Source organism: Melanostigma gelatinosum (assembly GCF_949748355.1).
Source record: "Melanostigma gelatinosum genome assembly, chromosome: 5".
NCBI classification, from domain to species: domain Eukaryota; kingdom Metazoa; phylum Chordata; class Actinopteri; order Perciformes; family Zoarcidae; genus Melanostigma; species Melanostigma gelatinosum.
The window spans coordinates 24578807-24828970 of NC_136638.1; the positions used below are offsets into that span (position 1 = coordinate 24578807).

The 250164-nt window shown below is 41.3% G+C and overlaps 2 protein-coding genes across 2 annotated transcripts in view; one reads left to right on the forward strand and one right to left on the reverse strand.

The window, feature by feature from the left end:
- Positions 1 to 93942: 93942 nt before the first annotated feature.
- fstl5 (follistatin-like 5) lies at positions 93943 to 223277 on the reverse strand. Its single transcript, XM_079268051.1, has 16 exons — positions 223221 to 223277; positions 204993 to 205134; positions 199091 to 199121; positions 179515 to 179763; positions 156386 to 156582; positions 152162 to 152282; positions 139083 to 139249; positions 131406 to 131526; positions 122219 to 122380; positions 121451 to 121585; positions 110346 to 110372; positions 109993 to 110111; positions 106227 to 106376; positions 103394 to 103501; positions 101192 to 101316; positions 93943 to 95795 (listed from the first exon to the last, which is right to left on the reverse strand). Exons 1-16 carry the CDS (start codon positions 223241 to 223243, stop codon positions 95093 to 95095), a joined length of 2580 nt encoding a protein of 859 aa, XP_079124177.1. The 5' UTR covers positions 223244 to 223277; the 3' UTR covers positions 93943 to 95092.
- A 20836-nt stretch (positions 223278 to 244113) lies between these two features.
- Positions 244114 to 250164, forward strand: part of qdpra (quinoid dihydropteridine reductase a) — a 10877-nt gene continuing 4826 nt past the window's right edge. Inside the window, exons 1-5 of the mRNA XM_079268578.1 lie at positions 244114 to 244236; positions 244325 to 244417; positions 245398 to 245494; positions 246119 to 246259; positions 248896 to 249004. Of these exons, the coding sequence (XP_079124704.1) occupies positions 244153 to 244236; positions 244325 to 244417; positions 245398 to 245494; positions 246119 to 246259; positions 248896 to 249004 (524 nt within the window). The 5' untranslated portion in view covers positions 244114 to 244152. The remainder of the gene's footprint in view (positions 244237 to 244324; positions 244418 to 245397; positions 245495 to 246118; positions 246260 to 248895; positions 249005 to 250164) is intronic.

Sequence of the window (250164 nt, forward strand, 5' to 3'; positions counted from 1 at the left end):
TGTGCTTTCAGACCACAGGGGGCGCTGTTTCACTGCAAATAATAACCAAACGTTGAACTACTTCAATGACTTTTACAGTATATTTCATAGTTTTGAAAATACTTCAATTATAATTAAAATACATCGTGTTTATCTGTAATTGCTCTTCCCATACTCAAAAATTCATATCCTTTCAATAAAAAAAAAAAAGGTGAGTGAACTCGTAAAGCCACTCTCTCTAAAAGAGGAACGACATCTTAATCCAATCTGTTAATGTTGTCATTAGTTGTCGCCATAATGCCTTTGTTCCCCGTTCATCAGTGTGGGAGAAGATGGTAAATGTGTTCGCTCGTACAGTTTGACATTCTGGAGCTTTGTTATGGTGGCAGACACCGTGTCAGCGCTCTCACTCCTCATGAATAATGCAAGCGAGATGGTCCGGGTCGCCTCTATCACAGAGCCGAGGGCCCCAATTTGTCACACTTTCCCAAAAAAAAAAGAAGATACACACTGACCATTAGAAATTGGGAGCTGCCCCCCCCCCCCCCCCCCACCCCCCCCCACACACACACACACACAAACTTTCAGCCTGGTAAATATAAGGTAACAATCTCTGTTTCACTGTCTCTTGCTCTATTTCTGTGTCTGGTCTCAGTCTCTCACTACACACGGAGAGAGAGAAGCACGGGAGGATTTGGGAGATAAGAATATTTTCGGGATTTAAGGTGCTGGAAATGTGTGCCAAAATGCAGTATCTTTGGAAATGCGCCCATGCCAAAAATGACAACCAGCCAAAGGGCTGCTGCTGTTGCCCCCTAGCACGTTATTCATTTCAAGGGGAAGAGGAGAAACCTCTGCAGCAGCGTTTACCTCATGGGACTATAAAAGTGTGTCCATTTGGTTTGCTGTTTTTAACAAAGCTCTTATTTGTTTGTTTACAGACCCTGTAGAAGAAAACACATGTTACATGTGTGTCTTTTGTCTCTTCCGAGGGGGAAAGGAGACAAACAGTTATCTCTGGACATTTTTTGTAAAATATATTTTCATACAACAGCAAACTACCCATTTATTTTAGGTTTCTTACATGCAGTCAGAAACATGGCACTTCATTGTAATGGGTTGCGCAGCCTTGGTTTCTCATCATTCACAAGGTGTCAACGCTGCAAGAAAAAAAGCCACACTAAAACAGTTTTATATATTTAAATCGCCCCTTAAAACAAATGAAGGCACAGCCCTAACGCTGACAAATCATGTTTTCATTGAGATAAAGCGTCTGAAGAAAAAAAAGGGAAAATTCTCACTGCCGTCGCCTGCATGACAAAGATAACTGTGACTGACACGGGGAAGGATGTGGAACAGAAACAACATAAAAAAGCCAAAGCACAGCGGCTGCATGAAATTAGAGAGGAAACGCTGCTGTAATCTGTGTCCGACAGTAAAACCACCCCCTGATTACAGTTACAGGCCACGCGTTTACCACTCACTTGGCTCTGAAACTGTGCTGCGCCCTCGGAGGCACCAGGGGGCACTCTTCCCTCTGAAATGCCGCCAGATGGACTTGTCCAACCTTTCCCTGGGCAGTGGGTCTTATCAAGGGGTAGCAGGCAGCCAATGTCCTCTGTAGATAGCCGGCTGGTTATGTGTGTGTGAAGCCCGGGCCGGGAGTTGTCAACCGTGTTCAATCGGGGCAGCCGTGGGTCATATTATGGGACTGTCTGGATTCCTTTCATGGTAAATTGGATGAAAGCAGCAGCACTAGAGCTGAGAGGAGTGGAGATGTCACAGCGTTCTCCGGCCTGTGTGTGGACTCCACGGGGCTGCACAGGCCCGGGCAGACAAGAAAGATTCATAAAAGCTGCACGCTCCCCGGTCCAGGTGCTTTTCCTGCACAATGTGCTGTAAAATCCAGCGTGGGTTGGGCTTGGGGAGCAGATTTTGTTGTTTTGATTGTGAAAAATGCTCCACAGTCACCATGGTTCATTAAGGGATTGATGCCGTTTTATTACCGAGCACTCTTTTAGAGAGCCTGTAATGTAATGTCAGCATGGAGTTCTTTATTTACCGCAGGTGCTTACCCGGGATTATTACATTTTATGATTGTCTCAGGTATTTTATATTGGAAACGATCCCTATTACACAGCCATCTTTGAAATATGTCTGCTCTCGGTGTGAGGTAATACATGAAACATTTTCCCCAATTGGATAAAAGCTCATTTCTTCATGGAGATTCTGTCCTTTTTAGCTTTTCAAACTGCACTCCCACCTTCCAATAACACATGTTCCAGAAGCAATTGGCACTGTATACAAACCTCACATTTTGAGCTGCAACAATACATTTTGATATCTTATGACACTTTAAAAAAGAAATCTATACTACAAACCAGCAACACGGACAGATTCTTTATTTATTTTTAAAGATAAGCGTCTCCAAAGTATTTGGGATCTGTTATTATTCGTGAAAGAGGAACCGTTTTTCTTCAGTTCTGCTGTGAGTGCTGCCGTTTCCTCCACTCTGCTGCTGCTCCGGCTCCTCGACTCCTAGCCGTGGTAGATTAGCAGACAGCGAGGGTCTGCCTCTGACAGAGCACCTGCGCACGTGCAGAGATAAGAAGTGGGAGCCTGCCTATAAACAGGGAACACAAAACCAGCAGGACTCTGTCTTTCTGCAAACGTCTCCCTTTGGATGTGTTGTATGTCTGCACATCCTTCAGCAGAGGCCCTCCCACTGCTCCCAGTGTCTCTCACAATGCCGCACTAGCGCCATGTGCCTTCCTGCTCCCTGTTGCCTCCGAGAAGTGACTTGCACGAACCTGCCGTCTCATGCGGTGATGACTCTGGGTCAATCAAGAAATAGTCCTGTACACAGTTTAAAACCACAACGTGAGTTTTTACACTTCGTTTTTAGCACAGCTAGCAATCTGTTAGCTTAGCATAGCACTAAGATTGGAAACGGCAGAAAACAGCTAACTAGCTCTGTCCGAAGGTAACACAATCTCATCGTAGCTCCTCTAAAGCTCACGCACTAACACCTTGTATTGCATTTGTTTTATCCATATAAAAAACAAATTGTAAAAATGACAGTTGTGCTTCAACTGGGTTTTGTACCACACTATTTTTAGGACTAAGCCAGGCTAGCTGTTTCCCTGTTTCCAGTTTTTGTGCTAAGCTAACCTGCTGTTTCCTGGCGGTATAGCATTGAGTGGTATTAATCGTCATCTAACCTTTTGCAAAAAGCAAATAAGTGTGTTTGGCAACATATGAACTATTGCTCTAATGACTGATTGTGAAAAAAGAGATTATAATAATATTCATTATTATTATCATTAATAAACAGTTCTAAAAGTAGAAGCAGAAATCAGCCACGTCACATGTTCAATGTATCCGTACAGTCACGAACAACTCAAAACAAAAGCTTTACATTCAGTCCAAAAATCAAACACTGGAAACATACATTTCTTTTTTTGCAATTGAAAATGTGTAGGAAGCATGTAATAAGTGACTCATTCCCTTGTGTGTTTCACATGCTGTGTTCTGCTCCTTTTCATCAGCCCTGAAGGATCTTATTTGAGCGCTATCCAAGCTGTAAATATAGCTGAGAGCCATGCTTTGACATGCTCTGAATTCAAATGGTTCTTTTAAGGGAACAGCCATCCATGGATTCACTTACAAACCTGACTTACAATAAGCTCGTTGGCATGCGGAGGGGAAGAGGCTGGCACTCCCTTCTCAATGACCTGCAATGGCTGAGTGTGTTAGCTTGTGATTTAAAGGTCTCAACCTACCGAGGGGTGTTGTTTAAAAATACTAAACATAGTTTAATGAGTCTTATAAAGCATTGTTTAAAATATATGAATGTCACAATGGTACCCATGGATCATTGTAGAAACTGTTACTGTTGTAATATCCGATTTCTCCATGGGTGTCATTAAAGTTCCATCAATCTCCTCCGAGAAATGTGACTGCAGTGTAAGCAAAGATGTTTCATTTATTAATAACTTTAGAGATAATCCACAGTGACATTTACACCAGCCAGCCATTTTAAAGGAGGGATGTGGAAAGCATGATTTGTGTTGGATTTTGCTGTCTGATATGAAGTTTTCTGAGTGCATGAAACGACTGTTGTCCACTTTTTTTTTGGAATGAAATAGCCGTTCACTAAGAGTTCTACCTTGGTGTGAATGTCAGATTGCGAAGATATTATGGTATTCAGAGTTCAAGTGTTTTGAATCTGATTAATATTTGGCTCCTGTCATTGGCTGAACAGCCATTGTCAAGGAAGGTAATTAGTCATAAATCATCATAAATATTCATATCCTTTAACTTAATGAGCCCTGAACTGCCTGATTCAGTACAGGTGATGGAACAGTATTGAACTACTTGGTGGTATCAGTGATTGCTTGGTCCCTGTTTGTAGTTGCAGATTTTAATGAACATCCTTTTATTTTCCAATATGAGCTCATCAATATATTCCTGTATAGTGCTACGACTATTACTCATGTCGAAGGTAATGGTCCTACTGGGAGCAGTTCTTCTGCCTTTAGGTACAATAGATGCACAGCTATGCAGTGAACTTATTTATTTTCTCCATGTTTTCTACAAAGATTAAATCAGATTAGTGAGTTTTAGGTGCTAGGCCGATTTTGCTACTTTTGGACGAGCCAGGCTAGCTGTTTCCCCGTTTCTATTGTCTTCATGCTAAGCTAAGCTAAGCTAACCGGCTGCTGCGCTGTAGCCTCATATTTACCTTACAAACACAAGAGTGGCATTGATCTTCAATTCGACACTCGGCAAAAATCCTAAAATGCTGTATTTGAGGAACACAGTACAGAAGAGTCCACGAGAGTAAATTGAAAAGAACAACAAATATATCAACAGCTTACCCGCCACTGATTAACAGTTACTAAGAATTAGTGTCACATTAGCCTCGGACAGCTCTGAATAGCTTGGTGGCAGCAAACTGATACGATAATATACGACTGCTAAATCACAAAACAACCATCAGAAAACAGCTGTAATTAAAGGGGTACACAGATAATGGTCCAACTGGGACATTTGGGCAGTAGATAAAAGATGCTCGCCAATATTTGCTTTGTCACACGTCGAACAAAAATGGTGGATTGTTACGACGTCAATTTAACTGCCTTGGAACTGTGCCAGCAGCGTATGCTCGATGCAGAATGTGCGATTGAAACAAACAGCCGGTTCACTTAATCTTGTTATAGTCCATTACACCTTCCAAAAAAATTGGCTGTTAAAATGATAAGTTTCTCCCTCCCTTGCAATATGTTACAGTCACAGTTACCTTTTGGTCAACAGCACTGAAGTCAGCGCAGAGCTCGACACCTAATCCTAAAAAATCAAGTCATTCGAGTTAATATCAGTCTATTGCTCTCTGTGCCTGATTGGTGGCAGAAGCCCTGATTGATGCCACAACATATGGAATCCAGTGTTTCTCCCCCAGCCTGAGGTCCCGTATAATCCAGCTGCTGTGACAGTCATCAAAACAATGAGCTGACATTCACCTCCCTTCTGAACCGCTAATTGGCTGTTAGGCCGAACCGGGTTTGAAGGGCCACAGACAGGTCAGCTCACCTCAACACTGTGTCGGCCTTCTGGCAAGCGGCTCACAATAGAGCTAATAAGATATACGCAACAATCAATTAGGTATTTAAGTTGTTTGTCAAACTCAAATATGAGGATTTACTGCTTTTCTTTGTTTTATGCCATTCTAAATAGAATATCTTTGGGGTTTGGACTATTTGAGCATTATTGTTCAATTGTTATTACATTCTGAGTGAAGTGTTCAAATATATAATACTGCAGGCTTGCTGTCAAATCAAGGCAAGGCAAGTTTATTTGTAGAGCACATTTCAACAACAAGGTAATTCAAAGTGCTTCACATAAAACCATTAAAAGCATCAAAACATAAGGCAAAAGAAAAGGAGATTTAAAAACAATTAAGAACATTCATTAAAACATTAAAAAACAGTGCAAGAAATAAAATGCAGAAGTAAAATGCAGAAATGCAGGAAATTGATTAATATATTAATTGAATGTGGTTCAATTAAAGGCAGCAGCAAACAGAAAAGTCTTCAATCTTGATTTAAATGAGCTGAGGGTCTCAGCAGACCTGCAGCTTTCTGGGACTTTGTTCCAGATATGTGGAGCAGAAAAACTGAACGCTGCTTCTCCATGTTTAGTTCTGACTCTGGGAACAGAAAGTACCACCCTCCTGGTCTTAGTGAGGACTCGAGCTGCAGCGTTCTGAATCAGCTGCAGCTTTCTAACGGACTTTTTAGAGAGACCTGTAAACACACCGTTACAGTAGTCCAGTCTGCTGAAGATAAATGCGTGGACAAGTTTTTCCAAATCCTGTTGAGACATAAGTCCTCTAATCCTTGATATATTCTTCAGGTGATAGTAGGCTGATTTTGTAATGGTCTTGATATGGCTGTTCAGGTTGAGGTCTGAATCCATAACTACACCTAGATTTCTGGCTTGGTTTGTGGGTTTTAACATCAGTGATTGAAGCTGAGCGGTGATTTTCAATTGTTCGTCCTTGGTACCAAAAACAATTACTTCTGTTTTATCTTTGTTTAATTGAAGAAAATTCTGGCACATCCAGTTGTTGATTTGTTCAATGCAGTTACCCAGCCCTTGTATGGGATTATAGTCCCCTGGTGACAGTTATGCAGATTTGTGTGTCGTCTGCACAATTATGATAACACACTTTGTTGTTTTCCATAATCTGAGCTAGTGGAAGCATGTAGATGTTGAACAGAAGAGGCCCCAGTATTGAACCTTGAGGAACACCACATGTCATTTTAGTCAGCTCTGATGTGTAATCAGCTACAGACACAAAGTATTCTCGGCTCTTCAAGTAGGATTCAAACCAGGTAAGTGCTGTGCCAGAGAGTCCCACCCAGATTTTTAGTCTTTCTAGGAGTAACATTGTCTATGTTTAAGTGGATGTCGTTGAAAACCTTAACAAGAGCAGTTTCAGTACTGTGGTGCTGTCGAAAGCCTGACTGGAAAACATCAAAGCAGTTATTTACGGCCAAGAAGTTGGTCAGCTGTTGGAAAACCGCTTTTTCAATTATTTTACTTAAAAATGGGAGGTTTGATATTGGCCTATAATTTTTCATTGTTGCGGAGTCTAAACTAGCCTTCTTTAGGAGCGGTTTAATAACTGCAGTTTGTATGGCTTGTGGGAAGACACCTGAGAGAAGGGATGTGTTTACAATATGTAAGAGATCAGTGGTCATGCAGTTTGAAATATTTTTGAAAAAGTGTGTTGGTAGAATATCCAAGCAGCAGGAGGATGACTTCAGATGTAGTATAATGTCTTCTAGGCTTCTACGGTCGATTGAATGAAATTGTGTCATGATATTTGAATGGATGTTATTCAGAGATCGGGACAACACATATCCTGTGGTTGGTGTGGAGGCACTGACTGCTTGTCTAATTTTCTGAATTTCTTTTCCCACACAGTCCATTTACCGCCACGTTTACTTCTAGTCGGTGGATTTTTGTTTCCAGGACTGCAATCTTCTGTAGGAGTTTGTAGTAGTCGTCCGCGGAGAAGGGAGGCATCTTGCTGCTACTTAGCTTTAACTTAGCTGCTAGTTAGCATTAGCTAACAATCCAAATCGCTCGACGACTTTCTGGATTTGTCTTCACTCAAACGTTGAAGAGTGATATATGTGATATATCTGGCAATATATATGTGATATATCTGGCAAATTGAAGAAAGAAAATGCAAGCAGAGGTAAGCAGAGGCAAGAGCAAGCAGCAAAGCGACTGCACTCTCTCATCCAAATCAAATCAGATGAAAAACAGGTTTTTCGCTCGGCGCTTCATAGCAAAGGGTAACAAATATACTTTATAACTAAATATATTTGAGAAAATCAAACACATAGATAGATAGATGGAGGTACAGTACAATAGTTTTTTTTTTTTTCATGATCTGATTCACCCAGAGGCCAGATCTAAAATGCATTGGAAGGCACACAAGCACATAGATCCGGACGAACAAAAGGCAAACTCACAGGTGAGAACATCAGAGGGCTCTTTCATGTCAGCCAGTGCTTAGAAAGCGAGTTTGGTCCACATAGAGGGATATTACTGAGGCCTTGCTGTCACTGCTTCTTAATACAACCGGCAGTATTAATCCGAGGCTCGTTTCTGCGCGACATAAAGCTGCCATTCGTTCTGCGCCTATTTCTGTTTCTCTCCGTGGACACCAAAAAACCCCATTGCAGCCAGGTTTAATGACAGGCTTATTACCTGTCCTGTGAGGTGGAAAAGCAGTGGGCTGGGGACAAATGGATGTACCAGCTAATGAGTAAAATTATGAATGACATCACATAAAAAATATTTAGGTATGATAATTGAAACACGTATGACCCGCTTTTAAAGGATGTCCCCACCTGATACTTTGGTGATGCTGTTGTCGTTACCTGTGATACCACCGTTTCATTCATATGACTCCGTATGCTATACAAACATGCACTGCACAGTAAACACAGCAGATCATCTTTGAGTCAAGTCCAGGTTAAACTTGAGGAGTCCTGCCGAGCTGATTTGAGCTGTAATGTCATTTAAAAGGCTTTGCATAATCAATATTCAACATGCGAGAGTGATGTGGAGCCTAAACTGCCTCCATACCACATTCTCATTATGCACCAATTTTATACTTCATAAAGCTTCTGGTACAGAAGGTTAATAATTCATCATTAACAGCAGATTAATTTAAAAAACAAAAAGTGTTGACACGTCGCACAATAGATGCCGTAAAAGTTTGCTTAAAAGGTCAGAGGGGCTGCAGCTGCTTTGTTATGCGCAGCGAGTTGAAATATACATATTTATTTTGGAGGAATATGCTAGACTAGCAGGTATAGTTTACTGAATATCTTACACTGGCCCCTGGCAGTTTAAACAGTCAATACAACCTGTGCAGCACTATGTGCATAATTCTACCATAATCATATTTTGGTCATGTATTGCTGTTGCATTTCCGACAAAATCCTGTTTCATTCCGACAGACTTGGAAGCTTCTGGACATGTGGACGGATAATTAAGAGCATCACTCCACATCTCTTTCTATCGTTTGACTGGCATTCTTAAATCCTCTCCTTGCAGCAGGCCCCTATGTGTCAGCATGCCTCCGATGTGTACACCGTGTTGTGGGCTTGGGAGGCAGCACCGCAGCGGGGGAGGCGGGCAGGATAAACAAACTGGTGTAAAAAAGCTCTGGACAGCCTGGAGGCAGCAGCAGGGAGGCTGAGGACTAAAGTCAACTCCATCTTCAGCAACATCTCCCACCCCCTCTGTGGTGGGCTGAGAGCTACAGACCATCTCCATCCTCTGCTTCAGCATCACAAGGTGCAGGACCGAGCGCTCTTGTTGTGCAACAACAGCAAACTCTTTACCGTGTTGGTGTTCCAAAAGGCCCCGTGAAGCCTCGACATATAAACAAGGAGATAAATCAAAAAATGTGTTGGAACAATTTCTCATTTATTTTCTTGCAGAGAGTAAGGTGAGAGTGAATATTAGGCTGCAGGCAGCAGCTGGTTAGTCTGCACACAGGGGGAAACAGCGAGCTGGCACTACCAGGTATTCAAATCTGCCTGCCAGCACCTCTAAAGTTCTCTTAATAATAACATGTAGATCATGTTTGTTTAATACCAACAAAAACATGCAAAAAGTGCAAAAACAAGGGATTGTGTGAGATACTGGACCGACTCCAGTGGATTCGGACACTTATCGTTGTAATTATTACTACGGTAATGTTTATTAAAGATTATTATTATGTTTATTATTATTCTCCCTCTCTTCTCTCTCTTCTTTATCAGTTACAAATATGCACAAACTCATACAAATACACACGTGTGCCCTGCTTAACCACTCTTAGTAACAACTTGTTTGTATATTCATACTAACAATCTATTTAGTTTGGTCTGTATGGTTTCATCTATCTTCCCGTTCCTGTCTATTCGCATGTCACTGCCTCTGATTTGTGTACACCAATGAACAAAACACAAAAAAAAGATATTTTAAGTAAAAGTAGCAATGCCACTTTATAGAAATACTCTGCTTAAAGTAATTTCATTCAAAAGTTGAACTACGTTACCATCAAAATATATTCAAAGTACCAAAAGGAAAATTTCTCAATATGCATAATGGACCATTTCAGAATAATGTATGTATTTATGTAATGTATGTAATTACAAAAGCATCTCTTGTTGCAGCTGATTGATAGAATTGATCAAATGTTATTTTATCGAACAATAATAATCATCAGAATTTATTCATTGCTCATATCTTTTGTGAGTCATCGGAATCTGCAAAGTAGTGGAGTGTAAAGTACAATATTTGCCTCTGAATTGTTGTGGAGTAAAGGTCTCTGTTTCTGTGAATTAACTGTAGCATGATGGCCCACCACAGGGCTCATCGTTAGCCTAATTAGCTGCACCTGCAGCCTGTCAGCTTCTGACCACCGCCCTCTCCCCTCCACTACTAGCAGCCACTCCACTCCACTCAAGTTTCCCGTCAGAGCAGTCTTTGTATTTAGCCGCTTGCACATTTATCGTGCTGTATCTTAAGTTAGCTAACTTATCTTATTTCTGCAGATGAACCCAGCCAAAGGAAGTGTGCACGTTAAGTGGAACAAATATCTCCATTTACAGTAAAACTGTTTATTTATACTGCCATGCTGCTGTTTGACTTTACTGCTAAGTTACTCCACGTGCTAGCAGCAGCCATGTCACCTGAGGATGTCTTGTGGAGGAAATAACCTTGTTTAAGATGCACTTCCTCCCTCTCATTATGGATGTTTGACTGCTGGAGTTCCTCACATGTGCACTTTAAACCTGGAGTGTCCTGTCCTGCTGTCTGCACCATTTGGACCACTGCCTCCTCTCCTCCAATGAGACACCAGAGATCAATGCTACACGTCATCAAAGCTAAGTAATGATTGTTTTTGTTAATTATTGTCAGCTGACATCCTGGCTGATGTCTGTGTGCTGTTATAAAGCTGCTGGCTATTCTTTTTTTTTTGTCAATATATCTGCGTCTTCCAGCTGTTTTTCTGTTTGGATGCTGCACCTTTTGCTATTTGTGCATGTTTGCATTGATATTCATTTTGAATTTGCCTACTTTGTCGTGGCTAAGCTCCTCGGTGGTCGCTCTGCAGGTGCATCATGATGCTCTCATGCTGTTTGTTTACATAGTGGAAATTAATAACGCACTCACGTTTGATTGACTTTATACAGGACATTACCATTGTTTTGAGGTTGCGAGCTTGGGTCTCTTGTAGAGGCTATTGTGCTGTTTATTGACTTTTAGATACAAACATGACTATTGTCTTGCACATTCATACAAATATTTCTATATAATATTTGCTTCCTGGAAATCAGTGTCACATGCAGCATTGGTAGTCATGTTCACATTTTCATAACACAGTTCATATCAGTGTGATATTACAGAGCACTCAAAGCAATGTGACACTTTGCATAACTATTCTGCAGATCATAATTACATATCTAAAATTCCGAGCCGCTGTTGGTTTCCTGCTGATGCTCCCGTATTCTGATGGCCATCTGCTTATCGTGTTCCATCAAGTCATGAATATTTAATCATTTTTTAAAATGGATAAGTTATTAATTATCTGCTGCATAGCTGATGTGACTTATCCTGCTGAGCATGAGGTTGATTGCTGGGTTGAGATTGGTCCATCTTGATTCACGAGATTATACAGCGTAGAAGTACAGTAGCGGATTCCACACAATATAAGTCATTAGGTTCCGCATTTAATATGATTTACCTGGAAATATTCTGTATCCGTAGTATCTGTTATGCGACTGAACGGCACGAGTGTCGTTATCTAAAGTAGTAATCGAATCTAAAAAGAAAGGCTGCATGTTGAGACCTGTTAATGAGAATGAATGTAGTTTTCATTTGTTATATATGCTGTTATATGTATAATTGTCTTTGGTTATACACAGACTGTGTATTTTAATCATTAATTCATTAAGTTCGCTGCTTCTTTAGCGGGTCTTGTGAAGTCAGTTTCTGATTAATTTTACTGCCCGTGATGGTAATACAGAAATTGTCGGCTGAGTATAATTCAATGCATATACCCTCAGGGGTGTCAAACATACGGCCCGCGGGCCGGACCCGGCCCGCCACGTCATTTTATGTGGCCCACGAATCCGCCAGCAAAAAAAAAAAAATAATAATTTTTTTTTTTTTTTTTTTTACAAAAATTTAAAGTTAGATGTGAAAATAAAAATATCCCCATGGTCGAAATTATGAGATAGAAAGTCGAAGTGATGAGATGGCATGTTGTCTGTGTGCCGACATTAAAACTATCACAACAGGTGGACAGGAGATGCAACAGCCCATAAAGAGGATTTCCAACAAGTTTCTCAACATGCGTACTTCTCTGTACTGAAACGTCATCAGTCTCAGCCAAAGTACTGTTCCAATTCAAAGTTCACATCGAGCCAAGCACGGCCCTAATGCCCGGATGTGGCTCGCTCTGCCCATTTTACCCGGGATGCATCGGAGGTGACTTGTCTGTACTTGGGACAGCCAAATATCCCAGAATGCATTTTGCACCAGCAACAGGAAACAATGGCGGAGGAGAAATCACACAACTGGAAGTACGTGTTGTGGAAGTCACAGATATCCCGGGAAACTAAACTAACTATGTTAGGAGTACCGTAGTTACATTTACACCGTCTTACATTTACAACCGGCCCTTTGAGGGCGACCGTGATGCTGATGTGGCCCCAGAGTGAAAATGAGTTTGACACCCCTGCTCTATAGTCTATACTTTCTCATTGTATGCTTTCTTGCTGTTTCCTTTCATGTTTTATGTTTCTCTGGCCCAGGAGGAATCGTAACTAATGAACAGACCGTTAAAATGGGATTTTGGCAGATTAGTCTGTGAGCAGTGTAGCACATATACCCACCGCAGTATAGCGAGTCCTCTACATGGGAGGCATTATTGTTTTAGCAAACTGGAAACCAAGCAGTGATTGCATGTTGAGAGTGAAATATCATTGTCAAAGATTGAGGTGAGCTTCCATGTTTCCAAATGTCCCAAAAAGCGTTTTTACTCTCCTGACATGCCTCAAACCGAGTCCTGTTTATCTGCTCATGTGGCTCTTCCACACAGCTGTCATGTGACCTGTCATACAGCAGGGGGAAGTGGAAGGCTGATGGCAGCACCTAGGCCACATCATACCCATTTCCCCTCTGCTCTCTCTGGAGAGGAGCCAATCAGCTGCTTGGTATTCCTGCGTCCTGCCTCCTGTTATTTTCACCAGCTGCCCACCAAATATCTGAGTCGACGTGTGCATCTGAATGTTGTCCACTTGAGTTATCTTGAACCATTAGCATCTAGATGGCCGCTTTCACACAACATTAAGCCAAATTCAGATAATTACACATTTGCAGCATGATCATCAGCATTAGTTATGTCACATTCTCTGATGTGAGGTTGTGAGATGTTAAAGAGGAGTTTAACTTGGCCTACTCTACATCATTAGATGAAGTAGAATGACAGAAAGGAAGGAAAGATGAAAAACATGAATCCTGTATGTCCCCTAGCAACACTTAATTACCGGTAGGTACCTTTACCTACTGTTCCCATTTATCCTCACATCTGAAAGGCCTGAGGTTCCACTAAGTCTGAAAAATGGATCAGAACAAGAGTAGTTTCAATGAACGGCTTCGTCACTCAAATTTATAAAATGAATTAGCATGTAGCAACCGGACTATTCGGAGGGATAAAGTGAAGGGGAAGGTGGTTATTGCTCCTCCTCATTGCGCCCCATGGAAGAACCCAGGCTTTGAAGTGAGGTTGTGCTGCGATCATGACCAATAACAGGTGAAACTCCACCGGCTGTGTTCCTGCAGTCCTCCTCAGCATTCTCCAAATTTAGAGGAAAAGAAGATTAAACATTTGGAAGTTAAAATGGCATTATGTTTGCTGCTGAAGCAGCGAACACCCTGCAGCTCTTAGCATAATGAGGAAAACATGATTAAACATGACTGCAACTGTTGATGGAGCTGCAGTGTTTTTTTCCATATTAACACATGACACAGTCAGTAATAACACAGAAGGATTTAGATGACCTCCGGTAGAGCTGGTACTGAAGAATTCAACTTATTTTACAAGGTCTTGTTTCAAAACCCTCCCTGTTGTCTCTTCTTCGAGTTACGTTTATATTCTGCTGCACACAATTTACATTCAGGGTGTATTGTAGAGCTGCAACTATTGATTATTTACATTATCAGTTGATCTGCTGATTAGGTTCTTGCTTCATCGTTTTCTCATTACAATTCCAGAAACCGGAAAATAAAAACGAATGCCCGAAAGGTATTCAATGTACAATATTGTTACACAAAGAAAAGCTGCATATTCACACTTTTTGAGAATCTGGAACGAATGAATGTTTATGCTAAAGAAAATATTTTAATAATGTTCTGTCAATCCATTAATAGTTTCAGCTCTTAGGTATTGTGTTAATTATGCAGCAGGGTTTGATCTTGACCGCTGGGATCAGCGTTTGCGTTCCTTCTCAGATCAAAACCTAATTTTAAATTATTTTACATGAAAAATAGGGCAGCAATTAATGGTTGTATTGATTCATGAATCAGTTAATTATTTTGTCTGTAAAATGTCCTAAAACAAAACAAAAAAAGCTCACTATGTCCCTGCCATATGGGGTCTAATATTTAATAATCAGCTCTGACTTGGATCCAGCGTGAAGTGCCAATCACATTTCGCTCATTGGCAGAGATTGGGCGTACTGTTTCTGTCACAGAAAAGCTTTAAAAGTTTTGTTGTACTGACTTTCATGTTTCTCATCCAAATGAAGGATTGTATATTTGAGTTGAGAAAACAAAGTGTTTGCTGTATTTACATCCGCAGGAAAAGCAAATGACAATTCTCCTTAAATTGTTCTCATATGCCTCTTTACTGCGTCAATAAATCCATTGAAGCGAGGAGCATGATTCTACTTCAGCCTCACTCATTAATGTGATGCAGCTGTTTAAATAGGCTGTGTTGACAGAAGTGCTGTGACTCAAATTCCTTATCTAATAATGGAATGGATAGAAAACAACACGGCGATGTGACTGCAGTGCTGGATCACGTCTGAAGCACTTCAGTCGGCTTGTACGGATGACTGTTGTAGCTCTAACCTGAGAAAAAGACTGCAGCAAACACATCAAATTCAGAAGACTGGCTGGATTCCAAACTGATGAATTGTAAATTGAAAAGCATTTGGCATCTGTTGGTTTTTGCAACTCAAGGTCAGTCTGTGAACACCAAACGAAGGAATCTTGTAGCTCCTAATGGTGGTAGCGGGGCCTCTGAGAGAGCATAGGTCCTTGACTGTGTCCTGACATTTGGTTTCAAGGCTCAGCATGGTATTTAATGTGTGCCCCTGATCAGAGTCTAAATTACCAGTAGCACCGTCTGCCGCTTCTCCAACCCCCCACCTCAACGGCACTAACCAGAGATGCAACACATCGCAGTAATGTGGCTCTGGAATGTCTGAAACGCTCGATTTTAAACCTGAGCACCAGCTGCATTCACAGGGGGTTTATAGATTGTGTGTTTTGAAGGGTACAAAACTGTTGCCTGCTTTTATGGCCATGAAGAGAGGCGATGGTATAATTATTGTTTTAGCTTCTGCTGTTCTGACCTTTTTCAATTTTTCAGTGTTTGATTCATGAAGTCAAGTCCCCCTTACGGGGACTGACTTTTAAGTAGCTTGACTGAATGGCCTCCGGCTAACTGTCATGAGTTTATGTGCAAAGGAGTCGCTGTGAGCCGGCTGCCTGGCAGCCATGTTGGAGGGCAGCTCGTCACAGCCAGTGGCTTTGAAAAACTGACTCAACATCTAAATCTACAACGTTACATTGGCCTCTAAAGTAAATACACGATCTTGCCAAAGCACTGACTTCTTCATAGGGACTTCTGAGTTTCTCTGGGCAGATAATATGGCTGACATCTTCACATTAACAATTGAACATGAGGAAAACATTGTCCTTCAACTTTGACTGTGTTTGAGCTCCAAGCATCATGTCCAAACTCCTCTGGTCCCACCGGAGTCCTGCTCTCTGTCCTGCTGTCCGCCCGGCAAGTGCAGCTTGATCCTGGATGAACGATGGATCCAGGTCTCGGTGAAGACGTGGGCTCAACAGTCACCGACCTCCTGCTGCTTTCATCCATCTTGTTTTTATGTCACCGGGCGTCAGACGGCCTGCAGTAAGCTGGGTAGTGGAGTGGCCTCAGGTCCTAGCTGCAGCTTAGCTTCCACCTCAGCTCTCCTCACTGGGACAGATCGGTGGCGTTTGGTGCGGCAGGTCTGGCTGGTTGGTCGGCCGTGGGCCGTGATCGTCTCAAAGATCAGGCTCTTTAGCTGCCAAATGCTCCACTGTGTTCACTGTCGAGTTGCTAATGGTTTCTGTCTGCTCTTTGCTGCTGGGCTGGTATGTGCAATGGCTTCATCAGAGCTTTCTTTGACTGAAAACAGCTGTGCGTTGTAGAAAGAGGCTTATTTTCTTTTGTAAAGCTCATGGGAACCTGTCTTTTTCTCTCTCAAATTACAAATTGTCTGAGCCATTGTTCGTATAATAAATGGATTTGTGCACCTTTTTTAATATCAAAAATAGTTATTAGTTGAGCCTAAGTATTTCAGACTTCATACCTAAACACAACGTTATTTATCATTATCGCAGACATGATAGCAGAAAGGAATGCAGCTCTCGTCCCTAAGTGGAATGGCAACTCAACAGACTTGTTACACATCATTGTTGTGTGAAGAAATGAAGTGCAGCCAGCATCTGCGAAGCGTTATTCATTGCCTTGCTCCAAAAAGGGTAACGCATTCGAACCTTTTGGGCGTCGGCGGTAATAGCGGGGGATCGCGCTCCCTGCTTGTTTACGACGGTAGCATGTAGAAGAAGTCAGCATGTAATCCTGCCACCACCCTTGGACACACAGACGATCCAAAATATGATTTTGTACCTTTTCCAGCATGATTGTGATTATGGCATACCCCCACTGAGCCCAACACAGTAGAACACATAACAGAAAAGCGCACCGCACTCTGTGGGTGCAGGCATGTGGAAAACTGCATATCTGGTCTTTACTGCTGCTGTCAGCTGGGACCATTATAAGGGAGGTACATTTCACAGAAACAGACTGTGTATAAGAGCTCATTCGTTATTATGAAGTGTTTTCTTTGCATTTACCTCAGTCTGGCCAGCTGAACCTACTGATGCTACTGAGACTGCAGTAATCAAGAGTGAGCCTTCTACCAGCACGTGATGCTGGTAGATTTATTCTCATGTCAAATGTGCCCACATTAAACAAGTTGGCAAACTCAATCAAGTGTCTAAGTTAGACTTAGTCTTAGTTCGACTCTCTGTTTGACTATGAAGCCTAATTTACTGCAGCGGCTCCGCTTTGTGGCAGAATCAACGAAACCATTTCTAATCGCAGTTAAAAATAACTCTGACAACTGTTTGCTGTTTTAAACACTTACTACAGAATACAACTGAACAGCTACATCCATTCTAAAGCAAAGTTATTTGTTTCCGTTCACCATATCGATTAAAATGCAATTGATCCGGACTCTTAGAGATGTGGCTTTTGAGAGACATTTATGTGCATCAGTTGTCGATTTTAATGGAATTTCAAGCTGTGAATAAATCTGAACTGATGACGGGAAACTGAACCGTGGTATCCGATAATCGTCTGGCCGGTCTCATATGGCTGCTAAATTAGCAATGAGATCAATGACACGCGTTATTCCTTAAAATGAAACGTCCTTGGAATTACAGTCATATGGGCTTATTAAGTTGTATGTGCTTGTGTTGGTGTATTCTATTTAATTCTCATTTGAAAAGGAACACTGAGTATATTACATCTTCAGAGGGGCATTAAGTGATCTATTTTAATCAACTTCTTTTGCTAACCAGGAATCACAACATTGACAAAACGTCCCCGCATACCGTCTGTGTATGCGTTATTGTGGCCTGTAATTGACAGTTATTGTGAAGCATCCCTTTAATTTTCCGGTGAGCAGAGAGCTTTTGTTTTGAAAAATGCAGCCTGGGTCAGAAAGTGAAATCACAGTGGTGAAGTAAGAGTTATTGGTATTGATCAGCAACCCCCTTCAGCTATATTACAGTCAGTTTGTGCTCTGGTGCAGTAAATATCAAACGGATTGCCTCTTGAAAACATTTCATGGAATCTGTGAAATATAAGTAAAATAAAATATTTAACATTTCAGCAATGAAATCTCTAAAATAACTAGACTTATGTCATATATTGTGTTGAGTTGCACACTTGCATTATCCTTAATGTTTCCAACAAACAATCCTTGTTATTGACAGAAATTGTTTCAAAATACTTGAACTAAATCTATGAATTTTTAATACTGTGACATGTCTTACAAATATAGACATTGAAGTCATTGTAATGTTGCTGGTTTTGTGTCAATATACTGCCATTCTCACTTTTGATTTTGCTGTGAACCGTACATGGAAGAAATAGGTAAAATCTTGATAAACCTACCGGCCATGGCAGAGCCAGAGGGCCACGGCAACATGTTTGTAATAGTGTTGCTATTACATTACTTTATGCAATGTAAATTACTGTAGTTTTTCCACGATAGTACTGACAAGTTTGTTTTTAAACTGTAAAATGTTCCCCTCACTTCATGATGTTGGTTAAAAAACATGTTATGGATTGGTGAAATTGTGAAAAAAATAATACCAACCAATATATTGTTAATAATTTAAAGTTCTCAGTTATTGATATTATTAGTGGTCTCAGAAGTCAAGCATACATGTATTCCGGTCTGTAGTAATCCGTGTAATGCAGCACATGTTCATTTTACTTGGAAATAGCAATGGGCTTTTTGCCCATGTGGCCTTAATGGGGGCATCTACCGTGAACCATTGCTAATGATCACCATAACATTAATAATTTCCAGCATTAAAAGTGTCACATAAAAAGACAAAACAGGCCTTGGTTCCCATCTTGTAAAATGGCCGCCCATAGCTTGAGGGTTTGTTTTGCAAAGTGGCGATCGGGGGTCCACCCGATGAGGAGTGTGGGCAATTAGCCAGCAGCTGAAAGTAACGGTCTCCCTCAAAGCTGTCGCCTGTTGCATGCTGATAACATTGACATGTCCTCCTCTCGCACCAAATTCTGCTGCCTGCCAGACAATGGGAGGGATGCTGAAGGGAATAGGAACTCACAGGAAAGAAAGAATGGCGAGGAAGACAGTGATGGATGAAGAGAGGGCCTGACCTTCGCTCATCAGTGAAGCAACCTTTTTAGAATGGATGAGTGGTGCAAATGAAGGTTCAAACCCAGGTGACTACATTCTAACAGGTGATGGAGACAGTTTGAAGAGGGCCACTTGTAGGGTCATTATACAAATGATTGGTGTTTTGAGTGTCTCAGTTGTGCAACTTGCAGCTGTTGTTTGAATAAGACGGATGTAAGTGAGAACTTAAAAATATAATTGTCATGTTATAGGTCAGTCAGTCTGGCATCGAGGGGACGCTGGCGTGTTTTTCGCCGCTCTTCATGCTGACACTTAATGCTCGTTTCCTACCACTCTCTGCCGTTAATCTATTCAATCCTGAACACAGTCTGAAGATTGTCCTGCCCTGGTTTTTGTGTTTCTACCATTTCCACTGCTCAGCTGATTACCTTTGGCTGGTGTTCGGCTCCTAGCCTCTGCCGACCTACCACTAGCTTACAAGCTATCCGACGCCGCTCTTAGCTCTTAGCAAAACCAGCTATCCGACGTGCTCTGCCATCCGTGGAGTCCCCGCTTCGGAACACTCCGACTGGACTCTTCTCTGCCACACTGCCAGGAACTTCCACGAACCCTCCCTCAGTCCTGCCAACGCGACTTCGCCGCTTTCCATCGCCGCTGCTGAAGGTCGAGGTCCGGTGTCTACCAGGCTAATGGTGCCGGCTACTAGCTGGCTCTCTGTTCTCTTCATGGTGCTCCTACAATACTTTCCGCTGGAACTCCTAAACTTTTTCAGCCACACCATCCCTGACTGCCTCGCAGCTATCAAGTCTCTCGGACTACTGCGTCGTGCCCGCTACATACACCGGGCATCCCGACGCAAGTTTTTCTACTCCACAACTCCTATTCCCGCATTTGTATCCGACAGTCGGTCCGTCGCACTGCGATGTCGTCATCACAACAATCGACGTCATCCGACCAATCCTCACGTTCGCTCTATCTACCTGAGGTCCCTGGTCTGTGCTGACAGTGTGCTGGTTTCTCCCTCCTCGTCCTCCCCAGCATCTACGAACAACACTGCAACGTTTATGCTGCTGAATACTCGCTCCCTCAACAACAAAGCATTACTCATTCACGACATCATCACTGACAGGAGCATTGACATTCTATGCCTAACAGAGACATGGCAAAATCAGCAGGACTTCGTGACACTCAACCAAGCCACACCCCCAGGCTATGTATACATCCAGAAGCCCCGCTCCCTGGGTCGTGGCGGTGGTCTGGCTGTTATCCACCGAGCCGGCATCCTGGTCAAAGAGCTCCCAGTACCTACAACCTCCTCATTCAAGTGTGTTGTCTTCAAACTGGCTGGGTCTGCTCCGCTCCTGGTCGCCCTCATCTACCGCCCACCCAAAGCCTCCACTACCTTCCTGTCTGAGCTTTCTGAGTTGCTCACCTCTCTCTTCTCCATGTCTCCATCAATTTTCCTGCTTGGCGATTTCAACATTCATGTGGACTCCAGCAACTGCACGTTTGCTACCGAATTCCTGTCACTCCTGGACTGTTTCTGCATCAAGCAACATGTCAAGGGTCCCACCCACAACAAAGGCCACACACTGGACCTGGTGTGCTCTACCGGCCCACCACCCCCCGACCTACAGCGTCTGGACCTGGCTGTATCTGACCATCACGCCATCCTCTTCACTGTTCCTGTCTCTCTGCCCAGGCAGCATCCTAAACGCACCATCATGTTTAGGAACATCAAGACTGTGAGTGCACCAGCCCTATCCAACCTGATAGCTACCCACATGGCCTCGGCTCCCTCCGACTCCACCGTGGACGGCCTGGTAGCCCACTACAACGCTGCCTTATCCCTCAGTCTCAACTCTCTCGCCCCCATCAAAACCCGGACTGTTTCCTTCACCCGCCCTGCCCCCTGGTTCACTTCCGAACTCCGCAGCATGAAGGCCTCTGGTCGCCAGCTGGAGAGGCTTTCTAAAAAAACTGGCCTCATGGTCCACCTCCTGGCCTTTCGTGACCATGTGGAAACCTACAAGGAAGCTCTCTCTCAGGCCAAAACTGTATACTACTCTCGTTTGATCGGTGCCCAGCAAAGCAACCCTCGATCATTGTTCTCCACCATCAACCGCCTACTCCGCCCCATTGACGCCCCCCATCCCTCTGGTGCTCCCGATCTCTGCTCCAAATTCCTCGACTTCTTCCAGGCGAAAGTCGACTCCATCCACCAGCAGCTCCTGACACCAGCCCCTCCCCCTCCACCCGCACTTCAGCCACCTGGCAACGCCCCCTCAGCGCCGCACCTCTCCCTTTGTGACCTCTCCTCCTTCTCCCCTGTGGATGCTCCCCAACTGGCCAAGTTGGTCAGCTCGGCCAGGACGTCCACCTGCTCCCTGGACCCCATGCCTACAGCCCTGGTCAAGGACTGCTTACCCACCCTCTGCCCCTACATGGTGGACATCATCAACGCTTCTTTGGCATCTGGTATTGTCCCTACCAGCTTAAAAACTGCCTCAGTCACCCCCATCCTCAAAAAGCCTGGCCTGGACATTGATGACCTCAACAATCACCGGCCGATCTCCAACCTCCCCTTCCTCAGTAAGACTCTGGAAAGAGTAGTCGCCGGCACAAAACTCTGCCGCCAGGGTTCTCACGCACACAAAGCCCTGGCAGCACATCACCCCCACCCTCATCAACCTCCACTGGCTCCCGGTCAAGTCCCGCATCTCATACAAGATCCTCCTCCTCACCTACAAGTCCCTCCATGCCCATGCCCCCCAGTACCTATCGGACCTCCTCCGCCCACATGCCCCTCCCCGGAACCTGCGGTCTTCAGACTCTGGCCTGCTTGCCACCACCCGCACCAAACTGCGAACCTTCGGGGACAGAGCTTTCAGTGTGGCAGCCCCCACCCTCTGGAACTCTCTCCCTGCGGTGATCCGCAACATTTCCACTCTGGACGCCTTCAAAAGGGCCCTCAAGTCCCATCTGTTCGCCAAGGCTTTCGGCCCCTAGTTTACTTGTTCTGTTTTTCTGACTGTTTGTCTAAACTGTTTTTGTCTAACTGTTACTCTTGTAAAGCGGCCTTGGGTCCCCTGAAAGGCGCTATATAAATCAAAGTTATTATTATTATTATTATTATTATAAGTGGATGTGAAAATTGGACATGGAATGTGGCAGCAAAACAGTTTTCCTCATTTTCCTATATCAGTCATATTGTCTATGGTGGTATGAAGTGGAAATACTAAATTAATCCTTGCAACCGGGGGGAGGAGAGTGTCCGGTTCAGGGACCTCAGTATTGGGTTTCCACTCTTTGCAGATGATGTGGTTCTATTGGCTCCATCAGACCGTAGTTTTCAGCAGTTACCGGGGCGTTTTTCAGCCGATTTGTGAAGCGTTTGGGGTGAGAGTCAGAACCTCCGAGTCTGAAGTCATGGTTCTCTGCTGTAAAATGGTGGATTGAGTGGTTGGGAGTGAGTGTAAGAGAGCGCGTGAGAGTGAAAGGCAGTTCAGTGTAGCATCCGCAGTGATGCAGGTGTTGTACTGGACATCTGTAGTGAAGAGGGATCTGAGCCAGGGGGTAAAGCTCTCGATTTACCTGTGTATCTACCAACCCTAATCTATGGTAAACCTTGCTTTGGGTTATAACAGAAATAATGAAATTGCAGATACAAGCAGCCATATTTAGCTTCCTTCGTTGGTGGCTGGGCTCAGCCTTAGAGATAAGGAGCTCCGACTCTTAGGGGGGGCTTGGAGTTAAACTGCATGGATATATGGATGTAACTCCTGCTATATTTTATCTTCACCTCTCTTTACTTGTATCTTCTGAAGTCCTCTATGCTTGCTTCATGTGTAACATAACAAATGTCACTTTAAATGAATAAATGGCTCTCGTGTTTTGGAATTGTTTGTTTCCATTAAGCTGCTGCAACCAGAAGTCTGATGATGAGTCAGACATCTTTGTTAGTGGACTGCATCATATGTTTGTTAAATGATTCATGACGATCAATATTCATCTTGTATTATATGTCGTATCATATTCATTTATATTCTCTGCACTGCACCCTCTGTGAGGATGGACTAAACAGGAGGCAGTTGTGTCTGGCCTTGACAGTGTTGAGAATTATGCAGCAGGGCAAAGCAATAAAAAATAAGCTTGGTTTGATTGAGAGCTGTTGATCGGCGTGTTTGACACTGCCAGTCTTTTTAAACTCTTTAAAAACAGCCAGGGAACTGGAAGGAACATCCCAGCAATATCTTAGCAGAGACACGTGTAGTAAAAGAGACTGAAAGTGACTTTGAATTGAAGAAGCCGAGAAGGAAGCTGCTCTGAATCTGTAAGAAATAGAAATACTTTTTGTTTCCCAACATCAGGAAGCAGGACTTCATCCTCTTAATCCGCCCTCTCAAGGTTTATGCTGACAAGTCTGTGTTTTACTTTGGATGTTTTTCAAAGTGTAGCGTTAAATGCCAGAAATTCAATATTCCCAAGCAACACCTGTCTTTACCTTTGGACAACACCAACTCCTGTTATAGTAAACAAAACAACATGTTGGGTAAAATCAGCTTAAACTTCTTTTAAAGGGATAGTTTTCATCTTTTGACGTGGGGTTGTGTGAGGCGTTTATCTGACGTCGGCGTATTCTTTACTGAGTTAAGTTTCTGGCTTAGTTTGGAGAAACAGACAGGAGTAGGGTTATGAGAGCAAAGCAATACTGCTGTGGATGGGGGCAGCAGCATAACACACGGTAGCCACCTAAAACGCTATATTTAGAATATTTCTCAAGGATAACTGAAAGTGAAACTTATCTACGAGTATACTGTTTTTGTCGAGGCAACATTGTTTACATTCCTCCTAATATATATATATATATATATATATATATATATATAGTCAAAAACAGCTTTTGTTTTGTCATGTTTTTATTGTGTAGCAATTAAGCTACTTGCATAATGACAAACTGTCCTTCAATCCCTATTTGGACGAGTTTGGGTCGACTGCATTTTTAAATCCAGCGTAATTATCACCGGACCTATTCAGATTAGGTCGAACTGTTCTTGGGTCCCTTTTGGAAAAGGTCTCTTTTAGTTGAACATTAATTTATGCACCTTCAACTACAATGCAGTGCTGAATAAATAAATAAATAAATACTTGAATTTGAAGGACAGTTATGAAGTGTACCGGTAAGTGCTTTTGGCTGGTTGGTACAAAGTGACTGCTGCACAGCTCCTCAGTGCTGTGACACAACAAATGAGCAGATCACTGCATCAACTGTGGGCTCTGCTTGTGAGGCGAACAGGGGGAATATTTCCACAGTAGAGGAGGTTGATCAGACAGGTGAGGTAACATTATGCAGCTGGCAGGACCTGGAGTCAGATGTTGAGTGATCTTGTTGTGTGGCAGTAATAAGGTGGGAATTGGATGCACTTTTCAAATGCCTTGGAGGATGCCTTCAAGGAATGTCTTCACACGATGCCGCCTGCGGCGCAGAAAACGCCGGGACTGCCGCTGCCAAAAGCTGCCGCTCATCCAAAACATTACCAGCAGACGCAGCTCCCATCTGTGTAATGAGCCACTGATCAATCCATTCGGTCTCAGACGCATCATTTGTTCTGGCCTCGTTGGACTGATCTGTGGTGTGTGGAATGTCAACTAAGTGTTCCAACAAAAGTACTGAGTACAGTTACCTTTTCTCATTCTTTCTCCAGTCTTGTGTTTGGGAGTGTGAACAAAAATGAAATGAGGTCAAACAAAATAAAGAATCCGAGAGTTAAAAGGATGCACAGAAACAGGACAAAACCCAAATTAGTGAATTTTAGCAGAACAGTCAGAGGGAGACAGGCAAGCAGGTTATGCAAGCCTGGTGGCCAAGCATACTGACGGGGCAGCTGGGAGTTTTTGGATCGGGACAGTTCTGACCGGAGCAGAGCAGCATGGGAAGCCAGCTGTTGTTGACCACCTGCCACAAAGGACTCAAGGACTGCGATGCACTGTGTCCCTCTTTGCCTTCCTGTGCCCTAACAAGTGTGAGCTAACAATCCAATTACCACTAATTTGTGGATGCAGTTGCGATAAAAATTCATGATAAAAATGAAACTGTAGAGTTTGACATGTACTTACTGCAGGTCGGGAGATGAGGAAGACCACCAGCTAAGTACTTTTTTTGTTTTTTGTTTTTAGATAGAACTGTTTCATATGCATCCTGACCACAAAAACACCTTTTACTTTTAGACTAAATCCTTAGGGGTCCTTCTTTCCCAGCAGATTCCCACCTGTCTCAGAAGAAGTCTCTGCGTGGGCAGTCTGTACCAAGACACGAATATAATCATTAAACCATGTAGCCCCCATCTGGTCCCCACATCTCCATCTTCCAAACACCCAGCTTACTTTCGAATCCCCTCCTCTACGTAACAATTTAGGGAAGAAGGTTAGTATTGTTTTTTACCCACTGGACATTGTGGCATGTGGTAAGAATTTTTTTAGTTTTTTAAATTTGGCTGGTGTTTCTTTCCCAGTGGGGTTGGCTAAATGCATCGGTTGCACTGAGTATTATCCTCTCACAAATATTCATTCAGAAATGCGTGGATGTCAGGGTCAGGCTAACTCTGCTTACTGTGCTATACGGAACAAAAAGTTGGAAGACTTGCATAACAATACTTTATTTTTCAGTACAAGCTCAGACCTTTTAATGCTCTGAGGGCAGAAAACATTTGCATGCTTTATACAGTAAGATGCTTCATACAGTAAGATGTATTTACATATGGTAATTTCGGGCAAAACAATTTGCCTCCAATTGTGTTAAAAGATATTTTCATCTTGTAGGTTTCTCATTATTTAATAATTTCTCAAACTTTTCTCGATCTTAGAAATGGTTTCGGTGCCATGTTAACTTCTTCAATGCCCCCAAGGTCACATTTATGAATCTAATAAGAGTTATGATAATAAATCATGACGGCTTGCATAACCATCGTGCTACGCTCATGAAAGCATTCATTTGCACGCTTAGAAGACGAGCGACAAACGAAAGTACAAATTGAATGTTGTAAAATTCTGTTTTTGGTGAGAAACTTAAATACTCATATGTATACATATATATAAATAAACTGTATTATTTACATAATACAGTTGTTTAAAGGAGATGTCTTCACATCAATATAAAATAATTATCGAGGGAATAACCTGTTTAACTTCCAAACACTTGCTCTAAGAAGCTCATAATACATCAACTAAAACTACGAATGCAAAACTTCAGAGCAAATATTTAAATACAAATGCAGTCATTTATTTTGTAATGTGTGTTTTTACAAGTAACCACTCCACACTAGATGACAATAACAAAGTGAAAGGATAACATTTAGACTTTTTGACGGTTTACACAGATTGCGTGAGGTTTAAGATTATTTGAAAAAAGTCATTCTGCAGCCTTACCTGTATGCAGGCCTCGTCTTTTTCCTCAACAATTGATAAAGAATCAGATCGATCCTTAAATCGGTGTCGATAAAACCTCATCGGTTTCCATCCCTCGCCTTGCCTCACCAATTCAGCAACCCTCCATTCATGGTAATCAATCCAGGAATGGACTTTGCCGTGCAATCCTCAACTTGGTCAGTATTTGTGTGTTGTTCTTTCACTCGGGGTGGCCACTAGTGCCGATCTCAGCAGCATGGCAATCCCCTCTGCATAATTCTGCCTTGTTGGTAAATTGTTTAGCTGCAATCATTCTGTCACTAAGCCGGCGTCACAGCAGGAGCTCTTTTGTTTTCTGCTCCTCTCTGTTCATTTGCTTCAGTAAGGAGCAATGTTGACACATAAATCTGCTGCTGAGAAGAGCTGATCACCCTCTGAATGTGCCTCACAACTTGTGTTTTAATATGATGGCTATAAGACTGGCTGCAAGGTCAGCTGGTACTTGCAAAAGTGAACCCCATTAAGTTGATTTATAACCCGATCAAGAAGATGACGAAACAACACGACTGCCAAGCCTGACCTTACTCGTTACCACTTCTATCTTATGAGCTATACCGCTGTAGCAACCGCAGCTACATGAGTATGTGTGTACTTCTGATGTGTGAGCAAACATATGAAAACGATGGAGCCGTGCACAAGTGAAGTGGTTAAATGAAAGGGTGCATGTGGCCACTGTCTTTTGTGGTTGCTATTATCTTCACAATGTCACACTATTTCTCTGGATATCTTTCATTAATAGAAAATAACTGTACGCACAGTGGAATCGGCCTTTGCTTGCAGACAAGTGGTGCTTATTTTCCCTCTCAGCTGTCTTTTTAAGCTGCTGCTTCAGCTGCTGTGTGTGTGTGTGTGTGTGTGTGTGAGTGTGTGTGTCTGTGTGTGGTGCCTATGCCTCATATTTGATTCCAATCTTATTTTTAAAAGCGGGTCAAGAAAGTTGTTAAAGCTTGTTTTCTACAATTATCATACAATATATTATCATTACGGTTGTTGTTAACAATGATCAATTCATCTTTATTTATTGTTTTCTTAATGTTACAAAGTGCTTCATAATAGGAATACAGTAAAACAATAATGATGAAATACAATAAAGACAATAAATCAAATGATATAAAATACACACAGACTTTTTTCATTTTTTTACTGTTTTGAAAAGAGATTTAAAATGTATTTGGCATGCAAGGTAGCATATTTAGTTTATATCTTTCTGTTTCAAGCTGCACCAAAGTGCAATAGAATATTCTACAAGGACACAATATTACCTGACAACCATTGCCAACATTTGGTAACTATTAAAAATATGTTAAAGCACCAAAACTTTCACCAGAAAGCATTACTTCTACAATGACCACTGCCGCTGAAGTTTATTTTAAATACATTTCACATCTACCATCCACAATTTAAAATAGTCCCCAACAGATGCAGTTTTTACTCTTATTTGATGAACATTTTCTAAAACTACAGTGCCCAGCTTTGTTTCTAGAAATACTTGAATCTATACTTGTGTTTTAAAGATGGATGTCCTCAGTAAGTAATGGGCTGATGCATTGTGGGTTGTATTGGCAAATAGAGAATCCTTGAAACATAGTATTGAGGTTCAATACCCAGACGGGGATATCAACTCTGTAGTCCGACAGAGATTTCAGTGATAAATGAAGCTGCATTAGTGGTTTAATGGCAATTCCTATATGTCAGAAAATAATGTATTTTAATCCAACTTTTTGTTTCATGGATTTACTGTTTAAAAATAGATTAAACATACCTTCATTTAAACAAACTAATCTGCAGGACTTGCATGTGCAGAGTCTTATTTGAGACATTCCCATTGTTTAAATTATTTTAATTAATTCCTTATTTGGTCTCATTTAGCTTTCATACATGCACGTCAGACTTCCTGGGATCATTGCTGAGATTTTTATCCCGGAGACACCAAGTTGAAAAGAAGAATTCATTATCTCACACCTATCCAAGCACAAAGACAGAAGCACAAGGTGTCTGTCAAACTCTGCACATTTAAATGATTTCTTGCCACTCTCCATGCGCACAGGTAAGGCAGTCTGTTCTGATAATTCCTGAAAAATTCAACTCACTTGTGTGTGGAATGAAGCGTAGACGTGAATGTGTCTTCAGAATTGTAAGAGGAGAGAGGAAGCCCGTGTGCAAAACTGCTTTTAGTCGGGAATTTAATGGGCTGGATTGTTTTTTTTCTTTTACGTTTTGCTGATTTTAATGATTTGAGTGGTGCTTTATGTTTTATGAGTCAACAAATCAACATGCATTTGATGTTTTTAGTGCTTGTTATGACACACATTACTTATTCTTTTATATTTTTTATCTGGAAACTCTACAAATGCCCCTGTAACAGTTTTGGGCTCATGTGACACAATAAACTCCAGATAGTTAGACAGCAGCAGATCGCGGGCTCTATCAAATGTATTTTTTCATGCATTTGAAGCTTTTATGGTTTCGAATTAAGCTTTGAGTGTCTGTCATATTTTATGACGTTATCATCCAAAAATATAGTTGTGTGTGTGTGCGGGACCACAGTCAAAATATTGTTTCGGAAAAGGCTGAACCCCAACAAATATGACTTGAAGCAGAATATTTTGTTAGATAAAATCATGTGACGGTTGTAAATGATTAAATCACTTTTCACTAAATTTTGACTTTTGGACCGATGACTGCAAATAGAGGGCTGAGCGCCAATCGCTGTGTGTGTGTGTGTGTGTGTTTGAGAGAGTTGGAGAAAAATAAAGTGTAAGGTAATACAACTTGCTATATGCTAATAGTATAAGCAATGCCAAACCATGGCTCCAGACCACAGTCCTGCTGGCGCTTCATCAAATATTACACCACGGCTGAGCGGAGCGGACAGTGGGGACATATTGATGCATATGATGATTATGGCTGTTGGAAAAATGTGATCAGCTATTTGAAATGGCTCTTGTACACAATGTTTCATCTCATAAATGAAATTGTACTGAACTTTGACTGTTTTCTGAGTGTTTTCCTACTTTTAGACTCGTAGACCAAGTTTAAAATTCCATTAAACGTCGGGGAAGTTAGTCGTTAGGAACATCCATAATCAGCACTGAACATAAGGTAGAGTTGTGGCTGATCGGATTGTTATTAGTTCATGGAGCACGTCGCTTCAGAATAATTTCCCCTTCACTTCATCGAATTAAAGCCACGTAGTCTCATTTGAAAGCAACACGGTAAGCGAAGACTGAGATTCATCACACTAGCCATGTGTGGCTTAAAGCCTTTTTTCAGCTGCAAGCTCTGTTTTGTTTCTGGCCAAGCAGCAACTAGACTACAGCTAGGGTTGGAGACTGTTATTTAGTCTCAAGCACACTCAAAATGATTTAGAGGAAGAGTCGGTGTATTGGGGTTGAAGTATTGAAACCATAAATCAAGCTTTGTTTACATTGGCAGTTGTGATTACAACATGAAGGGTTTTATTCCTAAAAAGGCACACATTTGTTTTAGAAATGCTTTAAATCAATCAGAAACAGAATGGGATTTCTGTTCAATGTTTGGAACAAAATGTTTCATTCATAGAGGTCAGCTGGTGGGAGACAGTCTCTGGACCAATGAAGAGGTTTCTGGGCTTGTCAATGACATGCCTGATATGACCCTCCACCGTGAGTAGAAAATGTAATCTTTGGAAGAAGAAAACAGCAGTGCCAAAACTTTCTTGTCTTCAAAAATGAATCAGTCAGCTAAAACAGCTGATCATATCACCGCAGTCAGCTGGAAAGGAGAACGTTCCAGGAGTTCATTTATGGGGACATTCTGTCATTTGTCTGGTATATTCACTTTACCTCAAGCTAATGTCTGAACCTGCTACATGTACATTTAGCTATTTGTGTAGCTGGAGAAAGCAAGCCATGAGAACAAGACAAAAGTTCACGATGTTGGGCATGAAAGCGGTGCCACTGAAAGTACCTTTTGCTCTGTCATTCGTACGTTTTGCTGTTATTCTTAGAGAACATAATGTTTTCAAAGCAGTTAAATTCCCTTTGAGCTGTGCCGGAAAGGTCTTTGCATCTCATGTTATCAGTATTTTGCTAATTAACAGAAGTAAGAACACCAAAAATAAGAAAATGGTAAACTTTTGGTCGTAGCTGTTTTCCAAAATGAGCTCCTCATGGGACTGCCTGCTTCCAGCAATTAATCTCACAACTGAGTTTGTGTTTTTGATAGCTTTTAAAGATGTAATGTTGTGATCTCAATCACTTGACCATTTAAAAAAAGATAAAAACCGCTACGATAACATTTAAAGGGGAACATGCAGGCAGATGTCACGACTGGCTGTGGCTGCAGGTGCAGCAACGCTCCCAGCATCACTGATGGGTGCAGTCAGGATAGAAGCAGGCTCGACTCTTCCATCCAGAGATGGCAGTAAGAGACTGCCGTCAGCTTTAATCCATAGAAGTCAACTCGCTTTCACAGATTTTCACAAACACCATAATTCAGAATATGGCAATATGATTTGTGTCACCTACAATTATATTTCTAGGAAGCCAAACTGATTACTCTGGTTAGAATAAGCGACCCGAAATATATTGTTCTGACCACCAGTGCAGGTGTGGCTTTGTGTACAAATGGGCACCAAACCTAAACCTTATATTCTTCTCCATGTGTAAGCGGAGCGTGCAGGCAGGAGCACAAGAGATGGTAAAGTGTGATATAAGTAGGAAGGTGTTGATATTCCCACAGCCCATAGTCACAATAATTCAAGATGAAAGTGGCTCACTGACATGTGCAGACCAGTTTTTCCTTTTTCTGAGAAAATAACATTCATGTCTTTGGAGGTGCATGATGGTATGAAGAAGAGAAGAGTGTCTGACCAGCAGGTTTCAGGTGTTGGAAAGCGATCGTTCAAACTTCATTGTATGTGCAGAAAATAGCTGTAATTAGTAACAAATGGTAGAAATATGTTTCATTCACTCCAATTTAACTGCAGCGAAGCAGTAAATGTGGTTTCCTTCCCCCAGAATATTATGTATTCAGCAGCGGCTGGTATTAAAGCCATCTCTGCCCCGTGTGACACTCTGAAGAAACAACAGATATTGAGATTTTGTGAATTCCAGAGGCTGCCAGCTGCTCAGCGCTCCTCTTAAGTAATAACATTCTGGACCCACTGCCCCGCCGTCTAAACAGCCACAGGCTAGACGGTATGTGGGCAAAGTGTGTGTGTGTGATGAAGGGTTTGGGGTGATTGCCATCAAAAAGAGAGGACAGCTGCAGTTGTGTTGATTTTATGCTGTCGCCTCTGGTCAGTGGAAGCTGTAACTCATTCCACTGTCTCGCTGAAGCAATCATTGCCCGGGGACTTTCCAAGGCTCCTGGGGACCCACTTAACATGAACATAATCCTCACAGGACATGCCCGCTGTACACTCCTTCCTTCTAAGCTGGTAGTGTGCACTAGCCAAGAAGGTTAGGACGTGACCAAAGGGATTTGCATGCAAACAAGACTTCCACAGTTGTCATCTGCTCAGTTAAAGATTACAATTTAGTTTCCTTCTTTAAACTTTGTATTTATATTTGGTGCTTCTTCTCCAAGTGCACCATGATTCCTGTTCATAAACATAAATCCTCCTTCGTATTCCTTATCCAGTATTATTATTCATGTTGCTCTTTTATACCAGACACATCTGTACATGAGAACACATTCTGTGTTTGTGTTCACACAACCAGTACTTTATGAACACGACTCAAAGCATCTTACTCTTCTAGCAGGATGCTGTTCGTTATCACTCTATTACTACACTCTTAGCATGGTTTTCTTTGTTACTATGCTATTGCTCAGTAGAAATCTTCGCAGGTCGACTCGATTCTTACTGTAGTACGTGAGACCCAAATTAATTCAGTCTGATTGTGAAGGGCTTGGTCTGGTTATAATAAGCTGCAGGTCTCAGGTCCGTGTGTCAAAATGTCAAAAAACACGAGAGTCAATCCGAGTGGACAAGCTGTCAGTTCTGTTCATATTAATTGTGACGTGAAGTTAAAATGGCATGTGTTGCAATTAGTTTCAACCGCCAGTACTGGTTAATTGGTGGCACACCGTGGCATGTTAATGTCTGACTGCCCTCTGTCTCTTTCTGACGGAGTCTCTTTTTTTTTTTGGTAAAATAATTCATGCATGTTGTGTTTGGATCGGGGGTCTGTTCTGGATCAGGTCCAGACTTCGGACCTGTGAAGAACTTGACACCCGCGCCGTCTGGTTGACTCCACTGAAACTCGAAGCATCGTGAGCGGTCGCATTGGACGAGTAAACTCACTAAACAGGGCTGCAACAAACAATCTTTTTCCTCATTTCATTCAGATCATTTTGATGCTTACCAGAGCCCAAGGTGAAGGCTTAAATCCTTCAATTCTTCGAGGCTGAAATCTGGGAATATTTGCATTAGAAATTCCTAAAAGATGTATTGCGTAGCACTCACGCAGTTTTTTTTATGACAAAGGTAACCCTGATAAGATTTATGATCCCAATTGCTTGTTTGAAAGTTTGACAAATGACACGCACTGAGTGAGTGTAAACACACATATATGCACGGTGCATGTCTGTGTTTTTAGTACCCATTGATCCCCATCAATCCACTGCAAATACACCCATCTATGTGCTCTATGCTGTTGTGTGGCTGTTCTGGCTCAGAGATAAGAATAAGTAAAAAAATAAGTAATGTTTGATAGAGTGTGCATGGTGAATAGATGGACGTGCAGGTGGACCGGCGCTGATCCATAGTGCCTCTCCTGGGTCAACCATGAACATCTGTTGGTGGAAAATAGCAGGTTCTTGCCAATCTGGTTGTGTTTTTATAAATGATTGAGAAGCCAAGTGTAACCACAGTCCAAAATGTATTGGCTCCTGTGAAGGATTTTCCAGGATCAGAGGATTTCAACTTTAGACAACCGGCTCATCAAAATCAACTCATTGCATGCATGTTTGATTGTATTGATTTGGCCCTGTGGCCAGTTCGGGCTAAAAATCCCTCAAAGACGAGTGTCAAGGAAACCTGCTTTACTCGCTGCACAACATATTTAGTGACATGAATGCCAAATCATTTTTACAGAGTGAATCATAATCTCTGCCTTGTAAAAATGAAGGCCTCATTTGATTTTTGACAGAGGGTTTGCTCTTGAGGTACCAATTATTCCAGTACCAAGAGATTGCCCAAAAAAGAAGTCCTGAAGGTACCCATCACTGGCTTTACGAGGCATCTAAATGTGCACAAGCTACTCATTAAGGCAGTCAGGAAGCACTCTCAGCCCTACTAAAAATATAGTGATACTGTGCAGTGAGTCCCAGTGAGTCCTGGTGAGTCTGGCTAAAATAGAATAAAATAAGGCAGAAGCCTCTGAGACATTAGTTGCTTATCAGTAAGTAGTAAGTACCAATTAGTTATGGATAACTTGAAGGTACCAATTTGATGAGGGGTCATAAATCAGCAGTGAAGAAACTAGAAATAGAAATGCAATAGAAAAGAAAACCTCTATTTACTTTACTTTCAATCTAAAATGTAATGCCATCAAAACAAGAACTACTGAGCAAATAAGGGAAACACAAACTTACACGCTTGTCAAGTGGAGCTGACAACAAAGGAAAATAACTCAAACTGCCAATAAGCAAAACCCCAACCAATAATCGAATCGTGTAACATTAGTTGTTGAATTCATCTTTGAACGCAAATGCACAGGGAGGTAATCGCAAAGTAAGCCACTGGTCATCAGCTGGTCAACAAATACTCCTGAATCGTGGTATTAGCAGAATCGGCACATGTTGCTTTGCTCCTTTGAGCATAAAAACAGAAGATTAGAACTGGTCTGTACAGTTTGTTCAAAATCTATTCTGCTGGGTTATTAATTTGCCCAGGTTGTCATTGTGTTGTCAGGATTTAGCCTGTAATAAGCCACATGAGGCTACGCAGCTTTAACAGCTGGTATTATCTGACGTTGAGCCTGAATAAACTCATTATTGTTCAGCATTTAAGTGGTCTCTGTACCTTTTTTCTATTTTCTCACAGTTTAGACCAGAGGCTCCAAAGCACTCAAGCAGCAGCACTTCAAACGTGAGACTGGAAGTTAGCAGCCAATTTACTACATTGTTGACGGTTCTTTTGGTTGGCAGGTGGACTATAATGAATGATGTGCCAGTTAAAAGTGGAACTTCGCTTGTTCTTTTTGCGTTTAATTTGACCGTTTCTGTGTCACTAACCGTTATCTCCCAGTGATTAAGCGTGTTTAAACAGCTCTTCTTGCTTCCAGAAGAGCTCCTGGCATTTCCATTATTCTCATTTTGACTAAAATTGAAATGCAAGTCACTGTCACATCTACTCTTCTTCTTTGTCAAGCAGGTGGTTCCTTTCAGAGCTGTATACAAAGTCACACATGGCGGTACAACAATCAACTATTGGAGGGGTTGGTATGGGCATTTAAAGTATGCAGATAAATAAAAACAGCATTTAGGGAGGTAAAAAATAAAGCAAAACAATCTCTTCATATCACTTCCACCCTAACAATACTAAAGAGAGAGAGATTCATATTTAGATTCATGGTCATTGACTGTATAATAACCAACCAAATACAAACTGACCATATCAAAAATGTATTAAAAAATGTCTGTATTTTGATATTTGGTGCTTCATTTTACAGCTTTGAATGCTCAGCTTAAAGAGAGAGAAAAATGGAAAACACAACAAACCTCGTCTGTAAAGGCACAGCCGAGACATCATGCTGCTGATGCTCTGGTGATGTTGACAGCAGTAGAGGAGGTTGTGTTGACATCTGGTTCAAAAGCAGTTTATTCCACCTTGTTGACATTCAGCTCCTCAGGAGCTGAGAAGGCCGATCTTTCATCGCCGTCATGCCGTCATCCTGCATTGCCCCGTGTACAAAGTGCAGTGGTTCAACTGACGAAATGCAAGTTGACTCTGGGGGCTTCTCGACTGATGAGTCGAGTCGTCAATGTTTGGGGGACAGTCCCACCAGGAGGCCTTGATGTTAACGTTTGCCAACTTGCCAGCGGCAGGTAAACTGTGCAAGTGAAGGTCTTGTGCAGTTGTCCGATTCCTTAAATGAAAAATAAAGGTAATCATCACCCATTTTTCTGTGTTGAAAACGCGTTATTGTTGTTGTGAGCAATCCACTAGGCTTACACGATGCCTCGGGTTGAGTCTGTCGACCAATCAGAGGCTGTGTTCCTGACTGTGTGGCAGCTTTCATCTCAAATGAACTGCGCAATGGAATAACAGGCAAGCGTCTTGTTTTTGTCTTAAAGTGTTCCTCCAATCACCTAAAACTGGCCACGTTCCGGGCAAAACTGGCAATAAAATTAAATGGAAACAAACGGAGGATGAAACTCCAGCACTGCAGGGCTACGAAGCAGAACGGCAAAGGAAATTCCTTCAGTTAGTCCCAACAGAGTACGCAGGTTCGACGTGAGCATGCGCACCTGGCACGAGGGGCCACTCAAGTACCACCGCTGATGCTACGTGAGCGTCGCTGTGCTGGGCGAGTGCATCTACGCCACGGGAGGTTTTGACGGGCAGCGCTACAGGCCCGAGACCAGCCAGTGGAGTCTCATCGCGAGCACGAGCACAGGGGGCATGTTGGGGGCTGTAACGGCCTGTCGATTGTCAGTTTGGATGACGCGTCTGCGGACTCAGAAGACTCTTCAGAACACTCCTGAACAGTGCCGTGGTGCCATCATCCACCCGACAAGATGTAAAAGACGAAATAAGGAAATAAATGTGTATTGTGCATTGAACTGCTGTTCCTCCAGAGATTTTCTTTTCAACTTCTCAGTTTGTGCAACTTTTAAGTTTGATGTTCTGTGAGGGGGGTGCTGTGTTCCACCTGCAGACACACACGGGTTGATCCAGAGTGCATCAGTGCAACATTAACGCCTTAATACGACAAATACGAACTGCTGTGTTTCATGCGTTCAGGTTTTCACATCGGCCACCGTATTTCTCCGACTCGCTTGGCACAGCTTGAAAAAGTTCAGCTGGTTGTAATCTGCATCCTCCCCGCTAGATGCCGGCAAATCTACCAAATGCACAGAGCACCTTTCAATACGTTGTATTCATATTTGAAATCACCTTGTTCTGAGAAGTCAAAAAATTGCCTTTCTGCAGTGTAATCAAAAACAAAATTGGTGTTACAGTATATCTAATATCAGTTGTCACATCATTTCAATACTCTTTTGTAGTACTCATTGGGTAAAGTATAAAGCAGGGGTATTCAACGACATTACCAAAAGGTCCAGATTGAGAAAATCTCCTCGGACAAAAACATTTCAATCATATCTAGCTCGCGCTATTTACTGCCATATATATGTCAATATATTCAAGAAGCCTAATAGTAATAACAACGTCTCTGTGTAGTCAACAACTGTCAAATCAAATAAAGTACACATCAAATATATTTTAACAAATTATTACTCTCAGTTTTCTAATTCAACTGGATGGATTATAAATAATACATAGAAATACATAAATAACTGTTCTTCTCATTTAAAGTGAAATAAGGTCTGGATTAAAGGATATGAATGTGTTTGACTCCGTAAGTGTGTCGATGTGTGAATGAATGGCTTCATGCATAGATGCATGTACAGCACTGCAAACTTCAACGTCAATAATAAACACATAGTTGAATCAACACCTCTGTGAACGTTTTTTTTACAAAAACTAAACATTGATATCTGAGCTGTTGTAGTGGATTGTATTAGATTATATAGTACCTAACAAAGTGACCAAGGAGTTTAAACTCACAGTAAAATGACTGAGTTGCTTATTTTACTGGTGGACATCTGTAATACATGTAAAACATAATGTGCACCATTCAGTGAAATGGCTTCTGTCAAAAGCAGAATGACACTGTTTACAGTGTGGATTATATGCAAAACGGCAACATTTATAATGTTTTTGCCACTTTGGTGAAACACCACTGTCAGATTGATGTACATGTAAAACACAAAAAGAAAACTAAGTTGCAGCAATACATACTGCATAACTTTATGCTTGTATGACAATCGCATGGTCTCTAGAGGACCTGCAGCAAGGAGGCGATGTTTTTTTAAGGGGGCCTTGACCAATCGTACTGGCCCAGTACGGGCAGAGTGGTCTGGATGAGCCACTCTCTATAAGGAGCTGTTGGGAAAATAGCATTGCTGGCATTCAGGTTGATGTTCTATCAGAGTAAAACCAGTACGAGATGTTTGTCCGATGAGCAGTGGGATGAGGGAGCTGTTCATGAGTATCGTATGAGTATCGTAGCATGCTTGTTCGGGGTGATGTCCCAGATAAGAAATTAGTTGGTAATTGTACATTTTGTACATTAATAAAGTAAAATAATTGTCAAATCCCTGTTGGGTGTTATTTCTAAATAGGTCTACATTTTTTTATTTTGATGATGACGCATCTCTAGAATATTTGTCTTTTAAACAAATTGATATGCGCCTCTGAAAGTGAGGAAAATAATGTTTCCATTGTGCTGTGGGGATCAGATTAGTCTGAGTGAGTTTGACGCACAGGGAATTTTTAATGGCGTTGAACTTGCAGACTTGAATGATGAATTGTAATATTTGTATGTTGAATACACTTTAAGCATAGAGTCGGCATTCAGGTCTACTTTCTAATAATATTTTAACCATATATACAGTATATGAGTAATGTAATTTAAAAAACCAAGTTCAGCTGCAGACTTCGCTGTGCTATTTCATTCCTATTGCGCCTCCATATCTGTGATCAGATAAGCACTCACTAATTGGCTGTTTCTGCTCACCCGGATAAATGCCACAGATCAGCAGCCACTGCTGGCTTCACTGAAAATAATGAGCGAATAAAGATAAGGATCATGGGAAAATTGCAGATTGGGGACCACTCGTATTCCCTGTGACTGTGCATGCACGTTATATCCTCTATTGTGAAGTAATTACAGACGAGCAGTGCGAGGCGTCTTAAAATGAAGGCTATGGCCACATTTAAGAACCTTGAGATTAATAATGTGATGTGAGAAGACCTCGCCTCTAAGACCCTGAAATCTCATTGTTGGAATTCCTTTTTATTCTCTGGACTCATCGTCGGTTCTTTCAAGGCCTTACAGCAAAGAGTTTGAAAGCAGAATCTCCCTCACTGCTGTCTTCTCTTTGTTATAACTGTTTAATAAAGCGTCTATTTTACACAAACTTCAACACTTTATTAAACGTCATCTTTTGTTGTGTGTTATTCATATTTGCTACCTTACAGTCTTCCTTAGATAATACAGACCGACAGAATGTGTTGAACTTAATCCTATAAATCCAATAGCAGCCTCTCCAGCACCTGCACTGAATGAATGAATGAAATTTATTTATAGAGCGCTTTTCACAGACATGACATCACAAAGTGCTTAACAGCAGAAATTTAAAAGCATGAAAAACCACAATGTGACCCTAGGGTCAATAAATTACAGACACAGAATAAAACAAATAAAAAATAAAATAAAAACATAAAAAATAAAAACTGCTCTTGTCCTCTCTTGCAGGCTATTGCTTTTGATTGTGATACTAGTAGAAATAAGTCGGTGTATGAGATGTAATACAACTTTATACCTCTCAACTGACAGGCAGCCAAACGAACACCACCTTAAAACTTGTGACAGCTGGAAGAACAAAACTTGATTTGCTTTGAACTGATCTTGTGTATAAAATGTACTTTATTACAGAGCACAGATTCATATAAAAAGTTACAAAATGTCAAACAGGAAGATCACACAAAGCGTACATCACATAGAAAAAACAACACACACACACACACATCACTGTATGTCCATCATTCACAAAAAAACAGCACCAGTCGCTGTTCAGGTTTTTTTTTATTTTTATGACTCAGTCATGCAGATCCAGAATGTCACATGAATATTTTCAAGGAATGCCGTAGAAAGTCCACAAATAAATAGAGGACTGCTTTTTCTCACACATGTTTTCAGAGCTTCGTGTCAATAAGAAGCATTTCTGAATCGCTGACAAACATACTGTGAAATACTGGAGAAGTCTCTCAAACCTGGTTTTCCAGGCTTTCCAAACAAATAGAGCAGACATATACACATGAAAATTGAACTTCCAGTTAAATTATTAACAATATCATGGTTTATCTAAGATAGTTTGAACAATACAATGTACTATACAGTACATATGAAAACGAGGGCCAGAGCAGTACAATGTTATTGGTAGTGTATAATAGGAGTAAATCAAATCCACAGCATACTTGCATACTTGCTGAATTACATTTCCTTCTTGGCTTTTGGTGAAATCTCGACAGAGCAGATATTTGAAAACATCATGACAGAAGTGCTCAGTGGCGGCTGGTGGAAAATGTTCTCGGTCGGGCTGTGCCACATCCAATCAATTTCAGCAAACATCCCAGAATGATTTAATGCAAAAAAAGAAAGAAAGAAAGCAGTAAATAACACTTCACACTTAAACAAACACATCAGGACATCATATTTTTGTCCCCCTCACAAGCAATTCAGTATAATATAATAATATATACATCATATAATAATACTCACTATAATATAAAACAGACATATAAAATACATTTTGATGTATAAATTCAGGGACAATCACTGATGAGTTCTCATTTGCACCCAACAGCCTGAAAATATACAGTAAGTTGGCTCAACTGATTTGACATGTTGGTCCAAATATAGTGTCGACAGTCTGTTGGTCATCTAAAGAGAATAATTCAATTAAAAACACCTGAACATTACTTTCTGCAACATTTTGCTGGTTTAGTACGAGTCTAAAGTGGCTTGAGAACTTCAGGCAAGAAGGTTCATTTAATGTCACTGCACCTTTCAAACACAGCTGCAACTCAAGGTTTTATGGCAAAGAAATGCATTAGAAAGGTGAATATATCCAGCATCCAGCAGCAGAAGTGAGCAGAGGGCTGTAAAGACCCGCTGACGACATCATCAACTGTCTGCAGAGACCTGAAGCCCCGCCCACGCTGCTGCACAGAGCGCCAACGCTTGTATAGTATTAATTATCGTTAATATTATTTATTTATTCAGATGCATCGATACCGAAACATATTTCTGATATCAGTCCAAAACTGACTCAAATAGCTGAATCAGCTATCGGTGACGACATGCAGATCCGGTATTGGACACCAATATTTAAATAAATAACAATTCAGTACATTTTTATCGATGTATTTATTTGTCTCATTTTGTTTTTCAAAGTTAGGAAAGCAATGTTTAAGTCAAGCCTGATTTTGCCTGAGACTGGAGGAGAAAAGCGCAGAAGGAAGTGCAGAATAATAATTTGGTGTTCGGACATACGTGTATTTGAGTGTGTAAGTCTCCACAGATCCACTGATCTGCACCAGCCAGGTCTGGCTATCCCCATGATTTCCACGAATCATGGAATTTCATGATAACAATTTAAATTGGCTTTAAAACATGGAATATTGTGGAATTTGCCGATGGAGGCAATTTAAGAAAAGCATGGTTTTCTCGACCATTACGAACGTTTATTTTTTTCTGCACCGAAATGAAGTGAACAGAAGAACACACACACACACACACACACACACACACATTGAAGAGGATTTCATTGGGCCCTGGCTCTGACCTCAGTAAAGACGATACACTTGTTCAAAGTTGTCAGGACACTGTCTCTGATTTAGTAAGTCCCTTTCATCAAACCCTAAACATCACTGTTGATCCTTTGTGTTCTAGATCAGGGGTCTTCAACGTTTTTCAGGCCAAGGACCCCCAAACTGAAGAGAGATGGAGCAGGGACCCCCGACTATATATATTGTATAAAATTGTGTTTTATATTAAATGGGCCTAGTACCGTGCAAACATACCTCTTTATTGTGCATTCAACACTAAGCTATTCAAATAATACAATGTGTTCTGTGTGTGTCTTTCTGTAGCTCCTCACTCTACCTGTCAGCCACTCCCTCAGCCACCTGCCCCTGATTACGAATCAAGCACTCCGTCATCAGCACAACTCTCCTCACCTGTTCTAGCCACTATTTAAACCCCTGCCTCTCAGTCACCCACTGCCAGAGCATTGTGTTCTACCCGCCCGTTTGTCTTGTCCTGTTCCCGGGTTCCCCGTCTGCCTGCCTGATTCAATTGCGCTGCATCAGCGAACTGTCATGACCAATCAATAAATAGTTTTGTCTTTGGAAATTCAGAAAATAGTGTCCGTACTGGTGGTGATGTCTCGTATGCTTCAGAAACAGATGAAGACATTTAGCTTAATCCTCACATTTACAAAAAGGTGGAACGATATGCAGATTTGCTCGCTAAATGAACTCTCTAAACCATAAGCCGATTGTCCATACACAAATTGATTAAGTGGCTAATTTGGGGCACTGAAGCTTTTTTTTCAGTCTGGCTTTTTTTCCTCCACCTTATTTCTTTTGAGGTTAAACAATTACTCTGAGTTCTAAGTGCTGACTTATTCTGTGACAACAAGAACAACCTCAAACTCCCCTAAACTGTAAAGTCAGCAGTTTAACCTCATTGTTTCATTTAAAATCCAACGTACAGAGCCAAAAGCAACAATAAATGTGTCACCGCCCAAATCCTATAGAGTGCAGAAGTATAAAGAGTTACTTTATACTTTACTTTGTATTGATTGTGCCTGAATTAACAGTTTGTTTTCATCAACAATTTTATTTAGAGCTAAAAGGATTAGTTGAGTAATTGATAAGTTTCTCAAACCAAAAATCAGTAATCAATTAATCATTTGTCAATTATTTCACGCAAGGATGCCCGATTATAGTATTTTATATTCATTTATAATAGTAAACTGAATATATTTAGTATCATTTGGTTTTCGACTGTTCAGCTCAAACAAACGATCTAAATTCGTCACATTAGGCTGTAAGAAGTTACAACGGGAACTTTTTACTCCTTTCAGACAAAACGATTACTTGAGAAATCAGTCAGAAGATTAATCGCTGATGACAAAATGTCAGTTGCAGCCTTATTTTCTTCCAGCATCTCCATGAAGAAATCAAGGCATTGTTCCTGTTGTTACTTTAAGTGTTTATTTGCCCATGGGTTTGAGTTCCTGCCACATGTTGCTGAAGTTTTAGTCGATAACCTTCTTTAGCATTGATTTATAAGCCTTAAATGGAGCCTTAATCTCTGAGAAACATAAGACTCAGCTGCCTCCGCGCAAATCAAAACACATCAACCTGCATTAACAGCTCTCGGTAAACACTGGATAACATCTAAACACATGCTGACATTTTCTACAGCTTTAAATTGGCAGTGTTTCATTTCTAAATTGGTCCATTTATTTTATTTACGTGTGCAATAATGTCAACTGTGCTAGCCTGCATGACGGCTTTACTTTAATTACACTCATCACACGGTATGTAACTTTAGAAAAAGCTTTAATATTTGTTTTTATTAACAGTGTACAGAAGAGCTTTTACTTGTAAGTTTTAAACAGAGAAACTGAAAACATTATTTTAGTAATTCATATTTAATGCAAAATATTGACATTATTCACGTTTTCCCCCTTTCATTTTGTTATTATTTGCATCATTGTGTAGCCGCCAAACAAAAATGGGAATTTGGTGACATCAAAAAATAGTGAAAAATTCACAATTTCCCAGGACCCGAGGTGCTCTTCAGATTGCTTTTGTCTGACCAGCAAGTCCAAAAGCCCAAATATGTTAAGTTTGTTTCATATGTGACAAGGAGAAACAGCAACTCACAATATTTTTGAAACCACCAAATGCGAAATTCAAAAATGAATAATTTAATATCAAAATGGTTGCTCGATAAAGTATGTTGTCATGTAAACATCCATACAGTAGTGGAAGCTTGTGGAGCTTTTATCCATCAACAGAAAAAGCCAAACTTGTCTTTAATCACCTAAACTGGTTTGTGTGCTAAAAACGAGGCTTAACACTTTTGATGGACAGCATATCTTAATTTCTACCAGATTATATTTTTTTATTCTCTGCTGTGCCTCACAATACACCCCCGTCCATCATAGACACTCATCTCCAAGGAAAGTCCTTAAGCCACTGAGAATTAGTTTGCTCGATGCATTCTGTAAATCACATAAGCCCCTTTCACACAGCCTGTTCGGAATTAAAGGTGCGGAGGCACAATGGGGAGGCAGAGCCGGCAGTGGAGGAAGTCTCAGAGCCGACGTCTGTGTGGAAAGGGACAGACGTTTTGACGACGTGTGATTTGGCCGCCCCAACCAGCGGGAGATTTAAAAAACAACGACCAAAGCAGCAGTTAGCAGCTAACCTACAGCAAACGAGAATGGCAGCGCATCGGGGAGACAACCATGTCCAGGAGCTCAGAAGCGCCCCTTGCCGCCGTTTTTCGGTTCAGTATGAAAAAGTACAGCCGATGTAACGGTGGATCTTCACCGCGGCGATATTATGCCGTCTCTGTGTGAAAGGGGCTCTAAAGCGTGTGTGCTAAAGTCTGATACCGTCGGCCCATGTGACCTGCAGCCATTTTAGCAGGTCACATGTCGTCATTCAAAGATCCAGCTGTGTACAGTCGTAGTTGGCTGATGAGACAGTTGAATTTGGTGGGGAAATTGCAAACGTCCCAGCCACTGCGAACTGTTATTGAAAAAAGTGAAGCATGCGGCCCTGCAAAGACTCTAAACCTCATTAACAACCAAAGCCACAGTGTGTCTTCTGTTGCAGTTTTGTCCTTTTATCGCTTCCCTTGTCCTTTTTCAAACTTGCCACATTTCAAAGCAGATGGGTTACACCCAAGGATTGGCCCGCTGCTATTCATTCTCATTCCCTTTTTTAGCACTTCTTTCCACTCCGGTTGTTCCTACATTGAGGTAATTACCATTCAGCAGTCTCCTGAAGGCTCTGGCTGTAAAATTCAATCAGGAACCGAGCGAGATTTAACTCCCAAATGTTGAAGCAGTAAAGCCCTGTCCATTGATTTAGCGGTAGCATCCTCTTCCTCTTTTGGCTGTGTTCAAACTGCTTTGGCACTGATTTTATCTGTGATTCCAAATAATATCGGAAATAGATGGACTGTGGGGAGAGCTAAAGTGTACGGCTCTCTAAACAGAGCATATTGCAGACCGTGTTTCAGTTGTTGCTGTTAAACCAAACGGCATTAAGCAAGAGATGAAATAGAAATATACACTGACTTGTGTTGAAACAATGCAATAACAATAATTACGTGAGCTCCACTCAGTTGCTCTTAAACTTCCCCAACATCAGGTACAAGGTTTGAATTTGTCAAACAGTTGCTAACAGCAACATGAACCACACAATCTCCAACGGCTCTCCAAACGGAGAGTGTGATTTCCAGAGCGCCTGCAAAGGCTAATAGCTATTCTGTTGTCCCTTCACACCATGTTTTGTTGCATGGATTAAAACCCCAGCTCGGCATTTGCTAATGTCACATCTCTTTTCAGTCGCTCTCCAGTCTCCCTTCGCCCTGGACACAAAAGGCAATAAAACACTTGCAGAGTGTTGAGTGTGCTGCGCCCTCTAAAAGGTCTTTTATCAATCAGTGTTAACCACCTGCCACCAGCTTATTACTGTGGGCCATATGTGACACAGCAAACCTATTAGAAGTGAGCAGTTAGTATTCTGAAAAGCCAACGGACATTACGCAGTGAGCCTCTACTTGAGCCACGACTGGAACTTCAGCTGCCGTTACAATCTATGAGCGTGAACAATGGAAGTCGTTCATTCTCCTCTTATTTCTGTGTAGATATATATATAATATATGGACCTTTTTGAATCAACTGTTTTCTCTGGAAAGGTTTAGTATTATATCTATATATATTAATACTCTTTTTATGGTTCACATGATAGTAGGCAGACTACATTTGAGAAGATTTGACAAACTTTGTTTTCTATCACTTAAAATGATAGAAAACTGTTTTAGGCTCAAAAGCAACGTCAAAAAATATGCTAATTAAAGACTCATAAAATTCCATGAAAACACAAACAGTCTATAAATAGATAAGAGCAGGTGTGCAAAACTGCATTATAAAGCAGTGACAGTCTGTTCGGCCTTGTTTAAAACGGATATTGCGTTGGGACATGAAAGAGCTTTTGTAAGTTCTCTTTTTGGTCAGAAAGGCTCTGAAGTTTGTGCCTGATGGGAGCAGCTGGATGGAGTGTTGAAGGCAGTGAATTACATTCACATTCTGCATTTTGTTTTTCAGCTCGAAAAAGATCCATAAATTCAATTTTACATAGAACCAAAACTATGCGCTAAACGAGGCTAAAAACACCTGCAGAGTTGGGGATTGTATAATACAATGAGTGCACATTGCATATTACATGTTTCTTTTAAAGATTTGTTTTCAGATTCTGGTCTCAAAATTAGTTTAATTTTATTCCAACCATTTTTAACCCTTTTTTAAATTAGAATTTTTGCCCTTAGGCAGACGATGTGCACTGGCTGTTTGCTTAGGTTAACACAGTTTATTACCTTCAGGCGAATTCCTTTCTCACAGCGGACAATTTGTCTTGACAATCACAGGTGTAACTGACAACTTTAATAGTGGCGGCATCCCATTCACTGTAGATGTGCTTGTGTCACGGCCTTGGTGTTCCCTAAATGGAACAGATTTATGTTATTATTTAACATCTGTGCTCTTCCACGTTCCAAAAAAATTAGACAAATGCTTGTTTCTTAAAAATACATTTCTCACATAATAGCCGTTTGTTGTTACTTCTGTTTTCAGAATCATGGTTTGTACTCAAAATGACCGCATGGGATCAGACTGTACTGTACAGAAGCTGTACTTCTAAACTGTAATCATGTTAAGCACCGTAATTACAGTCCTCAAAAGCACTGACTCCTGCTTTGAACTGTGTCCCACTCTAACAAACATTCACTTGACCCAGTGGAGAATTTCCGTTCAGCAGACATTAACAGCTCTACAGAGCACGGAGCATACATTTTAATTGAGTCATTGTTCTTTGTCAGAATATGCATACACAAGGACAAGCGTTCCCAGGGTGCATAGCCTCGACGTCAACACCAGAATCACTTGAGTTGTAAATTGAACCAGATACAGTGTTTGGATTAATGTGGGGCGCTTGGGGGGGGGGGGGGGCAGAGCAGATTACTGGGTGGATCTATTTAACTGGAGACTCAACCGGTATTTATTTTGTGAAGATGATATCCTCTTCTGAGGATGCAAGGAGAAAACACAATCATGTCTTCCTTAAATCCCCCCCCCCCCTGCAAAAAAAACCCCTCTATTACTTTTTGAAAGAATGTCAGATGATGCAAGTGAAGACCAATGCAATGAAATTATCCCTGACATCACTCATTCCACCAGCATCCAAATAAACCTGAGAACAGATCATGATGACATCTCTTTGATCTTTAATGAGCAGAGCTGATCTGGGCAGTCCTATGAATCCTAATTCACAATATCTAGAAACACTCACCTCCCCCCAACAGATACGAGCCTTTTACGTATGAAAACACTCGATTTAATTATTTTCTAACACTTAGAAAACAGTGAGGAAAAAAACAACAGCTCATTATTATTTTGTCATAAACATACATATTGCCACATGACAAAATGTGTGAATATTTTGCATTCACTCAGTACATTTGCTGGCACGTACCGAGCAGCGTTCCACTCCCCGATTGGTTTTAATGAAGAGAAGTCCCTGAAGTCGTCTGTTACACGGTGAAATGCGTGCATCGCCTCTGCTAATAGCTGTCAAAATACGGGTCCTCATGCATTAAAATGTGTATATATAGAGTGACTGTATGCAAGAGACGGTGACCGTTTTAATTTAGATAAAGATTTTTCATCGCAGGTAAACATATGAATAATTCTTATTGATAATAGTCCTTTTTAATTGAGGTATGATTTGTTTTTATTGTCTTATATCACAAGCCAAAGCTCCGTTTATTGGCTTGCGTGGAAACACCAGGAGAGTTGACTGTGAAAACTTCCCACAGCTATACTTCAATCAATTATTCAAAGGATAACAAGTTTGATTTAGTTCATTGCACCATAGCAGAAACAACCATCCTAACAAAACTGCGAGGACTGATAAGGGCTGTTGATCAATAGCATTGACTCAAAAGTTACTTAGCCGGTCGTTGACATTTCAAAACCCATTTTCTGACCCATTCAAACGCTTATTCTGCTCTCTGCAATTTTCAAACGCACTAAAGTGCTTCAAGACAGACCAGCAAGAATACAACCTCATTAACCATGAATGTTTTTGATCCCATATTAATTAGTTCGACTTAGACTTAGAATTATTTGTGTGAACACACTCACATTGTATCTTGGCACAGAACATCACGTTTTAAACAGTGCAGTGTGCATCACACAAAGAGCTGTGCTGTTCTGAATACAAAACGACCATCCTGTTTTCAGAAAATGACTTTTTGATGATCCAAAACTCTTTCGATCCAGTTTCCCTGAGACAAAAATCCAAGGGGAAGATAGTCTTCATCTTGTCGATCAGTCACATTGCATTGGGTACTTGAAGCCACCAGGAGGATTTCCTCCTGTCATTGAGCAGTGTGCAGACCTTTTTTTTCCTGTCACCTTTCATTGCATTCTGGTCCGGTTCATGTTCATGCTGACTTTTTCTTTTTTTTTTACAAAAGAACCGAGAGGAGTTAAAGTGAAGTTCTACAGACTGACGGGTAACTCGTTGATTGGAACATGGCGCTTGTCATCCTGCATCAGGAGCCACATGGGGCTGTCGCTGACAACAGCTCATGCAGCACTTAAAAGTTTCTAATGTCTATTTATGTTCCCTGGTGTCACAAACAGCTCAATGAGCATTATTAGACTGCAAATCAACTGCATGTTTTGAACAATGACAGGTTGAGACGGAGCTAAATAGAGGAATCTTGTAAAGCAGTGGTCTGTGAGGTGTATTGGATTAATGTGGGATGTTTTGAGATCACAATGTCACGCCCTGTTTAATGGTTTAATGAACTGCCAACGTACACTGGGTAGGATACAAGCACAGCAGTCTGATTGATCGGGGAACATTCCCATGATTCACATGCTTACACATGCTTCACATAAATATGTGATACATACAGATTCCTCATAAAATTGCTTCTTGAACGGTTCACAATCCGTAGATGGATTTGATATTTGTGGTTTTTATGATTTTAGGTCCACTTGGCTGCGGACCGACGCTCTCCTTTTCAAGCGGTCTTGGTCCGGTTGTTCGGCCCACAGAGTTTTATTCTCAGCTTTCACACCAGCTTTACAGACATAAAGAAACTTGCTAGCCGAGCAACATTAAGGCTTAAAAACAACCCGAATGCACTCTGTAGGAACAGGTGAAATACAGGTTCTCTTAATTGTGCCTCTAACTCTCTTTCTTTCCCAAAAATAATTGCCTTTTACCGAGTCAAAAGCCCAGACAGTAAAAACTTAGACCACATAGTAACAAAGGTAGACTTCAAGGCTAATGTCAGTGGTGTCAGCCGAGACTCTCGTGAAGTGGTTTCAAACTGTACGTGTCGTAAGTTAAGAGTAATTACACCGCCTTATCTGTCTCGCATCTTAATCTGTTATGGTGCATTACAGGAATCTGTGTTGCTCTTGACGTACATACTTGCTTTATCCAGGACCACTGCGAGGGTGAAGAAAACACAAATGTGATGTCTTTTGAAGCTGTCAACAAGCATGCATCCTCTATAGTCTGTCAGCGCAGTTCTTTTCAGTTCCATACCCCCGGTAAGTTTCATGAAAATGCATTCCCACCCTTTTGTTACATTGCTGTGTGCTACAGTAAATGCAGTAACGACAGGAACACCTGATGAGCATTTAGTACTAAGTGTGTGCATATTAAATATGTATTCTGCTTTTAAAGATTTGTATCCCATCGTACTGTAAATATGAGAAACAAATATTCAGTAAATGCCTCATTTTGTAATATATTGTAAAATATTCACATATATGCACGCTGCATCTGTTCTGCAGCTATAATAAAGGGTTGTAACCCCAAATGATATTGTATATGCTGCCAGTGTCATGAAAAGCCATTCGCCATCCACACTGTACTATCATTTAGCACACATACTGTAGCGTGGTTTTAGATTCAAGCTGATTGCTGCATAATTCCCCTCTTCCCCAGATCCAAATTAGCCAATGTGCATTAGCAGGTAATTGTCGGTTCAGCGGGATGTTGCCTTCGCAGGCTGAAGACCTCGTAAAAATCTGGAAGCAGCAGTGCCAAGAACGAGATATTAGTCCCCTGCAAGCCGCAACAGGGTACAAATGGTCCTCAGCTAAAAAAGAAGCTCACTGTGGCCAAGTCTCCCTCAGAGACGAAGATTTCCCCGGGTAAATTTGGCGCTCGGGGAGATCCTCTAATGATCTCCAGTTCCGACCTTATTGTGTCCGTTCGATTTATGACTCGCTCAAGGAGGGGAGTGAAACCTCATATCTGTCGTGGCAACAAATAAACCGTAACTCTGCCCTCTCCACAAGGCCAGTAGTGTTTGTTGATACTGCTCCAAGAAAGTGGCATTCAACCAGGAGGAAGAAATGTCTTTTATGGAGCAACTGAATAAGTCTGGTCGGGGATCCTCTGCTGTAGGAATATTTATTTGCGTTCCCCATGTTTACAGTGAGAATGCAAATCCTGAACACTGTGCAGAAGGTCGTAAGATACGATTCCTTGGGCAGGCAGCAGTGTATAAAGTTAATGGAGCATGGAGAGGAGGAAAAAACGGGATGTGATTTGGTCTTTTTAATGGCTTGAAAGACAACTGATGCCCTCTGGTTTTTGCAATTGAATGTCCAGCTTAAATAAAGTTGAAGCCAATAGCAGCAGTCTTTTACTTTGCCAGTGGCCCCAGGGGGGTTCTACTCCGAGTGAGGAGTTTGTGTGACTGCTTTAAACTTACAGAGGACAACTACAGTAACTAACTTAATATAAAAGGTAATGGAAGATGACAAAAGTGCAACATCACATCTGAGCATGGAGGGAATGAACTGCATCTGCTCTACCTGCCGTTTTGGATGGCGGTCAGTAACAGTTTGGAGGTTACGCTCTGTATATAAGTCAGTTCTGCGCGTAATATATTGTAGGGTTGGACAGTGAGATTGAAATTTGTATTCCGATATTAACAAGAATAAGAGCTAAAGTGATCAGTTTGTCTATCAACAGAAAACCAATTTGGCAGCTATTTTAATAACTGGGATTTCTTTAGCTGAAGCCTTAATAAGATTTTCTTTCAGAATTTGAACTATACCCTGCTGTCTTTAGCTGTCTAAGGACTAAAGTGCACCTTTCTAGACTGTGACTAAGTAAATACCATAGCCATGGCTATTGTAAAGTGGCATGTTGTATAATTGCGTGATTATACAGTAATTACTTTTATTTTAATCCTGTTGCCAGTTTCATTGTAGATGTATTTTTAAAAAGCTGAAGTAATTGCTGCTGTACTTATGGCTAATTAACCCCTGATTTATGTGATTTGACGTTAAATATTTTTGGTGATAAGCACTGTGCATATAGTGGGTTAAATATGCTAATTCAGTAATCCGAATTTCAGAGCATATCTATTGCCTCCACAAGGCTCTCAACATGGAGACTGCTGGCTCGGCGGCTCGCAGGTAATCGTGCTAACAGCGCACACGGTAGGATCAACGGCAACGCCCTGACAGAGCTAGCAGTGTTTACCCTGGGGAGGGGGGTACTGGATGGTGGGCGCTACATATCTGTGACACCGTTTCGTGGGTCGGGTGCAGATCGGCAGCCATTAGTAAGCCAGAGGGGCACAACAGCAAGACTTGCATGCACTTAAAAGCACGCCCGGTCACCTGGGCTACTTAAACAAAGCACAGAGAAGCTCGCTTTACAACACACTGACAGAGAGTGATGTTAGTCTCTGCTCAGGCAGACATACTCCACTATATCTTCATATAGTTAATACACTGTAAATTCTTTTAGCTACTTACTTTAACTTATTTTAAAAAAGCATGCAAATCAACTGCCTTATAAAACAAGTAAAGGTACTTTTTTTATATCACCAATGGAGTCTTCAAGCACTTTGCCTCTTGTTTGGGTTGTCATTCGCTTTACATTTGGACCCTAAAGCCATGAAAAACACTTTCAACCTCATACAAAGAGTGATGCCAAGCCAGCTGTTACGATCTACAGTGTAGTTGTTTGCTGCTATATTGAATTTAGCACCTTTAAAGAGTAAGCGATAACTACAACCTGACTGATACTGGAGGTCCTTATCAATATTGATCCAAACACAGAATAATAACAATACATTTTATTTATATCGCGCTTTTCATGACACTCAAAGACACTTTACATTAAAATCATCATATCTAACAACAATACACTAAAAACAAAGTACACAATAATAGTCGCACATTGAAAGCAGTTTTGAACAGGTGAGTTTTGATTTGTGATTTGAATGTGGAAAGGTCAACGCAATCTCGGCTGTTTTTGGGGAGAGAGAAACATGTGTTTCCATTTTTGATATTAATCATTTTAAATTTGGTAAGTCATGAATTGTATCCCAAATATCTACTGAGCGGGGCATTTTACTGTTTAATAATAAACACATGAGTTTTTAACTATTTGCTTGTAACCAAATTAAATAGAATGCACAACATTCATTCCTTTGTTTCATATTACGGTCATATACCGTCATGATACAATTATGCAACACATTTTTTAAAAGTAAAAAATGGTTATTCAGAAGCAAGGTCCAGTCCTGCCTCACAATCGACCGTCTACTGTTTGTTGGTTATATTTTCTGTTCTGGAGAATCATAAAAAGAGGGGGGGGGGACTCGTGTGTTATATTTCCTCCATGTAGTCACCACCTTGCCTTAATGGTCAAGTTATTTGGACGGATCCCTTCACCCCATATACACAACCATCTATAACTGTAAGCTATTGTAATCTTCCTGCTACTCATTAATATATGAGGGCAGGAAACCGTGCACGGAAATGGGCATTTGACCGATTTAATGAGACTGGCTGCGAACAATGAGCCGTTGGGGTCTATGGCAGGGCAATTCACACTTACTCAATTTAATGGGGGATTAAATTCAACTGACAGATTGAGGTATTAGTGAGAGATTGTCACGTCCACCTCCCTTCTCATAAAGTTCCACGAATAAAGATAGGGGAGAGATTGAAATATGAACAAAGCAAAATGCTTCCTTCGTAAGTTGTGTGGACCTTATTTTTTAACATGTAGAACAATATGAACTCTATTGCATTATAGTGATTGACGACAGTTGGATTTTGTGGTGGTGGGGAGGCAAGAGGTGAGGCTGTCGTGATTGTATTTCATTATAAAGAAAGGCTCCACAGATTATCCTTTTCATTAAATGTTAATTAGTTGTCACACATCTGTTGTCGCTCATCACCAGGAACAATATTTAATTTAACAAAAGTGATTCATTGAAAACGGAGGGGGACGACATTTCTTTCGCTGACGTTCAGTTCCTACATATTTCTCAGGAACTGAACAAATTGTATTTTCATTTAAATGTCAGCTATGAGATCCAGTCATTCTCTCAACTCCGCACACCTTATATCTTGACAGTACAGGTGTATTTGGACTCCATTAGTTTTGGGAACATTCCTATTCAGAGAAGTTTACGCAAACTTTTGAGTGTTTATTCCTTCAGTTCAGTTTAACAAAGTTCTGCCTGGATGCCCGTAAGAGCAGGTCTCATAAGAGCTTTTATTCATTTTCAAGCACTTTGGTGCGGTAATAACGTGAAGTTATCAGAGCTTCTTCACTGCCTGCTGCAGCTTAAAATTACATTGATAAGAGAAGTGAGACTAAACCATAACTGATAACAGATGTTGTACCAAAGCAATGAGCTAAAAGACACTGAAACACTGAAAACCTTTGTTCAAATAATAAATATAGATTATTGCAACGCCAACTGACAGGCACTAATGTAACAAAGTTCATTTTACTCACTTTTACTTGAATCATCAAAATCATGACAACAAATTTCTGCACACTTAATTATTCAACAGGTGCGTCAGACGGCAGCATATTTCCTTTTAAGTTGTAATTTGATATTGTATGTCTGCTCTTTACACACTATATTGCATGGCCGTCCACTGTTGCTCTTCCAGAGGTTTTTTTCGAATTCAAATCGAGTTTCTAAGGACAGAGGGTTTCGTATACGGTGCAGATTGGCAAATATAGTGATTTGTGAGGTTGGGCTACAATAAATAAAATAGATTTGACTGATATCACATTAAAAGATTCCCAGTTTATTTCACATTTAGTGTAAAATGAACCTGCTCGCAGTTAGGCTGATACCCTATACGTTCATTAAATATAAGAAGCAGCGCCATGACTGACTGGTGTGCTACATTTTAAATTTAAAAGCTCATACACTCGCAGAACAGGATTTTAACTGACAAACACAGGGAGTCCATGCAGGTGTGGGGGGATGGAGCGGGTGGATATGGATTTCAGAGGTAATTAGAGATGACATTCTCCTAATGCTGCGTTCACACCGGTCGCGTTGATTTTTTGACGCGCGTCGAGATTACATACAAAGTCTATGCACAGACGCGATGAGACTGGCGCGCCGCGATTTTGCGATGGCGCGGCGCGTTGGACGCGTTATTGCAGTACGGTGGACGCGTTGGACGCCGCAAAATCGCCAACGCGCGAGTTGAAATTTTTCAACTTCAGCGACATAATCGCGTGACGCTGTGGCGCGATGGCCTATCAGCGTTGAGTTGCTCCCCCTGTCATCACTGACTTCCTGCCGTTGTTGAATCAGGAAATAAATCCTGTAGCCGTCTGTGTTCACCCAGAGCTCATGAATACTACAATATTACAAACGTAAAGCAGAAAGCTTACGACACCAAAATCTTGTTCCGTATGAATGCAGAATCTTTTAACAGTCAAGAAGGAAGGAAGCTGGACAGCAAAGATCCAACCGTGAAATGTTACAACGCAAAAGCTGCAGCAGGTTTTACGTCTGAAATGTATTCCAACACCTGCTCATTGTCACATAATTAAGAAGATGGAAATGTCACTGAATGTCATGGGGTGTGTTAAAAACGCCCAGTGGATGTGGAGTACAGAGTGGAACATGAGGATTAAAACCAGAAATATCTCAACACTCGTACCAATAACATGTACATGTGTTGAATTCCTTTTTGAGTTTAGTTGTCCTACCGATTCAGCAATTCATTTCATTACCCCAGCTGGCATAGTCCACAACAACACGCATACAGAGAGAATGTCTAAAAGAAAAAAAAAAAGCCCTTTCATGAAGGATTAGCAAGGCAACACCAATTATCTTCTCCCTTTCCACAGAGCAACATCAAAGGTGTGTGCTCACTGGAGAGAAAAAGGCAAGAAAATGTGTTTGAATGTCTTGTCCATATTAATAACAGATAAGACACGGCTGCGGAAGGATCATGCCCTGAAGGATGTACTGTGAAACACACAGCACATCTTTCCCCGACTCACTCGAAGAGTCACAGGACACCGGTCCAATCTTCTTGGCGAACCAATGTCTGCCTGTTTAAAAAGAGAAAACCTAAACATTGAAGCTGGCTCACACTACAAACTTCTTTCAATCACATTTTAAGAATACGGCTGTCAGCATTCTGCATTTTTGTTGATAACAAATCCCAGGAAAAGGCACAAACCAATAACGTGTTCGTTATTCTCTGTTTGCGGCTTTCATATCCAAGCATATTTATTTCTACTGAAGATGTGAATCTCACAAGTCGTCACAATAGCCACACACCTCTCTGCCTTTATTTGACAGTCAGTGTTGAGAGTGTGACAATAAACGTGGGGAGAGAGAACGGTATAACGGTCAAACTGCACAAGAAGACGAAATAATTCCTTTGAAAAGCTGGGCACTGTAGTTTTTAGCAAACGCTACTCAAACAGAGGGAAGTTGTCAGTGCTTTTGTTCATAGTGAATGAATGAATGAGATAACACGGCACCCAGTGTGTCTTATTGACGTGTTTTTAGCCATGCCAGCAGCATGTCAGTCTGTGTTTTGGTCCGCCACTTTGTTCCTGACTGAAATATCTCAACTGTTGGATGGATTGGCATGGGATTTGGTAGACGTATGCATTGTGCCCAGAGGATGATGAACACTGACTTTGGTGATCCCCTCACTCTCCCTCTAGCGCCACCAGCAGGTCAAAGTTTTCACTTGTCCTGTGAAACCGCGTGTCCACACATCTAGTGGATGCATTAGCGCAAAAGCTGGCACAGAGTTGGCAGTTGCCGTTCTTCAGTTGAGTCTGTGCTTATGTCTGGAATTGTTTGTTAAAACATCCTCTGGTCCAGAGACGCTCTGTGTAGCCACGCGCTGGAGAAATTAGCTGGTGCTTAAAAGTAATGCTTTACAAACGGAGGTAATTTCTTATAGTCTGCATTATTTGGTATTTGATCATGTAATAGAGATGCAAAATGTGATTTTGTTAACATGAATAGGAAATTAGCCGTTATACATTTCTGAACGAACACTACTCCAGAGGGTGCTTTTTAATTAAGGTTCATGTTTGCAGGCTGTTATTTACATTAATGAACTGCCTTTTGTAGGTGTTTCTCAGACATGTCTGGCACTGAGCTTTCTGTGTGTGTGTGTGGACGGGATTACATTATGTGCATGCAAGTGAAGACAAGAAAAATGATTATGATTTGGTGCCATTTGGCAGAAACAAATGCGTGTGCTCATTACATAACATCTTCCATTGCAGTGAATTATGTTTGTCATTTTAACTTTGGTGAACCATTAAACTCGTCCTCATCATCCTCGTTAAAACGACTTGTAACAAAACGTGCTTAAGGTGGGATATGGGGCTCCAAACAGTGCACGGTATTGCCGTCTAATTTTTGGGAACATACACAATTAAAAAGGTTAGTTTAGGAGAGTATACAAGCATTCATAACAAGTGTGGGCCAGCTAGACTTGGTTGCCCCCCTAATCTCATTTTAACGATATTTTCAATGAAAATCATTAAATAATGAAATTTGTGTATTGTGTGCCAGTAAATGATTTATGTCTTATCTCTGAACAATGCACATTTTGGAACAACTGCTTCAGAATTACACGCTCCATTAAAACAGTGGGGGAAAAAAAAAAAAAAAAAAAACCCTCTGTTCACTACTCTGTGTATCAGAGTATTCCCAGTGCAGCTCAGCAAATATCCACCGTGACACTGAGCAGGCTGAAGAATGATGATTCGATAGTATTAGGAGACCGCTGCACCCCACAATTAAATGACAGCAAAGCAATAAATACATTGAGTTCCCAGAGTCCTTTCTATCAATTCCCTAAAATGATTAGATTTATTCATCTTTGCTCTCTGATGAGAAAATACGACCCCCATTTCAGGAGTCATTGTGTCTCCTATTCCACTGAATGTATTCAATCATCAATATACAATTTCATTGATTTTTATTTTTTTGTCCGAAAGTGCTGGCAGAACACACACAACCCTATTGTGCGGATTCTCCCTGGTTTTAACCAACAAACAGTATTTGTGACACAGCAGAAAGACGTGGATATAAATTGTGCTTCGGCGAAAGACTAAACCAGAGAGGTTTTTATTTTGCCACGGTTTCAGTCGTGCATTTTTATTCTTCATGCTATGACATTTGTTTTGTTCCTTACATCACCCCCGAAGAGCTTTAGGGTCTGCTGCTCAGCTCTGTGATTGAATTAAGTAGGGACTGTGACTCAAGAATGGAGTTTGTTATCGGTTAATACCGAATCAAACTGGTGTTCAGTGCAGGTAACTATGTTTTTCGAATGCATTTCTTCTCACAGGAGTCAAACAAAGCGTTCACATGTTTGACCTCCACACCATTCTTTTTACCTTTACAATATGAGCTACATCCTGCATTCATTCTCTATGTTGCGTAAGAACACAACTCTTAAGATGTAATTTGTAGGAGACATGGGTTTCGGCTCTGGAGCTATAAAGTTGCCAAGTGCTTGATGACTTTTTGAGGCCCAAATGCATACTAAATTGTGCACACCTAGACTTTCAGGAAAGAAGCCACATGTTGTCGGGTTGTGCAATTAAAAATTTGGCATGAAGAAGGAAGTCGGAAGCATCACCAGCAAGCGCCACACAGCTGCTTGTCCTTCGATTCGTCATTCAGCATTTTAAGCCCTTGCACTCTCTTGTACTCAAAAATGAATGCTGAGCATGCAGTAATTAAAGTCTGTGAAGGTCGTGGATGTTGAGATCGAGCCTCTGACCGTCTCCTCCTCCCATCTTACAGTTAGCCTGTGATTTTTACTTGCACATCTGGCAGGGAGTGTGTGGGTAACATGCCAGATGTGTAGCAGTGAGTAGACAGAAGCGCTTGCCACACTCTGGTCAACAGAGTTTTGACAACAGTCTGATTTCACGCCGGTTCAAGTTCATTTCTGGCATATTGCCGTCTTCATACTGAGCTGTGCTGTGTTTTTCCCTCCTGAATTTCTGTCGTCCCCTAATCTGTCTTTCGTTCGGTTCAGGTTGTGTGAGTGATGAACAAGTGAGTGTCAATACATACATGTGACGTACTATCCCATAACGCAACATATAATAACCTACGTTAGTTTTGCCAGATTTGGAGATATTAAGCATCATTTCTTAAGACTTGCAAATGATCGTGGATGTTATTTCACCTGTTTCATGTATTTATTGTGCGTTGTCATTCATTCTTGTTTCAGAAAGCTAATCACAAATATAACTCACTTATCTACTGCAGATCTCCAAGTCTCCTCTGCACTGCATCTAGCTAACTAGGTAACTAATGACAAGTTAGTTGTGTAACGAACCAGCCAATTGCTTTACATAACCTGTATTTAACTGACTGGCAGAGGATAACATCTTAAACATTTGCCATTGTGAAACAGATTTTTCTAGCTAAAACTTGTAGGCATCCAAGAAGTCAAGGGTTGGTCAAGGCCAATATAAAGTATCTGTCAGGCTCCGGTTGGCTGATTTCTGGCATCTTGGAAAGTCAAAGTCTATTTACTCTGTCCTTCATCAATGTTTTCTGGCTCTACCTTTCCTCCTTTGACTTCGACGGAAATTAGTGACGAACAACAGTGACTGGCAGCGCGTATGCTAACAGTACGTACACAACACTGAACAGTCTGTGCTGACATGCACCAACGTTGAGCCTGTGGTCTGAACACTAAAACACCAAGGATTCAGATATAAGATACAACATACGAGATAACTTGAATTACAACAGCCCATATGTGTTTATCTTAAAAAAACAAGAAATGCAAGTAAAAAACTTAGAAGATGAGGTTGTGAAGTTTGTCATGGTACCACACTGTAGGTCTTTGCAAGACATTCTCCATTTGAATCAACATGTTGACCAAGAACCCCAAGTAAATAGAACTGAACTTAACTTTAATGTCGGGGGCTTTATTTAATCCTCGCAGCGCCTCGTCCATCTGCTTGGCTATCTGGTGAAACACGCTGAGCGGTGCACACGGGGGACTCGGTACTCTTCTTTGGATACAGTTTTTCCTGGATCACACGCCAAGAGAGAAATAATCATAATTCCCCTGCCTGTGTAGGCCTCAAAAGAATCCTGTACTTTAGATAGTGGCAATTACAGAGTAATATTGCCTGTGACAACAGATGGCTTTGAACTGCTGTTTGAAATGACAGCATTTACCAGGCTGAAAAATAACTTCATTCATTGCTCAAAACACTGCGCTGAATAAGGTCACATTTCTGTTTACATAAGGTTAAAGTTTGTGATAATAGGAATGCTGCATGAAATTGATGTTTATTACCGCACACTGGTCACAAACCAATCATCTTATCCTGCCGCAGTTATGGAGGGAATGGCGGTGCTTTGTTAACCACGACACACATTCCTTTGTTCGATATAAACAAAGAGATGTGGCACAGTTTGTTAGAAGGTGTCTTTCCATGTGTTGATTTCCTTCACTGGCTGCTCATCAACACAAAGCTGAGGTTTGTCATCAGGCAAAATAAACAGACACCACAAATGGAATGACAGCGTGTCTTTTTCAGTAAAATTAACATTTTGATGAGCAATCAGCAGGATACAAGCTCATGTTTACGGTCATTGAAAACATGGAGAATGAGAGGAAAAAGTAAAACGTCGTGGAACATCTGGAAATGACTTCGACATTTTCTGAGAATCAGCTACTAAGTTATCTATCAGAGCATCCCAACATGGTTTATGGTTTCTGATTCAACTGTGGTGAGGAGCAATGGTTTCACATGTGTGTTGGGCATTGTTGAGACAGTTGGGTGTTAATGCAGGAGGAGCCAGGGTCACAGCAATGTATTGGAGCCAAAAAATAAGCATGAAATACTGTTTAACTTTAGTCTTTTGTTTACATATTCAAACACAATGCTGCATTGCTAGGGTAAAGTGAACCATGACATGACATGTTTAACTTTTACAACATTAGCTCACAGTGGATGGGATACGCTTTGTTAAAAACTCCAAATAACTACTATAAGGGCTAAGGTATGTTGTGATAAACGAATAAGAGTCTGTGGCAGTTAATAAGTCTCGCACACTTGAATGAAAGGGTTTGTAAATCTCGTTCGAGAGGAGCATATAAATGTATGCTGTGATCCTTGTCTGTCATACTCGCTAGATCATCGCTGAAAATGTCCCGTGTCCATTAACAGCGGCCCTTTGTGGTGCAAATCCTAAACTCTGGGCTGGTCGGCTGCAAAGTGCAGAGTAGAAAAAACGTGTCTGTCTCATGAAAAAGATAATGACATGATCAGTGACGAATATAAACTTAATCATATTCTCGGAAGCGTCGCCAGACTTTTGTATTTCCCCGTTGCCCTATAAGCAGGTTAGGAACCTTGAGCATTACGGCGTCATTAGGACCGAACCGCACTCTCATCTCGTCAGGATGCAAAGATCCCATTTACATGGCACATCTCTGGGAGAAGGATTCTACGCTGCAAAATTGCAATCGCAGGACTAATTGGATTTCCAAGTGCCTTCTCACATATTACCACATCGTTATGTGTGTTGTGTAGACGGCAATATCACTGCAGTGGAAAGGGTCGTGAAACGTTGAGTTATCTATCGACACTTCAATCAGTTTACTGGTAATGAAGTCGCTCGTGGTTGAGTCATTTATTGGTGTGTTTCCCGCCATGCTAATGGTGTTTTGCCTCATTAAGCCACATGGCGTAGGCGGATATTTTGTCTTGGGGGTTACCTGTGCAGGTTTCACTGTGGCTTCAGGTAATAATTTGCCCTCGCGTCCCGTAGATGTGATACATCAGCTTCCGTTACACGTGCTTCTGGAGCTCATAAATTGTATTCTAATTCATGTTTATTTTATCTGCACATCAGCAGTAACTTACTACAACAATATGCAAGTCCTTTTTAGCCTTGTGTCGTTATCTCTGCGACAGCATTCATATGTCAGTGTTGCATAGTACTCCAAACACAAAAAGTAAGGGGAGGTGTTCGTGTAAAAATTCATTAGCCTGACAGTCTTTTTCTTCATCTGTAAACAATACCTTTAACCAAGTTCTGAGTGAGGAGTGATGGCCATTAAATCATGAAGCAGCTCTGCAGAGGCCATTACTTTTAATGACTACATTGATGAATGATGGTGTTGGGGCAGGTTGATGAGGTCAGGGAGGGATCTGAGTGTGAAAGTGTTCCTATACAGGGAACAAGTTGTGTTGAACCTTTAACGATGTAGTTTTGGCTGTTTTTTTCTGTTATCAAAAATAAAGTCGGGGTCATCATACACACTAATGACCGCGACCACAGTATACTTCCTGCAGAAACGAGTGTTGGCAGGCTCGTATGAACTAAAGGTTACAGTCGCTGGAAAAACAAAGCGCTGCTCTGGCTTCAAGGTACATGCTCGCTGGCCAAATTAATGAATGCTTTAAAAACCACAAACCCCAGTGTGCAACCAGCTGCAATTGGTCAAAAATATTACACCGTTCGTTTTGTTGCCTTCAGTTTTATAACCGTTCAAAAGGCCTCTAAATCTCGGCGTCCCCTCAGCCTCCATTGTCGCTCTTTCCCCGCAGCCAGCGAAACGGCCGCAGTTACAAATAGGCAACAAAACTACGTAGGTCTAACGAGTAACTTTTCATTGGACATCATACGAACCGTTGTATGAGAATACGTTGCACTGGTACCTTAGTGGATCAATTTCCTGTACTTTTATTCAGTAGGGAATGGTTTAGTGTACATGATCAATTAATGTAATAAATTCATGTTTGATTTTGGCTGTGTTCAGTTTGGAACAATCCAATAAACGGGAAAATAAATGTGAGAGTGAAAGCCATCAATAAAGAATTGCCACTTCTTAACAACTGAAAGTTGATTGCTCATTTCTTGAAGGCCTATTGACTAAAAGGCATCATAGTATTGCTTTTGTTGACATTCTGAGTTGCTCTGCCGAATGGTGAAATTGTCATCAATATCATCACTGATGGCAGAATAGTCTTTCCTTGAAAATAAATATACATCGGTAGCTGTTCGTGAGGGAAGGAAAGGAGTAATCAAACAGGAGGAATCCTTAATAAATGACAGAGCACTGAGGTGTGAGGTGGTAACCTCCTTAAACAGTTGAATCCATTCACCCAAATGCCTTTTTTTGTATCCGTGAGGTCTAAAAAACATTCATTTCCTTTTCATTAAACATTTAAGAATAAAGTATTTTAAATCATCGTATTTACGTCCTTGAATACAAGCTTGCAGTCTTCTTCTTCCCTGCATTTTTCCACTGCATTGCTATTTCTTAAAGTGCCCTTGAAACAGACTGCAATTTATGAATCGTGACGTCCATGTGCTTGCGTGCATGCATGTGCAGCATCATGTACCTGCACAATACCAAGAAAATGAGGACCTACTTGTAAAAACATTGCTCCATATATAGAGCTGCTACTGTAATGATCAAAAACACACAATAATACACATTATACACACAATGTGAGTCATTTGTTGGATGCTTTGTTCCAAACTATTATAATTAATATATGAATATTCTTATAGACCTTTTGAAATGATTTTTCAGCTGACTTGAACTAACAGTAACTAGTTTTAGCTGTAAATTCTGAAAGGCAAAGACTTCCTGAGGCTTCATTTATGACCATGTGGGTTGATTGCATAACAATTGCATAACCACCTAAACTCTGAGCTGCACACAGGTTTTCTTCTTTCAGTCACAGGAATGTTCAAATGTTGTTTGTGCACAAATGGTTAAGGAGATGTAGAGGCCAAATGTTATGCATTTGAATGAGCTTAATAGAAGAAATGCATTTAAAGGAGGAAGAACAAACTGCAAAGCTGAAAAAAAAGACTTGCTGAAGCGATGGCCTGACAGTCTACACTTGTATTCTGGTGTGACAAATGAGAAAGACAGAATGAGTGGCAGCATGTCATAGCAGTGACATCTCAGACAGCCACACACCATTATGTAAATGTTCAGGTATAGTGGTCAGAGAGCAAAGTCAGCAGAATATTGCTGTGCTTTGGCAAAGCAAATGTGCCACATGTGGGCCAGGAAACACTGGACTAGAGTGATCATCACACTATTATTCTCCATGTACCTTCACATCGATGCATTCATTGTTCATTTCACTTTCAGGTAGACGTAAAAGATTCCAAAATACCATCACTTTACTGTAAAGGCAACATTTTAGTTATATTGTAATATTTCAACCAAAACACCAAACACCTGCCCTAATGAGAATAACTTTGATAAGCTCAAACTCATCAATAATATTTCCCGAAACTGTCTGGCTCAAGCTAATGTATTTCCTGTGCTGTCTAAACACTATTCCTTAGACAACATTATTGATGTCAACATAGGAAATAAAACTGCCTCTTACCATGTACATAACTTGACTTTCTGGCTCGGCTTGGTGAACTTAGAAATGAATGCCAAGGGAAAAAAAAGGATCTGCCAAAACAATTTACATAACAATATGCCAGAGTAGACGCTGTGGCTCTGTGCAGAGCGAACAAATAACAGACAATTTATGAGCCAGTTTGACTCATTTGTCATCTTGCTTTGATTTAATTGGCATGTGGTCAGAAATGGTTGTTCAGCGGGAACAGGCGAAGTCCAGAGACCGTGTACCACCATGGGATTAAAGCGTTATGGTCTCAGAGCTACAGCGTGCGATGGGTGCCCCTTATTGATTCATCCAAAGGCAAATATCCCAGCATTTGGTAGAGTGCTCATTTCTGAATCTGCATTAACACGCCTAATTGTCTGGTTATTTAGAGAAGATTGCTCTTGGGGTAATTATTTCTTTTGGTATTGAAAGCCGTCTTAGTTAGTGAAATATAGAGGGTACAGGTGACAGGCTTATGCAATATTATGCTCAGCTATTCTGGGATACTTAATCAGAGTGAGGTAGATTCTTTTTAAACAGCTTAAATCCACATTAGACCTTAGGTCGAGAATGGCCGCTAGCCAGGGTGCTTTGTGCATGCAAAGTGTAACGAGAGAGTACCGGTAGTGAAGACATTTTAACAGGACAAATGGCTGTCAATGGATGCGTTTGCCGCTGATGGGTTTAACCCGTGATTTTCTAATTACAGCACAGTATATTTAAACCACAAGTTCACCTCGTCTGCTCCAAAGTCATCAAACTGTGAGAGAGATTTTCCCTCTTGGTGTTTCGTACAAGAACGTTTTGCCTTGTATTTTAATTGTGTTTCTTGTCCTTGGAGTTTCTTTACTTTCTGCTACATCTCACCCTGCTCACCAAGATGTTTCAGTGTGCATGCTCTATCTGTGGGTGCGCATGCTCTATCTATGGGTGTGCATGCTCTATGGGTGCGCATGCTCTATCTATGGGTGCGCATGCTCTATCTGTGGGTGCGCATGCTCTATCTGTGGGTGCGCATGCTCTATCTGTGGGTGCGCATGCTCTATCTATGGGTGCGCATGCTCTATCTGTGGGTGCGCATGCTCTATCTGTGGGTGCGCATGCTCTATCTGTGGGTGCGCATGCTCTATGGGTGCGCATGCTCTATGGGTGTGCATGCTCTATCAATGGGTGCGCATGCTCTATCAATGGGTGCGCATGCTCTATCTGTGGGTGCGCATGCTCTATCTGTGGGTGTGCATGCTCTATCTATGGGTGTGCATGCTCTATCTGTGGGTGCGCATGCTCTATCTGTGGGTGCGCATGCTCTATGGGCCCCATGGAAACTTCAGTCTGCAGGAAGATGAGGGTAACTTAATCTGAAACGTAGCGAGGGTTACCGTCACTGAAGCATTCATGCGTGCTAAATGCAGCAACAACCCGGTTAAGTGACTACCATGGCCTGTCTCCTGCTTTATACAATGTGTCTTTTGTGACGAAGGAAGCTGGAGATGGACACATTAATTAAGCGGTGCTTAACTCTACAAATTCACCGAAAGCCAAAGCTTTAACGATCCGAAGTGCTCAAGTAGTCCAGTTAATTTAACAGAAACAAGTACAGTATCGCTGCCAGTTAACCATTCATGTGGAAGAACTCACCTTTTTACTGAGCTCCACAAAATGCCAACAATAGAACTGCAGCAACTCAAACATATTGTATATTTGTTGGCTAGTTTACCGTGGTACTAAATTGAGTCCTGGATGAAATGTGTGCAGCATCCAAATATCCTGTTTCATTGTCAGTTAGAATAAGTTGTTAGAAATGTTTCTCCTGTTCTCTGCACTGTCGGCTCGAGCATCTTGGAGAGGTCGGCGATTGGCCGTTCTCTGGAGGCTAACGAGGTATTTAATGATCAGTCAGTCACACATCAAAGGCCCAGGAAGGAGAGGTCTTCCATACATTGAAACTTTCTCCCTTTTCAACCAGTGATGGTTGAAAACGGTGTAAACAGAAAATAAAGATTTATGAAGTAAAAGGTTCTTTGTTAGAGAAGACGTTTCTAAAAGTTCCACTTATTTACTTGTAGTCTCCTTTTTTGAGCAACAATGTGAAGCATGAGCCAGTTGTAACTTCTCAAATGTGAAGATTTCCTTCTTTTTTTGTAACATATGATTGTAAATATTTTAGGGTTTTTGGACTTTTGATTCAACCAAACAAACAATTTCATGTCCCATAATGTTTCACGTTTCACTTCTTCCGTCATTTTATAGAAAAAAAACATTTGTTCTTAAGAGACGGACTATTGCACTGCTAGTTTTAGTATTTTTTCGTGGAAATGTTTACAAAAAGAAAAAGACATGATACACTTTTCATCCCATCACACAGACACTCGTGTTGCTTGATGTTTTAAGCAACGTCTTAAAAATACAACTCATGTCGTCATAGGCTGCTTATGCTTTACCGAGCTTCACATTATAGTAATTGTATCAACAGCTCTAGCATAATTTGAATATCAAATACAAAGGGAATATCCCAAAGGGATTGTTCGTGGCAAAAGTCATTAAGTTAAAAGACATAGTAATTGGAATCACTGACATACTGAAAATGAAAAAGCAACCGAAGAGAAGTCTAAGAGTATGATGGACAGACACCTTTATCTGCTTGAAGCAGTGGCCACAAAATTGCTGTCTCAAGTTTTTTGTTTAATTATCCAAATTCACAAGGAAAAAGCTTTGTAGCAATTTCTGTTGACTTGAAGGCAATTTTGTGATTTTAAAAGAGCATTTGTAATTCAGTTCAAGCACCAGCAACCATTGAGCAAAGTATAATGTCAATTTAGAATATCTGCTGGGATTGAACATTATACTTTGATTTACCGCTTTTCTTTTTCAGTGAATCAAACGTAAGTAGGTTTGGGAATCTTCTCGACGGCCTTGATGTTGATGTTGATGATGCCGTTGTCAGCTCCAGTTGTTTCATGTCGGGCTCTAGATTGGCTTTTCTTGGTCAGCCTTGATTACAACTGCAGCGATGTTCATTTCACCAAAGAACAGCTCAGCAGACGCCACACCCTGTTGCGTCATCGATGACACGCTAAAAGTGCTCCCGCTGCCAAGAGGTCTCACTGTTGTGGAACAGCACCAGCTGGTCTTTACATCTTCTGTTCATTCGTGTGATATTGAATTGAAGACGTACTGTATCTGAGAAGACCGACAGATGGGAAGAGGAAGAAATACGTCCTTTTTTTGGTTTTACCTGATATATCTGTTGTGTTGCTCGACATCGCAACTACTCATCTGGGGAGTTGAGCATGTCCTCTATGCCAACGGTGCAATAGCTGTTCGACATGTCACTTGCTGCCTTTGTTTGGTTGCCTCGGTCTAAATGGTATGAACAGCTTGTTATGAGCTCCCTCCCTCTAATCCACTGCTGGAGTTATTTATACTGCTGTGTTGCCACTGTGGATCCAATCTCACCAGGAGTCTGAGCTCCAGAAGAGCAGTCATTGTCATGTGTCATTGTCAGTCCGGCTCTACATGCTGCGCCTCGGTGCATTTTCTCACCAGCAAAAAAATCCTTATCTTTCTCACATAATGGTCGAGGTGGAGAGAGAATAATGTTGGGTTTTTAAAACATCATCAAGACAAATCTGATGTGGAGTTGACCTTTCAACCCAGCCCCAAGGTGGCAAGCGATGCAAAGCAAAAGATAGAGCGATGCCGTCGGAGCTGGGCAGCGCTGCAGTTCATAAGCAGGCGAGTTTAGACTCCGATAGGGTGTCGAGGGGATACAACTCTCCCTTTGTTCCATTAGTCTCCTCCCCTGGCACATCCTAGTCCTTCGGGGAATTAGCCTGTCGATAAGACAGCATCAAACCCGCAGCAAAGGATTGAATCCATTTAACCAGCGTTTTGTTTTCGACATTTTTCAGCCGCCATCTGGAAAATGTCATGGCAACCTTATCACAAAAGTCACAGGCTGTAGTGTCGTCAGTCGGCATTTGACAGATGGAAGAAAGTGTGTTGGGAATAATGTGACGTGTCAGTTGATATATGGTCCGATCAACAAGCCATGAGTGCTAATGCAGTCAACAGTGCAGGGACGATTGTTTTGTACATTTTGGACCATTTTATCTGCACAGTAACTTTACAAAGTAAACAACTGTGCAGAAATACTTGCTTTAGATGCAAAAACGGTTCTGCAGCCTTCGAATATTGATTCAGAATTGAAATGTCTTGTGAAGAGTTCATTCTGCTGTTGTTGGAACTTGGATCATAGCATTGTTTTTTGTGTGTTTTATTGCTGTAATAATGCAGGTGATTGTATCTCTCTTGAAGACATATGTTTGCTCGTTGTTCCATGTTGCCGGAATTCTGTAACACGAATAATATTTGTAGCAGCAGTTATTGTTGTGCTACTAAAAGCAGTGTTCGTAGTAGTAACGGTAGTAGTAGTTGGTCAGAATTCCATGCTGCTTGACAGTGTGACATTCATTTGCTTGGTGTAGTACTATATGTTCGATCAGCTTTTCTCAGGTACACAACACCGTCCGTGATGTCTCTATTTCAAACCAGCAACGCTTGAAGACAGCACCCCCTTTATTTTTTTTTAAGTGAGTCCTCCTTTCAGCAATAGCAGTATGCCATGGTGCAGCAGACAAGCAATTAGTCCACAAAGGCCAGACAATTACAGAGACTGCAGCATCACTTCAAAGAGACCAGGGCATAAATCCTTAAGGGCACAGTATGCATCCCTTCGCCCATCTCCGTTTGTTGGCAGTTTGTCATTTTGTCTGCAGCTGGAATGTGTCAGTCGGAGTCTCCTCTGAGCCTTAGGCGAGATAAAGCGTCTGAATTGTCCTGGAAACACGGAGGGAGAGACCTGTCTGTAATTTTGGAGGAAGTATGCCGCCTCCTCTGTGCAGTTAGCATTTGCTTTCCCGCTGAGGCAGTGCTGTGAATACTTAGCCTGTGCCAGGTCTGACCTCCAATCTCAATAGACATTTGCATCTGAATCATCGGACTCAAGCTCACGTTCAACGTTCACATTGCAACGGTCTGATGGAAATCAATGGATTGATGGAGACAATCTTATCTGTGAAGTTGGCTGGATGGGCTGTATTATGACTGGAAGGTCACTGACTCAATCGTACAACAGCTAACATGCTCACTCCCAGCCAGTTGTTGTGTAAATGTACTGCAAAGAAAAGAACAAATGCAGTTGAGAAGGCGACGAGGGACAAAATGACATGATTTTAGTACTCCTGTGATTATTGTTAAAACATAAAAATAAAAATTAATTTGTGGCATCTTCCGTGAAAACAATTGAGCACTGTGTTGTATGTTTATTTTTGAGTCAAAAACTGAGAGGCAGAAGAACTGTCATTGATGAGAGGCAGCTGTGCTCAGCGGCTCGCCAATTGCTTGATTACACTGCTGGTGATTGGAGGAAAAACACTATCATTAGATCAAATTACAATGATTTGTTAAAATTGCAAGCCCCGATACTTTTTCAAGTATGCGAGGTGAAATATGTGGCATAAATATGGCAACTGGCAAACTGTAGAGCTCAATGCTGAAAGGCTGACAATAATGTGCGTTTCAAACCGTGCGATACCTTTTATTCCTGTAAAATTCAGTCAATATATTAACGGATAACAAAGGGAGTCAGAGGCAAAAAAAATGAACAAATGTAGTAATATGTTGTGACGTTCATGGCAGAGGCCTCTTTTGAAATAAGCTGTGCCAACCAACATCCGGTTCTACCAGCACCATCCCGTTGTATGTGCTGAGTTTAGACTCTGAATTCTTTTTTTTCATCCCTAACTGAATATATAAGGTGTGGTCTTGCAACACTGGCCTCCTCCAGTTCTGAACGCATTAAGATGTTGAAAGTGAACATGTAATTTCATCCTGTGCACTGTGAGAGAGCACACAACGGGGTGCAGACCAGTGTGAGTTCAGTGCAAGTCCATCAAAATTAAAACTCCTGCAGTACACCATGCTGCTTTATTCACCAAACGTTTTCAGCCCTCTTGCCTTTCATCAGAGCGGAGGCTGAGGCTGTCTCTAGTTTCCTTATATGCAACACGTTGATCTCTCATTTGATCGATATACCACAGTAGATGCTATGTGTACAAAACTTTAGTCATCTTTTTAATAAAAAATCAAATTTACAAAATCTCATTCTGATTAGCAAGTTAACGATGTGCTAACGCACTCTGCTAATGTTAGTTTCACAAGTTTTTACTTTGAAATGTAACGTTTCCGACACGTACACCTCCTTCCAACCTGTCCGGGTAACGAATATCACCATTACACAACGTTTGACCATGTCTAGCTTCACAAAACCGAAAAATGATGAAAATCTAAAACAATTGCATGAGAGTCTATGGAACTCAGCTGCGTAGTTGTTGGACCCTGGTTGGAACTGGTTGATGCTACGCTATGATTGGCCAGTCTGAGTATGAGGGGCGGGATTCAGCGAAGGGTCAATTGTTCTCAAAATAATGATGGACATCAACATAATCCAGTAGATTCTACAGAAATGGCTTCCAGTCCAATTCCTCATTTAACCCTCTGTAATTTAAAGTAGGGGTGGGCAAAAATGTATTCATGTGGCCAAAAATGTATTCATGTAAGAATCAAGATTGTTATCTTCTAAGATTCTGAATCGATTTGCAATATCCCATCATCAATTTTTAAAAACGTTCTAGTTTTCCAACCACTCAAGGCGCAAATATAATCATATATAAAATCATTTCATAAACAAATCCCTAAACTTGTGCACACTTTACTTTCATACCATAATTTAGCACACCGCCTATATTACGCATGGCGGACTGTTGTAGATTTTACAATTAGCACTATCTACTGAATTTAGAATTCAATTTGAATCGTTTTGAATCGAGAATTTTTTTAATCAAATTGTGAAATGCTGAATGGTGCACACCCTTTGTTTAAAGTGCACAGTTACACAAACCTGATTCTTGGATGACAATAATTAAATATTTTCAGTTGAGCTTTATTTGCTGAAATATTTATACTTTTGTTTTTTTCGGACAACACCTTCCACAAAATGTAATCAGCAAATTGATGAACCCATTTTCCCTCTTTCTTTTGTTCTCCCCCAACTGCTTGATAATCACAGTGGAGCTGTCACCATGTGAAGGAGCTGCATCCCAGAAGGAGAGTATTCAGCACAATGTGTTGTATAAGAAATTTACTACAATTAATCCAGCTCCCCGAGGGCAGATAAATTGCCGGGAAAAGAAGCCACTCTAGAATAGAAGTCCCATCCGTCACTCGGCGGAGTCTTAATGTTGACATTTGGGTGGTCCCATTACTTTAACCTTACCGTGTTCGTAATTTATCATAAAAGGCGCCTGCTGATCAGATAAGCTGTCTGTTTCAGCTTCGAAACATTTATATCAAAGTGCTTTTCTGAAATCACTGGGGTGCAAAATTACAGCTCCAGTTACCTGACGGAGTCCTATCAAGTTTATGATGAGGTGTCCAACCTGAATGTGAACCAATATCCAGCCGTGATTGTTCTCTCAGCCACCGGGCAGCAGTTGGTTGATGATATGCCGCCTTTTAAATACAGATGAGTCGCGTGTGTCACTAATCATCTGCAACATTTCCATCCGACTCAAAGTTGATTCAAGGGGCAGAGCATCAGAAAAGAAACCAGTGACTCTCTCTCTGAATACTAAAAATGAGCTTCCTTTCATCTACTTTCGGGAATAATGTATCTATCCCTGCTTGAAATTGTGATGTATTTACTTCCTAAAATAACAGATTTTAGTCGATGTATTTGCGTTTCAAGCCAGCATAAATCATTTATCTCTCAGGTCAACATCTTTGTCCATTACCCTGATGCTGCTATTCTGTTCACCCCCCCCCCCCCCCATATGAAATTGACCAAAGAAGCAGAAAAGGAGAGACTATTTCCTCCGACTTGCGCCTGCTTAAACGAATAGTCTTACATCTGAACATGGTGTTCCGCTCGACTGGATTTGTCTGCCAGCTCGGTTTCTGTTGGAGCCTGGCAGAAACCGAGAGAGAGAAAGACGGAGAAAAATATGGAAGTGGAGCCCGGGAAAGATTAGCTCTGCCAGATGCTCCACAGAGAAGAGACAAAAGGAGGAGCCAGAGGTTCCAGGGCAGCGGGATCATAATGCCTCCTTTCTCTTCACCTCATCTTTCTTCTCTGTCCTATTCACCTGCATGGCAGATACATCGTCACAAGCTTCAAAGCTGAGAGAAAGTGAACTTACTGTGCTGGCTTCCAGATCCTCAGGCTCCCCGGAGAACGACTAAATGAGCAAAAATCCTTTAAAAAATCCCATTTGCTGAGGAGAACCAAGAACAAGAAAATACCCAGGCAACCCGTCTTTTACAAAAGGGAGGTGTCACACTTTGCGGGTGGTGGTTTTATTTTGTAATTAAGTCCTGATTAACAGACAGGCAAGCTTTTAACAAAGCCGGCTCTCGTTCATTTAGATAAAGCACCATGTAAACCCCGAAAGCCACCAACAAGGCATTGTGTGAATTGGTAAAGACAGGCAGCATTAATAATTAGTTTTTCCTTTTGTTTTCTAAAGACTTCCACGGAAAACAAATGGAAACACAATACATTGAACCAGGGGCAATGAATTAATTAAAAAACCGTAGGAGTAGAGGGCCATCTCCAGTTGCAGGATGAGCAACCATTAATCATCATCCGACCAAAAAGCTGCAAATTGCCAGTTGAAATCTGATTTTAGGGTTATCTGTGGGCCAGCTGTTACATGCAGCGGTTAACGTACGATGTGTTTGGCTGACAGGGGTAGTAATGACAGCAGAGAAGAAGAGGGGGCAGCAGAAATGGGATAATGAGAGAAAAGTAGAGAAGAAAGTAGGGAATATGCTGACAGGGAGAGATCGCTGTATTTAAGAAGAAACTAAGGGAACCAGGGATGCACTGATCCAATAAGCTGACCATCACCGTTCATCGTCCAATAATCTGTTGATAGTTTTTTTTTACGTTCATTTGATTCGTTTTTTAGTCTGAACAGTGAAAGGACAGTGAGAAATGCTCCTCATGGGACATCTTCGAGGTCTTGTTTTATCTGCCAGACAGACCAAAATACAGTCAACCTACAATGATACAAAGCAGAGAAAAAGACAAAACGCACATTGTTTTGATAAATTACTTAAATTGCTTATCAGACTCGTTGACACATCGATATATCCTTCAGCCTTAATGAGCTCCAACACCGACCTTCTGTTGGTGGTGGTGTGTCCGATCCAAACCAAATACAGTTTCTTTGTTCATGACATTAATAATCAGTGTTTCCGCAATCATCTACATTCAGTTTTTAGCACCACATCAATCTCTGGCATTATTACATAAAACGTCATTCAAATTAGTTTCACAAAGTGAAGAATACCGTCTTTAAATTTGGCATAGAAAGCTCTGGATTTGTATCAGAAGATACTCTGAGTTAAGATATCGGTATCTGAAGATAAATAAGTTGGATCAGTGGCTCCCCAAAGGAAAGAGTAAAGAAGACAGAAGGAGGTGGAATGTGGGAGGAAAAGACAGTGAAAGAAGGAGAGGAGGAGCTACAGGAGGAGAGGAGAATGTTGGATGTCTGCCCCGCTATTGTAACGCTGCCAAATCCACTCCTGGACCCGTGAGCTGCTCGAGCAGCTGAGACAAACTGTGGGAGGTTCTGGGATGCGGAGATTCATCTCGATTTAGGGCGAGGGACATCTAGAGCGGCGATGAAGAAAGAGGCAGGTTATCATTTTCATCCTGATATTATTAGATTATTCTACCAGTGATGCATTTCACACGGCCCTTTGCTCAACTTTGTAGTCAGATTTCATTCCACAGGCATGAAATTAAAATGATCAGTCAGAGAAGCTCCAGTCGAATTGACAGTCTCTCAGTGGGATCGTCAAATCGACATTCCTTCATGACTACGGCATCATTGTCAACAGAGCGCGTTACAAAGTGCATGATAAACGCTTAAACTGACAACTTCTGATGAATGGCTGAACGGCTGTGTGCAGAGTTTTCCTGTTCGGAAAGTGGTTTCACCCTACCAGTTGTGAGTGCAGCTGGCATACTGTTCAACAACATGTTATTTGTTTACACATTTCTCTCATCTTTGTACTTTTCTTGCAATATAGTGTATTTTTATTCAACCAAACCTCTAAAATATACACTAATGGATCAGTCCAAGGAGGGAAAGATCCATCTTAACCAGTTAAACGAAAAACAAGTATTGTAATTAACCACAATTTCCTCATTAGGGTATAATCACCGAAAACTAACAGCCATTGTGGTTTCGTTACGTTTGAATGAGCCGTTCATATCCTCTAAACGTAGTTTAGCCATCTTTCTACAGTAGCCCAGAACGGACAAACCAAACACTAGCTCTTGGGCCTTTTGCATTTCCGCGCCATCCATCATAGTTTTCCTACATGCTTGACACACAGGGGAAGTTTTAGTTGGTTGCAATCTCCAAACTCACAGCTAGATGCCACCAGATCCTGCACACAGGACCTTTAAGTAAAGGATCCGAGTTCTTCTTTCACCACTGCTCTTCACAGATGTGCACCCTCTGCCAAGGAAAGGGATCACAAGCAAAAAAGAAAGTTAGGTGATTATGAATTGTCAATAATTTGGCAAACATGGGCGCCATACAATTATGTCTCAGTACTTTACAGTTTTACAGCATTGTCATATTTGCAAATTTCATGTTTCGTTAAATTGCAGCTGGTAGATTCGATGTATCCAGCCGACCTTTTGACGATTAGATCCAAATAATTAATATCCCGCTCTGATTATCACCCCCATCGTGTCAGGGACACAGAGCATTTCCCTGCAGCCTGTCAGCAGTGACATAATTATATTCACAACCCTTTTAAAGGAGTCTCTCATGGACTCTGTATCTTTGTAGCATAACTTTACTCTTTCAAAAAATTGCACCTACACAAGCATCAGAAATGCAAGAAATAATTGATTTACACAGGAGAGAGATTCTGTGACACTTTCTATTTATAAATGATAAGGTCATAGACAGTGATGTTTCATGAATAACACAGTATCATTGCACATTTATGTAAAGTCCCTCAGACAAATTCATTTTTTAATTGAATATGCTTGCAGAATTGATGGAGTCAGTGGAGGAGACCGTGACTGATAAACCTCCACTGTGTGTAACGAGTTTCAGTGATGGAGCGGAGTTCAGATCGGCCGGTTGAAAAACAGATGTGCAGACATCAGATTCACTCTCTTCCGCTTCCCCATTTGGCAAAAAAAACAACATGCATGTACCATAACTTTAAATAAACTCAGTATCCTTCACACGCGAGACATTATCATCAGCTGCAGACACAAAAGAAAGTTAGAGGAACTCAAAAAAAAAGCAGAAACTATCTTGAGAAAAAAGGAAACAAAGTTCACTTTGTGTCTTTTTTATGATGAGTAATGGGCTTCACAGAGAACTGACTTCCATTTCTGCTGATTTATTTTGGTTCGATGGTAATGATAAAAACAAAGATGCCACCAATCCTCCAGAGTTATTTCAATGAAATATCCTTGCTTGTTACTGAATTTCCACAAATTTGACTGAATGTATACTGGAAAGTATGTAAATCAGATTTGATACAGCTCATTTTTGTTTGTAATAAAAAGTAATTTTCAGGCTTAAACCGTCATTTATTCAGCAAAGAAGCTGCACCAAACCCAGCGCTGTAACTGTCTGCTTTTAGAAGCGGGGATGGTGACTGGCGATTAGGACGATAAACAATATATATATAATTAGATCTTGAAAGCACAGACTACATATACTCCTGGAATTTGTTTTATGGTTACGATGGAGATTCATGATAGCATCTGCAGCTGACACACGAACAGCCAATTATGTTTAATTATCTAATCTCTTTGCATAAACTTTACTTGTTCCACTGCCATGTGTCAACAACCGATTGATGTTACCACAATCAGACTCAGATGTGGAGTTCTTTTTTGGAGTTCAGCTACTGTGAGCTCAAGAGGTTTGGTTGGAACACATCCACTGAGAACCAGCTGAACCCAGTAACCAGCTGCACCAATTAATCAATAAGTCCTGAAAGACGAAATAGGCTGCTTGTCAGTTTCTTCCCAAATGCATGAAAACAACTCACATGAGTTTTTTTTTTTAATCTGCTACCTCTATGGTCAAGGTCTGGTGACGTTTAGACAACTTAATCTATGTGGTTAAGGTTGGAGAAACATTTATACCAGTTACAAGCACAAATTCCAAAAATCCGGGAAAGAAAATACTAATTAATGTATGTTTCCTTCCACTTCTGCTCTGAGAATATTAGGAGACATTGAGATAAATTGGCGGTGACATCTCCAGTTGGGTGCCATTCACCAGTGCAGAAGAAGAGGCAACAAGATTTAAAAAGCGTCAGTTGAAACTCGAACACAACAAAATGTGGAAAATGTGGTTGTTTCATGAATCATTTAAGGAACGTTACAGTTTCCTCATTGCTCCGTCTCTGATGTCTCTTCAGTGGAAGTTTGAGTGACGTTTAAGTTCCATGCTTCGTACATGATTTGTTCGTTTTTTTCTATTGCAGTTTGTCGCATTGGGTTTTAGTGTAACACCAACTTTTATGCTTCATGCGTAAAAACGTTTATAATTTTTTTATTTTCAGTGTTTCCACATAGGCTGTAAGTGTTTTAACAAATTGCTATTCCTGACATTTTTCCATGGAAAGCAGTTTATAGTTAGTGTCCTCTAACTCAACCTCTTAAAATTCCTCATGAACCGCTTTTCAATCTTCTTCATTGCACATATAAAATAAAGCATGAGTCTGTAATTACATGGCCTATTTATTGCCTCATTTAAAGGATTTTTCACAGTTTCCAGAGCAGCCAGCGTGGCTTTCAGTTAAAAGAGTTGGACACAAAGACCAGTGACAGAAAAGTACATTCATCCAGGCAGGTGTGGGAGGGACTCATTTCCATCTTTTTCCATCCCGGTGATGGAGAGCACCAAGCTAATACCTATTGAGTCCGACAATTGAGAGGACTGAGTGAGTGATTGAGAGCTTGTTATATTCACAATGATGATTTGAATTAAAATGAATTAACCAAGTCTCTATGTTTGCTTACATGTTTTCTAGAGGGTTTGGATGATTTGCGTACTGTACTTGTCTGTTAATGAATGAATGTCGACCGTCGTCTTCTGTCCTTTGGCTCCATTTCATCTGATAGTCAGATCCAGTTGCGCTAATGATCAGGCGCTACCTTCAGAAATGACAGAGTTAAAGAAAAAAAAGATGAAAACGGATTTCATGCCCGAGTTGTCAAGTGAATTGAGGATTATAATTTACATGGCTCCTCTTTAATTCATAAACCACAAATTCAATTAATTCCGCAAATATCGTTCAGTAAATGTAATATTCTCCCTAACTTATTAATATGGCTGCAACTGTTCTTGCGAGGCTCTCTTGTGTGGAACTCCTTTTTTTTAATGGTGATATATGCATGATTACCAATCCATCTTTGTTCCTTGATAGCATCTTTAAAAAAAAAAAAAGGACTCAGCAGCCGGGGGGCCAACAGATCTGTCATTGTTGCAACCTCTTAATCACTCATTTGGTATTCTGAAATCGTGCATATTTCTCCTTTTCCTTATTCATCTCCTTGGCATTCTTAGTAGCCAATCTCACATATGAATAGGTACTGTATGAAGCAGAGCTATTAATGTCCGACTGAGTAAAAGACTCACTTCTCTCTTTTCGCTTTAGGCGAGCAGAGAGAAATTGTGAGGAAGGTGTGATAAAGGTTCTTTGTAAGCGACGACAAACACAAAGGGAAAGAATCCATGAGACTGTTGGTGTTGTTTATCTTTCTAAAGCATGGTTTTAAGTGCCAGTAAAAAACGTCTGAAAGAAGGAATGGGCAAAACAACATTTTTAGTATTGCTATGCAAGAGTAATTAGGAATTTTCTCGACAGCTCAGTGTGTGACTCTGCGCCACTCCTCAAAGCTGGCACATCTTACAATAACAAAGAGGATCACCAAAACGTATTTTTGTCTGCAAAAATCATGCAATTTTCAGCACCCTCGCATGCGGTCTGAAAAAAATACACAAAAGTATTTCTTTTTCAGAACAAATCATATTAATTTCGATGTTCATCTTGATCTACATTTTGCAAGAATGAAAATAGTTGTTACTTCACGTCTGGTTTGAAACAAACACTGAATCATGAAATGATGCCATTCCTCACTGTCTGAAACTACAGTAACACTTGGTAAGGTGTTGAAAGTTATACTCAACTTCAACTTAAGCTGCTATCGTTTTCAAGTTCGGCTAACTATCTCACTACCTTATTAATAGCAGTGCATCATTTCCAAGGCCAAGATATCATTGACGAACTGCATTATGTTGTGTTACACACAAAAAGATGCTAAAAAAATGTTACTTTAACACTAACTAATGACCTGAAAACCCACTGTGGAAAAATGTAAAAGTTGTAAAACAAAAACACGTACAACTCCCAGAATAGACAACAATGTGAAAGTGACCATGTCAATCACAAGGTAGCCACGCCCCTTTCTTTCCTCTCTCATTTTCTGCTGCTTTGTCAGTCCATAGGTTAAAGTCTCAAACAAATACTCACGCAATTGCTCGTCTGTTATTGTATGTGAGCGGTATAGATTATTTGCATGCAAATGTCTGTGACTCAGTGAATGAAATTGACTGAGGAAATAGAGAGAGCCACCATCGCAGCAGAAGCTCACGCCTCAGTACACTGCAAGGTGTCGAGAGAACAAGTTGGCAAAGCCCTGCTTTACATTCAAGGCTGAGTGGGGCCATTTCTACCAAAAGCTACACACTTCATGTTGGTTCAATGAAGCGAACAAGTCTAGATAAATGCACAAAAAAAAAGAAAGAAAACTGCCCAGTCAAGTTTCTTTCACTTCATGCTGCCAGCAGTTTTGCAGCACTCTGGGATGAATTGGGTTTGTGTCTACAAGCACTCCTTTGGAGGCATGCCAGTTCACTGAGATTATCGGAATGGTTGCGAAGGTCTGTGAATACTAAGACACTTCTCCAGGATCTTGTATGAATGTTCCTATCGGTGAAGTGATTTCCATATCCTTATGTTTTTTTCTTCATTCACAGCAACCCATTCGGCTGCTATTCTCCTCACTGGAAGAAGTTGTTTTTTTATTGTCATACATCTATCACATTTGCGGCATTATTGTGTTCCAAGAATGATTAAATGGTCCTTTCTTAGTGCTGGGGGGAAAAACCCCAAAGTCAATATAATCCCACCCCGAACCTTCTTCACACCTCAACGGATCAGATTGGTATGAAAATGTCATTCACAGTGATTGACAGTGTCTCGCTGTAGTTGTTGAGATTTTTTATTCCATTTATGACTTTGTGAAAAGAACCAATTCGATTTGTTTTGGACATAACAGTGGAAAAGTGATCTCTGTGAAAATGTATTCAGATTCAGGTGTGAGGATAATGAGTAGTGAGTCCAACAAAAGTCAGCTCCAACACCTTTTATGCACTTGGTTTGATCATGCATTTTACAAAACAGATGACAACAAGCAGAGCTGGGGAAGAGAAACATTTTCGCAATGCTATAACAACTAGAATGTTTACAGATACGCTCTCTTTTAATCGGCTGAGCAGTGGCGATGCATGCAGTCTAATAGGTGATATCAAAACACACTGTCCAATACAATAAAACTGGGCATTGTGTCTCTTGCTGTAGCGTAGCAACTGGGGATCTGCTATGCACCACTAGTGGCCCATACCGGCCGATGCTGGTTAAGTAAGTGGGGAGTCAGCATGCAGTCAGTGGCAGTATAAAACAGGTGATAAAAGGTCTTTTGAGGACTTGTGAGTCCTCACAACCACATGAGGTCCTTAAGCATGCAGCCATAACTGGGCATCCAAAATATTATGCAGTTTGCTACTGCAGAATTCGAGATTAGCCGTGGACAGACGCATAGATGCACACTCACTGACTCACACACGCATCGTTATTCTATCATCTCGCTGCTGCCGTCTCTTGTTAAATGAGATTCTCTCTCTGCCTTTAGTACGGCCATGCTGCTGTTATAGGCTCGCTCCTCCATCTCTTCTTCATCGCCCAGTCTTCCAAGATTAATAATCTTAATCATTTTCTCAGCCTGCCAGTCTGAGCAGACTCATCAGCCACCACCCGTGTCTGGACTCCATGGGGAGATTTAATTTGCTGCCGCTCAGGGCAGAAAAACCCTTGATTACAAATCTCCCGTTGGAGTCTAAGCGCCAAAGACTTCCTGTGAAATCTTTATTATCACATATCATCTCTTATAACAAGAAATTATTGTTACTTAATTCACATGTCTCTCCTGATTGAACTTAATGATGTCAACAAATCCCCCCAAAAGAGCAAAATATGCAATATCAGCAGTTCAGAACGAACTGAGTGTACTTCATACAAGTAAAACTGATAATAACTTCAAAACTGCAGAATAGACCAGATATAATCCAGCAAAAATATACAAGACTGACTTTTAAAAAGCAGTGAAGTAATGCGCTGAGAAATGCACAATATCCTCTGTACAGAAAACATTGATTCTAGTAATGACAATAAATATTTAATCCATTGGATATTCACAACACAGTAAAAGAAAAACTCCCAAAAATAAAGAATTCTCTCTGATATATTTACTCTAAGAAAACCTGAAATGATATTTTGTCAAACAATACACTCACGAAACTCAAATAATAAAACAGGACGAGTAGACGGTTGGGCAAATGACTACACATTCAGAATACGATTTATAAGATTACAAAACTTGTTTTCTGAACCTTTTCTGTGCTTTGTTTACCGTTTCTCTCTTGATCTTTGAGCATAATACATTTAACAACACTCAAGTGAATATTAATTCAAACACACGCCCCCTTTGTGTGTGTGCTTTTTGCGGTCAAATATGAATTGAACGGTTGACTGCGCTGAAAACACATGAACATGAACAACAGAAGCAGAGTTATTAGAATGATGTAGCCGTTGTTAAAACACTTTATAACTCACTTGCTGTGTTTTGAGCTCGGCTGCCTCAAATAATTGTTTGCAAGAATCAAGTTGTGTTGTCTGCTTGTAACCAGATGATTGGGACACACTACAGCTTTGTGTGAACTGCTGTGTCTGCTGTGAGTGATGCAGGAAAGATGCATCATAAAGAATGTTGTTACAACACACACCCAATTGCCCGTGTCAGGTACTTGAATCAGGGAGAGCTGAGATGTTTAGGCCTGCAGTGATGCTGTCATGTTGAAGGTATTTATTAGATTACTGCAAAAAACCATACAGCTACACAATTTGCTCCGGCTTACAGACTGTAATTTCTGCCATGCTGCTGTCATGGAGAGTTGAATATTGTGCAACCAACTTTTTTTTTTTTTTTTTTTTTTTGGAACAATATCTGGGGCTGTAGCTTTTAGGATGTTTTTTTTATTATGTTTTAGGATGTTTATGTTTCAAGGAAGGGAGCTTGAAATATAAGTTTAATTTGGACTGATCTCTTTACATGCCCTCATTAATCCACAACTCTGCCCTACAGTGACCAATTAAGGCTTCTAGTGCTGTTGAATTTGTATCTCTCCTGAGGGAGGAACATATGGAGGAGAAAGAAATGTTTGTCATGCAGGATTTGCTTTTCTTGTATATAGTGTTAAACTGTGTAATGGGGGAGTTTTACTTGCTTTTGGTCTCTCTCATTATCTCTGTCAATGGGCTCTCTGTGTAATAAATAAATGCAGCTCTGCAGCGGAAAAATGCAAATGAATGGGACAAACAGAGCAACAAGTCTTGAAAGTTCCCCATGGACATGCCAAGCCAGGAAGTGATTCAGAGGCAACAAAGGAAACAGTTCCCATTGTGACGGAAAGAGAAGAGCGTATCGTTTGTTTGTTGCACAACATAATGAACTGCATCGCTTTGTTTACGGCGCAGGCCTTCGACATCCCTTCGCTCATTAAGAACAAAATGAAGTCACGTTGTTCGGCTGACAGGCTACATCCGGCTGTCACAGTATAAATGTGTGATTTCAGGAACGCAATACATTTTCTCTTTGACGATCAAATATAACTCAGTGTCTGCAGCCTAAAGTTTTTGATGGGCACAGCAATGTCGGTAAGAAATGCACCAACTTCATATTTCCATAATAACCTAGTTCAAAGTAATTAAAATAGAAATACATGCAATATAATATAATGGCTTCTCCGTCTGACTACTTGTGATGGCAAACAAGAACAACAATACAAAGTATGCAGAAAACAAGTACAGTTGCTTGTAAAGAAGAATTAAAGCTACTCATATCTGTGTCGGGCTCAAATTAGATTTTTGTGTTGATCACAACACTTCTAATCATCATCATTTGTTGTTTTAATCTAAATTGGTGATGCACCTCCTCAGGGATTACAAACATGGAAATTCACCCTTTTTTCCTCTTGTATCCAAAAAACATTAATCCTATTTGCTTTGGTGCTCCTCTGATTTCAACATTTTTCGCTTATCCTGTAAAAGATCTCAACATACACAAGATGAGTTGTCACAAAATGTTATATGTAATTAACTGAACAGGCATTCATGGTTCCCAGAGGATGTTTGGGACAAACATCAATGTTAATGTCTGAATAGTCAGTGGCAGCCGGCCACCTTGAGCCACAAAAAAAAAAAAAGTATGATTTGAATTAATACATTTTTAATAATATTAATACATTTTACAAATTGTCAATATTTGTGTTTTTGAGCTATGTAATATACCCAGTAATATTTGTAAAATAGGATATCTGCGCAAAATAAATGCTTTTCCCTGCTTGTCCTCTCTACTGGTGCACCTCTCAACTGTCCCCGTGCACGTCTCTACTGTGCGTGCACGTGCTTGGGCCAGATCGATTTGGCCCAAGGAAGACGGGTCTAATAAGCAGCTTAGCCAATCACTGATTAAAGAAATAAATGAGTGACTTACAATTCAGCCAATCAGCTTTTTTGCATTGAATTATACTATTTGCTGAAATTGATTGGATGGCCCTACCCAAAAAAAATCCAAAGGAGATTTAACAGCAATTAAGAACAGTGTAAGAAATAAAATGCAGTAGTAAAATGCAGAAATGCAGGAAATTGATTAATATATTCATTGAATGTGGTTCAATTAAAGGCAGCAGCAAACAGAAAGGTCTTCAATCTTGATTTAAATGAGCTGAGGGTCTCAGCAGACCTGCAGCTTTCTGGGACTTTGTTCCAGATATGTGGAGCAGAAAAACTGAACGCTGCTTCTCCATGTTTAGTTCTGACTCTGGGAACAGAAAGTAGACCGGTCCCAGACGACCTGAGGGGTCGGGATGGTTCATAAGGTAGCAGCAGATCAGAGATGTATTTTGGCCCTAAACCATTCAGTGCTTTGTAAACCAACAGCAGGATTTTAAAGTCAATTCTTTGTTGGACAGGAAGCCAGTGCAAAGACATCAGAACTGGAGTGATGTGATCCACCCTCCTGGTCTTAGTGAGGACTCGAGCTGCAGCGTTCTGAATCAGCTGTAGCTTTCTGACAGACTTTTTACAGAGACCTGTAAACACACCGTTACAGTAGTCCAGTCTGCTGAAGATAGATGCATGGACAAGTTTTTCCAAATCCTGTTGAGACATAAGTCCTCTAATCCTTGATATATTCTTCAGGTGATAGTAGGCTGATTTTGTAATTGTCTTGATATGGCTGTTCAGGTTGAGGTCTGAATCCATAACTACACCTAGATTTCTGGCTTGGTTTGTGGGTTTTAACATCAGTGATTGAAGCTGAGCGGTGATTTTCAATTGTTCGTCCTTGGTACCAAAAACAATTACTTCTGTTTTGTCTTTGTTTAATTGAAGAAAATTCTGGCACATCCAGTTGTTGATTTGTTCAATGCAGTTACCCAGCCCTTGTATGGGATTATAGTCCCCTGGTGACATAGTTATGTCGATTTGTGTCATCTGCATAATTATGACAACACACTTTGTTCACTAAGCTAAGATAGTGAACATGGCAAACATTACACCTGCTAAACCTCAGCATTTTAATGTTGTGAGCGTGTTAACTTCTGAAAAAACTCAGGAAGCAGCCAAAGAAATGGAATATAAAACCCTAATACCCCCTGCTCTCATAACCCATGCAGGCACACTCTCAGACAGACGCATAAACAAACATGCACCCAATGATATAAGACATCTTTTTTTTTTTGCATTGATCCAATCTATAGTTTCACGCCTCAACATTCCCACACAGCTCTACAGAATTGCAAAGGCCTTAAGAACTGGTCACCAGATAAGTTCTTTGTGGGCAGCACTGAAGGACTTTGCAATAATAAATGATGAGCGTGCAGCCGTCTGAAAGGTACTTCTGTGTTTAATATATTCCCAAGAAACAAGAAAAACGGTGAAATCAGATTGCAGAATGGAAAGCCCAACAGACTCAATTACTCTACTTTATTGCACAATAGGTTGCAGCTCTGTTCTCACGGCCTGTAACGGTGGTGACCCTTCACCTTAAGGGAGTAGAAGAATAATGTCATGTCACTGTGAGCACAATATGTAAAAGCCTTTACCTGAAGCCAACACGAAGGGTGTGTCAGTGGCCCGAAAGGAAAACTCAGGACGGGATGTGCACTGTTTTGACAGGTTATAGTGGTTTCAGCAAAATATGTTCGTGTGATGGACAAAGTTATTTATAATTTCTCAAGCAAGTGACATGCATTAAAAGGCTAGTGTGTGTCTGTGCGTGTGTGTGTGTGTGTGTGAGATGACAAAATGGATTTAGTTTAAATTTCTGTGACAAACGGCGGCGCATGCAGCTGCAGGCAGGATCCCCGAGGGCAGGCAGAGGCGAGCCGTGTATGAACAAGCTTTATGACACCAAATTATGACATGTTGCTTTAGTTTCAGCAGCATCGCGCCGGGGCTAGCATTCTCTTCATTTGTTTAATATTGATGTCACATCCTTAATCTGGATGTTATTTCATCGGCTGTCACTGGCAGGTAGATTGTGAATGGCAGCCAGGAGAGGCCACTGGGGCCACATGTATTGTTCACTTTTTATGTTTTATCAGACAGGGCCGGGCAACGCATCGATATTAAGCTGATATTGTGACCAGAGACTAGATATCATCTTACATTTTGGATGTTTGTAACACGGCACAAGTGTTGTCTTTTTCTGCAACATGATTTGTATCCAGGACTGGCTTCCTGCCCAGATCTAGAAGATGTTTACATCCAGTCATGACATTTCATATAATAGAGCACACTGAGACTCCAGGTGCTGCTACATTGTGGTTTTTTATGTTTTAAAATTTCTGCTGTTAAGCACTTTGTGATGTCATGTCTGTGAAAAGCGCTCTATAAATAAATTTCATTCATTCATTCTTATATAGCTCCTTTCATACATAAAATGCAGTTTAAAGTGCTTTGCAAAACAAAAACAATTTCGCAGGTACAACAAAGGTGAATTCACGTGAATGTCCTCATTCACTCCAGTCTCTTCGCTGTATAGCTTTACTTTTTATTGGAGGAGTTCCTCTCGGCATCGAAAACCACAGGCCTTCTTCTTCTCTGTGCACTCCGACTTCCTCTCTCAACAGCTGGCTCTTTGGCTCAGAGCCGTCAAGCTGGAGAGAGCCGTGCGATGTTTCCTCCTGACAGTGATAGAGCTGCTCTCTAGAATGGTTTCCTCCGGTGCAGGATGCGTCTCGCTGTGTTCGGCAAACCCAGGAGACGGGCAGCACATCTGGTCCTCCGCTCGGCAGCGGCAGGCATCGAGAAGTAAATTCTCCTAACGACGACCGGCTGGCCAACGGCCCAATTCGCCGGGGCCTGTGTGTAAAGATGGCCTCCTGCTCTAGTGGAGAGAGACATCTAAAGACGGAGACCTTCCATGATTTGTGAAGCGGTGAACACATTTCAGAGGTTTTTACTGCCTGCATGGAAATGAGGAAGGCTTGAAACAGAACATGGAGCAGCGTGTCTGACATTTCACTCTGCTGGATGTTTTCTCCAACACCACACAGTGTGGTCTGAAAACTGTTGTGTCCAGATGGACGGATGGATGATGGATGCTTTATAGATAATTGATACAGGGCAGTTCATTCAGATATTTATGAAGTCATTTTTGCCAATAAATCTTTATATGCTCTTCATGTTTTATACAACATAGAGCCCTCCTACATTGGTGTTCTCCACAGGGCCTGACTTTTTGCTTCTGAGGGATGATGCCACGTTATTTAATTGGTATGATATGTGTGGGCAGACACTAAAATTAGCTTGAAATAAATATCATTTAAATTCCAATGCCTTGTTAGCAATTCAGTGATTTCCTCTATAATGGTGGCATTTACGATGTCTGTATGAGAACAACTCTACAGCTGCAAGGCAATCTCGGAACCCACTGGCTATCATCTAACACAGATTTAGCTTTTTATTGGCTTGTACACTGGCTTTTTGTTCAAATCAATCTGGTCAGGTCTTCTCTCAACTCTCAAAAGAGTTTCACTTCCACCGAAATTCTAACATCAAAGAAATCGCCTCAAAACATCCAAGCAAACAAATCAAACTGATTCTGAGCAGTGTACCAACAGCTAACGTACATCAACCTTATTTCCCACAAACATCCCAGCTGGATATCACTGCCAGTGTAGTGCAGAAGTCTGCAGTGATGAGATACAGAAGCACGTTGCAGTCATTTGGCTTTTGAATATGCTGCAGAGCTCGCTTACAGAAATGTGATTTATCATTTCACGCTTTACATGCTTCTGTAGGCTCAAGATCCTGAACACACTGCTGTTTGGGTCAAATTTGAGATGGAACTGCAGGGCTAACTTTGTGACTGTTCAAAGGAGTCAGGACAGATGTTATGCAAGAGACAATTACAGTTTTGATTTTAGGTTGTTCTGGATCTTAAATGTCTGTGGTCTGTCTCATGGCCAAACCCTGAAGCTGTACTGAAAGAATAAATATGGTTTGTTTAGAGACACTGTTACATTTTTAAAGTAAAATGAGCTCCAAATTCAAATACCCTTGTAGTGTACTCCAACACATCAGAGCTGAAACAATTGGTTGATTAATTGAGCAACTATAATACATTAAATTATTATTATTCGCATTCGGTCTAGGGATGAAAACTCTTTGATACCAGTGACAAAAGGATTTCTGACTGTCTGTGCAGTTACAATGTTTTGGGAGATTACTCATTTTAGGGAACAAGAAAATCCTTATTCTGTCAAACGAAGAAGCTCAATGACAGTCTGTGACACATTTAGGATCGATACCAAGCCACTTAACAGGTTATTTAGAAAAGCTTGTGCATAAATGTGTTTTAAAAATAGCTAAATATTGTATATTTTCTACATCCATCCGTCATGTAAAAAAATGGCTGCAAATAACTTTTATTTTATATTTCATATTTTATTATTAATTATCCATCAGTCCAAAACACAAAGATATTAAGTTTATTTTATCAGAGAATGAAAACGAGGAAAATATTATACACGTTGACGAGATGTGAACGGGCTGAATCTGTTGATAAAGACACAAAATAAAGGATTTTATTTTACTTTCTGGTGTATGGAAGAGCAAACAGTCAGAGTGTTAGATGTGGATAGTTAGACAGAGTTATTTGATCATCACAGGGCTCAGGTTGAATCATATGGTTGAGAATAAAAACCTGTGTGCTTAAATGTGCTGAAACCAGTACAGCATGACACAAATAAACACAGCGCTGGGGATTTCTGGTCCGACAGCACTGATGTTATACTCCCTATTCTGACAAATGTGTCAGGAAAGGTGTAAAAACAGCCGGGGAAGACCTCCGAGTTTAACTTTGAGACGTTTTTTCCAACTTAACTTGCCCTCTCGGGTCAACCTTGAGGAGCACTCCCCTCCGCTGCCTTTTCGCAGCACACTGAACAGCAAAAGGACAGACAAGGTGCATGCTAAGTGGAGGTGGTTGCTCCTGTCATGGTCAACCTGGTCGCTATCGGGACGGGATCAGTGGGCTGTGTCTGGATGACAGGATTCTGCCTGCGTCCCCCCCGTCACTGCTGAGAGTCCACAGGCGCATCAATGTCACGACAACCAGCTCAGCATGACAACAGGACAACTAAACGGGACGAGGCGTCTGCTGTCTGCACCTTAATCCACATTCTGGGCTGCTGCCATCTCCATATGCCCATGACTTTGCATACGAACAATTCCAAGACAAATGAATATAAATATATATATTTTTAATGATTATAAATGATCATATTATTGTCAAGCATCTCAGTCAGTCAAGGGGAAAGATTTGCTCAATGACCTTTAAAAACGTATGTTATTTGCACAGACAGGCATGGAGAGCCTTGAACTCCCTGACGGACTGCTAAACTCAGACTTAATGAGCAAAAACCTCTAAAACTCCCACCTATTCAGGCGGCAACCTCCGGGTCTGACAAGTGAAGACAAGGCGGAAGTGCCTCAAACTTGCATTCTTTCTAATAGCCAGTAGGGGGCGACTCCTCCCGTTGCAAAAATAAGTCTGATTGTAAAGTCTATGAAAAAAATAATGTATTCCCTCAGTAAACATCGTAGTATATTTATGGCCTCAAGTCTTCAATGCAGCATGATGTAAATCATTGAGTAAATTCTGGTCCATTTAGAGTAAAATGTTAAAATAGACAATAAAGCAGAGTATGCTTTGGGGCGGGGCTACCTTGTAATTGGCAGGTTGCTACCACGGCGTCCGAAAACGAGAGTTTTCCGTGTTTTCATCTTAGAACTTTTAACCCTTTCACAATGTGTTTTCAGTTCATGAAAGTTAATTGTAACATTTTGGTTGCCTAAAATGTTGTATTTCGCATCTCCTGTCACTTCTGGTTGCAACGAAACGTGACGGCACGACCAAAATGTTGACCTCAAGGCTTCAAAACCGAAGCCCATAAACCATCGGGTGACGTCATCATGACCACTTGTTATATACAGTCTATGCAGCTGCTGAAGGAAGCCAAAATGAAGGTCCAGGCGAGATGCAGAACAGACAGTGAGAGTTTTCGGTTTTTCTGCTCTGGAAAAATGAATCCATCTTGTAAAAGAACATTTCTCAATTTTGAAAAATGTAATAAAGTTAAACATTAAACTTGCTTCACATTAGCATGTTAGCATCGTTACTGTGGGCATGTTAATGTTAGCCTGTTGTGTACTATTGTTATCTTATATATTATTGTAAATTTAATATCTTGGGGTTTTGGATTGTTGGATCGCGTTCCAATGGATATTTTTACACTCTTTTCTGACGTCTTGAACAGAGAAATTAATCACCAAGAGAAAAATTTAGACTTCCTGTAATTTATCCAAAGTGCATGTTTTTTTGTGTAATAAAACCCCTTCTATGTTTTCATGAAGGTCCATTTTGCAGTTGAGGGCGGTCTCTGTCCCTGAAAGAAAGTCTTTTTTCCAACTGCTTCCATCCGCAGCCACACAGAAGTTACCACTGATTATTCTCGAGGCTGAGAGGGAGAGTGAGGGGGGCCGGCAGGATGAGGACCTACAACCGGCACAAAGTGCAGCACCACCAGTGGCCTCTATCAGTCATCACACGCCTCAGTACGGATGGAGCAGAGAGGTTGCACTGTCGGCAGGCCCCGGCAACATGATTAAGGAGCCAGCGGCGTGATTATGCTTCCCACCTTATGAATGGAATAATACAGAGTGTGGTGTGGTGCTATGTTCCCCTGATGGAGGCAAGTGTGTGCTGGGGTGGGGTCCGAGGCCCCCCCATGAGACCGGGAGAAGATAAAGGACTGACAATAGATAATTAAGGAACTGCCGGGACCTCCTTTCTATTCACATGACTGTTTTATTAACGGAGCTTCTGTACGGAAGAATATTAATATAAACCACCAGCCTGTGTGACTTGGAGATGAATATAAATTGGAAGCGGTGGGGGGAGGAATGCATCAGGGAGCGTTCATCAGGAGCGCAGCGGGACATGGTGATCATGAGAACGGGCGGCACACTTTTGCACCGAAGCTCAGCCTCTGTTGATCTTTGGGGAACAACGAAAGGCACGTCATCAGCCACAGAAGTGTCGTCATAGGCTTTCATGTACACATCATGTACACACATTTATTCTGCAGTATAAACGGGTGTCCATTCAATTTATACTGCTAAACTTCTTTTTTTTATTTTATTCCCTTACATTTTAGAGGGAAATATTATACTTTTTCTTGCCTTACATGTTTCTGGTGCCTTGTTAATCAGTTAATCAGATTATGATGAAACGCATGATCATGCTATAAAGTGAACAATGGAAATGGTCCTTCAGCATGCAACCACAATTGGGCAACCAAAATATTATGCACAGACACAGAGGTGCACACCCACTCACTCACGGATGCACACACACAATCTCATGATCTTCCTGGCAGAGTGAATAATAATCCACTCATGTGTAGAATAAAATCTCTGAAAGGGTCTATTCGGTACTCAGTTCAGTACTTTTACTTGCTGATACTTGAAGTGAGTTTTTTTCATAATACTTCAGTTGTTTTATTCAATTAAGGTTTTATGTGTGCAAAAGTGCGAAGGCTGTGTAGCAGGGAACATGTTCTCCTTTGTCATCAATGTGGGTAAGAGCAGTGGGTTTCCATTGTCAGTGGAAGGGGCTTATCTGATGTAAGGTTTGTTCAGCTGGAAGTACCTCTCCACATGGATTTCAAAGATAAGTATACAGCCTTGTGCAGTTTGGAGGATCCTTTTATCCGAAACACCTGACACAACCTGCAGCCATTTTAAAGATGAGTAAGCCCAGAGGCGGAATAACACACTGCCTGAAAGTATTAGCTGCGGTGTAACACAAACATGTTGTTTTCAGCAGAGAAATCTTCGCTGCACGAATATCCTTGAGAAGAAAAATTACATTTCATTGATGATACACTGAATTTGTCTTACAAGGATGTCAAGTTGATACAAAAACTGTTATGCTGTGATGAAAGGAGTGTAGAGTAGATGTCTCACATGTTTTTAAAGGTGAGCTGATTTAAAAATATGTCAAAGAAAAAAAAAGTAGGCACCTTTTATTTGGGTCAGAAAACAACAACTGAATTACAAATTACAAAAACATTGTTTCTACCAAAGAAGACAGATGTAGTTTAAGGGCATGGCCACGGAAAATACTCGAATACTTTTTTCGTAAATTGGTCCAAAGAGATAGTATGCAAAAGTTTGTGTTGACGAAATAATTGTGTAGGTTTTAGTCATAGGACGACATGAAAATGTCATGTCACAATTATCCCGTCCAAAATATTTACCTGATATTATCCTGATCATTTTCAAAATGTACTACAGTATAATGACACTTTTTTGTGACATATGATACTGTGACTTTTCTTATGACATACGTCTGATGACTGTTCAATGACTTCTCTTTGACATACCATACTATGACATTTGTATTACTTTCTTGTGATATATTACACTATGACATTTTTGTGACACACTATACTTAGACACTGTTTGTGACAGTATTCTTCTAGTCTTTGTGACATACTGTACTATTACATTTATATGCGTTTTTGTGACATAGTATACTATGTCATGTTTATTAAACACTATACTATTACTTTTTTGTGATTTCTTGACAACAATAGCGTATCCTGAGCACCTCCTCGTATTGCAGTCGACTTTTGATGACTTTTAAAATACCTTGTTTTAAGACATACTATGCTATTACATGTTTTATGACATACTACATTACACATTTTCTCATAACATTTCTTATGACTTTTTTCATGACTTATCATTGTATATTTCCCATAACAGGTAGGACACGCCCCCGTCTCCATCAACGGGAATACGATGGAGAGGGTCATCAGGGTTCACACCAGCGAGGCCCTGACATGGACTCGCCACACGACAGCGTGAGCGTATCCTGATCATCTCCTGGTAGTTGCAGTTGACATTTTATGACTGACGATTCTTTTTTTTTTTTTTTGACATACTATACTTTTTGTTTGATTTTTAATGTGAAGATGTCGGCCATATTATCTGCCCAAGATTCGTTTTTGTTGCTGTTGCTGCTTTCCTTATAATACAAATTCAAAAAATGCACTACAGGACTGTACTACCGTATTTGACTTATTTTACATACAATACTATGACTTTGTTATGACTTTACTATTTGACTCGTTTTTTTCAACATGCTATACTGTGACTTTTACCACATCCTATACTTTGACCTTTTCAACTTTTTTCCACATAATATACTCTGACTTCTGTTGAGATACTATACTATCAAATGTGTTTTTAAACCTTTTTTGACATACTACAGTAAGAATTGTTATACAGTATATAGTAACTTTTTTGTGACTTTTATCGTCATACTATACATATGAGTTTTTTCGACATATTATTCTATGACTTTTTCACGATTTTCTACATACTCTGACTTATTTCGACATACTATACATTGTTATATGTTGAATGTATTTATACATCATTTTAATGAGAATATAAATGACCTGCTTTTATTGTAATTGTTGTGTTTTCTCCCCTCCTGCCCTTCCTTTTTTTTCTCTCCCCCTCAGTCTCCTATCCTGGCAATCAGTTGATTGGGTTCCACCTGTGGGGGCCGGTCGTCCTGATCGGTGGGTGGCACCAGCGGCAGGCTAGCCAATCGTCAGAGGGAGAGCAACGGATAAGATCGGGGCCTCAGGAGCTGCTGGTCTTCTATGGTTTCCTGTCAATGCTGACAGCTAAACGTGTTTGTGGCGAGAGGTTGCGGACACTAGATGAGTCTGGGGTACCCTGTACATTGGCACCCACGTAGTAGATTGCTGTGTCTAGATGCACTAGGCTCATTGGTCGCTGCCTCATCTGTATTTGGGTTTTGGTCAAGCATATTTGGATAAGCCAGAGAAGCCATTTTGTTTGTTTGATTTCAGAGATTAGTTAGTTAGGCCAAGTTCTGTTGTCTTTGTTTCAATTGTTTGGCACGACCACACCTGTCCCATCCTCTCCCAAGCTTGTGTTGTGACTCACTCACTCCGAATTATGTGAGACAAATAAATATTGCTCGGTACACGAGCTATTTGTTTTTCATTTGGGTTGTTTATGTTAGTCCCTACTCCTTCCCTGGACCAACCCAACAGGGACGTAACTGTATTTTGGCACCATTTATATTTGTTTTTCATCTATATATATTTATACGAGGAAGTTTATTTTTAATGGTGATTGATCTTTTCCATTGAGCCTTCTGGTACTCATATGTTGAATCATTTTCACGTCATTCACATTTTCTGAAAATGGCCAGAGTATCATCTTTTCCTTTAAAAACAAAAACATACATTTTCTTAACATATTTGACAAGTTCCTTAGGCGTATACTGCCCTACTTTCCTTGTATTTTAGACAGTTTTCTTTCAAATTCACAGACCTTTAAGTCCCACAATCTTATTTTCTTTGTTTGCTAATTGTAATCATGCATTATAATGCGTAATTCTCTGTAAGATACATATACCCAGAGGGACAACAGAGTTTTTACCTTGTTCGTGTAGCATAGTAATTGGCAACAGGCTGCTGTAACTCCGAAAGGAAACTTGCAAATGCCTGCATCTACAGAATAAAGGGTCGTTTTAATGAGGAAATAGACAGTATTACACTTGTTTTTCTTAGTCTAGTTTTTATTGTTGGGTAAAATGACAAGCGTGTTTTCTCTATATAAATAACAATCACATGAAGGAACATACAAGACATGGCTATGTGGAGGTGAAAGCATTGATCACAATGTGCTCGGGGTACAAGATGTTGATAATGACAATTGTGTGTTTTGTTTTCATATCTTAAAAAGGAGTGCAATGATTATGAACTGGACCTGCGTGAATCTGTACATTGAATGGGAAACTAATGGAGTCACAGTCAGCCGCTTTGTACAGAACATAGAGAGAAAAGATCAGAGGTCATTATCATCAGTACACTTGGATTTTAAGGTTGGCAAAAAATGTGACCGGGGAGAGAAAAAAAAAGTAAAATCAACATATATATATATATACGAGTAAGATTTAGGAAGAAAGACGGAATGACTTCATATAATCTGTACAGATCAAAAGTCCTGACTAAATTTGAGACTGTTGCCCATTGTGATTTACAGAGTCATAGAGTGCTAGTGTGAAAATGCATAGAAATGTGTCCAGCTAGGGAACTGATCATTGACTTGCCAGCTACTTGTCTACTGTCTGCAGCAGCCTCCAGAAAGAGGTGTTTGCCATATTCAAAGCCTCAAAGACCCTCTACACAATACAATTACCGCACTCCCCAGTGTGCAAGCTCATCATTACTTCACATTAAAAACATCCATTTGAAACGTGCAGTCAAATAGAGCAGACAATGCATGTGTTTCAGTAGTTTACTCTATTATACTCTAAGATGCTTTCCATATCTTTTTTTTGGTCCAGAGATATTAAAGTCAAGATTTTCTTCAAACAAGTGCTCTGTTGACTCATTGCTGAGGAACATTTTGAAATACTTAAAATTTCACAATGTGTAGTGTATAAAGCTGGTACAATGTATCTAACATTGTCACAGACTTTCATTTCTCTGCTTTGGACTAAAAAGGAAAACAATATAGATATCATTCAAAACTGTCCAAACCCTCTTTATGATTTTGGATCAAAGGTTACCGAGCAGAATGAAACACTCAGTCTCTCAATCTCCACTTCAAAGAGGATTGGATCACAGCAAGGGATCATTTTAATGAGACTGAATCGGCCGTGTTGGACCAACGGATAGACGACAGCAGTAGATTTGTGAGGAACCACGCTCACCACAAATGGAGGGGACAAAGGAGGAGGTGTAATCTGCAGTCACACTGGGAATAAGTATGCTAATTCCTCTGATGGAGGGGAACTTTCCTTGAAGGCACAGGAAAAAATTTGGGGTGGGTCAACTTAAATTTAAAGGGTTAATTCTGGACATATACAGTGTATATATATTTATATCGATTTCTGCCAAATAACTTAAGTATTAGTTTTGTTCAGAGATTATCTACAGCATTCTCACACACTGAATACACCCAATTGTGAATAAGTATGCAAAGTTGCACATATTAACGGATTCATACCAATTTTCCTGAAAAAGATTACCAGCAAGCAACTTTATGTAGATATAAACATGAATCACCCAGTGGGGGAAAAAGAGATTTAAACTTGGCTTTCAGACAATATCAACCAATTACTCCCTCACTTGTATGTTGTATTTTTTGGATGACGTCCCTCATCCAATGGACTTACAAATGGTCAATTTGGTTTCTGAATCTGTGGTATTCATTATCACGTTCCCACAAAATTAAAAACTTTGCAACAGAATTCAGTGCAACAGCACCGTTGAGGAAAAGAAAGCTCATAGGGTCTCGATGTTACAACCTAAGACTCCCCAACCCACACCACCACGTTGCCTTTGAGGACATCGGTAATCTCACAATTGAGCTTGTTGAGCCTTCCGTCCAGGATGAAGAGGGACTCTCTGGACGGGGTCATGAGGTACTGTCCGAACAGTCCGCTGCCCGCCATTACCCTGTTCCTACTGCTCCATGGCCACTCAAATGACTTGGTGGCCTCTTTCAAGCTCTTGATCATCTTCACTTTGCCGGTGCTCAGCTCCACAAACAGAGCGTCTGTTTGACGGCCGGAGCTACCGAACACGTTATACTGGTGGACCTCCGTGAAGGAGCGCTGGAAGGCCAGATCAGACAGGTGGAGGTTAGTGTGGATGTCAAAGGGCTCCTGGATTTCTCCCCGCTCTGAAATCATCTGGATCCTCATCAGGCCGTCGCCATCGTCAACTGTGACCAAGTAGTGGCCGTCTGGAGACATGTATGGAGTGCCGGTGACATCACGGTTTTGGCCGATCACACTATCTGTTACACTGTCCAGGATGAGCTGTGGCTGCGTGGCGCCAGTGGAGTCAGGCCTGCAGTTGACAAAGTAGTAGCCGCCTAGATGGGTGTAGGTTACAGACTTGGGGATGCAGTTGTACTCCCGTAAGCTGATGTTTTTCACATACGATGTCGTCTCCAGGTCGATCTTGTGGAGGACAGGCTCATTTCGGTGAAGGATGAGGCCAAATCTGTAGAAAATAGAAAAACAAACCAAATGCGTTTGTCAAAAACACATTTTGTCTTCTTGTAAACCTGAAATTATGAGATGTTTAGTCACGTCAGTGGCGTTGCTCTATAGATGGCGATGTCAGTTGGTTGGTCTCCACCTTGGTCCGGACTGAAATATCTTAAAAACTACTGGATGGATTGACATGAAAGTTTGGGCAGATGTTCACGTTTCTCAGAGAAGGAAGCCGATTGTTTGGTAATTACTCAACTGTAATCTCGTGCCACCAGCAAGTTAACATTTTTACTTATCCAGTGAAATATATCATGAGATGGAGTGATGCATACTTTCCGTTAGACACTGATGGTTCTCAGGTGATGTATCTTATGACTTTGGTGATCCTCTGACTTCTGCTCTGCGCCAGCATGAGGGAGTTTCATGTTTTTGATGAAATGTCTAAATGGGATTGTAACTTTGGTGGTTCCTTAACTCATCTAGCACCACCTTTAGTTCAGCGTTTTAACTTTTCCAATACTTAAGGTCATGACCAAGTACCTGCACTACCTCCATCCCATCCGCTTAAGATGTATTCTGTTCAGTGCTACTTAGCATGCTAAACATGCTAAATTAAGATGGTGAAAATGGTTATACCTGTTTAACATCAGCATGTTAGCAGATCAGTGGCTGTAGTCTCTCAAAGTAGTAACAGTTAGTAAACCAGAACAGCTGGCTGAACCTGACAGCCAAAATTTTAAAAAACAAGTTGATAAACACTCCACCCTTCTTTACAAATTTAGACAGCAGGAACTCTTACAAATGCTGTGCAGAGGGTAATTTTAAAAGGCAATTGAATCATGCTTTGTGTCTGAAAATCTATATTTTTGTAATTTTAAGTCATGAATGTGCCAGTAAAGTGTGTTGATTCTTTTTGTACGCTCAATAATTCTGAAGCAGCAAGTGGTAACATTGTAAAGCAGCAACAATCCAAATATCAAGATACATCTGCTTGAAATAAGAAATGGAAATTGATTTGTACTGGGTAATTATGGTAATGGTTGGAGTGGAATCATTTTTGAAGAAATGTTCAGGAGAAAAAATGTAATTATTGCTGAGAGATGCATTTAACCACTTCAACAGCCAAATTCTGGTACCTGACCATCTTCATATTGGCAGCCTAGCATCATCTACACTTCGCCCTCATAAAATTATAGCCGTTTTAGATGTGGGCATGGATCATTGAAAAAACTATTCATTGTAAAAACCCAAAGAGAATGTTCATGGAACATTACATTTTAACAGCTGAACAAGTAGAGGGGGAATATGCAAGGAGCTGACAGGCCTCAATTAAATGTGAATACCAGCTGATCGATGCTGACAGGCTATTGAATCTTGCCGTCATTTATCATCTATCATGCCATTTTAACAGCACGCTGCCTGTATCTGCGGACAGAAAATGGCTGTTTGAAAGCCACGGAGGGCACTATCATTGCTGTGGTGGGGGGGGAATCATTATCCAGAATTCATTCGGACCACTGGCTCCAGAAAGAGGCTTTGTTTTTGTTTGTTTGTATAGAGAAGAGAATTTACAGAAAATAATGTTGAACGATCTTTAACATATATGTAATGCCAGGCAGACATTGATCAGAATAAGCCCAATATTCAACATAGATTGGTGGTTCCAGACTTTTTGAAAATTAGTTTTTTAGAAGTGCTCCAGATTGGTTGTTGTTTGGTGTTTAGTAGCTGCAGGACAATCTGGTGGATTTTTGGCATGTCAGAAATTGTGGTTGATTTTCTTTCAGTTTGAGGAGTTCTGTGTTCTGACGTCCCACATGGCTGCAGTCAAAAGACCTGCTATAAACTGGAGTGCACTTGATTTCACATTATAGGAGTAGTATTTCACATTTTGTGGCTACCTGTTGTCTTGACTGTGTTGTGTAAACAGTTGTCGGCGTCCTCCCTGCCATCTTCCCAGTTTCCCTTTTTGCCGCCTTGCCTTTGGTTCAAAGATGGATTGCGTAAAGCCATTGCTGCCTTTCTCTGTTCTGTTGTCTTAGTGTAATAAGAATTTATTGGAACCATCAATGGAGAAAACAGATCAGGGTTTTGGTTTAACGCTCGGTGTGAGCACAGAAGGTGTAGTTCTGGCTGTGCAGAAACATGCCTGGAAGCTTAAGGTCATTGGTGCATTTAAAAGAGTATTGTCTTTGAAAATATTATTTTCAACAACAGCAAGACAAAAAAAATCATGTATGATGAATTAATAATCAAACACTGTTTGGCCTTGCTCTGATGTGAACACAGCTGGGTTGTGTTATTGGCAGACTCGCATTGCTCTCAGCCAAACTGACAGCTGCCGTTTGTACCAATGATGAATGCATTAAAGATTCTCCCTGGTTCTGCACAACAGGGTTATGTTTAACCAATGCTACTTCACATTTTATCCGCTTATCTTCATGTCAATATTTGCAGTTAAAGAAATGACTGGGTCTCAACACTTTGCTCTGCAGTTCAGTTGAAGCTCCTGAGGGCAAAATTCATGTACAGAGAACAATGAATGCTGCAAGGTAAAAAGATATCCATAACACAGCAATTCTTGTTCAGCCATCCTCCAGCGCAAAAACATCGAATCAACATCTCGCTCGGCTTGTTTTGCCAAAAGGCAGTCTGTGTGAAAAATAGGTGCGGGCAGCCTGAGCTGCAAGGTGCTGTCGATGTGGGTACAAATAAGAAATAACAGCTTTTTCTGCTGACTTGCAGAGCTGCCTGACTGTAGGTCGATGGTTTTAATGAATGACAGCCCCCAGAAGTTCCTGCTTGCTTTATGGAAGCTGCTGAGGGAATCCCCCAGTCATTAAACAATCCCCGGAAGTTGCTGAACATATGTCGGCAGTTTGCACACTGCTCATGTTGCTAAATCGACTGATCAATGCTGCAATATAAACAGCTGTCCGATTTAAAAAAATAACATTCATGCACATATAGATCTCAAGCTCTTTGAGTGCTTCAACTGTATACTGAGATATTCTCCGACCAGATATACAGAAGACTACTTCACTCTGCTGTTAACAAGGTTGAATCATGAGTTCGTAACAAAACGACCCTGTAATATCAGTTATTATATTAATTTCGGAACTTCCAACAGACATTTTTCCATATTTGCTGACTAAACAAATCGTCAGACTAATTGATAATGAAGATTAGCGCTATACAGGATTACTAAAGTAAAAAGATTTATGATTCCAGCTTCTAGACTGAACAATTAATTGAGAATATTTGACACAATAATCTGTTATCCATTCTAGCCACGTTAGCAATATTCATAACAGGACGACCTGGCAACTAAAGTTACATACAGTAAGCTTGTTTTGAAGAGCATCAAAAATGATGAGCAACTACTTGGTAAAGATGGCAAATTTCAAACACGGGGAAAACGCTTTCCTGCAATCTTTTCTGCAGGTCTCAGTGGATCTAATTACAGCAGTGCCAGCAAACCCACACACACACACACACACACACACACACACACACTGGACTGCTTACTCCTCCACACCAGGGGGCCGTTAACATCCTGAAATACTCCAGACCTCCTCCTTGTTCCTGGCCTCTCCGTGACATTAGCCAAGTGTTTGGGACCAGCTTTTCTCTGTCCAAGTTAAGCCTGAGTGTGACGACCGCTCGTGACTCGTGAAAAACCACAGCAGCATGTCTGTGATTGGTTGATGATTAACTCAAATGTGAGGGAGGAGGTGTGGTGCCAACTGTGCCCCTCTGGACACATACCTCAATGCACATTACTAATTGTATCTTGAAAACACATTAGCGGTAATAAATAAGTCGTCCTCGACCAGGTGTGCTAATGACTTAAATGATTACTGATATTTGAGAAGAACCAGCCTCTGACTATTTGCCACAAATACTCTGGAATTAAAGCAGCGCTTGCGAGGAGGCAGGAGTTGTGATTGAATCGCTTTCTTTCTGATTTGCCTCCGATATTATTGAAGAGAGAATGTCAGCAGCTATAAACATTATAGCTTTCTTAAAGTTCAGCTTGGCCGTGTGTATAGATTTAAAGAGAGCACACGCAAACCTGCACAGCATTTTAAATGAGGTCCAGCTGCATTAAGGCTGCGTTTACTTACCATTCTGGGTGCTTAGCAATATAATTACACTGCCTGCCCTTGTTTTAGAAACGTAGCTGGTAAAATCAATGTGTAAAATCAATGTGTGTGTTGTTCTCGTGTAGAGTGTAATGATTGTTTAAGGCGGTTCTGGTTCTAGCTAGTCCAATGTGAAGATTTGCTGCTTTTGCTGTGTCACTTTTTTCTGACATTTTCTGGACTAAATAATTAATGGAAAAAACATAACTTGTCTCATTAACTCTGTGGACAAAAATCGGACATATGACCTCATTTATCCACAACAGTTCTATACATTTTAGGTTGTTGTGACTTTTGAACTGCCCGTCTACACGTGCCGATACTAGAGTTTCCTCCGAGAGAAGCGTGCCTCTCTAATCACACTAACGTCTGACAGCAAAAATGTTTGCTGCAGCTGCACGATTGAATAATTGTATCCTCGTTCTAGTTAGCATAGGGCTAACCTTAGCATAGGGCTAACCTCAAGTTAGGTGGCTCGGGCGGTGCATGCTCAAAAGTGGCATGCAGCAGTGAGCTGGCCAACAAGAAGTGTGGTATACACCTGTTCTGACAATGAATAATTGTGTATTATAAACCACAAATATACCACACTATTTGTATTTTATGCCATGTCACTATGTTGATGTAAATGTATAGTGTATATGTTTTAACCTTACTGAATAGATGCAGATGTGACGTCAACACAATATTTTTCACATGGACGGTCTCCCCCGTAATTAATGCTTTGTTCATGAATATATCGTTATCGTGATGATTATCGGCGTTGATCATTACTAAAAAAAACACATCGTGATAACATTTGTGGCCATATCGTCCAGACCGCCCTTGAACCTTGTTTAGCTAACTCAGCCAACCCTGCTGCGCCTATTTGGGGGAAAAGCTGGTTCGTTCCTTAAAGACTGCCATGTGATCAGTATTTGCATTTCCCATTCTTACTGGCATAATGCCAGTTATTGTTAAGTATCTTTTGGGTTGACAGACTCGGGTATAAAAAGTTAATTCCACAGCTGACTTGACGATGGTTTATTTTTAGAACTTCAGGTGATCAGCCACTGTCTCCTCTGCAGCGCCGATGACCACTGGGCCTTTCTCCAAAAAGGCTCCATTATCACACAAGCACACACTCTCTTTCACACACATCCAAATCATGATTGCAGTATTGAGCCTCAGGAGAAAAAGTGAATGAAATGCCTATGGGGCGAATGTCATTTGCGAATCAATTTGCATTAGGAGCTTTCTTGGATCATACTGGACGCACCTGATGTGGTTAATGATGAGGCTGGAGGCGGGAATGTAGAAGTCATCCACCCTGTCGAAGCTTCTGCCGATCGGCTGTGTGTGAACGGTATGGTGGGAGATTCGTCCACTGGCCTGATTGATCACCTGGTGAACACCAATGAAGAAGGAGTTGGGTGTCAAACATGAGCTCAGTGCTGCTGGTTTCTACTCGTTTAAGTCTGTATCTAGTACGTATTTGAAGCTTACAACCAAAAGGGGGTAGTACTTGTAATTCATGTGTTATTTTTCAAATAATTTAACAGTCTTAATTCATAACAACCGTGAAATAAACTCAAATGAATCACTCAACATGTTGCTTTCATGTTTATCTATGCTTAGGTGCGTTGATTTGAAACATAAGCCTTCAGCCTCTTCTCTTACTGCTGGAGCTTCACAGTGGGAGGTGATGTGTGCCGTTGTCACCGGCGTCTAAATAATACTCGTGCATGCATGAAAGTGGGCAGACATGCGCTTGTGTGTCGGCGGGGTTTGCTTTGATTCTGCCACAATGCACAAAGCGAATTGCCAGAGACCAAACCCCGCATTATGAATTTCGTCGCAGGCGATTATGAGCAAGATTTCCAAGTGAAACCAATCAACACTCGAGCTGAATCAAGACGATTCTAAGAGACAAAAGTACTCCTAAAAATAAATTACCATTTCATTACAATGATTATATTTGTAGCATGATCTTCAAGTCTGTGTCATGGTGACATACGGTGTTAGCATTTGGACGGTGACTCATTTCTTTCCTCTTCTATGGGTCTGAAATCAAACTAAAACTGTAAATATTTGACGGTTTTTACATCCATATCAGGTGAAAATAAGAGGATTGAAACAATGAAAAAAGAAATCCCCTCACTGTTCAGCTCACATGGATGTGACTAGAGCCACACCAATAGATGAGTCATGTTGATATTAGTTTATTGCAGATATTCCGTAAATTTCCTTTATTTACCTCAGTGACAAACAGAATGAGGCCTTCATTGCTAATTTTATGCAAACTCAAAACGTCCTCCATGTTGATTTGATGTCTTGTTAATTCAGTAGACTGTCCATTTCCACAGCACAAATTCACCTGAGTAAAGCAAGACACTTGACACTTCCTCCACAATTTTCACGAAGAAACAACTCTTCTGAGCAAAGAGCCACTCAGAGCAGCAGAGTGGTGAGTATAATGAGTTTCATTTGTACTGATGGAAAAGTACAAAATACTACGTTTGCCATGTACTCTGTTGTAGTAGTAGGCTCCAGGTATCACGGTTATTGTAATGTTTGCTCTTTAATGAGAATTTATATCATATCCATGTTAGAGTACATGTCAACATGAAATTGACGGACATAAAAACCCAAATGTGTGTGTGATAATTCAGAAACAGCTGAGTAAATATACAATAATTAAGTAATTGTTTGTTATTGGCTGATACATTTTTGTTTAAAATATATATCAATCAGACAATGGACATGACAAATCAGCATTTTATCCTCAGTCTTTGTTTTCTTTTCCAATCTGCTGGAGTTCTGAGCCAAAACAATTGAAGATATGTCAGCGTCCACATACTGACACTATTAATTACCCCTCATCAAGCAACGCAAACAAATCAACAGTTTATTATCCCAGAGAGGCAACAGTGATTAATGCCACATTCATGTCATATTGGAAAAACACGGAACAGCAGGACATTTCTTCAATGCCCCGCCAAGATGGTGATTATAAGGTTGTTTACAACATATTAAATATTGTTGAAAGACCTATGCAGTATCTGATGCTCTGTCGATATTAAAGCCTAAAACACTTCACAAATGGTATTTATCGTAATCAGCACGAGGACCTAATGTGGAATGTTTAGATATTTACAGTAATCTAATCCAAAATTGAAACAAGTAGTCGATGACAACTTTACAAGCAAACATGTCAAACATTTTCTGGTGTAAGCTTCTTAAATGTGACTGTTGTCTGCTTTTCAACTGTTGGTCGGACAAAATGAGCAATTTGAAGACATCACTTCGGTCTCAGTGAGGTTGTGACAGGCATTCTATCAATCGAGAAGTATACAGCGCAAAATGATCAATCATTTGACAAGACATTAAGACGACACAAACGCACATACTGGCCCTTTTGCTGAACTTAGATTGAATCCTGACGACGTTTTGAGTGTTACAAACAACTTTGTGGACTCACCTGGAGCGTAGGGAGGCTCCTCTCCATGTCTCCCCAGCTGAGCAGCCACACCTGGTCGTGAGATTTGTCGTAGTGCAGCTTCACAGGATAAGGGTCGGTGCTGACAGTCTGGAAGGGGGCGACACATCACAATCAAACCAAACGGAGGCTTTAAAGACAGCAGGGCCACAGAATAACAATTCAAGGCAATCTAGACTTTGCTTTTGAAGCGATCCTTCTTTGATGTGCTGCGGTAATGCTTCTGAAACGTTTTCCTGCAGACGAATGCATCAGGGGTTGACAGGAGCAAGTCTTCTTTTAACAAGGCAGAGAGTGGAGGTGTGCTTTTTAGGTGTAAGATGTTTTCGGTGTTGAGCTGCATTTCAAATCAAGTGGTGGCAGACACAATTGCTTTACCACGCTGGAGTAATTGCTTTCAGTCTTTGTCCGTTTCCTTGACACACAGCGGCGATATTCCAAGTCAGAACAATAGATGAGTCACGTGTGACAGAAAAGTGCTCCTCATGCATTATGTCCACCTGAGTGAGGATAGACAGCTCAAAGGGAAAGCACAGGGGAGAAGAGCGCAAAAGCAGCCGCTACAGCCTGAACAGCAGCAAGAAAAAGCAATCATATTCCCACAATCCCCTTTGACTGCAGCTCTATTATTTGTTTTGCTATGCAGCTCTAATAGTGTTGTTTACCTCGGCAAAATATATATTGTATCACTGAGAGAGCAAACGGCTCCAGAGAGGGGATATATATTGCACATAAACTGAGAATATCTGTTGAATCTTAACTTATCTCCGAGCGTGTAGTCATCGGAGGAAACAGGTGTTCGCGTTGTTCTTTTTCTCTAGACTAACAACTTCTCTCTGGCTGAGGAAGATTATCAAGAATCCTCAGCCAATATGTTCCTGTAACTTTAGCGCCAAGAGCAGATCTGTCACAGATGAAGAGCGGGAAACATCGCAGCTCCTTTAAACATGTATCCGTGTGCATGTTGTAATTAATTTGGTTATAAAACGCAAAATACAATCTGCTCATTAAAAGTCTTCACCAAGCATTTAATTGGGTACAAATTCCAAAATGCAATTTGCTTGTTATTATAACTTTGCGTACGTCAATCCTATTAATAACTCAATAACAGCGAGACCTGTAACTGGAAAACTAGAATTTGCGTCCCTCCTGCTGTGCGAGACGAGATGTGGGTTCAGGTGCTTAATTAGCAACTGCTGATATAACACAATGAATCTAAACCTCCCAGCGACTGAATAATGAGCTTGTGACAGTCTCTGGGAAAGCAGACTGCTTACTGGCAGGTCCCCGAGAGGCATGCAAGCTGTAAGCAGCCATCACGGTTACACAAACATCTGCAGGGATCGGAGCAACCCTGGATTAGCCGGGCACACCCAGAAACCCACCGACACTGATGATTTCACTCAACGCTGCTCACAAGCAATGTGCTGAATGATGTCATGGAGGAGATGTGCTACTTCCTGGGTCTGCCTCGGGTAAAAATACAATTCCCTCAGGAAAATAAACGGAGCTGCAAGAGTGCACTGCAGAGTGTTTGGGGGATTGTATCTTATACCATCAATGAGGAAACCTGCAGTTGCCATGTTACAATATCTACGAGAGGGTTGCCAGGTTACAGTTTCCGTGAAGAGGTGGGTCTCGAGGCTACTTGGTCCCCGCGTCATTGTGGCAGTTAAGTGTAGGTCTCGACTGTAGCAGAAGGTATGAAAAGGTTCAGGCCGGGGGCTTAGCAGGGGAACTAAAGGTGAAGAAAAGGATCTTAAAGCTGGAAGAGCAGCGTTTCAGAGTGTCACTGCGAGAAGAACAGAGCAGCTGTTGTTGGCTGAGAAGGAGTAGCAGCCTGTTTAACATTCACAACCTATATCTGCAACCTGAAACTGAGATGAGCAGCAGCAGATATGAAATGTTAATTTAATGTACCTGACACAGTAGAATAACAAGTGTAAGCCTGCTCACTGTGACACCTTATTTATCACACTTGATCAAAATACTGGAGGCCCTGATGTAGAACTAGCAGGATACAAACTAGAATTGTGCTGAATCTTTCCGACATTGCCCTTTGCTAAGATTACTAGAATTTTGACAACCATGAACCAGATCTAAAATGGAACCGGCTATCGGATCCCACGGATGAAACGAGAACTTCAGCCTACATCTTTAGGGAGACCTGGCTCCAGCGTGAAAATCCAGGATCAATATGCATTTGACGGGCAGAGAACAGGACTCTGAGGAGGCAGACTGTGTGCTTACATTACTGATGCTTGGTGCTTAAACATAGTCACATTTGATCGGCAGTGTTTCCCTGATGTCTAATGTTAAGATGCTGACCATGTTATCTGCCCACCTCATTTTGCTGTCGTTTGTGTTGCTGCAGTTTATATTCCTCCTGGTTCAAATAAAAACCTACTGGGATGCACTGCTGTTTTTCTGTTGTTTTTTCTAGCGTTGCAAATGAGCTAAAACTCAATTTTGTTTTGCAATGCTGTGTTGCATATTGACAATAAATCATTATTTAATCCTTGATTGGCTGACAGACATGCTATGAAGTACAAGTAAAGTACATATTTTACAAAGAAGTGATATTTTCGAGGCACCCCCTCCTTAGAGAGTATGTATGTATATATATATATATATCACAGTTGCCTCCTGCAACCGTGAGGTTTCTTGGCACAGATTACAATTTTACAAAACAGTAAAGATTCTTTTCATTTGTTCCCCTTTTCTGTGTAAAATCGTCAACTCCTCCCACACATTGTTGGAATGTTGTTGACAAAATTGACATGAACCTGGTTTTCCAATTCATCCTGAAATCTACCTGGACAGCCTTCTGAGACTGGATGTCAACTATGAGCACTCGATCCAAGGTTGGCTGTGTCGCATAAATGAACTTGTCCTTGATGTTGACCACTGATGACCACACACACCTCTGAACCTCTTCTCCTGGCGAGGTGGGGCACACCTCCTCCTGGAAGGAAACAAAAGCACACACACATATTGCCGGTCAACTAATGTTTTTTCATATCACAGGGAACTAGGCCTCATTAAAAAACAATTCAGTCGTTATTCTGTGTGGTTTACTACTTGCGGTCTTATCTCCTGTGCTGATGCGAGTCGTGTTATCTTGGCAACTTCGATAAATAAGCTTCGCAAGGTCCTGAAAAATCGCTCCCATTTGTCCATACATAATCCACAGGACAAAGCCTGCAGACGATCTGCGGCTTTCCGTCCTGGCAGCTCTCGCCTTCCTGGCCAACGGGAACTTTAACCGGCCTTCTGTCTCTGGAGCTTGCCTCCCCCCCAGGCCCTCAAAGCCTCGAGGCTCTGCCCAGTCATCTGTTCCAGACTCTGTGGGATAATTTAGAGAGCCGTTGGCCAGCGAGGATGAATGAAGGTCTCCGACATGGAGGGATGAACTCTTTCTCCCATATTTACAACTGCAGAGTCAATCCGTGACAGGTACCGTCCCACAGGCCAACTTCTCTCAGTTAGAAGGGCATTAGGTGATGCATGAACTTCATTGAACTCATTCAGGGATAAGGGAGAGCAGCAGCATCACTGAGAGAATTTAACTCCTCTCCATTTCAGCCCCAAACTCATCCCGTCCTCTGTATCTCATCTGTGAATAAGCAGGTTAATTTGGGAAGACATAAAACAATCACGTAGCAGAGAGGATGTTTGCTGCAGAATGCTAAAACAATGACAGCGCTTTGGCGTTTTTGGCTTCACAACAAGGTTTCAAATCCTTTGTAGCTGTAACGTCTTTCAGTGTCCAGTTGTAACACCATCTGCCAGTGTGTTTGAACTAAAACAGGTTGGGAAATGCAGTTTTTAAAAGCCAGAGAACCCTGCACTTGGTGAAGTAATGGCTGAGTCATTGGTATTGAACTCTGTGTGACCCCTGCAGTCACTTTGTGCCACTTGGCTTTAAATATCTTCTTATTGCACCTTGAAGAGGTGAGAAATCGAACATCTGATGCACAGCTGTGGGTGTGAACGGAGGCAGCTGTAATCCTCAATGTGTGTGTATTGCATATGTCTGTATGTCTGTAGGTGCAGAGCATGTATGTGATTTATGTCGAAACTGACAGCTTCTAAATAATGCAGATATGTTTTCCCCATCATTATGGAAATGCTTTCACTACACATACACCACAGTGTATATGTTGCATATATTCAATCAAATCCTGACTGCATTTAGGACATTATACTGGAACCACACCTGCAACAATACAATATAATACTGTACTGTGTCTTTTGAACTAAATATGTCTTTAAAGGACATCCACTCTTTTCACTTGCGAATGTGGGTGATGACATCTAAAGAGCCATGCTTAAAACAATGATGGTTATGATATTCCCCAGTTATTAAGCCACTGGATGATTTGTAGTGCTAAGATATTTGCGACACAACATCAGCAACATCATCGGTGGGGAGGAAAACAGTGAAACGGCATCATCCAAAGAGTCAAAGAGAGGGACTTCAGAGGAGCAACTCATTTTTATACTTTTAAGGTGGTTCTCTAAGGTCTCAATCCCCTTCTGTTTACAGTAAACGGGGACCACAGGGAACACTTAAGAGCTCAGGATGTGCTTCTGGTCAGAGTGAAGTGAAGAAAGGAGAGACTCTTTTTGAGTGTATCAAAATAGTTGTTCAAGTTTCTCCTGTTTTTTTTATTGCTCATAATGAACATAAAAATGATTGTGTGTGAGTGATGTTGCTTTTTTACAAACATACAAAGTAAATATATGGTACCTAAACATACCCACTCCCTATGTCTGAAGGCACAATGACACCGCCACTACTCGTGTGTGGCGGTGTCTGTATCTGCATAGACCCTGCACTATATGCCAGTATTTTCGTATTTTGCTGTGTTTGCGACGTTTCTGGCCGTCGACCCCAATAAAACGACCAGGTGCCAGGTCTGAAGCACGCATCCAAGAGGAACCTGCAAAAACGGCGGCCACCGAGCTGAAAAGAAACATAAATACAGTGACGAAAACCGCCAAGTGGACAAAGCTCGTTCCAAAACTAGACGGAATCTGGCATTGGCTTTCACCTAATGGCGAGGACCCTGGGAAGGAGGGACCAACTTTGAATGTTGTGTTTACAAAAATGTAACCGCCAAATCCTTCCCGTTGTGAAAGAACCATTTAACAACACAACGGGACTCGACACAATGCTTTGGCAGCGAGAAAAAACGTGGATGCTCCCTCTCAGCTTCTTCCCGACTGCAGAGGGAAGGAAAACAAAGATACTTCGAGGACTGACTTCAGTACAATTGGACATCACAGTGTTTTCCCACGACTGTGTGTATCACAGTAAAACACTCTGGTAGTTAAGGATAATGACTTCGCTGCAAGATTACCATGAACAAATCAATCAATGCACCTATGCGATGGAGAAAAGGTGAGTTCCAATGCTGGAAGCGGCCTCATGTGTTCACACAGCAATCCCCCACGACAGCACTGGAAGTGGCATTGCAGCACTCGCAGTGATGGATATCCTACAAACACACCTCTCAGAGGAACGCTTGGCTGATTGTTGCTCATTCATGGCACCACTTTATGTATAACAGCCATCCAATAAGCATGGGGGACCCTGAATGAAAAGCAGCTCAGAGGAAAGCATCCAGTTGAGGACACATGTAAATCGAACAGGTTTCTGTCAGCAGCACGCTTTGAATATTTTGATGCTTGAAGGTTTCAGTGATAAACGGTGTTTCAGGAGGGGGGGCTGAGTGTAAAGAGTCCTCCGGGAGGTGAAACCGTCTGCCTGCGACTGCTTGTGGACTGTAAATTAACAGGTGAACCACCGTGAAGGTGGCCCCCGTGTCCACTGGGCATCATTTTCTGTAGCAGTAATAGCCTGAAGAAAATGTTTGACTATCAGTAACCACTTTAGAGCTGGACTAATCAATAGTTTTAGAATAACAGCAGAAGCATTTACTACGTCCAATCCGCAGAGCATTTTAGCTTCTTTCAGGTCATAATCTTTGGTTCCACAACTTTAAAGTTTTGGTTCAATCTGACAGCTGATCGGCAGCAGCAGGCAGCTGTTTTCAGCAAAAAAATGATCCGCTGAACCCGCTGTACAGCCAGACACCTCCCTCAGGAGTAAGTGAGGACTACAAAACTAAAAGTGTTGAAAGGAGACTGGACCTGGACGAGAAAGATGCGTCCGTGTTCGCGCACAGATTCTTTAGAGAAGGTAAGAAGGAATTTGCAAAGATAACCAGAGGGTCAAAGTCTTAAGGAATCATTTCAGGCATTCAGGAAAGTAAAAATAATATTCATTTCCGACCTAGATAGTGTTCAAGTTCTGAGACTTGAATAGGCATTCAACTTTTCATGATTAAAGTCTTTGAATACAGAATTGACACATTGTCACCACCTCATACCTGTTGGCAAACAGTTGCTTAGTAACAAATCCAGCAGGCACGGAGCAACATTAGCATTCATTTGAAGAAAGTAGGATTTTACCAAACCAAACAAACACCGACTGAACAGTACATGACTTCACCTCGGAATGAATCGCGTAACGTGAGTCACAAGCTGATTGCGTCTTTTGCGTGACTACTCACCTGCAGAGCCAGCAGCTTCTCGCTGGGCTTAATGTGTCTCTGTATCTCGCACGCCACAGGCTGAATGACTTTAATGCCGTCTTCATAAAACACGTAGAACATGTTGCCAATGCCGAGACCTGGAAAGAAAGCACAAAGAGCCCCGTTAAACACAAAGTGCACATATAAATAAAATAGATTATGAGACTGCAGTGTGAACATTTGCAACGGAAATTGGCCGACAACATTGTTATCTACTTTCAAAGCATCAAATCATTCAATCCCTCTCATCACAGTTCAGTAACCCGATTACACAAATTCAATTAACTCGGTTTAATGAACGCTATAGTGAATCAGAAGCAGTCTAGACGTACCTTCTTCCCGCCACAAAATGTTTGCCACTGTGAGGGGAAAAAAAGAGAGGAAAGTGCGGTTAAAAATCAATGCAAGAATCAATGGGAGACCTTTGTGAGTGCTAACACCCAAACACTAACTCCTATTGAGGGGAAGAGGAAAGCAGGCTGCATGGAACTTTTATGGCAACTGTGTCTCTGACACCTCGTGCAACAAACAATCGATAGCGCCCTCTGCAAGGAAATAATTTGATACCAAACACTGGAAAATGGAGTACTGTAAAACAGTTTATGGTTTTTAGCTGCTGCATCCCCGAGTATGTGGAGATGCGTGAAATAAGTTTGAAAAACAAAACCGAGACATCAGATCGTCATCCATCAATATGAGCTGTATGGATAAGCCGCCTTAGACACCCATGAGTGGGCCCCAGGTTCTAAGCTCAGATGATTACCATACGTCATGAGGGGGGATTAGTGTGCTCCTTCCTTCAGTGGCAAAAAAACTGTTTCGGCTCCTGTAACAGGTCATTTCTCATTAAATTCACTTAGAGGTGACTAATGATGTGAAATGACGAACAAAAGCCACGCGACACCCAGAGTGCTTTAATGGCCGGCCTGAAACGCAGACCAGCTGGTGGCTTTCAAAGCAGCCGATGGGCACTCTGAGAGAAAAGTGCAATGACTTAAAATGACATGACTAAAGCGTGATGTGGTAAGGAGAACATTTAGAGCCATTAAAAAAGTTATTTTCCATGCAAATGCTGCTACTCAATCATTCTTATCTCCCACCACACCAGCAGCATTTCCCCCTCACACTGGCTTCTTAACTGTGACCTTCTCTCTCATTGTTCATCTGTCCCCCGGTCTTCCCTCTGCTTCCACCCCATCTTCCACTTTCAGGCATTTTCAGCCTACAAACCAATCTGCAGCCCAATTCACATCCGATTCTAATCTCGCCTCCATTGCAAATGCTCATTCCCGCAGCCTCTTGCTCGGGTGGACAGATGCGGGGGAAAGAAAAGGGTAGAGACAAAGCCAACTAGACACCACTGTGCCGTTAGTCAGCCTTAATCTTTCTAAAGTGCTTTGTCAAGGTGTTCCTGTGCACCCTTGCATACCTTTTAGCTCATTAAAAGTTGCACAAAAGGAGTGGGGTCTATAGATAGATGGACAAAGAAGTAAGGATGGGAAGAATATCAAGCAAAACAATGCCATTTATTTGAGATGTGGCAAAAATGGAAAAGGGAGAAAATGGAAAAGAGGAGTTCGAGATGAGATCTTGTGTGCCTCGGTCTTTTCCAATAGTCCACAGTATTGATGCTATTCATCACTTGGCAGAAAGACTGTGGCTGTTCTGCGCATGGAAGGGGCCCATACATCAACTTCATCATCCATATAACAAAACAAGCTGGCTGCCACTGTAGGCGGTGAGTTCACTCTTTCTGGCCGTAATAACTGTGTTTCCAGCGGGCTCCAGACATTGGGAACCGCTCGCCAGGCTCGCCAGCCGCCCCGGACTCCGCAGTTCCTTCCCGTCAGCAAGGCTACATGAATTCAATTAGTTTGTTTACAAGAGCTGCGACAGTAGGGCAAACAGCCCGTGGTGTTCACCATAGTGGCGTGGCAGTAGACGGCGGATGCATAATATCAGTCGAGTAATTGGGTCAGTAGTAGACGACTGCCTCGGGTGTGCATCGTTTCACTGCTCTTTCCAGAGATTATCCCGTCTTGGAAACTTTGACTGCATATGTTTAAATTCTGCTTTCCTTTTGATTTAAGCAGCACACACACACACACACATGCATTGTGATTTACAGACTGTTACAGTTCCAATGAGAAAGCAGAATGGGTAACCCACTCAAATCTTTTCTTCATCTGCATGGATACAAACAGATATCCTCTCAGTGCAGAGACTGATAGCATGCACAGCAGGTATACAGCTCACATCCAGTACTGCAGCTATGCCAAAAAGTCTTCAGATGCACCTGCCAACACTCACTTACAGTACATCTAGGCCTGGATTAAGATGCCTCAGGACCAGAGCCTGTAAACCGTAAGATCAGCAGAAATGTGTGTTTATCAATGCCGTGTCGAACACCATCTTCAATTTTGCTCTCTTAAATGTTCCCTTTTCTTGAATACGTTTGCCCTTTCTTTACAAATCCACTACCTCAAATGTCCTCTTTTCTTAATTGGTTCTCTGTCAAAAAAACATCTTTGTCCAACTTTTGTTTTTCTAATTAGAATCAGGGGTTACTTGACTGACTTTCTTAAAGGCCCTGCAATGTTCTGAATTAGCTTCGTACTCTGAGCAATGGGGAGCGAAACTACCACATCATCTTTGCCAAAAGTTAGAAGAGTTCCAGCACAGGTGAGTTCTTGAGTGTTAGACTCTTGAATAGATGATTAGATGATAGATGATTTAAAAAAAAAATGTTTACCAACTGCACATATTTGAGGGCACTTGAAGATTGAGGGCTAACTTCAACAGCAAGTCCCCGGCAGTACTTACAGTCAGGTAGAATAAGGAAGCTTTTAAAACAACAAGACTGATGACTGCAGTAGAACTAGAGCAGGAAGCCTGTGGAGAACTGAAGGCTGTATCATCTCCTTCAGAGGGAAAGTATTCAAAAGACTTGATTCCTTGGACTCTCTGAGAGTTTAAAAAAAATACAAGTTACTGGAGAGTTTTAAACATTGAAGCGTCTGAGCTCATCACAAACCAAAACTGCACTGGGAGACACTCTGAGGTAAATATTTAGCTGTGCAATGAACCCCCTGCAGTGATAAATAAAATCCAGGTTTCTACTATTTCATCACATAAACACCTGCGTTCGAACCAATTTATAATGGTTTGTAAAGTTAGAACTAAATCGATACAACCTGTTTGTAAGTTCCGTTTTCCAAACTGTTTCATCAAATGTAAAATAAATCACTGTAATTGATTCATTTTACAGTCTTTTTGGGTTGTTTTTGTCTTCTTGCTTTGTCCTCTCTGCTCTCTATGTTTTGCATTGATTACTACTTTCAATAGATCAGTGGTCTTATCATTAGTATCAGTCTTTTACAGAACGCATCATCGGAAATATTCATAAACTGGCATGTTGTAACAAGGCGTTTAAAACTTTCCACTAGATTCACAACATTAATTTCACAAAGCCTTTAGCATGAGACTCAGTCGACAGGCAGGGGGCTGCTGACACTGTCTGGTTAGAGCTCCTTGTTGCTGACAGCGTATCCAACTCTGTGTGAAAGCCCACTGTGATGATGGAGGGACACCACTGCTGGAAACATGGACGCTATTTTGGCACGAGCTGATCTTCTCTATTCAGAGGCTGCGGCGCAGACAGCATGGCGGACCGTTGCAGAATAAAACAGCTTTGTGCAGACTTTGGTGTGGAGCGGTGGTTCTTATCCGTGTGCCATCGAGGCCCGGGAGATCGCAGGGTTTCGTTCCAACCAATCACTTCACCAGCGGATTTCACTGATTAGATCTTCCACTCTGCCTGAATTAAAAGAGTGCCGGGTTTGATTGGAACAAAAGCCTACCAACTGTTAATTAAACGTCAAAAATGGTTTGGAAACACTGTAGAGAGTGAAGTCAGGGGAGTGTGTGGAAGATATAATATGGTAAAGTATAAAGAAGAGAGTACAGAGCAAAGACAGCACAGTCTGTAAAATAGAAACAGTAAAAGGTTGAAAAGATGCAATGATGGCAATATGTCTGAACAAGTCATTAGGTTTGAGAAAATGATGCCAGTAGGCTGAAATAATCCCAAACATTAGAAATTAGTCTCACTAACTTGACGCAAGAAGTCAAAACAATCAGATCTGGATTTAGGAAAAAAAAATTACAATTAAGATTCCTCAAAATAACTTGATTTGTATTTAAAGCTGTGATATAATCTCACCCCATAATAAGAACGATTTAGTCACTGACTCGTGACCGAGAGATGTTTTACAGTGCAGTGCTTTTCAGCCCACTGGAGTTGTCAAGACTTTCTGTTCCTGCTCAGCGATGTAAAGGTCACACATTACTTATGGGCCGCTACAGTGAGTCATAAAGCTTCGAGTAAAGAGTAGATACTGGGAGTCACGAGTAGGTTATGAAGCTAACTCCTCCAATGAAGCTCATTACCTCACAAGTCTACACTCTGTATATCATGTTACGTATGCACTTTATGTACAACACTGGCTGTGGTGGAGGGTAGATTAACCTGAATGGTAGTTTTACTGTCCATAAAAACATGCTTAGTAAGCAGGTATTTATTGGCGATAAAGTAGACTGGTGTAATGAAATATTTCCGCCAGCTGCTTCTTAGAGAGCTGGAAAAGAACCTCATTATTTTTGTCTCCCAGCTTTTGTTACCACTTTTTATATGTATGTATCTAATAATAAAATGAATTTACAAAGTTACATTAACCTTAGCTTGACAGTCCACTGTTAGCCCGTTATAATGTTTCAGCGTCCAATGTAACGTGGTCATTCATTAACAATATTAGCACTGAAAACTTCCCCGAATCGCATTAAAATCGTAATTATTTGCACGGGTTCTGTGGTAATTGTCAGAGCTCAGATAGAATGTTAGTGCTGCTGCCATGTTGTGTCCTCTACGCCAATTATTTTCGTCATGACAACCAATCAAGAAGGAAATGGCCACAAGATGAAATTTGAATCCTAGGCAACATACAAATTACTCAGTTTGCTCAGTACATAACATACATGATAAGAATAGAATGAATGCATACCGAGATAAGTCCTGCACAAACACAACACGAGATAAATTACAAACAGAAGAGGGGCACTAAAAAGGATGATACACTCCTCTGAACCTGTATTGTGAGGTTGCAATAACAGCAAGAATAATTCTATAATAATAATTTCTTCATTTGGCACAGAAGGGCCCTTCAGCTACACTACACAGTACTCTGAAAGTCGCTCGTATGAGGAATGAAGTGCAGCATAATGTGTAGAGACATGAGTTGGGGGAGACCGAAGCAACAAACGCTCGTTCTGATCCTCTGACGCTGCAGAAATAATTGGCACATTGTGAAGGGCAGATATTTATGCCAGTTTAGCGGCAGGCTGTCGGAGACGGATGGCGCTCTGCCTGCTGGTGACAAACTCTGTTAAAGAGATCTCAGAGTAGTGACTGACTGCTCAGGTTTTCCCAAACAACGAAGTGCTTGGGTACATTTGAGAGAAAAATAATTCACTTTAGCGCCTGTGAAGAGAAGGTTTTAACCTTCGAGTTCCTCGGTGGAGAATTCATCTAAAAAAGATCATTCATGCCTCGCTCATCAGATCATATTTGTCAGTTCATCTCCTGCTTAATACCTTATTCAGCCCTTTGACAACTGGCTTAGTAATGTTATTCGGCTCCGTCTCTCATTCAGCCGCCTGAATGAGGAGCCTGGGGCGGGTCATAAACACAATGAGTCCACAGAATGAGATCATTACTTTCCACACAGTCAGAATTCGAACACATTTCCAAATATAATCGCAATGTGTTATTTGAATCTGCGTCTGTTTCATATCAGTGGTATTGGATTCAGGGCAGGCTGGCGCCACCACATGCCCAGCAGCATCTCTATGTCCGTGGGATCAGAGAAGGACATCTTGGAAGATTTCCTGAACTTAAAGACAAATGCCACCCATTTGCAGACGATTAAAGTCAGTACTTGTGAACATGGAATACTAATTGCAAAACTTGTGGGACAATGATTACATACCGACAGTAAAAATCCCCAGGTTGAGGTGAAAGACTTTAGTGAACCTGCATGATTTCATCCGACTCTGCACAGAATCTGATGACAAGCATTTAGTATACCTATAGAGAAGCAGCCAATCTCCTCTCTGATTGTCTCATTTAGTTATGCAGGTCACATAGTCATTCAATTGAGACCTTTTCATAAAAAGTTAAAAGTCCCTCACAGTAACTTTAAATGATTAGGTTGTAAAAGTTATAAAATGCAATAAAAGCCGGATCCAGAGTTTTGTTTCCTTCCTCCGTTCATGTGAATGAGCCAGAGAACGAGGCTGGGCTGAGGGCTTGGAGCTGGGCTTAAAAGAAGCACGAGTGCGCTTGTTATTTGTGATGATGCAGAAGATCCCTGGAAGATCTGGGTATTTCATCTGTTATACCTGGAAGTCCTACTTTTTTTTTTTTTTTGCTTCATGCGCAACTGAGCCTCCAACGCTGTATTCAATTCTCTTTAAACATCAATGGTGCACCTTCTGGGTACCCAGAAAAATACATGCTGAAGAAGCAGCCTTCCTCCTTGCATTCAATGATATCACTGTCACGTCACATTAAGCCTCTGGATTCAGAAAGAACAACGGATTTTGCAGCATGAGCACTTATAAATACAGCACGAACAATGACATAAACGGTGGTGAATTTCCCCTTTAAGCCCATTAGGAAACACACCAAGTGAAACACTGTGTTTGGAAATGAGACAGAAGGATGATATCCAGAACAGGTGAAGTCTGAGCCGCTTGCCGAAGCGCTAATGTTGGCTCCGTCAGTGAAAGGCAAAACCTACACACAAGTTAATTCTAATGTGAAGTTGCATTAGCATCTGCTTCTTCACTGATGCTTTACAAATGCAGGTTATTAACTCTGCCCCATCATGGCCATAGACACCGTTTCCAGGAAGGTATAAGCAGGAAACTGACCAAGTGAAGATGGGAATAACACTCAGTAGCTCTCGATGGAAAGTTCCATGCTTACTTTACTTTACCTAAAAGCATACATAAAGATTTTCCAACAACTGTTGTTATTGGAAAACCTGATGGAGACGGTGCTCGCAGCAAACAGAGATTAATGAAACGTGACCTACAGCCGAATCAATCTTCCTCCTCATCCTGTTTTTAAGGTCAGGCTACCTCGACGAAGAACAACGTACAGAAAAACAAACATTCACTCGGTATTCCATCCAGGGATACATAATGAAATGCTATGCTACCAAACAAATATGTGTCATGATTTTCTGTCTTGTTTTTATTGTTGTTTTATCTGTATTTATTGTTTGTATTGTATGTATTGCATTTTTATTATACTTATTTGTAATGGTGAGCTCGAGCATGCTTTGCTTTCTCTTCATCTCTCTTCATCATGTTACGAGCTTCGTAACATGTTTCTTATTGTGTTAATGCATTTGTTGGACGTGAGTAAAATAACCTTGAAAAGTGTTTGTTCGAGAGATTGTAAATTGTGAATCTTCACCTTTAAATATGTGGAATAAATTAGCATTAATCATTGGAATAATTATTTTCTTTTTTTAATAACAGAATGCAAATGTCTGAATCTGTGAAAAGAACATAACTACACTGTGTCTGGAGCAATCTGCAGACATAATTGAAGTGTGAGATTCAGAGGATATGTGAAGCGGTCGCTGCCAGTGAGTGTGAGAACATGAAGCAGAGCAGGGTGTCTGGAAAGTGCTGACAGGGAATGTGCTGTTAAAGTAACACATCTATACTCCAGCTCAGTGGCGGCTGGTCAATAGAGGGCCATGGGCCATGGCCCCACCATGAGCCACACACAAAAAATTATAATAATCATAAATTATACAAATTGTCAATATGTGTGTTTTTGAACCATGGAATGTACCCAGTAATGTGTGTAAAATATGATATCTGCGCAAAATATCTGCTTTTCCTGCTCGTCCTCTCTGTCTGTGTGCTCGTCGGCTCGTGCGAGCATCGTGTGAGCAGCTCAGACTCTCCTCGTAGCTCCGTTCTGCCTTACACACTGACGTATTGGCAGCTTTCCTCGAAAATATCACCCAGTCGCCCCTTTATTGGAGAACCTAATACAAATATCTGTCCATCTCCAGTGGCTAATCAAAAGCCAAGACAATGCAAATGACAAGAGGGGGTCAAACATCACACCTGCAGCCCTCTCACAGATTTAATGTGTTTTGTGTTTGTTTCACCTTCTTATATGAGAAGTTGCTCAGTTATATACAAGACTGCACTCAAATATTTCCGATTCGTATGATCTTTTTGTTCATTTGATCGAGTTTTTCACTCACAATTATTGATGTACAGCTGTTTCACATGTTGAAAAAGACATATGAGCAGTTTTTTAGAAGCTTAAAACTTTTTAAACAATTTATATTTATATAAATGTATTCATAAATTGTCTTGCTTTTCTGTTTTATTTGTTCTGTTTGTTTATTCTTGCACTTTGAATTGCTGTAGTAGATGAAATGTGCTTTATAAATAAACTGGCCTTTAGACTCCGAATGGACAGAATTAATTAAACAGTTTGTTTTCACACCTCTCTCTGTTCCCCCACACACACACAGTTGTTGGCAGTTACGTTAGAAACTTCTCGACTGGACCTTTTTGTTGCTATTAAAATAATTACACTTGTAAAGCTGAACAACCCTCTTTCTATCTCTCTTTTATCCCAGACTTCTTGTGATTTCCATATGAAGAAGACAGAGCTGGTTGAGTGGAGTGAATAAATGAAACACGTCTGGTTTTGTTTCTTCTGAGAAACAAAGCGAACATAAACTACACAAAGACAAACTGCAGCGACAAAGAGAAACAACGGATATCAAGCTCGAATTAAGTAACAGGGACATGATGGGCCAATACAGTGTAGAAGAGGGTAATTAAAGAGCCGGCTTAATGGCGATCTCTGCAATGGTCATGTTTTAAAAAGTTATTTACGTTATTTTAACGACGCAATAAAGTTTTTCCAGATGAGACAGTTTTGTGTATTACCACCAAAGGATTCTGAGAGTCCAATATTTCTTGTGTTTGCACTTCTGTTTCAATCACCTTTAAGGATAAGGCCCTTTGTACGTCTTCTTACTGTCAACGCATCCCATGAAAAGATTAAAAGCAACGAGGAACTGACCCTAATTACTCCAAGTACTGTTCATTAATCACACGGCAAAGCCTCATGTAGCTTATTCCTCTCTCACATCAGCGAGTCACAGTACTGGGTATTATGTAGTAACATGGGCACTGTAGTTATTAATAAACTTTATTTTTTCAGGTCATCTTGATGAGCTTTCGACCTGAGAACAAGAGACATTCATAATCAGACTTTCATCAAGTCGAAGTGTCACAAATGTCTGGTTCCGTAGAGTAAGGATTAGCTGCGTTTGCTTCTTCTATAACTTTGTAAATTGAATATCTTTGTCAGAATAATATATTAAAGAAAAGTTGTTTTTTGGTCCTTTCGTGCTATTTGTTGTTGTCAATAACACCAGATTTATTCTTCAGGATTGTTTGTGCACATCGTGAAAATATTTTAAAATAATTAAGCTAAAGTTGTTATCAAGATACGGTAGGGTAATTTAAAAATGCTGTACCGAGCAAAACATTTTTAAGGCTACAAAAATGACTTGTGAGGGAGTGTTTTCCAGGAGCAGAGGTAAAGGTTTCACAGGTTTCACAGGTTTCACAGGTTGAGGGCTGCAGGCGGTGTGAGCTGACACCTCGCTTAAGCCTATAAGCCTCAGGCTCACGGAGACAGACGATCCAGGGAAGATAGAAAGTCGCCTTCCATTTGCTCACGTATAGTTTCTGAATAAAGGTGGCATTCGTGTAGGAAAACTACAGTGGGTCATGTATGCAGTCAGTCAGATTTTCATGCCAGACTACGACAGTGTAGTAAAATCAGTTTTCCTTCTCTCTACCTTTCGTAATGTAAAAGTGCAGCCACGTCTGTCTGTCTGCTGACATCCCTTTGAACTCTTATCCTCTGGGGTTGCTCACACCAAAAAGGGTCTTCAGTAACCGTCTCCCAGCACCATTTTGTCCGGGGGTACAGCTTCAAAAAGCTGCAAAGCACACGGGTGACTTCCGACCACGGCGAGCGTGATCCTCTGATGCGCGATGGACTGGGTGGAGGAAGTGCCGCACCGCGGAGATGACATCTAAGCACATTGGGTGTAGGAGAGGTGTGGGCAGTGTACACACTTAACATGTGTGACTTGACTGCACAGTTCATACGTGTGCTGTTTGGGATCCCAAATTACCCAAAGGAAAGAACGACACACTAACAACTGGTCTTGAACCCCAAAGACAGATTCTGACATTTCAGAGAAGGTCAACGTTAATTACCGTGCTCTATTCATGGGGGCAGGATACAAGGGGAGATTGTTTGTGTCGGAAAAAAATGCCTCCACATTTGAATAAGAAGGTTACTCGTGTCACAGCACTAATGCTACACGGTTACATATTGACAATGCCAAATACCACCTTAATCAATTGATGCTGCATGCGTGACAAACATCACTGATGTAGAGTGACAGAGAGGAAACAGTGGAGATGCTGATGTTGAGCAATGGTTACGTCAACTGACAGAAGAACATCTGACGATATTTTTTAGAATAAAACAACATTTGTAATTTATTAAGCAAGAGTGCCAAACATGCACTGGTTTCATCTGTTAAAGATCAGCACTTCTTCTGTGCTTTGTATAATTGTATGCATCATTTTTGGGGGTTTTGTACTGTTTTTTTTTAAGACAAAATAAGCATTCTGAAGATTACCTCAGACGTTTGATCGGTATTTTCACTGTTTTACATTTTTATAGACGAAAAAATGATTTTACTGAACATTACGTTACGGCTGCAGCTAATGATTCTTCTCGTCATCGATTAATCACCGAATTGTTTAGGGATGAAATACCCATCGTCATTTGCCATGGTGATGTTGATGAGTAACAGGCCAAAGCAAAAAGGTATACAAGGAAAGAAAAAAGAAAAAAAGCTGCAAATCTTCATATTTAAGAGATCAGAAACAGTGAATTTAAAATGTTCTGCCGGCCCTTATTAATTAATCAACCTATCGTTTCGGCACGAATAACAAACAGTGGCAGCACTACTGTACACCAGCATGGAGGGGATGAAATGTGAGAGACCAAAATGTTTTCCTGAGTGGATCGAGGGTTGCGTGAACAATTGTTCCTGCTTCCAAACCAGGACATGAGGAAAGTATAGATAGCATCAGCATTATTTCGCTCGCAGAGGCTCTATCACTGCATCACAGGACATAAACTATTAAGAACTGAAGGGATGAATCATTAAGAGCTCCATTTGCATGACTCCATTATCCCTTGGGAAAAAAACAGGCGAACGTCATGACTTATACGTACAAGTTTTGCGCGCGGAGTCTTCCACAAATAGCGACGAGATGTCCTCGTCTACGCCGGCATCATTTTTGGCGATGCAAGTGTAGGCGCCGGTGTCTTCAAAGTGCACATTACTGATGTGCACCTCGCTACCATTAGCTTTCAGCAGCAACAGAGAGGGAGAACAGACAGAAAAAGACAAAGATAAAAGGAGACTTCCGTGCTACCATCCTCTCTAATATGTTAGGAAGGAAGGTGAGAGGTTTGTTTTGGGGAGAATTCAAAAAGGTAGGAGTTCAAAGTGAGAACGTGGCGCATGTCTGCCACTTGCTGTGTTTCTGTGAACACTGGGGTGGTAAAAGCTTTGTTGTGCAACCTCGAAGGAAAAGCATTTGGCTTTGCTGTTAATTGAAAGAACGACAAAGCATTTCAAACATAATATTTGATACATTTAAAAATGCTATCGACATTATGAATCTCTTGATGACCTGAATTTAACATCTTTAAACTGAAAATGGACAGAATAACCAATGACATCGAACATCAACCGGCTAAATAGCGTATAGCGTTTGTTTTTGTTCAATATACCGGATATTTCTTGAAACATACATTTCAGATTGATCTGCCCTATTTCCTCACAATAAAGTTAAATATTATTATCAGTAAGGACAGCAATAGTCATGTCATATGTCACCTTACATTTTAAGTGCTAGCAGCATTTACCAGCAGTAGTGGGAATAAAATAAATCAACAAGTGTCAATGCAGTGAGCAGTAAACTCTTGACTCGTTACCTTGCAGGGTGAGCTGTTTGGACAGCTTGGTTGTGATGTCCATGCCGTTCTTCAGCCAGGCCAGCTGGGGGCTGGGGATGCCCTCAGCATGGCAGCGCAGGCCGGCAGTGACGCCCGGCTCCCTGGCTTGGCTCTCTGGGTAAACTCGGATGACGGGAGGAACTGGAATATGGAGGAGGAGAGGAGAGGGAGACGTGAGATCAATAAATGCAGTGCATCCCACGATGTTGTTTACTTAAGTACCACTTGAGGAGTGAGGCGACCTTATTGAACGAGAAGTTTTAGAGAAGATGCCAAGTCCTGAACTTATGCTTTGGCATTAGCATTGCAGAATGCCTTTAGATAAGGTTACCGCGCTCCGCCAAGCCAAACAAATCAGATAGATAAATAAGGGAGAGAATCTCGGTTCGGACGTTATTGATTTTGCTCAGCCATCGATTTTATGTTACCTTTTGTCAGGAAGGGAATGACGGGATGGATGCAAAGAAAAGAAAATGTGCGAAGGAAGAAAAGGCACAAACTGAATGCCGCTGTCTACTGCAAACTCTTCCAAAAGCTGACTTTACACATTTCTGCACATTGTGCCGGAGTTTCACTTCCTTACCCTTCTTTACCTTACCCTGACGCAAAAACAAACAAAACAAACTATCCTCCATACTGTACCTCCAAGAGGCATAAATCAACAGGAATCAATAAAACACACAAATACATTAACAATACCAATTCATGCAGTGGCTGAGAATATGCCACTGGTTTTGCTCTACACCCGGTGGCTAAATAGTTTCGAGTCTTGCACCACAAAACATGGAAAATATCAAAAGAGTGAATTTGAATAATCCTTTAAAGAAAGACGCCTTCTCCGAGTACCATGACAATGATGAAACCTTTCAAGAAGGACAGTAGTATCTCGGAGGAGAGATGCTGACTGAAACTTGGACTGTGACAATGAACTGTTTACAGAGTGACCACGAAAAGGCGGCGTGAGTCATTCCACAACAGCCTGTCACATATGAGACGACAACCTGGCAGCGGTTTAAGTAGGGACATCACTTCTTTTTTCCTTCTATCTTGCCATCTTGTTTTGAGCAGTCCCTCGTTGCCTCTGTGGCCCAAATCGGTGTCCTCTTTTTTTCCTTCTCCTTCCTGAAACAGACTTCAGAGACATGAGCGGAGGCTGGAAGTGAGCGTCTTTGGCAGAAGCAGAAGAGGCAGACGTGCTGTGGAGACTATTTCCTGCGGGCGCCGGGTTAGAGGGAGTCTTTACTCAGCCAGGTGAGTGAAATGACTGAAGATTGGTGCCACGGCCATCTGGTATCCACGGCACTCCCGGGCTTTGAGGCTCCAGTCGAACTCACTGCCAGCACGCCATCCAGAGAGGGCCACCGAGGGGCTCCTATACGACACTCCGGTTACTTTACCAATCACAGTCACAGTTACTGCGACGGCCCTCAGCGGTAACAAGGTTGACTGGATGGAGCCCACGGAGGCAATTATTTTGTACGATCTTTTGAGTAAAGATTATTACTCACACTTAATATCCTCACAGATGCCTATACAAGCTTACAAACGCTCTCTCTCGTGTGTGTGTGTGTGTGTGTGTGTGTGTGTGTGTGTGCAGCTCCTCTTCTCTATCTGCTTTTATTATCCTTCTTTTTATCCCTTTATGTGTCGTGTTCACTGTAAATCACCTTGTGACAGCCGCGGTTGTTGAAATTGCTTTGTGTGTGTGAGGATTGATTGACTGTAGAGCTCCATCTTTACATCGGTCTTCCTGAACGCTCACACAATAAAGAGCAGCAATCTCAGTGTTTCCAAAAGGTATATACTATGAAAGCATTATGTAAATTCTGTGATTTGATTTTGCATTTTCACCTACAAGGATTAGATCCTGCCGTCTATACAGCATGTGTCCTTTTGGCTGAGTGTGCCTGAGTTATAAATCAGGTTTTTGGAAAATAATGGTAACTTTGCAAGTTAAGTGGTCGTGGGTAAACAAAAACATGATGATGAATTCTGAGAATATCACCAACACAACTGGTAATATAGAAGATTAGAGCTGAGACAATTAATCAAGTTGATCGGTCGATCCCGAGAGAATAAACTGTCTTGATAATTGATTAATTGATTAATTGATTAATCAATTGAGTTTTCCAAACCAAGCTTCTAAAATATGAGATATGCTGCTCTCCTTTGTATTGAATGACAGTTAAGTTCATACTTTGGGGGTTTTAACTGTTGTTAAAAGGAAGAATAAATAACGGGAGGTTTGACAATTTCTTTTCTATTACACTCTGTGTCAACTTAATATCCCAAATGTGATCATTACTAGGATACTAGCTTGTATGTAAATGGCCTCATTATGAAGGCCAGCCAATGGTCAACAATTCCTTTTTCTCAGGCTGAAGTTATAACAAGTAAGTTATACTGAGTTTTGAATAAATTGAGTTAATCGTAGTATTGTAAATTTATGGCGAATATAAAGATATTAGCAGTAGTTAAGATGATATAATATCAAGACTATAGTGTCAGAGAAGAGATCATGAGAAACATCTTGTTGAACAAGCAGAATGAGATCAAAATCAATTCAAATCATCATGTGTTTGTGTGTTGCAGGGGTTGGGGGGAGATTTGGGGGTCTTGGCACACACAGCATGAACCTATGTTGCTGGCCCACATACACAACAACCTACAAATCAAAAGTCGTATCGTGCGAGCGTGGATCGACCGGAGTCCCTTCAGCACCTCATTAATAAAAACCTCTAAGGCACAAAGCTGCATTAATTGGCTGTTGGAATTAAAGCAAAATAGATCCACGGGACTTTTAGTTCAAGAACAAACTGTATTGCTGCCACAGTGGTTACAGTAATCGCTTCGACACTTCACTTTGAGCAAAGGCTTCAGCACTCACACACAGTAAAAGCAGTGCAGATTCAAATGCATTATTTCTGCTGAATGCTCGGTGATTAGAGCACAATCGATCTGAATTGAACATAATATTTCTCCAAGAAAACTGCTTTTTTAATAAAAACAGGGCCATCTTACATTGGAGAACTTGACATACGTAGATGTCATTACCGTTTTTCTCTGTAGAAGAGGAAGGTGGTGAATAATGTGAAGGAAAAACAGAAAAATGATCCGAATGTAACTCAGCCGTTTAGAGGCTCTTCAATGGTTTCACACACTAATCCTCATTCTCTTTAAGATGGTAACAATTGAATGAGAAACACCTGCAGGATACAGGTTGTCATGTTTAATAACTACATTTAAATGTTAGTTGATATATATGTTGTGTGATTCTGTGTTTTTCTAACCTTCAGAATCAATCTAGAAACAGGTGCTGAAAATGGGAGACAGGGCAGTGATCTTATCATCAGGATGGTCTTTTGTTAGAGCCAATACAGTAAATAGAAATACCTTCTGATGCCATTGAGACTGATAGAAAATAGATAGCATGGCACTGAGATCACATCTCATCTCACACACCCTTTTGGGGTAAATTGCTGGCGATCTTTGAGAAGATGGAACTGGTTGGCGCTTTGTGCTGAAGACGTCGGCACAAAGTCAGGAGTCAGACGGGTCACAGCGAGAGAGCAGGTGCAGTGCGTGGAGGGTCGTAATTACAGGGTATGTAAGTGCAGGTGCAATCAGTGCTGTGGTATTGGCATACAGAGGTTGGCTGAGGCAGAGCAGAAGTTGCAACTGGGTCCTCTGTAGGATTTTCATGGACCTAATTCAACAAAATTCTGCGGTGGGAGGGGCACGCAGCCTGCCAAAACTTCAGTAACCCAGCCTAGTTTCCTCAGACATCCAAGTGAGGTTTCCACGCAGTTCAGCACGGCATCATTACATTGGTGAAGATTGAAACATTGTTTAAATATTTGTATGAAAAGTGAGCATATTGGGTCAGCAGACAGGTGTCCAAATTAGTTTATTCAAAAGTGTCTGTGTTATTAAAAAGCAAATAAATGAGAGGAATGTGGACTAAATGAACATGACGGGAACAAATATACATGTTCTTAGCAATTTGGTTTGTATTTTGGGAATGCAGGCACAGACAGTACAGTATGTGGACTAAAGCCAGCATGGTTTCAGGGTTGTTCAGCCATTCAAATACGCGTGTTGCTGTGTCTGTTGGTGGTTGTTTCCCATCAGAGCTAAACTAAGCTCGAGTGGTAAAAAAAAAATCAAAAACTGTGAATGAGACGCACACACCTGTAACAGTTGTTGCCAGTGGACTTACAGAGATAACAACTCTTAAATCAGAAAATGTTTTGATTGTTGTGAAAACTGCCGCAGCTTTCCTGTCAACTGATAATGAGTTTGTCAGGATGCAGACGTCTGATTATCAGGCCATGGGAACTGTAAACGATCATACTTTTGCAACATTAAAGTGCTTCTCGTCCAAGTTGGAAACCTTGACCTTGTGGTGATTGTTGTTTCTGAAAGGGTTTAATGTGTATGTGTATATGTATATGACAATAAAAATGGTTTCTTCTTCTTCTAAACGTATTGAGTTAACAGAGTGGTGTTTAAATTGAGTTAGAAAAGATTGAGTTAGTAAAGGTACAATACGGGACATGAGCACACGGTGTGAGAGCACTAATGGAGAAGTATTTCGTTGCGGGACGAGAATATCACTTTTGATAAACATCAACGAAAAAATGTTATCTCCACTAAGTGCTGCATTTCTGCCTTTGATGAGTACTGTTTAACAATGGAGCTCATCACTTCTCACTTCATTCTTCAGCCCTGGAGCTCTAAAAGGGATGTGACACCACTGTTTGATTCGTATTAGCTTTGTTTTAGGTGTCGATTGGTTCCAGTGTTCATTATTACAGTTCAGGCCTTGTGACATCATCATAGCTGCTGTAGCAACTGAGTAGTCAGCAGGTGAATCCGGTGTTTGTTAGCTCGACACCTCTACCTGCTGCTAATGATGGTTTTACAGCAGAACCGAAGGCTTGAAACGACAAATATGCTTCTGGCTTTCGTTCAATTCAGTTCAATTTCACTTACACGGTACAGCCCAATATCACGAATCACAAATCAGCCTCAGGAGGCTTTACAATCTGTACACCACCCTCTGTTGTTAGATCTGTGCATCGCATGGGAAGAACTCCCCCAAGAGAAACCCTTAAACAGGAAAAAAAGATGAAACATCACAGGGAGACATGCAGAGAGATCCCTCCCTCTTTGAAGTGACTCTGCTTTTATATATTGATGTTCAATGGCATTAAATGGTAAAATGAAAGCACTGATTAAATGATTGAAAGCATTTAAAAAAGCTTCGGTAGCATCCAGTGTTCTGCTTGAAGACATAAATAAATGTTCCTGCTTCTCTCACAGTAAATCTGCATCTTCCACCGGGTCCCCAGCAGCCGCATTAGCTACACAGAACCACGACACTCTACTTTTCCCTCTAAACAGAAAAAAGTGTGTTCTAAAAAAAAAGTGCAGATTGAAAATACGTCACTTACGCACTCCACCATGTGTGCATATGTAAACTCAACTCCTGCATATGTAAACTCAACTCCTGCGTGCAAATCAGCGTTTCCTTTCCCCCGGACAGTCGAGAAAGTGGCGAGTCAAAACTCGATTCAGACAAGATGTGAGAGAAGTTGCATTCTGACGTGTTTCTGAGAGTCAGGAGAGCCACTGCCAGGAGAATGCGACACTGCAGGGCTGACAGCTCCATCATAAAGCTCCCAGCCCGTCGTCGATCACTCAGCAAGGCTCCCATCGGCCATGGCTGCTGAGGAAGATGAGCAGGCGTGCAGACTCACACACAAACACCATGGCATGAGACTACTTCAACACCACAGTACTGGGAGATTTCCAACAAGCTGTTCCAACTCTTTAATCAAATTCAACACGCGGCTGTTGCTGACAAGCGTGGCTGTCATAATCATTGGATTTGCGAGAACTGACCAGGTAACCGTGACCAACACGTACTTAAAATAACACACATGATCCTGTCCCCTCTCTATCACATACATACAAACACACACACTGTACACACACACACACACACACACACACACCGTGACAAATGTGCTCACGCCTTGATGAAAGCCTCCTCTTCCAGTTGCGATTACTGTCCCACCTGAGCTTCATGCCTCTTCGAGACACGTGGGAGTAATGAAACGTGCATCACGTAGCCGGTGAAAAAGTACTTTTCAAGGGTAAAACTACAAAGCAGAAACTGCTGGAGCTGTTCTAAAAAAAGATCTGGGACAAAAAATGAAGAAGCATAATGGATCTCCAAGGAGTACCACGATGTTTGCATGCTTTTTATTTCTACCACGAAGGAGGAGTCATCTTCAGAGTGCACCCATTTTCTTCTCTTATGTTGGGCATTTTATTTTATTTCTCATTCAGGGATCATGTTTCTTAAAAGAATGATGAGCAATAGATTGCATATATATATATATATATATATATATATATATATATGACTAATGACAAATATATGACTAATGACAAATTATGTTTTCAAAATGAATGCAGCTTCCTTAGAAAAATAAATGTACTTTTGCAGCAGCAGAAGCGGTTGGTGTATTTGACGATTCAACCGCGACTTTCATTAATTCGCCCCCCAAAAAACAATTTGTTTTCTGCTAAAGTGGCTGGGAGAGTGGACAAACTTTGCAGCCACACTACAAATTAGATGCAACTTTATTGATTCCTGTGGGTAAAGTGGGGTCACCGCAACAAAGAAAGGGCAATAGATTAAACAAACAAAACATACCGCAGATAATGAACAATCAGAACAAAATGTACATCTCAAGGACAACAGTCCAAAACGCAGAAAGCATTGCAGTGTCTTCATCAACAAGAGGCAGACAATACAAGGAGGCTGACTGACAATACAAGCTCACAGACAATGTACAAAGTGCATGTGTGGAATCCACGAGGGACATTTCGATGAGTGTGTGTGTGTGTGTGTGTGAGAGAGTGTGTGCGTGTGTGTGTGTGTGTGAGAGAAAGAAAGCCCAAAACTGCTGAATGATCCTCCATTCACAAGCGTACAGCAGAGAAATCTCTCAGGGAAATGAAAAGTTTCCCTAAAAGAATCTGCAGTCTAAATTCCATCTCCTCTTCTGAATAAAACTCAGAATATTCCATCTCTTGTCATCCTCCTGTGGCCTCCCAGTGATGGACAGCACTCCGAATCCAGTTTCCCAGAATTATTCTTTCAGCCATTTCTTAATTGAGTTTCTCAACTTGTCAGTCGTCATGGCAGGGTCCTTGGAGACTTCACCCAGACTATGAATTTGAAATGTATAGTCTGCGGTAGAAAAGGTCATCTGGAAGTTTCGTGATCAATAACGACCAAAAGTCACATGTCTCATGGGATTCGCCCTGTTTTTGTAAACACAATTGGTTGAATAAGACCTGTAGATCAGTGCAATTAACCTCGGGGTAATCTCTTGGAGGGATGATAATGAACTGTAATGAAGATGGGGAGCTATCGACATCGACACGATGCGGTTTATTCACATTCAACTCATTAGGACCAGAAAACAGGCTCATTCACACAAACTCAACCCTCAATACACCTTTTCCCTCGCCACACAGGTTCACCATACCGACGACTAGCTCGAATTCATTAGCAGGAAGTGGAAAACAAAACTTTTCTCAGATAACAGGTATCAAGACTAACTTAAAGTACAGGCCTTCCAAAAACAAGTTGCATCAAGATAACACTGTTACTATTGGTTGAATGAGACGGAATAAATATTGACAGACACGGCTGCCGGTGTCACTGTCAGAGATTGTGATTTGCTATTTCTGATTGGTTGTCAGTCCCAAGATGGCAGGTCTTACGTAATATGAGCCCGCTAGAGGGCAGACGCCAAGTGAAGAGTGAGTGAGAGCAGAGGAGAGTGGCGTGCTGCTGCCAACACAACTGTTTTCTTTTAGAAACAGAGATGGACAATGACTGATAACCCTCGCTGTGAAGTATTCTGCGAGCTGGCAGTCACACAGTCGGGTGTGAGGCGCGGCCGGGAAGGAGTGGAGCGATGGCGGCAAGCGAGCCAAACTCACCTGGATCTCAGGTTAGGTTAAGGCGCCCGTCCTGTATTTGTAAGTTATTGTCTGTTAGAAGCTGGTACAGTCATACGGCTCAGTGGTAATTAAATCCCCTCGACCCTTGAAGTACTGCTGGGGAGGGACCCTTTAAGAAAGGACCTGTGTCCCAGGAATAATAACACAATATGTTTTTTCACTGACTCTAATTTGCTGCATCCGTATAGCGCCAGGAGATGCTTCCTATTTTAAACATGTATGAATGTACAGGTAGTGATGTGTTTAAAATGACAGGAACCACCAACTGTGATTAATTTGGAAGCAGAACTGTGTTCAAAGCTTGAGCCATCAGACAAAGAACAAGAGTGCGAGTCACACATAATAAACAGAAAATTGAAGTAAAAAGATGTCACATTGAGGCAAATCTGTTTGACTTCAAGACTTCTCTCAAAGATAAGAGCTGTTTGAACAAAGCCCTTTGACCGAGGACAAGAGACTATGATACCACCATACCATACCACTTTGCCAGCACAACAAGGTACAAAAGTACAAAAGCAAAACTAGCCGTCTTTAAGTTGAGCAAGAATCTAAATCTCCCATCTGCGAGCCATATAGTGGCTGATGGTCTGTAGGGAAATCTCTGAAATGCTCTTTTTCGTCCTGTCTGGGTCTTGTTTGGTGAACAGCAAACCGTCGGGAATGAGAGACATGTTGTGTTCCTGTTTGTAAATCAGATAAGACAAGAGACTTTAGCAGGAAAGCTAATATGGCTGTTCAACGTTCAGAGTGTTTTGTAGCAGGCTGCTGTCTGGCTCAGTGCAACCGTCTGCTCTGCCAACGATAGAACGCTGACGTTTCTGCTTCATGCAAGATTGGATTGGCTGTATCTAAACATGGTCTCCATCTACAGAGACAGATAGCAGAGCGGGATTACATCAAACTAATGCAAAACAAGGGGATAAAACCAAAAAGGACATTTGTGGTTACTGATTTGTTTCCCCTTTAAAACAAAGGACAAGTGATTTACCGAGCACATATGTTGTCGTAGACAAAAGAAATGCAGTGAAAAGAGTTGATCGTTAGTGGTTTGCACTGAACAGCAAATGGTGAATTCATGAACAAAAAAGTGCATTCAATCTCTGTGTTAGTCTCTTACCATTCACTTGAAGAGTGTGGGTCTGAAAAAGTTTCTCGTAGCCGTCGGCGTGACAGGTGTAGTTGCCCATGTGGGTCGTGGTCACCTTGGTGATGTACAGTGAGCCGTCATCTCCAAAGTCCTACCAGCGAGAGAAAGAGGAGAGAAAAAGGGTCTTCATGACTCACAGAAAGAACTGGCGGTCTCTTTGCAACAGCGATGTCAGGAGGCATTTGAGGCTGGAAATGAACGGCTTCAATACGAATGCAAAAAGCCTGCAGTGTGCAGATGACAAGATAAACACGTTCCATAGCACAGGCAATGGGAATTTTTACAATCGTTCAAAAGTACACATGTCCATCAATCTAAGTCAGGCGTGAAAGCCATTTCGGTGCCACAGAAAAAACGAATGAGGAAAAAGTCAAAGTCACAGTGAAGAAAAATTGTTTTCTGGTACGTGTCATTTTTCCAATCAGAGGAAAGTGATCTGATGAAAAAGGACTGAGGCTATAATTGATTAGCATATAAATTACACAGCGTTAGCTGCTTTCACAACAAAAACAGGGCAATACAGCGCCGCCGACATAGAGTCAATCAGGATAACTTCCATTACTCATGTAAAACGTCATTGTCCCTGAAAAGGACAACATGCAAGTCCCACAAATACACAAAACGTGTTGCACTTCAGTTACCATTTGTGCACTAATGAAGAGCCAACTAAAACATGATGTGTTCATGCTGTGTTGTGATTATTAACCCTTGTGCCTCACATTGAAAAAGTTGCTCTTATGTCCTTAGAGGACAAAACTATGTGTGTCAAAACACTGCAATAAAAGTATTATTATGTTTCACTTCATACCAGATCATAACCTTTTTGTTTTGTATGTTTTACATAACTGTTTTATGAGGGAAAAAAACACCAAAATGTAATTATTTTTTGTTCATGCCGGAGGGGATTTTTTCACAGGATACATTTCAATGATTAGCAACAATAACAAAGTGGCAGATAAAAAAAGAAGAAACTCCAACAGAAATGTCCTCTTTCTAACTATAACTCATAACTGACCCGTTCAAATTAAGCTTAAAATGAGGCATAATTGAGCGTGAAATATTTGCAGCCATTATTTGCATCATTTCTTTTCAGTCTGAAAATATATAATAATAATACAGAATGTGTCAATGATTCGCAACAACATTGATTTTGATAGATTTCATCAAATACAAGAGATAATGGGCAGCGATGCCTCTGAAAGCCTGATATAATTGAATGCATCATTTTGTGATGTAATGGGCGTGGGATCAAGCATTGTGGTTTTAATGGGAACGATTTGAGTGTCCATATTTTGGCTGCACAGTTTATTATGGACTTGTTGTACGAGCTGAGGTTGAATTTCCCCTCACAGCTTTACCAAAATGTCTGCCATAGGCAGTAACACAGCCAACACGATCAAAAATATGAACATAAAAAGCCAAAAAGTCTCCCGATTGAGGCACAAGGATTACGAAACTGAACACAGAGAAAATGGTGCTGGACAAGAAAAGAGAACAAACAGAAGAATTAGTTATTCAGCTGGAGCACAGACAGAAGCCCCCAAAGCTAATGAGCCCATTGACGGTGTGATGAATTTGTTTGGCAAAGTGTAAATATGTGCCACCGTTTTAAGATCACACTGCAGTAAAATGCCATCTTGGCAATGGAAAGTCATCATAATTAGTTTTTTGATGATATGTAGAGTGTTACTGTGGAATCAACCTTTCCTGTTCTGTTAACCTCTATAGCCCTAAAAGGAAAAATGTATATATTGTATTCCTACTCACAAACTTAAGATTAAAAGCTATTTATAAAATTTGCTCCAACTTAAATTTATTCATGAGATGTCTTAAGTTGTTTTCGCTTCATTTTGACCAATGTCATCCCTGTTTCTAGATGTTTATAGTGCTTTGGATTGTTGGTAATGTCAAATCTGAATTGCTCACGGAGATATTGAAGTGTTCACAGAAATAGAATTTACTGATTTCAAACGACAAACACATTTGCAGAGTAATATATTGCTAAGAAAAAGTGTTTTTTCATAAATTCTCAAAGATAACACATGAACTAAATCAAGTGATTATACATCGTCAGGGATAACGTACGAGCAAAATCTCTGCCTGTGTTCACAATAAAACGTTTTCACCTCTTTCCAATGCACCGCGGCTTTTTCAGAAATGAACGTGCTCCAACAGCCTTCGTTAGAGTCTTCTTCAGTGCCCACCAACTCAACGAAGGCCAAGTGCTGAAACGTGTTGGTCCCCGATTGCTGCCACGCATTAAAAAAACATGCAGATATCTTTTAGTGGAGTGAACTTTGCTCTTAAGAATGTCTAAACGTCTGCCCACATGCTCCTCGTGGCTCACAACTGAACACAGCATTCATTTCATGAAAAGACTGAAATAATTAATGGGCTTCTTTCAGAAGAGTTCAAACCAAGAAAGGTGCCTTTTTCTAATGAAATAGCTTTTAACATGCTGATCACATCTCTGCTGGCTGTTTACGTCTTGGCATTTAGCTTCTCCTTCGATGTCTGCAGACAAGCGAGGAGAGTCAGCCACGGCGTTTACAGGCACACGGTGTGTTTATCAGTTCCTCCCGGCGTGCTCCGATCTAACTCACGAGCCCGGTAACGGCCCCAGCTGAGTGAAGCATCAGAGCTTCGCAATATGAGGGGAAATCGATGGTGCGTTTTGGCCCCTTGGGCTGAGAGCATATTGTGTCACCTTCTTCAATGAAAAATGAATGGGGGGGAGAAATGAAACTCAGAGGGCTGGAACGAGCCGCGGCAGAGGCTGTCGACATGATTCCTGCACCTCATCTCGCCACCCTCACCTCAGCTATCAGTAGCACTCAGCTCTCTGCAGGCAAAGCAGGCCGGTGTTCCACGAGTCAGAGAGAAGGGTGACAAGGGCGGGTAGAGGTCGATTTACAAATAGGCCATGGCCCTCAAGAAACTGTAATTAATAAAGCTGTCAGTGTCATGTCGCCCTCTGAAAGGACACTAAAAAGCCACCTCGTCGGATAGCTAACCTCTACTAGTGACGAGGCGTTTCAGAAATCGGCCACTGGAGAAGTTGGCCTCATGAAACTTTGTGAGAGGAACACAATCAGTTGACTGAAGATACCCTGAGGTGTGAGAGCGAGAGCAACATATTTACCCAGAATAAAAGTGTATTGAGGCAACGCCACTAAAAAGTGGGTGGTAGTTTGACATTTAAGTGCAGGTTCACTCAAATTACAAAAAAAAAAATCTAATTTTCTCACTTGTTTCTGGTGTTTAACCACACAGATCGTTTCAGATTTGTGAGCCAATGTTTTGATATTTAGAATGCTAACATTTCAGCCTCCACCTCAATATAATGAAGTTGAACGCAATCGTATTCATGGTGCGCGGCGCTTTGAGAAACGACATTTAAAAAAGATTCAGCAGCATGTGTTTTCCGAGAAACAGTGTTCCCATTACTCCGCATGCATCAGCCACAGCCCTCACTGTTAACAGTTTCTGCTTGAATCACTTTTCACAAAAGAAACCTCCAGCAAAACTTGTTGATAGTGTTTACTTATCACTCAGAGTAATGAGGGCAGTTTCTGGAAAGAGATGTTGCTGTTGGATTTCATTTTTTTCCGATGCTGTGTGAGCTTCACAAAGACAATTCTGTTTACATAAAAGAGCTACACTGTTGCACCGGGTGGCGTGTTCCTTCGTTAGTATGAGCGAAGCCACTGTTGTTTATTTTGCCCACCTGTTTGGGAGATTATTAAGCCTTTTTTAAAATGAATTAGAATTTGGTGCCACCTGTATTTGAAGGTTTCAGTTTTCAAAGTGCATAAAAGTGCTTGAGACTGGGAAGGGGAATAAAGTGAGCTGCCTTGGAAAACCGGTCCACGATGGTAAGCCATGCTCCGATGTGTAGCGGCGGCAAATCCATCTTCCTGGAGTCGTCACTTGGCCTGGATAGAGTATGCACACAACAGCCATACCTCCACGGCAACAGGTTTCTCCCCCTTCGAGGCCTCCATTGGCTACCAACCTCCCCTTCTACCCAGCCAAGAGGTCGAGATTTCCGTCCCGTCTGTCCAGATCAACCATTGCCGATGCAGAAGAGTCTGGAGAGAGACTCGTGCCGCCGTACTTCGTTCTTCCGAACAAAACAAGCATCTGGCTGATCGCCGCCACACACCCGCCCCCACCTATCTTCCCGGCCAACAGGTCTGGCTTTCCACCAAGGACACACCCCTACGCACTGAATCCAAGAAGCTCTCTCCCAGATTCATTGGCCCGTTCCCCATCGTCTCCGTTATCAACCCGGTCACGGTCAAGCTCAAGCTCCCGCAATCCATGAGGATCCACCCTGTTTTCCATGTGTCTCTTCTCAAACCCGTTCACTCCAGTCCTCTGAACCCTCCGGCTGAACCCCCTCCACCCCCCCGACTCATCGAAGGCGGTCCGGTTTACACAGTCGACCGTCCCCTGGATGTCCGCCGACGAGGTAGGGGTTACCAATACCTCGTTGATTGGGTGGGGTATGGTGTGGAGGAACGATGCTGGGTTCCTCGCTCCCGGATTATGGATCCAGAGCTACTCCGCACATACCATCGCCTGCACCCCGATAAACCTGGCGGTTCGCCGGGAGGCTCCCGTTGAGGGGGGGGTACTGTGAGGATTTATGTCTGACTCTGCTGTATTTCCCTCAGTAGTGTCCTCCTACGAGTCCCGCCCACTGCCGCGCCTCTCTCCGTAGGCACAGCTGTGCCTCATCTCCTGTGATCGCCTCCAGCTGACATAAATACTCCTGTCACTCTCATCCCAGTTGTCAGTCCGTCCGTTTACCTACCTGGTATTCCGACCCGTGAGTAGTCAGTTTGTGCACTCTCTGAAGATCCGCTACTAACGATGCATTTCGTTTTTTCAACTTGCCTGCCGTACAGTGTCGAGCCTCGGGTTTTCAGCTGTACGAAGAAGCCTTCCAGTTAGTTCCTCGGAGATCAACTGTGTAGTCTTGGCGTTCCTGTGTCGAGCCTCGGGTGTCACACAGACGATCCAGCCTGCCTGCCAGCCGCGGACGCGGACCGGCCACTTCCCGGCTGAGAACTGTCAAACCGCAATACGGTTTGACAGTTCTCCTGTCGGCTTCGTCTGCCACTCAGCAGGATTAGCCACTTTCCGGCTTGGAACTGTGCGGAGGCGTGGTGACGCCTCCTATTGACTTTGTCCATTTCCTGTCTTTTCCCTTGACTGAGAGAAATAAACTATCTTGGTTTTGAAATAGAACTCTGCTGTCTGAGTCTGCATTCGGGTCCATGAACACACCACATCATAACAGGCAGTGGATGCTCACAAATATTAACAGCCTGCAATTATGGAGAAATTGTCTGCAAGGCAATTTAGAATTAGTCTGTGGATAACAGGTGCAGACAAAATCCATTCTCCTCTCTGGAAGGGCCAACAATGATTGACTGGAAGTCTGAGAGCCAAAAATAAAACTGGATTAAGCCGGCGATGGTGTGCTGCTCATGTTCTATTGGTGCTTTCTCTTGGTGCGGTGGTGGCTTGCACACAGTTTTCTGATGAGCCACCAGAGACACATGCCGATTCACTCACTGGTGGAGTTCCATGTTTTGGAGAGAATCTGTGCACTTGCAGAGGTTTTAAACTCAGGCTTTGTTGGATACCAACAAAGACAATGGCACACCTCCGAGGGTCAAAATACAGCGCGCTCTCTCAGTCTGAGGAGACAGATTAGTCCCGGCAGTAGTTTAATGCAGACTCACTTCATGAAGCTGAACTGGCATCAACACAGCACTCTGCATGCACCATGGAGACAGAGGAAGTGTAATTTTATGCAACGACAATAAATAAAGGCAATGTAAGGATCCCGAGGGTACCAAAATGGTTTGGGGTCAATTAAAATGCAAAGTGTTCGTTGCATCCTCCTTTCTTCTCTGTTGGATCTCCAATAAATAACTCAAGCTATAGAAAACTCAAGGTTTTGTGGACTGAAATCAAATGTTGACGTCTCCAGCAGTATGATGGTTGCAAACCACAACAGGCTGAGCTTTGATTGATTACCACCACAGCTTGTTCTTCTTTCCACTCTCAGTACAGGAGGAAAGAAATATATTAAAAACTTTTGATGTAAAATGATAGCAATGTTCTACAATTTGAAAAGGTAATATGTAATTTCAGGTCTATGCTGGTCCATGCTTTCACTATTCCAGCTATTGACTATACTGAATGTACTGAACAGCATTTGGCAGCAGAAGCTTTCATCCCTTTGAATTGAGAATACACCCGTGCAAGATCTGATATTAGTCACCGGGGAACTGATGACTGCGTGTGAAGCGCAGACAAAGACCACATCAGGTCGGGACACTGAACTCTGCTATGTGTCTTCAGGCAAAATCAGGAGATGAGACAGAAGCTCTATTGAATCTTCAAAAAAAAGAGAGAACTGCAAGAGTTCTTGTTAAAAAAAATAAAAATAAATGCAAGATAGATCAAAGCCTGCGTCGCTCACCTTGCAAGACCTCGCACCTCTGTTTCTCTTCGCTCCTATAAATCCTCAAAGATATTCAGAAGCGTTTTCAAGAAATAATCTGGCTTGACATTTCTTTCTTTTTGTTACACCCTGCCCTTGCATAGATCTTTCCTGGTCATAAATTGTTTTAAAGCAGTCCTGATATATAATAGAAAATGACATTAAAAGGCAAACGGTGGGAAAGCTGCCTAAAAATGACGTTGACGCCGCTCACACATCACCAACAACTTGAACCTGCGCACTGGTTTAGAGCCAGTTGATGGTGCCAAGGATGACTGGCGACAGCTGGCCGCCTCTTCCACATTTTAAGGGTCATCAACATTTAATGACACATTAGTGGCTTCGCTGGGTCTCCTTTTATCTACTGCGACACTGTTGACTTAATTATGCACAGCAGAATCACACTCATCTTGGTCCGCCCTGACACACAGAGAGGCAAAGGGTAGGGCGAAGGAGGTCTGGCTTGTCTGTACCTCGCCACATAAGTATCAGTGCTCCCGTTGATGTGGAAAGAAGTGACACAGGGGGCTGTGCATGCCGATTAACACACAACACACACACACACACACAGACTTTCAGCGAGTTGTAAAAGTAGGTTCTTCCTCGAGGGCTGAACCCCTTTGGTATCCCCCTTTCATCTCCTGTCTTTGTCTGAAATCCCTGTCCCTCCCAGCAGCCTCGAAACACAGACACCATGAGCACAAACTGACATCCTGGATTACTGTCAGACCTACAAATACAAAGCCAGCGCCGACCGTCAAATAAAACGTGCTGACAATCCCAGCCACTGCCAAAAAAGATAAAGTAAAAACATGACGAAAAAGAAATACGGGGTGAAATTATTTCTAATTTGCAGCTCTTGCTCTATATCAGTCGTTAAGAAGTGATGATGCTTCACAACGTGAAAACACCATAATCACACCTGTGTGCCGCATGTGTTAGAGCCATTCCACTATAAATACCATGGTATTTATAGTGGAATGGCTCTAGCACATGCAGCGCACCTCTACCATCTATCTATTAATGTGCCCTTTGTTCCACTACCTATCGACCGATCCTACTTATGCACCCATTTATCCAGCTATGAACTATACAGTCAGAGAGAGAGTGACGCCGGCTCTTACGTTGATGTCTTCCAGGTTCAAGGAGTTCAGATATTGATGGTTTCTCTTCCACAGTATAGGAGGCCTCCGCTCCCCTGCGATGGCACACGTCAACACGGCGCTCTGGCCGACGGTGACTGTGGTGACGCTTACTTTCTGGTCATCTGGGAGAGTGAGCAGGTACACATCTGTCGGCGAGAGGAAAAAAATACAAACACAATGTCAGTCAGATTACTGACACCATAATGTAAGTTCTACTTTCTCTCTATCTCTGAGGACCCTGTGTTCACCACTATGTACTTCTTCTTTTTAGCTAATGCTACAGAACAGCCACTTTTGGGAGGCACAGCGGCTGCTGGTCTGATGAAACCTCACCTGAAGCGCGCTGCTATGTAACTAGAAGTTGGTTTAAAATAAAGCTAGGCTCTCTACATTGTGGTAAAATCCCAGGAGTGCATCCCTTCTGATGAAAGTATCATGCAGAAAGAAAAAAAAAAACTGTGCTGCCAGAGAGGCTCCCCATGGAAACACAGCCCTAGACCTCGACGAGAGGTGGAGCTTTGCTTAATTAAGTATTCCTGCAATACCTAAAAGGTGTTGAAACATGTTTCTGGTGAAGTTGTGCTTGTGGGATCTGCGGTTCATTTCTACTCATAACTGAGAGAAAATGCTGCCATTAAGAAATTGGTGAGCGGTCAGCATGGCTCGTTAACGCCTTTTGTGTGTCCAGTATTTTGATGAGACAGCGTACACTCATCCATTCTGTGGTGGTATTATGTGACGCTGCCTGTGAGAGAATGCTTTTTAATCTTTCTTTTGGGTAATGAGCAACAGAGCAAAAGGAAACAGAGACTCCATTTGTTCTGCTCCTAAGGGCATGAAATACAAAACCTAATGAAAGAGCAGGTCCAGCAGACAGTGTGCACTTGCCACAGTCCAGAGAATCAGGACGAGAGCGCCTTCAATTACAGCGCGACTCCGCTGGCCCTGTACAAGCGGCCTCTGAGCGCTTTTTAACCTTCTCGGTCATTTGCGGCTTTTGGTTCACTTGTTGTGTCTTTGAACTGTGAACTTGGCGAGCCTGTTAGATCCAGGCCAATCAGCCCGGAGCCGTGAGACAACTCAGACTTAAGCTCCAAGTTAAGACTTCTAATCTCTCATTTGGCCCAATGAAACCCTGCGAAAACCCGGCCAAATCTCTGCCAGGATTTCATCAAGTTGACAGGATTCATAACTATTAATAGATAACTGTAAACTGTGATCTTCTTAGTGGAGTAGAACTCGAACTTTAGATGAGTATATCATTAATGGGGATTTGATCTTTGTGGGCATTTGTGAGACAACACTTGTCCCGGTGTGATAAAAAAAAATCAAAAATCAGTGTGATTTGATTCAATAAACTGATTAAAGAAAACCACAAGTAAAAAACGAATTAGCATTTTCTCTTTTTCGTACTTCCCATTTTTTCTCTTTACTTTCTATTAATAGATAACTGTAAACTGTGATCAATTGTGTTCTTCCTGTGGGAAATATTACATGTTTTGGGTTCAAAAGATCCAGGTGAACATCACTTTTACCCAGGCTGCTATTTTTATATGAGATGTTACTGTTATTGTGGGTACCCAGAGAGTCAAAGAACAGACACAGCTTGCAAAGCAATAGACAACGTGTCTGCTTAACTTTCCTCACTGCTTTGGGGATAAAAAACCCTACAGTATAATGTAATTATATAAATATATATATATATTGTATATATATATATATATATTTTATATATATATTTTAACAGTCCCAAATTTTGACCTCAAATACTAATACACTGTTGAGCCAACACCTGTGTGACAGAGTTGACAAAAATTGAACATCATCAGCTCCATGAAGTTTGTGTATATTGCTGTGCTGTTGCATCAGACTGTATCATATATTACAGATGGTTGCGGTGCCCACTGCCGTCTTGCAATACCAAGCAGCTGTGAATGATGTATGTGTATGTGATCTTTACCAGCCAACGTGAAGTACGACCATGGTTTGATTTGGCGAGATGGTTTCTAGATCATTTATTTCGTTTTTAACTGTAGAATTTGGAAGAAATTCACTGTGAATACTACATTATCACAAATTACACGCACACAAAACTAATTAGAGAGCAGGTTCAAACATCAACTAATGAGCCAATCTGTATTTATTTTCTAAAAAAGCAAACACGAGCGTATTCATTCATTAGTCAATCTCTTCCAATAGATGATAACAATATTTTGTGATGGCCTGCTCTGATGGGAAATTTCTCTTGTCACGAACATAACCCGCCACTTGCATATGAAAGGAGGGGTTTAAATGGAACATGGAAAGAAATAACCAACTTCATGAAGCGACTGAAACGTTTCACCTGTGGCCATCGTAATGTGACAGAGATCATTTGATGGAACGCGTTTGACCGGTTAAAAGCTGTTTGTCTGTAATAAAGACACGACGGCAGGAGCGATACGAGAGCCAGCATGGACAGAGGGAAAATAAATTACTGGAAAGAAATGAAAACATTTTAAGGAGCCATGCTGCGCTGAAATGTGAAAATAATGATGAAAAAGAATCTTTAGCCTTCAACTGATGAACTTCTTACAGACACTGTTTGGATGACCTCCAGGGCACTAATGGTACTGAGTGGCAAACCCTCAAAAAACCATCACTCAACTTCACCTTTTTACACTAATTCATGAGTTTATGATTCATAATTGTGTTATTAATTATCATTACATATTTTGATATATTGATTAGTACATCTGCTACAAGCAGTAACGCCAACGAAAACTGCAGGGCTTCTTCAAAATGGCTCATCTTGTGAGGCTAAATGCTGTAAGAATACGCTGGGCTCAGTGTATGTGTAAAAACAACCAAAGTAAACATACGCAAACCAATTAAGGTTGTCAAGCAAACGCAAATCTAAGACAGCAAACAAAAAACGATGATGACCCCAAAGAAATTCATAAATAGGAGAATAAGAACGGGGAAAGTATAACCCGTTAAATCCGCTCTGATGCAGAAAGTAAAGAATTAAGAAAAATGGATCTTCCATCAGTCACGCATGGCTAATCCCAGATCCTCCCCCTCCTCCTCTGACACTGATAGCGCCATAGCCAGCCGATCAACCCCATTCAGCCACTTGGAGCGCTCCGTGATGTTGAGGAGGTGGTGGGTGGATACGCTGACAAAAACCTCCTTCAATAATGTCCTCCCTAACCATTCAATTACAGCCCCCTTGTATCTTAATGCTTGTGGTATACGCTGCGAGCGACAAACTCGATTTGCCGCTGATCCCCAGGGGGGATAGAAATGTGTGACGCTATCGGGAGAATTTAAGGAAGAAAGTGGGCAGAGAGAAAGCTAGACAGGCTCCATCATAGCTTTCGCTGGTGGATGGAGGAAGGAGGGGAGGGAAGAAGGAAGAGAGGGCTGGATTCCGACCAGAATGAGAAACTCCTCGGAGAGATGGGAGTCTGGGCTGCTGGAGCCGCCTCAAACACTTTGAGTCCTGCACCTCCTCTGTGAAAGATTTATCAGAGCAGGGAGTGGCCTTGGCTACTCCTTTTTTTTTGTCTGATTTGAGGCTTGAGGGACTCAGCCCCCAGGGAAGGATCAACCTTCACCGTCCAACCTCTAATTAGTGATTAACGGCGAAGTCCAGACTTTTGATTTACTCTGCTCTGCTCCCAGAATGGGATGTTGGTCAGTGCCGCGGCGAGAGGTAAATCACCTATTGCACTGGAGGCAACAAACTTGTCAGGGAAAATAGCCCGGGCCTGCAGGATGCTGCGAGGGGCCGGCTGCATGAAGACAAATTGCACTAGTTTCTTCGCCAACCCCCTCGCTCCATCCTCTGTCTCTGTCGCTCTCCAACACATGCCCGCTCTGTCTATCTCCACCAAGTCTCTCATTCCCCCGACACACTCCCTCTCTCTCCCGCTCAATGATGTTCCATATTGCCAAGGCTGAAAGGTTGCGTACCCTCAATTGCTTTGAGTTTGACGTTTTGAAGCGGAGATAAAAGTATTTTCCCTGATGCTGAGTATTCATTGCCCATACGCAAAGACTCAAAGGGGAAAAGAAAAATAAAACACACCAAAAACAGAATGCACACTCATGTGAACATTCTCTGATCTTGGATGGTTGATTTGTGGAAACTCTTTCCCAAAACAAGAACAGTGGAGTGTTTGTATTTGATACCGAAGATGAGGGACTCAGTGGACTTGAATGTGTGACAGAGAGAAGACGGTTTCAACATTGAAACACACAAACTGCCCCTTTGTCAAACCAAGGAAGGAACTTACTTCTGCTTTTAATGTTGAAATGCTGCCACTTGTCGTATTACTAAACAAAGTGGATCCCTGCAGTACCATAAGGCAACAACAGCAACAATAATCAGGTGATCTACTCCCATAAAGACAAGGAGCGACAAAGCCTTTGCACCATTACAAGTTGTCTTTCTTCTGAGCTCAGTTTAGCAGAGCAAAAAAACATAACCCGACTGTGATGTCGAGTGAAGAAACGAAGGGAGGGAAATGCAAATGGCTTCGTATACTGCTTTTGTCTTGCATCTTCCCCAAGATGGTGTTGGATGTGCACAATATCCACCTTCTATGTTGTATACAGACTGCTGTGAATGCATAATGTTGGCTCACTTTGAACTGTTAGATCCACTGTTAGATCGTTACAACACGGCTGTGAAATTGAATTTAAAAGCAGGAGCTTTCTGTTCGAGTGCTGCGCTGAACTTGTGACTTGATGATAATAATGAACTTCATACATGGCAATAATATAGTTATGAGGTACAATAGATTACACAACCAAGTAAAACAGGAAGAAACAACAGGAATATGCCAAACTATTTGGGGTTTCTGAAGTCTAATTTCCTTTCATTTGTCTGTGTTTTATGGTTATAGTTTTGTTTTTCTGTAAAGTGCCTTTTTAAAAACATCAATCTAACCAACCCTTTTCTTGTGCATCATGTGCTTTATTACTTGTGCACAATGAGAAACCAAGACAGGAAGATTGTAACCGATGTAATCATTCCATGCTTGTTATTGTAATTACGATCTTCTTAGCATTTTTAACATTAGTCCACATCCTCTGAGACAGTCGTCCTCTGAATCAATGTAAATACATTCTTGTTTGTTTACATGGAAAACTCTGCAGCTCAACTTTAGGTCAAAGAACGCTGGCGTCATTTTGAGGGAGGAACTACCTTTGATGTGGATTCCGAGCTTTTCGACTTCAATGAGATTATTTACAATGCTCTGAACAGTCCCAGTCCAAGAAGAATACCCTTGGCACAGCTACAGTGGCCACTAGTTTCAGTCATCCTTCTGCATCTGGAAATGATTCTGTTTTTGCACTATTATTGTTATAACACCTGTATATATTCAAATATTACAGGTAAAGGGTGAGAGGATAATTATAACCCCCGTCCTCTCTCCTCCCACAACAATTATACATATCAAGATGGCTGTTAAACATTTAGAAATGTCCTAAGTGAGTGCATTACCTCTGGATGATCAGCCTCAAGTCTGTTTCCAAAGCAGCTGTTGGGAGAGATCCCGAGGGACGAGCAGCATTAGTATGCAACAGAGCCTAAGAGGAGCTCTAATTGGATTCATTTGATCACAGCTACCTTGTGGAAAACAACTAATGAAAAATCCCTTTATCTTACTGCAATAAGTAAATCATATAGCACTTAAACTTTAGCATAAGAGAGGCTGCGATTTAATTGTTCCATCATATTTCACAAACATACGGCTGCATGGCCGTAAACTACCGTGCATCACATTTAATTTGTATTATTATTAAGGATTGAATGTTGATTGACACCTGTTCTTTTGCCATTCCGAGCAACATCAGAAACCTGTTTGCGTGTTTGTCGGCAGTATACATCGCATATGCATCAATTAACTTCACCCCATTACAGTGCAGTGCACTTCCATCCTTCTGTGCGTTCTACTTGTTTTACATCAGCATCACAGCACACCCGGATAGCTGCGCGGCTGCAAACGATGGATGCCAACACCTTCGACGGAATGGAATCATTTAATGCGAGTAGTCGAATATGGAATTGACGTTAAGGTCCCATTCCTGCACTTCACAAAGCCCGCCAGCAACATGAAAATAGACTTGGAGCTTTAAAAAGTGCAGAGTGCACAGCAATGCCCTGCTCTTGGGATTGTTGGGAAGGCTGCTGTTGTGAACTGCCCTTTATTCAAAACCATTCTTAGTACAGGCAGTTACATTTTCATCATTTATTGTGTCTATCTTTCAGATGCAGTACTTTAACTGTTGTTGCTGCTTATAAAAAAACCCACATCACTTCCTATAAAGATGAGGAATTGTCCTTCTGCACAATGGTGTTTAAAGTAACTGCACACTGAAACTTGTTTCATGAGCTTTAAACTTGACTGTACTTTGATGAAACACACTGCTGGTGTTAATATTGAGAGATCTTACCAACATTATAAATTGGCATTTCACCGTTTAAAATGGCTCAAAATGCTGTCGAAGATTTTAAATCTACCCTAATCTTGCAAGGCTATTCTGAGATAGAGTGGACGTTTTTGCGTCGACGTTTTTGTCAAATGGAAGTGTGCATGGTTTCCCTATAACCATTTCATTCCTATAACCGACAGTTTACCTGTAGTACATAACTACAACCTATCAGTGACCAAAGACCCCTACCTATTAATGCTGATGGTTGAGTTTGCCTGATTCTTTGTGCTTTGTCATTTATTTTCATTAAAGCATGAGATGTTAGAATCCGTTATCTTAAACACCGTTTGCTTATGTTAGCTGCACTGTGCTGAATTGTGAATTGATCCATTTTATCCAGAACAATTTAGAAGCTATACTCAACTCAGCTCTCTTAAACAATAGTAATGGTAGAATTCGTTCCATTCCAAACAAACACATTAACATCTCTTGTCTGCATGTGTTTTTGAGTAAACATATCATTGTTGAAAACAGACAATCCCTTCCCTTTAGTGTCACAAGAACAACCCTCCCTCGAGAATTGTTGAGAAAATTGTCCCTCGTCCTTCAGTCGAGGATCACAAATTAGAAAAGTAATCCAACTCCTTTTTAAATCTCTCGAACACGTTCTGGAGATAGGAAAGTCACATGCTGGAAATTGAACCGTGAATTATGAAACCATTTTAACACCACTTCTCGTAGCCTGTGAATGGAATGCTCAGCAGGGGTTTTGACAAGTAAAAGCCTGAGTATCCATTAATTGTGGCTGTGCCATGTGTGCTGAATAACAGCAGAGTTTGCCTGAATGGAAGGAGCCTTCCCTTAAGGAGGCCCGGCTGTTGGTTTGGATGTCTAATTATAATCTTCACAGAAGTAGGGAGCGTAAGTCAACTCATGTTCGAACTTGGCAAACTTTCTGCAAATATAGGGATTACCCCAGACTTGGAAAGACACAGGATTAAAGACGTCTTTCATTAAAGCAAAAGACAATGAGAAGGAATATGAGTTAACAGAATAGAATGAAACTAAAAAAATACACCAAAAAGTGCAGAAAAGTGAGGAGAAAATCATAACTGTTGAACAATTGATATGTCCCCCTAATGAAACCCATATTAGCATATCAACATGGCAATCGCGAATGCTAACCATAACCAGAAACAGTTTCCTTTACCAATGACAGCAATCTTCCCCCAACTTTGACCAAGACCACAATTTTGCTTTAAAGGTGCAATGTGTAAGATCAGGTCAGACTTTTAGTTCAAACCATTCAAAAAACAAACTAACATTGTCAACAGAATGCGAAGAAGTTATGGTCCTGACATGATGTCATCGATGTTGCAGACATATCTACTGAAATTCACATGCTACCTGACAGGCGCCAGCCCATATTTCCGATAATATAATGTGTCCCTCGAGAGGCCATAATGAGTCTCTGTAGCGCCAGTCAGTACACAGCCCAGAAAAAAAGAGTAGAGCTGCCCCGTGGGCTTGTCAATAATCCCTCCATGGTCCGTGCATGCTTATTGGATTATTATAAATCCAAAGTGGCAGAAAGGAGAAAATGCCTCACAACCTCACCTCGTCCTCTCAGCCGCCAGGAGGCTGCTTTGCCGGGAGTAGAGCAAGAGTCAGCTCCGGGAGACTTGGCTGCCCAAAGTTAGCAGTTAGCTTGAATTAAAGCACCAGGGGTCTGAACCCGGGGGGATCGCCCCGTCTCCCCAAAACTTTCTGTTGCTGCCGTTACAGACGTTAGACCAACCACCACTGGGACTCCAGACACAAAGGTTTGTGCTGATGGGATTTGGGTTGCTGCAGCCTCCTGAAAACGAGGAGGACGAGTTGAAGGTGCGGGTTGTTTTTCCTCGTTTCTGCCGCATTGGATTTGTTCCAATAAACACACTATCAAAGTGCAAATGGACCGAATAGCCCAGAGGTAGTGAAACTAACACACATATGGCGGAGAGCAGTTTTACGTCGACCAGCTCTCAGAGTTTCAGCAGTTTGGTTGGATTGTCCATATTCTTGCCCTGCTGTTAGTTGGTATGAACCGAACCGTGACTTCTGTGTTCTGTTGTTAAACCCCTTGTAGATATGTTGAGTAAAGACGGATGGACATGAAGGATTATCCCAGATCCAGATGTAAGGAGCATGTACTAGTATTGTCCTTAAAAAACACTGACAGTCCCCACCTTCAACTCAGCACATCAACATTATGAATGACATTACAGTTTCCCACCAGTCCGTCAAGGAATCCAACGGGCACTCCAAGGCTTCGAGCCGCAGCAGAAATCAAAGAGCTGCATCTCCAGGCTGTGTGTTCTGTCAAGAGGTGTCATGGTTCAGATCAATATCTTAGCACCCAAGACACAACGAGCAAGGCTGATATACGTTCCACAGTGCAGCACAAATAGCATTACCACTCTACTAGATAGGACAGTTAAGGTCGTTACTGTGAATCAGATGAATAACGCACTGAATAAATAAACTTGATGTAGTTGAGAGACAAGCTAGAATGAGGACAAGTACTGGAGTCATGAAAGTGAGCTACATTCACACAGAGAGAAAATGTGATCGCTGTCGTGGTGAAATGTAGCTTCTCTGTGGGATGAGGCATTTACATGTTTGTTAAAAAAACAAGGTGCGCTCTCAGTCCGCTGTGCACATCAGAACAGTTTTTGGTTAGCCTGAGGGAGCATTCAGACAGAGGATTCTTTCCAAACACTTTGCACATTCATGTTCATTGTTGTCTGTGAAGCAGTGTGTCTAGAGGCTTAGACGATGCATTGAGTAGGTGTACCCAAACTAATAACATTTAATCTGCATGATGCACAGGCAGAGCACCCTGTAATTGTCCAGCCAACTTCTCAAAGGGCTTAAAAAGGACATTGGCACAATGGAGCAGCTTTCCTAACCTTCCGCCTGAATGCTACCCAAACCAATCCAACCTCTCGACTATTTTTGACAGTGCCTGGATATGGCAGATGAAATAACATGTACTGAATGCAACCTAAACATCCGTCCGAGTACAACGTTCCAGGTTCCCTTTTCACAGTCGGCTTGAGATATTGCTTCTGGTAAACTGTGAGCGTGACCTTTTTCTCAAGTTTATTTTTCAGTGATCACAAATAGTGACTGGTCTGCTGCAGATGGCAGACCTTCCTCCCAGCACCGGGTGCACAAAAGTGTTTGACTATCATGTTTTGCCAGAGCGCACAGCTCCATAATAAAGAGGGAAAGGAGCACATGTAAACACATGGAAATATGTTTTGTCAGTGCAGCTGTATCACCTATTCCTACGTGCTTATGGACTATTGCTATACTTCTCTTTCATCACTCACATATAGAGTAATATTCTCTTCTTCTGAGGTTTCAGACTTAAAAAACAATCATCTGATAACAAGTCTGTTTAGAAATGTGGGTTGGATGGACACAAGGAAAGCATATGCTTAAAACTCAACAGTTATAATACAGTTAGGGGTTTATTCTTATGATTTAAATAAATATTCTGCTGTGCTGTGACATTGAGGAAAGTATTGGATGCAAAATTGATGCAGATTACAGCATATAAAAAAGCAAAAACATCATGACTATTCCTGTCACATACAGTACAGAGTAACTTCTACTTATTGAAATGCAAAAATGATATTGCAGCTTCACAAACAGAACTGTGGCACAGTAGAGCTACTGAACTGTATATACCAACGATCCGACTGCAGATTGAAACTACCTGCTTTTCATTAATTATTTATTCAAAACTCTTTGTACATGCTTGAGTAAAGTATGTTCAAGGTTTCCTCTCATACTTTCTGTGTACTGTATATAGCTGATGTTAATGTCTGACAAACAATGCCCCGATGTATCGTGACACTCTCCCACCAAAAGTTAATGACATTTTATGATTGATGCCATATTATCTGTTTACCCATGATGCACTAAGCCATCATTCACCAAATTATTCAACGATGACAAGGGGCCGACTATCAGTGGCGTGGCAGACATCATTCAGATATGATGTTACAGATATTCATATCTGTAACATCATCTAATTAAAAGACATCACTTCTGCCAGACAGTTGCCTCACTGCTAGCTGAAGCAACTTGATTCTCAACCCCCTTGTAGTCTATGCAAAGGAGGAATGAATAATGCATGGGCATTAAAGTCTTATCTTCTGTCATGACCAACAACGTTGGCCCGCTTTGAATATTCCGCGAAGGTGTGAAAAAGGTCCTTATCAGAAGAGTAGTCAAGACAGCTGCCGTTTTCATGGGGAGTCATTCTGCATTTATTGCTGTTCGCTTCCAAGCCGCACCGTAATTCTGGACACACTGGATCAACTGATTTACTTTATGATGGTGCTCAGTTTACGACGGCGCTTAAGGTATTTGCATTGATTTTTTTTTATAGCTGCCACTCACAGATTATGCTGGCAATGAACTGAACAATTATAACTTTGCAATGCATTTCTGCCACAGAACAAAAAAAAGATGTAGCTCTAACTGTCTGTTACCTTATATCACTGTTTTATAATAATAATATAATAAGAGAAATAAAAATAGATGATTGACTGGTGTTTTTCACTGAATTCAATAACATAATAAAAGCTAATGCTTTACCTATCAGCCTTTATTTCCAAACGTGAATCTTACAGATGTTAGACGATATTCTTGGCATTAGGGCAGGATGCATAACGCCACACTGTGATCTGGTGATGAGTTTAAATTACATGTTGTTGAGCATAGATGCTGAACCCCAGTGTGATGATGAGTGTCTTGGTTTGCGTGTCTGGCTCAGATCTTTTTTCTTAGGGCCACACAACGAGTGACAATGTTTTGACAACTCCAGGCTTCATCTCCATCGCATCATGACTGTGTTATCTCCCTTGGTTGATGAATGTATGTATGTAACTCTCTTGAGAAGGTGAATTTGTGACCTGTTTTTTTTTGCCTGAGGGCCTGTCTTTGAAGCACCAAAGCTTGTAGCAGAGTGAAGTAGGATGAACGATGATTGCAGTGAAGAAGGCACCGACTGAGAACCACATTGACCTCCAAGTGAAAAAACGCTCCAAAGCAGAGTTGAGTGAAAAGAGGTGAAATGGCTTCGAGTGCTCCGGTAGTGTGCATGGGATTTTTGAGTGATACTGAGTTGTTGACAAAGACACTTGAGTACATTAGTGCTTCAGTGAATCTGCTACTTTTTGAGTAATACTTTATGGAAATGGAAAGAAGATGTACAAGAGAGGAGGAGTAAGACAGGTTCAAATAAACTCATTAAATATCCCATTTCCTCATGAGGAGTTAAGCTGAAAGCATGCAAAAAAAAAGATCAGAAAAATGAAGAGGAAGTATTTGGGAGCTAGAATAACTTAACTCTTTAAGGAAATGCAGCTCTCCGCAGATTGGCTGGGGTTACTTTATTTTCAGGATTTGCCCGAAGGGGTTTGCTCCCACACATTCACGTACGATGTGTCGAACACCAGACAAGATGATTCACTTTCTCCCGTGACTTTGTCTGCTCGAAGAAATGCTTCAAATACAAAGCTCTGATGAGTTGAAGGTTGATTGCGAATTCTCTCCCACTGCTAAATGTGTCAAGCCAGCCAAATGTCAGAATGCATTCCGTCAGAGGACATTGAGCCGACTGAAATGTCAGACGGAGAGGAACCGGGAAAGAGAGCATGAGGAGGAAACAAAGGGAGGAAGTGGTCCACATGTTATGGGGTGACTCAGACGTAGCAGAGAACCTGTCATTATAATAAGGGGGGGGGGGGGTTGGGTTGAACTACCGTCTCGCATTAGTCACGACCTGCTTCCTTTGGCACCAACTGCATGTTGAGCGCCTTTATCCGTCTACCCAAGAGAGCCAAACAACAAGACCGACATTACAGTTGCCAACAATCTGGAGTTCAAAGTAAGTCATCCATTTGTGAGGTTTACACACCATATGACATACTCTGTATGAATTTATCAAGATTGTAACTTTAAAATGAGCCCTGTTTCCAAGGAAACAGAGCTAAAATCACAACAAACAAAAAAAACACTAAAATCTTCAATAGACTACTTGTTTTTCTTTCATGGGGCACATGAGGTTTGCACCTTTTCAGAGAGGTGTCGTAGGTTTCATCAGGGGTGAAAGTAGGTCGGTCAATCTGGTACTTTGCAACACGAAGCGATTGTGAAAGCTTCAAAGTGAGTAGGAGAAGAATATGAAGGGAATTAAGGTTTAAAATGAACACATATGGAAGAGATTTCTGTTTCCACGGTATAGTTACCCTTCGTGTTACAGTTTAATCACAATTATTGCATTGCTGTCCGAGTTTATATCGTGAAAGATGATTTGTCACATTGTTTATGGGCTAATATGATGGGAGCAATGAACTTCAACGCATGCAATAAACACCTCAGGCAATATTACATGCACTGACTGAGAATAGGCAAGTGAGAATTTCAGTTCTGCCACATCTTATCCATGTTTTCGGACACAATGGAAATGGAAAATGTGGGCACAGAAAAGGCCAGATGCTGCCTAATTCTTCAACCTTAGAAAACGTTTTTCATTGGCACAAAAGATGTTACGAACAAAACGTTGGACTCACCCAAGGCTGTGTAAAACTCGTCTTTTGTCAGGTGCTCGTCGTCATCGACGTCGTTGTACTTCAGCAGGTCAAACAGTGTGCACTCGGAGATATCCTTGGACAGGCCTTCTTGCTTGATGACCTTCGAGGAGATTGCATTGATGTTCAGTTAAAGTCAGTGGGCAGTGCTCGGAGGTGTGATTGGAAAATACAACAATGTCGCCGGGATCAACCCCGTGTTGCATAATAACAAAAATGATCCTCAAATCTTTGGATTTAATTTGTCTACAGTCCAAATATCTGATAGTAATACAATATCAAACATTTATAATAACTCCAGAGCGTAATAAAGTTCAATACTCAAAATGTATTGAAAAGAAAATGGACAACATGTTTTTGCGAAATGAAATATTCTGCTTCAATCCAGATTTGTTGGCGTTTGACTTTTTATAAACGACATTTTCGCTGCAGTCAAAAAACTGTTTGCTTTCCTGCTTGCTGCACACAAAGGGAGGCACGCACTGACGAGTTATATTCATCAAAGAAAGTTGATTTCATAAAAAAGAAGACGAAATTATTCAATCCGATTCATCACTTTATTCAAATTGAAGATTTTCTCAGCGGATTTCTTTTCTTTTAGGCTGATGACATAAAATATGATTGAAATTAATTTGAAAACCTCAATAGAAGCTTCAAATGTATGAAGTAAATTATATTCTGTTTAAATATCCCAAAAGTATACCAAAGAACAGCACTCAAGTGAATGTACTTACTGTGTGTACTCACTTAACACTGTTAAAAGTTTGGACATGAAATCGGTTATAAATTGACGTGCCCAATCTGAACTCACACAGTATTAGCTGTCAGATTATTGCAGCCAAACTGACGTTTTGTCACAATGGATGGAGAAAAGGTCCCAAACACTGTGCAGATTTGATCAGCAGGCTGCTAAAGCATGGTCCTACTCATCCCCTTCTACATGGCCCTGGCAGTGAAACATCCATCACAGCAGATCAGCTGTCAAAACGCTGATCACGAGGGACGCTTTTATACATTTCCCGGATGACTTGCCCCAAAATTTAGAAGTCACCAGTAATGGCATATCCTTAGCGTATCCTAGATGCACAACAAGTAACAAGTAACTGTAGCGTACAGAAGAAAGCAGCTGCTGGAGTCTTTGGGATATTGAATCATTTGATCGCATCTGCCAAATGTTGAGTGTTTTTCCTCTTTCCATCTTTAAAGTATTTTCTGAAGTAAGTTATTTGATCGAAACCAAACACAAATTGATCTTGTAATAACCTCAAAATGCTATGCAGATTCTTCCGTTCAAAAGGTATTGAAATTCAAAGATATGCTCGCCTCTTTACTCCTTTATTGCTTGTGTTGACTTGGAGTAATGTCCTTTGAGAGATTTGTAAGTGATGTTGGAGTTGTTTGCTTTCAGGCGTTAACTCTGTTTCTTGAACATTTTCTGACATGACATTGCGCCCACACACATACCGGTGCTTTTGGTTCCTCTAAATAGTTGCAGTCACTTCTCCTGTACTGACTGTTCAACCCCATTAAAGAGGACCACGGGCGTCCTCACTAGCTTTCAGCAGACCCCTGTGAGCTAACAAATTAATACCGAATTAAACCTGCGTCAAACCTCGACATGAATTTGCTAAAAGCCCACGCATTAGTAAGAGGATGTTGAAGGGTCTACTCTCGTGCATTTTCAAAGATTTGCACATTGATTATACTTATTTTGGTGAAGACGAAGATTTAATTTGCTCCAGTCTTATTCTCAAAGTGTGAGCAGAGGGTGACCTGTTCTCAAACCTTTTGTTTTCTAAGGTATAATGTCAGGCATTGTGTCTTTAGTCGAATTAAAGAGCTATGGGCAATGCAAGGAGAAAAAGGAAAGTTTTGATTTGCCATTTCAAAAGGGCACCCAAGACAAAAGGGGCAGGAACAATTGCTCCGGGTGCCCCTTCATGTGTACACTCTATCAAGTCAAGTAAGCCAGGGTGAGGCATTTCCATCCTACACTTTCAAATGAGATCAGAAAACACTCCAATTATAAAGGGCGCCTCAGGGCACGAGGGTGGCAGCCATGGTTTGGTACTTTCAACTGCTGATTAAGGTGTGATTTGCTTGTGCAATGCTCCTTTTGAGGGCTTGTTCACTCCACAATTGAATTTGCATAAATCCCTTGTCTTCTTTAACATTCACCTTTTGTCAATCAGTAAAAATTCTGCAGTCCAAGCCACTGAGGTTAATGACATGCAGATTGCCTTGAGAATGAAATCTATGTGAATCTGAACTTTTATAGATATATATTGTGTATGATATTTCAAACTCACATACTTTGGAGAGAAAAGAAAACTGTGTCCCGTCGAGCAATTAATTACTTTGAAATTACATTCAGTGAGAACATAGAAACTCATTTAACACCTAATAATAACCATAATTACATCCATAAATCCTTAAATGTATTTATGCATTAAAAAAAAAAGAAAAACACCTTTGGATTTAGTTGAAAACCCCAAAACGACCACCTGCAATCCACTATTATTTTAATTCCATAAATCCTCACTTCTCTTCTTTTCTCTGAACATATGTAGCTGATAGTGTACGACATCTGCCAACATTCACATATTTTTCTGGGATAAAAGGGGATGAGGGTGAAAAGCAGCCCTTGAGGAACTCCACAAAAGAGCTTCTCCATCTGGATGTGAAGTATTACTGACTAGCTTGTGTAATGCAAACAGAGAGGTGGAGTGGTACAGCTTGGCCTCAAGTAGAATAAATGGCATCACCAAGAGGTTTGAAAATCCAAAGTAACATCCAATAGCTTTAAAGGGCATATTCAAATTCACATTCAGAGCATGCTGGCAATATTATTCCATAAAACACAGCGCAACATGGTTTGTTGACCGTGCATTTTACTCACGAAACATTGACGTGTCTCATGCTCGAACTGGCCACCGGGTTAATGTAAAAACATGTAAAACTATGTAAATGACATGAAAATATGGCAAAGAAAATCACTATTTTTGAGATGTTATTTGGAGGCTTTGAACTCAAAAACACTAAAATATATTCAGATGAATCTAATGAGACCTCCCCCGTTGGGCGAAGGGGCACTGACAAAGACAGCCAAGGTGACCCAAGTGCAGATGGGATACTGGATCAGCAGGAAACTGACCTAAGAATAGCAACTGGTTTCATGTTTCTGAAAACCACCGCAGGTTGCTTACCCTTTCAACAATTGAAATACTCTATTTAAAATCAGTCCTCAGGTACTGGGAGGCTTTGTTATGCACATAATATCTTCCTTCCTTGTAGCAGTCACAAAAACTGCTCTTTTTACAACCATCCCTCTTGGCAGCGCTGGTCAAAGGCTGCAGCCTCCCATGAGCACAAGGCTCCTTTGACCCACATTGCTTTTCAAAAGATGTACCTAAAGCCACGCAGCACAGCTACCAGAGGGAAGGGCAAGAAGAGTAAAATTGACACAGTTACTTGTATGGAAGCGATCAAAGTGTCAGGGTTTAAACACCTCAGCACACAGGTGGTGTTTGTTCATTTGTAGCCTCTGTTTTCTGCGCCGTGGTCGTACCTGCTGCTGTGGCGCTGCCTGACATCCACTGCTGCTACGATTATTAGTCACATTTCTATTACTGCTTTCATTAACATTATCATTCTATTATATCCACTGCCGCTGTTATTAATCATGATTCTGCTATTATTAGTGCTACTGCTGCTATAACTACCCTCATCACATGAATCATTTATTTCATATCGATCGACGATGTTGTTCATTCTGCACACATGACATCTATTGCACTTCTGTCCCTCTTGGGAGAGGGATCCCTCTTCCGATGCTCTCCCTGAGGTTTCTTCCTTTTTTCCCCCCATTAAAGTGGAAATAAAGGATGTCGTATGTTGTACATGTTGTAAAGCGTTTCTGAGGCAAATTTGTGATTTGTGATATTGGGCTATACAAATTAATTGAGCTGGATTGCATTTTCTAAATAAAACCGACTGTGGTTTGAACAGACTTGAAGGGTGGTGCAAAAATAATAATATATATATATATATATATATATATATATATATATATATATATATATATATCTTCTTCTCTTAACATCAATGTTAGTTGTTGCAATTTACATCTAAGACATTTCTGTTGTTATTTTCAAAAGCAGATCTATAATTGCGTATCAAAGTTCATCTCTGGATCAGTATCCTTACCTGTGAGAGCTCGCTGGCATCTATTTGTCCGTTGCTATCTGCATCAAAGCGCCTGAACATCATATCAACCAGTTGCTTCCTGACAGCCATGTTATCCTTGTGGGCCCCGTAGATATTAGACCCCATGTATCGTTTGTCATGCAAATCCAAAATCTTGGTTTTCAGCCGTCGGTAGTCAGTCAGTCTGCAGTTATCATCTGGGAGAGAAAGATAAAAGGAGAGGCAGAGGGGTTAGGAGAGGGAGAGCATATTTCTAATAAACGTGTGTCAATCACTTGTTTGTTTTTGTTTTGTTTGGATTACTAAATTATTTAAATGTTAACGGGCCATCTACAAACAAATACCCAAATGACTCCCAGGTGCTGAAAAAAGCATGATTAAAAGTTTTGAACTTGTACTCTTTAAAATTGGATGCCATGTTTCAAATGTCAGCCAATTAGTACCTTTGAAAAACGACAATTTCCCTGAAGACTCACGTTATCAAACAATAATGTTCATATTTAGCAAAACCCAAATCTGAGCATGCGCATGATTGTTTAAATCACAAGAAGAAATGCTAAGGGTTACTTTCCCCGAGGGCAGCACAAACAGTGTCAGTCGTGCAGCAGCCCCGTCACCGCGAAGAAAGTGACGAGAAAATCCATAACACAAGAGCTAACCCTGACAGCTGCACAAAACACGATGGTGTCGTATCTACAATCCGCCATCAAAGGCTGCAGATGAAAGAAGTCAACTACATGAAAGGTTCAGCAGGGTAGAGAAAATAATGACTAGAACTACAGGTTGACACATGTCATATCGACTTCTCAAGTGTTCCTCCTCCAATAACAGTTATATTAGCGGATGTCAACCAACCCACAAGAAAAACTCTGTTGTTCACTGTGATGCTTTTCAAATCTCAGGGGAGGGAGGAGGTACCGCTGCCACACTGTGCATACCTACTCAGGACGAACATGGAACAATAGCCGCCGCGCATGGCGTCTTCTGCGTCTTTTGTTGGAAATGATCGGGCGAGAATGATTTTGTGAGACTATCAATGAGATCTCCACTCGGTAGAACCGGGTGCTGCTGGCTGAGAGCTCGTGACGAGTTCAGCAGAATCAGAATCACCCAGGAGACCAATGTCATCAGCTGATGTGTCGGATCTTGTTTCTCTTGTCGTTTTCTTCCAGCATTCCTTCAGCGAAACAACTTGAGCAATCAGTGAGCATTTGAATGAGATGCTTAATCCTGACGCCGACCATCACTGGGGCACAAGATGCTGAGAGAAGCTCTCCTAACACTCTGTCTCAGTGGGAGCCCATTGATTTACCGACAGTCGAGCCATTTCCATCTCAATTCTGTGGGACCTTGGGGAGTCCAAAGGTGGAATCTGCATTGCCTGGCATTGAAGTATTTAGTATTGTGGCTGAGAAAGGTGTGAGATGCGACAACCTTTCTTTGGTTTGAAGCCCAAGAAATAGAGGAAACATTTGTGGATCTTCTTATATTCTACCACATACAGACAAAGAATTAGTGGAAACAAAAGACCCGACTGTAAATTAAACTGATCAGAGACGATCTAGTGAGCTTCTTAGTTCTGCATGAACAAATCCAATTTTCTAGAGGAAGACTGAAAAAAAACGTCCCCAAATCTTTCAGCTACAGATAATAAATAAAATAGAAGATACATGAATGAAAGAAACACCTGAATAAATGAGTGGAGAGACATGATGATTGCAAATGTGTGTGTGGAGGAGATCAGCCATAACAAAACCGTCAAACTTCATCAATGCATTGGGTTTTGGTTTTTCCTTCCTATCTTGTGTTTTTACAATGTCTCAGCTGTTTCTGGGCTGTAGAAATGTGATCCGAAGCGGAAACCTCTTCTTGCAATGCTTTCTTTTCTAATAACTTGGAAAACTGAATAATTGAGAGCTCACATAGCCAAGTGGAGAGCAGGAGCTCAGCAACAACGCTTCAGTTTGTTTTAGCAGGTAAGCTTGTCGATAAGAGACAAACTGCGTTGTTGACAGATGTTGGAGCTGCATGCTCCATGAAGCTTCATGAAACGAGCGAGTGTGAACAACAACAGAGGTGGTTGGTGAGCTCGTCGTCTCTACTAGTCACTGCAGATAGCTTACCAACAGGAGGATCTATTGAATTACAAAATTAGTTTTGGCAGCTGAAGCCGTGAGAGAGGCTGGTGAATGCAACCAGCGAGCTCAATTCTTGCCGTTGAAACTGCATCGGCTGTCAGAGCGCAGGCCATCCAGACTGCAGCATGCTGCGTATCATGGGACAGGCTCTGTTTTGACAAGCGTCAGCGCCAGAGAAGCTGCCTTGGTCACGAATGGCAGAATGAATAAAAGATAAATGGCTGCTGGCATAACCAGGGGATATGAAGGTCAGCGAACGTCAAAGGAGCACGCACTGGCACATGCACGGGCACACACAAGTGTACACAAACACACTTGTACACACAAACTGCTTGTGCTACACACAATGTACTTACAGTCTCCCCATCCCCAAGTATCCAAACAGTCTACACAGGGAATAGTCAGCATTAATTAGACAATGGCTACAATAATCTCTCTCAAATTAACTGAACCAACCTTCGTCAAAAGAGGCCTTTAGGGAACTGGTTACAGCGCTCTACAAGGAATCTATTGTATTTTTCAGCCCAATCAAGATGAACAGATGTGATTCTCGGTCTTGTAAAACCCAGCCTAGGGTTGTATAGCCAGTCTCATCCACCCAAGTTGTTTTTGAGCTATGTGGGACACATTGCAATGCAACCTGCCTGCGTACTCTATATAACATAATCCATGCAAACTTTTTGACAAACTAAGGCCGTGTTTAAATGTTGATGGTTTGAATCATCAGTCGAGAAGCCTTTGAAGACGTTGGCCGTAAACCACAACGGACTTCCTTCCCTGCCTCCCGTCCCTCTCTTTTCTTTTTCTGTCATCTCTTTACTGTCACATTTCATAAAAGGTATTAACTGCATGAATGAAACACCTTGTTTTTTATATTGAGTGCATATGTTTGAATGAAACTTGCAGTGAACGTCAACTCACGTCACAAAAAAGCATTGAAAAGAATCGAACTTCTGCAACGGATGGTTTGCATGTTTGTTATTTCGACTGTGAAAGAGAGCAGAAGATGTGGCAGTTGCTAACTTTATAGGTGTTTGCCTCGTGCATGTCAAGGTGTGAAAGATAAATCCTTAAATAAGTGTGTTTCCTGCATCTTTTAGTTTTCATACGGATTCACTACAAGCTGCTCTCCAAAGAGCAAGAATCCTTCAACCTCAAGAAAATTGGCTGAAATTGAAATTTTTGTTTTTCATGGTGGTTTTCCCCACGGTAATAACGACGCTAGGTTGATTTTCATTCAATCATGGACAGTCACAAATGTATGTGTTTTTGAATTACGGTAGCTAAATGGCAAAATATCAACAAATCCTTTTGTGTCCCCGTGCAATTTCAGAGTCTTCCGAAGTATTCTCACACATACTAATGGGAACACAGCCCTTTTAGGCAACATCCAATTACAAGCTGAGTAAACACTGTTCAAGGAGAGGTATCAGTGTTGTAATAGAAGCATCAACTGTAAGACCCCCCCCCCCCGGAACGCTTTATTACAATGCTGCTTTTGCCAACATTATTCATGATTGAAACGCATGACATTTTCCAGGGGCACAAGGACACAGACTGGTTGTTTGGCTTCAGCTGCTCATTGACCTCGCTTGAGACAAATGACCCTGGTCACATGGGCTCCATATGTGGCAAGTGGCTGGCCAGGTTCCACCAAGCAAAGCCATAGCCTCTTATTAATTGCCTTGAACTCTTCACATAATGTGGAGGTCAAGTTCCCACCTGGATGGAAGTACACGTCAGAGTGAGAGGACTCACATGCGCTGTATCGATTGAGGGCAAATCTTTTATTTGATTAAAGCTATTTGTCAAACAGAGCAACATAGTAGCAGCAGGCTGCTCTGCTGCGAGTAGAGAGATTTGCTATTAAAATGCAAAGCTACGGCCATTGTTGCCAACTCTCACTTTTATTGGTATACTTGTTTATTTCATTAGTTTAAATCAGGTTTGACTCTGTTTTAGTACTCTGGAATAGTGCTTCCTGCCTATACGGCAGCCACTTGTGGGTATCGCAACATATGCATCTCCAGTCTTCAGACGTTTGTATCTATCTATGTGCGTCTCTATCTTCAGTTTAATTATCGTTCTATTTGTTAAAGCAATGTCGTCAGAAGGGGATTTTAAATATCGCCCAACCCTACACTCGAGGCCGATATATTGCGTTCACGGAAAGGGGATGGACGTTTGTGCCAGATATGAAAGAATTCCTTCAAGGCATTCCTGGATTATCGTGTTCACGATAACGGTACGTACGGATTGATGGACGTACAACGACTGTCGCCGGCGCGGAGGCATAGAACTCTGTGGGTTTAGAGTTGAAAAGAATCAACGGTACGAGACCGCTTCTCTAGTTGAGGCCAGCGGCTTGAGCCACTTCTTGCATAACCTGGCATCTGATGGAAAACATGTGTGTGAATTAAAATCCAGTTTCAGCTGTCTCGCCTGCAAATAACAACATTTGTATTTCACTTGCTTTCAGTGCATAACTGACACCTGACGTTATCTGAAGTTTACTTTAAATAGTGAAAATATGTGCTCTTAATGAACAGCTGCTAACGTGCAACTTGCTCTACATGGCTAGTGTACACAAGGTGTTAGATTCTGTCAACAAGCTGCTAATTAAATAATTTGAAGAAATGCACCGCTATTATGAAATAATGTAGGTGTTAAAATAAATTAATTTTGTTCATACAAACTCTAACCTGTCGACACATTTAATCCTTCGCCAAAAATAGAGGTATATTGCGATTGCAGCAGGAACGTCAGTACAGCGGCCGGTACTGAGCTATAATTAAGCAGGTGACCCTCACAAGTATCTGTCATCCTGCTCTAAAATGCAAAAAGACTTCTTCCTCTTTAGTTAATGAAATCCCTGCAACCATTAGAAAAGGGCCGACACAGAGAGAGGCCAGAATAGAACAACTGTCAGATCCAGGGTCCATTTGCAGAGGGCAGAGATCCAACACCTTTTATAAGAATTATTACAGTAAGAAGAAGCCATGGAGGCCAATCCAAAAAGTTCAGATATAATGGATGGATAGATATATTCTAAAGAATCTGTTGTTTTATAAAAGTTTTTCAGATGTGGGAGAAATTAAATGAACATGACATCAGCGTGCAGGAGAATATTCTGAGCAGAGCACCACTGTGCACCAGGAATCCACAAACTTGAATGCACACTGTTCCAAGCAACAGATAAAAACAACTTCAGTGTAAACAATCACTGTAAATCCAGGTGGGAATCACCAGTTACTTTGTGAGGAAAGAAACTGACAAAAAGGGTAAAAACAAAACGCAAACTGTGGCGCTAAGCTTCAAACTAGGACGCTCTACCCACGTCTGGCGTCAGTGTCAGCAAAGGCGTTTCGCTTGCTACATGCACAGCGTCTTTTCAGAATAACCTTCCATCCCCACAGGAAGATTTTAATTTAGGCAACAGAATCACTTCGTTTATTGAAAGAGCACGGTTGATGTCGTGCACCGGAGCACTGACCACGCCACGTTGACCGCGCGCTGGCAGTGAGAACGGGTTGAAAAGTCGGTGAGTAAAGAAGGCAAACCTCCTCCATCTTGTCCAGTGTTCACTGAGGCCATAACCGTGGCTGAGCCCGCTACCCCCTGCCTCCTCCGCCTGCCCCTTTAAAAGCACTACTGTTTTATTTATAGAAAGAAAAGGTGGCTCAGCGGAATAGCCGGAGTCCACTCTGCTGAAACTGTCCCATATTTGCTCCACAGAGCTCCCCCACCGCCACCCCCAAAACCACCTCCTCCAGCTTTTCCATCTCCTTCTCTGGGGCCCTAGATACTGCCACGGCTTACGATACATCAAGACAGCATCGTGTGACAACTGGGTTCCCCAAATCAGAGGTCACTGATTGCAATCTTTAAGAGCAACTAGAGGTGTCACTGCCGCAACACCTGACTGAATCTAAAATGGAGGCTGCAAACTCCTCACAGCCGCTCTGTCCAGGATGATACGAATGCAAAAAACCTCACAGCAGACATCGGACACAGATAACCGACTTCTGCTATTATTGCAGAGTTCAGAAGAAAACTTTTACTCTCTGACCGCCATGCTGAAGAGCTATGCATCTATATAAAACATACGAAACTCAGGTTCAAAATCCATTCTTGACCTTTGTAACATCAGCTGAGAAAACAATCTTATCACAAGATCCATTAAGCAGCTCTGGATCTTTCAATCATATCGCAGCATCCTCATCTGTAGATGGACTGTGTTGTCATGGAGCTCATGTTTGAGTGTAACGTGTTTGGTAACAGCTCAGGACAGATTCCCTCCCTTCACCCAGTCTCTGTCACTACTGTTTCCTCCTCGGATGCAAGTGTAATTCTCTCCCTCCCATCTTGCTGAGGGACTGCTGCTGTTCCTCATGTCTTAATCTTTGATGTATTACCTCCCTCCCTTCTCACCTTGACGGGGATCATTATCATCCAGGAGATTTCACTCCAACCCCTTCCCACCCATCCAATTCACCCCTCCCACCCTCATCTTCTTCACTGATCTCTGACAGACGCCTCCAGAGGTGTGTTGGAGCCTCCAAATCCCCCTTTAAAAGAAGCTCAGCCTCCGTGCCTTCTGCTACTATACACTACAGCAAAACTGGACCAGTTCCCCTCTAGTGAGCTTCAGTTTGAACTCTGTTGGATCCTGTCCATGGTTAATGTGATGTGTTCTAAACGATCATATTCATTTTTAATGCCATTGAATGGCAAACATTTTTGGCATTGTTGCCAGTGGTGCGAACGCTCACAATATCCGTCACCACAGCACAAAATGCGTGGGTGTACCGGATCAAACAGCAAAGGTTCAGACATCGCTTCAGGAGGCATTTGCCCAAGGCTGCATATGACAGGAAGCAACTATCTTACATTTGGTTTTGAAAAGACAGTTGTTGTCATATCTAACTTATATATTTGTTACGTTTTTTTAATGTTGCAATATGCACATTAAAACGACATTAGAGAGAATCATTTATTAAAGGCTGCCTCTAACATAAAAGGTTGAGAGCATCTCACGAAGCAGAGACTCCTTCTTTTTCCAATTCTAATCGTTTCATCACAGCCACCAACGCTGTCTGTGGAAAAGAGATAAAATGGATAATTTGTAAGTTTCCACTACAAAGTGCAATACATGTATAGCACTGCATACTTTACTCTGAATAACTACAATTAGAGAAGTAAAATGGGGGGAAGTAATGCAATCCTTCATCAGCTTCCTCGTTGTTGTATCTCTATTGTAACACCAAGATGTTAAAGAGTGTTAAAATGTAAGATTCCCAAAGATTCCTGTTTGTTTCTACCTCCTCTTCCTTCTCCTTCCTCCTCCTCGGTTATGTAAAGGTGATGTAAAGGTGACATCTACCATCAACTAGAGATGCACCAATACTGATATTGGAGCGCGGCAGTAAGCGCAGCACTGTGATGAAGAGATACGTAGCACTCTACTTCACATTACTGATGTCATGCTATACTGTAACTTGATCCCTCAACATGCCCTTCCCTTGAATCTAAGAAGAATGATTGGCTTCACTGCCAGTAGTTCCTCGAATGTGATTTTAATCTCATCTCGCTTAAATGCCTCTTTTCTTCGTCTTTTGTTTTCCTTGTGTTCGTAAACCCTTTTTTGTCTGTTGTGTGTGTGTGTGTGTACTTCCTTTCTCCCTTTGTTGGAGGACTTCCAGTTGCAGATGGAGATCTTATAGAGGAGTGTTTATTCGATGACAGAGTGATCACACCTGCAGGAATTGTTCAGGGAGTTCAGGAAACTTAGCAACCATCGCTTTGAGGCTTGTGAATAATTTGTGTTTAATTGCCACGTCTACTTCAAACTAAAACCATACTGATTAAATCACACCACTACACTACTATGTTATTAGCTCTTTCACGGTTGTGCCGATAGACGAGGGTCTCGGGGATCGACGATGTTCAAAACTCTCGCCAATAGCCCAGTGCCTTTGCCAATATAAAGGCAATATTTGACTTGTTCTCGCATTAATGCATTATATTGTTGTTATTATTGTTGTGAAATGATTTATTGATAACCAACACTTGCTTAAAAAGTCACCGTCAACATCTAGTTTCCCTTCATAGCACATCAATAACACGGACCCGGATCCACAAGGAGGCAAGAGGGGGGGCTGTGATCGCTGTCCAAAGCGCGCTCACACACACACACACACACACACACACACACACACACATGGAGTATATTTGCTAACAGATAATGTAGCTCTTTTACATTTGGCTCATTGATTCAAAAGATATGAGGTGGGGCTCCATAGGCTGGGCATGAATGAACACTGTTCTCAAAATGATTATCCGGTTACGGTTATACTGTTTTGATTAGCTTTTGTCCCAGTAGCCCCATCTCTCCATGTGTATCTAAAAATAAATATGTATTAAAGGGTTCATTCTTAGCAAAGAAGAAACCCTTGAGGGGTTCCCATGAAAATATTTCAATTTCATTCAGTGTATTCAGTATTATCTGTACGGTTCCTCAGTAGTACATTCAATGCACCTGAGGCTTTGTTTACCGCATTTATAAGAACAATTAACACCAGCTGCTTTGCACTGTGCTAAAAAAAACAAGACCAACCGCTTTGCTTTGTTGTGTGTGAGATAGCGGAAATTTGTTTAGAGGTCTTAATTCCAAGCATATCTTAGAAGAAATTAGCAAAAGACACAACCATATCTACCTGCACATGCAGGATAAACTCACTTAACAAAAGATAATCTACTCTGTTATCCATTACCACCATTTTTAGAAGCATCGAGCACAAAACAAAGTCCCACAGAAGCTTCATAAATATACAGTTCAAGACTGTGCAAGAGGTCCAAGCTAAAGTGGGATGTCTACGTCAGGTAGAACTGTAAGATAAACTGTTACATGGACATTGGCAAGAGATTGAGCATACAAGACAAAAACAAACATGGTGTGTGTTTTATTGAACGAACTGAATGAATTAGCGTCAATCAATTGGGTGAATATAAAATAAACACTGCACTTTTTCTAACCAAACACGAAGTTCAACTGTCTGCAGTCAAGAGACGCTTTAAGCTAATTCTGAATATTGCATAACCACGTTGCCGTATTGATGTGAAGGACAACGAATGGCCAATTATTCCATCAGAGGCGGGTGTAGAGGACTGGGCCACGGATCCCAAACAATCATATGATAAATTAGCCAATTAAACATGTTTGATGTCCCCCCCCCCCCTGTTGTGCTGAATAGGTGTTTGCCACTGGAGAATAATTTCATTGATGCCCACAAGACGAATTTGTGACAAAGATAATAGTAATTACAGCCACGGTTAAAAAAAGAACACACGAAAAAAGTCTAGGACTAAATATATAAAGCTTAGTCAGGTAAATATATGCACAGTGTGTTTCCTCCTGCAGCCTTTTGTAACACATTTGCACAGTTTCAAAGAAACACAGCCTGGGTGTTGAATGTTTTACTGGAGGACCTTGACAGTGGATTTAACTTATTTATCTTTTTTCTTTTTTTTTTCTTAATTGTTAAGAATGTAGTTACTCCACATTTTGTTCTGTCCTCTAAATCTTTTACAAACCCTTGAAAACACTTCAGAATCTTGATGAATTGGTCACTTGTATTTCAAGTGAATGGCCTCCAAAACCATTTTATCAGTCTGCACAAGATGGCTTCCCATCATGTATTGTCGTTTTTATTGTTAGCTATTTTGTTTGCAAGCATTGCTTTATATCTCCACACCATTGAATATGACGATGCATCCTCAATGGTCCTTTGACATTAAAGAAATATATATGTTTAAGTATTCGTTAAAATCCCTTTTCCTGTGAAAAGTGTTCATTTTATTGCTCTCTGCCTTCTCCCTTTCCTTTGTTTCCACCCACTTTCTCCATCCTAAATATCAAGCCTTGAAACAATTTGGAGAAATAAATGTGAACAATAGATGCCAACTTTGCTGACAGCGGTGTCTTTTGTGAGTAAGCCACTATACAGAGATGGAGAGAAGAAGAGAGTGTGGGGAGGAGAGGGTTGACTGGGTTGCAGCGCTGTGGGCGTTAACATGTAGTTTCAGAATAATCACAAAAATGATTCCAGACTTGGAAAATTCATAGAACGCCGCTTCAAGTCGGAACAACTTAAAAACAGCTACCATGTTGTTTAATAAGCAGTAAAATCCAACACATCTTCTTTGTAGGGTCCATGTTGTTTCCACATTACAAATTAAAGCTCGTAAACAAACAGGACGCGAACGACTTCCCAACTCTGGAAAAGGGACCATCTGAGGAGCACCTGAATGCACCATTGTCCTCGTCCTCCCTGCGCTCTGAGTGGCGAGTGCCGTTGTAGTTTTCTCATAAATTGCTTCTAAATCTTTTATTGTGTCTGTTTGTTTGTGTCCAGCACAGATCTGCAGGTCTGTGCTTGCTGCCTTTCCAAAACTTCCAAAACTTCCAAAAAGGTTGGCCTACTGGCGTGCTGTGGGTTTTTGGCAGCCAGTCATTTCTTGCAAAAATTCCCCAAATAAAATGGCAAAATAAGTTGTGATGTTTCAATCATGGACAGCGAGTCAAACAGATGTGACTTCTGTAACTCTGCTGGCGTAACGGTGTGCGTGTGCATGTTTACTGCCTTAACACACACAGTGCTTGTAAAATGTTGCCCATGAATATTGATTACAGTCAAGACTTTCTGTTCTGCTGAGCATACTGCATCTGGTGGTTATGACTCTTTGATATGGTCGACAACTCAAGAACAAGCGAGTAAATGGACCTTGAATGGAGTTTGTTTTTCATCGTTAGCCTAAAATGTATGGCAGATGATTGGTCTTTATATATTTACGCTTTGTGCTTTTTATGAGCTATGAATTAATCCCTAAAAACCTGACATGATTCGCTAAATGTTTCGTAATAAAGCAGTAAAAGGCTAACCTCGTTCAACAGAATACTTTGTTGATCGAACTTTTAAAATTCCTCTGATGTCTTTGAAATATTATAGCCTTTCTGAGTCTCTTCCAATTGGGAAATGGCAGTCGTTAAATGTTCAGCACATACAGTGCCGTGCACATAAAGCCTCCTCTTTGATTTAAGTCGAGGCACCTTTTCTTCTCACAGCTTCTATCAGTGAGTGTCTGTCAAGAGCTGAAATGACTGAGCAGGCTGCCAATACGGCAGATTACTCCATACATCAGAACAACATTCCAATTCCTGACAAAACCATCAGCAAGAAAAATGTTCTGGAAAATGCTTTACAATTCAGCCGACCTGGACTCGTTTACTCCTCCCTACTGATGGTCAAGGTGATCAAAATGCACTTCGACAAACAACCAAGATTAATGAAAATGTTTCAAAGTAATAAGAGATTTGGAGATATGTGTGGGTGCTAAAGTAGTGGCAGGCGAATGTTGTGACAAAACAGTCTTGTTTCCGTCCCTGTTTGTGAAGCTGAGTCCTTCATGACCCGATCAATAAAGGCTGTAGAGTATGAGAATTCAACTCTTTATGGTTCCCAGCTATGACTCGAATGGCTAAATGGATGATAATGTAGTCCTTTAACCGCATGCTGACCCCACTGTGGGATGAAAAGCAGGGATTGTAATAATAAGTTTTACTGCCGGTCAGTGTAAGGATCTGCTTTATACTCTGAGTAGGATACTGTGGGTGTGCTTTTGTGTCCATTAGTGTCTAATACAATACCAGCCACGACATAAATCTGGATGGATTCTTGTATGACTTTAGCACACAGCAGGCTTATGGCAGACTGTTTGCGGTACAAACATGTCTCAGAGGGCTGAGCTGCTCTGGGGATCAAATCAACGCGTTGGTTGAAGTAAACACATTGAAATGCAGAGGCAAAGAAGCTAGTTGGGTCAAAGGTAGGGCCGGGTCAGGAGAACAGCTAACTATTTCCACACTACAGTATATGAGTCAACACTGCAGGTCAGCAGAGCCAATTATTATCCAATATGAATAATGAACTCTCTTGGGTTGACAAATTGTTCTCAGCTTAAAGTCCACTTACTCTTCTCGTGCTTTCAACCACATCGTATGGTCTTCATCAGTAGTTGGCGTTTGCTCGGTTGTCATGAAACTGTAGATCTTGTCCACGCTGGTTAAAAGTTTGTGGAGTCAGTAAACTGTGCTGAGCTAACTTGTTCAAAAAGTGTGCTTGGGTGAACATTTAGCTCATTGCAAATATATACAGTAGAACTGCCCCTTCTTAGTCGACTGATCGGTCGTTTTGGCAGCAGTTGCTTATAAGATTGCTTTTCTTTTAAACATTTACTTTGGTTGAGGACGGCCCTACTAAATTATAACCACAAGGAAAACAATCTCTTTTTGGGTTACAGTTTTTTAATAAATTATTTTCTCGAAATGTGAAAAAAGTAGAGTAAAGTCTTCAAATGGGAGGCCGATCACAGAAGTTCACATTCACTGTAGACTAGTTAGCTGAACTACTCACACTGTGAGCCATTCTACACAGTTTAAACCTAGAATATCACATTTTTGTTTCTTTTGTTAGGAGCAAGAGCAATGAGATTTATGATGTCAGACTCTTTTCATATCCCTTGACTTGTCCTCTGAGGTTCTAACATATTAAGACCTTAAATCAACTTGTGACATCATTTATGCCCCATCTCTGCATTTGAAGGGGTCTGTCTACTTGCATGTCCCATCTGTGGAAAAAAAACAATATTTCCCAGTGTGGGTGCTGTAGCCCAAATATAGACCTGCGGCAGTGAGTTGATTTGATATCGCTGCCTATATGTGTGTTTAGCCCCTGGGTCACTGTCCTCCATCATGTCTTCAACAAGACCTGCCACTGAAGGAGTTAGCTCTATGTAATCAACTCCAGTGGGATCAGATTTGAGAAGTGAACAAAGCCTCCTTCCTTGCTGTCTCTTCCTCTTCTTTCTCTGTCTGATCTTCTATATCAGTCCACTAGTGACCAAAAATCTCTATCACGGTATCTTTTAAGATTTTCTTTTTTTTTGTGCATTACTGGGTCTTTATATAGGGCCTTTGAATTAAAAACATTTTAATATTATCATGCATTCACTAAAGGCTCTAACCCTCTGAACCCCCAAAAAAACAGCTTGGAGCTTGGCCCCCCTAAAAATATACAATATATCTGATAAGAAATTAGAATTCATGAAACAGTTGCAGAATGTAAACAGTCCTTAAGAACATGTCTTTTGCAAATACCTCGCAAGTGTAAGAAGTGTAATGGGTTTCCAATTTACCGAAACTGCAAGACTTTGGACCGTGAGAAGAAACTTACACAAACACTCGGAGAATATTCAGACTCCACAGGGCCCAGCCGGTTCAGACTCAGGTCCTTCTTGCTGTTATGTGACAGTGTAAACCACTGGCCGACCAGACACCCGGTATTAAAGGAGCTGTCTGTCAATTCTGGAGTGACAGCAGGTTCCAACTCTGTGTTTTGAATTCTGGTGGATGGCCTTTGCGTTTACATTTGGATCCTGCTTTTGTAAATTCAACATGCTTTTAGGAACAGGCCTTCAACATAAAGAAGGTGACCAGCAAAGGAAGCTGTAATTTACTGTTGCTACTGAAGGCATCAGCTTGTAACAAAACCCCACTTATGACAGGAGCTGCCATATAAACATATTACCAATTACTAACCAATGACTTACTAGATAATATAGCTGAGATGTTGGGGGTTCAGTGTTTTGTCACTTTGACGGGAGTCGGGGTGGTGAATAAATAAATAAATAAACAAAGTCAACACGCAGCCTTTAAAATTAGACCACTGGAGCTGCTCATCCTTATCATACAGCACAAGGCGGCTCCAGGCCGTATCCTTCAGTAAATATTAAATGTCCTCGCCATTTGCAGTGACTTTTCCTTCTCGTTTTCCCTTTGAAACCCTGCTGTACAGGACAGCCACATACATGTCGTGCAGCTCAGCCCATGATTGCAGGTTTCAGTCACATCTTGCCTTTTGATCAATAACACAAGCAAGACAAATGCATCTGAATGCTACTGGTGACTGCGACGGGCTGGGTAGCAAAAATGGAAATGTTTTGTCATACAGCTCAAGGTAAGTGTAACATTATGTGGTAAGTGCCTTTACTCGGAAAACAACGGGGTCACAGATTTTCAAATGTGAACAGGTGTGGAGTTTTGATTCGCTGTGACATAACATTTCATCCTCATCATATTTTCCATTTCTCCTCCTAATTCAATCTGTGTTATTGGTCATTCACTTTCCTTCCCCAGACTGCTGCAATAGAAGAGCTATTTCTGCAAGCCAAGACACAAAGAGCGATGAGACCATTGCGCTCTGATATTTCCCTGACCATATCAGTTACCAACAAATTGGCCTGTGCCCCTCCCTGCAGCTATGTCGTACATCTACACGGTTTCTCTGCTGCATCTGTCTTCATCCAGCTATAATAAGGGAGGCTATTGCTGCCATGTATTCAGTGATATGACTATGATTAGCAGATGGACGTGTCATAGAAAAAAGGGGGGGAAAAATCAATGGGAAGAAAATCAATGGGAAAAAAGGGACAACACCTTAGTTCCATTGTAATGCCACAGCGAGGATTATGAAAGGCTGTGTTCTATTACTCAAAGTTTTCAAATAATCAGGCACTGTGAGACATTGATTCGTCCCCCAGAACGAGACATATGATTGCTCAGTGTGTCATTGCTCCAGACAATAGATCTTTTCAGTGTCTCCTATTAAAGTATGGCTAAGTGAGTCATTTCATTGCCATGGACCTGGCCTTGTTTTTGTCGATTCTCTTTTTCATCTCAACATTTTCTTACTGGCCATTGAAAATGGCCCAATGATGGCACTGCAAGCCACGGAGTTTCAGGGATATGTTGCTCTGTCATCAACTCTATCTCTCAGGTGAGAGCTTGTTTGTCCTTATTTTGTCTTTTTCCTCTCTTTGACACAGATTCTGAAGCCTGAATTTGTGCATCGGCCGACACAGAGAACCGATCTCATGCCAGTGCGTTAAAGACAAATTGCAGCCACAATTTAGACAAATAATAGTACAGTAACGATGTAAAAAAGTACTGCAACAGTAATATAAAACAAAATTGACCTTGGAATAAATAACAATTCCTTCTGTAATAACAATCCAAGTCTCAACAAGGACGAGAATGGCTCACTCGTTGGCTACTACCATCATCAACACTCGTAATTGTTGTTCTTGTGTAGTGTAAATGAGCGGATAAATTAAATGGTAACTTGACACAGGATCAGTGCAACGATTAACATATCTGCCGATACTCGTTTAGGCTGTATCGGAGGCATTTATCCTTCTAGTATCGGAACAACTTTAAAGGCTGTTGACACAAATCCACTTTCAGAGAAACAAACACCCAAAAAGATATGCTATCATATAAGCATGCTATGATGTCAATTTACACACACCAAAGACAGTTGCACAGCCTCTGTAGTGCCTTTGTGTGTGTGTGTGTGTGTGTGTGTGTGTGTGTGTGTGCGTGTGTGTGCGTGCGTGTGGCTCTTCTTAGTTACAAAACAAACCAATCTGATCCTGCATCAACTGATCTGACACACAGCAGATGAGCACATCATCTGGATAGATTGAGCTGGAACATTCATCTCCTCTGCCCTGAGTGCTGGCTGAATGTAACACAAACATCTCGCCCGTTGCCACAGCCTTGAGACATCATGTCCAAAACTCATAATCATGTGTCAGAGCGAGAAATACTTTGACGTTAATCTCCAAGATATTTTTGTGTTGGTCTCAGATGAATCAATCGGTGAATCTCATTTTGGAGCAAATCAACAAAGCAGACAAACTTAACGATCCACAGGTCCAGATTTTAATGAGGAGCTTGTTCTTTGGCGCTGCTGTCGACGACAATGCCAGGTCTCGCACAGGGGTCGCGGCATTAACGGCACCAGAGAGTCATTAAAAGAAAGCAAGAACGCACAGGAGGTTCAGAAGCCCTTCTCTGTACACAAGCTGATCTCCCTGGAATGCCTCCGGTGGGGAAAGACAGCGACGCATCGCTAAGGTAGAGGGTCTCTGGAGGCCGGATGCTGTGATGCTTCATGGGCATGTTTTTCCCTGGCAGAGCCCAGGGGAGTCGCCCACAAAGAGTTTGCTCCGCTGAGATGCCAGCGAGGCAGCCGACAACAAACGCAGTGTCGTTCAAACAGCTCTACTTTTATAGACACAGCCTATAGTTTACAGATGTTCGTTATTGCTGTGTGGCATATATGTGCCTGGTTTGTTGTACAATTAAAAATATAACTGTGCTGTACAGTGGCAACATAACAATAGTACAGGAAGAATGAAAAGCTCTCAAAAAAAAGTCACTTTTAAAGTTGTTCTACTTAGTTTGTGTTTTGCAGAAAGAAACGGACCTAGAATAGAAAACTACATCACATACATACAGTTTCACCATAAACTGATCATTAAATGTATAGCCCTGCAAAAAAAGCTCCCTGATATCTAATATAATAAAAATAAATGTTTTTTAAATGCCTGATTGATAACCAAAATGACATACAAGCAGACGCCGTAAACAACTCTTTTTTTCTATATCATCCAAAGTATAATTACAGTAGACTCAATAAAAATGACACCCGGCGACAGAGGGAAAGTGAGGGACAAGCCTCCATCAATGTCAACCCTCTGTTGATTCTTCCCTCTCAATGATTATGCAAAAACAGAAATTGTTTCCCTCCGAGTATTTTTTCACCCCCAAATGCCAAACTCACCCTCTCTCTCTCTTTATGTCCATCAAATCATATCACCGCACTTTTCACTCTCATTTGCCTTCACTTCGTTAAGGGTTTAACTGCACAACTTAACCCATGTCTGTCACAAGCAGAAGTAGGAACAATATATAGAGCCTTTCATATTTAGCCAATATACACATTGTATTTCCCCTATATTTAACCGGCAGCTATAGCGAAGTGTTTGAATCCCGCAATGCAGATTCATGTCATGCAAATTAGAGCTAAAACAATTTGTAATGCAAATTAGAGCTAAAACAATTTGTTGATTTCATAATTAGTCAAACACAAAATGAATCAAAAACTATTTTGCTAATGGAGTCGTCATTTCAGTCAATCCTTTGTTTTCTCGTCTCAAATGTTTAGATTTGCAGGTTTTCTCTAGTTTCAATGATGATAAATTAAGTACATTTTTGTTTTGGACTGTTAGTGCGATAACAAGAACAATCTGAAGATGGTAGCCTGCACTATTTTCTGATATTCTAAAAATCAACAGATTCATCCGGAAGATAATGGAAAAGAATAATTATTCTGGCCAAAGGCACAGAGACATGCGCTGCAAGGATGCAGGTGAGATCATTATCACACTATAGGCGGTGAAGCTGTAGCATTGGCTTTGTAATTATGAAAGTGCTATTCCAGGTTGTTACTCATAAATCACATTTTGGCAGTAATTCTAATGTACACTCAGCAACCCTTTCCTGATTGAAACCATAAATGTGATTCATAAGTATACATTATTGCACTACCCATGCCGTCAGTTGTGTTAAGCTTGGCACTATTCTCTTAAAGGCAGAGTGCTTACTTCAAATGTTTTACATTTTAGACATTTAACAGTCTAAATTACCATTTCAGTACCAACTAAAAACTGTGGGACTCATAAACCGTCGATGGTTGAACAGAATTGTGATATGTCAACCTCTGCATAACTTTGTGTGTATATTTGTTTCTCCTTTGAGATTTCCTATTTTGGTTTTGGTACCCCTAAAATGTCTGAATCAATGTTTTATGTGACTACCTGAAGTCTGCGGGCCGTTTCACTTTTTACAGGTCTGCTCATCTCAATGTCGAAACACATCCCATGTAAAACGTCGTGATGTAATAGTAAAGTAAATGATGCAGTGCAACCACACAGTAAGTAGTAAATTAAAAACTGAGAAGCTCTGGCACAGAAGGTTTAATTTGGAGCCAAACGTCTGAAGGTTTTCTAAATGTATGATCTCCCAGGTAATTGGATGTGCTGAATGCACTGACACCACTTGCTTGATGCGCCGCAACCTTAGCCCTGATTGTCTCCTCTCGTGGCAATTGCCTATTGCAGAGATTGCTCGCCTTCATGCACGCATTTCCCTCCGCAGATTGGACAGGCTTTTGTGCACCACTTAATTTTCAATCAGATCCGATCCTGGTAAAGTTGCCATGCAGTGTGAGGTGTAAATGGTGGGTCATATGCTCTCCCCCAGTGCTAATGAGAAGCTCCAGTCAACACATGGCTGTCATTTTTTATCCTGTCTTCCAAAAACTGATATGAAGCACAGAGAAGGTATGGCTGACAAGGCCTGTCCATTGCCAACATACACCCATCCAGCTGGGTCCAGAACCAGTAATGGTTCGGCTTCTTTGCATATGGATGTCAGCTCAAAAGCAATCATTTCCTCCGGCTGTGGGTTTAAGCTTGCCCAGGGGACTAATTGTCTGTCCATAAAATGAATATGAATCTTGTCAGGGATCGTGAGATACTCTGCACTTGTATGATATTTGGTCTCATTAAGACATCACTGACACATTTGAACACAAGAGATCATGGTACAATTTCACAGCTTCTTTTTAAAGACTGAATTCATGGCACTTCAAAATCACTGAGCGATCTACTGCACTATCGCTCTGCTTTCAAAATAGCATGTTAAATGTCCATGTGATATCGCTAACAATAACATGCCCAAGAAATCCAAACATGTAAATCCACAATAAACACTCTAATGATGTGCTTTGGCATGCGACTTACACATTTGTTTTCTGAATATTTACATTGGAGGAGGTTCAGTGTTTAATCAGCAGTCGTGCTGTGGAGGATTTTAGATCTGCTGAACACATACGGGTCTAAAATAAGATGACCTGCACATCCATAATTAAAATTAGGTTTGCACTGATTGTTTGGCCACTGGATGTGGTTTGAAAGTAGCTGATAAATGATGGAAATACATCTCCTGTGACCAGCTGATCGCCATTTTATTAGCTTCTATCTAACAGCAGTAAAAGTATGAGGCAATTTATTGCAGTCAGCAGAGCATTAGTGTAACCAGCATGTCATCCATCTGGCATTGACAGTTCGTTTATGGCAGTGTGTACCAAGTTTAACAGCCTACAGTCAAAGATTACAACCAGTGTAATATACTGGACAAGGGGAAGACTGTATGCTGCTGTAATGACAAGCTTTCCATGCCGTACATTCAGCCAATCAACCGAGGGAGAGATTTATTCAGGTTTTTGCACCTGTTTTCAGATGCAAACTTGATGCATTCCACCCCAAACAAAACTCATGTGCTGTATTTATCAAACAAACCCGGCTAGAGTCACAGTTTGCTTATCATTTGTGCGAGTGTCTGCAGGCTGCACTTTCTCCTCACTGCATATTCATTTAAGGGAGGAAGTCGCAATAAGTTTTGCGGGAAAAATCTCCACTTCTGAAAGGAGGTGTGAACATAGCGCAGATGGGATTCAAAAGAACTACAAGGAAGATTGTAATGTTGGCAGGAAACAAATGTGCATCAAATATAAGCTCATATATGACTAAAACCTGATTATTTGAAACACAAATGAAGCAATTATGCGTTTTTACACTGAAACACTAAAATGTTAGAAGAAGAAACATTCCTTCATTAGTTCCACAGTGGGGAAATTATTCTCTGCATTTGACCCAACCCTGTATATATAGGGAGCAGTGGGCTGCCAATGACAGGCGCCCGGGGAGCAGTTAGGGGTACAGTGTCTTGCTCACACTAAATTTCAAGGCAATTCATCCACTAGTTGCTGTGAACCGACCAAGCGACTGACATTGCCATCTCTTGGGTCAGCCCCTAGCGTGGTTACAAAGTAATCACTGCTTCTTGGCCCGTGGCATGACCTGCCACCAAATTTACCTGAAATCTGTGAAGTAGATAGTCGGTTAACTAACAAACTAACAGAGGCACAAATTGGACCCAAACATAACCACCATTATGGTAATAACTAATATTGAACTGAGGGAAATTATTTTTTATGCTGCAATAATGAGAATGTATCTCCATATTGCAAGGTAAATTGAACCCATTACCTGGAGGACAAAAAGGACACATTTAACATGCCACTGAGGGCAGATTTCATTTTACCCACTAATAACCCCTGAATCATAATCACATCTAGATTTAGTTGAAAGCTCTATTACATTTGCTCAATTATCTATTTCCTCTGATTGCCACGGTTCCTTTTTGTTCCCTTTGAAACAAAGAACAGATCCTCCGCAGCTGTGCAATGTTCAGGCAATCCCTCCGTTTTCCTGTGTAAAGATTTACAACTGAAAACGTTTTTTATAATTTCCATTTCCATTTTTTTTATATTTGAAAGTGTCGAGAAGAAAACAATGCCTTTAGCAGAGATCACTAATGGTGTCCTGTGTCCTCTCCCTGGCGCTCTCATGAAATGAGAAATGGATTAAATATCCATCACTGTAAAAAGAAAGAAGGTCTGGACCGAGCGAGGGAGGTGATGGGAGGGGGGGGGGGGGCTTGTGTGTTTTTTTTTTTATTATTGCTTCCTTTGGCTCCTGTTGATCTGATATTGATCGCCTGACATTGGTCAAATATCCCACTCTGCATTGCGGATAGCTGCTGATTGGGTGTGCAGGACAGGGCACGGAGACGGACACCAACCAGGGATGTATCACTGATCTGAATGCATTTTTTCTGTGATTGGGATGAAACAGATGCGTTGATTGTTATCAGAGGCTTATCTAGGCTGCTCTTAATGTATGACAAATCATGATGCTGCTGTTTTAAGACGGTTTGTATGTGTTGGCTCTTGTATAGAGCAGGGAATTGCTGTAAAAGCTTGCACATATTTTCCTTTCCTGCTGTGAGGCTTTGTTCATCTCTAAATTGAATATTTTAGTCGTGCCAGAATGCGTGTATGTGGTGAGACGGATGTGCTGTTCGTTTTTGTTTTTTTTTGGCTTCACAAACCGAGGATTTTGCCCCCAAAAACCCTCTGTAAGGAAGACCACAAGAGAGTTTTGTCAGAAACAGTATGTAGATCCAAAGTGGTTCCCAGTCTCGTATGAAGTCAGGAGCTCTTACTTCACTTATGTCTTGTGTTACCAAAGAGAGAGAAGCCTTGTTTCCAGGGACTAAGAATAATTGGTGTGTTTATACAGTCAATGGTAGGGAGCAGTCAACCTTCTCTGGGGAAATATGAACACGACAGCACAACCACCTGCTCCCTCCTCCGAACCGAGCTGGGCGTTTCACAATATCACAATATGACTGCTTTCAGATTGAGCGTTCTGATCTTTATGTTGTGTTCACTGTGCAATGTTATACACCACTGTATATGCCAATATTTCATGTCATTGGTTCAACAATGTCTTTAATTATGTGTAAGATGTTATGGTACAATGGCATGTGCTCTTATGTTATATAATGGGCGTAATATGCAGTAATATATGCATTTACAGAGAACATTAGAGATAACCCCTTAATTCAGATGCTGCTTTTCATGTTTTTTCCCGAAATAATACTCCTACATTGATTTTCAAAATAATTATTTTATCTTTTAATTAAAAATGAAAATGTATTTGCTGGAGTGGATCCTCTTACCGAGTACAGTTTTACAAACAAACATGATGCGGTGTTATGACATTGTGCATTACAGTTTTCAGGAGATGGAAAAGATGGGTTTGATTTTATTTTACGCCTGCTGTCATATTAAAAGAGTAGTTCGACAAATACGCTCATTTGCTTTCTGGTAAAACGTTTGTGGAAAAGGGGGATACCAAACACCAACTAAAATCTGCCGAATTAACATCTTCCACCTGGTTTGTTCAATGTGTACAAAAACATTCAAGTAAAAATGAGGATTCTCTGCTTCACAGGGGAACATGTGTCGGACTATTTCTTGGCTGCTAATAGTAACTTCCTGGAGTCTCAGCTGGTGTACTAGCATCTGCCTAATTAGGGAGCTTTAGAGATACTAGGCAGTTTTTTAATCTTTAAACTTAGCCAGGCTAGCTGTTTCCCTGTTTCCCCAGTCTTTATGCTAAGCTAAGATGACTGTTGTATTCCCCCAAAATGGCAAACTATTCCCATAAGCCCATATTCCCCAAAGTCAATTCAACAAAAGCTGCTCAATAGCAGAGCCAGCGGGTGTAATTTCTCCAAAATGAGCAAACTCTACAAAACACACCAAAGCGATGGTTGTTTATTCTAGCCACTGTTTGTGGGTGAAATTACTATGTATCTTCATTGGAGTGACATCTTTTCAATGAGCTATTTAGATATGGGGTAAGAACATTTTAATTAATTAATTTAACATTTTACCAACCAAGTAGCGGAAGATTAGAAGGGCACTCCCTAATGATGGCTGGCTAGCTGCCAAAGAGGCTGGTGGAGTAAACTGGCTCAGCAGCCAACATTTGGCTGATGGTAACTTCCCAGACTGTCTCTCACTCACAGATGTTTCAGTTATTCCTCTTCTTCTATGTTGAAAACGTCTTTAATTTCCCAATCCCTTTAGGTCATAAATAACCGAGATTCAGTCCTGGGTCACAGAATGGGTCCGACACTTAGGTATAAGCATATGTGTACCATGGAGGTACCTATGATAAAACTGCATGAGTTTAGATGAAAGTGTCCCTGACCTTATATACAGTATGTTGTGTAGGTTCTTTTCCTTCATTGCACTAAAAATGAACCACCTTCGAATGGTGAAGTTGTCCAAATCAGAAACACTTTTCAGCAAACACACACGTTTCTTTTGCAGAAACCAGCTTCAAATGTCCATACTGTGGGTGCATCAAATGTTGTCGTTTATCTAAACATTTAAGTGCCTGTCATAGCAGGAGGCAAACCCGCTTAAACCCCACAGGTTACAGGGTCAAAAGGAAACTCCTCGCATGCATTGCAAAGGGCACGGTGGTATACATACAGCATTCACTGGAGCGCACACACCATTCGAGAAAGGTCACACGAGCGCTTACCTTTGTAGAAGCACTCCTCACTGTGCATGATGGTAATCTTGTGTCCTTTGAGACAGGAGGCCCGGTGGAGCTCACAATGGTTTTGGTACAGCTTCCCATCTGAACCACACACAGGTTTATAGTGCGGCTTACAGTGATCCAAGCACTTACACTCCCCTTGGCCAGTCTCGTGGTTGGCCACACAGTGACGCCCCAAGCCACAGTACTTGTGTTCGCACAGACTTGGATAGCCATTGTGTCCCATAAAAGCTGCGGAAAACACACAGAAAGAAAAATAAACTAAGTTATATTGTTGACCGATCCACAACCTGTGATCGATGTGTACCAGAACAGATGGAAGGTCTGAGTTAAAGCTCTTGTTACAGGTTGGATCTCATTAAGGCTCTTTCAGTCCCGTCAACCCTCACATGGAATCCCCGTTGATACAGGATGATGTTTTTCTAAAGTCACAAAATGTTATAAATCCATAACACCCACATTGAGAGTGGTTAAAAGTCTGTTTACTTCAACCCAAGACTGCAGAGATGTCAAATAAATGTACATTTTAATCAAATTACTTTAAATGTTTTTTTTAAGAGAGAAATATGCTCCGTCTATGCGAGTATGCTTTCCCCTTCCAACTGGGAAACCCTCTTCAGATCTACATTGTCATGGAGGCTTTGTCATTTTAAGGGCTGAATCAGTTCGTGGTGAGGAGAGTGAACTTCTTAAACTTCTGACAGGTGGGCAACAGCACCACTTAATGGAAGCACACATGCCGGTAAAACAGAAGAAACATCATGAACATGTTTTAACTCATTGTGAATTAAAATATAACCTTATTACATTTGCCTTTCACTGTCTTTTTCAAAGTTCATTAAGGTTTCATGGAACATTAATGATGTTAAAATAAGAACGAGACAATACTTCGCTGCTACTAACAAGTATTTCCATTACAATTATTTATGCGTTTTGCCTTTATTATACCTCAGCTGGAGAAGGACAGGAAAGGGGGCGAGAGAGAGGGAACAAGATGCAGCAAAGGCCTGTGGGTCAGATTCAAACTCCGCTGCAGTAAGAAGTCCGTCTACATGGTGTGCCCGCTCTACAAGGCGAGCTACAGGAGCATCACATCTGCGTGTTATTTTACGCGATCAATCATCCAAAAAACATCAGAAAGCAGAGGAAAATGTCCATCACGATATCCTAGAGTAGGAGGTGATGACATTAAATGTCTTATTCTTTGAAGTATGCTGGATGTTTCATGCATGTGTTGTGTGTGTGTGTGTGTAAATAGAAAGATATATACACAGTATTCATTGAGCTAACGCATAGAGCAGTGGTTCATAATCCATGGGTCCAGATCCCCTAAGGGATCAGCAGATAAAACTCAGAGGTTATAAGAGGATCTACAAAATCTCAAGGATATTTTGAAAGTCGTTTGCATAAAATCGAGTTTTATTTGAACCCTCCAGACCTTAAAAACCCAAGAGTCTGAGGAAATCTCCAGTGCAAAGCCTTCGATCGAACTCACAGCTACTTTGATGGCATAGAGTATGTTTACAGTGGCCAGCGTGTCCCACAGTTTACCTCACCTTTATGTGAGTGTGGCTTTATGTCAATTAACGCTCCACAGTGAATGACTAAAGGGGGGACGGCTTGGGTTTTGCAGGCTGGGGAGAACATTGCAGCTTGTATGTCTTTCTTCAGCAGCAGTTATTTGAAGAAATAGTACATAATTAAAAAAGCCGACAACTAGGAAATACCGCAGGATCGTGAGGATGCCTTCATTTACAAAAGGTTTCATGAGAACACCATTTATCTCAATAAACGATGAGTGTTATTTTCTTTGAGGACATGATTCTGTTGTGGTCTGCCATTTCAACCTATATGAACACCAATACGTCTTGACAAGCCACACATCAGTCTGTGCAGAAACCCATGAACCACATCAAATATATCGGCTCTCTAATAGCAGCTTGCTCACCCTTAAATTGCCCTTTGCGATGGTCCTCAAGGGACGGTGGACGGGTATGATGAGCAGAGAAAATAAAGACTTAAAGAAACTATCCTTCCTAGCACCAAACAGACAACATCAGCAACCAGCTGTTGAAGAAGAACAATTTTAGCCAAACCCAGATCTGTTTTTCTCCCGGGGTGGTGGAGGCAAAAACAGAGCTGGGTTCATATTCAGCAGGTCAGAAACATAACACCGGATGGAATGATAATGTTGCTTTGCTTAACGTCTAATTAAGCAACTGTTTGCTAATATGTTAGCCATAAAACGCTATAGGGCTAGTACTACGGTGGCTGCTATTTATCAGCAAGTTTTTCATATTTCTGCCACCTTCAGGCCACATTGGATTAATGCTGCTATACATTTGATGAATCTTTTTTTTTGTTTCACCATGAACTTAATCTTAACCCTCAGCTATATATTGCATTACTTACCTAAGCCTATCCAGCTACATTAATTATGCTTAATATTAAAACAATGGCTTCATTTTGAAATCAAAGCCGGCCGCATTTTTATTTCTGCCGACGTAAAGAAGGAAAGCTCATAAAAACTGTATCCGCTTCCCATTCATCTTGAAATATCTGTCAATATTCAACTTTAATGAATTTGATTGTGGTCTTCACTGTAGTACAGACCGTCGCAACACATGTATGGGAACAACACGTTAACAGAGAAGGTTGCTTCCAAACATATTAGCAATGCAAATTGGTTGCACATGACCTTAATTCATAGAACGCAGGGTTGCACTTAGTCCCGATAAGAGAGTGTAACTGAACTGTAAAACTGTCATGGAAGGAAGAAAAATCACTGAACTGAGGCGCATACAGACTGGCAATCCACAAACTCTACTTTCACATTGCGCACACTGTCTCACTGACCAATAAATATTGACTAGAAAGTGGTGCTTCACTGCATTAATTACAATCTATGAAGCATTTGGCTTTGAGCAGAACGGGCAGCGGTATAAACTCAAAGGAAAGGCAAAATGAGCACCCGGCGTCCACAGACGAAGCAAATGGTTTGAACAATGCATTAGATAAATCGCTTTGCATCTTAGCTGAAACATTGTGAAGTTAGTATCGGCATTTGCATGAAAACACAAATTCCAAAAAGGAAACCGTTGTTGCATTTGCACCATTTCCTTGTATCATCGTGTAAGTAGCTAAAAGCCACATACATGCGGTCTTTATTTGTTGTCAAGTCAAAATTAATTCAATCATGAGAGATGAAGAATACCATCTGAGAAATGAGGTTAAATGAAATCCTGAAATGTCAGTTTTGAGAGCTTTGTGGCTTTCAATTGAAATGTGTTTATATCTGAGCTTTAGCAGTTGGACGATGTGGTTAACACACCAACTTAAAAGTGTTAAGCCTCATTCGCATCCCGGACATCACCCCACACACAGTCCTGCGTTATCATCGAGCTGTCACAGAGGGTTTAGACGAGATACACGCGCGTACACTGTGACCTGATTGGAGACAGTCAATTTGCTAGTTTATTAAATCCCTGTGGTGGCCCGGCATAATGATTATTCAGTGAATTTGCGTCGCACAGCCAGGCATCCTCTGCCAGCAGCAGGGTCAGCGAAGGCCGCAGTCATTTGTTATCAGTATGCACATCCAACAGTCTGGTCATCAGCTGACATCGGAGACAAATGAGGAGTTGTGCACAGCCATTCATTTATTGATGACCTATTGCTTTTTCAGAGCATTGAGGGAAAACACGCTGCTCAGTGGTGAATGACAACCCCAAGGATGTTGTGTGAATTTTGAGCTGGAACTGTGCACTTATAAACGCCTATCAGGAGCATAAATCATGATAGGGGTGGATTTGTTTCAGCTCTGCTTATTTTGGTACAAGACAGGAGAGACAAACACGATGAGATATCACAGTATTATCTCTTAATACGATATGGTATATGAGATACGATGTAGGCTGTGAAGGCTGTTGTGTAGTTCTGCTGCACACAACAGGGAAGCTCATTTTTACCCATTAAGAAATTGGAAACTGTTGGTAAAGTTCAAATGAGTTTTCATCCAGACTGCCGCTGATCCAACAAAGCAACAGAAGATTAAAGTCTCAGTGAAACAGAAGCTAGAGCGTCTTTAGCTTCTGTTCTGGGACGTATTTTCCAAAGAAACGCAGTATTTGAGCAGCGAACATTTCAAGAAGGATTGGAAATCGAATCGTTCGCATTCGATTGGACCGCTAAAAAGTGGGAGCTTAGAATGTAGTCCGATACGGTGGTCGAGAGGACGGTGGCTCACACACACCTCACTTGCCACTAAAAGTTGAAGATCGATTGATGGATGGATAGATGTCACCATGTTATTGGTTTAAATTGGTTGGTACGAGCTTACGTAAACACAATTCATATTTTGTTTTCAGGAAGAAAAGATTTTTTGGGGAATTAAAGAGATGACCTACCATGATCATTTATTATCTAAAATGAATATAAGATCGTCAAACAACGGCATGCTTCACATTACTCACTAACATTCAAATATAATCATTGAATTCAATTCACAGTAAAACGTTAACATTTAGTCAGAGCATGTAGGCAACATCAAGTGATCTGACCCGTTATGCTTCCATCTTCAGTCTGACATTGCCTCTTCGATTGATTATTACTCCTCGGTTCCAGCGCACAGCTGACAACCGTTGACAATGGCTAGACGATGGCATTAGTCCCGCCCATAGTGCAGATTGGCTAAGTGTTAGTGCCCCCGAGGCGCTCATTGGCTCGTACACTTTTTTTAATCAAGAAACCGCTGTTTCATGTCACGCTGCCGAATCGGTCAACTCAAACTTGATGGAGTCATGGACGGTCTGTACCCAGGCACAATCAGATTGTCATTGCAGAAGAAGCCTTGCCATCACAGCAAAAGACAAAAAGCATTATAGTGGAAACTCTTTGTAAAACCATCCAAGCTGCCCTCTGACATCTCTTGCGCTCATGCTGCATCTAAATGCTGAAAACCACCAATAACAACAAAACTTTAAATCCAAAGTCACTTACAGGGAAATACATGACATGTGACCAACACATCCTAAGTAGTAGCTGACCCCTGTTAGCAGTGGGTTGCTCTAAAACGCCTGGAGAGAAACTTGGGGTTCAAGTGTCTCACTCAAGGACGTTTCAACATGCAGACAGTAGGCCACTGAACTACAGCTACTTTAGCAATGCCCCAATGTTTTGAAGCACATTCACTCTTGGATGTGCATCTCTTTTTCAACAAGCTACACTGAAGGTCCTATTTCCAGCGGGGGCTTTTTCCTCTGCTCTTCCTAAACTAAGAAGGTTCGCCTGGTACACATCTGATGTTTTCCATTACAGCAGCTCAGAGTCCTGAGGGAGAGACCAGACTGTGGTAAACAACAGGCGGGAGTTCTAAGCTCACTCGGCGCACCGAGTTAAGATGGCCCACAAGGCCCATGAACGAGTACAAGGGGATGCAAATCAGAAAAATACAACGATTAAACAATGCTAAACCTTTACATTGCACACAAACAATGTCACATTCCCGTACACCGGCTGACACATGGCTCGTTTAACTTCTTTGAAAGTCACAGCAGACGTTGGGCCGTGTGCAGAGCTGCAAACACTGGAATACACAAGCATCTACAGTAGCAGTTCAGTGCATTTTTAGCAAAGCCGTTGCAAAGAAAAAGTTGAATGTGTGCAGTCGATCTGCCGTCACGTTGGGTTTTCTCCCACAGTGACTGAAATAAACTGTGACTATTAGCAGAGTCTCAGAAACAGCAAGCTCCCGAATGTTGCAGATTTGTTGACCATGAATTTATTATTTGTGACATATTAATGGAGAATGCAATTAACTGTCTTGACGCCTGATTCATTTTCACCCAGCTTGAGTTGTTATTTATGCACAGCCTTGTAGATTTCATCTTAGACTTGCAATAAGGGAACAAGTTCTACCGAGAGGAACTTCAAAAAGTCTTTTGAATAACCAGACAATCCAGCCATAATAGATTTGTCACATGCAAATGTAAATGAGGTTACTAGTGCAATGCATATGAGGGGCGCGTCTATATTCGGCGTCAGAATGAGCGGATTGTTGGAGTCCGGTATCGCTGCTTGCAGCGTTGTCGGAGGCGTGCCTGTTATGCTTCCTTCATGCTAAATCACTTATTAAAACTCAATTGTAGAGATCTGTCGTATGAATCCACTAATCGATTATCCGACAAAATCGTAGAGTTAATTCGACTAAGAATTTCTTTGGTCGAGGACGGCCTTACTGCTGTCAATGAGCACTGTGCAGAGCCCTGAAGCTCTGTTCACGTTTTTATTCAAAGTGTATTAACATTGAACGTGTCACATATTATCCTATTTGCAACAACTTCAACACTGCACGTCCTTGGGTCCCCAGCAATACACCCACCAAGTGTGCAGTAGATCGGATGAAAGGATCTTGAGATATGCAAAGGACACACACACACACACACACACACACACACACACACACACACACACACACACACACACAGATAGAGATGCCTTGCTTAATATTTAAGATAACTCAAGTTGGTGTCTGTACTACATAGCAGGCGAAAAATGTGCATTTTTCTTTGGAAAATGTTTGAAAATGATTCATTTTGTTTTGTTCAATGGTGGATTCAAGGTTGTGCCCAGAAACAACTACACTGCCAAACGATTCATCATCCTGTATTAAAATTAAACTTTAGAGCCATTTTTCTGACTTCCACATTTTACTCTGAGATGCTACTCGAGGGTTAAATCAAAATGTGCCGCCACCACCAGGTTTGAAACTTTACAGCTCCGTGTCTAATGGAAAGTGTCATGTATGCAAGTGTAAATGAGCATAACTCGCACTTTCACATATATTCAGCTGTCAATTTAGAAAGCTCCACTGTTTTGAAATATGGAGATGTATGCAGCAACCTTACCGTACGTATTCTTGGCAAAGATCCTTTTATGATTAAAAATTGTTGTGGCATTAAAAGTCAGAACAGCAGCGAGTTGTAGCTTCGTTATCCTTAGGCACACCAAGTCAAAGATCTCTGTCTTCAAGGAGTAGACCTGCTAAAAGACCTTGTATCCATCAGCAACGTTACGGAGGTGTTGTGTTATCACCTGCTGAAATGCACCTCCTCTCCTTCCCTCCTAATATGCTAATTGCAGCACCGGGAAACACTTTTGCTCCTGGTGGCATAAAGAACTCGTGAACATTTTATGAGAAGCTATTTGAGGCATAAGAGCTTTTTCAACCCTTTGAAGCAAGGTAACCCACTATGTTTAAAACATTGATGACTTCCCTTCCACCTCAATGAGTCCGTCCCATAGTCCTTCCTCTCAAATGCAAAGCACGAGGGAAAGTCAGAAGAAAATGTGTCATGGTATGTCTTATATTTAGCAAGTGCACACTTCTCTAGTGAATAGTAACTAAACATGTGACTGTAGGTGCATGTATGTTATTTTAGCCTATAGTTTCATACTGTAGCATAATTGGATCGGATAGCGTTTTGCTTTTAATCGATGTGGCCCTTCCTTTGGTCATTTTAGTTTTGTTTGATAAATGAACTGCACCAAACAGAGGGCACCTAATTAACAAAAGAGAAGGCCTCTTCCTTTTTTTTAATGACATCTGAGCTCTTCAAACCTGCTGATCTGAAACCTTGCCAGCTCACCCTGCATCTCTGCTTACCAACTGAAGATGAAGGAAAGGTCTTTGCATTCACATTTTCACACATTCACTTCTTACCCAAGATGACTAAACAGTGAAATGCAATTTCCTCCTGAACAGTAAAACATGCCACAGTTAAAAAGTGCAAAGGTCAAAGTTGCAACGTGCCGGCAGGAGTAGCAGCACAAAATGCTCCCGTGTGCCCCGAATTATCACGTACAATTGAAATACAGCGAGGGGGAAATGTATTACATTTCTAAAAAAGACAGGAATATTTTCAGTTCAGGTAAAGGAGGCAGATAGCAAGGTGTTTACAACTGAACATCCATCTTGTAGCTCTCTAGAAACGCGACTGACGGCACACGAATAGACTTTGCTGGGTGTTCGAGAAATCTAACACAACAACCAAGTCAAGTCACGTCCAATTTATTCATAAAAAGCTGTCTGACACATTCATCACAAACTACTTTGCAGAGTAGGAAGGACGCACTGGAAATACAAATGAAAACGACTGCATGTGGAACGTTCTCCAGCTTATCAATGGTTCAAGACTATATTAATAGCCAAACCATGACCGTGAACTACACCGTGCCCATTAAAAGTACCCAACCAATCATTAAGGATGTTTTTATTTGTATTTATTTTATTACAAATTTGAATCGGAACAAATTCACTTTTCACACTGATCCAAGAGGGAGAAGCATTATCTAAAGGTACTAAATTTAGAACATTAATATCGCCTCCTGCCAACAGTAATGCGTTCTTTTCGGCCTAAACATCATCTTCCCATGTTAAGGTCATGTGATGACAACTGAGACCAATCCATAATAACTGAGCAAACTTTGCTTCAATTTGCAGATAAAGACATGAGAGATGGCTCAGAAAAGAAGTAGTGAGTGGACCTTACAGTCGTGTTTCTGTGACTCCTGGTTGGCAAAATACCAATTGTTTACTTGTATCTTCTTCTTTTTTTAAATTAGCAAAGAGTAATGTAGGACATCGTGTCCACCTTAAGTTAAAAGGTCAGCCCACCTTAAGTGAGCCTCAGCTGAAGATGTGGATAACTTACACTTTCAATTCAATCAACAGATGGCAAGCAAGACACATACATTTTGCTTGGATCTTGAGGAGTTGCATTTATTCACCCGCTCTAGCTCATACTCTACACTGAACTGCTACATTCACAGCTACCATAAACTTCATGTTCATCGTAATACACGCTCGCTTTCTCTCTCTCCGGAGAGCACATTGTGTAGCGTTACTTGGAACCGACATGTCCGTGCTGAATGGAGATGATATGTGGTAGTGGTGGCAAGTGAATAAAATACCTATATATATATATATATATATATATATATATATCCTGCTTTTGTAGCTGGAAGAAGACTAAACACACAAGAACCCCAAACTGTGCAATACATCCCATCAATACAGTAGCATAGAAAGCAGATGGTGTGTATTTAGGACAATATTGAAAGAAAAAAAACATGACAGAAGCTACATCCACCATTACAAATAAAATGAAGTCTGTCATTTTATCAGTTGTGATGCCATAAATGAGTGTGTCTGCCTCGCTCTGTTTCTCTCCTTCAGGAGCACGCTGTCCAGAAGCAATACACAATAATACCTCCAAACCAATGCCAATCGGTGTTTTGGGATTGCATGTGACAGCCCTTGTGTCCACCTTCAGTCGGCCTATTGTTGATTAGCGCCAACACAAACCCGGTGTGGACGGGTAGACGGGGGGGATCAAAGAATTTGCATCGCTGATTTGTATAATCGAGTTACTTGAGGAATTGTTTCAGCCTTACCCTGGTATACAGTAACACTGCCAAAGCCCAGCAGCTGTGCAGCTTAGCTTCCTGAGGGGTCATGCTTACGACGAACTAGCATCTTGAACGGAAGCTCTTCACGAATAACGTAGGCTGAAACTCTAACTACATGTGCGTTCTACAGTATCAAGACAAAAATTAACTGTGGCGGCGTCGGCACTCCCCTGCTCGGAGTATAAATGCATTTTAGTAGTGGCAGTAAATACACAGATGAAGTAGGAGCAACAGTTTTGTTTGTCCCCTGGATATCCGTCCAGCTGAGCATCTGTTTCCAGCCGCTGGGCTAACGTTAACTCCAGTCTACAACACATCACTCCGTCATGTAGATCAGGTCTGCAGATTGTAAACTGTCGACTATTTAAAACCAGTCAGACTGAAGTCTGTTGTTGGGAGATTGGGGTAACCTGTTTTACATTTGTTCATGACAGGTTATTTACTACTGAAGGCTACAGCAATTGTGATATTAATTGCTTATTTGATTGGCAACAGCGGCACATGAATATGCTGCAGATTGTGTCTATCAGTTGTGAAGTTTATTAGACTGCCTCTCATCACTGTTGCGTTTCTGCCTTCTTAGCAAACAAAATGTGGTGCTAATTGAATCTCTGAGTTATCTGCACGTTTACTTTCGTACAAATGTTGAAAGCTAAACCTAATTTAATTGAACTATAAAGCTGTGCCAGTTCAAAACGTGCCTGTTCAGAACGGATGTGTGTCCCGCAGACATACATACAGACAGAGACAACTTCTATTTTAGTTCGATTAGATTCGGGACTGAACGGATTTCAAATCTTGATGAACTGACTCAATACTGGATTTGGATGAACATCCAGACCAACCCAACGCTGGTACGAATGCGGTGTCCTATTTAGTTTTAAAGATACATGTATAAGCTCTAATCTCTCCACCCTATCCCATTGTTAGCATGTAAAATACAATTCCTATTTTTCACACAATAATTCTGAACATCCACTGAGCTAGATGTTATTTTGTATTACTTAAGCTCTCGGACACAATGTGGCCGAGATATCAGCTAATGGAAAAAATAAGCAATCATCAATCACTCTGATGTGCACCTGCTTTTATTGGGTTGCTTGTTACTTTCTCTTTTCAGATTTTACAATACACTGTTAAAAAAGATAGTAAATTCAACACATAAATGTGCCTCAGCAGATATTTATTGTTGTTATATATATTCAATTGTTTTGTAAAGAAGACCTATACTGTCGAGGTTATATGACTTCAATAGATGTGATGGACAAATGCTTCAGTCGTGATAAAAAAACAGGAAACGACATGTATTCAATTGCAGTAACAAGACCGAAATAAATGTGTTACTTCCACCCTCTTACAGTATGTGTGTGTGCTGGTCCGTGGCTGAGTGCACGTGCTAGAGAGTGGATATGAGAGCACCTGGCAGCCACTTGGCAACTTTCCGTCCCGTTTCATTCCCTCGCCTGATGACTGAACGTGGGCCCGGCTCCTCTCCTTCTGTCCACATCAGGATGCAGCACTGAGAGCGTTTGCTCCAACAACCCCATTTTCAGAGATTGAGGACTAATTGTAAGCACCCCACGCTTCTCCCTGCTTCACATTACAGTGAGCTGTCTGGTTGGTTGGCAAACAGCAGAAAGCCAGGTAGTTTCTCTTCTCCCATATTTATGCTTCCTCTGATGAATGTGTGTTAATGTATCGTTATTTTTGATCAAACATTAGTAATTAATAAATGAGTAATCTCTCATAGAAGTAAGGAGATTTTAAAGAACAATGAATTTAAGGATTTAGGTTAGCGTGGAGGATTTGGAGGATGTAGCTCTTTGGTTTTCCTTTCAAATCAGAATTACGACACAATATAATGTTGGATGTGCAACAACTTGTCTTTTTCCACAGATTAAGTTCAGTTAAGTGTCAGTTTAATGTAAAGTAGATTTGCAGCAATGATGCAGACCAGCTTTAGGATGGCATTTTTTGAGGGAAGAAACGGATATGTGCCAGTGGAGGAATGCTAATGGTAAACACACAAAGGAAATCTAAGCAAAGGCATATTTGTTTACACAATGAACAGGTTTAGTTTGAAATGTAATCTAATGTAATTGCAACCGTCAATGCTAAATGCTCTCGTCGACAGCATTAAGAGTTCGCTCCAGGTTCAAAGTGATGCTGAAGTGTGTGATTCGAGGGTATGAAGGTTAACAAATGAGCAGAATCATGTTCACAGTAGAAAGGCTGCGTCTTTACGGACTCCAGTCCGGATCTGTTGACAATATTTGACCACACAAATATTTTCTGTTGTGTTTTTTTGTTTTGGCAGGTGGTCCTAAACAACTAATAATTTAGACCATAAGATCTTAAGACTTATGCATAAGAACCAGCAATCAATGGTCATGGTGAATGGACTGTACTTGTATTGCGCTCTTCTAGTCTTTCCGACCACTCGAAGCACTTTCACCCTACTTGTCATCATTCACCCGTTCACTAACTGATGGATATTACCATGCCTTACCATGCCACCTGCCCATCAAACTATCACATTCACAGCTACGGGAGCAATTTTGGGGGAGAGTGTTTTGCTCAAGGACATATCGACATGCGACCAGCGGAGCCGGGGATCGAACCGCCGATCCTCTGATTGAAGGACGACCCTGCTCTCCACTTAGCCCCGAATCAATTAGGAGGGACTATTTTTATCTTTTTTCGATGAACTTCATATGGTTCTTTATCTCTGCCGTAGGTTAAACAGCTCAAGGCTTTTGTTATATGGCCTCAGAGGGTTATACCGTTTAAACTCAATAGGGGACAATAGAGAAGAAAATCCAGAGTCCCCAAAAAACAGGAACTGAATAGTAAAAAGATAATAGCACATAATGCACCTGTCTGACAAAAACACAACAGGAAAACACATTTCTTTTTTATGATGAAACACTTAAAAGACCAGCTATGATTTCAGCACAACAAAGAACATGAAGAAAACAAAAATTTCAGTTTTGTTTATTTATTTTTTGTCCCACAACTGCAGCGATGAGCTAAACCACACAACAAGACAAAAGTCTACTGTCAGTCAAATCATCTTTTTATATCGCTCTACATGCAAACAGTGCAACAAATGAAGCAGCTTTGCAAGACAATCTTGAATCTGAGTGTGTTGGCTCTTCTAACTCATATGGTATGTTCATGCTTCCTAAATTTACCACAAAAAGCCGTTTTAGATATTAAAGCTGTCGTCACCGCTGTGAGGCGAGTTATGTCACGCTCCTGGGAATTTGGAGAATTCTTTAAGATTTTGTTTTTACTTGTTTTGTAAGCTGCAAAACAGAGAAGTCACTTTAATTTTGGACAGAATGTAGAGTATAATAAAAAATGAAATGGACTGCTGAAGAGGACTGTTGGTGGTAATACTGTTGATCTTGCTAAGTGTGCAGCACGCCATGCTTCCTTTGGCAGTACTGATGATCGTCATCCTTGTGCGTGTTATCATTTTCGAATAAGCAGTTTAACCATTTTTTTGCGAGTTCATTAAGCATTCAAAGAGCTGAAAATAAATTGCATGCCATCACAGTATATTACGCTAAGGCTCATAAAAGGCCTAGGACCAGTCAATGTTTACCAGCATTAGTAACCATCTCCAGGAGACAGACAAGTGGGAATTGAAACTTTTTGTGTCGGTTGACTAAAAATAAATGATGTAGCTCAGAAGGCTTTTGGTTTTCTGGAGAAAACAGTGAATTTCCTTCATCAGAACTGATAACAGGACTGAAGTCTGAAGCTCTTTCGGTTTTCAAAGACACCAAATATCATACAAGTCCAGGAAATCACTCTTCCATTCATTTTCAGTACAGCAGTTCCAAATTACTCAAGTGGATGCGCTCTTCCGATGCTGAACAGGATTTTTGACTTCAAACTAGAGAGCGAAGGCAGTCAAACAGCTAACTTCCCGTTGAAAATGTGTATCCTGGGATGAGCGCAGCGGAGCTCTCCAATTTAATTGGCATTTAAAGAAACACCATTTGAACGATTAGTTCATTAAAGTCTGTGCCCAGGCAGGACATATTTGATAGAGTACTAAACCGTGGTTCAGAGGATGCAGATTCCTGCTGGTTTACATTTAATTAGGAACTGACTTTCACCTGGGACACGAGCAGGTACAACGGAGAACTATGCTGGACTCCATCACACGATTAAAAAATCTAAAAAATGTAGGATGCACACTGAGCTTTGGGTGAACACATAAAACCCAGAGAAGATTGGGATAGTTAATTCAGTTGACAGGTGTATTTTGACTTGTCATAGAAGAAAACGCACAAGTATAACATTATGAATGATTGTAGCCTCTTCGACCGTAGCACCTTTCCTCAGAGACTATGAGGCTTCGGAGGAAACCATTGTGTTCCAACTGCAGGCACCAGGGTCTAAATTAGGTCCCCGGGACCTAAAGCGCTCACAAATAATTATCAGATGATTAACTGTGGAGACAGACTCACTTAGTTTCATTTTCCTCCTCTGCATTTTATTAATTACATCCAACGTGCATCAGTAAATACTATGCAGCAGGAAATGCCGCCACAGTAAGAAAAAAACAATTGGGTGACCTCAGTGCATGCATCAGCTTCCAACAGAATATCAGGAACTGTACTGGCCGTGAAACTTGGCTGAATCCCAGAATATCGAACAACGCCATTCGACCGTGACTCGTTTCTATATATCGATCTGACAGAACAGAGGACTCTAGGCGAGAGAGAGGAGGCATGTGCTTTGTGGTGAATAACGTTAACGTTAATTTACTAATTGAAGGAGCTGACGGGTTTGCATTTCACTGGGGTTTTAAATTTAAATGACAGTAAATGCCCTTGTCCCATGTCATGTTGCTTTTTCATCCATCAGGGCACTAATTTGCCCCTTTTGTCTTCGCAGGTTTTTTAGACCGCTATAGAAACGCAGACAACAATGGACTGAAGGAACCTTTTAGTTCCTTGACTAAAATTACCAAGAGATTCTTGATGGAAACGTGGCTTTTGGTCAAGATGTGCTAAACCGTTAAAACCAGCATGCACAACACCAGCGAAAATAAATTGAATGGAGACATTATCAATGTTAGTAGTGACAGCTGCGTTAGTCAAACCATCCACAGGATAGAAGGAACATAGCTCTTAGTTGTATCTGGTCAGTTAATCCAGATGCAGTCTTGAAATGGAAACCTTTCTTGTCACACTTATGGAGTCTTAGAGAACTACCCACTGGATGAAGGCATTTGCAGACTTGCTTTATTGATTACCTCACAGGAAGGCTGATGCAATGCTACTCAGTGTATGCTAGACCATTTAACATGTTGTAGAAATGTGTGGGCTGTTGCCTTGGAGGTGTGTTGCTGCTAAAATGTGAAATGCTGCATTGTGAACACTTCAGCTACCAAGGTGCGTTCAGGGACGGTGGGCGGGGGTAATCTTTTTTTAATTTATTTTTCAAATGGAGGGTAATGCATTATGGAACCGGTATTGTATCATTCCTTCAATAAAAATATGTATCCCAAAAAAAGAGAATTGGAGAAAGTTGAGTTAACAACCAAATCTATTGTGATGTTAATCTTTAGTTTTTGACATTGCTGTCAGGTCATATTGCGATCAGATCATTTAAGAGCAATACAGCCAAGGATTTGAACCGTCATCTACAGAAAATATGAGCAATAATTTAAAACTGAGCGTGAAGACCTGCAGTGAAAGCACCGCCTAATGCGCTCTGAAGTGCAGTGTGACCATGACCTTGACCTTTCTGCCCGCAGGAGGTCACAGAGTTGTACTGTACAGTATTTAGGCCAGACACAACTGTCCTCTTATGGCTTAGTGGGTCAAGGAGCATAAGTGGCCTGTAAAATTAGCCAGAGAACTCCTGTGGGAGTTCAAAAGGAAAATCCTATAGGCTTCTTTTTTTTTCTTACTCTGCAACTCATCTAAGTCTGTCAATGGTGCTCGCATATGGTGCAGTGCGGTCGCACAGCCTCTCTTTAAAAAACGACTTCTCTCCACGCCCAGAAAAAAAAAGACTGCTCACTCTGCGAAACCACAGTTACTTGATCAAGACTTATCGTATGAAAACCATTGTAAATTAAATTGTAGCAAAACAGTGAAAGGCTAGATGTAACAACGAGGAGTCTTCCAATAATTCGGTGTGAGAAAAAGTGCAGTGCAAGGCAGCATTCAGCGCTCTGTGATGAGTTATTAAAAGTGTAACCCAGGCCCAGGGGGTGGTGTGTAATTTTAGAATTAATATACAATTTAGAGCTTGGTGTTTGCAGCATCTGAATTATTCAAATGAGGCTCGGCTACAGGCTTGGGTCTGGTGGGGGTGAGGCAGCTGTTATGCATACAAATTGATATATTATGTCAGTAAATGAAAGAATGGAAGGCGGCATAGATTACAGAAACATAAACATTGGTGCTAGGCAACAAAACAAGATGTTTGCGCTTCTGCAGAGTTCTGCAGACCATATTATTGTTGGGTAAAGTCGAGGGAGTTTGATTGTTATTTGAGACTGATATCGCAGACTGTCCGCGGGGGAAATCTTTCTTCAGTGGCCTTATGGACCTTTGCGTGTTCATGCATGTCCTCCAGTTATTTAAATCTTGATTAAAATGCTGGATTCCTCCAGTATTAAAATGAACTTCTGGCTCACCAAGAATTATCGGTGCATTCAAAATATCAACAAAATCACATAGCGAGGCACCAATAGCAGTATTGGGAATCGTGTCCAACACTGTGCTCATGTACTCGTACTTTTTAAACGACTCTGAGACAACCGCACCCAATATCCCTGTACATCAACATGACGACAAGAACATTGGTGTCTACCATACAGGTTTCCGCTCGTGTATTGAAAGCCCGACATAACGTCAGCGAGTGTCTGCTAGAGAGAGAAAGAGTGTGTGTGTGTGTGTGTGTGTGTGTGTGACGACGAGTATGAAATTAGTTCTAGCTGTGAACGTAGCAGTGTGTGTACAGTTTATTTATCGGTGAATAAATGCTACAACTCCTCGAAACCCAAGCCAAGTTCCCGTGTATTGCTTGCTACCAAAACTCAAGATGTATAAATGGTAAAGATTTTAGCATCTTTAACCTGATATAGGCAGAACATAAACAAACGTGTCATTTGTTGAAATAACAGGGCTTTGCTACACTGAATATGGTCTGTAAACACCAGCAATAACGGCGGAGTCTCTTGTTTGCACACCATACCAGCACAGGTCATCCTTCATAGCAGTGTTGCCGTCGCTGACACTATTTACATGTAATGAGGAAGGCAAGATTATCTCCATCAGATATTTATGTCTAAATCAGTCTATTTATTCCGTAAAATTGCATTTCACCAGCGGCCCTCGGTCTTGCTGCAGCCTGCATAACAAGCCCGGTTAGTGTGGCGCACGCTCGTTCTGGGACTCCAATTACAGAGCATCCTGTAAAACGGCTGCCATTTGTCTGTCTTTGTCTCCTCCGCGCTGACATTCAGTTAGAGTTTATAGGGCGCTGCGTTCCCCCGATCTGTAATTATTTTTTTGTTTTCTCATCCACATTAAATGGGAGAATATAATATCGGCCAGGTTGCCGGTCCATCACAGGCCAAGGAATATTACAGTCTCAGACAATTGAACACATTCAATTATGTGTGTTTGAGTACAGAACAAGACCGAGAGGAAATACACCCACCACGCAAATAAAACAGACTATCTGGTCGAACTGGTTTTGATCTTAAGGGAGCAAAAGATATGAGACTTGTGGTGTTGCTTTATGTTAGAGACAGAACATAACAAATGTATGCTGCTCGAGTTCTAAAACACAATTGAAACCTCTACCTTTTCTCTCCCGTGTCTCCCCTCAGTTTGGCTTGCTAGATGTCCATTCCAAAAGGTAGATGGTGACACAGCTTGTAAAATCTACGTTTTAATGCTAAATTGACCTCAGTTGCGTAATAATGAGAAGCCTCCAATGTACGGGGTGATGCTTGAATTATTTATGGTTTTCTCTACCGTTCGCTTGCCTTCTCGTTGTCGGGGCTGGAAATGAGTTTGCTGAAATCTGGCCAACATGAGATCTACCCTCTCGGCTTACGTAGCGCATTAAAGTGAATCACAGCAGACAGCTGGGGCCGCCCTTTATGGTAATGCACCCTCTCCAATTACTGCTTCGACCTTCCCTGGTGAAGAAAAATGGGGAGACGTCCATTTAGCGGCCCTTTCAGACACTTAGTGGCAGACGAGTCGGACAGAAAGATCACCTTTTGCCCGACATTGACTCTTGTTTAGAGGAGACAGGGAAGACATTAGAAAGGTGACAGGTTGACAGATGAGCTGCACCTGTCAAACAGCAAGAGGACCATGGTGCATGAATGCGTCCACACCTGCTTTGGACCACACCGGTAGATGAAGCTGGTTGGGGATAATGGTGCCAGCTACAGCTGCAGCTAATAGTCATGTCCATTAATGATTAACCCTTGTGTTGTCCTCTGGGGTCATTTTTGACCCCAGAGGACAACAGGTGTTATTATGTGCTGCCATTAGAAAAATTCAAATGATTCAAGAACAGCATCCTCACTAAACTTTGATAAGTACCTCTCTGTGATCAGTCAAATAGTAAAAAATAATATAAAGTCAAAATAATTCATTGTTTCATTGTATTTTCACTCAAAAACAGGCTCTACTTTTATGTAAACAAGGTCTATTGGCCCTAAATTCCAAAATGAAGGGAAACATTTGTGGTAATGTGTTGGACTGAAGTCAGACTAAAGGTGTAAAACAGAATTGATTGACAATTTATAATATATGCTTTAAAAACAGTCAAACCAGGTGGGGTCATTTTTGACCCCAGAGGACAACAAGTGTATGGCAGTCGGGAGGACAACACAAGGGTTAATCTATCTATTGATTACGTTTTAAAGTAATACATTGTTTAGAATAATAACAACATCACAGTTGTTTTCCTTTAAATTTGTCAAAAAATGATATTCAACTTTACAATGACTTAAAATAAAGAAAAGTCAAACACTCCACATATTTGGGAGCTTGGAATGAAACACTTTTTTTAGATTTTGAGAACTAGTGTGAAGGGAGATTTTCACTGTAGATGTAAATTACAGCTAAAACAATAATTAATTCAGGGTTTCCGCCAGTGTACAGCAAGTCCCTAAATTGACTCCCCGCCGGGCTTAAGCAACGGGGAATTATGTATGTTTAAGATGTTAACTTTTAACTAGAATGTGTTATACTACTTTAAGGAATAACTCAGTGCGTAGGCTGAGTGTCCAAAGGGAGAGAGACCGTGTGTGTGTGTATGTGTGTGTGACTGACGGTAAATATGAAGTTAACAGTAACGTTGTATCTGTATACCTGTACGTGTAAGTTCAGACTGGTGAATAAATGCTGCCCTGTAATGCTGTTACCCTGTAACTGTCTGTATCCTGTAACCCTGTAAGTAGTTCAAAGAGTGTTTTACTGCAGTTATTTGCTTTTTCTCTCTTTATTCTTATATTTGTATTAGTTGCATCGATTTGTTTTGTTTTACTGTTTGATCAGTGTTTAAATTTTGCAAAGTTTGTCTTGCTTTTGTTTGGCTCACTGTTCGGCTTTCAGTTGTTATAATGTGTATCATGCTTTGGCTTAGCTTTGTCTGTCAAAGCACTCCGTGAACTTTGTTTTTAAAGGTGCTATATGAATAAAATCATTATTAACTGAAATATAATGTATATCTGGCAACTACACTGCTGCTAAACTGATACAAAAAATGCTGTGGGAAGAGAAGGCAGACACGAATGTCCTTCACAGCTTCATGTATAAAACATTGTTGAGGTCCGATCTATATTATTTGGTCAACGGTGCTCTCTGTAACCGGTGGTTTCTGTTGCTTTCTATTTAAAAAGAAAACCTGCATGAATCATTTAAAACATGGGTCGTCCAAAGGATACGAGAACAGATGTGCTTGAGTCATGCTGTGGCCTCCATCACACAACAACCCAATACGGCGAACGTGAATGATGTACAACGTCGGTTCTGTAAATTGCATTAGGAGAGTTAGGAAGAGGAGGAAATGAGAGACGGAAACTCACCCTTTATCCTCAAGCTATCAGGGATCCCATCCTGCAGGAACAAGAGCAGAAAGAAAAGAGGAGAAGAGATCAGAGTTGAGATAAAACACAAGATCACTGCATCAACAACAAGTTTCCATTTAGCTGAGGTAGTGAAATCGTTGCCGATCGTACCACAGAAATTGTATTTTATAGACTATTTAGAACAGTCAGTGTTCAACGGAGATCATATGTCAGTGCTGGCATGACATTAGAGTCAAAGGCTTTCACTCTGAGAGCAATAACTTGTCTGACTCAATGTAGTGTCGTCTGTTTGAATGGAGACTAATGATGCACTCACAAGTTAGATATTAACATTCCATTACCGTAAGTGGTAATTTGCCTCATTACATGCACAATGATGATCCTTTCAACTGGTGTTTTTTTCAAGGTTCAGTGAAAGGCAGCATTTCTCACATATTCTAGGATATTTTCAGTTTATTTCATTATTTTGTATGCAACCTTTTCTCCTGCAAATTATATATATTTTTTCTTTTACATTATTCCCCACTCCTATATCTTATCATAGCAATCCATGAAACTCAAACATGATAGTTTCCTTCAGGGTCTGCTATCTAACTCATCCTTTTCACTTTCTTTTTCTATGCCTTCTGAGGCTTCTTGCACCACTTGAACAAATTTGCAGTTTAATTTTTTTTTTCTCACCCACATATAACCGAAACTGTGTTTGACCAACGAAAGAAAGAAATAATGGAAATCACAGTGTAGAAGCACATAAAGAAGAGCAAATAACCATGACCACTTCAGTAGGTGCACTATAAAATCAGCTGCATTTGGAGCATGCATATTGATGCTGGTTGTAGAAAACGCCGTTATCTGGACTATTATTCTGAGTAGCTGCTCTCCACAAAACCATGAATACTAAAGAAAGAAAGAGGCATTAATATTTGATTTCTCTACAGTGAAATCTGCATAGCTCATCTTTCCTGTTCTTGTACAGAACATTCAAACTCGAGCACGGCGGTGTTCTCGAGAAGATGCATTATGCAACAGGTCTACGGTCAATAATGAACAGTGGTCTGTGACTGCTTACTGAAAATAGCAGATTACTTAAACCCTGGGTTTGCAAGGAACAGTATTTTCTTATTTAAACATGCTTGATTTGAGTCAAAGTCAATTAGTTTAGAATGCAATGAATTTAAAGTGTTTAAGACATGTATGGATAATAATATAGTATTATTACATATAAGTATCTAAGAGATCTGACTCAAAAAATGTATTTATATATATACATATATATGTTATTCCAGTCAATTAATCTATTCATGCCATTGCATCACGTAGACAAAGCTTATATGGAATCAGTTTATATGTTGACTGTAGCCAATGTTGTGTTGGTCATACCATAGAATGGTTTAATACTTGTGTATAATGAATGATACAGAACCTTTCTTTTGAATTATATACTGAATTACAATCTCAATGTTGGTCGAAAAACGTTTTTTTAAAACACAAATTGATTCATTTCCTATGTCGTTCAGCTCTAGTTGTGACAATTCTCTAATTGATTTATCTCTCAATTACCTTTTAAATAGATGGAGTGATTGATTGTCTTCTAATTTTGCACAATGTAGAAAAGCGAAAATCACCAAAGTCCAACATTTGAGAAGATTGACATTTGAAGGTTTTGCCTCATTTTTGATTGATAGATTACTTCAGGTAATAGATTGCAGCAGATTGTTTGATAAATAGTTTCGTCAATTAATCAACCTTCCGTTTCAGCACTAAAATGATTAAAAAAAGATGAATAGCAGTCGTATATGTTTGGAATGACCCCCTTCATATTCAGAGGCAAACCAGTCACAGCTATTTACCATTGAATGACATTAATGTCCGGAGACATCCCTACAGGTGAAAAGACACCCCGCTTTACCATAAGCTTACTTAAAAAATAAGTTGAAATGATATTATGAAACTAAGAAGACAACCAAGTTAAACATCATGACCAGATAATGATCATCTTTCGAGATTTTTTACAAAATATTGTTTCCTAGCAATCACAAAAAGCACCTGTCATTCCCTCCCTGACATTCTTCGTATCCCTCTTCCCTCTGGAGGAGGTGACACTCAGAATTGCGCTACAGGTAGGCAAGAGGTCAAACGGGGCCTATTTGCATATGGCAGACAATGTTCACACTTCATTTGTTTGAAGAGAGTGATTTCCCCAGGGCCACTGGCGGGCCTGTCTCTGCTGCCCCGAGACTCTGGGGACGATGAAGCACCCAGCTGAACAACCTGAGGTTCATCTGACCCTGTCACAGCTGGCTGGCTGACCGCCCACATCTCTCTCTTGCTTTATCGCTCACCCCCCGCGCTCCCTCCACTCCCCTCCTCCTTTTCCTCGCCTTCTCCTGCTTCAGATCCCACATCCCTCACTCCTCCACACCATCCACCTCCAAGTACAATTCAACTTGAAACATATAACTGCAAATTGCAACATGCCTGTATGACAAGAGAGTTGAATTTACAGTAAGATGGCCGATCAGCAAGGCTGAATCTATCTGTAAGTTCAGACTGATAGATGGTGGGAAAACTACACAGCTCCCTCATTTCATTTCAATGTGACAGGTGCTGATGCAGAGGGCTCTGGACCAAAAATTGGAAAACCAAAGACATGGACAAGCAGGTTCCAAGTAACGTGAACACAGTTATGCTGCCGTTTACTTCACAATCATTATAAAAGGTGACATTGGTTTTAAAATCCTTACTCATATAAGTTTTTAAGTCTTTAAAGTTCTTATCAGACAGACAGTGGAGGTTAAAACATTGCATTAATTAAACACATCTTGAAAGCTTGTAAATATCCAGGCATTCGTAGCTATACCTACGAGAAATAATGCTCCGGAGATTTGCCCGTGTTAATGAGTTTCATAGGGGTAACACGCAAAAAAAGACGAGATACTTTTTGCAAGATATACGAACCGTTGTATGAGCACACGTTGAAATATAAATCTGCAGACAATCCTCCCATTTTACTTTGAATGCTGTTTTTCATCCAGCACATGTGCCCAATAGGAGTTGTGCGTTGAAAGCGACCCTTTCATTGACCCAAAAAAAGTACTCATATTAATAACAAGAATCAAACAGTAACCAGACAATTAAGAGCATAAAATAAGCAGCAGAAAAGACTTTATAACAGTTTGACACCAGCATGGACATCTTGTTATTGTTGCAGCAGATTGGCTCCATTCAGCGTCTGCTTCATCAGCCCCTGTGGAGACTTTACAGAAGCTAGTTACCTCAGCCTCCGGCTGGCTGCCATTTGAAAGTAGACAGCTCATCAAGATGACTGACAAGGCTCGGGGCTAACACTGACCAGCTAAGGAGGAGGAGGAGGAGGAGGAGGAGGGGGGAAGTAATGCTGACAGTCACATTTGAGCCGAACAGCTACTGTACATTAAGCTCTTGTGAATTTTACGATGTATTCTTGTTATTTCTCCCATTCCATGTCTCTTTATCTCAATCTCATTTGCCCGGCCCCCTCCCACTCATTCTCTCTCTCTCTCTCTAGCTCTCTCATCCCCTGTTAATCTAGATTTGCCATGTGGCCAAGCCAGTGCTGGATGGATGGGGCTCGTCACACAGTTGCCCTTGCCTCCATTTTGTTTGTCCTGACATAACAGCTTGACGTCAGAGGGACAAACTCACAGAAATTGCTTTTGTCCCTCGTGCGGAGCAAGTCCAGCCGCTGCTATTACACAGCCAGTCTCTCCATCACTCTTACAGTGAAACTCGTCGTGAAAGACCTCGACTGTATGAAATTAAATCTCAACGTAATAGAACAGAGCAGTAACTTTAAAGTGGTATTCCCAAAACGATGAATTATCATTAGGACGGGATTCTGGTGGCCGAGATCTGTGTCCTCTTCCCGACCCCATGCGGAGGATTTCACAGTGAATTTCTGAAACAATACCATGGGAATTACGGGTGGACCATGTGACCAGCTGTTTATGGCCGAGTGCCTCCTCGTGATTGAAGTCTTTGTGAGGAAAGCTTATAAAAGGTCGTGTACGATCCCGTTACCCTTGTCAAGCGCTGTCCTTCAAAGAGAGGGAAAAGGCATCGCATTAGCACGGCCACTGGCGGATCACAGCTCGTGGCCGCGAGCTCAAAGGACCATCGGCACATTTTGTGCAGATGTGGAAAATGCACTCGATGAATTATGTTAGAAAATTTAGAAAAAATATTTTGTTTGTAATATCACATTCCATTACTGGTAAAATTCAGAGGAATTTAATAAAAATATGTGATGCAATCTAGAAATTAGTAATTTTGTAACTAGAGATGTTGAGTAAAAATCTGAGCTGTAAGCCATGTTCTGAAACGTGCCGTTGTTTTGCTACAATCTGTGGATATCTAATTTTAAAAACAATTGTTATTTAATGTTGCTCATTTAACTGTAGTGACAAGTGGATGACCCGAGCTGCTCAGCAACCCAGCCGACAGTCAGTGGCGAAGACTCTCGCAACAAAAGGGCTGATGACGTATTTTGGGCAATGTGGCCATTTTTCACCAAACCACTGTACATTTCCACAGCCGTCGTGTGACAGAGGATAGATGAGCGGAGTTTACCTCTGTCCTCTCACACGATGGATTGCAATGGTATGCAGATGCTGTAATGGCATTCCTCTGCGATGTAATCACAGTGGTAGGCACATTCATTTCATTCGAGTGGAAAAGCACATCCATCATTTTTGTAGCTTCTCGTCAACTTCCCGCTACTTGTGGACGTACATTACTTTAATTATTGTGGTTCCAAACCAGGCTAATAGAAGGGGACAAAAGTCTAAATGAACTGTAGAAAAACAGTGATCTGGCCCTTTAAAGACCGTCCAGGCAGTTTGTCGCTCTCTCTTCCCTTTGGTGTAAAGCATCCCAGTCTGGCAGAAGTGCTATCTCTGCAGTTTACCGAGATCATATTACAGGATTCTTTGGGTATTGAAGTTTATATCTCTTCACTTCCTTTACACACACTATTTCCAGAGTGGCTGTGGATGAAAAGAAGCAGACCTCTCACATAGCTGATCTGTGCGGTCTACGTGTTTGGAAAGCATCTCTCTAAATAAATCTTGTTATAAAGGTCAAAATGTGTTTGACCACTGTGTAGATTCAACAGCTTCCCATCGCTCCCGGCTCCTCGCTCGACTCCGATACAGTCCAGCGACGCTCCTACCCATCTGTTTCCTCCGTATCCCTCTCCATCCTCCACCTCTCAGCCCACTCACCCTTCACTACCACTGTCTTTGAACAGTGGTAGTGAAGTGGTAGATTGCATTTAGAACACATTCTAAATGCAATATTTAGTCTGAAGATGACAGTGTTTTCTAGTGAACAACAATTGAAAAGGAGGCTTATGGGAAATGTGTACTGAAGGACAACAATCCCACGAATGCCTCTTGACAAAACACTTTGATGTCCCCTGAAGTCGCCGTCTGCCAAAACAGTCAATTTCTACCGCACTCTGACGCTAATTGATCCACACAATGCTGCAAGTTTAGAGGGGGGGAATGTAACTTCTTCCTTGAGATGCAGCCAAAGCGATGAATAAAAGCAGCAGATGTGCCCTGTATCGCTGCCAATAAGCATTAAATTGTATATTTTACCTTAAACGCTGAGCTAAAATGAAATGCAAACTTCCTCACTTCACTCAAAGCTCATTTTCATCGATGCTCAGCTGAGCCTTGGATTAATCCGATGTTGTCTTTGAAAAGACAGTCCCCTGGCACAGAGGGAGGGATAACGATTCAGTATTTCTCAGTGGGCAGAATAAAGACAACCACAAGAGAGTCATCTGACGGAAGAAGAAAAGCGCCACTCCAATTACTTGCCAATGAAAGTAATGAAAAAGGGCGGCGATCAATACCTTGTGTCGGAATCTCACGACTGGTCGATAGAGCGGCGACCTGAGTCCCTCCTTGTTGGGTGTCCCGTCTGCGCCGAGCACAGCGAGGCCCAACAGTAAAATTGCCGCCGACCACCATCCGGCTGTCTTCATTGGTCTTTTCCTGTCAAAAACCAAACGAGAAAGGTGAGTGCTCTTCTCCAAACCTCTGGAGGTTCGATACCGTTTGGCCAAGACAATACATCTCTGTACAAGTCTGCAGTAATTAGTGTAGACAATGGGAAACGCAAAACTGTCGTTGGTTTAAAATAAAGCCATCAATACGTGCCCCGCACTCTGCGTGGCGATTAGATCTCCTTTTGAATCAATTAAGGGCAAATAGACGTCATGAGGAAATCGAGATAAAGAAGACAAAGAGCCAATATATTAAGGCAATTAAAGTGAGGGCTTTGGATTAATTAGTCTGAGTGTCTAAGTCAAGCAACTGTGATGAAGCGGTGAGATTACTTCTTAAACTGTTTCCTCACACCCTCACGGAGCTGCAGCCCAAATATATTTATTTAACAGAGCGAGAATATTCACTTTCCCCCTCCGATACAACTGCATTTTCAACAATTCATTGTGCCATGTGAAAAAACGAGTTTGACCTTTGCACAACATGAATGAAACAAAACACTGTTTGTGTGAAGAAAACAAACATGCCCTGTGAAAATGTCTGTGTCCCAGAAACAGCGATGTCCAAAAAAGTAAAAATGCAGATCGGTGTAACATTCGCACATACACAAATACACATGCACATAAGCTTTATGTTCAAATCTGCAATGTGTTTGCTCCTTCTTATTTTGTATCCCTCGCCGTCGCTCTGCATTTATGCCTTCGGTTGTTTGTGCATCACGTCGCAAAACTCTCCTTTGTTAGAAGCGCTTCATAAATAAATTAGACTCGACTTGACTTGTGCATTTTCACGCCCAAACACTGAGCCGCACTGTCTGAGCCGTGTCAAGCCACCAGCGCCTGCTCATCATCCTTCAGCGGAGGAGATGACTGACAGCAGGATGGTGACCCCTCTTCTTGGTTCTTCTGCAGTGACACTGAGTCAGACAACAACGGCACTTGTTGCGGCAGCTCCGTGGGCCCACGTGCTATTCAACGGAGGTCAGGAGGTGGTGCCGGCAGAGCAACTTGACGCTGTGATGTGCCGGACGAAGAGGGAACGCTGAAACTTTATTTTCGTGACTTTGTGACTTTTATTGCCTTTCCGAGCTGCCTGCAGATTCCCTACACCTTTGGTGCTTTGAAACTCCAGCCTTTTATATTTGTTTTTCTTGAACAGATATGGAATAACTGGGCACAGAATATGATTCATGCTGATGAACATATAAATGTTCAATTAGAAGAACAAACATCAACAGCTTGGGTGTGCATACAATTGTCTGCCATATTCAACACCCATATTCCAGACTTTTGTTTAACCTAAAAACATTGACATTTAAAAAAATCAGTTTTTCGTCAAAGACAACGGTAGAATTAAACCACCTTCTGTACCCATCCATCCACCTCGCCCCGTTTAATTTACAGAAACATTAAAGTCATATTTTCGCAACCAAGACAAATAAAGCAGCTAATTGGAACAAATATTTAAAGGAAATATCTACAAAGAAATGTATGCAGAAGTTCTATGCAACTAGCCAGCATTATGATGCTGCTTTAAGCCCTGGTCTTCAGCTGATTTTCCTTCAGAACAAAGCCATTAGCCTTTGTAAATGAAATGCCTCGTCAACCATTCCCTCACTCCTTTCTCTGTCTGTCGAGTAGGAAGGGGGCATTGAACGGGCCTTGATAATCCAGTGGGCAGGGAGTTTTAATTCCAAAGTACGAGTCGAGAAATTCAAAAGATCTCTGAACCTGGCAAAGTCATTGTTAAAACGCTGTAAATCATCAAGCGCCTTAGCAACCCCCTGCAGACATATAATGGTCGTTTTACGCTACGGGCCATTAAAAATCGTACTTATTGCCTCTTTAATGTGACCACATTCATTCTCTATGGATTTTTAAACTCTCCAGATCCAGGTAGGAGCCCTGCCTGCAGCTGCTGCTGCTCCACTTCTCTGCTAACACAGTCTTTTAGCCACACTAGGTGGATTACCATATCTGCTAGCACAATCAATCAACTTATTTGGGGCGTCCCAGTGTTAAATGGGTTATTAATGGACTAACTTGCAGGATGCTGTGTCAGAGACATATGAACAGTTTTAAGAAGTTTAAGTGCATCATACAAGTACAGCTCTTTGCAGACATTTAGCTCTTTATGATCAGTCACAACTTCAACAACTACAAATAACTTTACAGTTGTACTTCTTTCAACTACCGACTCATTATTAACCTTACTTGGAGCTCAGAGTTCAGTTCCTAAACCGCAAACTCTGCTTTCCTCTATTAAAAGAGAGCAGAAGTATTTTTTGTGGAATTGAATAATGCAAAATTGAATTATTCCTGTTGCACACCAGAATTCGTTTTCAGTTTTTGTGGCCAGTTAATTTCCTTGTCATTGGGTCTATTTTTCTTTTCATTTTGTGCACCATCACTGTTAATAGAGCTTTCTGCCACAATGACAAATTACACAGACGGAAATGAGGCAACAGTGAATCAAATATGACTGACATTTAATCAACATCTTTCTAAAATGTTCGAACAAAAACTGGAGTATAACCTTGAATGTGGAGGTGGGATTTGTTTAGTATAGCTTTTAGCATTGCTACCATCGTAGCGGGTCAACATCCATACAAACTAAACCAACTTCCAGCAAGTCCTGGACTCACTGAGGTGAGGTTTTGCGGTAATGACAAAAACTAGCAGCAAATTTAACAACCTAATTCTTCAACGCACACTTGTCACAGCGTAGGAAAGCACATTGCTTTGTTTGACTTTGTTTTTATTATTTTCTGTAACCAGTGTGGCATTAAAACATGGTGGAATCAATATGCTAACTTGCAGCTATCTAGTTAGCTAGCTTGCTAAGTCCACTATGCTTTAACGCTACACTGGTTACAGAACAACAAGACGGACAGCAGGCTGCTGTTCAGCAGCAGCGCTGGGTCTATTGGTTCCAGCTGTTCTGGAAAATGACAAGCTACGTAGCTAACTAGCCAGCCTAGCTAGAGAACACTTTACGGCCCCACTGACGTGTGTTGTCACCATAACAACAAACAACAATCGCCATGTTCTTTTGTACTGGTCAAATGTGGAAAAAGTTCAATGTCCGTTCTACTCACATTCTATTTCTATGATTAGACTGCATATAGGTGTACATAATGAACTGGAAACTAATTGGATTACTCATTCGATTATGTTATTCAAAGTGAAAGTTCACCCAATAAATGGCAAAAAGCAAAATTAATTTATATTGGAAAATATGAGATATCTTTTATGGAAATTGGTTCTTAATGTAAATGACAGCTCTAGTATGTGCATGTCATACAAGTGTACAGGCCATACAGTACAAGTCACTGTGTGTGAGTAAGAGGGTGCATGTTTGAGTCGTCCAAGTCTTATTTATCTGCCTTGAAAGCAGTGGAGACAGAAACAGTCTGGACGTTTTGTGTGGACTTCCCCAGGGAGTGTCATCACAACTTTGGCTCGAGGTTTTAAATCCCCTGGAGCACGTCTAAGCTTTGGCATTGACTTTCAAATGAAGAATACCCATTTCCCACTACGTACACAATGCATCATGTCTTGACAAGCTCACAGCCTCTCTCCTCTAACCCCCCCACCCCATCTGTCTCATTCAGCGGGTTTTTGCCTGTCAACGCACTGGGCGAACATAACAACAGAAATGTCTATAAAGCCCAATCTTACAGATATTACATCTACATATCACCTGACTGCAACATGCTGGGAATTAACTGGGTCTGAATACATGCACACTGTGTCATTTACTATCAGCTGTCATGCGTGTTTGGTAAGTCATAAGTCTGGAAAATAGGAACACATAATTAACACACGCGATACATTATATTTTCCCCGACAGAGCCTTAATTAAAGAATACTCTTCTCCTACTCGATTACTGTCAGCTTAGAGTAATTCTGACTTATTGCTGATACCTCTCCAATTTACAGCTTTCTAATTATACTCAGTTCGTCTCAAATATAATTAAACAAATTCTCAATTCTGAATATGGCTGATAGTCCACTGGGAACACTGTGTTTCTTCTGTTTTTTAAACAGCACTGTATGAGCCTCAGTTGAGTTCATCATTTCTGAACAAGACGGAGAACATATTGTGAACAATAAAACAACTTATGGCACAAGTTAAGACATTTCAACCCCTTGCAACAGGGCAGCAACCCCTGTGGTTGAGTTTGTAGCAACAACAGCCAACGCTTCCCTCGAGCATCTGCTTTGCACTGCTCGCTACCATGTAGTCCGCAAAGTTATCACAACAACAAAATATTTTGCTAATTTCTCAATAAGCTGAAAGAAAAAGGCCTGATTCAGATTAATTCTAAAATCCAATATCATGAAATACTGTAGGTGTCAGCAATAATTACAGGTTCAAATCTCCAAACTAATGACACATGGCAATGTCTTTTAGCTGCATCTTCACAAGACATTACAATGAATCCTGAACTATTAATCCTCAATATTTTGATGTAAAGCACCCCTGTGCTTTACAAAGTGTTGAATCCACACAGAGTATGACAAAATTCTGATGTCTGGTGGGTTGACCTTAGTACACACAGGAGAATTCAGAGTCAAATTCAAACTGTATCCTAAAATGAAGCAATATCTACTCATGATAGTTCAAATAGTTTTGACTTAACCAAAGAGTAAATCAGTTCCACAAGTCGCCGTTCCTTGTTATATATTTTGTATTATGTTCAGAGTGCTGAATAAATCACATTTACCAGTTCACACTTACAGGAAATAAAAACAAAGATAAGTGGAATGACAAATTAAATTAGGTTGCCCTGATGGGGGGGGGGGGGGGGGGGCTGGACTGTAGTTTACAGACATCGCCCTTCGTGATTTATGAAGTTGAAATACTCCGTGTACTGCTTTATGAAGCTGAATACATGCAACACTCTTGAATTTCCAATGAGTTGTTCAATCAGAGTAGTGCACTGCGGTTCTACTGCACAGCAAGTGTGAGTGCACTAATCCTCTGTGAATGAAGGACGAGTGCTGAAAAAGACACGTCTTTAAACCGACCATGGCCAAACACTCTGAATGTGAAGGTTGATGTTTGATCACATCAACTAGTCTGTGAACCTCATTTCAACACAAAGCATGAGCATGTCTGGGTATATTTAAAGTTCTCAATACCCCGTTTATAAGATACACAAGGTCATGCTTCTGCCACATTAGCTTATCTTATTCCCGTTTCTCATGCTGCCACAAGACAAACCGATGACAGATATAGAGAGACAATGAGCAATGCTATGAGCTTCCCTTGCGGATGATTTAAAAACCAAAGCCTGTTCTGCAAGATGGACAAATTTCAAAAAGTATTATTCTAAATTGTGTCGATGCTTTCTTTTGCAAACCTTTTTAAAACCTGTCAAGCGTTGAAATGACATTTAAAGGCTTCACTCATCATATTCCTGTGGCAGCAACTTTTTTTTGTAGCACTTTGGCAGTATATCCTATTTTCTTTCTATCGTATGAAATGCAAAGTGTCAAAGCAGGACAAAAATCTCTCCTTTTTTCTCCATTCAGTGTTATTTATCCACTTTGCTGAGCATGCATGAGGTTTTTCTGCAATCTCCCTGCTTCAAAGTCAGCCGGTCCTGCAGAATTACATTAGGGAGCGGTCCAGTACAGTCAGACATATTATGTATATCAAAGCTTAAGTGCCTTGCTCAACACTTCCACAGTAGTCGGACAATAGACAGTATGTTGTTAACTTGCCATGACCAATTGAGAATTTTTAACAATTCTACAAGAGGATAAAATGAAGAAAAGAGAAAGCCAATTTCCCATTTCCAAATTTGGCAAAATAGTTTCCTGTTGTGTGCACTTGAATCTGATTGTGTTTTTTCCATATCTAACCGTTTCAAAGCTCCAAAAATACTGGCTTCTCCAGGCCCATTAAATGAAGCCCACCTGCACCGCTGGGAAATTGCATTGCTGTTGTGGCACACGGGCCTTTTTCAACTAGCAGGGATGCACTGGTGCTCCCAGTTTGCTCAGTAAACCAATGCTTTCCTAGAGACGCTTGTTTGAGATGATTCAAATTGTGAGCGAGGTCACTGGAGGGGAACTTGAAGTCAGCAGATAAACGGCTCTGCTCTCCACTCTCTCGCCATATGCTTCCACTGACACATTCCTGACCTCCTGTGGGCAGATCTCTTTAAGCACGCTCAGCGGTATTTCTATGTACAGATCAATTCGGTCGGAGCAGTACAGCTTGTCTCAGAGATATCTGGAGAACACTGGAGCGTGTGCTATGTGTGTTTGCTGCTGCAGCATGTCTTATTTGGCAGCGTTATCATGGCACTTCTCCTACTCGTACATCCCCGGCAGCACCGTGCCCCGATAAAGGACTCCTTCAAGTTCAAAGCATGTCCAAAACCACAGGCGACAGACTTCCCCCTAGGGCAGCGTGTCCGTTTGGTCCTTGTTCCTCCCGTACAAATGCAAAAAATTGCTGTGCCAATCTCTCAGAAAGAGCAGTTCCATCCAACAAAGGAACAAAGGGGTGACTTTGAATGTAATACATGCCTAAATTAGTATCTTCAATCGTACTCATGTTATGTCCCTGCATGGTGTCTAGGAATCGCTTTTCCTTACATACTACTGCGGCTGCTTTGCCATTATTTTGGTGCGTTAATGAAGCATCAGCCGCCTCTGTGGTCCAGACGTTCACGATATGCATGAAAATGAAACACTCGAGGTTTGAAAAGGATTTGCTGAGAGTGTTTTGCATAAGGCGAAAACAAAAATGCCTTTCACTCCAGTGTTCCGGTGGTTCTGGAGGAGTAAAAAAACTCACTCGGAACAGCCAACACTACATTTTCTTTCTGCAAGACTTGCAGCCAGTGAGTCAGTTAATAAATGGCAAAGTGGCTTCATAAAAAGGGGCAGCACTTGGCCAGAGGTTAGAAACGCTGGCTGGTGAATGTAAGGTTGTAATCTTATATGAAGCCCATATAACCTCAAAGAAACGGGCGTTTGAAGGAAAGAGGCAAAAATCTTTTCCGACAGAAAATACTGCTGAGTTTCTCCCCTGGGCCAAGCGCTCAACCCCAAATATCTACTATGAAACTACAAACTGGTCAACCACACACGAAAAGCCGTTAATCCGAGAAGGTAGAGATTTTTGCACCTATATATTAAAAACAATGTCCGAACACAGGCCTCATACAACAACACTACTATATATGTTCAAATCATACATTAAAATCATACTTTATATCGGATGTTAAACCTCGATCCTAAAACTCTTCTATTCCCCTCCAGACCGCACAAATCTAAAGTTGTAAATTACACCACAAAAGCATGTGCTGGTAATTCATTTCCGGAGCAACTGCCACTGATTTTTGCCCAATGCGTGTTGGAAGATGATTCATTTCCGAAAATATAAATCCCTTCACAGTCACATACAACATTTTATTTCCTTTTTATACCAAGACAAGATGACACTATATTTCCATTTTTTGCTGTCATTTTATTTCCTATTTATTCATAGCATAAGAGAGGCAGTCACCTGTTTAAAATGTTGCATTTTTACAGTGATATGGTAAAGGACATAAAAATATAATTATTGTTTTGGTGTTTTCCAGTTTTAGTCCTTGTGTTTTACAACTGTGCATTAAAGTACAAGAACACTGCTGATCTGCCTTCTTTGTTTTTTGGCAACAACTTGGGAGCTACGTAATCATTGTTGTAGGATTTTGGCACTGCTCTGCGCCATTACATTTTCTGGCCAATAATGTCACATCTGACACAACTTTTGTCAATAAAGTTGTCAGTTCTGCTTGCGTCTATCGATGGTGACGACTGCTGCACATGATCACTGGCCAGCCCCTCCGTTTATTCCAAGCTGTTGCAGCAGCTGGAAACATAAAATGCATTAATGCCCGTGTGCCAGAGGATTTCTCGATCGTAAAAAATGTCTTCTGTAAACCAGGTGCTTAGAGACACAAATGATCCTGAAATCTGTCACAAATAGGATATTCTCTGAGTCACAATTCTGTGGTATCAATTGTCAAACCAGAATAAAACGTTTTCTTTGAACAATATAAAAAGTCATGGAAAGGATTTTGTTCGTAGCAACCTTTTGGTTGCTGGATCGTAGTTGCTGCAGGACAGGTGGAGTTCATAGTTGTTGTTACAACTTGTGTACAGAACTCATTCAGACTGCAAGCAAACATGGTTTGTCTGTAGAGGGAATTTATTTTGTTGTTATTCATGTGTAAATTAAAATGAAATAATTGACTTCCCCAACTTTAATTATAAAATGAACATAAAAGAGTAGAAAGTCGAGTTTTTTCGTTTTGCCTTGGCTTTCTTGTGAGTTCAAACTCCCTTTCAACCTACGTGCAACTAATTTGCCTCCTCGCCATTCTTGATATTCTGAGGCAACGCAAACACAAGAACTTTTGAGTCCCTGAGTTAGTTCCTGGTTTCAGTTTGAGGAGGCGCCTCAGCTCTTTAACTTAACCGAACCAGAAGGAAGTTCTATTTTCATTCATTTCAAATTCTCACTTGACTCATCTCATCATCACTTCTTTGTCTTAGAAAAATGTGAACAACATGAACAATCTTGTGATGCACCCAGAATTCGAGGCCTCGTCCTCACAAAGACCGTCATTGTGTAATCACGGGCCATTCATCTGAAATGACACGGCGACAGATGTTTTGGTGAGAGCATGTGCCGCGTCTTTTTGCTACGAGAGCGCTTCCTCTGCAGACGCCCAGCTGTGCAGCCAGCTGTATCTGCTGACAGCGAACGTGGATTCTGCTTTGTGTGCAGCCTCTAAATTGCCTGTGATCTCCATATTTGGAGGACACATTTACGTTTAACATATTTTAGCTCATGTCTCTACACAGACGGACTGATATGTGACCTTTAGCTTTATGCTCCAGTCTGTTTTCATTATTTAGGAGTCCCCGCTGATGTATAGAGCAAAGATATTGGTGCTTAAGTTGGCATCAATGAAACACCTGTGAAGTTATAATCTGATCCTTTTGATTTGCTTTACTTTTAACTTCAGAAATAAAGAAATCAGTATTTTCATGACAGATTAACTAACGCAAGCTCACCTTGAAGACGCCTCTTTAACAGCGGCCTTCTGTTCAAATGGATAAAATGCTGAAGGAAGTGTAAGACTTCATTAGCTTCATCCTGGTTGGTGCTATTGATAGCAGAAATAATGAGCAATAGTGGCTACGGCATGAGGAAATAGATGAAAAGAGCCCCTCTTTAAAACCTTCCGCTTTGCCTTCTTTCTTTCTTTTCATCTGAGGAGCAATTTTCAAAAAGGGGGATTTCTTTCTGGAGCTTAAATTGAGTCCATATAGTTGAGCCAAATCCGAACAGGCCTTGTAAAAGCCGGGGCCTAAACCTGGCGCAGCCTTAATCATCTCTCAAATATTCTGGATCACATCCAAATAAGTGTCACTCGAGCTGCCTAACGTCCCTCCATAATCACCATGATGTATTCAGTGTGACCAGTTATGCTAATGGTCCAATTCATTAACCTAATTATTGAGTTAGCTAAATTAATTAGTATTCATTTGTGTATATATATAAGATGTAGTGTTAATAATAACTCTGTGTGGCGTTGTGAAGCAGAGGAGTTCAACTAATCGAAGTTTTTCTGTTGATAACAAAACTTTTCTTTAAAACTAGCAATGAGGTGCTCCACCATCAAACCACGTTCCAAGTTACAGTACTAAGTTCAAGTGTTTGAAGGGAAGCCGTGACATGAGAAAGTCAACAATCAGCCAGTTTGATCCGAGAAACTTCCAAAACAAGAAAGCATAAATCCGAGCGTGACTGACTCGCTGCTACCTCGTTACCTGCTGTCGAGGTGCACTTAACACACAAACTGCTCCAGTGGGGCTGCTCAGTGGCGAGCTGATAAAACCTGTGGTTATCCAGGGCAGCTCTCAGGTGTGACTGTGTGTGGTGAAGCACGGTGTTTGCGTTCATGCTCTGTGAACCTCGTCTGCATGAGTAGAAGTTTACAATAGACATCGTAGACTTTACAGACAAATGATCACCCTTGCGGCTTTCATTTTCAGACAGCATGACTTGTGAATCAGGGTGATGCCAACATGGACAAGAAGTCCATAAAGTCATCAGGGGAAAAATCTACAATTTCGTGACTGGTGGGAAGTGAGTGAGGGATCACACCTGTGTTGTCGCACTAACACCTAGAAGCTTACTTTCATGTTAAAAAAGTGGTTCTTCTGTTTCCAAGTGTGTTATTACTAACTATAACGATGCATGCCTTGTGGTTGATTTGCTAAAACGTGGAAAAACACCAGCACGGTCCTTTAACTATGTCGAAAACCAGCACAAAAGAGTTTCAGAGAAACTCGTCTCATCATTCAAAACCGCTTGTATCAATCACACCTCAGTCCCTATGGTACATTTACAAGCCCGACTCCACTGCCACACATAATTAATCTGTGAGGATTTGTGAGCCCTCACTTTCACTGGACTTCAAAGAAGCAACTTGCCGTCTACAACTCAGCTTCTGAACCCTTTAGGAGAGCGCCGCTCCGATATCCCCGACTCATTCGACAGGACGCACAGCTCCAAATGCCAAGCGGATAACAGCAGTGCATCCCAGTGCCACCAGATAGCAGATAAAGAAGGAGATAGGCCCTTGTGTAAATGTGTTGGCTGCATGTTGTGATGACATAATTCATTATCCCCCATCCTTTTTATGAGGCTGTTATCTCTTTCGTTCAGATATCTATCCGAACGCATAAAATGTGATTACACTGAGCTTTGAACTTGGCGTGTTTTGCCTCCCCACTAAATCCCCTCGTACACCACAGTTACATTTTACCACTGAATGAGGAACGTCACAAATGCATCCAGGGAGTGTGTTTATTGTGTTGTGTGGGTCATTAGATACCATAGAGGGCTGGGTCTCCTCTATATTTATGCCTACTTAACTGTCAATCATCTCTTTTCACACCACAATTCTCTTTTGCACGTTAAGAATATTCAGTTAATGTGAGGATGGAAATAGTGGATGAGAAACTTATTTTTCTGCCCCGGTAGCAACTGCAGAAGCCGAGAGCGAAATCACTTTCAAAGTTAATCTGCTCTAAATCCTGGCAGGCGGTCCAAATCCAGGCAGAGAAACTTCTGAAATCAAAGGTGGAATTTCAATGACCCTCAACACTCAGAAAGTTGGAGCTTCACCAGAATTCAACGGCAGTCTCAGGCACAAAAAAAGGCAGGTATCTTCCCTCCTTGAGTCCCGCGTGGCCAGGGGTACTGTAGATGGGATATGAAAGGACTTCTGTTGGAACCACAGTGGTGACGACCGTGTCGGACCGGTGCACACGATGAGAGGAGGTGAGGGGATTTACAGCAGCGAAGACATTAAGAAAGCCGTGAGGGTAACGGGGGTTCAGCTGGTCAATCACTGGAACGCTAATGAGCCTCTGATGTGTTTCTAACTCAGCAGCTTGCTTTGTTCTCAGCAGGACTGTGGATGTTTTGTGTTACGGACGGTGAGATGTCAGTGAGCACTAAGACCGGCTGAGCGATCCTGCAGGGACTCAAACACTATTTTTTTAACTGACAAACAGGATGTGCCGTTTCACCTTTTCCTTTCTCAAGATGTACAGAGAAAATGTGTTTTTTTTAAGAATGTGAAGAATGAATGTTGAATCTCCAAAGCCATTGGTTTTGGTATGTTGGCTGCATGCCGCTGTCCAAACTAAGGTAACAAAATCCGCCTTAGGCCAGCTGTTTCCACCTTTTTTCCACTCTTTGTGCAAACGGCTGCTCGTGGTAGCTTCATATTTACTGCAGAGACATGAGAGTTGTACCGATCTTCACATTAAACTATTCCTTTAAAGAGCTTGACAGCTGAAGGGGATCATATCATACAATTGAAAGCCGAAGAACAGCTGCTAAATTGACTTTTTTTTTTGTCAATAACATTGTTAATTTCCCTTTGGTTCAGTTTCTGTTATTACAAATTTGAATCAAAATGCCTTTAAAACGTAGTCAGCTACACACTGGCAGTGCACGTTTTGAAAGTAAATTGAATCTAATTAAAGTGAATAAAAGTAACTTTTCCTAACACTAGAATCTACTTAAACTTAACAGGGAAATTGTGGAACTTTGTTTTTGGCTGGCCCTTTTAAAGAGGCTCTAAGATTCTCACACACTACATCATTTATCTTTGATCCAGCCAGGCAGTCCTTAAGAAATGCCAGACAGCACACTGAGACCAGCCCCGGCTGCCAGTTTGTACTGTATGGAAATTTAAACAAATTCATCCTCAGAGAGTGTGCACATTATTTATCACAGCTTTGAAAAGTGATTCGAATATATCTTTTGTCATGCACAGGATTTCCATCTAGCTTGGCACGACATCTGAGAATTATCAACAGCCGACTGTGTGCCATCAGCTCCGGTTGTACCCTGGGATTCATCCAAAAAGCTACAATTATTAACAATTCATATGAGCGAGCACCACAACAACCACAATATTTAACACTCCTTTCACGCATCAGAAGGTTTTGTGCAGCGACTCCGATAAGTTCTGCGTGACAAAGGTTTGACAGCGAGGACTTGTGCGTTATACGGCCCACATTTGATTCATTTACGATCGCCAGAGTCTGGACATACGAGGCAGCGGCAGGGAAGACCTTGACTTTTCTTTTACAGCCGCTTAATTTATAGACTCTTTCAAATGTTGTGAGGTGCAGGTCGTCGCCACAACTCTGCAGGAAAAGGCCTGGCAGAGGCACATTGGCTCTCCCATTGTGAACAATCATTCACATCATCGGACTGATCTGATCGACTGGACTGTGCGAGGAACTCTTGGCCACAGCGGCGGTGAACACTGAACTGTGGCTTGAGACGCCATTAAAATGCAACGCATGGCCGGACCACCAACACCCGACTCCCCAAGTGTCGCACGCTTCCCACAAACAGCAAACAACGGCATTGTTATCTCAGAGACCAGCACCGCCACTAACCCCACCTGCTGAGACGTATTTCACAAGGCCTCAAGCCACACTTACAGCACACTGACGGGATTAGCGCAGAAACCTAGAGCCTGTTGACCCCCATCCTTAAGGCTTATGCAACTTCTATTGTGGTCTGACCATCTGCCAAAGAGCACTGAGACAGAGAAAAGGAGTCGTCTCAATGCTTCGCCCGGACTCGGCTTTGAAAGTATAGCCACGGAAGCCTTGTTCTGCTGTGCTGCACGAAATGGGTTATGACAATAACAATTTAACAATCCACTTGGAGTTCAATCAAGACATGGAGTGGAGTGGAGGTCATGCATCAGAGGTCTGGAGCCGTTTGAAAAGTCAGGCGACGGAGCCTCATGCTGTTGCCTGAGATTGATCTTCCAAGCAAAATGAGAAAGAAAAGGGGAACCCATTGCAAAATGTTTGACTTCACTGCACAGAGCAGACTTTTTCATACATCATAAAAGAAAGGCACATAGCGATAATCTAAAAGATGTTGTTAAGCGCTCTCATCTGTCACTGCATGTGATCAAACGACGGTTTCTGTTTCTTTGTTTCAGCAACGGTTGGCTCGCACATAGGAAATAAATAGAACAATGAAGGAAAAAAAGGTTTTTGCCTCATCAAACGAACCCCCTGCTTACCAGGAGACACAAGAGTGTCAGGAGGTAGTGGCTCCTGAACATGGCAGCAAGCTAACACGGCTCAATGTGTGTGGGCCCACTGCACAATAAAGAGAGGAGAGGGGAACAACAAAGACAGACACAGAGACGCAGATGGGAGTTGGCGGCGGTTGCAGCTTAGCTCTGAGTGGGAAGAGGGGAGAGCAATGCTAGAAGTGTTATCCTTGAGGTGGGTTCGGGTTTTGAGCTGCTGAGAGATGAAACGTCTTTACTGTTGTTGTATCTAAACCTATTTTGACACACATTTGAAATTTTGAATTCCATAGCAAGCACACGCGTTAAATATGTTTTCGTTTGGGTTGTTTTTATGTGTGACCTTGTGAAATGTGACTTTTGAATTGCAAAATTAAAAGCCTGATGGTTACAGAAAGGAAAAAGTCATTATCCACAAAAATCACTGATGTGCGCATTTAAAAAGTTGTGAAGGTGAAACCAGTATGTTTAGAAAATCTACAATCTACTCAAGCGAGTTCTTTCAACGAAGACAGAATTCAAACTGTGGATCCTTTTGAAGTATTAAAAGGAATAATTTGATATATACGCTTTTTCTTTTTCCTCCTGAGAGTCCGAGTAAAGGATTGATACCGCTCCGTTTCCATACTTTACTGCATGTAAAATGTTTCTTATTTTTTGTCTGAGTCAACAGCGTCTTTTGGCGAACAGCTGTGTTCACTTCACAGAGTCCTGTCATCTCCTCGAGGTTGCCAGACTAATAGTGGCGACACAGAAGTGCTGCGTGGACGGACAAGGTGTTGCTTGTTGCATTTCATAGCTTCCTCTAAAAGCACTGAGTCTCATTCTGTCTGTGTGTGGATACAACATATTAACTAGTGGGCTTTTGAGGAGCTGGTAGACGTATTTTTGGAATTTGGATTGAGCCAGATTATCCGTTTTAAACTAGGCTAATCGCCGTCCAGCTCTGGGCACAAACATGAGAGTAGTGTTGAGCTTCTCATCTGACTCTCACAAAAACAATAAGTGTATTTTCCAAAAGGAAAATATTTTCTGACTCATCTCCAGTGATACACATCCATGCAGATAGCTTTTGGTTTTATTTGGCCAAGTTTTGAGATCTCAATCTCCAATTATATTTTGGGCATTTCTTCTTTATTTGATAGAGCGTGAGAGACAGACAGGAAAGGCAGGGGGAGAGAGGGAATGATATGATAGGACATGCAGACTTGAACACGGGCCGCTGGGGTAAGAACTCAGCCCTTACGGTAGCCCCTCCACCCAATGAGGTTAGAGGGGGTCGTGGAGATTAATTCAATCTAATTTGTGATGCTGAAAACATTCAAGAGTTACCAAAAAAGTAATCAGAAACGTCTCTTTTTTTCAGGAACAATATCCCCATTACTGTGGATAATTAAAAAAAACTCGACAAGACAGTCGACAAGTTTTTTTTGTAACTACTTTCTACAGAAGAAATAGTTCCTCTAAAAAACTGCTGACAGTATATTTACTTCAATCGTATTGGAGTGGACGCAGACTTTTTTAAAACAGATATCTTAAAATATGCAAATAAAACCCAAAACATTTGCATGATACCAAGTTTGACTCTTTAAATATCAAAGTTTTCTGAAGTGAAAAGTGTGTAAATGTCAATCTGCAGGGGCCTCCGGTACCTTTCACTGACTAAATGCAATGATACAGCCAAATAAAACTCTATTCCTGCACAGTATGGCACCTGATTCCATCATGCTTTCTTGACATTTTACTTCAGTAGCGGTATGATGGTTCTTTACATGTTGACACAATGGATTTCATAGATCCCAAAGAAGCCCAGAGGAAGCTGGTAGAGCTGCAGTATAGTTGTTTCATCTCCCGTGTTTGTTCAGCGAGCCAGTAGAAACCGCTGGTAGCTTCAAATAGACAGTACAGTAGCCATAAAAGGACTAGTGCATGATCATAGGGGTGTGGAACGGAAAAACCTTTGGGACCTGCCTCTGCATTGAAAAGTGAGCTGCTGAATTTGCGGATGTACCTAACAGCTGTGCAGAAAGCCATAAAAGTAACATCGGGAAAAGTCGGCTTCTTAAAACCAGTTTGCTCTCTAAAACAGCCCAAATTGAATCTGCCAGGACATCTGAGATTATCATGAAGATCGTAAAACGGTGCCATTTTCAGCAATCATCCTCCTCAATTTACAGCTTCATTGTCATATCACCCCCCCCCTCCCCCCCTCCCCCCTCAATAATACCAGCTGGCATTATACCTTCACACGCAGTGCTTTTCCTCTCAAATCTGAAATGCTTTGATCAGTTTCCGAGCATTATTTTTCTTCTTTCCAGTGAAAAGAAATATCGACTCAAAAGCCTTTGCCTCCCCGCGGTGCTCGAAGAAAGTCATTGTAATGAAATGAGAAAGCAGAGCAGCTCCATTAACACCACTACCTGCTCAGCTGGCACCATCCCCTACCTGTTGTTAAATGGTCTAATTGGATGTGAGGTAAGGGGGAAAAATAGCTTTTTCTGGTATTGGTGTGGGGGAGGGAGGGAGGGTGGGGTTCCTGTTAGAATATTGCAAACGCTGTTGTTTGGCTTTGTTGGTGTCCTTGTGGGTTTGAAGATAACTGGGAACTGAGTGAATCAGTAGCATATCCGTGCAGGAAGCTCATGTTAAAAATAAATAAATAAATAGCATTGTCTTGTCCCTCTTTCGATATCCCGTTCAACAGAATTATATTTTATCTAGACTAGCACGTTTGTCAAGTATTCACGCTTTATTCTGCACTATATACAGTTCATAGCCTATGGTACTTGGTCGCTGGTTCGTATTCGAATGGAGATTCAATTAGTCAGTGGAGCCTTGAAGAATAGACCCACTCATTCATCCAATGTGCCAATGGAAATAGATTTTATCTTGTGGTTTCAAAGAGCTTTCACAGATAAAGTGAATGTATTGTGGGAATAAAAGGATTGAAGTTGGATTGTTAAGGCTCACAGTTGGCTGAACGTTCAATGTGCATGTGGCATTCAAACTTCCTCTGCAGGAATTTCAATTACTGTTGCAATTAGTAGAGAGACGTGCTGGCATCATTAGTGTCTGTGTGCCCGGTAAATCATGCAGAATGTCAAAATGATGGAGGAAATACAATATTGTTACAGATTACTGTAAATCGATAACATTGTCACCACACTAATCAGGAGTCTAACACCCGGCATGCAAATTCATAAAAGTATAGGTGTTTATTTCCAGCAAGCCATAAATAATCATGGCAAAAAGTACAAGTAGAGGTCCCGTATTGAAAAATGTACTCAAGTAAAATAATTGAATGCAGAATAACTGAGTTTCACACGATCATATTATTATATTATCCTACTATATATATGAATCAATCATTAATATGTAATTGTCATTGTTGTCGAGGTGACGCTAAACATGCTTTAGCTATAACAATGCATCATATTTTCTATAAATCACAAAGCATAACTTGTTTTGTAAAGTGTCAAAAAAAATGTTTTTATGTAATGGAGTCAAAGTACACATGAAACAGTGAGTAACTCAACCTACTTTAGTAAATGTAAATTATTTAGTTACACTATAACATATTTTACAAAGATCTATTTGGTAATCATTTTAGTTTAGTTGTTTTTATCTTTATAGTATTTGTTGTATCTTTCGTCCTGAGGCTCCACCAGAGACCTCTTCAAAGGATTTCAGCCTGTAAATCGGAGTCGTATCGATGGCAGAACTTAATCTGGCTTTAGGTTAGCTCTTACTCCATCTGCTGCACCATCGCAGCGATAAAACCTCAAAACAACACCCCAGATTTCATTCGCAAACCATCAATAAACACAATTTATGGACCATCCCCGGCGGGCGCAGGAACCTGTAATACACTGCCAAATAAATCAGGCGCAAAACTGAGGATGAAAAACAAAAGTATAATCCCTCTGCTGCTAACGGTGTCACTCAAGGATTAGCGTGCCACGGGGAAAAAAAATATCGCACTAAGTAGTGTGCGGATAAATTAAATACTCTGGGCATTGTGGCGTGTCTCCAGCCATTTCAAAAAAACATTGATTGTGTTACAGGACGCGTTTGTGCTTCAGCGCTCCTGACAGAATAACAGTAACTGTAATCTCAATTTCAGATATCCTGATATCACTTGATTTGAGCCTCCAGGTTCTGGCGACAAGTCAATTGAAACAGTAAACGCTCGAGGCGACAGATCGGGAGATATTTTTTTTTTTTTCTCTGAGTCGAGGAGAGAGTGACCTGGTGGATTGTTAGACAAGAGTTGTGGCGCCTCACCGATGATGAGGGTTAAGATTGCACCCTGATAGCGCGTCAGACAGAGAGAGAGGGACTTTTCGGGGATGGTCGGATAGGTTTTAACAAAATGATTCCACAACAAACAAAAACACATTTTTCTTTTTACCTGTGCGTCCAGACGTACACCATCCAGGAAGATAATCCAAGCGAGATAAGTGGCAAACAGAAGGAAGCAACACTTCTCAACAAACTATTATTAGTGATAATCTCGAGCTCCGGTCAAATCCACGGTTAGTGTAATTCTCGATGTGTGTGTGTGTGTGTAGAGAGAGAGCGAGAGCGAAAGAGCGCGATATGTCCTCGGGAGAAGTTTGCACCTATAAACAGCCAAAGGGGAGGTTGTTAATTAATCCTTTCCCGAAATATCACCAATGTGCAGCAGAGCCGACAGAGCAGGACGGAGGAAGAAGAGCAGCGGGACTGTGAAGTTCAGCACTACGGCGCAGTGGACAGCTCCGACAGTGCAGCGATCTCACCTCGGCCGCTCTCGGGTCTCGTGTGCGCCACCGAGGCAGGAGCCGCCAGCCCCAACCTCACCTACTGGCTGAGTCCCGACCGGATTTACATACAGTCACGCGGGAGGGAGGGAGGAGAGGGACGGGATGAACCAATCGCGAGTATCCCGTAGTAGGCAGTATAAGCAACACAACGAGGGCAGACTAACAGGCGGAATGCGAAGCGAAACTGTCCTTGACTAAGAGGGGTGGAAAAGGGAAAGAGAGAGGGTGAGAGAGTTGGGTTTCTTTAAGGCTGCCCCACACACTCACTGGGCACGTGCACACGCATGCATGATGCGCGTGCTCCAGTGACGGAGTGGTGAATAAAAATGTGCTTTTTATTCACATACTGTATGACCGCAGGTGATCATCACGAGGGGAAGATGCCCGCTAAAAATCAACAAAATTCTCTTGCATATATTTATTTCATTCAAAGATCTTTGTGGTGACCATGTAAAGGATCATCAACCTTTAATAAGAATGTATATTTTTTCATATTATGTAGAAGTAGGAGTCAATGAAAGTAACCAAGTTAATTTACTCGAGTTGTTGAGTTAGTTCATTTCTTCCACTCCACAACATGCCATGAGGAAATGTTGTACTTTGTACTATTTATATGACATGTAGTAATACTATTGACAGTTTCAGATGTTCCACACAAAAAAATATCATCAAATAAAACATGTGTTGTTATAGATTAAGTAAAAATCAGCTCCACCTCGACCAGCTACAACATTAAAATGCTGCTTATTGTTCATGCATCAATAATGATAATGAACACTCATATCATCTCTATCTCACTATTTCCTTCTGGAATGTAGTACTTCAAAATAATACTTACGTATGCTGCACATAATGCACGAAAATGTACTTTTCTGTACATCCCATCACTGACTATATTAACTTTTTGTAAGAAAAGAGCAACACTCTACATATGACATAACATTGCAAACAAAGACAACTTCCTCCTCTCCCAAAGCCAAATTATAAACATCCAATTCATCCAGCAGTTTAAACATACAGTCATTGTGCACACAGAGATCTTTCATTTTGAGAAGTACTTGTAGCCCCTATGACTGCTCTTAAAATAACTTGCATCAGGTCGATATTATTTATGATGCATGAATGTGTGCTACATCTACAGCGCATCAAAAGTTGTGTTTGTCTCATTTGCAAATGCAGCTATTTATGCATTTTATCATTATTTATTCATGTATTTACTTCTGTTTAGCCTTTTGTTTTGCCTAGTTTCTATTCACATCAATTTTCCTGTCTCCAATTACAACTTCAAGACTCTTAATTTATGCACTGGAGGCTGCCCTTGGTGTATTGTAATTCTGTTACGAATGTGTGCCACGACACTGTCAAACAACTATTTTTTATGATGGTACACAGCACAGCTGAATGGAATTCCACCCCTGAATGTGACCCATCCTGATCTTAAGGAGAGGTGAGCCGCTCTAAAGCGCCCGGGGAGCAACTTGGGGTTCAGAGTCCCGCTCACCTCAACATGCGGACAGGAGGAGCCGGGGATCGGACCGCCAAACGTGTTTTCAGACACGCAACCATGTCTGATACATTCATGTCATTATGAGTTATGAGTTATTGACTCATCAGTGTTTCAGTTTAATCCGTAACCTGATAATTGTGACTCCACACTATAAACAGGGTTTGAAACAATGGATGTATTAGTGTAAAACTTTGAAGAGGTGTCCAGCCTTTGTCGTACATTCATTGTAATGACAACATAATGCCCGCATACACAAAATGGTTTCTGGTGGTACTACTTGGATGAAATCTGACTATCAAGAGACAAGAATGTCAATATTGGATGATTCCGCAAAATCCCAAATTACTCTCACATTCATACTGATGCCTCTATAGAACCTTCTTAATGCTCGTATGCTCGTCATCGGTGCCACCGGCTCGGATTCTACGCAAAATCAGATGAAATCATGCAGAACCAGGACTGAGTGTCGGACCCTGCTGCAGTAAAGGGAGAGGTTTTCTAAAGCAACTCTGGTGCTCAGAAACGACACCACCTCCGTCCACATGGGCCGCTAAAATCAAAACAAAATGAAAGTTCCTTGTAGTAGCGTTCAATTAGACTCAATTATAAATTGAATTGACTGTTTTTGTCACCGTTCTACAGTATGGGTCACTCACATGAGCATTTTCTGATCTTGCGCCTCATAAGGTCAATTTTTGTCAACTAAAGCGACTTGGTTCAGGTTGTAAAAAAGTGTTTATGGTCAATCAGAATCAGAATCAGAATCAGCTTTATTGGTCATGTGTGCTTAAGCATTCATGGAATTTGTCTCCGGTCTCTCTTTCCTGCACGTTTCCTGACTCTGGAGGTGTACAAGTCCAGGATGGAGGGCAGGCTGGAGCCAATGATCCTCTCCGCAGACCTAACAATCCGTTACAGTCTGTTTCTGTCCTGCTTGGTGGCCGATCCAAACCACACAGTGATGGAAGAACAGAGAACAGACTGGATGATGGCTGAGTAGAAAAGAATCAGCAGTTCCTGAGGCAGGTTGAACTTCCTGAGCTGGCGCAGAAAGTACAACCTCTGCTGGGCCTTTTTCGTGATGGAGTCGATGTTGGGAGCCCACTTCAGGTCCCGGGAGATTGTGGATCCCAGAAACTTGAAGGTCTCCACAGCAGACACAGTGTTGTTGAGTATGGTGAAGGGGGGCAGTGATGGGGGGCTCCTCCTGAAGTCCACTGTCATCTCCACAGTCTTGAGCTTGTTCAGCTCCAGGTTGTTCTGACCACACCAGAGGACCAGCCGTTCAGCCTCCCGTCTGTACGCAGACTCATCACCGTCCCTGATGAGGCCGATGACCGTTGTGTCGTCTGCGAACTTCAGGAGTTTGACCGTCGGGTCCTCTGAGGTGCAGTCGTTGGTGTAGAGGGAGAAGAGCAGTGGGGAGAGCACACATCCCTGGGGGGCACCAGTGCTGATGGTCCGGGTGCTGGATGTGATTTTCCCCAGCCTCACCTGCTGCGTCCTGTCAGTCAGGAAGTTTGTGATCCACTGACAGATTTAGAAGAGATTTAACCTGCATTTTGACAGAAGGAGCAAAGGACTAAATTCAGTTGCAGTAGGATACTTTCAGCTGGTAAACAAGTCCTTAGTCACATATAGTACAGAGACAAGATGCAAACCATGTTCTGCATTGATAGTCAGCCACTTCGTATGCCCAATAACCTCCGTCCTCTTTTGCTTGTGGGAGAGGACAGACACTATTTACCATAAGAGGTCACTTGTCAGGAAGACAAAGGTTATTTTAAGCATTTGAACAAAAACCAACTGTTGTTTTCTGGTGAAGACAGTCTTCTTGGGTGATACAACCACAGCCTGAAATGACCTGAAGCAAGACAGAAAGCTGACACGTCATTATTTAATTGAAGGAAATTGAATTGCATGCGGCTATTGACTTGATCTCAGCTCTTTCACCAAGGGACCATAGTCACTTGGTGAAAGAGCTAAGTCAATCAGAACGTCGTCTGCGAAGCTGTGATAAGCAACGTTATTGTCATCTATGATTTCACCTGGAGACAAAAGCCTTTCATCCCGGCATCACCCCGACCCGTTCAAACCGATGACTTCCTCTTCCGACATCCACCTTCATATCATTACTGTCTAAATGCTCTCGTATAGGTTCTACATTTTATTCTATTGTTATTTTAAATGTATATACCTCTCACTTTACTTTCCCTATGTATCTGTTCCTATCTCTGTCCAGCAACAGAATTTCATGCTGGGAATCAATAAAGGTTTATCTCATCTCACAGTAAGCATTGCAACTACATATTGTTGTGTTCCTGAACCCTTTCTAACCCACAAAAGATGCCAAAGACAACCCGTTAGCCTGCGTGCGATGCACCAAGCTTGCACCTAACTTAATGTAAACACAACAGCCTTCTTTTTACATGCTCAGAGCAACTGACCCAGTATAAAGTGTAAGATAGTTCACACAAGCAAACACAGGCCTATAGTCCAGGAGACTACTGTTCATGTCCCGAGCACAACTGGAAGTAAATCTTGACATTTGGTGACGTGAGTCGTTAGTGTGCTTAGCCACTGGAGTTATGTGATGAAAGCATCAATGTGACTTCTCGTTTCATGTGACGAATGAACTGCGGTCTCCAGGCTGAAAGATCACCGTTTCCTGGACCCATTCACCTTCCATCCAATGTGTTGGCCAAAGAATAGCATGTATTTAATAGCTGTGATGTGTAGTGCAGAGTCAATAATGACAACGTAGCACAAGAGATGTTGCTCATAGAAACATCCTGATAAAGCATGTCATGCCTCATAAGTAACACAGCCAGTGCCACATCAATGCATATAATTAAACATGATGCACGTGCTCACGCTCAGTCAGCACATATGCCCAATGTGTTTTTGCTCCTTGAAAATTAAGTTATAGCATGATTCATTAAGGCGAGTAAGAGGGGGCTCTCCCTTGACATTCTCCCTGCAAATCCAGAGATTACATTGCCACATCTGTGCTTATAAACAACCCGAGTGTATATGTCACATGGGGGCTGCTGAGATGGCTGTAATTTATCACACGGACAATTAATGGGCTGCACGTTGAATAAAGAAGAGGGGGGAAGGAATTTGTCTCTGCAGCTTGTTGGAGCGTCTTGTTTTTCAAGCTGGGAGTTAATTTTGTCTGTGTGTGGGATTCTGTGTAATGTGTGCTGGCTGTCGAGTTTGAGAGTACAATAGTTTGGGGGGGGGGGGGGGGTGTTGGTTTTGAAAGTTTGCACACAATGGAGTGGTAGAAAGTCCACTTCTGTGTGTGTGTCTGTGTTCAAATTTAGTTATTTGCATGAATCGGTACGTGTGAGCTGGCATGTTTTTCATGTTTTTGTGCCTTTACAGAAAAGATTGGCAGTGAGAATATTCAGCGTGTGTGTGTGTGTTGGTGTGTGTGTGTGTGTGTGTGTGTGTGTGTGTCGGTGTGCGGTGAAGACTGTAATAGATTGTGACAAATTGTACGGGGAGCGTCAGCAGGAGCCTGCTCACACAGATGTGATATGTGACCAGTTTCACATCCCATTATCGGTTGAACTTCGGTGGCGGCGTGCACGGCTCCAGATTGCGATGTCAACTCGGTGCACATTGGCTGCGACTGCTGCATTAGGACCAAGCATGTGGCTCCCACTCTCCACTCTGCGGACCTCTACTCCAACAGAGTGACATTCGTTTTGGATCCGTCTTCCAGAGCTGAGACTTTCCATTTCACCTCTGTGAATTAATGCAGCAGTTGTGCTGGAGAACCACCCCTGCATGCGCTCTCTGGGAGCTGACGAAAAGACTTTAAGAGCTCCATTGGTAGAATGAGATTTCCAATGTTTGAAAAAAAAAAGATGGCTATAGCTACAAACTTATAATGATAAGTCACGGGGAGTGGATTACTCCATGGTTTAGCAGGTTTTTTGGTGAGCAGTTCCTTAGGTATGTGAAGATGTTGAAATTATTTGTCAATCAACAGATTGGTCTTGGGCATTCGATTTTTTTTAAACAATCAGAAGTAATTTATGCATGCTAAACTTTCACTGGTCAAAGCGCCACTGGTCATTATAATGGGCTCTAGTTATAGAACTAGAATGGGGTAGAACGGATATTCCCATTCAAACAGTATGGTAAGAGCGGCGGCCATTTTTCTGCATACCGTTGCCATTGCGATCGTTGTAGCGGGCTAACCTCTGTATAAGCTGCTCTAACCAGACCTTCTAGGTTCAGCGTGATTGTCACAGTTTCATGCTGGGTGTCCCAAGTCCTGATAAATATCTGTAAAACACTCAAATGTCCCAGTTTTCAACATTGACCCGGTTTTCACCACAATTAAAACAATATTAATAATAGTTTTCTTGTTTTTAGCATTTACACAGATGTTTATCATGTTCTGTTCCCACTTATTGTTACCCTATTATAGTCCACTGAAAGACAAAATGACTGCTGTGATCAAGTGGTTCCCCATCTAATGAGCCCCTCATTTCTTCTTTTCACTGGTAGCTGCAACATGTATTTTTAAAACAAATCTTCGTTTTCTGCCTGAATACCGAAGAGAGACTTTTAGATTATTAATTTATGAATCAGAATATTTATTGAGTTATTGCTTCATGCATCTTTTAACTGGCACATTAAATGTTATTTTTTTTTCTGCACAAAGAGCTTTCAGAAGCGTATCAGACTGATTCACCGTTGGCTGAATAACGAGCTTCAGACAGTCACATTATAATGTAGAGGAAGAAGGTGAATTGATTTTTTTACCAAATACCTCGATATCGATACGATACTTTCGTGTTGACCATTGGTGCTTTTACAAAATATTAACACAGTAAAAACAACGAACAGTAATGCAGCCTTTAAAAAAACGTGTGTTTTACTGCTCTCGAATGCTTTCAGCAGGACTCGCTCACGACCGTTTTCAGCTCCCGGCATTTATGCACAGAGTGATACTTTGAAAAGCGAGTGGAAGTCTTTGCTGAGTCAGTCCTGATGGAATACTCTGCGGGTGCATTCATAATGCAGTAGTCACGGCACTTTGAGTGAAAGCTTTTGTGTCTGACTGAGGTCAGAGTCCACATTTGCTCTAATCACAAGCTAGAAACCCAAACAGCCCTCCGAGTAGGACATGCCCCCATGCCCACCAGGCCCACTCCACTTTTATTGGTGGACAGTGTTTGCCACACTCATCCTGCCAACGGCATCAGTCCAGGATTCATGGAGAACTGAATCTGTGCTCAACAGAATTGACTATTTATTATAATTAGGAAGCTAGTACTATAAAGGCAAAGAAGCAGACAGTTAAGTAATTAACATGATTATTCTGGCACATTTTATTATTTTTGGACATCCTTATGATTGCATTTAAGTGTTTGCTGAACGTCTCAGCTCAAATAATGTTGCCAAACGTTTTCCTCAGAGGACACAGACCGAAAAAAAAGTGGATCATCATTGATCATAAGTTGTTTTGTAGCTGCTGCAACTGAGTGTCTTTTGAAGTGCTTCTTAGCGAAGCATTGTTTCCCAAAGGATGTGGAATGAAATCGGACTTAGCAGGATGAAACACATGAAACATTTCCTTGACATAAAAAGACACGGTCCAGATTTGAAGCAGGTCTCGGAATGAGATATACTGCTAGGAAGAAAAACGGAGCGCTTCAAGACAACTTTGTGGAAATGGTAAGTCTTGCATTGCAACTGGACAAGCGTCATCTATAAATGGAGAGACGAACAAAGTAGTCACAGATTTAAATATATCTACACAAACGCATGAGACACAAACAGTAAAGGACATTTTCAGGCCACTTGAATGCAATCTCATAGATCCCTTTAACATTTGGCATGATCACGTGTTCCTATAGTAAGTGGAGTGTGTTTGGATAGAGCATAGACTATGTATTAAGAGTATACACCTCTAGATTTAAGATTTTATGCAACCTAAAATCCTACCAAAATATATGAAGGCATTAGGCAAATGTAACAACATAAATGCAGCAAATCTCTAAAATCAGCAGAAAACAAGAACTTAAATACGGATCCAAAATGTTGCAAAAGCCGGAGGGTAGGTGCTGTGCTTCCGCGACGGCACCAACGGTCAGGACAGCGTTATCAGGTGTAACCGCCATATGTGAGCAGTGCAGAGCGGCGGCCATAAGCTACCCAGTGAGACACGCTCACCAGCACTAAAACCACAAGCAACCGGCCGGCTATGTCAACTAAGCAAGGAGAAGCTCAGACTACAACACACGCTTCATTCTCTGCTCAGGTAGACATTACTCTTTGCATAGTAAATAGTTGTTTGATGTTATATTAATGGTATGAATGTTAATTACAGCTCCTTTGAGACCTGATTTTCTCCATGCAGTGCAATGAATTTGGATTTCCTACGAGGCTAATGAATAATCCAATCACGCCTTTGCCCTTACATCTGTGATTTATATGCATGTCAGCATTCTGTCCATATTGCGATCACATCTCATTGTGCAGAGCAAGCGAACATGGCAGCTCTTGCTGTACAGCCTATGTACTTTTTCTTTTGCTGCAGGGGAGGTGAGGATTAGACCAAACGCAACAAGCAACCGACGTGAGGACTCCTCTCTGCATGCTTCTCGCCACACCTGTAACAGTGATGTCACGCCGTACCGACAGACCCTGGAGTACACGTGCACATCACTGCAGCAAGTTGACAAGTTAAAAACTGGAGGTCTGCAAGATTTCCAACAGGTTTTACGTTGCTTTTGATGTGTGATCGATGCCATAAAGAGGTTAATATGTTTAAATGACATTATTATTTGGTACCTTAAGACATAGTGATGTTTCTAACTTCAGTGACGTCATCGCTTTGTGTTGTGAAGACGTTCGTACCCACCAATCTGACAGAAATACTTCTGGAGATGTGTACCAAGACTGCAACATCAGGGACTGGTGGCATGTAACTAAAGTAATTTACTCAAGTACTTCAAGCTTCTAGGTACTTTGTATGTTAATTTTACGATCCAACACTGTCATCAGATAATGACGTTTTTATTCACCATTTCTGTCCAAAAATGCAGACTTGCTCTTTGGATGAAACCTGGCTATCTGTGAATGGAATAACCATGAAGCCCATGGGCAAACCTTTGCTTCTATTAGCTTTCAGTTCATTGCCCTATACGTGCTGTGTGTGCAGTGTCTGTGCTGGAATACTACCTGGTCCCAAATGAGATTTATGCAACATTTCAACTGTAAAAAGGTCCTACAACTAGAATTTCCTCGTATAAAAGAAAGAAACTAAAAGCATGACAACGGCAAACAAAAAAACATCACAAATTGAGACAAAAGACTTAAAAACAGATATATAGCATACAACAGTCATTTAGTGTCAGGACATTGTACAAGTACATTCAGAGATATCCTGTTTTTAAAAATGCTCACAAAGTAATCTGGTTTAAAATGTGTCTGAGCTCACATTAAGATGAGTCCAAAAACGTTCTGGAAATGATGTAACTGATCTGTCCGCGTGATCGGAGGTTGCGGCGACTGAACATGTTTGGCCGATATGTCGATATAATATATCCCATCTGTCATTACAACATAAACTCTGTAGAGGAGGAGTTGTGCCAAGTCTGCACTAAAAATTAAGTGAAATAATAGAGACAATAATAAATAAATTGACGGCAAAATTGTCTGGATTTAAATACTTACAAGCAACTCTTTCAACACAAAAGAAATGATTGACAGTGTTACATTCACATCTACTTTCTCTCTGACAGGCAACAACGTTGTTCACATCTCTAAAAATGATCTTCAAAACTCAAGAAATGTTCTTCTCTTTGTCCATCATTGCATGTGACGTTTATGCAGTTGCGTCATCCAAAGAGGTGATGAACACACTGAGCAGTGAAACAACCTGGAGAAACTGCTACGCAAAGAGTTGGGCAGGTCAGTCAGTTTTCACGTGAAACAGCAGCCTCGTCATGAACAAGCAGAAATGTGTCTCATGAAGCGGTGAGTGATGTGAATGAACACTGGCTCGTTTGTCACGTACTGCTTTTGGGATTTGCCTGCGGCTGAGTTTCTGAGTGTAAAGCGTGATATTGATGTTATTAGTTTTGTTCTTCTGAGTAAATTTGACACAGAAGGAGTATTATGGAACTCAACATCTTGAATCGTGACGGTCTTACTGGTGTCTTTACAAAAACATATTGGTGCTGCTCGTCTTGTTTTATCTGTACTTTACATAGTAAGTAAAGCAAACATTGTTAATTACTGCTTGTTTTTGAAACAAGTTGTTACTTGTTATGGCATAAATAATGATCATTGTCATCCGAGTTGACTCAGAAACATGAATTTTGGTTTTAATATATAAAAAAGGATAATCAGCCGCACTTTGATTTTATTGCGAATCAGCACAGTTTGATTCGGTTGATTCAAACAGATGTTCACAGATAAATCTACTGAGATATCCTCTATGGAAAGAGAGGATTAGTGTGATTACACATGAATAGAGCAATAGTGTTACTGCTGGAGTATCCGTGATGAATATCTCACCCCTTTTTCATCATTAAGTAATGATCAAACATCTTCTGAATCAAATTAGCAGCACTTATCTTTGTACGTAAATGCTTAATAAATACAGATGAAATTGAATCAATCCAATGCACGTGTTGCAGATTTTTATAGATTCCCTTAAAGAAGTCTTCATTGATTTCCGTGGCTGCATTGGGACAGCTGGACGAGCTATGAAAACTGAAATTGACTTATTACCAATTAAAAACTACTTGCTATGGTGGATGTGTTACAACTTATTCTAAACTAGTTGTCATTTCATTTCTAACCAACATTGTTGCAGCGTTTCTGAGTTTGAGTCTGAAACTGCAGAATGCAGCACAACGGAATCAACAAAGCTGATTTCTGGTGATATTTGTCTCCAAATGTCAAACCTCAGTCAGAATCCAGGGTGTTATCTTTTTATCGTTTCTGACTGTGAACAGAACATCAAAAAAAAAAAGTGAAATCTTGTTTTGTCAGTCGGAAAAACCTTTGCAAGGCAAGTTTATTTGTATCGCACATTTCAACAACAAGGTAATTCAAAGTGCTTCACATGAAACCATTAAAAGCATAAAGGCAAAAGTAAAGGAGATTTAAAACATACATTGAAACAATAATCGATGTCTCCCTGAGACATTACGCTGCACGCAATCAACCATACACTGCCGCAATTCTGCAATTACTCGCACACAAACCACGTCTGGAAAAGATCTCTGCCGATCTGCGTTTTATAGTGTACGCCTTGCACGAGGAAATGGCGACACATTGTGCAGTCCTTTTAAAACCATTAAAAGCATCAAAACATAAGGCAAAAGAAAAGGAGATTTAACAGCAATTAAGAACAGTGTAAGAAATAAAATACAGTAGTAAAATGATGAATATATGAATTGAATGTGGTTCAATTAAAGGCAGCAGCAAACAGAAAAGTCTTCAATCTTGATTTAAAGGAGCTGAGGGTCTCAGCAGACCTGCAGCTTTCTGGGACTTTGTTCCAGATATGTGGAGCAGAAAAACTGAACGCTGCTTCTCCATGTTTAGTTCTGACTCTGGGAACAGAAAGTAGACCGGTCCCAGACGACCTGAGGGGTCGGGATGGTTCATAAGGTAGCAGCAGATCAGAGATGTATTTTGGCCCTAAACCATTCAGTGCTTTGTAAACCAACAGCAGGATTTTAAAGTAAATTCTTTGTTGGACAGGAAGCCAGTGCAAAGACCTCAGAACTGGAGTGATGTGATCCACCCTCCTGGTCTTAGTGAGGACTCGAGCTGCAGCGTTCTGAATCAGCTGCAGCTTTCTGACGGACTTTTTACAGAGACCTGTAAACACACCGTTACAGTAGTCCAGTCTGCTGAAGATAAATGCGTGGACAAGTTTTTACACATCCTGTTGAGACATAAGTCCTCTAATCCTTGATATATTCTTCAGGTGATAGTAGGCTGATTTTGTAATTGTCTTGATATGGCTGTTCAGGTTGAGGTCTGAATCCATAACTACACCTAGATTTCTGGCTTGGTTTGTGGGTTTTAACATCAGTGACTGAAGCTGAGCGGTGATTTTCAATTGTTCGTCCTTGGTACCAAAAACAATTACTTCTGTTTTATCTTTGTTTCATTGAAGAAAATTCTGGCACATCTAGTTGTTGCAAGATAAGTTCCCTTTGTATCTTTGGCTTGGTGGAATTAATTTTATTTCCGTGTTGCAGCTTGTGGCTTTGACAGCAAACAAGGTCTTTAAGTCTTTCCATCTTTTCTTACAGAACACGCTAATGGAAACATAATGCGTTTTTACCAAGGGTTTGAAAAGACTGCACACACAAAAGTCATGCTTTTTCTTTCCAAATAAATCGATTCTATGTGGAGAAGTAAGAAGAATGCAATAATACGGTGACATTTCTTGCTTTCAGCGTTGCTCGATGTTGACTAAACTATGCCTCAGAAAACTTTTCTCATAACACCTCCTCTGAACACACTGTGTTACGTCTCAATGGCCACCGCTGATGTGTAAAATCACTCCACTAGCACATTTTTTGTTTATCCGTCTACAAACTTTAATTAAAACAAGCTTCGCTTTCATCACTTAATCATTACAAATTAAATGAGCCTCATCAACCAAGAAATTGTGTTGAAAAGTGACGCGAAAACACATGAGGAATGATGAATATGCTAATAAAAGCTTGTCTCCCATGTTGAAACTTGAAATGTGGTGATCTCGTGTTTCAAAACAAGTTTATCAGAAGATTCAGGTGGGCAGAAGAGGAGACTGTTGTGATTTGTTTTTTTGGGGGGGGGGTGCTTAATTAATTCCAACTACAGCGCCGACAAAAGGGAACATCTGCTGGTGCACTCTACTTCCCAGTCCTTCTCCATCTTTAAACCCAAAGTCCCTGGCACAGATGTATCAATCCCGCTCTTGATTCTTCCCCATCTCCATTTTGATTGTTTCCTCACACCCATGAAAGTAAGACTTCAATAAGCACCTGCACAGTTGCCGGTGATTCCCTGGGATTTCACCTCCAATCTCTCTCTCATCACAACTTCGCCCTCCTGTGAAACCTCTCTTCGCAGCTCTTCCTTCCACCTGCCACTATACACTTTTATTTCTTCTCCACAGTGATCTGAAGTCTTACTCCGGGCGAGCTATACGTTTATCCTACATCAGCCACCGGCGTCTCCTCCTCTATCTACCAGCAGATTATTTTTCCTCCCATCTCTCACCCTCCAGTAAACATGGGACAACAACATCACTTTCATCATCCACTTCAGGGCGAGCTGCTGTGAGATCCGAGACGTTACACCCCTGAAGCTTCCCCATCTAATCCTCTCTGTTTTGATCACCTGACCCACAATACACCAGTTTTCTGTTTTCAGAGCTCATACTTTCTCCACAGGCCACTGGGACGCATCACCATGTAATGCCCTGCGTTTAGCCTGGGCGCTTAGTATTCTACGTCCCGTTAGCGATGTCTGCACACTTGCTTCTCTGCATTTGCAATATGCGCTTGAAGAGGAAAACAGGCCCATGCATGAACATCTGAAGGGTGCTATGGCACAGGCTGAGCGGTTTCAGTTCTATCAAATGCTCATGGGGACATCTAGTGTTGGCCGAGGAAAACAAAAGGATGTTTTTTTTTGTATTTTCCCTGCAGGATGATCATGCACTCTTCTTTCAAACCTACAGTGAATGTGCGAAGTGCTAAATCCTCAACCAAAGGAATGCAAGCTTAAGAGGAAAGTTTTCCAGTCTGTGCAGGTCAAGTTCATTCACATAAACAAATCAAATTTATTGTTTATTCAAGAAAGGTTATTGTTAACAAGATGTGGTATGTTGCCACGATATATTGAAGATACAAGTGTAGATGAAGATGAATGAGGCAGAAAATTAAATAAATTTTTACCCCCCTTTAAATCATGATTTGCAGTTTGTGGTGCCATTAAACGGCATTGCATTAAACAGAGTTGTGTTTCTGTAATTCAGCCTATAAATTGATCTCTCAGTACAATGCAGTACACACCACAAACTACAACCAAAATCATCACACAACAAAGCAAAAAATGAACATTACAACCTTCATGAATGTCGGATTTACTGGATCTGAATTAGTTGTAGCTATTTGGTCCTAATAAACAACTGAGTGTGTATCTCAGCAGTGGAACCATCCAGCTCCTTCTCTATCTTGCGCCTGTTATCTGTCTCTTTCCTCCCCTGCTGCCCACTGCTTTGATAAGCTCCCATTAACAAACCACTCAGCCACCACACACATTTACAAGTCATAAAGCACTGCAATCAACAAACTCGCACCAGGCCGAAACTCTCCAAGCGCCCATTTTGGAAGCTGCCACAATGAAACGAAGAATTGAAACGGCAACATAGTGGTGTTTGACACAGCTCGGGGATGAGCGGAAAAAGCTGTCCAGGATTTATGTCTCAAAAGCATCAAAGTCCATGAGAGAGAGACCCCGGGGAGGGGATGGAGCTACAGTGCGTCCTCTGGCAAGATTGAAGGAAATCAGTACAAACTATTTGACTGGATGGCGCTGGCTGTCACAGCTGGAGACCAAAACAACAACATTTGCGAGTGGTAAAGAAGGAGGCTGAAGCTAACTGATTTTTACAAGGTTTTAACAACAACAGGAAATGACAGGAAACAAATGCAGTCAATCGTAGATCAAAAAGGATCTGCTATTGTTTCCAAGACGTAGTGTTGAAACTTAATTATTTCAGAGCACGAGATTGATTTTGGCTCATTGAATGCACTGAGTGGGAAAGGACTTCAGTAAAAAGAAACAAATATGTGACAAACATGTTGTACCTCCAGTTAAACAGAGTTTCCTTGTATGTCTTCCAGCAGCATGCGGCTGAATCAGGTGCCTCCCAGCTTCCGAACAGGAAACGTCGAAGGGAAAAGAACGGCCTGGAGCACACCGACTGACTTACAGTGTTTTTAATTAAACGAAACGTCTCAACACTGCTGTGTCTTCATCTGAGTCAAAGAGGAGGAAGACTAAGAGGCAAACACACAGATAGTCAACCTACAACAAGTGAACGATTCTCATTGGATAATTGGTTCAACCAGATTTTAAATCTATCGGATAGTGGATCCAAAAGTGGGAGTTGCCAAAGTCAGTGTCCTATGGCAACTCCCACTTTAGGATCCACGATCCAATAGATTTGAAATCCTGTTCAACCAGGATGTATGTTGACGATATGTGTTTGCCATTTTGTCTTTGTCTCCGATGAGGACACAGCAGTGTTGATTTGTTTCTTCAATTAAATCCTTCAGATCAAGCCGTGTGCTCCTTTCTTTTCCCTATAGGCCGTTGTCTGTCGGCATTTAACAGGAAAGATAGAGACGGGACTAACATGTGTTCGTACTTGTGTGTTGCATCTGCTGGTTTACTTTGGGTCCACGTGTCTGCTCAAAAGGAAGGTTTGATTCACACAAAACATTGCAAGTGATCACCTTTGTCCAGTGATCAAACATTTTGTCCTGATTCACAAAGTAGACTGTCTCTAGAGATCCTGTAACTTTGTTTTCTACCTGGTTATTGAAAGTACTGCTCTATCACTAACATGATTTTTTTTTTGACTCACTACCGCCATCTCAAATTCATATTCAGAATCCATTTCAGGATCACTTTTAGTGCTCTGAACGGTCAGTCGAAAACTTTTAGGGCATGTTGATGTTCCTCACTCCAGGTTTATAATTAAAGGTGGCTGTGCCTTTGACGTGACTTTTTATTTTTTAAACTCTCAAATCTGTGGACATTGATTCATTTCTCATCTCTTAAAGGTATCACTCTTCTTCTATTTTGTCTGTATTTCACACCTTGTGTGTCGTCTTGAATTGTGAAGCACTTTGTGTTGTTTGTTGTGGATACATGCTACATCAACAACTGACTCGATGAGTATCACCGGGTACTAGGGGTGTAACGATACGCGTATTCGTATTGAACCGTTCGGTACGAGGCTCACGGTTCGGTACGCATGACGAACCGAACAATACGTTTGAATAAAAAAACAAAAAGGGAAGAAAAAAAAAATAATGATTTTAAACCTTTATTTAACCAGGTTGTCCCGTTGAGATTAAAAATCTCTTTTACAAGATGTAAGTAACAATACAAGCTGTAAGTAACGATACAAGATGTAAGTAACAATACAAGCTGTAAGTAACGATACAAGATGTAAGTAACAATACTACATAACATTAAGGAGCAGTTTTTGTTTTTATGCTTATGTGTTGCTAAGAAGACACCCCAGGAGATGGGTCACTCAGGTATAGTTCCATCATTGTTCAAAGTCAAAGAATAACTTCATGATGTTAGTTGTAATGAATAAATATATTTTAAAATCAAGTACATTTCTCTGGCATTTATAGTTTTCTATTGTACCGAAACGTACCGAACCGTGGCTCCACTGTATCGTACCGAACCCAACCGTGAATTTTGTGAACCCCTACCGGGTATGATAATGCTATGAGTGATAGAGCATGATCTTTGACCTTTCATCGTCACCAGATCTAAAACATGATGGGATTTTGAACCAGTGTGTTTGTTCTCCCCTCCACCATCATCACATATCCTCTGGAGTGATGTCCTCCTCCCCTCCAGTACAGCTTCACAGACTTGTAGAAAACATGTAAAAGAGCATTTGAAGTTGTTCTGGTGGACTTCAGACACAGACACGTTTTTTTCTTTTGATTTGTGATCCATTTGTAATCTAAATCTTCCAGAGAGATTTTTTATCTTTCCTGAAGCTCAGTCCCTCAAAAGTAAAGACGAAGTGTTTGAAACCACCACACTAACTGTAACATTCTCATCACCGCTGCGATCACAAAGTCAGAGAGGCCGGATTTCCTTTTCTTCAAAGCTGATCAATCAGACTTCAGGAGGTTGTCAGTGAGGTAACTCTACAGCGTGGTGACGAACTGACTTAATGGTGAATGACTTCTGCACATGAAGTGCAGCAGTTGTGCATTTTACTCCTCCGTGCCGAGCATAGAATCTATTACATTGAATAGAGAGAGCATCCTGCTGGATTTGGCTGTGCACACTGTCACTTTTTTAAGTTATTTTGGGAAATCACATTTTGACAGAAAGCACCGTAACTCTAGCTGGTGAATGTGCTATTCAGCTCAGAGTAGTTTCTCTCTGTTGTATTCTTGCTGTTGAATATTTTCTAGCCAAATCAACAGCAAGTACACAATGTCCTACATCCGAGTTTGTTCATGTTTCTACGAGCAGCATGTACAAGCTCCATCTTTACGTGTATTTGCAACACATCTATCAAACTTTTAACCTACATTAGCACCAATCCATCGCAATTTTTAAGCTACAGTCCTTGTAGTGAATGGAGTCATCAGTGAGTAATGTATGCATTCAAATGTATGTAATGGCTTCATTGGTATAGCTACAGAATTTATACACGGTATAAATCCCCTCTGCAGACAACAGTGTGCTCAAAGACACGGGGAATACCTTCATGAAAGATCACAATGCTTGATCACTTACAAACAGAACTGTGATTATTTGTTTTCATGGGTCATTTCGGAAACAAACAAAGTGCTGCATAACCGAGATGAATGCACATAATCAACAAAATAAAGAGCACGGCAGAGTAATGACACAGACCGTGAGGGTAAAGGAACACTCGTTATGGTTACGGGTAAGGTGAGGAAGGTTAAAACAAGCCAGCCAAGTGGAATCATTTTAGAAAATGACATGACATTCGCAAGTTAATGTGTCAAATTTGAGCGTCTTTGATAATGTTGTCGAAAGGTTAAACTGGGCATTTGTTCTTCTTCAGTATTCAGTCTTAAGTGCAGGTTTTCTTCACTGGATTTATGAGGGCCAAACCTGAGATGGGCATATCCTGCACTCACTGATTTCATTTGTATTTGTCAGATGACAATAATGTTACATCTAAAATTGCAAGACTCTGTCTGCAACCCACAATTCAATTAAGGGTTAGAACAATCTGCAACAACATCTTTTAATGAAATTCACTTAAAAAACTTGGCAGAAGAAAAACCTGAAGTTCAGACAGAAACCAATGAGCCCCTTCAGCTTGTGGGAAGAAGTTGCCATGCTAACCAACTTGGGAGCACTGGTCCCCGGGTTTCTCCAGCTCCTGGTCCTGCTTTCCAACCAGCAACCTTTCAATCGGGTCATCGTATCGGTACTTGTACACAAGCCGCTGCCGCCGTAGTCATTACTGTGTGCCGTCGCGCTGTGAGATGCTGAGCTGCTGACAGATACTCGACCTGGCACCGATTGCTGCGATGTACTTATAATTCTGTGTTTGTCGACTGTCAGAAACCTGCAGGATGTCTCTCCAAGGTCTGAACCAGACAGCGGGACGTAATTATGGTGCGTTCCTCCGTACATCACCCGGCTCTCCAAGAGAAGCGAGCTCACTGACTTCCATCTCTCATACATCTGCCTCCTCAACTCACACTCTAAAAGAAAAGTGTATGTGCGTGTGTGTGTGTGTGTGTGTGTGTGTGTGTGTTTCATATAATACTTTTGTTTACAGCACTGAAAAAGTAAAGTGTATTTGTCTCTCTCTCACTGGAAATGTGTGAGTGTGTGGATGTCAAACGAGACAAACCAAGCATTTATTCCCCTTAGCAGGAGTGTGTGTCATATCCAGTGAGTGTGACAGATCGGGGGCTTCTCTACGGTGGCGGGGGAGCCGAGGCCATCTTGCTGTATTATTCATGAGAGTTGGGGATGTCTCGTTGGCACGCTGCGTTGGCAAACAGCATGTATGGAACAGCAGCAAAAATAATGGGGCGCTGTAGCTCAGTGCTGCGTTATCAGCAACACAGTCATGTAGCAGCACCTGGTGCTCACTGTTTGAATACTAAATGGTTGAGATAAAACACGGCCACACATTCATTCATAAGGTCTCATCTGAACTCTGTGTTCCTTCTCAAAGAAAAAACCGTAAAGAAGAATATGGACTTGAATGTATATAAACAGTTCACGCTCACATTCGTGCACTGATGGCAGAGGCTGACATGAGAGATGCCACCCGCTAAGAGGCAAAGACACAGATAGTCAACCTCCAACAAGTGAGCAATTCTCATTGGATATCTCACACGAGTCTGTGATTGTTTGTCTGTTTGTCAGCAGGAGCACAAAGAAACTACTGGCCTGATTTTCATTCAACTTAATGAAAGGATGTAGCATGGGCCAAGGATGAACCTCTTACATTTTGGAGCATGCGACAAATCACGGGGCAGATTCAAGAATTATTTTTCATTCATCATTTCATATTTTCATTAACATTGCGAGGAAAGGACATGGCCTTGCTGGAGGTCTGTGCTCTCTGAGTGCCCTTCTGGTTTTCGTTCTAATTCACGCAGTTGTGAGATCTGATGCTTGTACTTATTTCACCACAGTGAGCTGCAACAAGTGACTCATAAATGAGCAAAACCTTCTGCTTATCACTGCTACACTATCCTGTAACCCATGTCCATACCTGTAGAGGTTCTAGCTGAAGGTTAATGTCTTCAGGGGTTCAAGCTCAGGCTTTTATTCAGCATTTGAATAACAAGCATTTGAATAACAAGAATATTGTTGTTATTCAAATGCTGCACACAGGCCTTTGTCAAATGATCTTGTAATATATTATTCCTGCATGCTGTCTCACAACAGCATCACAAAACATCTCCCTCAGTAATTAGTTTTGGTAAGCTACGAAAGAAATATTGTTTTTAAACCCTTCTGCACCCCTAAATCAAAACAAGAGCTGTTATTATGAAGGGTAAATAAAGACACAGAGCAACAACTTTTTCACATTTTTGTTAAATGTTGCAAAAGAAGTCGCTGCCACATGCTGCTTCTCCATACGGACCCACATAAAAAGAAAAACAGAGAAACAATGGGAGTGGGTTGGGGCACATACATATGGGCATACAGGGCACATACATATGTTTTATCTATCACCACAGGTATAGAGATGTTTGTTGAAGTGCGAACCGTCAGATATTAAAGTGTGGTCGTTGAACGGCCCAATATGGCATAGTTTATTGCTCTTTTACTGTGATTCGTGCCAAGTAGAGGCTAAAACAGCTTGCTAAACAGAACTTTGTCACTAGCGTAATTTCTTTTTACTCGCAATCACGTGAATATGGTGTAGAAAGTGTTGAATTATAATTATCGCGGTGCCAACGTTACCTGAAGGCAACGTGGTTGAGGACGGTCCTCTGCCTTCTTTTGTTAGCTGTCACTCATGATGATACGCCCCTCTCAGTTGATGACACGCCCCCCACGCTAGATCAGGGTCAAAAGTCTGAACTGAAAAAAACGCTCTGAAAGTGAAAAATATAAGAACTTAAATATCAAAATATGTATGAAAGTGAAAAATAAAGAATGCATTCAAAAAAATTCCAGAACTGAATCAAAATTATATTCAACCCAAAAAAACTTTTCATTCACTTATTTTCATTTGGAATACATTGCTGTATTTTTCAATGTTCAAGACCACAACTTCAACTTTCAGGTTCATAATCAAAAGTTTGACCTGGATTTAGCTCCACATTAATAAATCAAATACAATTGAGTTAATGCTCTTTTGTTGGCCGTATATTTAATTCAGAGTATTGATAACCACGTTTACTTGTTGGGATTCTTCATTTGCAGTTAGAGCAGCTCAGATTGTTCTGGCATTTATTTTCAAGTGTAGCAGATTAGTCAGATAAACATTGATTCTGTGAACTCTACTCCAGTTTAGTGTGACAAAAATAGGTTTCAAGATCAGTAAAGCTGTTTATGCGAGATTCCTACCCTTATTGTGTCTGTAATGCAAGGGTTCCCTCTTGTAATCATGTTTTTTCCCGTTCGTCCTTGAATGTAGCATTAGCTCCGTCAACTCGTTGTGCGACCGGAGAGAAACGCCCCCCTCCTCCCTCTGAGCTCAGCTGAAGCTCTTCCTCTCGCTCTCTCTCTGCTGCACACAACTCACCAAGCGCGTAAACATGGCTGCGAACCGGGTGATCGTTTACGGAGGAAGAGGAGCTCTGGGCGCAACGTGTGTCCAGCATTTCAAATCCAAAGGATGGGTGAGTGGGAGTCAATGCTATCGCTAAATGCTAGCACAATGCCGAACGACAAGCTGACTGTAGTTTCTTTATTCGTGACGCTTGACAGTGGGTCGCTTGCATCGACATGGCTGCAAACGAGGAGGCGAACGAGAACGTGATCGTGAAGTTGAGTGAATCTTTCACCGAGCAGGCAGGACAGGTGAGCTGCACATGACGGTATGCATCATGAATTATATTGTTGAGAACGTTTAACTGCTGGACAATATCTATTATATCGAATTAGATTAATCGGTTTTGCTCAACTGTATGCTAATGCTGCGTTCAAGTCACATTTGAAAAGAAGGCAAGGCAAGGCAAGTTTATTTGTATAGGCAAGGCAAGGCAAGTTTATTTGTATAGCACATTTCAACAACAAGATAATTCAAAGTGCTTCACATAAAACCATTAAAAGCATCAAAACATAAGGCAAAAGTAAAGGAGATTTAAAAACAATTAAAGAAACAGTGTAAGAAATAAAATTCAGTAGTAAAAAGTAAAGGAGATTTAAAACATACATTGAAACAATAATTGATGTCTCCTTGAAGGGAGAAAGGTTCGTGAATCTAATAACAACTATATGTTATTTTTCAACAAGATATTGTTTGTTTGGCTGTTTTTTTACATCTTACATTACTGGATACATTTTATATTTTTATATTTTATAAATCAATACAAGTTTATATATTTGTAGGCTTGTAACAGTGTATTTTCTATCCGGTTTATCCAGTTAATGCGGGGACAACAACCTGGACAATGCATCTACAAATCTAAAATACAGTAGTTCATTTATTATTAGGCAATATTCTCATTGTATACAGGTTAGTATATTAACATATTTTTGTGTTTTATTTCGCTAGTTTACATGATTTTTGTAAAATTCTGGAGTATACCTCATGCATGTCTTTGTCACCTTATGATAGAACATCCTTGCAATTTTCTTTTTTGCAATAACGCTTATAAATAAACTCTCTGTAATCATCACTCATTCATCCCCTGCTGTGAATGTTTTTTTCTCCAATTCCCTTCCTGAACGCAGCGCAGAATGTGTGTTAAACATTTCCAGCTGGTGTTTTTATTTCGGAGATAATCTCCCCGTGGCTTTCTGAAAAGGTGTTGGTAGTTATCTCTCATTTTGTGCAGGTGACGACAGATGTGGCCAAGTTACTAGGGGAGCAGAAAGTGGATGCCATCTTGTGCGTGGCAGGAGGATGGGCGGGAGGAAGCTGTAGTTCCAAAGGTGAGATTTCAACCTTTTTTGTTTGCTGTCACATTAATCATCAGCTACTTGTCTCCTGCAGCCATTCATGCACAAAATTAAACTCAGCCTAAATAAACTGTACGGTAATTAAGAAGCGGCCGTTTAGCTTAGCTTAGCATAAAGACTGGAAACAGTTTGAACAGCTAGCATGGCTCACCCCAAAGGTAACAAAATCCACCTAGTAGCACCTTTAAAGCTCACTGAATATCACATATCGTGTTTGTTGAATCTGTTGAAGTGTAAAAATTACATTTCTTCTTTGTGTGATTCTGGTCCAAGCCGAGAAACAATCTGATACAAACCCCATTTCGATTTTTCTACAGATTAAGCAAGTTATATGTATAATGTGTTGATTTGTGAGCTCTAGAGGCGCTGATGCAGATTTTGTTGCTGTTGTACAGAGCCAGGCTAGCTGTACCCGCTCTTTGTGCTAAGCTAAGCCAACCAACTGCTGTAGCTTTATATTTATAACAGACAGAAGAGTGGTATCGATCTTCTCATGTGGCTCTCTGTGCCCAAAACTAAATAAGATGATGCATCTTTAAAAGCATGTTTGATAAATGAGAAACCAGCAAATTAAAAAATGTTCCCCGTCTCTCTTAGATTTGTACAAAAACACAGATCTGATGTGGAAGCAGAGCGTGTGGACCTCCACTATCTCCGGCCACCTCGCCGCTCTGCACCTAAAACCAGGTGGACTGTTGACTTTGGCCGGGGCCAAAGCTGCCCTGTCGGGCACTGGAGGTAAGGAACACGCACACACACACACCACACACACTTGTGTTTACCGTTCTCATCACGATGACCTGGTTTGGCCGCCTGTCACGTCAGGGTTGCAGGCAGACTTTGATGTGTCGGAGACTCGATTGTGCACATAGCTTTGTTGTCCAACCTGTCGATTCAAATAAAGCAGGTAATGAAAAGCACTGCAGGGCTTTGACCGGGGAATTGACATCCTGATCAGAGACGCGGGGGATTCTCAAGCAGCTCACAACAGTGAGAGGAAAAGGTGTCAATAAAATGGATCCGAGAATCAAAACCAGAAGGGAAAGAAAGATACAATAGCCGATTAGCTCTGTCCGTGTGCAACTCTTTACGCTGTTAGTGTCCTTGAGCATGTAACTCAAGCCCGGCCTGCTCTCTTATTTTACTCTACACAAGACCGGCTGAATGACTAAAATGTGACTGATTAGGGTTCATTAAAGCAGCTAAGGACGACGGACGGAAACAAACAAAAGACGACTATTCCTTTTGACATTTCAGACTATTGAGAAAATAACAGGCAGATTAAATGACAGTAAAAATAATCATTCGTTGCAGCCTTATTGAAAAAATAAACTTCACTAGAAAGCACGAATTCTACTTAAGATACTACTTAAGATGCCTTAAGCCTGGATCTCTGCAGAGAACGGGTGTTATTGGTAATTCTAAGTCATGTTGTGTAGATCTGAGCATCAAACACGCCGATTTGTTGATGCAGCTTCTTGTCGGGAGGCAGTGTTGAAACAGACAAACCCAAATCTGTGACGCCATGAAAGAAAACGGCCACAGAAACCAGACCGGCTCTGGAATTGACAACATGCAACGTGCAAAATTATCTTTAAAATAAAAAAAACTCCATATGTGTGATTTAAAATGATTTGTCTTTCGACAGTGACTACCGTACGTATTGTTTTCGGGCATTAAGTCCCAGGGTGGTCCACCGAAAGAGGCGGGACCCTGCCTCTCTATAGTAGACCATTGTTCATGTGACACCAGCCGGCCTCTGTGGCCTCCAGAGAGGATTTGGTGTGGTGCCATGTGATGTGCAGTCTCCCTCGCTATCCAAGCTAACCACGTGATGGGCGGAGATCCAATTCCACGGCGATACAAAGCCCCGATTCAGCACAAAGCCCACAATCTCATTGGCTGCTGGCTTGTGAAGATGACTCAGCAGTTGAGGCTCCACACACATTGTCCACGTGGACAGCCTGCGTTAACTGCACTGATGCAGTTTGGGGATCCTGATCTATTGTTTTCTTTTGACTGAGGTTGTATTTACTGGGCTCCTCTGCAGAGGCAATTTCTTTAGGTATTAGGTGTATTTTTAAATACAATAAAACTGTGAAAGTTATCTCATATTTAAAAAAAACATGCGTGGTCTAATTAAACACGAGTCAACATCAAGAGCCACATGTAAGGAAATATAACAAACACCGCTGAGAGGTACTTCCTTTCTTCTGTGTGCTTTGATCGAGAGAAAAGTTAATGAGCGTAGACCAAAAATCCAGATAATCTGTGCGGCGGAATCAAGAAAAGCAGATTCGGATAACTAATTGACTTTGAAGGTTGTTGTGAATTAAAGGTTTAAGAATGAATAGCCCGTTAAATGTTGTGAATATTATTCACAGATGTTGGGGGACAACCAGCCGAGTATCACGTCGGCAACTGAAAGGGTGAAAATGCAAGATCATTTTGAGATTGATCAAAATGTTCTGCCCAAGTGAACAAAAACATCTTTGCTGCTCTGAATCAAAGCCAACTTAAAAGACCAGGAGTGGGTTGTCGGACCTCGTGCAGGGCTTTTTAATAATCCTAACCTTTTGATTTGGGGTTTGAAACGGAGGTCGAGCCCCAGACGGAGGAGGGTCTTTTCTGTGCTCTCCATGTGACTTGTTCATAATCTCCAATCTGATTATCCTCTAAAATATGCAAAAGATAGCTTTCAGTGTTTGGATGCACATCAAACAATCGTATGTATTCTAACACGTTATTCGCAACACGTTATTTACAACGCTTTACAGAAAAACAACAGGAGTGTTGACTTCACCGTCTTTGGACTGCTGCGTCTGTAACTCGTGCCTCCTTTTTTTTTTTTTTTTTGATCTCTTGGTGAAAAAACAAAAAGCTTGTAATAAAAGCCATGCCGCCACCCCTCGTTCTCATTGGTCATGAGATTGGTTTAGTCGGGTGGGCAGATGCTTTGCGTTCTTCAGAAAGCTTGTTAGATTTTGGGGGGGGGGGGGGTAGAGGCACACTTACTGTTTCCAGATGCTGAAGATACAAAACATTCCGATAACGTTATCCGGTTTCAAAATCAAACGACAGAGAAGAGAATAAGCGGTGAGAGATGTTTCATACGTAGTGTGTGTAGTAAATTGAATGTGATTAGTTTCTCTATCGGAGCACAAACATACCTGGCTACGACTTCATTTTTAAAGGTCTCAAGCTGTTCCTACTGGAGATTCTCCCAATTTCCTTCCACTTGACCTCTCCCCACTAAACCAATGCCGTCCGCTCCCGGGCACAGTGCGTCATGCCGTTGATGTGGTCTATGTTGCCTCTGCAAACTGAGTTTTCCCCGAGGACATTCAAATAAATCTTCCATCTGCACCCTCCAGGCATGGTGGGCTACGGCATGGCCAAAGCTGCCGTCCACCAGCTGTGTCAGAGTCTCGCAGCAAAGAACAGTGGGATGCCGTCGGGAGCCGCTGCTGTGGCCATACTACCGTAAGTAACACTTGATGCACGTTTAGGTGAGGATGTGGGAATCACAGGTGGGAGGCTTTCAATATTAATCATCCACCAAATGTGTCTCTTTGGTATCAAATAGCTTCAACGGCAAAATACGACCAGATGGTAATTTTGGCATTCTGCATTTAATATTCTATGTATTGGGACATACTAGACCGTCTCTGGCATGCTAGATAGTATGGTAGTATTGGAACGCACGGTAAGTCTCACTCATTTTGCTTATTGTTGGTAAGATTGTCTTCTCAATGGAGAGAATAACTAACCACAAGTTTTCTTTAAATCTCAAAAGGGATGTTAAGCTTTGATTTCTACCTGCTCCTGAGGAGGATAGAAGAGAAATGTGAGGGCGTTTGAGCTGTAAGGACTCGTTGATTCATCGGTCATTGCAGTTAAAGAACGTAGGCCTTGGCCTCACGCTAAAATGATGAAGAACTGACCCGAAGAGAACGTTTAAAGCTTCCCCAGACAACCTTGGTTTTTTTCTCCTTTACATTTTATTAATCCTTGTTGCACTACGCATCTTTAAATACACCGACGCTGCAAGAAGCCGGTAAAAGAAGCGAAGACGAAAGCTACTGTGCCGTTAAATGACCCGTGCCTCCCATTTCTCCCGTTTGTCATGTCCGATGGACACAGGAAGTGGGAGGCTGAAGATAAGCTGCAGGAGTAAAAGATGGATAAGGCTGCCGACGTCACCCATTGGATCTGTGGTTGTGCACATGATCTGTTTTTGATGAATGGCGCACACACGGGCGTTTGCATCATCGCATCTCTAGCGAATTGAAACGATTTTTTTTGGTTTTTGCAACGTCATCGTGAGAAGCTAGAAATGGATTTTCTCTCTCTGGTTGTAGTTTCTCTCCAGCTTGCTGTCACATCTGTTCAGCATTAGCACCATGACTTGCATTTCTGTTAGAGACAACCCCCTACTCCTGCTGCTCCATCATTTACCAGCACTATGTAGCATTTGTGCATATTCCTGCAAAGAAATGTATATTTGTATATAGCTTGACAATCCCTCCCACTAAAAATGAAAACCGCAGTACTCCTGGGTCAGGATGCCTTGTTGTTTATAAGCTATTGCACAGAAGTACTGCATGTTAATGTCAGCATGGTTACACAAAAGGTGACAAGAA

What these genes read in the sequence shown, in the direction of transcription:
- fstl5 (XM_079268051.1), bottom strand. Translation starts at nt 223,243, where the DNA reads ATGGTGTACGTCTGGACGCACAG. An exon ending in TGATAGCTTGAGGATAAAGG is followed by an intron (nt 179,764 to 199,090) that starts GTGAGTTTCCGT and finishes TGTTTTCCGCAG; the next exon opens with CTTTTATGGGACACAATGGC. An exon ending in ATGCCAGCGAGCTCTCACAG is followed by an intron (nt 152,283 to 156,385) that starts GTAAGGATACTG and finishes ATCTCCTCGAAG; the next exon opens with GTCATCAAGCAAGAAGGCCT.